Below are 255688 nucleotides of genomic sequence, written 5' to 3'. Positions count from 1 at the left end.
TCGAGGCAGGGGACACGGGTTCGTGCCCCGGTCCGGGAGGATCCCACGTGCCGCGGAGCGGCTGGGCCCGTGAGCCATGGCCGCTGAGCCTGCGCGTCCGGAGCCTGTGCTCCACAAGGGGAGAGGCCACAACAGTGAGAGTCCCGCGTACCGCAAAAAAAAAAAAAAAAAAAAAAAAAAGCCTTCTCTGACTTTCCCAGTTATGGTTAGGTAGATGCCTCTTCTTCGGTCTTCACCATCTGTGCACATGCTGTTTGCCCTACTCACAACATCCCTCTGCCTCCCCATTGCCACCTGGTTCACTCTTACTCTTCCTTCGTGATTCAGTGCATCACTCCTCCAGGAAGATTTTCATGGCCATCCCTGTACCCCAAGTCTGGGTTAACTGACCCCTCTCTATGCTCCCACAGTACCAAGAGCATAAGCCATATAATAGCAATTATAATACAGCATCACCCTTTTTTAAAAATTTGTCTCACTCCATTAATATGTAAGCTCTCTGAAGGTAGATACTAGTCTTATTCACCTTTGCATTTCTAGTACCCGTTGCAATTCCTGACACTGAAACATAATCTACTGAGTGAATAACAAATGAAAAAAATGCATATTGCTTCAACCTCAGGAAAGTAAAAGAGCACTGGATTACTAAATCCTAGACATGCACAGCTGTGTCAGCTTAGAGTCAACATACATAGCAAATGACATAATTAAACGTGCAGACTCACATGTACCTTTCTCCTGTCCCTATTAAACAAATAGGGACATACCATGGAAGCTTTTTTTTTAAAGCTTTATTGTGACTTAATTCAGGTACCCAAAACACCATTTCAAAGAATATAATTAAGTCATTTTTAATATACTGACAAGGTTTTGAAAGCATCACTATTATCTAATTCCAGAACATTTTCATCACCCCCAAAATAAACCCTATACCCATGAGCTGTCACCCACCACTCCCTTCTTTCTCTCTTTTCCCTTCTTGGCAACCACCGATCTAATTACTGTCGCTATGGATGTGCCTATGGATTTCATATAAATTGAATCATACTACATGTAGTCTTATGTAACTAATTTCCTTAATATCGTTTCAAGGTTCATCTATGTTGTAGCATGTATCAGTACTTCACTCTTTTTAACTGCTGAATAATGCTCCACTGTAGAGATACACCACGTTGTGTTTATCTATTCATCAACTGATTGACATTAGGGTTGTTTCCATGTTTTGCTTATAGGCTATGAACATCCATATAAAGTTTCCTTTGTGAACAACTGTTTCCAATTCTCTTGGATATATAACTAGGAGAGGAATATCTGAGTCACATAATAACACTAGGTTTAAATTTTTGAGAAACTGCCAAACTGCTTTACAAAATAACTGTACCATTGTACATTCCCACCATTAGTACAGGAAGATGTCAATTGCTCTACATCTACCATGGAAGATTTTAATGTGACTTCAAAATTAATGAATCTGTGAGAAATCCTCCTAGTCTGCCTGTCAGTTAAAAATGAAAGCATCTCCCTAAAGTGTAAGGGAGTCAATCAAGCATTTACCAATTGACAGATGCTTTGGGCTCAGGGAAGAGAAAACATCTGCTCTCTAGTATCCAATTGGAAAAATACTTTTGATTAGGATTTGCAACAGTGAACGCATATATCTTAAGCATTTGCATTCAGTAATCATGAAATAATATATTTTATTACTTACTTTACAATTTATTATTGTTATTCAAAGAAGCCCAAGTATTCCCAGCAAATGAGAAGGTTAATTAATCTACGTCTGTGCACATGCACGTTTTCCTTTCCTCCTCCCTCAGTTCTAGTGCACTTAAATTTTAGCTCGTGCAATTTCAAAGAACTTTGCATATAGACATGTAAAATACACATGCACAGATAATACACGTGTTATACACACACAGGGATATGCCAAAATGTGCTTAGTTATGTACTTTCATAAACAGTGTTTTCGCTTTTCAAAAAAGATTGACTTATACTTAATGGGGTAAATAGAATGCTTAATTAAAAGACAGAGCACTTTAATGATTATATTCTAGACAATGATTCAAAAACTGCCGTGTGGTGAGTGGAGATTAGAAATGCATTTGCCAAAAGTCCTGGGATGACACTTCCCCCTAGAGGTCAACTCTCTACACTGCATGAGGAAAGAAAGAAGGACCAGGTAAAACTGATTAAATGTGCAGATCTACTTGTTGGATCTAGTGCTGTTAAAGACAACTGGGTGAACTAATCTTCATCTCTTAGGATAATTTATTTTCCAGCAAAGGCTATGATACGAAACATGTCTTCTAGGAACTCTGGGAGGAACAACACAGATGTTTATGGGGTTCATATAAATCTAAATGAATTTAGTCTTTAGAATCCATGCTTAGCATTGTGATTCAACATCCAAACAAATGTTCAACCCGATTATTTGTACCTATGAAAAGATCGACACTATTAAATTTTGGCAAAATAGTATTTTTAAATATGCAGTTTGTATTTTTGATCAAAAGGCAAAACGTGCCCACACTTACCTGTAATGGCTGAAACAGGTTTCTCAAAGCAGCTTAAAGTTCCTCTTTCTGCTACACTGAAGAGATAGATCAGATAATGATGGAAAGATCTTAGATTTCCAATTGTTGTTGATGTGTTGGATTTTTCAACAAACACCTCTTCTGATTTATTGTTTACAACATCCAAAATAGCCACAAAATAATGGTGAAAAGATACAGGATCTGGACCATCCCAGTGTAAAAATATTTCCGTTGGGGTCACATGAGTAACTGTGACATTTTGGGCTGATAACGGACCTAGTAGATGGATGAAAAGAAACCAGAAAAATACATTATACTAGTGATCTTGAGCCTCGGAGTTTTTTTTTTTTTTTTTTTTTTTTTTACTATAAAATGGGAATTATAGGAGTAATTATGAAGATTAAATGAGATAAGGAGGGTAAACCACTTGGCCAAGTGTTTGACACACACTACTGTTCAATCAATTTTATTACAAGCACCATCACAATGGTACTTCTGGCATTCAGTGATCATACATTATATATGTCTTTTACTTCTGTCTTGTCAGACCAGAGGGCAGGGACTTCATATTATTTATTCTTCATTCCCAACATCACCAGAACTCAGGCATTCACCCTCTTACAGAAATGTTTCCCAACTCCAAATTGTTTCATCCAGTGCCAGTGATTTTCCTAGTTAATCCCTCCAGATTAATTTTCTTAAAACAGCACCTTGCACGTATCAGTCTCAAACCTGTATCTGTTCCCTACCCTCCCAACTCACAGATATGCACGCACATTCTTTTTGATTCTTTCTTTAGAAGCAATAACTGGAGAGTTAAAACAAGACCATCTGGGTTCCTGGACTCCTGTGTGGCTTAACAAAGCATGTTAGTCTAGTCAGTTTACTTAACCTTTCTGAAGCTCAGTTTTTTCATTTCTATATAGCTACTCCAAAGGTTGAGATAAAGACTGTGAAATAATGCATTAAAACTGTTTGTAAAAGGCAAAAGGGGAAAGAATGCATTAAAAGTGTTTGTAAAAGGTAAAACAAGTCTTAGAAACTATAGTCTTCATGGATTTCCTTTGTTTCTAAGGTCAAGCCCAACCATCTAAGACAGAGACCCCTGGCATGCCCAAATCTGACACCACCTACCAGTCAAACTGATTTCACCCTGAGGATCTCCAATCCACACTGTTCTTTTCCTACAAATTCCTACCTCCACACTTTTGCTTAAAACGTGCTTTTCTTCCTTCAAGTGTGAATCTAAGCCCCTCCTTTCCACGAGTCTTCCCCGTCACCCACCTTCTGAATTCTAGAAAGCATTTATCAAATGTACCACTGGATGGGAATTTAGGTAATTATATTTTTCTATACAGTTTTATTTGCATTTAATTTTATTCCTTACTAATTCTCTCCATTGTAAGTCCCTTTAAGTCTGGGATGCATGTCTGTTTATCTCCTGCTATTGGCACATATCGAAAATTCAGCTTCCCCCAAATTTACTGATTATCTACTATGAACTGGACACCAGTCTAGCTGGTATATAAAACAAATAAGATACAGTTCCTGTCCTCCTGGGTGTTTAATTTAATAGGAAAGCCAAACACATAAACAGATTCATTGTAACCTACAATGGTTAAAGGGAGAGATTTCCCAGAATGTTATGAGAAAACAGCAGACCCTCAGGAATTATGTGCTAATGATGATATTAAATATTTGAAAAATTATACTTTCAGATGTCTTGTAACTTACATGTTTCAACAATGAATACTGGACTTAAAGTAGTCTTTGCCTCCCATTCACTTATTGCAGAGAATAAAAATCTGTAAACACGGCCAGGAGACAGTTGGGTAATTGCTTTTTCTGTAGTATTTGGGGGCACGCTTTCAAAATGCTGTTCTTCTGTATAATCTAAATAATATTTAATGATAATTTTATACCCCAGTTTCAGCCACTTATTCAAATTATTCCAACCACTCAAATCATTCCAACTAAATACAACCTCAGTTGTTCCAACATCCTTTACATAAAATAAAAGGTTTTCCTGTGGAGAAGGTGCTGAAAAATATAAAGGAAAATTATTTTTATTAGAAATTATAATTCTGTCTTTAAAGTAGTAAAAGAGTAAGCTGCATGAATATAAGAATACTAATAAAATAATTACATTCATATTCACAAACATATGGCAAGGGAACATAACAGAAAAATCTTGTAAAGAAATAGTTTGATCCAGTTGCATTTTGCTGTAAAATGTAGCAATCTGTTTCATTCTTGGGTAGTAGTGGAAAAGAAAAAACTTCATTTTTCTTAAGACCAAAAGATGATCCATCTGTCCATGTGAGATGACCTTCTTTCTGTAATAAGATGTACAAATTAAGCCAATTTAAAGGAAAAGTATCATGTCTTCAAATATGTGTATAAGATTTTTATTAGACACATCTATATTATAAAATTTTCTAAGACTGTTAAATCATCAACCAGTTTCACATTTTTGTGTGGATTTCCTTCATGATAAAGATTCTGAGCTGGAGACAGAGTTCATTTTCATTCACTCATTAGCCATGTCTTCAGGAGAATTGCTAAATTTCACATTAAACCTCTATTTTCTCAGCTGTAAAATGGGTATACTACATCTAAGTTGTTGTGAGGATCACAGGCAGTGCAGCATGCAAAGGGCTCAACACAATGCCAGGCACAGACCCATTATTCCTTAGATGTTAGTGATTTTGTTTCAAGTCAGCAAGTAAGTCTTAAGCATCAGAAGAGGCTGTTGTTACCTTTCTGCTAAGGATGCCACTGGTGAATATCATCAACCTCAACTCTCACAGGTAATGAATCTATCTTTAGATAGTCACGTGGCTACTCTCCTTGAGTAGGAAAAAGAGAAGCCTCAACAAAGATATATGTGGATTCTAATCAGTATTTCTGTCACTTACTATCTACTCCCAGATAACTGCTAGCCTCTTAGAAATGAAATGTTTTCACCTATGCAATGGGACTAATCATGACTACTCTGCAGGGTTTAGAGAAGACCTCTCTCAACAGGTTTAGAAAATATGTATGTAAAATGCCAGGCACATAACAGCACCTCACAAACAAATATAATTCTTATAATGAGCTTGGTAAAACAGAGACTATGTCCGTATTGTGATTATGACACTATCCCCAACATCAAGTGTGGTGCCAAGCTAGTTGCTTGGGTGAGGACTAAAGAGACCTGCTCCCTCCTGAAGAGATTTTAAAACAGTGCATTCCAATTCCACCAAATAGAACGGAGGAGTATCGTTTCCTAAAGAGTCTGCTTTATTGCATATATCGTACTGCCATTTTGAAATCAGACAGAGGCTCAGAGGCAGTATGGTCAAGTGATCAGGGCATGAGGGTTGGTCAAACAGATACAGGTTCAAGGCCTGGCATGGCCATTTATTACCTATGTGACCCAGGATCTTTCTGAGTTCATTTTCCTTATCTATAAAATGAGAATAATGATACTGCCTATCTCATTAGGTTGTTGTGCGAACTCAGTGAGTTTACCCATGTAACCCTCCCAAGGTAGAATAAAGAAACTATTAATCTTTCATTCGTTAAGTTCCTACTGAGTGGCAAGGTCCCAACCGGAAGCTGGGAATGCAATGATGAATAAGACAGTCTTTATCCTTGACATCCAATAACAAATTCACACTTACTCAGCATGGGTTTACTTAAAGGGGTGAGTACTTTCTTAATCTACCACAAGGATTAAGACCTAGCAGCTAACTCTGATGTCAACCTCAAGAGATCAGCTTCATGCAGAGGCCGTAGAGTACAGTGGTTAAGATCAGACTCTGATGCCTGTCCACATGTGCCCCAATTTCCTCTTACGTCATACAAGTAAATCACATAGAATTGCACTTAGCACTTAGGAGACGCTATAGGACTCAGTTATTACTACAAAGGAAGTTTTCTTTTTTAATAGTTACTTTGATGGTTCATTTGCTTCCCAAATTATTTTTAAGTATATTGAAGCAGAGTCCATATCTTAGACACCTTAGAAAAATTCATAGCAACCACGAGGATGCCTTGAGAGCCTCACTTTAGCTATCATGACCACGTGACCTAACTTTATAACAGAAACCGGGAACCGTAACTATTGGAAGAGAACATTCGAATTTAAACAGTTTATAACCACCATAACTAACAGCAGGAAACAACTATATATACACTAACTGGCCTACTTGGAAAGACACAGGCACTCTGGGAGGGGGACTTCTGAGATGAACTGTGGTTTGAGGAATGTTTATTAAGTGTTTAATAAGTTATTAAACAGTTTATTAAGTGAATTTCATTCACTTCCTATTAAAAGATGAAGGAAGTTCATTAAGAGGATGATGAAAATGCAATCAAAGATTGCCAATAGTTTCTCCCAAGCTTATGCAAAGTTCCAAAGAAAAATTGGTATCAAACTGAGTGAATTTGCCTTGGGTCACTAGAGATCAGCATATCTCATGGAGAATAGGATTTATTTTTGAATGGCAGGAAATAAAAGTAAACGGATCATCAGGAAGAAAACACAGACTAGACAGATAATTGTGTTAGGTCTCAAGTTTTCCTACAAAACGTGAACCAAAATGAGATTTCATTAGCTCTTCCATGGTATTAGGAATTTTTGGACAAAAATGTCACACATTCCTTATTTCACTGGTATTGACTAAAATCTTCAGATCTTTCTGTATCTCTCTTAGTGAAACTGAACTTCATAAACCTGGATGTCTACAGTGAAAGAAATAAAATGAAGACCGCCATGTTTTGGGGTTCATATTATGGTATTGTTCACAGAGGTGAGAAATAGAGGAAGTGGAGCAGGTTTGATGGGAAGGAGGTAACAAGTCAGTTTTAGCAATGTTGAAGTGTCTGTGGAAAATTCCAAAAGGTATAAGTAGAGGAAAATTAGATAGGTGTCTGGTAGTCATAAGAGGAAAGTGGACTAGATAAACATTTGAGACTAACTGGTTTAGGTGGTAAACTAAGTGAAGAAATAGATAAGATCAATCAAATGAATTTAAGAGGGGTCTGGGAAAGACCAAAATGAAAGAGAAATTAAGTAAAGAAATAAATGCCTACAAAAGACATTGAAGGAGGTGGGGAAGGAATGAACAGACACGGTACAGAGGATTCTTAGGGCAGTGAAAATATTCTGTACCATACCAAAATGATGGATACATATTATTTTATATTTGTCCAAACCCACAGAATGAACACCACCAAGCGTGCAGCATCATGTAAACCTTAGACTTTGGGCTATAATGACATACCAGTGTAGGTCCCGGGGTTCTAACAAGTTACTACTCTGGTGGGGGAGGTCACTAATGGGGGGCTGTGCATGCCTGGGGGCAGGCGGTATATGGGAAACCTCTGTACCCTCCCCTCAATTTTTCTGTGAACCGATGACTACTCTAAAAAAGAGAGAGATTGGAAAAATGAAAAGAGAAATAGTGTCTGGCTTATAAGAAGTTCTCAAAAATGGGACTTCCCTGGTAGTCCAGGGGGTATGGGTTTGATCCCTGGTCGGGGAGCTAAGACTCCACATGCCTCGTGGCCAAAAAACCAAAACATAAAACAGAAGCAATGTTGTGACAAATTCAATAAAGACTTTAAAAAATGGTCCACATCAAAAAGAATCTTTTAAAAAAAATTACTCAATAAATACTTATTGAATGAATGAAAGTAAGAAGGAATCAATGAATACAGATAAAACAGTTTTATCACAATATACATATTTCTTTACATCTACTGACCTTCAAATCGTTAAGACCAGTCCATATTATTATTTGATTCTTTGACCTGAGATGTGAAAACATAAATTTTTTTTCCTCTTCATTTTTTATATCCACAAGGTGTGCAGAAATTAAAGATAACTTACAATGTTGCTGGGCTATATTCCATGGCTTATTCTCTTTGCTAATTCTATAACAGTTATTTTTTAATGCTACCCATCCTTGCGAACATGAACCTACCAAAAGAAAAATGCTTTGTTAAAGATGGATTCAGCAATGTAGCATTTCATAATTACGTTTCTTAACATCTACATAAGTTAATTGTGAAAACCTCATAGTATTAACTGTGCACTTTCCCTATGTTTCTCCCAAACCAATAAAAGTGCTAAAGCTGTCATTATTCAAGTAGTAAATGAATTACCACCAACTAAAACAGTTTTAAGTAGCTGTAGGAATTAATTATGCAGAATTATCATCCAATTATAACTTAACACAAAACAACAGATGTTTTTCTTTCTAAATTACTTTGTTACCTTTCCTTTCCCTTACCCTTGGACTGGTAGAGAACTTTTAAAGTATATTTCAGGCTTCTTTTTAATTTAGAGAACTAGACATCATGCTTGCTTAGAATTCTGCTGTCACTTGACTTCAAATGGGTTCACCTTCCAGAAAAAACTGAATGGCCTGCCACTTAGCCTTTTTCTCCAAGATTACACATCACAGAAAGACAGGAAAATATCAACCTGTTCAGAGTAGAAACTGTACTTCAGCTCATGCTTATGCTTCATCAGTGCCCAACCCAACATATTAGGAAGATGTAAGAAGGATCTTTTGAACTGCTGTCTTTTTTTTCATAGGGGAAAAAGAAGAATGGGGAGAGGGAATGCTTAAATACCTTATTGTCTTTTTATTACCAAAATATTATAAAATTATTGCAGTTCATTGATTATTCCTATAGAAGGTATTAAAATGGGATTCTTAGCCCATCACAGAAAGTGCACTGACCCCACTAGCCATCTATGACTCTGTCTTCTTCTCATATCTTTTCCTACCATACGAGGAAAGGAACAGGAAATAGGAAAACACCAGAATATTGAACATATTCACCTCCCCCTTGCAGTATTCCAAATTTGGGTCAGGTCTGATCAGGGATGAGTAATGGAGAAACTTTAAATAGGATGAAGGATTTATATATATATATATTTTTTCCTTCAGTAAAGAGAGATTTATTTGACTCAGTTTCTTAAAACAACTTTCTTTTTGGAGATACAGTCCATTGACATACCATAAACCAACGACTCTGGACTAGAATATCTCTAAATTCCATAGCATACAATTTGATGCTATGTTTCTAAAAAATAACTTGAGACCAAAGGAGTTAGCTCTCTAAGTCTGCTGAGCTACACTTTTCACCTCTTATTATATATGAGGGTCCATTGCATTCTGGGTATGCTCATGAAAGATTTATATTTTTATACTAGATTTTAATGATCTTTTAATATCTGAAAATGAGAATGTTCATTGATATACTGAAGTCACCTAAAAAGCCATGGAATCTATATGAACCATTGCCAGAGTTAAACAAAAGAGAACCCACTTGGTTCAGTTTAAAAGACGACGTGGAAGAAAAAGTTGGTTCTTACCTTTACCCTGCTAAATCAAGCTTGTTCAGTAAATCATTCAATTATCAGAATAATATAGTTAGAAAAAGAGGACTATATTAATTCATTTACAAGCAGTTTACAGTGGTTAATACTTGGCTGAATCGTATTTTAAAAGTTGCCAAGTTACCTACAAAATATATAAGTTAATAAGAAATATCTACATACCTGTTTCAATTTGAACATCCAGTCTCTGAAATATATTTATAAAATCCAAATGCAATTGTTTAAATTCAAATGTAAAAACATATAAGGTGGCAGGTTTCAAATCATCCCACTCATAAAACATGACATTATTTTGCATAATTTGTGAAGAATTATTTAGTGATATTGACACTAAAGTGTCATTGGAAGATAGAACACTCCAGTTAAAAGAAACACTCGTACTTGTTGCTATTGTTTTAATATTTCTAGTTGATATTCCACCTAAAAGATCAGGGAGAATAATTAGTATGGTTTCAAATAAAACTGAATGAAATACAAAGGATATTGAATTACAAAAGATTCACCATGATGGGAAAATATTATCTAACTATAAAACCTTTTCTACACTATATGGGAGTTTCTTGCACTCTGCTTAGAATGAATGAATTAGATTACAATCCACATTATAGGATTTTTAAGAATAATCTGGATTACATGTAATACCTCCACTATACCTATCTATTCATATTAGCACACATTAAATGTCAAAACTGAAAATCATATTCTTACCTTAGTTTACAATTTCCTTTAAATTTAAATGATAATCAAAAACAAAATACTATTGGGATGTGATTTTTAATTACCATTGCATATCTATTAATCACTGTAAAATTCAAATGATCTGGTAATAAAAAATTTTCCCTTTTATAATTAGATAAGATAGCTGAACAACACATACATATTACTTACGGGTTTGAAATGACTTTTCACTTAAAATTTGTCCATATTTTATGGACTGGATAATGATGTGACAGTCTTCACTTTCTTCTAGTGTTATTATTGATTTTGGAAGCCTTTGTGGGTCTGCGGGAATCCTTTTCACATTCTGTAAATAATGAGATTCATCTGCTTAAGAAATGTTTATTAACTCTATGTAAGATGCATTATAATTAGAGGTTTGACTTCTCTACTCTTCATAAGAAGCAGTTTTTCCAATATGAAATGCAAACATACATAAACTATTTATTTTTACATAAAATATTAAGTTTTAAATAGTTGCTCTCTGTGTAGTACATAAATTCTAAAAAGGAAAATACATAACCATTCTGATGATGAAACAGTCAAATATTATTTTGATCAACTAGTTATTGAAGATATTTAATAAAATGCTAGCATTTTATATATTAGTAAAATTAAAGTAAGATATTGCAATGACTATTAAATCCCTGTTTATGATGTGGCATTCAGTTACAACAAATTTACACTATGCTCACTTTTATCAGAGCCAAAAAATAAAACATGCCTTACTTTTTGAGCAAAATTATTAACAAGTCGATATTTTAAAAAATAAAATTCAGGATTTCCTCCCTTAGGAAATTCATCCCATTCAATAAAAATTGTTGTTGTTTGTTTATTCTTTGGTATAAAATGGAAACTTTTTGAGATCTGAAATGGGAAAGAAAAGTAACAGTAAATAAAAATGGCTTCTTTGTTATTTTTTATAAGCAAATTTACAAAAAATGAAACCTAAAATATACCAAATTATGGTTGAAAAATATTTCAGTAACATCAATTTCTACACATAAATTAAATAACATCCATTGGATACTGTATTTATAAGCATAGTTCAGGAAATAACTTAAGAAAAGCAAGTAAACATAAAAAAGAATGAAATAATGCCATTTGCAGCAACACGGATGGACCTAGATATTATCATACTAAGTATCAAGTATCATATGATATCGTTTATATGTGGAATCCAAAAAAATGATACAAATGAACTTATTTACAAAACAGAAATAGAGTCACAGATGTAGAAAATAAATTTATGGTTACTAGGGAGGAAAGGTGGGGAAGGGATAAATTAGGAGATTGGAACTGACTTGTACACACTCCCACATATAAAATAGATAACTAATAAGGACCTACTGTATAGCACAGGGAACTCTACTCAATGCTGTGTAATGACCTATATGGGAAAAGAATCTAAAGAAGAGTGGATACATGTATGTGTACAACCAATTTACTTTGCTGTACAGCAGAAACTAACACAACACTGAAAATCAACTATACTCCAATATAAATTTTTAAAAAAAGAAAGGCAAGTAAACTAAGAGCAGGCAAATTTTAGATGCGTATCTCTCAAATGAGGAATCACCAGGATCCTGGGGTCAGGGAGAAGGAAGAAACAAAGTCACAGCACACCCTCTTAGCATGTCAAACTGTGTACCCTGATGATAATGGATTCTTTTTTTTTTTTTTGCAGCTCTATTTATTTATTTTTTAACATCTTTATTGGAGTATAATTGCTTTACAATGGTGTGTTAGTTTCTGCTTTATAACAAAGTGAACCAGTTATATATATACATATGTTCCCACATCTCTTCCCTCTTGCGTCTCCCTCCCTCCCACCCTCCCTACCCCACCCCTCTAGGTGGTCACAAAGCACCAAGCTGATCTCCCTGTGCTATGCGGCTGCTTTCCACTACCTATCTATTTTACGTTTGGTAGTGTATATATGTCCATGCCACTCTCTCACTTTGTCACAGCTTACCCTTCCCCGCCCCATATCCTCAAGTCCATTCTCTAGTAGGTCTGTGTCTTTATTCCCATCTTACCCCTAGGTTCTTCATGACTTTTTTTCTTTTCCTTAGATTCCATATATATGTTAGCATACGGCATTTGTTTTTCTCTTTCTGACTTACTTCCTCTGTATGACAGACTCAAGGTCCATCCACCTCACTACAAATAACTCTATTTTGTTTCTTTTTATGGCTGAGTAATATTCCACTGTATATATGTGCCACATCTTCTTTATCCATTCATCTGTTGATGGGCACTCAGGTTGCTTCCATGTCCTGGCTATTGTAAATAGAGCTGCAATGAACATTTTGGTACATGACTGTTTTTGAATTATGGTTTTCTCAGGGTATATGCAGGATAGAAAGCCCAGAGATAAACCCACGCACATATGGTCACCTTATCTTTGATAAAGGAGGCAAGAATATACAATGGAGAAAAGACCACCTCTTCAATAAGTGGTGCTGGGAAAACTGGACAGGTACACGTAAAAGTATGAAATTAGAACACTCCCTAACACCATACACAAAAATATGCTCAAAATGGATTAAAGACCTAAATGTAAGGCCAAACACTATCACACGCTTAGAGGAAAACATAGGCAGAACACTCTATGACATAAATCACAGCAAGATCCTTTCTGACCCACCTCCTAGAGAAATGGAAATAAAAAAAAAAAAAATGGGATCTAATGAAACTTAAAAGCTTTTGCACAGCAAAGGAAACCATAAACAAGACCAGAAGACAACCCTCAGAATGGGAGAAAATATTTGCAAATGAAGCAACTAACAAAGGATTAATCTCCAAAATTTACAAGCAGCTCAATAACAAAAAAAACAAACAATCCAATTCAAAAATGGGCAGAAGACCTAAATAGACATTTCTCCAAAGAAGATATACAGATTGCCAACAAACACATGAAAGAATGCTCAACATCATTAATCATTAGAGAAATGCAAGTCAAAACTACAATGAGATATCATCTCACACCCGTCAGAATGGCCATCATCAAAAAATCTAGAAACAAATGCTGGAGAGGGTGTGGAGAAAAGGGAACCCTCTCACACTGTTGGTGGGAATGTAAATTGGTACAGCCACTATGGAGAACAGTATGGAGGTTCCTTAAAAAACTACAAATAGAACTACCATACGATAATGGATACTTGGCAAAGCACTTAGAATGAAAATAAGTTTGAGTGCAAAATGTTTGACTCTGAATTATTTTAAAACCTTGGTTCGTTTGTAGGTAAAGAAAATGTTAGCAACTGAGGCAAAATAGCCAGACTACATTATCAGAGACCCTTTACGTTCCCTAGATGACAAAAAAATAATTCAACTCCCAAGAGAATAATACATTCATCAAAATTCCTACCAAAAACAACTTGAAAATGCTTCACTATACCTTGACTTCTACCAAATTCTGATCTCTCTCCCTCTGCACTGATCATCCCCCAAAACAATTTACAAGCAGTGAAAACAGCTGCCACCAATATGCATATATTTGTGCAGCACCTACCAAAGAAAACTTTTCTTAGGTACTAAATCTCATATTTAGTGTTACTTGTCTTCAACATACGCTTTCTATTCCAAAATGGATAGACTCAATGCAATAGCATCTTGCCCATTAATTCCAAAAAGAGTACATTCAAAAATGTCTTACCTTAAAAACATATTGTATCCAGAGCAGTAGAATAATTGATTTCTCCATCTGGAAAATAAAGTATATTCAGCTCAATTAAACATGTATATTTTTAGTTGCAAAACTAAACTATTGGAAATTCTTCAGGTTGTGTGTGTATATATATCACTTTAATGTCAGGTCTTTTCAATTTAGACTGCCCATCGAACCGAATGTTAAGGCATTAATAAGTAGGTGCTTCATAACATTGTCCACCCAATAAAACTGGAAACATCAGTACTTTTCAACTAATTACAAATAGCAAAACAATTTGCTTCTAGAAGCTGCTATAATTAAATATAAAGGAGATGTTAGCAATAAAATGAATTAACAGGCAATTACACAAAATTACATTGCATTGTGTGAAACTAAGCTTAATGGATGAAAATCTAGAACACCTACACACTGCTACTTTGTTGGCAGTAATTCCTCACATTTTTAAATTATACCATCATTATGAAAAATATTTCAAATACAGTGGATGCAATTGAAACTTAAATGGAAAAAACATTCAACATTCGTTCCAACTGAATTTACTTTTAAAATGCATTGATCCAAAAAGCTTGTATAACTTTTCCCAGGAACCTTGAGTCCCTGGGGATTTAGGAACTGTCTCACGTTCAACTTAAGGTATAAAGGAAAAAATAAAACACCTCTGTATTTTTTTAAAAATACATATTTCTGAACCTGAAAAATATCATTTTAATAGTAAACAGGTCCCCAGGATCAATTTTAAAGCTCTCTAAAGCCCAATCTAAGGCAGGTTTCTTCCTACAAAATCTTCTGTGGGTCTCCTTAAGCAGGTGTTCACCTCGGATAAAATGCAACCCAGTTAAAAAGAAACACCTAATCATTCAATCCACAGACTCCTCCACAAAACTGCAAAGCTTTAACCCTGTTCTTTATTCTCAGCAACCTGTTATAAGCGTTCCAACCGCGGGTTTGGGGTATTAATTTTTTCCCCCAAATCTAAGCCGTCAGGTAGAATTTCGAAGGTTTGGGTGCTGCATAATAAGAACGCCGCTCCCTGCTGCTTGTTGAAGTCCAAATCCCCGTTCAAATACAGCTCAGTCAGGGTTTGCTCCCAAAGTGTAAAAAGAGAGCAACTGGCCCCGGCCGCGCGGTTTTAGAAATAGTCCCAAACTTTTGACCAATGGAGAAAAGAACAGAGTTTAAAGAAAAGGGCGGCGGTTTTAAGAATGGTTAGACTGGTGGGGAAAGGAAAAAGACCAGGGACCTGGAAGCCGACTGGTGCTCAGTGGAGGAAGCCTGTTGGGTGCCGGGTGCCCCGCGCAGCCCGCCCTGACACTGCCAGACCTTGACCCCAGCCGCGCAGCCAGCACTTTGCAAGTTTCGTGCGCCGCGTGTTGCGCCGGGGTGACGGGGTCGGGGGTTGCGGGGGGAAGGAGCTCGCCATCGACCCCACCTCGCGGCTGCTCCGCGCTTCTCCTCCAGGCCCCGCTCAGCAAGCCTCCGCTCCGCTCCACCTCTTCTCGCCGCTGTTCTGGTGGATTTCGCTCCCGCCAGCAACGCCCTCTCTCTCCGCGGGGTTAATTAAGTGAAGGTCTCCATGGAAACGGCAAGCTGCGGGAAGGGAGAGGCGTGGGAGGCAAGTCCCCAAACACTGATGTGGAGGAGAATTACAGTACATGCAAGAAGGGAGGAAAGAGTAGGGCGGTGAAGGAGGACTCAAATTGGCCTCAGGAAAAACAGAAGTCGACCGCCGTGGCTGCGAAGAATCCTGGCTGAGCCCAGTTTTAAGTTCATCCAATGTGGCTGTGTATGAAGCCGCTTTCTTTCATTGGTAACAGTTGTGTGGTCTGCTTACTTGTTTTTTGTAGTGTTTAACAGAATTGACTGAACCTTACTTCCATCCTGAGATTTCAGTTAGCTTCCCTGACATCACCCTCACATGGTTCTTCTGTCTTCTTAAGTCCACATCATCCTTGACATTTGCAACTTAAAACCTGACTTGACCCATGGTGCCTTTTTTACCACTAGGGTCTTTGGACTCTATGTTTGTTACAGGCCAGGGTTCTTGGACTCCTTCATCAATAGAATTTGATGAGAGGCCAGATAAGAAATTCAGGCAAGGCTTTATTGTTTCAGCAGGAAGGAGCGAAATCAAGTAACAGGTGTCCTTGCTCGCTCCCTTGGGGGGTGGGGTGCGTGAGCTGATTCCTCATATAGGGTGAGGGTCTAGGGGTCAGGATGCAGGGATGACTTGGGTGGTCTGCCCACCCCCTTGGTGCTGTGTGCAGGCTGCATGCCCATTACCCTGCTTTTGCTCCTGACTCCTCAGAAGGGGCAGTTGGGTTTTTGGTCTTTGTGTATGTTGTTGTTCTTAATTTTCCCCAACTGCGCATGCGGAAAGTTATTTTTAGTCCCTTATAGTTTCTTTGTATTTTGTTGCGGAAGGAGACCTTTGTCCAGGTGCAAGCACTACAGCAAAGGGTCCCAGATCCCAGGTTTCAGGCCCCAGGCTGTCTCATGATCAACAGAAATTGGTAAGAGGCCGGACGAAGAATTCAGGTAAGGCTTTATTGGGCTTTATTGGGACTCCTGCTACAGCTGGAGGGAGTGAGTACAAGAAACAGGTGCACTTGCCCATTCCTGCAGGGGGAGGCGGGGTGGGCTGTTTCCTTAAATGGGGGTGAGGGAGGATTGGTGGGTCTGGCACAGGGGTAGCTTAGGTGGTCTGCCCACCCTCCGGGTGGTTCTGTGTGCAGGGCTCATGCACAGTTCCCTGCTTTTGCTCTTGGCACCTCAGAAATGGCAGTTGATTTGTGGCCTTTTTGTATCTTATTGTTAATATTAGCCCCATCTGTGCATTCAACCAATTATTTTTAGTCCCTTACAGTTTCCATGTATTTTGTTGCTCTTGAAGACATTGGTCTAGGTGCGTGTGCAAGCACTCCCAGGTCCCATCCAACCCTTCATGAGTCGGGGTTATTTCATTCACTTTTATGTTTTTCAGTCATATTCAGACTCCCAGTCATATGCCATCTTGGATCTCATTTCTTTCCAGGGCTTCAGAGCAGTATCTACAGGTCTGCATTGGCCATTTCCACATGGATGTCCCCCACAGGCAACTCAAAAGCATCCTTCCAAAACCAAATTCATGATCTTCCCTCTCCCAGACTTTCCTGAGCAGAGGGTCAGCCAACCAAACAAAAAAATCACCAACTCTACATCCTCAGATCTTTTCCCTCACTACTCAAAGCCAAGTTGTCCTCAAAAATCCCTTTGGTTCTCCTTCTAAAATATTTCTTAGGTTGATTACTTGCTCTCTATTCCCACAGTCATGGGCTTAACTGAAAACCGAATTACCTTTCTCTCTGGAAAGTATGTGCCATGTTTAAGAGTTGGAAACTCAGTTCAGATCCTATGGCTCCATTTACTAGCTGATCATCTCTCTGAAAAGTTGACTGTGGCCAAAAGTAAGCTTAAACAGTGCTTAGTAAAGTGTAAACACTGACTAGAGTGACAACTAATATTGGTTCACTGGATTAATGCAAATAAACTCATACTTGGACTTTCTCTTTATCTGATATCCCCAGTCTCTCCTATACACTGTTAGCTAATGTGATCTTTCTGAAATACACACATGAGCATACTTAAAAACTTACTTTGGGACTTCCCTGGTGGCCCAGTGGGTAAGACTCCGCGCGCCCAGTGGGTAAGACTCCGCGCTCCCAGTGCAGGGGGCCTGGGTTTGATCCCTGGTACTAGATGCAAGCTGCAACTAAGAGTCCGGCATGCCGCAACTAAGACCCAGAGCAGCCTAAATAAGTAAATAAGAATGGTTTGAAAAACAAAACAAAACAAAGCTTACTTTTTAGGTGCTTACTTAAAAGTTTCTTCTGACTCTTGGTTGCTTACGATGTACCTCTGGCCAAATTCACTTTTCCAACTTCACCTCTCTCCTCTTCCTTGGCACCCTAATTTATACCCTCAGTGAAGTAACAGGCCATAAACCTTTGCACTTCTGTTTTCCTATAGAACTTTGTTTACATTGTAACACAAAAATTTACTTTTTATGTATTTATATATATTCTCAGATTAGGAACTTCATGATGTCACAGACCATGTCTTAATTCAAGCAGTTATACATGTGAACTATATTTATGTTGTTTTAATTCCTGAGGGCCCTACATATCTTTAGTTTTTAAAAGTGGAAAGTGTCAAGGCATTATATCACAAACGATTTCATTGCCAATGAATTAGCTTTTAGTCTGTGAGAAATCTGATCAAATTCAAAATCTATCAAGGATGTTAACTAAACTTATTGTGGTAATCACCTCACAATATATACATATATCAAATCATTTTGCTGTACACCTTAAACTTATACAGTGTTATAAAACTTGGGGGGATAGAAAAATCAGGAAACTGGTCTGAAAAATAAATAAAATTAAAATCCATCAAGTGAATTAAATAAAAAAATAAAGTGTATATATTTCAACATGGCTTTTTTGTCATACATTTGCTGTGCAAACAATTGCATTTTAAATAAGCAGCTGTCAAAAACACGATCACCTTCTGTAGTTTACATCAGTCTCTCCACTAGGTCGATAAACTTGGTAGCAAGTTAATCAAGGAGCTTTCCTAAAAAGCTCTCCTTCCTGAAGGGTTATCCCATCAAATAACAAGTATGGCCTTGTTCCTGCCTTACCCTTTTTTTTGTTTTTTTTTGCGGTACGCGGGCCTCTCACTGCTGTGGCCTCTCCCATTGCGGAGCACAGGCTCCGGACGCGCAGGCTCAGCGGCCATGGCTCACGGGCCCAGCCGCTCCGCGGCATGTGGGATCTTCCCAGACCGGGGCACGAACCCGCGTCCCCTGCATCGGCAGGCGGACTCTCAACCACTGCGCCACCAGGGAAGCCCGCCTTACCCTTTTTTTGACCTAGGAACTTAGTTATAGAGAAATGAAGTGAAAGATTCAAGAAAATCATGGAGCTTTTCTTTTGAGAAAACGGAAAGTGTAGATTTAGTACAATTTCAGGGCATTTATTCTCAAGGAAAATAATTCATTTTTCAGATGGAGAAACACAAACGAAAGTCATTTAAGCAATAATGGAGATCACTAACATCTTACAAGGTGAATTCCCTATTAGGAAATGTGTTGTTTGGGGTCTTATTTATGTATCTGTTATGAAAGGTAACCGTTGTCTTCACCAGAAGTTGGGTGGACATAGCTGCATTAACCACATCCCTGGTGGAAACACGGCAAATATACAAGTAAACACAATACCCACCCCTTCCTCACATTTAAATTCCAGTCATTTATTCAGTCAGAAATATTGAGTGCATATTATGTGCAAGCACGGTGCTAAGCACTGAGGGCTAGCAACAGGTGCAATTAGTCCTCCGCTTCATGGAGCTTCACTCTAGTGAAGGAGCTGCTGAGTGTTGCATACTCTGACTCTGTGCATAAACTTACTCCCCTTGGCTCCTGCTGTTACTATCTCAATCTGGGCCCTCTTGCCCTGTCATCTAATCTTTCGGGTTCCTGAATCTAATTCCAACATGTGAGGTGTGTGTGTGTGTTAAGGGGGGCACACCTCTGTAACACCAGGCAAAGCTTGGGACACCACCTGGGTGTCCTACAGTTCAGTTCAATCTGACACTATCTACTCAGAGATAGCATCAGATTCCACAGGTTAAGGGTTCAGTCCTACAAGACTGACCCCTGACCCCAGATGCCAGTCGCAAGCCCAGGTTGTTAACCGTGCTTCTGACCAACCAGCTACAGATTGGAGGTTGCCACAAACCCTTCCTTGGGTTCGATTTATTTGCTAGAACGACTCACAGAACTCAGGAAACCTGTTTACTAGATTACCAGTTTATTATAAGAGGATATAATTTAGGAACAGCTGGATTGAAGAGATGAATAAGGTAAGGTATGTGGGAATGGGTGTGGAGTTTCCATACACTCTTGGAGCAAGCCATTCTCCCCAAATCTCCAAGTGTTCACCAACCCAGAAGCTCTTCAAACCCTGTCCTTTTTGGGTTTTATGGAGGCTTCATTACATGGGCATGACTGATTAAATCATTGGCCACTGGTGATTGATTCAACCTCCAGCCTCCACCCCCCTCCAGAGGCTGGGGGCCAGCTTGAAAGATCAAACCATCTAATCACATGATTGGTTCTCCTGGCAACCAGTTTCCATCCTTAGGCCCCCAAAATTACCTTAACATAACAAGAGACACTTTTATGGCTCTCACCACTTAGGAAATTCCAAAGGTTTTAGGAGCTCTGTGCCAGAAATGAGGACTAAGACCAAATACATATTTCCTAATATAAATCACAATATCACATCTAGATATTTGACCTCCCTTCATCTCTTTTTATTAGATTGATCTAAAACAGGCCTCTCTAGCTCTAGTTTTTCCCCTACTTCAATCCATTTTCAACTGTCCTCAGATTAATCTTCCTAAAGTAGTCAGTTCTGATAATGTTAATTTCCTACTCACAGTGTCTTCAGTGGCTCCTCAGCCTTCCTAATTCCTTACTCTGCCCATTGAAGTCTTCCAGAAACATTTTCAGTTCACTTCATACATTTTTGGTTTTGTCCTTAAAAGTTCCCTTCTATTTTACCTTTTTCATGAAGCTTTGCCTGGGTCCTCCTCACAAGAGTCATATCCCCCTCCTCTGTGCTTCTGTGGTACTTAATGCCTCTAATGGATGCTTCACTGAATTCTATTTTTTATATAGATATCTGTGGACATCTTAGTACCTCTACCAGACTATAATCTGCCCAAAGGTAAAATTTATGTCCCATTGATCATATTACCTGTGGAGCCAATCATGATACCTTATATAGTAGGCACTCTACAAATATTTTTTGAATAAATACTTGTTGACGGAATATTATAAAACTCTCTTTTCTAGGTGGCACTTGGGACTTACACAATGTAAAGGTTAAAAATGTTTTTGGAGGGCTTCCCTGGTGGCGCAGTGGTTGAGAGTCCGCCTGCCGATGCAGGGGACACGGGTTCGTGCCCCGGTCCGGGAAGATCCCACATGCCGCGGAGCGGCTGGGCCCGTGAGCCATGGCCGCAGAGCCTGCACGTCCAGAGCCTGTGCTCTGCAATGGGAGAGGCCACAACAGTGAGAGGCCCGCATACCGCAAACAAAAAAAAAAAATGTTTTTGGAAATATTGAATAGAAATTTTAACATGAATCATGCCACTCTGGAAAAACCCATGCGTGATTTATAATATTACTGTAAACTTCTGCCTTTGCCATGAACTCTTAAGAGTCTTTTTCAGAGTCCTTTGCAATATTCATGAGAAACTTTCTTAATGTTGTTAAAAACAAGACAACAGGCCCCAAACGGAGTCACTTATGCTAAGCCTTACATCACCAAACTGAGACTTAATTACAGTTCCAGCCATCCCAGATTGACCAGAATCTTACACCAGTCAATCAGGAATCTCCTGATTAGCACTAGTTAGGTAATCTGCCTGATAGACTCCTGCCATTCCCTAAAGGAAAGTGACCTTGTCACAACCAACTGCTCTTTTTCATCTAGTATAACTTCCTTGTTCCTGATCCCTTCTGCCTGTAAAAATCTTTCATTTTATACAGCTCCTTGGAGCTCCTTTCTGTCTGCTAGATTGGACGCTGCCCCTTTCATGCATCCTTGAATAAGCCAATAAGATCTGTAAAATTTGCTCAGTTGTATTTTGTTTTTTAAACTATGTGTTAACCTTTAGAGTGGCCAAGATCTGTCACATTCCAGAGTGTAGAAAAGTGTACTGTTTTAAGATTTAAATGGAACCATACTTAAAAATTAAAGACCAACATAAAAACATTCTTCCTTAAATCTTCTGAATTGGAAAACTAGTGGCACTATTTTTTGTCTTTCCTTGTCTCATGTTTCCTGTTCTTACAGATCTTTTTAAATTTCCTCTTTCAAAGAAGATATTTTACTCAAACTTTTCTCACAAAAATAACACTTTTACAAGCTGATATGTAATCAAAGTGAGCCATATTTCTATCACTATTTAATGGGAAGCTATTGTTGCTATAGAATTCCTAAGCTTTATTTTGCTGGCGTGAGTTAAAAGAGAAAGAAAATAAAAGATGGATCAGCAGCATTTTTTCATCTGTATTTGATTTCTTAAATGTGGTGCCAAAAAGATTGGCTTTTTGGTTCTATAAGTAGGATTGGCCTTTTCTACAATGTAAAACTTCCTTAAAATGGGTGGTAGTCTCTTTCAGCATATTCATTTATACAATATGAAAAGCAGTTATTTTGATCTTTTATGAAAATATTTAATTATCCAAAATAATCCAAATTAATTTACTTTGAGTGAAAATGTTATGTTTAATCAAGTGTTATTGGCTGTGCATCAGAATCCAAGATTAGAAATTGGTTTTATCTATATCCATTGGTGTGGACTAAAATGTAAATGTCATGTTGAGAATCAGGACTATACAAAAAGGATCTTCATCTCCAGAACAGGGGTGGTTGTGAAGTAATTCAGAGGTCTGGTCCATTAAGTTTATGGCTTTCCTGCTAGATTTGTTAACAAGTATGCCAGGATGGGTGGGAATTTTTTTCTAAATGAGATTATCAACACATTTAACATGTAATGAATTCAGTTCAGTAAACTTTTACTGGGAAACTTTGATGCAGAACGTATCTTAGGTAGAGGGAAAGAAAAGGAGAGGCAGAAGTGAAATCCTGACTTACTGCAAGGGCTTTATATCCAGAGGGGAAGGTCCATTATCCTTACACCTTGAAAAATTAGAGAAAAAGATTAAAGACCAACATAAAAATCCTTCCTTAAATCTGCTAAGCTGGATAAATTAGTGGTACTGTTTTTGTCTCCCTTCATAGGAGAGTAGAGGATGACGGAGCTCTGTGAGCTCATACGGATGGCCAGTGATACTGGCTGGTCCAAGCATAATACTCTAACCCTTACTGTAGGCAGAATTCTAGGATGACACCCAATATTCTCACCCCAGGTAGTCACACCCTGTACCATCCCCCTCCTCTGAGGGTTGGTGGGACCTGTAAAAATAACAGTCACTTCCATGGCTGTGTTACATTATATAAGACCTCACTGTAGCAGAACAAAAGAGGGATTCTCCTGCTGGCCTTTAAGAAGTAAGCAGCCATGGTGTGAGAAGGCCAAGTGGTTAGGATACAAGCATAACCTCCAGTAGCTAAGGGTGTGCCCCAGCCCACAGCCAGCACGAAAACAGGCCTCAGTTTTCTGCAATCACAAGGAACTTCATTTCTGCCAACAACCTGAATGAGCCTGGAAGAAGAGGACCCAGAACCTCAGATGATGGATCACAGTCCCACCTAACAACTTAATTTCAGCCTGGTGAGATCCTGAGCGCCCAGCTAAACTCTGTCCAGACTCCTGACCCACAGAAACTGTCAGATAATAAACATTTTTCTTCAAGCCACAAAATTTGTGGTAATTTGTTTCATGGCAATAGAAAGCTAATACACACCCAACAGTCAATGTGATTGATCAGGTGATAAGCAAGCCTGACCAATCATTGCACAGGATTTCCCAACAAGAGCTCAGAGACAGATGCCCCTTCCTCTTTGTTGACAAACATAATAAAGATGATTTCACCAAAGCTGCGTGGCCGTGGCTGTATGCAAGGTTGCAGTTATCAAAGCTGCACATGCGACAACTTGGGATGCAGTGGGAAAGATGAAACTAGCAGAGTAAGGGAAGCAGAGGTTAATGCATTCAAGTCCCAGCATTTCATTCTCTCTTGCCCATCTCAAAGTCCGGTTGTCTCAAATTCTCAAATTCGTTGAAGGAATCCATCGGACTGGCACTCATGCTACAGCTCCTCTCCCAGAGTAGTAAGTAACATCACTGGGATTTGAACCCAGACACTCTAGCGCCAGAGTCTGTTCTCCTAACCATTAATTACATAAAGAGCTATAGAATCTTCTTGCTCATTGACTAAATAATTTGGTCTTATTTGATATAATTTAGAGCTCAGGCTAGATCAAGGAAATGAATATAACTTAAAAAGTACAGGTATTTAGGTACTACTTTTAGCAAAAGGTCTAATATATTTATAACCTATGTACTTTATTTCTGAAGTTAAATCATTTTCTAAATGTTGATTTTATTGCACTGTTCTCATCATTGAATAATTCTCATATATTTGATATTTATTATCCTAATATTATGGTCAGTTTATTTCCTTAAGACTTCTTTGCAAAATTTTATAGACATTTTATTTAAAGTTGATATTTGATCTCGGAGTTTGTACTATTCTAAAATAAAATCAGTGATAAGATTTGGGTGCTAAAAGTATACTATATGTATTACAAAATATATAATTCTTATCCAGGAAAGAAAAGGGCACAAAAAATAAGTGTTCCACAGATGACAAGAAAATGTAGTGCTTTATTTCAACTATGTGTGCCACATAAACACATAGTATATGCATGTTATTTTAGCCAAAATCAAGCTGCTGAAGATGGTCATTTTTTGACAATGATAGATATAAGCAGCGTTCCTTTTCAATATCTTCTAATTCTTGGTTTTTTGTTTGTTTGTTTGTTGCGGTACGCGGGCCTCTCACTGTTGTGGCCTCTCCCGTTGTGGAGCACAGTCTCCGGACGCGCAGGCTCAGCGTCCATGGCTCACGGGCCCAGCCGCGGAGCGGCATGTGGGATCTTCGCAGACTGGGGCACGAACCCGTGTCCCCTGCATCGGCAGGCGGACTCTCAACCACTGCGCCACCAGGGAAGCCCAATATCTCTAATTCTTAAGTGAAGAGAAACAATTACCACTGTAGTAAATTTTAAAAGGCTGGTGAGCCTTTCTCTTTTAATACAAACATCATTCTTAAAATATGGGCCACAAATTCCACATCAATCACAGTATAGACTCCTTTACTTAAGCTAACCAGTTTTCTATTTTTCTCTTCTATTAAGTGTTACAATGTTTGTTTGAGGTTGATACTATTCAAAATGGCTAATTCTAGAGAAAAAATGCAAAAATGAGTAGAATTGTTTATGCATTACTTAAGTAATAAAAGTTATACTTCGGGGTAATTTTGATTTTAGTCCCATCTACCACAATTGTTTCTCTAAGGACTTCACTTTCTCCTTAAAAAGAAAAAAGAAAAAAAATCTGTTTTTTCAAATCCCCAAAGAAACACTTGCTTTTTAAAGAGATGTATACATTTTGTATACATTTTTGGTACACAGGTGTATACAAAAGATGTATACATCTTTGTATACATGGAAAATGTACCATAATTTACCATAAATTTACCCATAATCCCATCAGCCCAAGATAGCAAGTGTTGAACATATTCATCTGTTTCTTCCCGATATTGTTTATGCAATGCATATATATATTTTTTGGCAAGATTGAAATTATTTACTTTTATATTTTGCTTTTTTTCACAAAACATGTTGCTTCAGTAAAGAATCTTTGAAAATATAATTTTGAATTGTGCATAATAATCCAAGTTATGAATATCATATAATTTATATAACAATAACTGAACTGTAGAACTGTAGATTATTTAAGTTGTTTCCAAATTTGGGGCACCATAAAAAAAATGTTTAAATGGATCTTCAAGTTTATAATAGTGTATCACCAGCACTTCAGTGTAACCCTGGCTAATGTATCTCTAAACAGTGAAGAAACAGAAAAATATAAAAACAAAAAAATTCATAAACTAAAATTGCTTAACAGAACAAAACTGATTTTGGAAGAAATTCTGTTATTTATAATAGATCAAAGTCTACCAGGAAAAGGGAAAGGAAATAATTTACAGCTCTCCCATTTCCAATTCCTTAACTTGGAGTTTTGAGATCTGTAAATACCAGAAACTGGTCAGAAACTGTATTATTACCAAAGTGCATCTTTCAAAAGTACCTGAAGTTTCTTTCATTCCAACTGTCTCCCTGGTCTTTCTACATCTATTCAGACATAGTAACTGCCAGGAAACAACAGGTTTTAACAGCATCCCACTATATTTTATGAGTGGCCATCACAACACAAACATTAGAGATGAAGAAAGATGGCTAACAACAAAAACAGTAGCTGTGAAAGAAGGAAATTGTAGTTTTTCATGAATTTTGACAATTTGGGTGATCAGAGGAGCATGAAAGGATGTAAGGAGGAGCAAACTATCACCTCAGATTTTTATACTCAGCTAATATATATCAAGTCCTTTTTACATGTTAAACACTATAGTAAGTGCTTTACAAGCATTAAGTCCATTAGCCTTACACTAATCCAATGAGAAATTTGAAAAATATGAAGTGCAAAATCGTTAAATTTACTTAGAGTCACACAGCAAAAGAAGGTATCAGGAGTTGAATTTGTACCTACTTGGTCTGAGAGCCTGAAATCTTAGCTGTCATGATACACTGTGATTAAAAATTTAGAAAATATACACTCCATGTACTTTTCTAGAGAAAAATTACTTGGAGATTTAAATCAAGCAACCAAGAAATAAATCAAACATAAGAAGTAAATAATGGAGCCATTGACACTGATGGTAAGGATTATAGTTTACTCACATATAGAACTATTAACTTGGGTCACAAAACTAGAAGTTATTTATATGTGTCATATATAGCTTTTAATAGAAAATATAGACATATAATTTAAGATAATTTTGACACAAAATAAATATGATTGAGAAAGCAGAAAACTTAAATTCCATACTCTTTAGTAAGTATAATTTATTTTTTTATCAATCTCAAGGTTTGCTAATCTCTGTATTTTCTGATAACAGATAATCTAATAATAGAACTTTTATGTTAGCTAGAACTTAAAGCTTTCTAGTTAGCAGTTGTTGAAGAAAAACTCTGAAAGTTAAGGGTTTTTTCCCCAGAGATGCAGTCTAGAGGCAAGATTTCAAGCACTATAGTCATTTTTAAGACTTTATTAGAAAGAAATGAAGGCTGCGAACAGACAGTTGCTGACCTTTGTGCAAATTAGGAAAAGGTGCCTACTCATGACAGGTGTATTAGGAAAAGGCACAATGTCTGATGGATGAATTAGAAAATGCCTCCCCTTTCTTACCTCAGGAGTTATTAGAAACAGGCTCCTCCCTCTGGGAAGATGCAGTCCCAAAGATGGGTGTTTGGCTTGGCAAGAGGCCAGTGCCTCTGTGCAAAGAAAAGGGAATTTCATCCTCTGGGTAGAAACAGTCTCTTGTCTCGGTTCACGACCTGGCTTGAGGAACCTGAGTCAGATTTCAGCACAGCCTCGCCCCTCAGATGAGCACTTTAATACTGGGACCAAAATGTACGATCATTCACAGCGACCCTGTCTGGGAGTATTAACACAAACATGAATCCTAATCCACTTGGGCTACATACAGGCCCTCTGATCAGAGTCATACTTATTTTGTATCTTGAAATCTTCTGAATCTATATATTGTAGGCACACATGTTCTCAATAGATTAATTTTAAGAAATTATTGAGATATCTGGATTTCAATACTGTTATTTTCTGTGTAATGTGAACATTAATCTTGAAACATTGCATGGTAATTAATTTCATATAAAAATCTCAGAAAGCTATATTTCCTGTGCTGTACAATATATCCTTGTAGCTTATTTATCTTATACAGAGTAGTTTGTACCTCTCAATCCCCTACCACTATCTTGCCCCTCCCCCTTCCCCCATTGGTAACCACTAGTTTGATCTCTATATCCATGAGTCTCTGTTTTGTTCATTTATTTTTTTAGATTCCACCTATAAGTGATAACATACAGTACTTGTCTTTCTCTGTCTGACTTATTTCAATAAGCAAAATACCCTCCAGGTCCATCTATGTTGTTGCAAATAGCAGAATTTCATTCATTTTTATGGCTGAGTTATATTCCATTGTATGTATATACCACATTTTCTTTTTTTTTTTTTTTTTTTTTTGTGGTACGCAGGCCTCTCACTGTTGTGGAGCACAGGCTCTGGATGCGCAGGCTCAGTGGCCATGGCTCACGGGCCCAGCCGCTCTCCAGCATGTGGGATCTTCCCGGACCGGGGCACAAACCCGTGTCCCCTGCATTGGCAGGCGGACTCTCAACCACTGCGCCACCTGAGAAGCCCCGCATTTTCTTTATCTATTCATCTGTTGATGGAAACTTAGGTTGTTCCTATATCTTAGCTATTGTAAATAATACTGCTGTGAACATTGGGATGCATGTATCTTTTCAAATTCATGTTTTCATTTTCTTTGGCTATATAGCCAATAGTGGAATTGCTAAGTCATATGGTAGTTCTGTTTTTAGTTTTTTGAGGAATCTCCATATTGTTTTCCATAGTGATTGCACCAATTTACATTCCCACCAACAGTGTACTAGGGTTCCTTTTCTTCACATCTTTGCCAACATTTCTCATTTATAGACTTTTCGATGATAGCCATTCTGACATGTGTGAGGTAATATCTCATTGTGGTTTTGATTTGCATTTCCCTGATGATCAGTGATGTTGAGCATTTTTTCATGTGCTTGTTAGCCATCTGTATGTCTTCTTTGGAAAAAAGTGTCTATTTGGGTCTTCTGCCCATTTTTAAATTGGGTTGTTCATTTTTTTGATATTGAATAGTATGAGCTGTCTATATATTTTGGATATCAACCCCTTATAGGTCATATCATTTGCAAATATTTTCTCCCCTTCAATAGGTTGTGTTTTTATTTGTTGATGGTTTCCTTTGCTGTGCAAAAGCTTTTAAGTTTAATTAAGTCCTGTTTGTTTATTTTTGCTTTTGTTTCCTTTGCCTTAGGAGACAGATTCAAAAATATTGCTATGATTTATGTCAAAGGGTGTTCTGCCTATGTTTTCTTCTAGGACTTTTATGGTTTCTGATCTTACATTTAGGTCTTTAATCCATTTTGTTTACTTTTGTATATGCTGTGAGAAAATGTTCTAATTTTATTCTTTTACATGTAGCTGTCCAGTTTTCCCAGTACCACTTACTGAAGAGACTGTCTTTTCTACATTGTATGTTATTGGCTCCTTTGTCATAGATTAATTGACCATAGGTGTGTGGGTTTATTTCTGGGCTCTCTATTCTGATACATTGATTTATGTGTCTGCTTTTGTGCCAATACCATGCTATTTTGATTACTGTAACTTTGTAGTAGAGTCTGAAATAAGGCAGCATGATAACTCCAGCTTTGCTCTTTTTTCTCAAGACTGCTTTCACTAAAAATTCTTAAAGAAATTAAAAATTATGTTCAATTTAATCCCAGATCAGGAGGGGCAGGGAGAAAAACAAAAATAAACAAAATGACAATAGAAATTATTTATGTGTATGTTTTGTATTATTTTTCTCCTACAAACAATACAAGAGAGTTTGTTTTTACTCTTCTTCCTTCCAAAATGACTCAATAAAGAGTGTTAGCTGTTTAAAAAATCTAAGCTAAAAATCACATCTTGTAGTTTTAATGCAACACACACCCACACTAAATTTGACAGTTGCCATTTACTGAGGTGAAGAAAACTCTTCAAGGAACTGATTTAAGGAAAGTGAGGCAGGAGAGGGACAAAAGCTAATACAAGTCAGATTGTTAGAGAGCAGGCCACTGCTTACACCAAACAGATATATCTGGAAAGGCCAAATGGAACCACTGCATCTTGGAATAGTCATTGAGGATGAGGGGTGACAGTGAGCAATTTACCTGCTGGCTCCTGGACCTGTCCATTGTTCAGAGTTTACTTCACAGGGTATTAATTCCTCCTTTTTTCCAGGCTGCATTACTCAGTTCTTCATGGTAATCAGGGGGCATGATGCTTCTTCCAGGCTCAGAAGTGGTAGGAGAAACCAGAGCCCCTAAGGCAGACATGGGGGAGGGATGCAGTCCTTCCTCCCCAGAAGACTGAGACAGTGGTCAGAGTAAGGCAAGGAGGTCAATGGCTTAGTCTGGGCCTGCTGCACATGTGCTGTGCTGTTCCTGCCTAGCTGCCTCAGGCTGCCTGGGAGGGGAAACTGTCATTAAGATGGGAGCAGGCGGCACCAGCTGCAGAAACATAAGCATGTGTTTGAATGAATCTGGGCATGAGTACATCAGAAGCAGTGCACATATTGAGTCCAATTTATCATCTACTTATCACCTTTCAACTCATTTGCAATGGGCTGAATGGCCATGTCCCCTCAAAATTCATATGTTGAAGTCCTAACCTTCCATATGATGGTATTAGGAGGTGGGCCCTTTGGGCAGTGAGTAGAACATGAGGGTAGAGCCCCCACGAATGGGATTAGTGCCCTTTTAGAAGAGACTCCAGAAAGTTCCTTTACCCATTCTGTCATGGAAAGGATACAGCAAGAAGACTGCTGTCTTTGAGACAGGAAGCAGACCCTCACCAGACACCAAATCTGCTGGCACCTTGATCTTGAACTTCCCAGTCTCTAGAACTGTAAGAAATAAATGTCTGATGTTTTTAAGTTGCTCAGTTTGTGCTGTTTTGTTATAGCAGCCCAAACTGACTAATACACCACTTCATTATGGCTTTTGTTCATAATAAGAAACACCAGTGAACTCTTATTTCTATAAATCAAATGACTTTTCATCACCATTTGACAGAATAACTCCAATTCCTGGCTTCTATGACCCCCATTAAGGCTCCAGGCTTTACTCCAAACTCTATAACTATTCTTTCTCAGCCTCCTTTCCTGACTGTTCTTTTCTAAGATCCCTTATACTTATTTTATAACTAATCTAAGTGTGAGGAATATGTGATACAAACATAATTCAGAAATCAAAAAATATATTGTTCTACATTGAGAAGTTCATATCCCAGACTCCATATACCCTGATCTAACATCTCTTTATTCAGTTTACTATCCAGTTGTCCCAACACCATTTATGGAAAGTCCATTTGTACCCCTCTGCTGATTTGATGGCCACCTTGAACTACATTCCAAAGAATTTTGGGTTTTCCTTCTGGACTTTCCCCGCAGGTGTGTTTATTTATGCAATACCTACTTTCTCACTAGACTCTAAGTTGCATGAGGGTGAGCCCTGTGTCTATTTTGTATTGCCCATGTCCTCAAGAGCTTAGAACAGTGCCTGACACATAGCAAGTGCTCAATATAGATTTATTGTATTTGAGAATGTTTATGAAGTTCTAGGAAAATGTTTCCCTTTTTCCCCACAAATAGGTTTAAAGACAATTCAATATTTTTAATATAATAAATATTTAACAGAGCATGAAAATAAAGAAATGAGTGGTAGACAATATACAATATTATGTACCTCATTTGAGGTAAATACAGTTTCTCTTAAGCAAGATGGTAGTATATTTTAACCAAATAGATTTGATTCAATCTATATGTTAACAGGAATCAAAGAATATTGAAATATTAATGTCTAGACAGAACACTTATAAGTGTTATTAAGTGCAAATAAGATAAAATCAATTTTTATATACAGTAGATACTGGGGCTTTGCAGATGCAATGTTCATTTGATTCTTTCATCCATTTCTAAGTAACCCTGGGGGGTCCCAAAATATCTGATCTGTTGTAATTTTTCTGGGTAGCATGATTTTGAAATAGAAACAAATCACCTAGCTCAGCCTAGTCATCAGGCTCCCACATCCACTTTTCAATGCAGTTTTACTCTTTTCTCATTGATGTTCAACTTCATTTGATCCTCACAACAATCATACCAAGTGGGGCATTCTCTCCTTTTTACAGATGAGGAGAATCAGATAATTATATACTATAAGTGGCAAACAATTGGGGGGTTTGCAAAGATCTTAGAATATATTCCTTGCAAATGTCAATAATCTACTGTCTTTAAAAAGTGCGGCATTCCACTGTAGAACTACTAATACATTCAAATCATTTTATTTCATCCTTCATTAGCAAAATAGCAGCATGAACAGAAAAATAGCATGCAACTTCAATAGTTAGGCAAATACATCTCAAATATCAGACGTCTATGAGACAGTAAATAGCTAACTAAATGTTAAATAATAACAACATATTTGAAAACAGTTTTAATGGTACAAAAAATAAAAGCCCGAGATCTCCCTCCTCTATTTAGCAAATGATGCTACATTTCCCCATTCCTTATTATTCAGGTAACTATTACATGTATGTATATACATATGTATGTGTGGCATTTTTTCCTTGTTTTTAAAGGAATTGAGTTTAAAATTCTTAATTCTAGGCAAAGCAAACTCCTTAAGAATAAAAGGTTCTGTGATACACACCTTACCATACTGTTCAAAAGGAAAGAACATATTGCTGGAATGTCAAAGATGTAGACTTAAATCAGCTGTTAACATGAATTCACTGTATCATTACACTGGATGAATTTGTACAAGTCACATAGCTTCTCCGGTTATCTGATAAATTTTCAAAATAAGGGAAATTTGCAATAACATTCCTAATATCCACTCAGACTTCAAATAATCTAAAATCCTATTGTTCTATGATCAGTCTCTAAGTGTACCACTCTTTATGACTATCCAGATGCCACTATTAACTGATTACATTTACCAGAATAAACAGTAGCAATGAAGAGTATCTTAATTCGAATAGCTATGGCAGACTTTTCAAATTAAAAAGAAAAAACTATTGAGTGAAACTGAAAGAATCCTACGAAACAACCTTCTAATAGATGAGAATATAATTGCATGCTGCAATTATATACATAACAGCATTTCAGCTGAACACCTTAAAATCATTTGATTCTCTAGAACAGACTAAGTCAATAAATCTAGTTTTTCCTGGAAATTTTATTTATTTTGTAGCAAGTGTTAAATTGCCATATCCCATAGTCTGAAAAATACATTATTAAACAGTATAAATCTGCCCAGTGCCTTAAAAAGAGTGATAAAAATTAACTCCATTTGACCTTATGATGTTGCATAGAGTTCTTGGAATCCAAGAATTTAATTCCACTGGCATGTGCAGTCTATAGGTTCCTGGAGAGTGTGCAGGACTTCAGTGCCATTGCCTGAGCAATACAGTGGCACAGTAAAGTTGCGCACCCCATTTTCACGACAACACTTACAGAATCTTAGATGGCTCTCAATATTGATGTTAAATATGGTAGCTGATGGACATCTTCCATCGCAAGATGCAACATTTATCTGTAAGAAGAGATGAGAAAATTGTTTAAAAAATTTTAAAACAGTGATATTGATTCCACTAAGGTAGCACATTGTTTGTCCAAGATGGCAATCTGACATAATTCAAAGTATGAAATGTGCACACATAACTAGACAGATCTATGGAATACAGTAATCACAATCTAATGATTCTATTCTAACCTGTATTGTATCACAATTAAGTAGACTATAGAATCAGACAGGTCTTATTAAAGTGGGAAAAGTTAGAACTAAGACTATTTTTGCTGATTAAAATTACACACTTAAGACAATATGTGGTTAAATATATTTAGGTTTAAACTTCCATCTCTCTGTATTGCAATTAACATTCAGAACTGTTGATTATTTATGCCAAGAATAATTCATACTTCTTCACAAACAGAATATTTTAATATTAGAATGTAGGAATAATCTCCAAAAGTTAAATATTTTAAGTGTTGGCATTTTGTTGGCTTACAAACTTACCAGTGCTGTGACACATATACTTCTGGAAAGACACATACGCTTTATGTAACAAATGATATTTTTCCACTTACAGAGGTTTGACTTATACAGTCCTGTTTCCTTATGATTGATCTAATAATCACTTTCTGGCATATTCTTTCATCTCGTTTGCCTGATAAAATACAGAATGTATTTATTCATCAAAAGTCCGTATCAAATTGTTTCTTAATTCAATTAAACATATGAATATATTTATAATTGAAAACTGATATATTTATATAAAACATATTTCTATAATAAGAGATAGTGAGAATTGTACTCTTACATAGTGTATGTTAATATTTATTTTCAACTTCTTTTCTCATATATTTTCTAGCTTTATATTTATCTCTTTATCTTATTGTCTTAGAATAATTATCATAATCATAAATCAAACATATTCCACACATGGAGTAATGCTAACATCAACCTGTGTCAGGTGTATATTTATTATATTTAATGTAATATTTATACATTATATTTTAATGTAATACATATTTACCTGTACATGTACAGGTAAATATACATGTACATAATTAAGGCATACATACATACATATATATAAATCAATTTTAAAATATAAACTGATAGATTTAAAATCACATTATCTTAATGGATATTAATGTAAAATTCAAGAATGTAACTGAATTATTATCAACCATGTTGAAATGTATGGATGACTCATACTTGATTTTATGGCTCTGAAATGATGTCACAATTTCTAATGAAAACACTTTGTATTAATTAATCTATTAATATGCTTCTGTGTGCATGATGTATTATCACTTGATAATACACCCAATAATATATAGTTAATGCTGTATGACAGAGAATGTAATCCCTGAATCAGGATACAAAACAACCAAGGTTCTCATCTCACTCTGTTACTAATTTGCTCTGTCATTTTAGGAAAGAGACTAAATCATTCTGAATTTCCTTGTTTGCAAAAGACTGGAATTAGAGCTCCAATCTTCAAATGAGTTTAGTCACAAAATCTTTATTTAAAATAAATGCTTGAGGGCTTCCCTGGTGGCGCAGTGGTTGAGAGTCTGTCTGCCGATGCAGGGGACACGGGTTCGTGCCCCAGTCCGGGAAGATCCCACATGCCACGGAGCGGCTTGGCCCGTGAGCCATGGCCGCTGAGCCTGCGCGTCCGGAGCCTGTGCTCCGCAATGGGAGAGGCCACAACAGTGAGAGGCCTGCGTACCGCAAAATAAATAAATAAAATAAAATAAAATAAATGCTTGTATGAAATCCCAACATGTGAAGTATATAAAAGTTAAGCCACTCTGGTTGAAGCAGAGATGGGTAGCAAAGACTGCCTGAAATTAAACTGTTCTCTTCAAGGTCATCCATGACTTTCAATTACTATTGTCAAAGATCACATCTCAGTTCTCATCCTACTTGACTTCTCAGCAGTGTTTGACTCAGTCCATCACTCTCTCCTCCTGGATACACTTTCTGCACTTGGCTTCCAGAGCGTACTCTTTGCTCTGCCTCCCATCTCTTTATGGCTCCTCCTCAATCTCCTATGCTTGTTCTTTCTCCTTTCCCCGACCTCCCAAATACGGTGTGGACTGAGGCTCAGTGTTGGCGGCAGAGGGCAGGCTGTTTTGTTCCTTATGATGCTTTCACCCAGTGGTTACTTCATTAGCCCTTCTAGTCTCATAAGTTTTAAAACAAAGAATAGTCAAGAAGGAAACCATCTTTGACATGACCTATAAGATCCTTATCTTCTTCTATCACTTTCATCCCTGTGCTGTGACTGTACTTTGCCATTTCCTCCACCTTGAACACTCTTCACTCTACCTGGCTGGCTCCCAAGGACATTCAGTCCCTATTCAAATGACACCTCATCACAGAGGCATTCTCTAATCACGCACTTAAATGAACAACCCAATTTCCCTCCCTCTCCATCACTTTTATTCTGCGCTATTGTTCTTTACACCATTCATCACTACCTGACATAATAGTGTATATTTACCTCTTATTGTTTCTTCCCCTTCTTGATAACATACACTATGCATGCAGATATTGTTTCATCCTCTATCATGGTCCCAGTGCCCTTTTAAAAGGGTGTCTGGTACGTGAGAGGCACTCAGTAAAAATCTGTTTGTGTTAACTCATTCAATGAATGAAACTGGGACAGCATAAATGTATTGTTAGTTGGCTGGATTTGTTCGTGCCAAGAGCCATTTCCTATTTATTCCTCAGAGACTTTATTGTAACACATTTTGTTTAGCATAGCACCTGCAACAATACGCAATATGCACAGTCTCTCTGATAAAGCCCGGTCACCCAAAAGCAAAGACTACAGACGGGGGTTCTCTAATGACAAAGCAGAAAGTACTTCACAAGGCCTTATACATCAGATGAGAGAAAATGAGGAGGCTTGTTATTATTCTGTACTTCAAAGAGCTTGGCAAAATTGAAATATCCTGAGGACAGGCACTGGAGAGGCCTAAATCTATTGAGTATTATTGATTAGTGTGATACACTTTTCTGAGCCTTCATTTCCTCACCTGTAGGGAAACCATACCTACCTCCCCACCTACCCTCCAGAACTGTGGTGAAGATTCGTTGCAGTACTGTCTGCTATGGGTTTAATAGAGTGTTGACGCGTGACGGACAATGAATAGTAGCAATACGGTCAAGTCAAACAGATCTTCCCCTGTCTGCCCTCAGATAACATAAATACACTCACTTCTCTAATAATTAAAATGGGGTTACAGAATTCAAGGTGTTTACATTGCAATGTGATTCTATTCCTATATCTCATACCTGTGGAAGAGTCTAGAATCTAAAGAAGCAGAAGGAAAAAGACATGAGAGCATAAAAATATAAACTTCCTTAGATTCTGGAGCCTAAATTTCACTCATTGAGTTCTTGATACAATGACTATTTGATACACATTAGTTTACATTTGATTCAGAGAAAACAATGAAAAACTGCTCATTTCTAATGAGCAAAAATTTTCATTAGTATGTGTCTAAGAGCCCCAGTAATTAAAAAGCATTAAGTGGTACTCTATTACCCACTAAAATCCTGGCAATATAGCTGTTATGGGTTGAATTCTGTCTTCCAAATACTCCTATGTGCCTCAGAATGTGACCTTATTTGGAGATAGGGTTTTTTTCGGAGGTAATCAAGTGAAAAAGAGGTCATTAGGGTGGGCCCTAATTCATATGACTGGTGTCCTTATGACTGGAAATTTGGAAACAGATCCACTTACAAGGAGAACACCATGTGAACATGAAGATGGCCGTCTAACAAGCCAAGAAGAGAGGCCTGGAGGAGACCCTTCCCTCACAACCCTCAGAGGGTATCAACCCTGCTGACACCTTTGTTTTAGACTTCTAACCTCCAGAACTTTGAAACAATCAATTTCTGCTAAGTCACCCAGTTTCTGGTATTTTGTTAACAGCAGCCCCAGCAAATGAATACAAGAACAAATTGGACATCCGAATGTTTGTTGTGGGTGGGTATGAATGTGTTGGATTTTACTTTTCACACCTCATGTAAATAGACTCTGTCGTTCCAGCCCTGCACTGATGAGCAGACATCATCAGTCAACCTCTGCCCTCTCCTAAAACTTATACTGATGATGTTCCAGAATATCACTAGCGGTTAAGAAGCAGGCTGTGAGATCAGGCCTGGAGGGAAATCCCACAAGAGGTATGACTTAGATGAGTTACTTAAACTCTCTAAACTGAAAATCAGGATAAATGCAGAACCCATCATCGGAATTTTGTGAGAAATAAATTGTCAGTAGAAAACAGGTGAGTTTCTGATTTATAAGCTGTTATTATGTTCCATAATATATATTTTACTTATGTTTCATCAAAATTTTAATTTATTTTTTTAAAGATAATTATTTTATTTTTAATGAATTAATTAATTTATTTTTCACTGCGTTGGGTCTTCGTTGCTGCGCGCTGGCTTTCTCTAGTTGTGGCGAGCGGGGGCTACTCTTCGTTGCAGTGCATAGGCTTCTCATTGCAGTGGCTTCTCTTGTTGTGGAGCACAGGCTCTAGGTGCGCGGGCTTCAGTAGTTGTGCCTCGCGGACTCTAGAGCGCAGGCTCTGTAGTTATGGCACACAGGCTTAGTTACTCCGCGGCATGTGGGATCTTCCCGGATGAGGGATCAAACCCATGTCCCCTGCATTGACAGGCAGATTCTTAACCACTGTGCCACCAGGTAAGTCCCTAATACATTTTAATATTGTTTTCAATATGACTAACACCTCTAAATAGACAAGACTATTCTTACATATTTATGGGATTCAGCCCTTTATGAAAGAAGTTCAGAAATCTCCCTTGAGAGGCATGATAATTTGTGTCTAAAAATCCAACCCTACACAGTGGCATTATTAACCTGAATTGTGTTGTAGACTTTTTTCCCAAAAGCTTCTCTAAACAATGTTAAAATTACTATTTATGCCAAGTTTCCTAAAACTTTTTTCTTTTTTTTGTTTTAGTATTTTCATTGGATTTTAATAACTTTATTATATGTGAGATTGAACATTTTTTCTATTATTAAAGTGAAATTTGCATTAAAATAAAACTAACCATTTTTAAATACACAATTTAGTAGCATTTAATACATGCAAAATGTTGTACATCCACTACCTTATCCAATATCAGAACATTTTCATCACCCCAGAAAGAAACCCCATACCCATGAAGCAGCATTCCTCCACTCCCCTCTAAAACGTTTTTCTTGACATAAATTCATGAACACAAAAAATAAAATCATAAACACATAAATAAAAATGGTTGCATGAATACCCCTCTATTCTATTTCAGTCCTTAAAATCATTAAAACGCACTATGAAATAAACCTTATAATTCAAATAAATATATTGCATGCACATAATTTTGTCAAAATAATTATGGGAAGTTTTATATATATGATTTAAATATAATTGACTAAATTGGTATTTCTCAAATGTATTATACAGAACCATAGATTTGTTCAAATAGGTTTGGAAAATATCACACTTTCTATATCCTTATTGACGTCTCATCATAACCTCCTTTGTGTAGTTCAGCCTGTTCAAAGCACATTTGACCATAGGGCACTTTCAAACTTAAAACCTACTGAAATCCTGTGCAATACCTTTTGAAAAATGCAACAATAAATTTCTAATATTTAAATTAAAATTCATCTCAATTAAAAACTTATGCTCCAGAAGATAAAGACTAAATTACAAAATAATCAACCGCATGACAAAAACATTTAAATAATAAACATTATAAAATTTGTTTCCCTCATTGCAACATAGGAACTGAATTTTATGTGAAAAAATAATAATCATGAGCAATTAAAACTAATCAAATTAATGTATGTAATTTGTCTTCACTTACAGATCTTGCAACAGCCTTCATTATAAAGCTTTACAATCCCTTCATTCTAGGAAGAAAAAAGGAATAATGTTAAAATTCAGTGTTTTGTCATTTCATCCTAAACTAGAAATAAAAAACCAACTTTCTCAATATTTTTACTAAACATCACAAAGACTTTATAGAAAGATGATTGAAATTTAACAATTTCTAATAAGAATTTTTGTTTGTAAAATTAGGAGCAGATATTTTGCTTAAAATTTGTTATTTCTTCATTAGTAATATGAAAAAGTGCAAAAAGATTAACTTACTTAAAAGAACCCATTTTAAATACCACAAAAGATTTTCTTACCAAATCAAAGTACTAATAGGGACTCTAAATAGAGGCTATTATATCTTTTAAACTCCTCGAAACAATCTGAACTACTTTTTGAGACTAGACTGAGTTCCTGAATATAACTGAATGTTAAAATGATGTCTCTTTTTCTTTAATATTTTATTATTCAAAAAAAATTCCCCACTTCAGGATGTCTCTTGACAAAGGCTAAATAAAGAAAATTTCATCTATTTTGGAATTCTTACAGTAAGTTGCTAATTGCTTTTAGTAACTTGCTAATTGTAATTCAAATAAAAGAATTTATTCTATAAAAATGAATCTGTGAAATAAGATGATGCCTAAGATTCCTTCAAGAGCTGAAATTCTATTACTTTAGTACATATTGTATCTCACTAGCCAGCCAACTAGCTAACCATCATCACTAAAATGGCACATCATGAAAAAAAAGTGAAACTGTGCTATTTCTCCACACTTAAAGAAAAATATTGCCTCGCACAACAGAATAAAGCTTACTTTTCATTAGGGATTATTATCTCCTAAATAATTAAGGCTACAAAGAATCTTTTTTTAAAAATTGTGTGGCTTTTGAAAATCTACTCTCCCAATAGGCTCTTCTACGAGAGAAAAGGGAATTGGAAGAGCAAAACTAAAGAATCAGCAATGCTCTGGCATGTGCTGAGTTTCACAGTGGCCCATGCTCAGAGAAACTACGGCAAATTTCACTTAGGCTAGTATGCTTTAAACAGCGAATGACAGCATAAATCTGCTGTGTGTTTAAGAAAGAGAAATTTGACCAAGTTCTGATTGATTAGTTTATTAATCCATATGGAAAGAAGAGGCTAAGTTGGCTGATCAAAGGATTTTTCAATAATCCTTTGGTCTACATATTAAAAACCCAGACATAGCATCATGTCCATTCAGGGAGACTCAAAATTATTTGGAATGCCATATATAACTCAAAGTGTCAAACTGAGAAAATATAACAGAGCTTTTATGTATACATGAAAATAAAACATTTAGCAAAATAAATAAGCCATAATGTATGTATGTATGACCTTGGAAAACATATTAATGTGTATTTTCTAAATTATATTTAATGCCAAATTTTCTTAGCTATAACAAGGTACAAACCATTTTGCATTCAGTCTCATTAAAAGGGGGACAGACCATACTGTACTTCAGAATCATCGTCCCTTCGTCAGTCTTAACACATTCAAATGTGGTACAATTATAGTTCCAGGTACTCCCCTCCTAAAAATAAAAGAGAAAGTTACTGTTTGCTTATTAAAATCTGCTATATTTCTTAAGTAGAATGTTTCCTATCCTGCTGAATCAAAAGTCAAGATTCAGAGAGCTTCTTGTAACATAAAATGTCCATCTGGCAATGTCCCCAAACTTATCTAAAATAATTAAAAATACATATATGTGGTATGTGTGTGTGTGGGTGTTTTGGTTTCATACTAGAACCAAGATGTAAATGTGAAACAAAGCAACAGAGAGGAAAGAAGCAAATAGGTATCTTTTTCTACTACAAAATTAATTATCTAACGTGGCCAAGTGTCAAAGGTCTTGCTCTAATATTCCCTTACTAATTATAAAACAACAAGTCATAATACTTAGTACACCTCCTCTCTCGAGGTTTGTTTATTTTTCCTTCTACTCCCTTATCACCAAAAAATTTAAAAATCTTTGGATGATAGTGATTATTCACTGTGGTTCTAGTTTTCTATACCTTCTGGTTATTTTTAAACATATCCCTATTCTTTTAACAACTTTTTCAACATACTAAGTGTTTACTTCATTCTTTTTTAAAAAATTTATTTATTTTATTTATTTATTTTTGGCTGCATTGGGTCTTTTTTGCTGTGCATGGGCTTTCTCTAGTTGTGGCGAGCAGGGCTACTCTTTGTTGTGGTGCGCGGGCTTCTCATTGTGGTGGCTTGTCTTGTTGCGGAGCACAGGCTCTAGGTGCATGGGCTTCAGTAGTTGTGCCACTCAGGCTCAGTAGTTGTGGCACAAGGGCTTAGTTGCTCCGTGGTATGTGGGGTCTTCCTGGACCAGGGCTCGAACCCAAGTCCCCTGCATTGGCAGGCAGATTCCTAACCACTGTGCCACCAGGGGAGTCCCTAAGTGTTTATTTCATTCTTGATTTCAGAATTCCTATTTAGAAATAAAATCAGCTGAAAATAACTATTATATAATTATTAGGCTGTAATTGTTGATATATTTTTTTATTTTATAACCTGCATTTTAAAATGCTAGTCAGACTCTGACTTGAAGATTCCTTGTGAACCAGCAAAGAATTCTGACAAACTTTATTTTCTGTAGATTCTATTTTAATGTATAAATATCATCAGGTCTTCCATGAATCTCAACTGGAAAAGATCTACAAGTCCAGGTATAAAAGAAGATAAAACATTCAAATTTGAATATTAATTCTAATATTCAATTCAAATAGTACTATCTAATTTATCTGAAATCAAAAATTACTTGTTCCATAAGAATTAGATTTCTAGATAACTAAAGCTTATCTTTGAAAGAGCCAAGAGTTAACAATCTTCATATATGTTTACCTATATTACATTACTTGTTGTGTTCTCAAAAAATATTCTAAACATAATTTAATCTTTCATTTAAATTTCAGGGCTATCACAGGATTACTAACATCTATAGAGTTTATGTTGCTTTTACTAAATCCCCACATGACAGTATATTTTCAAGTAGTCTCTGATTCCTTTTCTCTCACACCTATGTCTCCTCATTTTATAAGCTTCCTTTTTCAAGTCTCCCTCTTTAAAATGATATAATATGAAACAAATATTGCTATGATTAAACAAATAAACAATATCAACAACATTATTTAAATCAATAACACTATTTTTCACATAATTATAAAACAATAGACTATGAAACAATAAGATAATTGTTCACTTTTCTTATTTAATAAAATGCACAGGATTGGAGAAATCTCTTTTTCTTTTGGGTCTATGAGTAATCCCTTGTACTTAAGAACAAATAAATAAGACCTCCATATAATTAAACTATTAATGGAAAAAATTTAAGGATAGCAATAATAAATTGGAACTACCTTCAGGTAATGTAAATTATAAACAGAATTTGTGAGCCTCCTAAATCTGATGACATCACTAACAACTGTACTAATCATGGTTCCATTCTTCTATTCTAAAAAAGGAAAGGAGTAGATCAGTCTTCAAACCTCCATAGAGTTATTAAGAGATAACAGAAGAATTCTGAATAATAATTTTATTGTTTTGGGCAGAAAGATGTGGTATAGCATTCATTACTCTTGGGATCTTCTTTTAAAAAATTTTTTCAAATATTCTTAATCTTTTGTCGTATTTACCCACTGAAATCTTTGATACCTGAAATAATAAAGTGCTAACAACTTGAGTTTCAGATTTCTATCAAAATGTTTCATTTCAAACGAGTGAATAAAATAACATTGTTCTTTTCCTTTGTTCTAATTATTAGAAATCAACATTTCTCAAAGTCCATTCCTAACATCTGGGGAAAAAAGTAAGGATCTATGATAAAATAAGTTTGAGAAACCATTTTAACATGCTCCTTTACAACAGAAATCAGATACTTTAAAATGTAACTATGTCTTGTGTGTTGTAAGCATGCTGTATATGGGTGTGCTTGTTGTATGTGGAACACTATGTGTGTGTGTGTGAGTGATATTTTTCAAATTTATGAAACAGCTTCTTTAGAAAATAGCACAGCCAGCTACCCATGGAGCACATTTTAGGAACGAAGAAATTCATACCTCATATATAACTGATGTTCCATTTTCCATTTGAAATTTGCAGGATACATTTTTGCAGGTACCACAACAATCATAATCACTTGGTGATGAAGTGTATACCTGGTGCTGTGCATAATAATAATAATTTGAATTAGCCAGTAACAATACTGATATTTTTAATGAATTCATTCTGAAAGTGCTTCCCAATACAACCTATGCTGTCTCAGAGCACCTGTAAAGCATTTCTGAGGTTGAATTTGAAGCACTTCAAATAATAACTGACTTTATATAGCTGTATTAGAAGTGAAGTAGATGTTAACCTTTACATCTAGCAACCAAGATTCATCAAGTAGATTTAACAAGCTCAGGTCAAACAAGCTGTATAGGTAATAAGATTCCTGAAGCTCAAGGTTATACACAGGAAAAGGAAACTGCATTATATAGATAAGTTACAAATTAACAGATTATTAAAGAACTACTCAAGTGTATATTTTTAACTTATGGAGTATTCACTCATTCAAATTCTACAGCTGCCATTTAAAGATTAATTAACTCTCACCAGAATGACTTACAAAGAATACTTACAACATCACATTCTTTTGAACAATTCAACATTGTAAAATTCAAAGTGTGGAAGCCTGTAAGGTTATCTTTCTCTTCTAGACACTCTACCATGTAACAAAAGTCCCCTTCCAAATACTTTATCATAGATTGGCCAGGATTCAATACTGATACTTCTTGAAACACACACACATCATCCTTTTCTAAGAAAACAAAAAAAGTCAACAAAAAGTACTATATTAAGTTTTTTATTAACTGATCATTGGAACTTCTATTTAAGTTTATGTTTTTATTGTGATATGCAATTTTTTCAAAACCAGTAAAGATCTTTACCTTTATATATTGTTAACAGCTCAAGAGTTCACTTAATAATGAATGTAGCATTTATTCCTTAACACAGAGTAAGAAATTGATTCCTAAACTCAACTGCTATACACTGTTTGAACTGCCTCTAAAAACTATACTTTATAGCAGATTCCAGAATTTTAGCCCAAAGTGATCATCAAGCTACTTGCTGTTCCCTCTTCTGGAAACATAACATGACAATTTTGGGGAGTGGATATAAATGGAGGCAAAATCTAAATCAATAACAGCAGGTCTCTTCATGAAGGAATTGTGTAACGTTTCATGTTTTTTGTTATTTTGAGAGAAATTTTTCAATTTTTTGTGTTGCAAAATAAAGTCATATAAATCATACTTTATGATGAAGGTATGTGATATAATGTGCTATCACATCATTAAAAGTGGCTCATAGTAGGCTAGAATAGTGATGAAGAATGCAGCTCAGAAGCTCTTTGTGCCTTGCGAACATAGGATTTAACTCTTCTCTCATATAAAAATACAAAAGTTTTAAGCTATTAAACAAAAGTTTATTTTCTATTAACCTACTAATACTTAATATGAAGATTTGTTATTTCATAGAAAAATCAACCTTATGCTTTGCAGTGTTAACATCAACAATAATAAAACAGTGAGCAAAAATCTCTTTTAGATGTTGTCTACTTTTAAATTAAATTATATACACTAAAAAGAACCCTGGCATCAACTTTAAATTCTGTGAAGCCTCTGAAAATGAATCATTTTTATGTCCTGTTACCAAGTTTCTCAGAACATTTAGGAATATTACAAAAGAGGAAATTGAAAAATAAAAAGTACACTTTTTATACTTAAAAACTGGCCAATGGCTTAAAATGTGTAGTACATCTCAAAACTTATTTTTAATTTATTCATAGTAAACAACAGATATCAATAATATTCATTATCATTTAAAAGTTTCAAAAAACATAGTTACCACAGAGATACTGTACACATCCACAGTCACTCTGAAAGTTGAGGTCTATTGCATGAAATTCTCCCTATTAGAAAGATATTATTATATGACTTATCAATATGGCTTATTATATTACCATTGTAAAAAAAATGCACAATATAACATCTAATAAGTTTCCTACCCCACAGCCACATAGCAAGTTCATAAAAATATCTGACAGTGAACAAGCTTTGATTAACCCAGTGGTCATTTAATTAGTAGCCTATAGAAAATACTCACAATAAAAATGTGATCATAGACCACTCAATCTCTCTAAACTTAAATTTCCTTATCTATTAAATGAGTGAAGGTGGATAAGATGATCTTTATGATTTGTCCTAACTTTAAAATTATATTGTTAGATTCTGAGCTTCTAGTGGGCAATTAGAGATAAAAGAATGCTTGCTAACCCTAGAAAATTCTCTTGATGAAAATGTTCTTGATCTGCTCTGTAGAGGTGGTCCAGAACTCTGATGTCTGCATCAGAGCAAGGCTTCTTTAGCATATAAAACAAGAGCAGAAGAGTGTAGTACAATGATTAGTAGCACAGGCACAGGAACAAGACTGCCCTTGTGCCAATCATGCTCTGCTACCTAATAGCTCTGTCATCTAGGGCAGATTACTTAGCCAGTCTGCTCCTCACCTTCCTCATCTGTAAAATGGGGATAATAATACCGTCTGCCTCAGAATTGTTGAAATAAATAAATGGATCAACATATTTAAAGAGCTTAAAACAAGCTGATGTACAGAAAGTGCTATAACCTTTAGCTGTTAGTAAATTGCTGTTACAACCGATGCTTAAACTTTTCCCTACTAGGGAAATGGTATAGGTTCTTCTCAAGCGTAGGACTCAGGCTTAAAGTTTCAAGGATTGTATTTTAAACATCAACTTTTCCTGGGTGTGTTTAATTTTCATATGACATCAGTAATAAAAACTAATTTGATTCTTGACACAAAAAATAACTCAAATTCATAGTAATATATAAAAGGCACTTTTCTCCATAAGCTAATAATATCTCACTTTTTATAGTGCTTTACGAGATGTAAAGTAGTTTCATAGACATTAACGCCTTTGATGTTTTATGACTTTTAGTCATTATACAATTCTAATGGGATTGGAAATAAAATATTGGAGTTAAAATAATAATAAATCAAACTCCCCCACTGCATAAATTACTCCAAAAGATTAGATAGTGCTTTTTTAAAATATATCATCTTAGGGACTTCCCTGGTGGCGCAGTGGTTGGGAATCCGCCTGCCAATGCAGGGGACACGGGTTCGATCCCTGGCCCGGGAGGATCCCACATGCCGCGGAGCAGCTAAGCCCGTGCGCCACAACTACTGAGCCTGTGCTCTAGAGCCCGCGAGCCACAACTGCTGGGGCCCGCGCGCCTGGAGCCTGTGCTCCGCAGCGAGAGGCCACCGCAATGAGAAGCCTGCATACCGCAGCGAGGAGTGGCCCCCGCTCTCTGCAACTAGAGAGGGCCCACACAGCAACAAAGACCCAATGCAGCCAAAAATAAATAAATAAATAATAAATTAAAAAAAAAAAAAATATATATATCATCTTAGACACTGAAACAAATATTTAGCAATTTCAGGAACAATGGGTCAGGTCAATACCTTTGTAGAACAAGGAATGTTAAAAATAAATTGCCTTGCATGGGCGTTTAGACACAACCCTTGGTCTAATTCCTGAAGATCTCAGTCTATCATTTACTCTCTCTAGACCTCAGTTTTCTTACTTATAAAATGAGCTAAATATATCTACTTTGTAAAGATTCAATGAAATAATATACAAAACTTGTTATGTAAACTGTGAAGAACTTGAGAAAAATACAATATCAGAATTCCACTCTTTTCTGTAGGTTATATATATAGTGTATACACAAAATAATCCAAGAGAATTTTTATGAAAGTTACTTGCAAAGCTTAAACATTGTATGCAAATCACAGATGGTAACTCATCATTAGAGTAAATGTTAGATTAATGCTTTGTTTTTTTTTTTTTTTTTGCGGTACGCGGGCCTCTCACTGTTGTGGCCTCTCCTGTTGCGGAGCACAGCCTCCGGACGCGCAGGCCCAACGGCCATGGCTCACTGGCGCAACCGCTCTGCGGCATGTGGGATCCTCCCAGACCGGGGCACGAACCCGTGTCCCCTGCATCGGCAGGCAGACTCTCAACCACTGCGCCACCAGGGAAGCCCAATGCTTTTTTAAAGTACAATTTAATTAATTTATTTGACATACAAAAAGCTGTATGTAATTGATGTATACAACTTGACATATTTGGAGATAAGTATACATCATGAAATATCACCGTGCCATAGACCTATCCATTAACTCCAAAAGTTTCCTCCCACTCTCTTATTTATTATTATTATTATATTGTGGTAAGAACACTTAGCAAATTTTAAAGTCTACAATACAGTGCTGTTAACTATAGTCACTATGCTGTACAACAGTTCTCCCAGCACTTATTCATCTCGCATAACTGAAACTTTGCACCCTGCTTTTTAAATGAAACACTGTCATCCTAAGAAGGGTTCTGTTACTTTACAAACTGCCTCATTTATTCCCCTGAATACAGCCTTGGCCTGAAAAGTCTGAATGAGTTTCTAATGATATACATTGTTTGAGAAGGAAAAGAAAAAGAAAATCTTTGTGAAAGAAAACATGTCTTCTTTGATAAATAAGGCCAGGAATATATTATCTTTCTCAAGTCTTAGAGGCATACCATGGAGGTAAATATTTAAAGAAAAAAAAAAAGACTTGTAAAGCACCATAACCTCCATCTAATGGTTAAATAAGTGATACCAGAGTCATAATTATTATTTCTAAAAATTAAATTTTGGAATTTCTATAAGGTTTGCATGTTCATACATAACCCCTAACAAGGTACAGACAGTTACATGTTTATACCCCCTCCTCCTCTGAAACAGATGCATTGTTAGTGCACTTTCTTAAAGAATCATTGGAAAACCTTTCATCATTGAGGTAATATATTTTCAATACTGTGCTTATTTTAAGACCGGTGAACTTACGTAGATATAAGGCTGGTAGATTCAGTCACCAGTGGAAAAAAAAATAACATATTGATTGTACTTTCCTGTCTCAAGTATAATTTAAAATGTTGACTGCTCCCTAATATCAGAGAAGATTTAATCTACTTCAGTACAACTTAAAGAGAATAATTCCATTAACTCTGAAAAGAAATCAGAAATGAAAACAATAAAGGAAGAATAAACTGATTTAAATTATATTAAAATTCAATAAAAATATGTGTTCTTACCACTTCACAAGTTGGCACAACAAGACTTTCACAGCTGCATTCTAAAAGGCAAAAAACAACATATTTATATTGATCGTATATATTAATACATTCTAGTAAAACTTTAAAATATGAAAATTAGTTACCACAGTGCCATATTGGACAACATTGACCAGATACATTTTCTTTCACAAGTTTCATATCTTGTGCACAGTCGAGTAGTGGCGTAGGACAGAGATTTGGCTCACACACTAATAGAAAAATAACATGAGTAAAGATTAACTTCACGTAGTTGCTGGTTTTCACTAGCTACCATTTAGTTCACTGCCATTACTGATGTGATACATGGACTTGGATCTCCCCAGAGCTGCCTCTCCCATCACCCAATTGCAGTGTGTTGGTAAGGACCGAACAAATACAGCACATACAACAACAGTAGTAGAACTAGGACACACTTATCAGGTTAAGAGCCCTGAGAAATGGCAGGGGGGCAAGAAGAGAAAGTAGGTGAAGAGGGTATGGAATCACGTGTATATCTAGAAAGTCTAGGATGATGAGAAAAGTCATAGCTAATCTATTTTGGGGAGGTAACAATACTGTCCAAGAAGCACTCTTAGATGTATGAAAACATTACATGTATTTAATATGCTAGAACTCAACTAAGGTCTCATATAACAGTACAATTAACATGCACTGGCCTTCTTAAATATTGAACATATCTAGATATTTTTAATTAGTTAAAATATACTTACCACAGTAATACTGAGGACAACAGAATTGTGTAGTATTAAGATCCACAGTGAGAAATTCTCCATCAGTACATAGTGGAATAGGTTCAGTGCAGGATTTGCAAACTAAAGGTGAAACAAAAAGGCAAAGTCGCAGCTGAGCTAAAAACAAACTAGTTATCAGTTCAGATTACTGTACACATATAAAATCAAAATAAAAATACATTATGTAAAACAAAATAGGAAGCAAGGAAAATAAGGATTTAATAAACGGATCTCCTTATTTGGTCATAAAAACAATAATACTATCTGAGTGTATTGCTTTATACTTGCCCAAGCACAGTGACACAGAAGAACCATTTTACCAGAAATATAAGATTTCAGGAGTAATTTGTTCTTACTAGGATCAAAATACCATTGATATACTTATTTTTCTTAATTCACTACTCTGGATCACTCCCATGAATGAACAATGTAGTAGGCACCTGTTCTTCTGAGCTCTTAGCATCCCTCTTCCAACTTTGATAACAACTCTCTTAATGCACTTGAGGAAATGCCTCACCTACGCAGCCTTGGAGTGACTCTTAATAAAGGTGCCTCACTCTTACCAGGCCCATGTGTAGGAAAAACCCACTTTAGATGAATGAGAATGTCTTTCTATAGCATTTGAGTCATAAATAGAGGCACATCGAGACGAGAAACGGATGTTGCTGACTCAATCATTAGTGACTGACACCTAGAGAAGCTGGTTTCCCTTCTTCCCAGGGCTTGGCTGAATGCTTCATCTTGATTCTACAAAATCTTGATTCCCCAATTCTCCCAATAATTGGTTGTGCTTAAGCTAGCCAGAATCAATCAGTTGTTGCCACTGCAGTCAAAGAACCTTAAATGATACAAAAAGAAGTGTTTTGATCTACATAGGTTTATCTGAAACCTACATTAATCAACAGCCTTTGATATGATAATTCCTCAGTGAAATGGTAAAGAGAATTCTTTATTTTTCAAAGTCTAGTTCGTCAGAATATTTAGCTCAAATTCAGTCATTTCCCAGACACCTTTCATTTATTTCTACCATTCTCTTTTCGAGATCATCTGCTTACACAGGATATACAGGAGATGAAGTTTTAAAAAGGTGAGCTGCTTAGCAGAGTCGTTTATTTCGTTGGTTATTCAGGAAAGCCAGGGCTAAAGTTTTCTCTAAAAAGAACTAGGTGCTAGCCTTATTTTTTTTTTTGATTATATTACCTTGATCATGTTTTCAATGATATACATAGTCTTTGTCGATAGGGAAAAGTAGTACTAATTGAAATAATTGTCAAGAATCATTTAAAATGCTGTACTTTCTTTTCTGCTATTCTTGTTCAGTTGAATTTTAAGAGTATATCAGCAGAATATTGGTTACCATTGAGTCCCATGAAATTCACATGAAATGAGAGATTTTCCCTAGATCCTCCCTCTTCTTCCAGGAAATGACCTCACAGAATGCTTACCACAGGCAGGAGGAAAGCAGCAAGTCTCTTCCTCTTGAACCTGAAGCATGAACTGGTCTTCTCTGCATTCTGGCACTGCAATTTCGGGGCATTTGAGTGGGTCACATTCTGCAGAAACAGTCCAGAGATATTTGGAAATGTGTATAGAGTGAGACAATAAATAAATGAAATAGTGTGGCTCAGTTCTCTTTGAGTTTAGTGATAATTAGCTCATTAAAACAATCTTAATCTTAGCGGAAATATATAGGAAATAGCAGGTTATTTATATATAAAATAAATACTTTTACATATAAAATATATGTAAATAGACATTTAAAATATATATATAACATTCTATTAATCATATATATGATTAATCATCTGTATGTATGTATGTATGTGTGTGTGTATATATATATATATCTCCTGCCATAAAATCTTAGCAGAAATATATAGGAAATGGCAAATTATTTACAGTTAAAATATACAAATATATACATTCAAAATACATATTTCCACTGAAATTAAGATTTTTAGAATGAGTTAATTATATATATATAATAAATAGATTTAAAGTTCATATATATACATATTTATAAAGAAATTGCAGGTTTTTAAAAAGCTACCTTTAGCAAGACAGCTCTGCAAACAATCTTTTATAATAAATTTCCTTGTAGACACAAAAATGAGAATTTAATCCACTACTCTGAACAGTGAACCTCATTCTTACTTTTCCTAATTAATTACTCACCACATTGGTACTGTGGACAGCAAGAAAGAGGGCTATAGCCAACGATCAATTTTTGACTATCTTTACATGTTGGAATGGCAGTTTCACACAAAGTCATGTCACAGCCTGGAAATAAACAGAAGTATTAAAAAATTTGTGAACACAACTAAAATCCTGTGTTTCTAACTCAAAGCAGGGAAATGATTCTCACTATGCATGTTTTTACACTACAATTAAACCATTCAGCTCATAGAATGGTCATATGTGAAAAGGCAGCAGAGTTAAGGTCACCTATTGTTGTCTTTGACCCCTGATTGTCATAAGTCAAAGATTCCCAGATCTTTTATCTTCACGTATTTCTGAATATTATTATTTGATAATAGCCAGAGTTTTGCATGTCTATTTGCAAAATCAACAAAACTATAATGAAGTAAAACTTGCTTTGAGAAAGTGTAGGTGATATTTATGGCAATACTTTCATTGCTACTTTAACCCCATACTTTTTTTTTTTTTTTTTTTTTGCGGTATGCGGGCCTCTCACTGTTGTGGCCTCTCCCGTTGCGGAGCACAGGCTCCGGACGCGCAAGCTCCGGACGCGCAGGCTCAGCGGCCATGGCTCAGCGGCCATGGCTCACGGGCCCAGCTGCTCCGCGGCATGTGGGATCTCCCCGGACCGGGGCACGAACCCGTGTGCCCTGCATTGGCAGGCGGACTCTCAACCACTGCGCCACCAGGGAAGCCCCAAACCCCATACATTTTTTTTAACACCAAGCATCATGCCTGCCCTGCTTTTTCACAAAGAATATCAACATATCTTGTGGCATTAACAGACTGTAAGGCTTCAGCCTGCATACATACCGCAAACTTCCTTTGAACAGCAGGTCCACTTATCAATGAAGCCCAGGACGACTTCAGCTTCTCGTTCACAAATTGGCGAGGGCTCTTCATCACAATCAGGTTCTATGGGAATAATGCTTCCATTCTCCAAACATTTGTACAGGGCACATTCGTCAATGCCCCCATTCCAAACTTCCCCAGCAGTTCGAGGCTGGTCTTCACTATCAGTGCACGCTTAAAAAGATGGTCAATGTTATATCACTTAGAACCTGGGCACGAAAATAAACCAAGCTGTGATGTTTTGATTTCAGACTGTGACTTGGCCCAGTGACACAGGTAACATGTCACATTATCTACCCTTTCTCAGCTTCTTCTTTTTGTTCACCAGCTACTAGCTTTCATTTTTCTTTAATGAAATTTTTATATTCCACAGAAAATATTTTTCCCTTCTACAACTATCTGTAAATTTGCATGTCCTCTTCTATAAATAAGATGATTTGTTAATTTTTTTAATTCATTTTAAGTCTTGTTAATACAATTTATTTAGCTTGAACAAACTTGGTAACATAAATTTTAATTGGTTTTAAAATATCAACTATTAAAACTGGTATTAGAAAACAAGGTAGTCTCTACCTCACATTAACATGTTTGTCATATCAAAATTCAAAACATTTCAGCTTTAAAATCTAAATGTAGAAAGTAGGTAGTCAAGCAAAATATTATTTAGTGACTCTATTACTTTTATTATGAATGTTTTACATAATGATAAATATGGCCCTCTAGTAGTTCTTTTAAGGAATAATAAAGATAAATGAAGTGACCACCATATTCCCAGCCTCCAGTGAATTTCTATTACTTTATTTACTACCAAACCAATCTCACAGGTCCCTAAAAACAAATATAACCATGTATATTCTCAAATTCTTCCACAAATACTTTCTTCAGTGGCAAACACAAACTTTTTTCTGAAACAATATATGCATTTCACTTCTACTTGCCTTTCCCTTGAATTACTAGCGTTACTTCTGACCGTAACAATGAGCCCTATGATAGATAAAGTACTGCACTGCAGTTTTCTCAGTTGGGCCCTTTTCTATCCACAACCACCATGGAGACAATGTGTCAGGATAAAATGGTTTGAAAATGAAAGTAGAAATACTCAATGTTTTCTCCCAGATAACAACACTTTCTGAAATTTCTTGAGTGTTTATTTTTCTCTAGGCATTGTTACAAAACTCTTTCTATTATTTTATGTATCCCCACACTAACCTTGTGGGATAAGTCCTATTATTTTCCCCATTTTGCAGATGCATAACCTCAGGCTCATAGAGGTAAAGCTGAATCATTAATACGTGAAATAATTGAACTTTCAATTCAGTCCACACACTATTCTCTTCATTCTTAATTTGCCATATTCTTTTCCAGTTAGTATAAGCATAAGTAGAGATTAAAACATACCACCACCGAAGTCCCTAATTCTGGTAACTTCAACTGAAATCATATTAAAATCAAATTACATACTCTCTTCCTTTCCAACACTTAAGGTGACCTTTAATCAGTCTTTCTCAGCACATCTCTCCAAGTTCTAAAAAAGTATTATTTATTTGCTGGGTCCCTAAGATGTCATTTTGTACTTCTCTGCTTACCACATTCTTCCTCTGGAATGCACTGAGTTGACTCTGGCCTGTGAAGAATGGTTCCATTTTTGCACACACAGTCTTCTCTTAAATCCAGACATGAAGAGTGTCCATAGAACCATCTGTTCAGACATGTTCTTGCTTCACAAGGTCGCACGCAGGGTTGATATTCCTTCCCCTCTGGGCAACTCAAAGCTATAAATAATAGAGGATTTGTGGAATTTGCTAATGATAAAAGTGACCTACTTGAATTCTAGTAAAAGGAAGAAATGTTAGTTTTCTTTCTGAAAATAAATTTTGCACATTTTCAGTCTCCTCAAAGTCTACTTTTCATGTATTACTTAACTATAAATTAGAAACAAAACAATCAATGAGTATTTTTGGCCATATACCAGGTGTCCAGCTAGTATTATGTTATAGCAGGAAAAATTCATCTGATTTATATCAAATAAATATGACCAAAACGCAGCCCAAATTTGGTTGGCATAAATATAGAGTCAACTATTATGAAGTTACTGCTCTGTGCAGTAGGAGGAGATACAACAGTCCACACAGAATAAGCACAGAAACATGTTTTAAATATGCAACTCAACCAAGTCATAGAAAAGGAAAATCCCGTGTATTTAGGCTTAATCCTTCACTGTCAAAAGAAACTACCATTGCTGAGCAGTTTCTAAATTATGTTTCAGAAAATTCTTGTTGATTTTCAGTGATCTTAAAAAGTCATACTGTTAAAAAATGAACATGCAGCTGGTGGAGGTGTAAATTGGTAACATCTCAGTAGAGAACGATTGTAATAGTAAAACTGAAGATGTCGTATGTTCCCAGTGAATCAAATAACCCCACTCTTGAATAGTGAGTACCTCTGGGGGAGTAGGGAGAGGAAAGAGACAAGAGAGGGTACACCATGAGCTGCTTTATTTCTGAAGTGGAGTCATGTAACTGGTGTCTGTGATATATTATTCTTTATCTGTGCATTTTATTCTTTTGCGGGGGGATGAAAACCTTTTATTTTGAGCATTTTAGTAACATTCATTTTGAAAACCTTTTACCATTGAATGGCTATAATTAAATTAACAATATTTTCTGTAAAATGTGCCCAAGATTGTTGAAAAGTTTAATAAAAAATTTGTATGAAGTTATAACTTGATGAGAAAGCTTGAGCCCTATGTATAAAAATGGGTAAAGGATAAATATAAAAGAAAAAGGAAATACAAACATGTATCTGGAAAAATATTGAACCTAGATATTAATCAAAGAAAGCCAGAAAGACTGGTTTCTAGGAAGTAGATATTATGTTAGGAAGAAGGAAAAGGGGGAAGAAAAATCTCCAACCTCTCCACATACAACATGTAAGGACAAGCATGGGAAAGAGAGGCAGGTTGAATGAGGACCAACAAAGTGTGCTGTAGGATATAAGATTAAAATCCCCTTCAAACCTCTGTGATTTCTTCAATATTTCAATCTATTTTGCTAACTAACATTTGTGGACTAGGTTTCCTTTTGGGAGAATTGAGGCCTACTTTAAATCCATTCATTCATTTATTCGAATTGAAATATGGTTGACGTACAATATTACGTTAGTTTCAGGTATACTGCATAGTGATTTGACACTTGCATACGTTATGAAATAATCACCACAATAAGTCTAGCAACCATCTGTCCACATACAAAGTTATTACAGTGTTATTGACCATATTCCTTATGCTGTATATTAAATCGCCTAGGCTTATTCACTTTATAACTGGAGGTTTGTATCTCTTAATCCCTATCACCTATTTCACCCCTCCCCACTGGCAACCACCTATTTGTTCTCTATTATCTAAGAATCTATTTTTGTTTTGTTTTGTTTTTTTGTTTTGTTTTTTAGATTCCATATTGAGATCATACAGTATTTGTCTTTCTTTGTCTGACATATTTCACTTAGCATAATTCCTTCTAGAGCCACCCATGTTGTCGCAAATGGCCATATTTCATTTTTTATGGCTGTGTAGTATTTCATTGTGTATATACCACATCTTCTTTATCCATTCATCTATAGATGGGCACTTAGGTTGTTTCCATTTCATGGCTATTGTAAATAATGCTACAATGAACATAGGGGTGCATATTTCTTTTTGAGTTAGTATTTCTGTTTTCTTCAGGTAAATACTCAAAACTGAAATTTCTGGACCATATGCTATTTCTAGTTTTTTGAGGAAACTCCATACTATTTTCAATAGTGGCTGTACCAGTTTACAAACCCACAAACAGTGCAGGAGGGTTGCCTTTTCTCCACACCCTCACCAACACTTGTTATTTTTGTCTTTTTGATGACAGCCTTTCTGACAGGTGTGAGGTGGTATGTCATTGTGGTTTTGATTTATATTCCTCTGATGGTTAGTGATATTGAGCACCTTTTCATGTGTCTGTTGGTCACCTGTATGCCTTCTTTGGAAAAAATGTCTATTTAGATATGCTACACGTTTTTTAATTGGGTTGTTTGTTTTCTGATGTTGAATTATATGAGTATTTTGGATATTTTGGTTATTAACCCCTTAGCAGACATGTATTTTGCAAACATCTTCTCCCATTCACTAAGATGCTTTTCCATTTTGTTGATAGTTTCCTTTGCTGTGCAAAAGCTTTTTAGTTTCATTTAGTTCCATTTGTTTATTTTTGTTTTTATTTCCCTTGCCTGAGGAGACATATTCAAAAAAATATTGCTAAGACTGATGATGTCAAAAAAGCATACTGCCTGTATCTTTGTCTAACTTTATGGTTTCACAGCTTACATTTAAGTCTTCAGTTGTTTTGAGTTTATTTTTGTATATGGTTTGAGAAAGTAGTCCAGTTTGATTCTTTTGCGTGCCACTGTCCAGTTTTACCAACACCATTTATTGAAGAGGCTTTCTTTCCCCAAATACATCTTGCTTCCTGTCATAGGTTAATTGACCATATAAGTGTGTTTTTATTTCTGGGCTCTTTATTCTGTTCTGTTGATCTATGTGTCTGTTTTTGTGCCAGTAGCATACTATTCTGATTACTATAGCTTGTAGTATTGTTTGAAATCAGGGAAGGTGATATGTCCAGCTTTTTCTTTCTCAAGATTACTTTGGCTATTTGAGGTCTTTTGTGTTTCCATACAATTTTAGAATTATTTGTTCTAGTCCTGTAAAAAATTTCTTTGGTACTTTGATAGGGTTAGCATTGAATGTCTAGATTATTTTGGGTAAATGATAATTTTAACAATATTAGTTCTTCCAATCCATGAGCATGGCATGTTTCCATTTGTTTTTGTCATCTTCAATTTCTCTTATCAATGTCTTATAGTTTTCCAAGTACAAGTCTTTTACTTCTTTGGTTAGATTTATTCCTAGGTATTTTGTTATTTTTGATACAGTTGTAAATGGGATTGTTTTCTTAATTTCTCTTTCTAGTAGTTTGTTATTAGTGTACAGAAACACAACAGATTGATGTATATTAATTTTGTACCCTGCAACTTTACTGAATTCATTTATTAGTTCTAATAGATTTTGGTGGTGTCTTTAGGATTTCTATGTATAGTATTATGTCATCTGCAAACAGTGACAGTTTTACTTGTTCCTTTCCAATTTGGACACCTTTATCTCTTTTTCTTGTCTGACTGCTGTGCCTAGGACTTCTGATACTATGCTGAATAAAAGTGGTGAGAGTGGGTGTCCTTGTTTTTTTCCTGATCTTAGAGGAAATCCTTTAGCTTTTCACTATTGAGTATGATGTTGGCTGTAGTTTTCTCATATGTGGTCTTTGTTATATTGAGGTATGCGCCCTCTGTACCCACTTTATTGAGAGATTTTTATCATAAGTCGATGCTGAATTTTGTCAGAAGCTGTTTTGGCACCTATTGAGATGATTTCTATTCTTCAATTTGGTAATGTGGTTTATCACACTGACTGACTGGCAGATACTGAACCATCATTGGCATCCCTGGGATAAATCGCACTTCATCATATGATCCTTTTAATGTGTTGCTGAATTCAGTTTACTAATGTTTTGTTGAGGACTTTTGTTATCTATGTTCCTCAGTGGTACTAGCCTGTAATTTTCTTTTCTTTGGTGTCTTGCTCTGGTTTTTGTTATGAGGGCACACTCCTCTCTAGCCACCAGAGCTGCATGCTCTAGGAGTGCCCCCTATGTAGGCTGTGTGCACGCTTCTGTTGTGGCAGTGCCAACTAGTGTGGGTGCGCTGGTAGGCAGGGCTGGCCCCTGGCCTGGTTGGCTGCAATGCCGCAGTGACTAGGGACCCCTGGAGGGTGGAGCAGGCTTTCTGCATGGCTGTCTGCACAGCCTGGAGGGCTTGCAGCTGGTGCTGACCCACTGGAGGGCAGAGAATCCCCTGGAACTAATAGGCTAGTGGGAGGATCCCAAAACAGTCTTTTGCCAGCACCAGTGTTATTGCAGTAGAATAAGCTCCCAAAAATGGATGCTTCCAGCATCTCCATCCCCAGGGCGAGTCTCAGTTGCCTCCTGCCTCTCCAGTGCGCTCTCCAAGATCAGCAAGTGGTTCTGACACAGTGACCTTTCAAACTACTTCCTCTGCCCTGGGACTTGGAGCATGGGAGAATTTGTGCACGCCCTTGAAGAGCAGAGTCTGTTTCCTATAGCCCTCCAGTTCTCCCAAACATAAGCCCTACTGGTTTTCAAAGCCAGAAGTTCTGAGTAGTCATCTTCCTGGTGCAGGACTTTTAGGCTGGGGAGGACAATGTGGGGCTTGGACCTCTCACTTCCTAGGAAGGACTTCTACAATTGTGATATACCTCCTGTTTATAGGTCACTGACCAAAGGGTGTGGGTCCTGACTATACCGCATCTCTGCCCTTCCTACCCATCTTGGTGTTGTTCCTTCTTTATGACTTTTGCTGTGGAATATCTTTTCTGCTAGTGTTCAGGTCATTCTCATAGATGGTTTCCCTGTAAGTAACTGTAATTTTGGTACGTCTGTTGGAGGAGGTGAGTTCAAGGTCTTCCTACTCCACCTTCTTGACCCCCACCCTTGCTTTAAATTTAGACCAGGATAAAAACAGAAGCTGCTTAAGTGGGAGACCTAACTATAGGTTACACTTACATTCGTTTTATTCTCACAAAATTATTTTGTGGACTTCCCTGGTGGCGCAGTGGTTAAGAATCTGCCTGCCAATGCAGGGGACACAGGTTCGATCCCTGGTCCGGGAAGATCCCACATGCCGTGGAGCAACTAAGCCCGTGTGCCACAACTACTGAGCCTGAGCTCTAGAGCCCATGAGCCACAACTACTGAGCCCACGTGCCACAACTACTGAAGCCCACATGCCTAGAGCCCATGCTCCGCAACAAGAGAAGCCACTGCAATGAGAAGCCCACGCACCGCCACAAAGAGTAGCCCCCGCTCACCGCAACTAGAGAAAAGCACACGCGCAGCAATGAAGTCCCAACACAGCCAAAAATAAATAAATAAATGAATTTTAAAAAATTATTTTGTGCTGAAAAGGAAAAGAAAGAAGTGAATGCAAAAAACTGGACTGTTATTTGAGTGTTGGAAAATATTGTTTGAAGTGTACTACTTACAGCAGTAATCAGGTGTTCTCCATGGAATGCAAATGTCAAACTTGTTACATAGAGCCACATATGCAGAAAGAGCATCACATTCATAGTTCCAAAAATAGGTATAATTGATCCACATCTTTTCACAAAAGTCTTGTGGTGAAACCTAGAGATACATTGTGCCTTGGGATAAGTTATGTTGTTTTATTTCTCTGAAGGCCCTAAGCTAGACTAAACTATTTGGAGAATCAAAAGGTAGCAAGTTAATATTCATTATAGTTCCTCTTTGACCTTAGATTTTCAAAGCTTCGTAATATTAGATGTCACTTCTGAATTTATAATTTTTTAAACACAGTTTTAGATAAGTAAATATTGTCTGTACTAATGTACATAAATCTATCTTATAAAGATGGAAAAGAAACAGAGTATGTGGATCTAGCAAAAACCTATTTCTGATATTACATTTTGGGTTACAATCATGTTTTCTATATACTGAATAAGACTTTGATCTATTACAGATAAAACTGGAAACTCCTAAAGCTTTCTGTAATGATACATGGCACTGCCCATTAAATGAGGTTATAAATGCTTCTCAAAAAATCGTGTACTAATATTGAACATTAGTCAAATAATTTATATAGTTTGTCATGCCTCAACTTAATTAGAAACTCATTTTTTCTACAGATTATGTTTCATTTTGATCTAGAGATACCTGAAATCTAAATAATTTAACTTGTAACAACATTCACTCCAATTTTTCTCTGCTCATTTATTCAGCAAACATACTAAGCAACTACATTCAGATGTTAAATTTGGACACAGGTCAAAGTGTCAGATAAAAATACTTAATATTTTTCATATCCTATCATTTTTTCTTCAAGGTCCATATCTATAAAAACTAAGATATTACTTCCTTTTTAGTCTCCTCTGTTGAATCTCCTCAGTTTCCAACCATTTCACTTTTCATGGAATACTTGCTATGATCATCAAGAGCCCCTACTTGTCAAATCCAGGGAACACCCTGATATTCTAAACCCTCGCCAACCTCTCAGAGGCGTATAATGCCATGCACGGCCCCTGTGTCTTAAAAGCCTCTCCCTTGACTTTGAGAGCACCACACTCTGGTGCCTTTCCATCTGTTCATTGCTGTCTCCTCTTCCTGATTCATTCTGAGTATTTGTCTAGACCCCTTCCTTGATCGCCCTGTCTACTCACTACAAATGCTCTTCCTGGGCTCACCCATTCCCACAGTTTCTACCGCCATCTTGGGCATTTACATCTTCACCTTGGTTTCTTCATAAGTTAAATAGAGTTAATAATAAACCTACTACTACTTAAGATTGCTGTGAGCTAATATACGGAAAGTATAGAGAGCAGACTCTGGCACATCATACATGAGTTACTGTTATTTTTAAAAACTCCATATACTAATAACTCCCCAAACTTGACCTCTGGCTTCAACTGGTCTCCTCTGAGATCTAGAATAGCTTCAAATTTTTTCTGGGTATTTTTGCCTTGAAGTCCCACATGACTTAATTTTTCCAATATAAAAAAAATTGTAACCCTTCTCTACTGAACCCACAAAAGCTGATTCTCCTGTATCCTCCATTCACTTATGCATCCTTTCACAGTTTATTGAGCACCTAACTACTTATCAGGCACCGTACTATTCATGAGGAATATAAAGGTGACTAAAACAGACCTGTTCTCTGCCTTGTGGATCTCATAGTTAAAGCCTACGTGTTGAATCAAGAGGAGTCACCATGCTAAAATAGATCAGAGGAGGGAAGTATTCTAGCTTAGGACACTCCAAGCATCAAAGCCCATTTGCAATAGCGCAACAGTTGAAAGGAGACTGGAATGCCTGGAGCTTAGCCAGTAAGAAAAGTGTAGCACAAGAGGAAGCTGGAAAAGTAGGCAGGCCAAAGCATAGAGGAAATTATAAGCCCTGATAAATTTAGAGCGTATTCTAAGGGTAAGTGAAAGACACTGAAGGATTTTAGGTAGAGAAATAATCCAACTGTGTTTCCATTTTCAAAAGATCATCTGCCTGCTATGTGGAGATTTGCAAATGAGGATGAAGATTAGAAGCGGAAAAACGAAATGTCAAGCATTCCTTTCTTTTGCCATCAAATTCACTGGGAGGAACCTAAGGGAAAGCTGGAGCTATCATAGACTAAATGGTACCCTATGTTGCCTCACTATGCCTTGAATAGTCAAGTTGAAAAGTTTCCTGATGTAATCAACCTTCTAAGTTCCCAGTTAAAAATGCAATTTTTGAAAGTCCTTATGCTTTAAAAAGACAGATTACAATGACACTGAAATGAGTTAAAAAGTATTTGCTATTTTTTTCATTTTTATATGCATGCATTTTAAAATGTAAACATTTAAAACTTACTTTGTTGCAAATCTCTGAGCAAAACTGAAGCTCCAGAAAGATACACCATTTTTATCCCATGACTTCATATCCTTTGTCTTTTCCCTCAGAGAACTCATAGAGGGCAGGCTGAGAACTATGGCGTCTACGCTTGATGGTCGAACACAGAAAGTCCTAAAGTGAACTCCTTCTGCTTTGACAATTCACTCACTCTCCTTCCCAGACTTCGCCCCTCCGTAAGTCTTGCACTAAGCTATTTCAGTGTTTTCCTAACATGGCCTTTTCCAGCAACCCTGCTCTTGTCATACTGTTTTCTTGGCCTAGGTCTCCCTTCCTCCCTCTTCTCTCCTGGCAAACTCATCCTTCTAAATAATTAAGATGTCTGAAACCCTGGGAAGTCTTCTCCCGACTTGGGTGCCTATGCATCTCCATACTGTATATGTTGATTAATCTGTTCACAGACTTGCCTTCCTTCTAGACTCTTCGAGAGCAAGGAGAGGGTCTTACTCATCTTTGTATCATAGGAGTTTAACACAGTGCCTAGTAGGTACTTGATCTCACTAACTTTTCATTTAACGATACACGAAATGCTGTATTTGTCTGTCTTTTGTCTCTAACAACAGATCTTTTTTTAACGATGCAGATTATTTAAAATATCTACTAGCCACCTAAAGTCAGAAAGTTAGAGACTAATAAAGAACAATGAAATTGTTCTCCTAAGTTAGAGACTAATAAAGAACAATTAAATTGTTCTCCTAAGAAGCCAGGAATTGATTAAAGCCTCACTGTCTTGGTTTCTATACTGGGTTATCAAATGGCATTCATCTCTTTCTCCTAGAGGCATTTATTCATAGGACAAAATTTCACTTTTCTTGAAAGCTGTAGATATAGTTCAGAAAAAAAAACATGGGGAGAAAAAGATAATTATCCTTCCTGTTCTATAAGTCAATAAACAGTAAATGATTTTGAATTCCAAAGCGTACTGAGAGGAGGTTTGGGGATAAACTATTCTCAGTAGAAGAACATCATGGCAAGAACAAGAATTTATTGGCTTTTCCCCTCAACATGTCTAACATGACAGTTCTGATTTATGGTTGCTTTCAACTTACTTCATTATGGCATGGGATGAAAACTCTTCTATTTAATAACTCAATGCAGTGACTGCAGTCGTGCTCAGTACAATTTCTAAAAGGCCTCCTCGTTGTTACTTCAAATGATTTCTCAATTTCCCAGCTCTCAATAAATAATTCTATGTCTTCTATATTCGTAATGATTGTGCCATTTTGCATCCTTAGATCATCATCTGGATCATCATTGCAAGTTCCTAAAAAGATGTGTGACATTTAGAAGGAAATTTTTTTCCCCTTAAACCAAATATAGGCAACAGAAGTAAATCATCTCAATAACTGATTTAAAATGAATAAATTATTTACTGAATCAGGCACCAAATTTATGTCCTTTGACTTTAACAAAGTTGATTGATTTTTTTTAATTATGTGTCTGATTCTTTGATAAAATAGTGTAGAACTGTCTTAACCAGATAAGAAAGAAATTATAATCCTAGAAGTCAAGATATGTTGAAAGATCATAGAAGAAGAAAGAGGAGATTGATTCTGTCCCTACACTCTTCCACTATTACCACTATCTCATAATTTAAGAACTAGTTCTTAAATCTGACAGGGTATTCCCCAGAATAGTAGACATTTTGTGATTGCCTCCTAAGCATCTATTCCCCCAGGAAAACCCTGCCTGAAAACATTAAATTTTTCTCTTCAGGAACTATCTCTGCCCCATTACCTAGCACATGACGCCACTCCAGCAGAGGGCCCTGGTAAGCATAAAGGTAAGCCTTACTCCCTTTCATTAACAACTGTTACAGGTAATCCAGGCATAAACCAGTCAGCTTGTGGCAGTCACTTAGACACACAGATTTGTTCAACATTAGAACAACCATTGTTAAGCTCAGGATTTGACCTGGGGAATTCTAGGACACAGACAATCTCTCTTCCTTGCAATGACATGGCCGATTGATGGCTGTGATGCTGTGACCTGCTATAGCCTCTAGCTTCCTTCAGGGAAGCCAAACTGAGGACAGAGCTTACTTTTTATCTAGTGAAGTGAAAAGCCAAGGGAAGTACAGAGAAATGGGCCTAGGACCCTGATCATACCTTACCTGAATCCCACCCTACTTTAAGACATAATTTTTTCTTAATTCCCAAGGCTCCTAGCTATAAAAGATATGAGTTAAACATTTTTTTCAAGTATCAAATCTTAATGCTCAAGCTGTTATAACAAGATCAATAAAGGTTTCTGCTGCCACAGTTGCCCCACACTTGTAAATATACAGGAGACTGAGTACAGTGCAAATAAATAAATAAATAAAACTCAAGCTAACTGAACTATACTGTAAAGCAGCTATGTTTAAAGTCTAAACTCTTCTGGGAAGAGGTATTGGTAGTAAAAATATGTTTTCATTGCAACTCTAGCCACCACTCCTGCAGACTTCACAGTGCTATGTAGAACAAGTTGTCAATATAGACCTCCCATTCTGGTGTCCATACTCAGTTTGGGTCACACTCTTGTCCACTACAACTCAATCAGCCAGCACCCTGATTTCCTTTTAACAAACCACTGCTCTCCCATTGTGGAGGTCAGGAAGTTTAGGGGGTGACCCTTGTTAGCAAAAAGGTGACCCTAGCCCCTTCTCTATAGTGACTAGTTAAGAATCCAGTGAGCAGACTGTCTCCATAAAAGCATGAGCTGACATTAGAGGAAAAGAACCAAACAAACATGAAAACCAAGCAGAAGTTATAGCACACAGAAGTGATAACTCAGAAGAGAAAATATGCATTCCCCAAATCCCTGAGTTATTACTCAATAATATCTATTGGGTTATTATGTATACCCAATACCATGTATATACAATAACTATTTCCACAATGATAACCTAAGCCACCACAGAAGTCTGTGCTGTGTTTAGCATGCTCTAAACAGGCAAGGAAATTGTAAACCATTTTAGCCAAACTTTCCACTAAATGCTTTACATTTTTGAAGAAGAAATTTGGGTATCTCATATAATTTGTTGAGAGCAAGGACTTGGTCTATTTGTTTTGAGTTGTCAGCACCAAGCATAATGCCAGACACTCAGAAGCTGATCCATTAACTTTTACTCAATTAATATTTAGTGAGTTTAAAATAGATGTATTTGTACTAAGCTAATATTTATTGACTGTATTAAGCAATGTGTTAAGTGTTTTACGTTAACTTTCACATTCAATTCTAACAACAATTTTGAAGGTAGATTTTACTATTCCCATTTTAAAGATAAGGAAACTGATGTTCACTTAAACATCTGTAAACAGGATAGCTCTGGCAGACACCAGAGCCAGAATTGTTCTTTTTATTTTGTTATGTACCTAGAGATATTTCTAATTTGTTTCCTTTGGCTTATCACTATGTATCTATGTAACATATTGTGATAAGGAAGTGTAATATGTACCTTTACACTTAGGTTACACTTATGGAACCTAAGTGTAAAGGTACGTCTAGGCTTTACACTTCATAAGAAAACTGGGACTAATATTCAGAACACTGTGTTCCCTGTATATAACTTTCAAGATGACTTAACTAAATTTTCTTTGATTTCAAACTTAAAAAAATAAGAAACAAAGTTATTTAAGTCTTTAATCATTCTATGCCTCATTTTTATCACTTATAAATTAACACTAGTGCCTACTTATTGAGGCTACTGTTAGAATTAAATGAGTTAAAGTATGTAAAATAATGCCTGACACTTCATTAATGCGTAATAAAGATGAGCTAGTAGGAATACAAACAGTATTGTAGAAACAGTGATAAGCATATATTTCCATAAAATACCCAAGTTGAACTGTTATTTCTTGCTTCTAAGTCCATTTATGGAAAGACATTGCTTCCTTCACTACTCACATGGGGAACTGAAAGTTAACATCACTTCTCCAACCCAAAAAATGGGGCAAGAGGGGTCAAGACGGTGTAATGTGAACAGAAAAAAAAAAGAAGAAATAGAGATTTGAAAAGCAGTGCTTACCACAAAGTCCTTCTGTGTAGGATGACAAGTTAAATTGAGAGCCAAAATGAATGTCTATGATCCCTGTAAGATGAGCCCACTTTATGATTAGTCCAGCTGGAGTAGTAATCACATACACTGAACCAGAATCCTCTATGGACAGATCTTCATTTGAAAAAGGCAAAGGTACAGCAATAGAATCCACTTCTACCTAAAATTACATAATGCATTTACACCTATTAGAACAATGTTTATGTTTTAATATACACTCATAAAAATTAGGAAAATTCAGATTATTCCATTTCTTCTGATTTAACGTAAACTATTTTTAAATGCTTAAAAATCTATTTGCTGCTGTCACAGTTTCTCACAACTCCTAAGTTCTTTTATTGTTCTTTTGCTGTCTTGCTATAGTCAATATTTGTTCTAACCTCATTGCCCTTTATTTTCTTCAAAACCTAACTTTCTTCTAAGTTATATATGCTTTTTTATGTTTCCCCCAATATATGTTTATTATACCATTACCTCCTAATATAAATTAAAGATAATAAAGTTTTTTTCAGGATGTTTTCTTTAATCTGGGTCCTCTATTTGATCTTCTAAATCAGTGTTTGTTTAATTATAATGTTCATAATAACCATCTGTGAAGCTTGGTAAAGATTAAGATTACCAGAAATTCTACTTCCAAGGTTTGGATTGGATCCTAGATCTTATATTTTTAACACGTTTTCTTGGTAATACTAATATAAGGAATCCAAGGATTTTTACTTTGAAAACAGTGCTTTAAATAACAATGATGACATGGAACCATGAGCTGTAACTAGCAGTAAATTTCTCAGAGTTCTATCTGACTAACCATCCAATTTCTCATCTTTATATCTTCCTCCTCTTGCCACCCTCAAGCTGAAACAGCCTTCTTTGCCTGGTTAATTTCTACTCATTCTTTAAGATTTATCTTAGGTGTCACCTCCTCCAAAAATATCCACTTGACCCTCCTATAAACTGCATTTTTCAATGACCTGTATCTCTGTTTCCATGATATCTTGGTCATCACTCTATCACTATAGCTCCTACTGCCTTTTAATTGGCAGATAATGACATTTATGCACCCCACACACAACTGCAAGTTACTTGAGATCAGGACCTGTGTCATTTTATCACATAAACTCACTAAATGATTTTTTAAGTTAACAAGTTTTCAACTGAATACATGACCAGCCATCAGTTCAGCTGAGGCCAAAAATAAGCCCTTCCAACCACATGTTCACAACAACAGCACGGACCAGGTTTGAGTTTAATTTCCCACCCACTTCCTGTTAATATACCAACCTCATTAAAATCAAAGGTATATATAGAAATTCTCATGTCCAAAAAAGTAACACATTCATATATTTTAAGTTTGACTTAAAATTAAACTTTCTGATATCTTACCGCATTTTAGGCTTGCTTTAACACTGTTTCCAGTCTAGAATGTATGGCCTGTGCTAACAGAATTATTTCCAGAAAGCATATAACATCTCAGCCATTTTGAGCAAAATCTTTATAAATTTTTTTTTTTATGTTTTTGAGAGACCATGTAGACCTGAGTGAAGCATCCAGCTTATAACTCACTCCTATTTGGTAAATATAATTCCTTTGGATAAAGGTTTTTCCTGTAAAATCAAATGGCTCCTTTCCAACTTTTTAATGGTGCATTACTCTTCTTCAGTTCATTTCAACAAATTTAAATATTCCTTCATTTTTTTAAGCTATAAATTAATGGTGTCAACATTTCAAAACTACTCTTTCCCTCTGTTTTTCTCTCAGTAGTCTTCCTTCGGGTGTTCTTGGCTGCTACCCTTTGCAACCTTATGATCCTCTCTTTCACATCATTTCCACTTTGTCTAATCTGAAACACTAAACATTAACTCTGACACTAAGAAGCTTGGCCACTCATATGATCCAAGAGAGCTTTAGCATGTTTAACATGGCTGTTTCAGTTAACCTCAAAAGGGGAGAAACATTTGCAACAGTTGGCATGTTATGGTAGGAGACATATAATAGTATGAAACACATTTTCAACTGTCCATGAAAAGAATGATTAGACATCATAGCAATGAAATTCCACTGATGTGTTTAATTTCCCCTCTTTTTGGAAATAACTCTGCTTATGTAATTTCTCAATTTCATCCATTATGAGGATATGCTTTACTTTGTGTTCCTACCTTTCTTGCTGCCCGATTGACAAGTACTTTATGTACAGGTGTGGTCAAATTTAACTTCTTAAAACAAAGTGCAGAGATTCTTCCAGAGGAAGCCTTAATTTGAAAGAAAATTGAAACTTTATGTAGTTAAACATAATTTTAGCAATAAACATAAGTAATTCACTAGACATTTTGCAGATACTCACTAGCTTTTTAAATGAGTTTCCATTCTGAAAGAAAAAAATTAAAAAAAAATACATTACTTGACTTTCAAAAACCTTATTTGGATTAATACTATATGCCTCTAAATATATTCACATGAAACACATTTTGTTTTAAGTACCAGAAGATAAATCTCAGTGAGTTGTTGAGTCCTTTCTTACTCTGGGAATACCTAATGTTGCAACATACTTCTGCTACTAGATTTATGAAGAAATGACAAAAGAATAGATTATGACTTACCTGATTCATGGAACATTTTTCAATATGAGCAACTATAACTTCTCCAGGAATTCTTACTAAGATATAAGAAGCCATACTATACAATGCTGCATTATTTCCATCAAATGTAATAATGCTGAGTTCTGACAACATGGAACACCGACCTAAAAAGTGGTAGAGAGTAGATTTAGTCTATTAACTAATTATTTGTATTACAGTAATAACTGCTCCTTTTAAAACATCTTTTAAATTAGTCTCCTTATGTTTGACAAAAAGCAACTCTAAAAGTTACTGGGAATCAAAATCATAAATCAAATGAAGAAAGTTCAACAATAACTTTGTCTTGATGGGGTGATTGCTTCAAAAAAAATAATAATCTCCCCCGATTAAAAATTCATTGCCATGTAAGGAACGCAGACTTACACGGACATTCCCACTCAGGGCAGCAAATATCTCTGTTCACTTGAACAGCTCTTCCCCGGAAACCACAGTCAGGCATTTCTATGTCCTTTGGGCAATTAAGAGACCAGTTGTACAACTTCCATTCCTTATCAAGGCATATATATTGGGTACAATTATAAACAGGATCAAATTCTTGAGGCTGTTAATAAAAAAGAAAATTAAAGCATATTTTTCCATTTTCAACTAATGTTTTAATTTTTAAATTTTCCATTCACATTGCTTATAGTGTACATTTCCTAAATACAAAAGCTTTTGAAAGATGAACAATTAAAATTTCACTACAGCTTTTTGTTGAAGTATCCTCTCTGAAATATTCAGTATGAACTTCATTTAAACTTTACCTTAATATTGACTTGACTATCAGAATTGCCCAGATACCCAACTTCTGAGCAAACTGAAGTCTTGTCCTAAATTGTCTAGATTAGTGCTTTGCAAGCAGACTTATACAGTGGCAGTCAACCTTTCATATTATGTTGTATAAAGCTAGTATATGATTAAGACTTCTGTTGAGGTCAGTTTAAAAAAAATTACAACTTAATATTATCCATATATTCCATTAAAACTCAAATGTGATATCAGTTTGACAGCACCTGGATAGAATCATAAATTACTTTTTATATATAGCTCACAGACTTCTAGATAAATAAATAAAAAAATAAATAAGTGGTAGATTTTTTTATAAATTACATTCTATATAAATTATACTAATAACTATAGCAATGCTAAATAATATAACACTTATTACGCTCCAGACATTGTTCTAATTAGTCTATTTTATTCCCTCTGAGGTAGGAGCTAATATTTTTCCCTATTTCTCAGATAGAAAATCAGGTTTAAGGTCAAATTAACTTGCCCTGAGTTTCATAGCTAGTAGAGTCAGAACTTAAATTCAGGCGTTGTTGCTCTGAAGACCAGTGCTCTTAACCACTACTCTATACTGCATCTCAGGGGATGGAGGAAGAAAAATTAACATCTATTTAGCACCTATTATATATCATGCACTAATAAAGTAGCTTTTTTCATTTAATTCTCCCTAAATTTCGTGGGGCAGTTTCTATCATTCCAGTGTTATACATGATAAAAAACAAGAATAAGAGAGGGTAAAGAGTTTTCTAAATAGTGAGACTATTAAGAGAGGACTTCTCAATTTAAAAGCCAAAAGTAGGCAAATAGTCAACTTCAGTCTTGCAAAATTTTCTGTGTATAAGTTGTATCAACTCCCAGAAAATGAAAGGAGATAGAAGAAAACTGAAACGCCTAAACAACACCTAAACCACCTAAAGAATCTATACCTTCCACTCTACTGAAAGAATCTTTAACAAGGTCACCAATGAACTCCACATTGCTAAATTCAATGATCAATTCTCAGACCTCATCTAGTTGACCTGTTAACATATTTAGTATAGCTTATTACTCCATCTTCCTTAATATTTTCTTTTCTTGGCTTCCAGATCACCTACAATCTCCTCCATTTTCTCCTAGTTCAGTGGTTAATATCCTTTGCATGTTTGTCATTGTTTCTCAATCTGTTGAAGTTGTAGTGGCCCTTCTCTCTTCCCTGTCTTCACTCAATCCCTTTGTGATCTCATCTAATCCCACAATTTTAAATACCCTTTATCCACTGAGAATTACAAAAATTTCATCTTAACTTGATCTCTACCCTAAACTCCACTTGTGTTCACCAGATCTGTGTACCCATAGCTTTTTGATGTCTAAGAGGAATCTTAATCTTTACGTGGCAAAACTGAACTCCTGACTCTACCCACCCCAGACCTTCACTTCCCACAATTTCCCCATCCTGATTAATGCCCACTTTATCCTTCAGTTGTTCAAGGCAAAACTCTTAGAATCCTTAATGCCTCTTTTTCATTCACACCTCATATCTAATTCTTCAGTAATTTCTGTAGCCTCTACCTTCAGAATAGATCCAGAACCCAGACATTTCTCACCATCTCCAATGCTATCACCTGGTCCAGATCACCATCAATCTCTTGCCTAAATTCCTGCAGTAGCCTCCTAACTGGTTCTATTGTCTCTTTACACCGTACTCTCAACACAGCAGCTAAAATGATCCTGAAACAGATCAGATGATATAATTCCTCTGCTCAGAAATCTCCCTTTTCTCTTCCTGTGTCATTTAGAATGAAAGCCACAGTCTTCACAATCATCCACAAGGCCTTACATAATCTAGTTTATTTCCTACTATTATTACATAATCTAATTTACTTCCTACTATTTTACTCCATACTATTTTACTCCTTGCTATTCTTTTATTGTTTTAAGATGTTAGGGACATTCTCAGCTCAGGGCCTTGCACTTGGCTGGCCCCTCTGCCTGGAATGCTGTTGCCCTGGTTCTTTGCGTGGTTCACTCTTTCACTTCTTCAGATTTTCTGCTCTAAAGTAACAGTCACTTTCTCAGTGAGGTTCAGTGAGGATCATTTCATTGAAAATAGTTTTATTTTTCTCCTGAGCAGCAATCTCTAGCGTTTTACATAACTTGGTAATTTATTTTGCTTATTGGCTGTTTCAGAATCCAATAAAATGTAAACTCCATAAAAGCAGGAATTTTTGCCTGCTTTTATATTGCTTTACTTATGGTACCTGAATAGTTCCTAGCCAGAAATAGTGCTAAATAAAAATTGGTTGAATAAATCATTGGTTTATCAGAACAAGTAGCATATTTGGAGTAAGGAGATAATTTCTCAAGTTTCAGCCAAGACAATTACTAGCTCTGGGATTCAATGACCTTATCTTTTTTTGCTTACTAGTATATATTTGTCATCTTGCACAGTGCCCGGCATATAGCAGCTGCTTAATAAATATTTTTGAATGCCCGAAGAGAAGCCCACAATATGCTCTTTATTATTATAAAGAATTATTATCATTAAAGAATTATTAAAGAAACATAATTATTATTAAGTTAATAAATTATCCAATTAATAAATCAATAAATAAAAGTATTAAGTTATCATACATAATTATTATTACACCTATCACACAATTACTACTATTAAGGAATCATCCTTAAGATTTCATTTGCATTTTATTTGTTTTTCTTAGTGTGACCAGAGTCTAATTACTAAGAAATATCTGACAGTTAAGGAAAGAAAATTGTTAAAATGTAATGCTTATTTAATTTAGCAAAGAAAGACTAGAGAGCATACCAAAAGAAGTTTAATAGCATCTGGATAGTGATACAGAAACATGAATAGACACAATAAGGAAATGACAAATAGCTGAAGAGATTACTCAGTCATACCTCACATTCCAAACCTGGCGTAGGTGTTAGCTTGTCAATCGCAGTGAAGTCTGATGGAGTAATCATTTCTGAAGGAAATGAAGAGGTCCCCTGCATTAGTGGAGTGGTATTGATCATATATAAAATTCATTTGTGATAGAGACCATGCTAAGAAATTTTATATAGATTATTTCATTTAATTCTAACAAGAACCCTGTGAAGTAGATAATAATATTATTGTCATTTTACAGATAAGGAGACTAAGGTTGTAGAGAGGTAAGCTGGTAAGTGTCAGAGGCAGAATTCGAACTTGGCAATTTTGATTCCAGAGCACTGGCTTTTAAGCACCATCCTAGAAACATCTTCAGTGCCTTGTTGGTGTCAACACAATTGTTTGAACAGGTAGAAGTATCAATAGTATCACTAAAGATTGCTCAGGAGTTACAAATTTTGTTGCATTTCTAACATGCGTAGTGAGGTTGATTCATTTCCCTGGTGAATCTCTAAAATGTTTCCCTTGCAAGCAGAATAGTTGCTGCTGTGGATCGTTGGAGACCCCAGTTGGGTGTGGCGAAGGAGTTACCCATGGAAAGGGAAAACACAACTGGTAAACACATTTGTAAGAGTTCTTCCAAAGCTTTTTGTTAGTACTAAAGGTATCTCTAAAATATTCAAAATCTGAAAGACTGTAGAAGAGTGAAAACGAATGGCTGAAATTTTGTCTAGCTGTAACTGCAGTGTCCATTGTTGATACCATCTAAAAATGACTATATTAGTTTCCTATAACTGCTGTAAACAAATTATTACAAATTTAGTGTTTTGAAACATCACCAAATTATTATCTTGTGGTTCTGGAAGTCCGAAGTCCTAAAATCAAGATATCAGCAAGGGCTGTGCTCCTTCTGGATCCCCTACGGAAGAATCTGTTTCCTTGCCTTTTCCAACTATGGATTGCCTGAATACTTTGACTCATGGTCCCTTCTTCCAACTTCAAAGCCACAGAATAATATCTTCAAATCTCAATTTCTCTCTCTCTCTCTTTCTCTCCCTCCCTCCCTTTCTCCTTCCCTGCTGATTCTGACATCTGACATGTGACACCTTCTCTGACTCTGACCCTCCTCCTTCTCTTTTATAAGGACCCTTATGATTACATTGGGCTCACATGGATAATCCAGGATAACTTCCCCATCTCAAAATTGTTAACTTTATCGCATCTGCAAAATCCCTTTAGCATGTAAGGTCCCATATTTATAAATTCTGGGCATTAAGACATGGACATCTTTGGAGGGCCATTATTCAGCCTACCACAATGACATTAGACAAAACTTTTATTTTTTTGTTAAATAAATTCCATAAATAACCTTAATTTTGTACTTATTATATGGCTTCTAACTTACAAAATAAATGAAGTAGAATAAAAATTCCCATTGCTTGGTCCTATAAACAGTGTTCATGGTATATTAGATGTTGTATCTTCTAGAGAATATGAAATTTTTACAGACTTAAATATCTTCATTTCCATCATCATAAATGTTTGAGTAAAGTAATAGGAGACAAAGTTCCAGCCCAGAGCAAGCACAGAGTCATGAAAAATTCTGATAACTGGGGATCTGAATGGTCTCAGCAATAAAGTAGTCCATTGTTTTCTAAAATCATCAATGGGTTAAAAGCACTGTCTTGGGGTAGAATTATAATAATCAAGCTTGTAATAACTATAGCTTTGTAGTAAGTTTTAAATTGCAAAGTATGAGTCCTACAACTTTGTTCTTTTTCAAAATTATTTTGGCTATTCTAGGTTCCCTGCATTTCCATATGAATATAGGGTCACTTTGTCAATTTCTGCAAAGAAGTAACTGGGATTTTGATAGGTATTGCATTAAATCTGTAAATAAGATTTGGGAGCATTGTCATTTTAGCAATATTAAGTCTCCCAGGAACATGAGATGGCTTTCCATTTATTTTGATCTTCCTAATTCCTTCAATAACATTTTGTAGTTTTCAATGTACAAGTCATACACTTCTTTTGCCAAATGTATTCCTACATATTTTATGCTACTGTAAATAGAATTGCTTTCTTCATTTCATTTTTAGATTGTTCATTGCTAGTACATAGAAACACAATTGATTTTAGTCACTGGTCTTTTTTTCCTGTAAGCTTGTTGATGTATTACTATTTGCCCATTAGTGCTAACAGGTTTTAGTGGATACTTTAGAATAATCTGTATACAGGATCATATCATCTACAAATAAAAATAATTTTACAGGGTAGTTTTCTTACTTCTGAGGGTCATGGAGTAAAATCTATCTCCCCAATATAGTGACCACGGTACTTTAAATTGTTTTAGATGTTTAAAATATACAATGACTATTGATTTGGGGCGATATTACAGAATGCAAAGTAGACAGCAGTACTTAGAGGAATTAACAGTGTATGTCCCAGGTTTAGTACATGCAGTGTTATTCTAAACTTATTCACTCCATAGATTATACAACACAGGGAACGTACTACCAGCCCCTCTCAAAATATGCTTTAAACTATACTAAATTCACTGATGTCTAAAATTTTACAGCAGTAGAGTAATTCCTCATCTCTACAGTGCTAATAATAAGACCTCTCTCTTAGCTTTCTCATAAAGATTAAATACATGCAAAGTCCGTACTCCAATGCCTGACACATAGTAAGTACTCAGTAAATGGTAGCTATTAAGAATAGGAGTAATGAGTTGGGGAGGAACCAGACGGCGGAGCAGAAGGACGTGCTCTCACTCCCTCTTGCGAGAACACCAGAATCACAACTAGCTGCTGGACAAGCATCGACAGGAAGACACTGGAACTCACCAAAAAAGATACCCCACATCCAAAGACAAAGGAGAAGCCACAATGAGACGGTAGGAGGGGTGCAATCACAGTAAAATCAAATCCCATAACTGGTGGGTGGGTGACTCACAGACTGGAGAACACTTATACCACAGAAGTCCACCCACTGGAGTGAAGGTTCTGAGCCCCATGTCAGGCTTCCCAATCTGGGGGTCCAGCAACGGTAGGAGGAATTCCTAGAGAATCAGACTTTGAAGCCTAGTGGGAATTGATTGCAGGACTTCGACAGGACTGGGAGAAACAGAGACTCCACTCCTGGAGGGCACACACAAAGTAGTGTGCACATCGGGACCCAGGGGAAGGAGCTGTGACCCTGGGGTGACTGAACCACACCTACCTCCTAGTGTTGGAAGGTCTCCTGCAGAGGCGGGGGGTGGCTCTGGTTCAATGTGGGGACAAGGACACTGGCAGCAGAAGTTCTGGGAAGTACTCCTTGGCGTGGGCCCTCCCAGAGTCCCCCATTAGCCCCAACAAAGAGCCCAGGTAGGTTCCAGTGTTGGGTTGCCTCAGGCCAAACAACCAACAGGGAGGGAACCCAGCCCCACCCATCAGCAGACAAGCGGATTAAAGTTTTACTGAGCTCTGCCCACCACAGCAACAGTCAGCTCTACCCACCACCAGTCCCTCCCATCAAGCCTCTTAGATAGCCTCATCCACAAGAGGGCAGATAGCAGAAGCAAGAACTACAATCCTGCAGCCTGGCATGATATACAGTGGCATGATATACTCTACCCGGCAAGGATCTCATTCAGATTCGATGGAGAAATCAAAGCTTTACAGACAAGCAAAAGCTAAGAGAATTCAGCACAACCAAACCAGCTCTACAATAAATGCTAAAGGAATTTCTCTAAGTGGGAAACACAAGAGAAGAAAAGGACCTACAAAACAAACCCCCCCCAAAATTAAGAAAATGGTATTAGGAACATACATATTGATAATTACCTTAAATGTGGATGGATTAAATGCTCCAACTAAAAGACACAGTCTCGCTGAATGGATACAAAAACAAGACCCATATATATATGCTGTCTACAAGAGACCCACTTCAGACCTAGGGACACATACAGACTGAAAGTGAGGGGATGGAAAAAGATATGCCATGCAAATGGAAATCAAAAGAAAGCTGGAGTAGTTATACTCATATCAGATAAAATAGACTTTAAAATAAAGAATGTTACAAGAGATAAGGAAGGACACTACAAAATGATCAAGGGATCAATCCAAGAAGAAGATATAACAATTATAAATATATATGCACCCAACATAGGAGCACCTCAATACATAAGGCAACTGCTAACAGCTATAAAGGAGGAAATCGACAGTAACACAATACTAGTGGGGGAATTTAACACCTCACTTACACCAATGGACAGATCATCCAGACAGAAAATTAACAAAGAAACACAAGCTTTAAATGACACAATAGGTCAGATAGATTTAATTCATATTTATAGGACAATCCATCCAAAAACAGCAGATTACACTTTCTTCTCAAGTGTGCATGGAACATCCTCCAGGATAGATCACATCTTGGGTCACAAATCAAGCCTCAGTAAATTTAAGAAAATTGAAATCATATCAAGCATCTTTTCTGACCACAACGCTATGAGATTAGAAATGAAATACAGGGAAAAAACCGTAAAAAACAAAAACACGTGGAGGCTAAACAATACGTTACTAAATAACCAAGAGATCATTGAAGAAATCAAAGAGGAAATCAAAAAATACCTGAGACAAATGACAATGAAAACACGACAATCCAAAACCTATGGAATGCAGCAAAAGCAGTTCTAAGAGGGAAGTTTATAGCTATAAAAGCCTACCTCAAGAAACAAGAAAAATCTCAAGTAAACAATCTAACCTTACACCTAAAGGAACTAGAGAAAGAAGAAGAAAAAAACCCAAAGTTAGCAGAAGGAAAGAAATCATAAAGATCAGAGCAGAAATAAATGAAATAAAACAAAGAAAACAAGAGCAAAGATCAATAAAACTAAAAGCTGGTTCTTTGAGAAGGTAAACAAAATTGATAAACCATTAGCCAGACTCATCAAGAAAAACAGGGAGAGGACGCAAATCAATAAAATTAGAAACGAAAAAGGAGAAGTTAAAACAGACACCGCAGAAATACAAAGCATCCTAAGAGACTACTACAAGCAACTCTATGCCAATAAAATGGACAACCTGGAAGAAATGGACAAATTCTTAGAAAGGTATAACCTTCCCAGACTGAATCACGAAGAAATAGAAACTATGAACAGCCCAATCACAAGTAATGAAATTGAAACTGTGATTAAAAATCTTCCAACAAACAAAAGTCCAGGACCAGATGGCTTCACAGGTGAATTCTATCAAACATTTAGAGAAGAGCTAACACCCATCCTTCTCAAACTCTTCCAAAAAATTGCAGAGGAAGGAACACCCCCAAACTCATTCTATGAGGCCACCATCACCCTGATACCAAAACCAGACAAAGATACTACAAAAAAAGAAAATTACAGACCAATATCACTGATGAATATAGATGCAAAAATCCTCAACAAAATACTAGCAAACAGAATCCAACAACACATTAAAAGGATCATACACCACGATCAAGTGGGATTTATCCCAGGGATGCAAGGATTCTTCAATATACACACATCAATCAATGCGATGCACTATTTTAACAAATTGAAGAATAAAAACCATATGATCGGGCTTCCCTGGTGGCGCAGTGGTTGAGAGTCCACTGCCATTGCAGGGGACATGGGTTCGTGCCCCAATCTGGGAAGATTCCACATGCTGCGGAGCGGCTAGGCCCGTGAGCCATGGCCGCTGAGCCTGTGCGTCCGAAGCCTGTGCTCCGCAACGGGAGAGGCCACAACAGTGAGAGGCCCGTGTACCGCAAAAAAAAAAACCATATGATCATCTCAGTAGATGCAGAAAAAGCTTTTGACAAAATTCAATACCCATTTATGATAAAAACTCTCCAGAAAGTGGGCATAGAGGGAACCTACCTCAACATAATAAAGGCCATTTACAACAAACCCACAGCAAACATTATTCTCAATGGTGAAAACCTGAAAGCATTTCCTCTAAGATCAGGAACGAGACAAGGATGTCCACTCTCACCACTATTATTCAACATAGTTTTGGAAGTCCTAGCCATGGCAATCAGAGACAAAAAGAAATAAAAGGAATACAAATTGGAAAAGAAGAAGTAAAACTGTCACTGTTTGCAGATGACATGATACTATACATAGAGAATCCTAAAAATGCCACCAGAAAACTACTAGAGCTAATCAATGAATTTGGTAAAGTTGCAGGATACAAAATTAATGCACAGAAATCTCTTGCATTCCTATACACTAATGATGAAAAATCTGAAAGAGAAATTATGGAAACACTCCCATTTACCACTGCAACAAAAAGAATAAAATACCTAGGAATAAACCTACCTAGGGAGACAAAAGACCTGTATGCAGAAAACTATAAGACACTGATGAAAGATATTAAAGATGATACCAACAGATGGAGAGATATACCATGTTCTTGGATTGGAAGAATCAATATTGTGAAAATGACTATAGTACCCAAAGCAATCTACAGATTCAATGCAATCCCTATCAAATTACCAATGGCATTTTTTACAGAACTAGAACAAATCAGCTTAAAATTTGTATGGAGACACAAAAGACCCCAAATAGCCAAAGCAATCTTGAGGGAAAAAAACAGAGCTGGAGGAATCAGACTCCCTGACTTCAAACTCTACTACAAAGCTACAGTAATCAAGACAATATGGTACTGTCACAAAAACAGAAACATAGATCAATGGAACAAGATAGAAATCCCAGAGATAAACCTACGCACCTATGGTCAACTAATCTATGACAAAGGAGGCAAGGATATACAATGGAGAAAAGACAGTCTCTTCAATAAGTGGTGTTGGGAACACTGGACAACTACATGTAAAAGAATGACATTAGAGTGGCTTCCCTGGTGGCGCAGTGGTTAAGAATCTGCCTGCTGGTGCAGGAGACACAGGTTTGAGCCCTGGTCCAGGAAGATCCCACATGCCATGGAGCAGCTGGGCCCGTGTGCCACGACTGCTGAGCCCATGTGCCACAACTACTGAAGCCCGTGAGCCTGGAGCCCGTGATCCACAACAAGAGAAGCCACCACAATAAGCATGCACACTGCAACTAAGAGTAGCCTACACTCTCCACAACTAGAGAAGGCCCGCACACACCAACGAAGACCCAACGCAGCCAAAAATAAATAAAATAAATAAATAATTTTTTTTTAAAAAAGGAATGAAATTAGAACACTCCCTAACACCATACACAGAAATAAACTCAAAATGGATTTGAGACCTAAGTGTAAGACCAGACACAATAAAACACTTAGAGGAAAACAAAGGAAGAACACTGAAATAAATCACAGCAAGATCTTTTTTGACCCACCTCCTAGAGTAATGGAAATAAAAATAAACAAATGGGACCTAATGAAACTTTAAAGCTTTGGCACAGCAAAGGAAACCATAAACAAGATGAAAAGACAACCCTCAGAATGGGAGAAAATATTTGCAATGAATCAATGGACAAAGAAGTAATCTCCAAAATATATAAACAGCTCATGCAGCTCAATATTAAAGAAACAAACAACCCAATCAAAAAATGGGCAGAAGATCTAAATAGACATTTCTCCAAAGAAGACATACAGATGGCCAAGAAGCACATGAAAAGCTGCTCAACATCACTAATTATTAGAGAAATTCAAATCAAAACTACAATGAGGTATCACCTCACACCAGTTAGAATGGGCATCATCAGAAAATCTACAAACAACAAATGCTGGAGATGGTGTGGAGAAAAGGGAACCCTCTTGCACTGTTGGTGGGAATGTAAACTGATACAGCCACTATGGAGAACAGTACGGAGGTTCCTGAAAAAACTAAAAATAGAATTACCATACGACCCAGCAATCCCACTACCGGGCATATACCCAGCGAAAACCATAATTCAAAAAGACACATGCAGGGCTTCCCTGGTGGCGCAGTGGTTGAGAGTCCGCCCGCCGATGCAGGGGACACGGGTTCATGCCCCGGTCCGGGAAGATCCCACATGCCACGGAGCGGCTGGGCCCGTGAGCCATGGCTGCTGAGCCTGCGCGTCCGGAGCCTGTGCTCCACAACGGGAGAGGCCACAACAGTGAGAGGCCCGTGTGCCACAAAAAAAAAAGATTGATGACTAATAAGAACCTGCTGTATAAAAAAACAAACAAACAAAAAGAAAAACAACTAATACTAAACTTTCGTTGGGTTATTTGTATGGAACTATGTTAATATAAATGATTCAGACATTACATGAAATTTCTAAAAACTTTATATGTTCTGGTATAATGTTATGTCATAATTCTAGTTATTACTTTAAAATGTATATCTCAGAAATAACTAAATTTCCTTGTCAATTGCATTATTATGAACTTTCATCAAATCTTTAACCGTGGTAATTTTTAAGTCTTTTGTCATTTACAGACAGTTCTGGGTGTACTCTGATGCTTTTGCAAAAATGTTCCTATAAAAGGGTTTCATCTTCAAGGAATTCATGGAAAAGACTCTGACAAGTACAGGTTTCTGGTAACTGACTATACTGCTGAACTGAATGAATAAGCATTTTCAGAACTCTAATGGAAAACTGATGAATTCATAAAAGTGCTAACAAAAGATCAAGATGAAAAAAAAATTAATTACATGGGACTGAGTGAACTGGTGAGGATGATTATAATCTTTGTGACTTTCTGTTTGAATAAAAAAAAAAAATCCCACAAGGACTCAGAGACAAAAACTATACAAATCAATTTTCACTGCAAAGTAAAGGAGCTGTTACAGTGGAGGATTACTGGACTGAATGTCAATATTATGACATAGTATGAGTGTGTTTCGTGTTTGGTAATTGCAATCATTGTTGCTTTTGTTGTGGTCATGCATTTACAATGCTTGGTGTCAGTTTATTTATCTCTTGTAAAAATAAAATACAGTGTGTGTGTGTGAAAAAAATAAAAATAAAATAATAAATATCATAATTAAAAAAAAAAGAATAGTAGTAATAGCGATGATTGTAGCGAGACTATTATTAGAAGATGTCACAGGACTTATTAAAATCCTCCAGTGATTCGCCATGGCCTTCAGAAAAAAACACAAACCCAACAACTTTCCTCATGGGCCGTTTGTGATCTGGCCTCTAAACATCTCTTCCAGACCATCTCTTGGCACAATTCCCCCACACCACACTCTCAAGGTGCGATGACCTGCTTGAAGCCCCTCTGTGTGACGGGTTCCCTCTCAGCTGCAGGCCTTTGCACGTGCACACACTTCCTCCTTCTAGCTGTCCACCTCTGACCTCCTTCTGTTAGCCAACTGAGACCACACGTCCAGAATAAGACCCCTCCTGCTTACCGCTTGGACTTACTCCTACCGTAATATCACAACAGCCTATGGACTATTCGCTGTTTTAGGGTTGGAGCTGTGACTTGTTCACCATTCTCCCTTCCTCCCCCCTCCCCACCCCCAGTGTCAGGACAGTACCTGGCAGTGTTGACACTCAATGAAAGTTTGTCAAACATATTTAAAGAATAAATATCTGAATTTATCTAAATTATAACCCCAGGAGATATAATACATTAGGTTTGTCAAGCCTCACTGTGAGTGGATTAATTCAATCCTTTCCTGAGGCAAGCTTCACAGTGAGGGAGCTAAGTGAGGGTTTGAGCCCAGAATGCCTCCTCCAGAAGCTGTGAGAGAACACAGGAATGAGAATAAAAGTGCTTAAAGGATGACTTCATTTGCCTTAAAGTCTCTTCAGCGTCAACTTAGTCACTGTGAAAATTTAATCAGGATTTAGCAAAAGCTAAATTCTAGGCAAAAACGTGAGGGAAGTTCTTATTATCTATACTAACTGAAATGGGACAGAGGTGGACCAAATGTAGAAGCCATTCTGAAAATGTGGCTTGTTGATCCAGTGAACAGCTACTTAGTGAGACCAAAGTGACTGCTGGGTTCTCTCATGGATGAGATAGTACTAACACCAGTAGCTGTTTAGGAGTGCCAAGATTTAAATTACATGATGCTAAGTTTAGTGTCTAAAGTTGTAACGATACCTGTAAACATGGGTAGAGATGGCTTACCTGGAGAAATTAATGCTGGTTCTGTGGGAATCAGAGGTATGCCTACAAAGAAGCAAAGATACTCTTCTTTAATCTGTTTTGCTTAAATTGTAGCCCACATAGTTCATATAAGGATGTTTAGCTTTAAGGAAAATATTTTGGGAGAGAGCTTGCAGAAGGAATGTGAGAGCAAAGACTTACACGGTTTAGAAAGTAATTCAGAATCCAAAAACTTTGAAAAGGACAATGAATAAGAACCTCATGAAGGTTTATTGTCTGTCTAAAACTTCTGTTTATAGTCACTTGCCATCATATAAAAAATATTCAAGTATTTTACTTTTCAGAATAAGTGAAGTAAGGTTCACACTTACAGTCTTCTGGGTAAACACATTTGAGAGTGACTTCATCAAGGATCATAGTTTTAGGGCAGTAGGGCAAGCATCCTTCAACCCTTTAGATGAAAAAAAAATTAAAGTAAGAAAAAAATTTTAATATAAAAATATATTACATTTAATATAGGAAACTAAGATACAGTTTTCCTAAAATTCTTCTATTCTCCTTGTCAAGCACTAAGCAGTGCTCTGCTTGCTGTTATTCCATCATACCTCATTGTACAAAATCACAAGCTAGTGGATGATAAAGAAATATCCATGATTGAGGCAGAATCTGAACACAGAATTTTCAAAACATACACTTATGTTTGGGACACACTAAGGCCATGTTCTATAATTGTGATTTTACTCTATGTTCATCATATCGTTACTTTCCTATACTCCCCAACATATAAGCAGAGAGACACACTCTTTGAATATCCATAAGGATGTTGGTAGAACAAAAACAGAATGTTCAGGGGCTCTCCCTGCTTATTATTAAGCCCTGAAGTCATTGAAAAGTAGTTAGAAATCTCTGGGTGGCAGAGATGGAGGTGGGACATGGTTGCTCTTCTCTGAGAACAGGGAAGGGGGATGGCAGAGGCTGCAGTTCTCAAGAGCCTCAGGGCCTGTGCCCAAAATAGTGGCCGTGCTCTGGGAGGAGGTGGTTGTATATGAGCCTAAGGAGACTGGATTTCAAGCCCCAAAACGTCTGGTCTTGTGTGTGGCACATGAAATCAGGAGGCCCACATTTCAAGAAGCATGGGCTTGGGAATCGGGGACCAAAAACAGGCAGGACCATCCTGAATGCTTATCCTCTGAGGGAATGAAGCCAAGATAATGACTGAGGTAAAGTCTTCCTTCTCGTCCAGTTGGGGCTCAGAGTCCAATTTATTCTGATGCAAAAGAAATATATCCTTCATGTACAACCAATTATTAGATTCATACCTACTAGAGAGAATTACTGTACATATAGTTTAAAAAAGTCTTGCTTATCTGCCTCTCAAATACACCAGCAGGCTATGATACTATTTTTAATATTTTAAAACATTTCCATTTGCCTTATCTATAAAGTAAAAGATTTGGACCAAAAATACAGCCCCTTTCCAATTCACTTGACACTAGGGGCACGTGTTGCCACCAGAGGGCACTCTTTCATGGAAGGAAATCCAAAACCAAGAAAAGCTAATTTCTCTTTTTAACAGAGACCCTTTGGCCATCTCTTGGATACTTCCTTCACAAATTTTTTTAAAAAACATTAACAGCTCAGCTTATAAGACTAATTATTTATTTCTAAAGTGAACTTAAATAATAAAATTTTAACCAGTATATGATATCCCTATCCTACTCTAAACTCTGTCAAGCAAAAAAGAAAAAAGTTACTAGATTACTGAAAATACTAGGGCCGGTTGATTATCCTCACATTAAATAAACATCATTTTTTATGCAACTCAATTATTCTGCAGTTGCTTTATGCAAGTCAAAACCACAGGTATCGTTTTAAAATCATCTTCCAAAACCCAGTAACTTGTTCCTTTAAAATGTCATCATGGTTGCACACAGCAGGGTCCTCTTTATTTTGTCATACAACTGGTAATCTAGTCAACTTCTGACTGAAAAATATGCCTCAGATGTAGAACAGTTCTTATAATAGGTATATTATGTAATAGGGATAGCTCTGCTTACATATGGGCTCTGTGGTATGCTAGTTGGCATCTTTTCTCATAAAAGTTCTCATTTCCACTAGATATTTTTATTTTCAACACTTGCTATGTGCCAGAAACTGAAATCATCTAGAACAAGCAGGGTGGTTCTGCTGGGGACTTGAAGGAGGCGTGCAGGGCTATGTTGACACGCCAACTCAGTACCTGAGTCTCCCCTCAGGACGGCAAGTACCAGGGGGAGCCATGATGAGGTGCCTCAGCCCAGGGAACCGGATGAAGTAGAAAGAAGTAGTGGTGAAGACAGAGATGAGAAACAGTTTGGCAGGGGGGAAGTTTCATGCCGAGTCTCTTCTCTGCGTTCTAACTATACCAAAAAAGAAACTTCAGGGGAGCTACAGACCAAACAATGGAAGCACTGAGGATCTGGGTTCAACCACCCTGGAGACTGGGTATGCCACAAGAAATAAACTAGCCAAATGCCACTTCAAAATATAGCTCCATTTCCTCCCCAGTGCCAGGGCTGGCCTTGCCCCTCTCTTTTTCTTCCTTCCTCCCCCACGTGCTCTCCTTCCTATGGGGCCCCTGTTATTTCCCCTCTTCCCGATGGCTCCCAGAAGAGACAGGAAATAGGTTTGTGAATGTGGGAGGTCCAAGTGAATGGTGAAGACTTCTTTTCAGAAAGAACTGGTTGTTTTTATTTTTAAGAAAATAAACAGAAATATCATTTCCTTCTCTCTGTTCCCATAGCACCTGTTACCCAACAGGATGTAGTTGTTCAAATTCTGGCTCTGCTGCCTGCAAACTGTGTGGCCTGAGGCAAGTTGCTTAACTTCTCTGTGCCTCGGTTTGTTTTCTCTTCTGAAAATGGGAATAATGAGATTACCAATTGTACAGCACTTAGCACAGCATGTGTCATGCTGTAAATACTTCAATGTGCTAGTTGTTGTGGTGGTTATTCCTCTAGCCCTCTTTCCCCTGTATTGTCAATTATTTGCTATTGTTCCTGTCTTCTTCCTAAAGACTGTGAGCTCCTTGAAATAAGGGCTACATCTCATTTACTCATATGTCAGAACCTTTTCTAGTGCCAGTGTTTGTTGTAGAGCAGAAGCTCATAAATGACTAATAGAAAATGATTCTTTTAAAAATATTCCCTCCTACTACTGTTGCATTTCTCTGTTCTCCTTTACAACAAAATTCCTTAAAAAAAAAAAAAAAAAAGCTGTTACATTGCTTATCTCCATTTTGCCTCTTCCTATTCTCCAGATCACCAAATCCAACAAACAATTTTCAGTTTGAAATTTAAAATCCTCAGAACCAAATTCCTGGCTTTTCCTCCAAACTGCTCCTCCTAACATCTTCCTTATCTTAGTAAATGGCAACTCAGCCCTTCCGTTAAATTGAAATCATTCGAGTTGATATTTGACCAGTTTTGACCACAAAAATGGCGATTACATATGATTCTGAAACATACAAAATGCTGAGAGCTGAACTGGAGTCCTTAACTCCTCTTTCTCTCATAACTGACCTTGACTCTATCAGCATCCCTTATGGCCCTAAGTTCAAAATATATCCAGAATCTGTTCACTTCCCACATAACCTCCAGGGCTACCAACCTAGTCAAATCCCCTTCATGTCTGTATTACTGCCCTGTTCTGCCCTTGTTCTTCCCCTCACCAAAAGTCAGTGTAATAGCCAGTGTAAACATTTTAAAAGATCCTGTCACTCCTCTGCCCAAAATACACCAGGACGTTACTCAGAGAAAAAGAGTCCTCAGGGCTTCCCTGGTGGTGCAGTGGTGAGAGTCTGTCTGCCGATTCAGGGGACACGAGTTCATGCCCTGGTCTGGGAAGATCCTACATGCCGCTGAGCGGCTGGGCCCGTGAGCCATGGCTGCTGAGCCTGCGCGTCCGGAGCCTGTGCTCCGTGACGGGAGAGGCCACAACAGTGAGAGGCCCGCGTACCGCAAAAAAAAAAAAAAAAAGAGTCCTCACAACAGGCTACAAGGCCCTGTATGATTCACCCACCACTACGATCCTCTGCTCTCTTCTCCTACCTCTCAATTTTGTTCACTTTGCTCCAATTAACTGGCCTCCTTGCTCATCCTCAAGCACACCAAACACATTCCCATCTCAGGACCTTTACATGTTTCTCAGATTGAGAGGCTCTTTCCCCAGATATCCACATGGCTAGTTCCCTCACTTCCTTCACATCTCTTACTAGATGTCACCTTGTCAGCCTATTCTTCCCTGACCACCCTACATTAATGAGCAAACACACACACACCTGCCTTATGCTCCCTTACCTTCCTTTATTTTTCTCCAGAATACATAAGTCCATCCTACAATATATTGCATTATATATTTACATTTTTATTTTTTATTCTCTGCCTCAATGCAACAAAATGTTTAAGCTGCGGACAGGTAAATACTTTGTTCAATACTGTATCCCTAACAGCTAGAAGAACTGCTGGCATACAGCAGACCCTCAATAACTACTGCTTGAATAAAACAAAATAAATTCGTGAATGAGTATCTAGAACAAATTATTGTTAAGAATTTTTTTAATCTAAGAAAAAAAAATCACTGACAGCAGAATCTACTAATGCTAGAATCTGTTCATGAATGGTTAAACATGACTTACGGTGGAAGAAATTTACATGCTAGAGCTGCAGGGTCACTACACGTTTTAAAACAGGGAGTGGCACAAGGTTCATATCTCCATTCACACATCCTCCTGTAAGGCACTGCTGCCTGGATTTCTGGGGAAAAATGAAATTTAGATTGTGTACAAAAATGGACAGCTTGAAAAATAATGATTTATGATAGTAAACCTTTAGGGTTTGACCTTTCTTTGATTATAATGCTGTGGAAAAGACAGGGCTATGGGGAATAAAAAGCATTGTAATTGCTTGCTGATCAAAGCATTTCATACTCAGGTTGAATATCAAAATGTTAGTTTATCTTCCAAACATTTAAAAAAGCAAGAGGTGCAGGAGGCCAAGGAAAATTCTAAATCTTCTTCCTTTCTTTATGTTTAGTGGGTGTTCATTGATCTATGTATCATGATAATAGCATACACTTGTTTGGAATTTTATTTTTTGCAAAATAAATTTTTGTCCATAATTTTATTTTATCCTTGCAACAATCCTGTTGAGTGGGTATCACCTCCATTTTATAAATGAAGGAATTGAGGCTAAGAGGAGCCAAGTGACTTGCCAAATTCAAACAACTGGAAAAATGACAAGACCAAAGACATATTTATTGCCTGACATCAGACGTAAGGAAAACACTCCATCTTTGTTCTTCTCATAGAATTTAGCTCATTGCCTTGTACACGGTAAGTATTATCTAATGACAAAAATGAATGAATAGGTTTTAATAATACATGCTTGTAGTTAGAAAAACCTTCCTTGACTGAAGATCTTTCTCCTGCACACTCTGCTAATATTTTCCCCTTCCCACATCATAGACCAGTCCTTCTGCAGCAGTCCAGAACTACCTCTGAAGGAGAGAGCTCCATAAGGGAGAAAGTTCAGGAAGCAGGTTATGTTTCTTGGACTTCAGATATGGAATTCAATTCCAAGGTATGAGAATGAAAATAAGGCTTTCTGGAAGGCATCTATGCATCTAAATATTAAAACACTCATTAGACCTGGGTTACTAGGATCATGGGGCATGAGAGAGGGTTGGTTCCAAGACTAGAATAAACCCCTAGTGTATCCTAGGTTTGGGAAGCCCACAAAGATGAGTTTCTGAGATTTTGATGATGCCATTGGCTGCAGTTGTCCAAAGCTCAGGTAAGGCCACTGGGTCTGGTTCTAATGCAGCAGATTTGTGTATTGGAGAGGAAATAAAGGCATGCAAAATTCAACTTTTAAGTAAATTCAAGTAAAAATATCACACTCACTCTATAGAATGTTGTATAGCCATGTCAGTGACTCTTTTTCTCATGAGTCCAGGAGCCCCATTCAATAGGCAAAAATTTGAAGCTTAGTTTGAATTTTCTAAAATCCAAAGAGATTTATAGAAATGTATCCACAACAAAAAAAGGCAAATGATTAGCTCTCTTAGACTGACTTAGAATCTGAGTCTGTTAGAATGAAAAAAATTTGTTTGGGAGACTCAAGGCAGATATCGAGCTCTTAGGTTTTGAAAATAAAGCATGACTTTTAAACACTGGATAAGGCAGTGAGGATTCCTCTCTGAAATTTAGAAAATTCAATAGCTATAGAACAGCAAGGATCTCTAGAAATAAGACCAGGATTCTGCTGAACCAGAAAAATCTTCTAGAGGTCAGTGGAACCAGACTCCATAGTATTCAAAGAACAGAGATAAACACATTGTCTTTATCATTAAGAATCAAACTATATGAGAAGTTGCCTTCTAATGAAGGAAAAGGTAGATACAAAACTAGACAACAAGGAGACATGGGTAAGTTCTGTTTCCAAAGCCCAGACAGCACTGAAAGTAATCATTGAGGCAATCATAAAAATAACATCATTTAAGGCTATTCTAAACAATTTACCACATTAACTTATGGGATACTATAACCCTATGAAGTAGGTATTATTATTTCTCCCATTTTACAGATGCATAAACTGAGAGGCAGAGAGGTTAAGAAACTTACTAAGGTCATAAAAGGTCATGCAACTAATTAAAAATGATTTTTAAATTAAAACCTAATAAATATTCTGTCATTATTTAAGTTACCTACTTAATCTGTATTTGAAGATCTCAGGAAACATACCTTCTATGCTGAAGCTACTTAAATGTTTAAATTCTTCAGAATCATCATATTTTGATGCTTTGGCACTAGAATCTGTCAATATGATGAAAAAGCCTTTCTTGCTGCATAACTCAAAAGCACTGTAACCAGGAATCCAGAGGTCCTGATGGTGAAAAAATGTGGCTCTCCGACGAAAGGCTGAATTCACCTCCCACAGTTTCAGAATAAGAGTGTCATCATCATGGACATAGAGAAAGTAGTTTGGCCTTTCAGCAGATTCCAAGGAAACAAGTGCCAATGCTGTAAAACAGAGCAGTGTTTGACAACTCCCTGGGTTCTCTGGAGAAGGCAGATCATCAGCACTGGCATCATAAAATTCATTTATAAAGCTGACAAAAACAGAACTGCACAATTGTCATACATAGTTAATGCCAATCTCAAAGATTTCAGAAATGATTTATAAGATCTCTAAAGGAAAAAATAGTATTTTAATGCAATGCATAAAGTGACAGCTCCAAAAATAATCAGTCTTTGATAAGTTCCAATTTTTAAATAATTGATCATGTCTTTGGGCGAAAAAAAGAAGTATCAACTTAGGACCCCAGAATGTACAATTCCATACAAATAGTTGAACAGTTAATTGGACACACATTTGTACTTGCAAGCTTTAACATTTTCAAATGTACAAAATCTACAAATGGCTAAATTGGATGATAGAAAAGAAAACGAGAATAGAGAAACAGATCAATTTAAACATGGTGCTGCATTTCAATATCACTGGATTCTTAATAAGCAAATGTTCTTGCAAGTGATTTTACTGCATTAAGAAAAGACTATTTGCTCAACATTATTGTCTATTTCCCCAGAGATGATGAGAAAGCTAACGAACAACTACAAAGCATTTGAGAAGTGCCATGCTTTTTTGTTATGCACTTTAAAAGTTTCCCTTATATTTATAAAACCCATGGCATAAGTTTCTTCATTGAGATTTTAGATTTAATTTCTTAAACCTTAATTTCTTTAGGTCTTAATTCCTTAATTTAAATGTACTAGGATTTTTCTATTAAAAAAATTAATTTTTGTACATCATACAATGAAGAGCTCTCTCAAATCCAATAAACGATTCCAAAGGCATTTATTGTGTCCTAAAACTTACAAACCCCTCTGCTGAGCACTGGAAGATGCAAAGAAAAATAAAAGATATTTTTATAAGAGAAAAAATATATAACTAATATATAAATTAGAACTTTAGACTGTGATAGGTGTTTTCACAGATTAAAAAGAATTAAAGGAGCTCTTTTTACAAGAATGGAGCAATTTATTTTAACTGGAAAATCAGGAGATTTCTCTGAATTAAGTGAAACTTAAGTCGGATTCATTCATTCAATAAATATTTCCTAAGTTTATAGAACACAACATGCATGGTTCTAAGCAGGGTAAGAATAGTAACAATGTAGCCTGAACATCATGGATCAGAAGGGGACACTAACCACCAGGCAGAACAAGTGCCAAGTGGATACGACCAGTATAGATGTACAGGGGCAAACCAGTAAGTGTGGGGCCAGGTACCACGACAGACAAGGCCACGTAAGAAAAACAGACCGTCTCAATGACTATCTAGACTTTGATTTATGGTCTTAACTTAACTTGCTTGATATTAAATCACAACTTTTTTTCTTTAACTTTAATCTGGCATTAAAATCTTTCACATGTTAATTATCAGAAGACTATTTTTCAAAAATTTCAAATTAAGTTCTGTGATTAATGCTATGAAAACTGAAGCTGTGCTTTATTTGGGACCAAAAACTCAACCAAACAATTGCAATTCTAATTGCATCTATATATGCCAACAGATAAACAAAGAAATGATTTTATATACAAAAGAGAGAGCTAGTTCATACACCAGTGTCTTATGTTATTTCAAATCCTTTAGAGCACCTAGAAAAATGTCATAAACATATTAGATTCCCCAATTAATATTTACTGCATGAATAAATGAAAAAAGGTCAATGGAAAATTAAATTCTTACTTTCAGTTGGAAATTATACTTACACGATGCCTTATCTTTGAAAAGGCCTGGAGTGATCATAAAAGTAAAAAATAAATTGCCATGAATACTACTTCTTGGCAGAGAGAAAATGTTTCTACTGGTCATATTGATCCCCAGAATAAGGCCAGTCTGCCCATAACTTGCCAGCATATATGGTCCTTCTCCAAGCCCTAGTTAAATGCAAATGAGAGAATTATAAGTTGGCATAGGATTCTTACATTTCAAGCTGCCATTTCAATGGAATAAATTCTAATACCAAAAAATACTCCGAAAATTATTGAGCATTTAAACATTCATCAGTAACAAAATAACAACTCTTTTCAAAAAGAATATATTATATTGATTTGGAATATATACATATTTAGAATATGCAGTTTAGAATATATATATACATGACTGCGTATGTGTATATGTATATGTACATGTATACCTAGTGGTGATGGATAAAAGGTTGACTTAAGCTTTCTAGACCTCAAATTTTCTCACCTATTTGAAGATGTTTGTCTAGGTAACCTTTCACTCTAATATTCCAAGACTCTAATCTACTCTCAATAAACTTAAGCTTAGTCCTATCAATGGTAAGGTATTTTGATAGTCTTCTAAAAATCATCTCTCCTTAATAGGTTGCATTACATTAACACAGAATTCACAGACATGATATACAATATTTTACTATTTGGGGGATTACTGAATTTCATCAGTGAGGTATGTCTATAAAGAAGAAAATAAGATGATGCTGAACAGAGAAGCCAAATGTCATGTTACTTATGCTGTCCTTTCCATACACTTCAATGGTTTCATATAAAGTGAAAAATATATACTATAGTTAAAAAAAACTACTTAGTGTAGAACCAAACCTGAAACTCAGTCAAAGTAGTATTCCTACAAACTTCATCTTATAAAGAAAACTATATAAATTAATTTTAAAATTCACTAATATTAAAAATAAACTGATGCGTTAAGTTTTATGATAATGTCAGTTTACCTTCAACCCAATCTCTATGACGTTTAATGTTTTAAAATAAGTGAGGTACTATAAAACTTTGAGGTTTCTTCTGAATTATCTAAATTACATAATTATCAGCTGTGTACTTTTACAGATATATGTAGATATTTACGTTGTAGTTATGTAAAATGCTAATATAGGTGCAATAGGTGGTTTCAGAAAAGAACAATCTGGTTGCTCTCAGTAAATTTCACTTTTCCTCTTTTCTCCAATTTTTATCTCAAGGACAGTTTTCCTTTCCCAGACTACTCTTAAGATGGATGGAAAAAAATTCAAAGAAACCCACAACCTGGGTTTTTCCCCTTTCAGGATGAAAACGAAGCCTAAGAGAAGGGGAGAAGATAATTGGATTAGAGGGTTACAAAGTCTCCCAAACAGGAAGGAGAGCAAGAACCAAAATTTCCATCATGAGGAACAGGAGAAGGTAGGGATTATAGGATGAATCTTCAAGTGCTGTCCCATCCACTGAGTCATCAGCTGAGACACTTCACCACTGAGCAGCTAGGGTCACCTCTAAGCCATGGGGAAGGAGCTTTAGGAGGGACTCAGACACCCTGAGTGCACATGGAGCTTTGAAAACCTCTGCCCCCCACACCAAGATGGAACTGAGCAGATGCAGGAAGAATTTCGCTATGAGCCTGGCAGCAATGGACTCCTCACCACTGTTACAAATATATACCCTGCACAGTTTCTCTATGAGCCAAAGTCTACAACACCCAAGAAAACTATATCATTAGTCTCCACCACCTACTAGCTCATTTTCTAGGGAAGACAAGAGCAACATAAACTTCCAAGATGAAAATATACACCAATTTAGATTTGTGTGAATATGTAAATAATGTACAAATAGGTATATAAACATGTAAATCATGAGATTCAATTCAAAATGAAGACGACATATACAACTACAGCTTGTGGGCTTCAAGCACCCTCACAGATGTCCAAGAGAAGAACAGGAGAAAGGAGATAGACCACTAAACAAAATATTCTCTCCCCTACTGCACAAGTACCTTCCTACAGCAACCTGAAGAGACAACTGTCATCTGAGAAATCCATTTGTATAAAAATCGAAAGCTCCTGAATTGATTCCCAGTCGATGGATATCTTGTGTCTGAATTGTTTTCCTGCATTTTCACTAGCAATTGAGGGACAAAAGTCACTGACTTTATCATTAATTTTCTGCAGGGAGAATTATAATTTCACTGTCTACTAAAAGCAATCATTTCCTGTAGTTATTATTTAAGCACAGTATTAAGAATATCTGATCTAATAAAATCACTCTGAACTTAAAACTTGCACAACAATTTTTAGCAGGATCTTGAAGTCTTAACTCCCTACAGCAATAGAACATTTATATTTTTAGCAAATGCCATAAAAATGAAGATACTAGAAACAGTCATTGTGTGAAGGATTATTGAACTTATCTCAGTAGTAACCTCTGAATTTTCCTACTTTAAAAATTTTTTTCCTCCTACAGAATCACAATCATTTATCTCTGCATTTGCTTTGAATAATTTAAGTATTTTAATAACATAGTTTCCAGAGAAAAATGCCAGCTATGAATGTCCAAAGAAGACTAGGTAAGTTTACAATAGTTGTGAAATTATTTGAGATGAAACAAATGAAGAATGCTCATTTAAAACTTTTTTCTTTTTATTACTATCAACAACTTCCACAATTCTTTATTCCCGTTCAATTATCTACCTTGATCACGTTACTTTCACAACTCTTCCTCTCCTTGGCAGGTTGACTCTGTTCCCTATTACTTTGATCATAGGAAACAGAATCTCTGTCTCTCGTGGGTCTCATGAAGGCTGAACGCCCCGTGTTCACCCTCTGAATACTACCAATACAGTATTACAAATGAAACTAGAAGAACTGGTTTGAAGAATCTTGTAACACATTAGGAAAAAAAACCAGCAGTAGAAGTGCAGCAGACTTATTGACAAAAAGCAAAATGTACCAAGCAGTAAGAGGCAGAAATTCAATATTCATAGAAAATTCTGCTTCTGTTTCCAAGGGCCTGCTGAAGGAACGCCAGAAAGTACAAAGGCACAGATGGAGATTTTCACAGCAGAACTGTGTGAGGAAGGAATTCTTAAGCGAGGAAGTTATTGGAGCGTTTTCTCAACTTGCTGTCTGTGTACGTTGTGTACAGCATATGATAACGACGTGCGGTGATCATTCCTAGACTAGGATGTGCTAACCATAACTAGGCAGTGTAGCATGGAGATCAAGCTCGTGGGTTCTGAACTTAGATTGTTTATAAATCCATTTACCACATTTTGGCTAAACGACTTTGACCAAGTTATTTAATTCACCTATGCCTCAATTTCCTCCTTTGTAAGTGTTAATAATGATAATAATAATGTTATGTCTTTCAGGCATATTTTGAAGCTTAAATTATATGATATAGGTATAGTTAACACAACAAAAGCCATTTTTATTATTAGGTACTTAATATTAGGCAATCAGTCTCATCTTAAGCATGGAATCCAAAGGATTGATGTGGAGTGGGTGTGGTGCGGGAAATATGTTTAGTTTAGATTTTCTTTAACAAACACAGAATTTTTTAAATGTGGGATTTTTTTCCTCTTCAAACTTCCAAAGATATAACAGAAACAACCAAAGACTAAAATGTCCATTTTCTTTTTAATTCATCATCTCTATTTTACTAAAATTTTCTGGCTTTCTTTGTACTTTTACAGCTGACAGATTTCTTCCTGGCTCAATAAGTCATGGAAAATACTTTGCATTGGTTGTTTGGTTTTTTTCTTTAATAGATCAGCTTTCCTATAACTGTTACTCTAACCTACTCATCATGGGTTTTTGTCCAGTTACCGTCAAAGTGGACACTTCCCTGGATCATTTTATTTGTCTGAATTAGGTTTAAGTGGCTACGCCTTCCTCATTAAATAGGTTTGACAAAAAGCAGGCTTCAATTCTGCTAATGTCTGGCATTTTCAATGAGGATATAATTCTCTGTCTCTTACATCTATGCCTTAGTTTTAGGCAGCACCTCCTCTTTGACTTCCCATTGCAAATCTGAATGCTTGGGAGACTGGATTTTCATTATTACTAAATCAGTAAGTTCTCATTCTGATAAGATATAAATAATTATTTTGCCTAAAATGATGGCTAAATAAATTCCTATATTATAGTTTGTTTCTTTGATTTCCACAACATAATAAAAGTTTGAATAATGTCCATATTTATTCATAATGGTAAAAGGTATACGTTTGGTATATATCTTTCATCCTTTTAACCTAAAAAATTAGCTAGCTTTACTCATTCATTCATTCATGTTATTCAAAAACTACTGAGAGCCTCCTAGGTGCTGAGAACTTAGTTACAACACTTTTATTTTAAAGGGAATAAATTTTAGCACAAATACTTAGAAATTTAGATACATTTTAGAAGGCAATGGCTTTCATTGAGTCATACAGTTGGCACTTAAACAACATGGGTTTGAACTGTGCAAGTCCACTTATACGCAGATTTGTTTCAAGAGTAAATACTACAGTAGTACACAAACCATGGTTGGTTGAATCTGAAGATGCAGAATTGCAGATAACACAGGGTGACTATAAACCATACATGGATTTTCATTTTTTTTTTTTTTAGTTATAACAGCACCATTTAATAAGGCTTTATTTTGTTCCAGCAGTATAGGTGACATACAGTGTCTCATCTAAGCTCACAACAAACATACAAATAAACAAAATAATTAAACTTAAATGACTTAACCAGGTTCACAATGTTCATACGTGACAGAGAGTGGACTCTAATCCAGATCTGACTTCAGCTGCAGTTAATGACAACCACACTATAGCTTTTGGTTCCCAGCAGAGGTAGTGCGTTATTAGAAGACTACTAAATCTCCATTCAGAAAGTCCTGGAAACTGTCCTGTGACTCAGCCCAGGGGACTCAGCTCTACCTCAGTTTCCTTCTTACGTCTCTAATCCTTCCTGGCTCACTTGCCATTCCCTAAATGTATACGTTCCCAACTTCCTACCTTCAGACTGTATCTTCTTCTCCTGAAAATCATCTTTTCCTCTCTACACAGCCATACATGGATTTTCAATTGCACAGAGGGTTGGCGCCCCTAGCCCCCTCCTTGTTCAAGGGTTAACTGTATGCCAAATTATGAACTCTTCATACCTTGTTCCCAGCAAACTTGTTCAAGAATTTTGAATCTGAAGATATATTTAATAGAATACTATAGTGATATTCTTTAAATGTCACATACCTTCATTGTAATAGTCACAATCGAGTGCTAAAAGGAAAAAAGAAGAAATGTTAAACTAAATAAGGATCTCACCACTTATCTGAATATATGCAAGATATGGTTTATCAATGACAAAGTGAAAGAACTCAGAACGACATCATTATTTGCGAGTTTTCTCTGAGCAAAGAGGATTCTTTGAGTGCTCTGTAATAATTCATTAAATTTCCTAAGATTATTTTATAGGTAGGCAAATATATCTGCCAATTTATAGATGTCCACTGAAAGTGTTAAAATCATAAGCTGTTCATCAGATGACTTACTATCTACACAAGTAAATGAAAAGTTTAGAGTCAAATCTGAACGCAAATTCAAAATGATGTTTTTAAAACTATGTCTCTTATCATTAGAACAGTGGAATTTCATAGCCATAAGAGAAATAGTCATAAACAGTATCTCTGAAAATGGTATGTAAATAATTTGTAGTTCAAATGTTACAGTCATAACAGTCTAACACAGAACAGAAAAACTTACTTCAAAGTTTCTTTTATAAATCCTTTAGCTATACTACAATTTATCTGCATTGTCCAAAGAATATAAAATTTACTCATCTTAAAGAAATTCTATTTCCATGAGTCCATGGTATCGCTTCTAAGATAAGACAATATGAATCTCTTCATAAGGTTCCCACCTAATGATGATGCCCTGAGAGGATACTCACAACAAATAGTAGATGATCTCCAGTGAACAGAAACCCCTTCCTGACAACACTTGTACGCATACGCCGCTACACTTGTGCATAAACATTCACAATCCCCACCAAGGTTACAGTTACACGTGTCTTCATGACAATTTTTGGCAAAAGAAGTAACATCAATCTGAAAATGAAGTGAAAGATAAATTAATTTCAAAAACTACTAACTACAACTGATTAAAATTCAACCTTCTAAAAGAAAACTAACTGGTAGATTTTCAAAATTTGCTGTTATCAGCTTAACACTGCCACCTAGAGAGTTCTCAATATCTCAAACTTCTATTCATCCAAAGGAATTTATTAGGCAAATGTAAGATCAAAGAACTAGCAACACAGGTAACGGGACTAACAAATATAACTTCAACATCTGCAATACAACAGATTAATATCTGTAGAAGCTCATTGTTTCTTTATTGGCATATTCTCATGGCATTAAAAGAATGTTCTACTTACAAATGTACTTTTGCTTAGTTTTTAATAATATCTTAAACTATTTTTAAAACTTCTATTGGAACCTAAAATTATTATGTTGGAAAGACATTTTAAAAGTTAAATTTCTAAATAAATTACATTCAATCTTGGGATGTGCTTCTAAAACCATTTTAAATGTGTCACTAATAATACTTTTAAACTATACTTTGGGTTAAGGAGAAGAATGCCCATTTGGTAGTGTCATCTGAAGAAAAATAAGCATTTATGGCTTTGATCAGTCATTTATGGCTTTGATGATGGACGTAAAAATGTTTCATAAACTGAAATAGATCATTAACAAGCATTATATACGCTGTTAAATAAGATGGAGTCAGGAAGAATGTAAATCAACTAAATGTGTCAGTGCCACAGAGAAACAAACTCCCAAATTTGTCTTCCTAACAAGGGTTAGGTAGTATACCTGAAAAGCCATTGGGTAGCTAAATTATTTGTCCTGTTCATCTCAATATTATAAATACAGCAGTACTTGTTTAAATTGGAAAGTTTAGTAAAGCATTCATTTACCACATTGCGACAAGGAGCAAAAACATCACTGTACAAAATGGAGCATTCTTTCTTGGCATAAGGAAATTTGTTTTGATGTGCCTCACAGGGTTTAAATAATTCACTTGGGGTTTCACACTGCGGAAAAAGAGAAAAGAATGTTTTTAAGGGGTGATTTCTGAAGCTGAAACCAGAGTAACCTAATCTGACTTCATCCACCACAATCATACCTAATATATTCACATTCTTTTAGACAGACTTTACCTAAAGCACCTGTGCTCAGCCAGCTCAGTGTTAATAGTATATATTATCTTTGAAAGCAACTAAATTTACTATTAAAATCATGAAAATATTAGAGAGTGAAGGTAAATCTTTTTTAAACTGTCAAGTGCAGCATTACATGACTAAAAAAAGTGCCTAAGCAAATTATTCTCTTTCCTTTAATTTTCACGTCCTTCATTTCTGTCACAAGCCATCCTCTGAGGAGTTGCATACACTCAAGTGTCTACAGGCTCACCTCCCACATACCAAACAATTCGGTCTCTGCCTCTTCTAATCCACCTCCCTGAAACTGGCCTGGAGAAGGCCATCATTGATATCGTTACTAAAAGTAAAGACAACTTTTCCATCTTCATCTCACTTGCCCTTTCGCTGTCTTTGATTCTGTTTCATACTTTACCCTTCTTACATGTCTCTCATGTGTTTCCGGTGGCACCACTAGGGTTTCCTCCTAGTTCATTTGCTGCCACTCTTCATCCTCCTTCCACCTCCCTTCTCTGCAAGACTTGATCTTCAAATCTCTATTTTTTTCATTCTATACACTTCTCATGCCTTCAGCAACCTGAATATGATAGTAACTACCAAATCCATATTTCCAGCCCATATCTCTTTTCTGAGATCTCAAAAATTGGGACATTTCCACATAAATATCTCTGTCACTTCTCTCTCAACACATTCTAAAATATACTTATCTTACACCATTGTCCTGTCCCCACTGTCCCCTACCACCCACTTTCCTCTGTGCCCTGTCTCCTGGAAGAGCACCAGTGTCTATGCAATAAGCCAGGAAGATGGGAGGCATTCCTGAATTCTCCAAATTCATCTTTCCTCATGCAGTCCTTTCAACAGATGCTGATGTTTCAGATGTCTCTCAGACTTAGATAGTTTTCTAAGTCTTCACTGATTTAACATTTCTTAGCTGGATTATAAGAGCCTAACTAATTTAGGGCCTTCGAGTCCAGATCCTAGCACACATATTTTGCAGCTTCATATTTTGCATTCCAGCCATTCCCTACTTCAAACCTTCCACCACAGCCATATTGAACTTCTTAAAATTCCTGTTAGGCACCATACTCACTCCAGTCTTCCTGACACGTTCTAAAGGGATGCTCCCTCCTTTGCTGCTGCACTCTTTCCCATCATCTTCACTTGTATAGCTCTTATGAGTCTTGTAGGAGTCAGCTCAATGGCACCTTCTTGGGGAACCTTCCTTTGACCATCACGAACTCCATGCTGTATACACCTCTATCCAAGCACCTGTCTCATATTTCCATTGTTAAGTTTTTCTACCTCGTCTGCTAAACTAGACTCTAAATTCCTAAGGGCAGTGGCTATGTTTTAATAATATTATGTGTTCATATATCCTGGAAAACATTAAGTGCTAAATAGAACTTACTGAATGAATTTTTTTTTTATTTTCAGCTTTGTCCATTAGGTATTAATGAGTCTAAAATTCTTTGATGAGTCCAAATATTTAAGTATTATTATAAATTAGATATTCCTTAATTCATTTTATATTTTAAAAAATAAAATCTTTATACTTTCCAACGTAGACCACAATGAAATATACTGCTTAAATTTTACTAAATTGGATGAATGTTTAATCCCAATCCCCTCTTATTTTTATAAAAAGATTTAGATATATTAGTAAATTAGGCAAAATAGTAAGGCAACTAACCAAACAGTAACCAACCAGGAAATTGTAGTTGCAGACACTACTTTCAGTTAGAAAAAAAATAGGTTAAAAAAAAAAGTAGAAGAAAAGAGTAGAACGAATTTCCAGTTTGACTGTTTTCTGAGTTCAGCATTTCTCAGATTGTGTCCCATAGAAAACTATTTCCTTGATAACTAATACACAAAAATGTAAGTTCTGTGTCAGTAAGTTCGGGAATCCCTTCAAACACATCCCTCCCTTAGAGGAATATAATGCCTCAAGAAATCCTTCAAAAAAGAAATATGCCTGACTTAATTTATTCTAACTGCTCCCAAAGGTAAGTTGGCCACAAATCCACTCCCTACCCCTCCCCATCCCACATCCAGCCATGTCTGGAGAGCAAATGTTAAGAAATACTGCCTTCGTTTATTCATTACCTTGAGTTGACAAAAGATACATCATTAGAAATACAAATAAAGAGAATTTTGCAGTGAAAGGAAAAGCATGAGATTAGAAGATGTGAATTCGAAAGTCACTCCTGCGGCTTTCTGGATATATAATATTAGACAAGTCATTTAACCTTCCTGAGTCTCAATTTCTTCATCTATAATATGGAGTCAACACCCTTTACATTACAAGACTGTCACAGGATTACATGAGAAATTAAAAGTGAAAGTAGTTTGAGTTTGTCAACTATGAATTACTGCACAAATATTACATAAAATAGTATTACCTAAATAAATTTTTCTGCAAGGATAAAATGTTTTAGTGGATAAATACAACAAAAAATATTTGTTTAGTTCTAAAATACATATATTCCACTTACCTGTCCTAATGCCCAACTATCTCCAAATACCTGGGCATTTCTCACTTCTAAGTTATTGGATGTGGTCATATCATTTGAAGTACATTTGTCAAAGTTTCCACATAATCCTGATAATTTGCCCTAAAGTAAAAGAAAATTATCATGAAATATTCTATATTCATTGTAACATTTAAGGACTAATATTCACTGAAATTTTCAAGAGATTTAAAATAGACATTTTAAGAATTTCCACAATAACCATTTTAAAAATGTTTCAAGAAGGTGGAATTTCATGTCTATTTAATTATATTTAACAGTTATTTTAGATTCTCAAAAATGTTTTTCCATCCCCCAAAGTTTATCTATTCACACTTACCATTGTATTAGCATTGATATAACTAATAATATAAGTAACTTGGAAAAGTATAATACAAACACTACAGTATTTGTACAAGTATAATACAAACATTACAGTATATGTCTGAGTGTGTATATACAAATATGTGTATATATATACATATTCTGTGTACATTTACATATTTACATTTTAATGATGAAAGACCCACTTCCTATTATGTTTAAGGTTTTCTAAGACTATAAATGTTGAAACCATAGAAATAATTTATCTTTCTTTAGGTCGTACTTTGAAAAGCCAAAACATTCAAAGCATAACTTTTAAAGAAAACGTTAACTCTATATTCATATACCATGCCACCATGAGACACAATAAATGAAATCCACATCTTACCTAATTTTTATACAGTTTGTTATGGGTTATGCAGTGGTTACTGCAAGTGCCGTATGGATTATCCACATCAACAATGTCCACTGCATTTTCTCAAATAATGTGAAAAACTTTTCTCTTGGGGAGGGAGGTGCATTAAGAGTACAGGGAAGAATGAGATTCCAAAAGCAATGAAAATCCTCCTTAAGCTTTGAAATTAAACAAACTGACCTCTCCCCTCATGTACTGAAGAATGGAACGCAGCCCTTTGTTAATGGTAAAGTTGGCTGCCCATGCCTCCAGCAAAGCTGACAATAACCTTGGGATTGCAACTGCCAAGGCCACTGTTTACCATGGTGCCTCTGCTCTCAGAAGCCGCAATACCTATTCAAAGACAGTGGCCTCTTCTGCTACTGCTCACCCCAAAATTTAAGGCAGCAGTAAAAGTAAGGGAAGATGTAGAAGAATAAATGGTTAATTTGTTTTCAAAAAAGTAAAGAAGGGAGGATACATGGTAGACAATGGCAGAAAACATAGCTGAAGAAGTATGGCAATGACTAAATTACTTCATCTTCATCAAAGAAATGCAAGATGCCAGCAAACACCTAAGAATAGATTTGGGGGCTTTATTTTGCTTAGGGCTGAAAGAAAATGACTTCAATATACAATCATATCTTAAGTTTATAACATTTTAAAATATTTTAAAATATGTATATTTTCTAGTTTTATAAGAATTTGTTATTACTATCCCCATTTTTCCCTAACTTGCCACAGATTATATCCATGAGTCTCAATTTCAATTTCAGATAAAGTGGATTTTTAAAACTATATCAACGTTTCAAAAACAACCTTAACATATAAATTTTAAATGTTTAATAAAATTTTAAATATCTAAAATAATAAAAATATTTAATAATATCTAGTACAATATTTAACAGTAAACAATAGTTAAAACAATCTAAAATATAAATTGACAAAAATTGTAAACAACCCGGATTGAATCTTCAACCATTAATGGATAATACAAACTAACACATCCATACACCAGAGTACCACTTAGCAGTGTATAGGAACAAACAATTAATTCATTCAACAATATGGATGAATCTTGAATGTATTTTGCCAAGTCAAAGAAGCCAGACCCAAAAGGCTATAGATTGCATGATTTCATTTCTACTGTATCCAGAAAAGGCAAAACTATGCAGATGGAAAATAGATCAATGGTTGCCAAGGGTGAGGGGTTGGAAGTAGGAGTTGACAACAAAGAGGCAACATGTGAGAAATTTGGGAATTGATGGATCTGTTCTATCTAGAACTGTGGTGGTAGATACACAACTCCATGCATTTGTTAAAATCCATAGAACTGCGGACCACAAAAGTAAATTATTTTACATTTTTTTTAGAATTTTACTGTATGTAAACTTAAAAAAAATATCCAGAATATGGAGGAAAAGATGGAATGCAAACTGTAATAAATGAATCTAACTCTACTACAAACATATCAAATAACCATGCTGCAGGGAATGGGAAAAAAAGAACCTGACCTAAGTAACTTTGAAAAACTGGATACTGTAAGGTTTAAGTAAAAAAGAACTGTATACAGCACTTGGTAAAATTGTTCTTCTCTGGGGTCTGAGTTAGTAATTCTGAAAATATAACTTATTTCTTAAAGGAAAACATCAATCATTTTATTTCTGTAAAACATCAAAAGGTAAATGTAATTTCATCTTTTGCATCTCATTTGGATTGACCTACCAAATAGGCTGACTTACCCTCCACTGTGGTCCAACTTTGATATGGATGGTTGTCTTTTTATCCCAAAGAATAGTGATGTCTTTCTCTGGAAAGTATACTACTATGTAGTACCCTGCCTTCCAAAGCTGGTATGTTGGTTTACTTTCCAGAAAAAAACCTGATCGTTTCTTAAAAAAAAAAAAAAAAGAAAAGAAAAAGCATAATAAAGAAAAAAATGAATTTCTTGTTTTCTCACCAAAATGTAAACATTAATTATATCCATCAATAATTATCTACGTACTAGTGTTTCTGCTTAGCCCTGTCTTTCCTGAATTTTGTAGTGAAAGACAGAACAAGTGCATAAAATAGGAAAATCATAAAATTTGTAACAAGATACACACTGGTGGATAGGCTCAACATGGATAAATGAGCAAAGGGAAAAAGGTATTTCAGTTATAGAGAAGAGCACAAACAAGGCGTGGACATAGAGTACATTAGGGGGATATACCTGCTGACCCAGAAATTTTATATTGATGGTGAATAAATATGATTGAGTACTAAAAATGTATGACTTTACCTGAATAATTGAAAAACAAAAGCACAAAGTGTGTGTGTGTGTATGTGTGTGTGTGTGTGTGTGTGTGTGTGTGTGTGTGTCTATAGAGAGAAAGAGGTGTTAAGGAGGACAGGGAGATGAATTTCCATAAAAGGAACTTAGGAAGGCTCTTTGCAAGAGGTGGAACATATATACTGATATGTAAGAAGCCATGATAGGAAGATATAAAGGGCTGGAAAAGAGAATGAGGAAGAAATCATCCCAAGAGAAGGGAATCAGTTTGAACAAAGGCTTAGGGGCAGGAAGTTTAAGATTGTTCAGTACTAAGGAGAGCACCAGAGAGCTACAGCATGGATTCCATGACAAGCATAGTCTGAGACCCTTTGCCATCAAGTTACCCATCACAATCAATGGCTGTTATTCCATGTGCAAAATGTCCTCGATAAAGGCTTTTGAATAGTAAAATGACAGACCATGTTTGTATATTAAAAGAAAATAATGTGTGTGCTAGAAAGGATAATAGGGAGAAACTAGAGACGGAACCCACTGGGAAAATTTAGAGTACCTTTAACCTAAAGTGAGAATATGCAATGTTCTTTATGGGCAAGGGCTATACCCTATAAAAGATTATGCTGAATCTGACATTGAAATTAAGTCACATAAAAACTTTAAAAATACATGGTTAAATCAAAGTAAATAAAACAAATTTAACCAGAAGCAAAATAAAAATTGTGAAGGAGATATGAATTCCTTTGGTTATTTTTCTCCCCCAAGTAAGAACAAAAGCGTAGCTTGGAAACACTGTACTATAGTGTACCGTTTTATAAATATTTCATAAGGCAAATTAAATAAACTCAGTCACATCCATAAGGAGTTTTCAGTCTCCTAGATCAAGGTCATACTTATAAGCGCTCGGTATATTGTATAGGACAGTATGAATTGTTAATGGACTCTACGTAACCTCATTTCCTTCTACTTCCAAGTGCCAAGTTGGAGTTATAGGGCAATGCCCTCAGTACCTGTGAGGGTCTGCACTCAACCTGGAAGTACCCTGTGTCTAAGTGAGCAAGGCGTTAAATGATAAAGAAAAAACACCATGGCAGGTAAAGAAAGACTAAAAAACAAAGGAAAAAAAATTTCCCTGTTTGATCAAGGGCTCTACATTTTCATTTTTCACTAGGTCCATAAAATGTGTAGCCTGCCAGGCCCCCATATCACCCTCTGCCATAGAACCTATTTTTACCATTTTGATTACACTTTTCAGGACCTTTCTATTATCTGATTTGTCTTTGGCATTATTATCTGTCTTCCCCCCTACATGAACGTTAGCTCCTAGAAGGATGCACTTTGTCAAGTTCATGGCAGTATCTGCAGCTTCTAGATCAAGGATAACATATATTTTTAACACCTTCCTGCACTGGCCTGTTCTTAGTTCTCAGCTTCCAGCCTGAACAGCAATAATCAAAGTAAGTAAGTGAAATGTTCGTAGCTTATAGCTCCTTTTCAATCCATGAAATACCTTCTTCATGTATTTTCCTATTAAACTTCCCTCAGACTGGTTGACATATCACTGGAACATAAAATAAATTTTTGGATACGATTATTGGACTTCCTTCAGGTTGGTTTTGTATTAGTTATCCTGATGTAAAAGCACATCCTCTCTATTTGCCTGTAGAGCTAAATCCTTCATTTTTATTAGACAAGGCAGTTTGCTACAAGAGAACAATGGTCAAAAGGAGATGGTGTACTCCTTACTTTTCAGATTAGGAAGGAAAGATGTTTCTCCTTATAAGGTTGAGGTATTATGAATTGGACCTCCACTTCAGGGGAGAATTACTGCACTTTAAATAAACTCTAGTGATGTTAGAAAAGTAAGTTATAAAAAGCAGAGAATTAAAACTTTTAAAATACAGCTTCAACTCATAAAATGTTTATATGCTACATATTTGATAAAATTAGAGTGGTACATTTATTGAAAAAAAAATAACAGGTTTTTTTCCTTCCCCTGAATGAGCAATCCATCTGCCATAAAACAAATGGTACTTATTTTCAATTTTGATGCTCAAGAAAAAATATTAGCCAGAGATTTGTTAGGGTCAAACTATCTTCATGATTTTTCTTCATCTTACTTTATACTTCACAACTTATATGAAGGAGATTCATCAGCACCTGCATTCAGGTGAAAATTGGAAGATGAACATTACACAGAACTGCAATTACCACTTCAAAAATGTGTCAAACAGTCTTTATAAAAGCATTTACTATTTTCAGTTTTTCTTTTTAACACATCCTTTCTCTTAGAGAGAACCTTCACCTATAAATGAATATCCAGCTGATGGCTACACCAAACTGCAGTAATTACTTCAAAAAGATGTTAGCACGACTTGTACAAACTCTGTTTTGCTCAAATCTTGATTGCTGCCTGGTTGGTCTCAACATTTCTTACTGAGACATGAGCTAAGACCTAGGGCACCGATTCTCAAACTTTAGTGTGCAGAATTTGGGGAAACCATTGAAATATTGATTGTCATCAACTTCAGCCATTCTAATTCCTGAGGTGGAATCCAGGAACCAGCTCTTATAATAAATATTCTAGATGATTCTAATGCAGAAGTTTTGCAAACCAAACTGAGAAACGCTAGTCTAAAAACTCAAAAATAGGCCACTTTATAAAGGCCATATGTCACATCATGTCACTTAATTCCAAAATTTCTTCCTTGTAGAATAAGTTCAAATATTATATTACACAGCCTCCTTGTCTACTACTGCCCTTGTCCCCAAGCTTCCTGCATGAAAGTCAATCTGGACGCTCTTCCCTGAATCTCTTTGCCTCACCCTCCCTCCACTATCCCCATCCACATCAACCAAACTAAACTGCTTGCAGTTCTCCAAACGTGCCATTTTATCTTTGAACTCTGCTCCTTTCAACATGACTGTTCCTCTGTACTGATTGCCTTTCTACTCTCTCTCTTCACCTCCCTAATACCTACTCATCCCTTAAGACTCAGTTCAAATCATTTCCCCCAAAGCATGTCTTCTGAGCCTTCAAAAATAAGGAGGGTGAAGGAGAGGAGGAGAGCCATTTCCCGAAATTCATTCTTTCATTTAATCCTCATGTGAATTTAGGAAGTAGATTCCATAATCATCCCAAATTTACAAATGGGAAAGCTGCAGCTTGGAGGGGTTAAATAAAGTTGCCCAATGTGACACAGTTAGCAGGTGACAGAATAGAGGTTCTAAGTGAGTACTAACTGACACCAGTCTATGCTCTTCACAACTACCCTGAACATCCCAGGTTGGTTTAGGTCTTCTTCTTAGGGATTCTCCTGATTTCCTAAACACACTCCTACCATAGCACACCACACTGCACAGCCTCATTTACTTGAAACGTGTCCCTCACCTCAGTATAAGTTCCTTAAAAGCAAGCACAGTGAGTGTCTTTTCACTGTTGTAGTCCCAATAATTAATACATAACTTTGTACAAAGTAGATATTATAAATAAATGATTGAATGAATGAATTTTATTCATTCTTTCAAACTGCACAGGCTCCAAGTTTACAAGAATGAACAAATAAGACAGCGGTCTCAATTCTCACAGAACTCACAGACAAATAGAAAAGACACAGACCACCACACAGGGGTCCCCAACCCCCGGGCTTTGGACTGGTACCGGTCTGTGGCCTCTTAGGAACCAGGCCACACAGCAGGAGGTGAGCAGTGGGCGAGAGAGAGAAGCTTCATCTGTATTTACAGCCGCTCTCCATCACTTGCATTATCACCTGAGCTCCACCTCCTGTCAGATCAGCGGCAGCATTAGATTTTCATAGAAGCGTGAGCCCTACTATGAACTGCGCATGTGAGAGATCTAGGTTGCCTGATCCTTATGAGAATCTAATGCCTGATGATCTGAGGTGGAGCTGAGGCAGTGATGCTAGCGCTGGGGAGTGGCTGCAAATACAGATTATCATTAGCAGAGAGGTTTGACTGTGCGGAGACCATAATAAATCAATTGCTTGCAGACTCATATCAAAACCCTATCAGTGAGTGGCAAGTGAAAACAAGCTCAGGACTCCCAGTGATTCTGTATTATGGTGAGTTGTATAATTATTTCATTATATATTACAATGTAATAATAATAGAAATAAAGTGCACAATAAATGTAATGCACTTGAATCATCCCTAAACCATCACCCAACCCCCCGGTCCATGGAAAAATTGTCCAGTCCCTGGTGCCAAAACCAGTGCCTGGTGCCAAAAAGATTGGGAACCACTGCCACCACACAAGTAATTTCACTAAAGTGTGATGCATGTCCTGACAGAGAGCTTGAGGGCAAGAGGAAGAACTCCTTGAAGGAGATAAGATGAGACTTATCACATAAGAATAAGTTAAATGGAAAGGCTGATCCAGGTAGGAGCAATGACATTCATGAAGAACCAGAGGTGAGAGAAAGAATATAGAGCATTTGAAGAACTGATAAAAGCTCCAACTTCTGGAACATGGGCTTGAAGCAGAAAGCGATGAGAGGTACAGCAGGAGAGGCAGCAATGGCCAGATTGGTGAGGCCATGTAAGGGCAATGGGAGGTCACTTGAAAGTTTTGAAGCACTAAGGTGTCAGGAGATTACATTTCCATTTTAGGAAAACCACTCTGGCTGCACTGTGGCAGGATGGATCAGAGGGGAAAAACTAAGACAGGAGGCCAGGTGTCTAGCTTGGAGAATGTTGAAGTACTCCAGGTAACAGGTGACAAGGAAAGAATCAGCAAATGGAGAAGTGGAGTATAAACAAAAGAGACAAATCAAGTATGATTTACTGAAGCTACATAAAATGACAAAGAAAAAAATTCAAATCTAGTAACCACTCATAAAGAAAAGTACCCCCACAAAGTTTCTATTTTATTTTCAGTATCCTCAGGACAAGTTAAAATGATTTACAAGAAATAATTCACTAACCTGTTTGTAAGGAGTATCATGCAGGTAAATGTCAGTGTCCCCAACTGAAATCAAAACACTTTTAGAACAAACAATATCGTTGTCAAAGCATTTCTTGTTCTGGCTAATGACAGATATATCTGAATCATCTGTACTCTGAAATGTCAAAAATATTATATTAATACAAATGTATATTATATATAACTTTTACTTATTTTTCATTAACAAATCTTAAAGAAGTCCAAGATTTACAATGAATTGTATTGAAATTGAGATACAACTTACCTCTAAAATAAAAATCATTTTGATCTAATAATGTGAAGAATTTAATAAAAGTATACCAAGATAGCTCAATCTTTAAACATTTATCTATAATAGCTCCTGTTAAAATGTTTTTCCAACAAGGATTTTTTTCCATTTTATTATTACAGCTCAAATTTATCAACCAGTTTCTTCTTATCAAATACCCAACAAGACATGTCATGTAGGGGAATTTTAAAAGAAATATTTTCATTTTAGACAACATCTTTTGTTTTATTTTAAGCCAGTTTTCTGGCTAAATAATTATTTGCCTACAAGATAAAATTGCAATAAATATAAAACTTTGACACTGTATTAGTAAATAAAATGATGCATATCATTTGAGGGCTTCCTTCCAACTTTACATGCATTGTCTCATTTAATTCTTATGATAATTCTTGAATTATGTATTATCTCCATTTTACAGATCAAGAAACAGAGGTTAAGAAGGATTAAATGAATGTCCAAAGTCACTTAGCTAAATAAGGGCAGAGACAGAGTTCAAAACCCTCTTTTTTAATGCCACTTGCAGAGCAATTAGGAAGAGTTTAGTAACGGTTGAGGAGAAAATTCAGTTGTAGGTTATACGAAATCCTTAGTTCCAGAGACTATTATTTAGTCCCACACACTCTCAATCTAACCTTTTCACCAGTTACCTCACCCTCACCTTCCTTCAGCCACTCCTCTCTCTATCCACTGAGAACTCTCTGTCTGGAAACAGGGTTTTTAACTTTTATTCCAGTTTAATAGATGGGCTTCAATAGTTCTACAGACTCTGGAATTTCATTGTAAAATGCTGTTTTTGAGTATCTGTATTTTTCTAGGAAGAAAGTCTATGATTTTCATCAAATTTTTGAAGTGGTCCTTTTCACCCCAAATGTTAAAGCCACACTGCCCTGAGTCCTTCCACTACCTAGTGGAAGGTGGGAATTTCATCAAAAGGAAAGGGACAATTCTCTTTGAACTCAAATTCCAATTTTCAAAGGCTCACATACATTTCCTGAATCCTTTTCATTTTTAGATATATGGGGCAGTGTTTATTTTCAAAGTGAGAAGAGTCCTTAAATGTTTGGAAATCATATAGGTCTTGATGTAAATTCTCCATACTTAGTTTTTTATACCACCAACAATACGAACACTAGCTCAATATAATTCTTGGTTTGGCCAAATTCTTCCTGTCTTATTAGTAATCACTATAACACAGTGCCTAGAGGATAGGTTTTCAATGAATGCTGTTGACAGAGTAATTAATTTGTTCCTCTGTGACCCAATTTTCCTTACTTTATAAGAACCGAGAGCTTTTTCTTCTTCTTAAACAATTGTTTTCCAAAGCATTGCCTAAACTTTGAAAAGGAGAATAATAAGGGTCATCAAGATGATTACGGCATTGTATTACTCAAAAAATAATGCCACACTTTTCTGCCTTTATGAACAATTTTCAAAGAAGAAATATATATATAATTCAGGGTTTTGTTTTCCTCTTCCTCTTGGAAAGAGTTATTTAGATTAAGGGATGTGAAAAGCTGGCTGAAAGGATTCCTATTGCCATTACATTTCTATTACTATTAATTAAAGTGCCTCAATGTTAGCTTTAGTCTTTATATTAATTCAGAAATGCCATGAAATATTCTATATTGTATCGTCTGCCTGGTAATATCATGTTATGCTGACAGTAACTTGAAACTATCAAGTCCTAAGAGTCACATTTCTCCAATTTCCGTTTCTAATATATATTTCAAGTTAATATTAGGTTTGGAGATAATGCTACAGAGTTGCTAAGCAACACAGTAAGTAACACAAAGCTAGAGGAAAAAGGTCAACAGCAATGTGCCACATAGATTCCTCAAACCCTTTATGCTCAGGTACTGAAAACACTGATAGAGAATATTCTCCCAAGTGATTCCAAAACATAAAATGTCAGCACCTCTCAAGGTAGCATATTATTTTACTTGCTATGTCAGTCTAAGACCTGTCATAGTCCCAGCCCCTTTTAACAGTAACTATCCCACAGAAAGTCCCTGCTGATACAGTAGCCTCAGGCAGCCATGGTTTATGTTCCACAGCTGAATGGCCCCAAAGCAGCACATTCTTTGATGGGCCAAGGGACTTTTTAATGCAGGCAAAAAAAAAAAAAAAAAAGACAACTCTAGACAATTAGATTACCTCCCACATTTGAACCAAAAGGAATGGAATGTAAACAAAAGATGGTATACTTATCATTTTTTAAAAGAAATGCTTATTATCTCAACTCTATAATGTATCTTGGGCTTTAATGTGTTCCTTAATTTTACCATTTCCTTTTTCACTTACTTTTATTCCCTTAACATACATTTAAATTCTTATTAGTTAATTCCATCATCTCTTTCATAACTTCTGGAAGGCAGAAAATATTTTTATTTTATGGGGAGTAAATTTTATTCAGAGTGAAATCTTCATCTAATTTTTACATGTTACTTCTTTCTTTCCTTCTTTCTTCTCTATCTCTCTTTCTTTTTTTCCTGAAGTGCCACATCATTGTATAATTACTATGCCATTAATTTGCATTTTACTCTTATTTGACAGAGAAAGCTCTATCTGGCTCTATCTAGATCTTTACATTTACCTAAATAGGGTGTAATGATTTCCTTTGACTTCTTTTCCTCTCTGTTTTCACTTCCTGTGGATGGATGGACAGATGGATGGATGGATGGATAAATACATACCTACGTACATACATAAATGCATACAGGGTTTATCCTTCAAGATATTATGAGATTACAAGCAACTAAGAGTTTTATAGAGGAGACAGGCATGAAAATATGGAACTTGTGAGTCCCAGTGTTCTAAGAAACTCTTGGAGAAAGAAGCCACCAGAGGAGACTGAGGAGTGGTCAAAGACCAGCAGAAGCAGTAGAATTACCTCAGAGAAGACAAAGCAAGAACCACTTCAAAAAAGGAAGATAAAAATTTAAAAGGTTTAATTGGATTTTGCATAGGTCATCATTAACTTTTACAGTGGCAATTTTATATGAATTTTGTGATTTGGTGATTAATAACTCTCCACCACCAGCCTAAGTTTCAAAGGACCCTAAACTGATATCTATGTTTGCACATTCTGTACCTCCACTCCTCAGTATAGGGCCTGACACATAGAAATCACACAAGAAATATTGACATGAAAAATGATGATATGATACAAGGTATAAAAATTTGAGAGCGATGAAATTAGAAGGGTTTTCAGAGACTTAAGGAGAGCACCAAACATTTGAGCTATCAACTGAACAGAATGTTGAAAAACCTAATCTAGAACAAGTTACAGGAAGAAACCTAGCAGTGACAGGGGCCTGTCATAGATAATGGAGGTAGAGTTTGGCTCTGAAATCCAGGAGTTGGAATATTAAATTTCCCACTTTTGCTGAAAACATCCAGTGTCCTCTCTTTCTTTGAGCTTATAGCAAGTCAAGTTGCTGTTTGGTTTCTCAACTCTTTTTACTCTTAAAAAATTCTTACCTCAGGAAATACAATTATGAACTTTGTCCTAGATTTGCTTCAACACACTTAAAAAATAATGTGCTATATTCCTTGTGCTATTTAAAGTATAGCATAAACAGCCTCCAAAATGAATAAAATATCAGAGAACTTGAATTTTTAAAGTTCTTTTTTTTTTTTTTTTGCGGTACGCGTGCCTCTCACTGCTGGGGCCTCTCCCGTTGCGGAGCACAGGCGCCGGACGCGCAGGCCCAGCGGCCATGGCACACGGGCCCAGCCGCTCCGCGGCATGTGGGATTCTCCCGGACCGGGGCACGAACCCGCGTCCCCTGCAGCGGCAGGCGGACTCTCAACAAATGCGCCACCAGGGAAGCTCGAATTTTTAAAGTTTGATAAACATCAACAAAGATAGGGTAAGTATTCGCTGGAATCAGATTAAATTTAAAACTCCACAACCCAGGGACTTCCCCTGGTGGTCCAGTGGTTAAGATTTTGCCTTTCAATGCAGAGGGTGCAGGTTTGATCCCTAGTCAGGGAGCTAAGACCACACATGCCTTGTGGACAAAAAAAAACATAAAACAGAAGTGATATTGTAACAAATTCAGTGAAGACTTTAAAAATGGTCCACATTAAAAAACAAAAAAGCTCCACAATCCAGAGATTAAAAAGAAAAAAAAAAAAACTTTACAATTCCTTCAATATGTCAGAGTCTAGTGACATTATACTTTCAAGATAAAGCTGAGTATTAATTTTTTAAAGTCCCATTGGCAAATAAAAGGAAAATTTTTATGAATTTGTTTACTAGATCCTTCACAGGGCCCAAAAAAATAAATGATAAGTTTTACCAGATAAAAATGCGTTACAAATGACAAAGTCTGGAATTTGTAATCAAGACAGGGAGGAAAGAGAGCTGCTTGACAAGGAAGAAGGAATTAAATATGATATTCACAGAAGTGATTCTTGTCTATGAAAAAGCAGCAAGTAAATGAATGGTGCTGGCAGCCATTCTATCCTTCTCAAAGGAAATGCTGATTCTTAAAAAATAAATTAATTAATTAAAATTGCAGCAGAAAATCTCCAAGTGTTGAGAAATTTACTATCTGGAATGATAGTATTTCAAAACCATGACTATTAGGTTTCATTGGTTAATCACTAATTTGTCTTTGGTATGAAATAATTACTCCATGGTCAAATAAAATATTTCTTGGCTTATCAAGTATATGTTGGTCATGCTGGAGAGGGTGTGGAGAAAAGGGAACCCTCTTGCACTGTTGGTGGGGATGTAAATTGATACAGCCACTATAGAGAACAGTATGGAGTTTCCTTAAAAAACTAAAAATAGAACTACCATACAACCCAGCAATCCCACTACTGGGCATATACCCTGAGAAAACCATAATTCAAAAAGAGTCATGTACCACAACGTTCATTGCAGCTCTATTTACAATAGCAAGGACATGGAAGCAAACTAAGTGTCCATCAACAGATGAATGGATAAAGAAGATGTGGCACATATATATACAATGGAATATTACTCAGCCATAAAAAAGAAATGAAATTGAGTTATCTGTAGTGAGGTGGATGGACCTAGAGTCTGTCATACAGAGTGAAGTAAGTCAGAAAGAGAAAAACAAATACCGTATGCTAACACATATATATGGAATCTAAAAAAAAAAAAAAATATGGTTCTGAAGAACCTAGGGGCAGGACAGGAATAAAGATGCAGACATAGAGAATGGACTTGAGGACACGGGGAGGGGGAAGGGTAAGCTGGGACAAAGTGAGAGAGTGGCATGGACTTATATACACTACCAAATGTAAAATAGATAGCTAGTGGGAAGCAGCTGCATAGCACAGGGAGATCAGCTCCGTGCTTCGTGACCACCTAGCAGGGTGGGATAGGGAGGGTGGGAGGGAGATGAAAGAGGGAGGAGATATGGGGATATATGTATATGTATAGCTGATTCACTTTGTTATACAGCAGAAACTAATACACCATTGTAAAGCAATTTTACTCCAATAAAGGTGTTAAAAAAAAAGGCGTATACAATTCTAAAACTTGAAGCTTTAGACTTTTAATATTCTTTATATCTTATTTTTACCACATGAACCCTAATGACAGATCTTAACCCAGATATTTAATTAGGTACTCAAATGTTGGAATAACATTTCCTATAACATGTCTTCTCATATACAGGTTTGCATGTCTCATTAAAATCTGAGACTGAACATTATGTATGCATTTTTACAGAAGGATATAGTAGAAAATTAAAGTGATGATAGGAAATCAGGTTTATAAAATCTAAACGCCAAACCTTAATGGCTCTTGCCTGCTAAATAAAATGGCACTGTTATATTGCAGCACCAATAAATAAAGACTGCTACCATCATTCAGGATCAAACAGAAGAAGATACTTTCATTTTGTCAGGAATCAGAGTTGAGACAAATATTCTACTTTCTGCACAATCACTTTTCTGTACACTTGAAGCTAACACAACATTGTAAATTAACTATGCTTCAATTAAAAAAAAACAATAATTGTTTGAAAATTCAGTGGTAAATACTATGATTTCTCTACTGCAAAGACAAATGAGGAGTTAAGGAAAAGCCAGGCAGATCAAATAAGCAGTTGTTAAGAGTTCACCAAATGCCCAGCATTTTGCAAAATGACTGGGGGGAGGAAAAAAGAAATGTAGGTCCTGATCCTTGTTTCAAAACTTCAGAATTTTCTTGCAAAATTCTATCTTAATAAATAGAGAAGGCGTGTTTTTGTTAACACAGTTTACATTTAATAGGCCCTAAAAATTGTTTATTAAATGAATGAAATGATAATGCATGAGCAAAGACCATTGTCACACATTGGAAAATGTTTGCAAAGATGGTGATACATGAACAAGGTTTAAAATGTTTTTAGTAAATACTTGTAAATAATTTTTTCCCTACACAAAATGAAAACAAAGTTTGGCAGAATTTTTGTTTTGCTACTTAAAATGAAAGCATAAAAAGCATCATTAATTAAACTCAATGACATATCCAATGGGAACATGTCATGTTTGATACAATATTGTCAATGATACTTCGTTTTTTCTAGATGTGACAAAGTTTACTATTCAGAAGAAGAGAATTTCAAAAACAGTTAAAATTCATTTTTTTTTTTTTTTTTTTGCAGTACGCGGGCCTCTCACTGCTGTGGCCTCTCCCGTTGCGGAGCACAGGCTCCGGACGCACAGGCTCAGCAGCCATGGCTCACGGGCCCAGCCGCTCCGCGACACGTGGGATCTTCCCCGACCGGGGCACGAACCCGTGTCCCCTGCATCGGCAGGAGGACTCTCAACCACTGCGCCACCAGGGAAGCCCAAAATTCATTTTTTAAAGAAGAAAATGCTTTACATCCTTGCTATTCAAAGAGTGGACTATGGACATGAAACATCAGGGTAGTTTATTAAAAATTGCGGAATCCAAGATACTGCTCCAAACACATAAAATCAGAATCTATATTGTAACAAGATTTCCAGGTGATGTGCATACATACTAAAGTTTAAGAAGCACTGTTCTACATATTTCATGTTAAAGGCATGTATATGAGTTTATAACAAAGATTACTAATTAAGTGTAAGCTTGTGATTTCTACCCTCTAAAAAAATGGTTAAAAAACTGAGCAAGTAATTTTTCAGCTCTTATAGTACAACCATAATTGTGTTAGCCCTTATGAGGAACCCAAAAGCAGTATAACGCAGAGCTCTGATATAAAATGATACACAATCTAATTGAGCACACATAAAATAATCAGAATATAATGGGCTGCTTACTTTTGACATGATGACTATTAAATACAATAGGATGTGGAAGAACAGAACAGATAAATGTGAACTAGAAAAGTTATTTTGAGGGAGTAGAGGCAATCAGGTATAGGAAAATACCCTGAGAAAAGACATAAAGGAGGGGTGGAGCTAACTGAGACCCTTGAAAGGTTATCAAAGGCTCTCAAGGGAAGTTTGATTTTATGGAAGCTGGTAATTGGGAGTCAACCGTAGTTCTTAGAAAGCAATGACATGATAGCAATGTGAGTCTTAGAAAGATTAACAGAATGAAAAAAGTGTATTATTATAGGGATGAACTTGAGTCAGAAGAGCCTAGAAGTTGAAGGTCAGAGCTGTCCATGTCAATTTGGAACTCATCAGCTTGTAGATGAGGTTGAGATGGTAGAGAGGGATGATCATACCAAGCATTAGGAGAAAAGGGCAGAGAGCCAAGAACAGACATCCAGTTCAGTCAATATTCAGTGGACAACTATGTTCCCAGCACAATGCTCTACACTGGTAAAACAATGGTGACTAAGGTTTGGTCCTTGCCCTGAAGGAGCCAACTCAGTCATCTATGGTCTGGGACTTATGCTAAAAGAAAAGGCAACAAAGAGACAATGGAGAAACCAGAAGAGACACTGAAGGGCTCCAACAGCATAATATCTAGAAAGTCAAAGGAAGAGGGATCTTAAGGAATGTCAGAGACACCTAAATATCAAGAGAAGTAAGGATTTGGTATAAAATCAGTCTGATGCATTTTGAGAAAAAAAGTATCTGTTTATGTATTCAAATCTCTAAATTGTTATTTACTTTTCCAAGCTTCTCAATTTACAACCTAAACTTCAGGGGACAAGAAAATTCTCATGTAAAATTGTTTGCTAAATAAGCCTTGTTCTAAGAGGACAAATACTCATAGAACATATATGTATCACTGTGCTTTTCCTATGCTCCAAATAGTATCAAAACCACACACATAGGGCTTCCCTGGTGGCGCAGTGGTTGGGAGTCCGCCTGCCGATGCAGGGGGCGTGGGTTCGTGCCCCGGTCCGGGAGGATCCCGCATGCCGCGGAGCGGCTGGGCCCGTGAGCCATGGCCGCTGAGCCTGCGCGTCCGCAGCCTGTGCTCCGCAACGGGAGAGGCCACAGCAGTGAGAGGCCCGCGTACCGCAAAAAAAAAAAAAAAACCACACACACACACACACTATAGGCAACACACACACACACAAACACACAAATTATAGGCAACCCCTATAGGCAACTTGTCATCTTCTATAATTATCTCACTGCCAAATCCATTCCCAGGGATTTATTCTTTAAGAAACTTAAAATTTTTCATAAAGAAGGCTAAAAATAGCACTGAAAGGGAAACTCAGTGGTTTCCATTGAGGCTATAGATTTTACTGTTTGTTTTTTATTTAATATAACTAATACAAAATGGGAATATGTCTACTTTCTTGACATATGCTTAAAGAACAGGATCATACATGAAGCTCTAAAAACATAACAGCCTTACCCAGAAAAAAACACAAATTCAAGATAATCACATGTTACCTCGCTGGAGAAAAAGATGTTATTTTGCTTATTTTTGTGCAACTTCTTCCTAAAGCTTACATTTTTCATTTAGAAATTTAATTCTGGGATCAATGATATCTAAATAAAATTTAGGGTTACAGAAAATCCGAATGCATTAAAGATATGAGAAATTTTAAGGATTTTATCAGATATACAGAGCCCAGGGTTTACCAAAGCATACCATCAAAATAGCATGTCTAGAATTGAGAACCATGTCGTTTTGATTGCTACAACTATAAACAATACGTGGTCCAAAACATGATTTAATGTCTGATATTTGTATTCACCAAACTAAACCAATAAAAATAAAAATGGCTGACATTTATTAAGCAGTTACTAAATAGCAAGCACTCTCTGAGAGTTTTACATATATTTATTTCATTCAATCCTAAGAACTACCCCAGGAGATAGGTACAATTATTATCCTCATTTTACAAATGAGAAAACAGAGGCACAGAAAGTTTACGAATTAGCCCATTACTTATACATAATAAAACTTTACAGTGAGTCAAGGAAATTAATTTTAAATTGCTATAACTTTTATAGGTTTTACTAATGATACATGGATTTGATATGCCATGGTCCACCATACTTGTTTTTTACATTGTATTTACATAATTGTAAGTAAAAGGAAGTAATTGTGACATACCTTTATCAAAAATACCTGGCAATCACTGATATAATCATATTCCAGTCCATCAAAAGAATGATAATGACGGTCCCCATATATTGTGCACACTGCTGGGCATGGATAATATGTGCAGTTGAACATTCCTCGTCGACAAACACTATTAGAAAATAATACAAACACTGTTACCTTTCTAAGAAACCTGGCTCTAATTAGTATTTTTCAAGCAGCATAAATATTGGAAGGTTTGTATTCAAAAGCATTCACTGAGCCAATAGCCCTTATAAATATGGCCAATTCGTTCTGATAACATTACAATGATAGATAAGGCATATATTTACCACTTTGTCTAAATAAATTATCAGACATCACAGCCAATCCTGGAAATTGTGCCTGGGTCACACAGAAAACAGGTGATGGAATGAAAAATTAAACATACGCCTGCTGGTGGCTAAAAGACCACAATGCCATCTCATCTACTGGAGTCCATTTAAATACCTTAGACAGGACTTGTTCATGAACTTAGAATTTTTATCCACATTTCAAGGAAACTGTATTTCAATTTTATTTTATGGCTTATTTCCAAACAGAAAACTTTCCATCAGATGTGACCTTCTCTTTGGAACACTTACCACTTTCTTATAAACTTGAGATATGTTTTTCCTATTAAATTTTCAAATTGTCATAGTTCATTTTTTTCTCCAGGGTTGAACAAATAGGAGTAAAAATAATGATCTCCCTGAAGGTAGTAGCTCCCAACCAACTCCTGAAAGCCTTTAAAATCTTATTTACTCAGACTTGGTTTGCTTTTTTGCTGAAATCAGTCACATTAAGTAAATACAAGATGACTGAAACTAATACAATTTCTTAGGAAAATTGTGAAATAAACAGATCTCATTACCAGGTATAACATGGTGTAGCAATCACTTCTCCTGAGAGGTACTCCCAATCTTTCCAGATACACGGACAGCTTTCAGGAACATAACACTTTCCTTTGTGCTCTGCCATTCTTTCAAGTGAAGAAGTAAATGCTATTTAATATAAACTACTAATTTCAGTTTTTTAAAAAATCAGCAATCTTGTCATATTCAAAACCATCTGTATTTGTTACAGCTGTCGTAAGAATGTTCTATCTGACCTATGGAGGGATCGAATCCAGTCTTTCTCCCCTATTTTACACACAGTACCCTTCACATCACAGAAATAAATAAATGCCAGGCAAATGACTGGATGCAAAATTTTAAACTTTCTGTTATCACTTAGTAAAATAAAAGGGAGACAGAAGCCTAAATTTCCGGGTAAAGTGAGATATTCTGAAAAAACAATTAAAGAGGAGGTAAGTCTCCCTTTCTTTAATATTTGCTACTTGATAGAAGAGTCTGTGAGTCTAAGAATTTTTTTATAAAATAGTGAAGTATGAGCTGGATAACATTTTCTATTACAGGATAGAGAGAGTAATCAAAAGCTTCTTTTGTTAGTGCTTAAAGTTAAAAGCCATGAGACATTAGGTGTGTCTTGAATAAGAAACCATTATATCGAGTGTTTCACATTTTATTATTAACATATCAGGTTTTGAATGTTGGTTTCTTCAAAGTGTAATTTCCTTCATGAAAGATTACCCCATAAGAAAGTATCTTAAAATACCTCTGAATACAAAAATTAAAACAAAATCATTATTCATAATCTCAAGGAAAAATCAATTTGGGTGTATTATCAAAATATTTTGATATGAAGATAAAATAAATACATATTATATATAATAAATATTTCAATACCCTTAATATAAATATGTACATATATTTTTCAATATTCCTAAAATCTTTTCTCAAAAATAGCTTCCATAAATAATAATAAAATGCTAATAAATACATACAATAATTTAAATATATAATAGTATAACTATAATATAATAAAAGAAATTAAAATAATAAATAATGGATAATAAAATAGTAATAGCAACATTCAAATCTAGCTAGTAAAAATAGATAAAATACATAGTTCTTTTCTGAACTTGCTTTAAAATGTGAGGATTCCATGTTGTCAAAATTAACATAGAAGTCAGGATTCCTGACTTCTTGCCTCTTCTCTAAAATAGAAATAATCACATATGTTCCTTTAGTGCTCTGCTTCCTCGCTCATAGTTTATCTAATGTATATGTTATCCATTTGACTTTAAGTTTCACTCCGGAAGACCATGAATATCTTGTTAATGGTTGTGTTTCAATGCCTAGCACATAGCAGACACTCAATTGGTGAGTAAAGGTGAAGAAATGAAACAATTTATATAAATGATCCATCAACTCATTCAGATTTCTTTCTTTCAGACAACAGTGCCCTAGAGTCCATAATTTCTCCCCTCAACCTTTCCAAACTTCTAGCCACTTTCCCTGAGCATTGCATCTCTCTTCTGCCTAGAAAACTAAAAGATTTTTTTCTCATCACTCAAGAGTCAATTTAGTGCAATCTTTTCAATGCAATCTTTTATGTACCACACTCCCTATATATAGCAATCTGTACAAACCTTTATTGGAGGATTTACCACAATGAACTGCAAGTAATTCATTAAACGTCTTACAGAGAAAATAAGAACAATAACAAAAACTAGTATTTTTGAGTGTTAACTATGGCCCAGCCACTGTTCCACCCACTTTAAATACATCATTAACTCATCTAATCCTAGTGACAATTCCATAAGGTAGATTCTATTGTTATCTTATATATATTTATTTTCGCACCATCATCCCTGTGTCTTAACACAATGTCCCAGATATTAGGTGCTTCATTAACATTGCTGCTGAATTGTTTAGATAAGGGATGCCTCACGGAAATGAACCACAATTCTTTTTTTTTCAATTCACATTTCTTTTATTTTTTAAAATATTATTCATATATTTAATTTTTTAATTGAAGTATAATTTATAATATTATATTAGCTTCTGGTGTACAGCATAGTGATTCAGTATTTTTACAGATTATACTCCATTAAATGTTGTAAGCACAATTCTTAAATAACCAGCCAAATTAGTGGTTTTAAATGGTTACACTGATGACTGATGAGTTTTTCATAACTAATCAAAACTGGAAGAAGAGAGCTGTAAATCACTGTGAATTGTCTGCTTTAAGCAGGTTTGGGAAGTGGAGTTAATAATAAAATAAACATTTACTGAGCACCTACCATATGACTAGTGTGCTGCATATACTCAACCATCTATGAAGTAGATAGTATTACACCCGTTTTAAAAAGATAAAGTTGAGACTCCAAGTGGTTAAGATTTGTCCCGAGGTACTTTACCTAATAAGAAAGAGGGCCAACATTTTAACCCATTTCTATATGACTCTTTCCACTATATGACTTTCCATTTCTTTAATCCACAATGATTTCTGAGCTAAGGTATGTTGTCCATTTGTAGTCGATGAACTGCTGGCACTATAAGGAGCCCCATGAAAACAAGTGACACCAGGCTTATTGTCCTAAAATAAGTGAGCCAAGGTCATGTGGAAGTCAGTACAAATCATACTACCAAAAAAAACTTTATAATAGAAAGTTCCATGTAACAAAATTATTTCCAAACAGTGAGAGGCCTCTTAGTCAATTCCAACTATACTTATTTCAATAAAATAAGAGAAGGTGGGAGGAAATTACTTTAAGTTTTTGTAATAAAATTTGACTAGTAAATTAATAAATCACTGTTGAACTAAAAGTCAAAGGTGACAGCAAATAGATATTTTTTTAAATAATAGCATCAACCACAAGCACATGAAACAAAATTAGGATGTAGATTTATTTAATCAGCCATGCATCTCTGAGTCATAAATCAAACAAATCAAGCAATGTTGTAGGGTTCAGTTATTTTACTATAATAAAGGTTTTATTTCCCTTGTCCTTTTTACTAAAATGTCTTCCTTGCTCAGCTGCTGTATGACCTGATTTCTACCTGCCTTTATTTTCCCAGGCAAGGCCTTGTTCTTTCACACTCCTTCTATGTCCTTTCTTTCTAAAGAGATTGATACAGTCCCATTACTTGGCTCTTCAGCCTATTCCAGATGGGGACCATTTAGACAAATGTGACTCTCCTGGGAAACAGACCACAAAACCTCTGTCTTCTTTGCTCCTGGTTTATATGAATAGAGCCCAGGAATCGCTTTGTGTGAGTACGTTCATCGAGAAAGAATGGGTGACCTCTTTGCCTTAGGTGGCCCTCCCTCTGTGCACTGCCTCTATTCACTACCAGAAGAAGGAAGGCCAGTGAGGCCACATTCCACGTGTGCCTGCAAGGAAGCAAATAGCCACCAGATTCTGTATTTACCTTCCATGTATACTAGGCATTTCTGCTACTAAAGAAAATTTACAAAGATAAGAGTAAATTATGCTGCCATAAAATAGTGGCCCATACTTATTGAGTGTATACACACACACACACACACACCCCACATTTCACAACGCCTGAGAGTTTAAAGGAACTTGCAGAAAAATCACGCAGCTGATATCGGCAGGGCTGGGATTTGAAACAGGTGTGTCTGAAGCCAGAGCTCCCACTCTTAGCCACTGCCCTAAGTAGCCTCAACACACCATTTTCTGTAACATCCATTAGGTAGATCAGTTGGCATCAATAATATAATTTAAAATCAACAATAGTAACAACACAACAGAATATACAAAAGATATGTACTTCAAGTGTTTTGAATACAGAGTGGCTCACTATCATTTTCCCAAAATTGCAGCTGAATCAGGAGGTAAATGCCAAGTCCATCCTGAAATGAGTTCTCTCCTCGATTCACTGCATTACTTTAATTATATTGTGTACATAACATATTGTGACATTATTTAGTCATGTGTTACATGTGATATGCATCTCACACATAACATATGTGATATGTTCCATGAGCACAGAAAAATAATTACAACAGTCTTCTAGTTACCAACTCAAAGTGAACCACTAGTCAGAACACAATTTTGGCTATTCCTATAAGTAATGTTTTTAAGTGCTCTTGTGTTTTCTATCAAATTCTAAACATTCAAGAAAAAGAGGCTTACCCTGGAGCACAAACACAGCCACTTATGCAGGGTGATGATGGGGCACAAGTGAAGTTCATAGCCAGGTTTGCACATGTAGTTTCACAATTTACACCACCAGCTGGTAATTCAGGGTCAGGAAACCTACAGTCGAAATACTGTTTTCCCTCGGGGCAGATGTGAACTTCAGGGACAAGGCACAGATAAAATACCCTTAACTTTGTATTTGCTCTATACATTTAATCTTATTGACATGCATTTGTCATCAAAACACAATTCACCATAGAATACAGTGCATTTAACAGTAATAACTGATCTTACTCTGTGATGTTTGGTTCATGAGCTTACAAACATTCCCTAGACAGATTTCCTTTAATCACCTAAATTTCCAAAATCTATTTTGAGTTTGAAAACTTTAGCTGCCTTCCATAAAGCAGTAACTAGACAACTAGTATATAATTTTCTGAGATCAAGAACCAGGGTATTTTGATTAATCCAAACATACATTATCAATTTTTGAGGACTGACAGTACAGTATATTTAAACTTTACAAAGTTGTATGCTTACAACAAACACATGATACTTTTAGATCTTGCTTCACCTCTGAGTCATTATTTACATTAGTCCTCACTATAATGTAGAAGTGCAGAAAATGGACATAATTACAGGCAGGCTAGGGCTTACATATTGCTCCAGAAACTTTTGAGCTCAGAGGGATTAAATAACACCCCTTATCTAGGGCCAAAAGGAATCTTGGGGATTCCTCTGTGAGAAGTCTGGCCACCTGGGCATCCTTTTCTTCAATGCTGAGCCACCCTGACGCAAATGGGGCAAGGCAGGGAGGGCCTAGTAGCTATTGAATATGTGTGTGGTCCATGAACATACACTGTAAAGAAGCCCTAGACAGCCTGAATCCTCATAAATTGAATCCAGGGCATATAATTTAAAGCTAATTTATAAAATATATTACATAACTGTGCAAATAAATAACAAAGCAATAGCTCACAATTAGTTTTAGCAGCCTACACTCTTCCTGCCCATTAAAATCAACAAAAGGTAGTTTTGTTTAGTATTTGCCTAGAATTTCTCCACAGTGACCAAAAATTTGAGGCTTTTTGTGTGGTGAAAATAAGTAATATAAAGGGTCTCCTAATATATAAGATCTTCAGGAATGATATGCAATCGTAAGATGATATCCTCAAGAGAGATGGCAGTCGATGTCATTTTACATGCCATTTCTAATTGATGGCTGCTAGTACTAAAGCTTTGCTACTTATAATGTAGCCCAGGACCCAGTAGCATTAGCATCACTTCAGCCATCAACAGAAATGTTGCAGGCATCACCCCTGACCTACTGAATCAGAATCAGCATTTTAGCAAGATCCCCAGGTGACTGTGTGTACATTAGAATCTGCTGGTCTGGAGTAGGGTTTCCTAACTGCTGTTGCACAAGTGAGTTCCGACAGGTGTCTGGATACATATCCCTAAAGCCTTTGGGGCACCTGGGGTGGTGCTGGGATAGGCAACATCAAGGCAGCATCCCTGGGTTGATCAGCTCTGCCCCCAAGCAGCCTTATATGTCCACCCCACACTGTCCTACAAATATTATAATTCCGAATGTGAAAAAAGTTAGGAAGCGCCAGAGTGCCATGCTGAGAAACATTCTAAGGCTATTCCTCCATGCACATTGGCAAGGAGGGCTGTGACGGATAATAACTTCTGCCCGAAGAGTACGAGCAGGACTAGAGGCACATTCTCTTTAAGGAAAAACCCAGATCTTACCAGCAGAGGGTGTTGCTAATTCATCACATTTCACAGTCCCATTTGAACACTGGCTGGTAGAAGTAAACAAGTAGTTAATTCATGAAGCCAAACCTCAAGTTTTTTCTGTATTTCAAAAACAATATAACATGCAAGAATTGACAAATACGATTTTTCATTTTTACAAATAAGTTATTGGTGTAGGTCCAATTCGAAGAGAGCTATTTCAGTTCAACATATTTTTATCAAACACTCAGATACGTGTGGGGCACTGTGACAGGCATGGGGAATTCAAACACCAAAATTCGTAGTCTTTAGCCAAGTGCCTACTATATTCTAGTAGGAGAGAAAGACATACAAATAAATAATTTAGCCAGTGTGACATGCAACATAGAAACGTTTAAGACATAGAAGTAAAGCACCAAAAAATGTTTAAAAATCTGTTAGCAATTGACATCAGGGCAGTCAAAGAAGATAAAGTCGGGAAAGTTTTGAAGAAGGGATGAAGGTTACGATATAGATTAAAGTAGGAAGGCTGTCACACTGAGTGGAGATGTAGTACAAAGCCATGTAGGGGTAGGACAGCTTTCCATGCGACAGAGTACCATGTGGGAAGTGACAGGGGATGCAGATGGCAAAGAGTCAAAGGCCAGCTCCTATTAAGACACTAAGAATTTATCCGTGAAGTGAGTCACTAAAGACCTTAAACACAGATGTGATATGGTTGGTTTGAATTCTAGAAAAGTCATTCTGGCAGCAGTGTGGAAGATAGAGTGAAGTCCAATCTTGCAACCTGAGTTCGAAAGTCAGGGCATAAGGCAAAAACCAAATTCAGGCAATGTGAATCTTGAAAATCCCTTAAGAAGGTATCATGATAAGGAAAAACACACCAGTTCTCAATAAGTCAGTGGATAAACCACAAAACTAAAACCCCTCAGTAACTTACAGTATTTGAACACTCATCTCATCCTTAACTTTTATTTGAGAATCAAACTGATCAAAGGCCTTCCATTTCACTATTTGAAACTTCAATTCATAGCTCTTTTCTGCAGTTATGAGCACAAGACTTAGGCACTCCATGTTGAAATGTAATATATACATGTGGTTTTATATATATATATATATATATATATATATATATTAGGGTTTAATATATATAAATGTAATATATATGATTTAAAAGTGTATATATTAAGGTTATCTGTATTTTTCAAATTATAGGTGTCATATTTCAATTTATGGTTTTGGTTAAGAAGTTATATGATTACATGTTACTTGTCAAGAACAATCACCATCACTGAAATCTACCATAAGCCTGAGAGCGTTGGGATGAGCTCCCCAGGTTGGTAAATGCTGCCTCTGTAATGACACCGACAGTGAAATCTGCAAGGAAAAGAAAGGGTTAAATTAACAAAATAGGATATAAATTTTAAAAAAAAACACTGAAATTCAAGCAGACCATATGCTCTGTACTGGTAATTTTAATGCACAGTCTAACAATGACATTACTCCATGAGATCCCATGCAATTCTGTTATACAAATGTGAAGCCTTGTGCAGCTTTAGATTTTGTTTTCTAAATTCAAGCTCTGTATTGTTTTAGTGACAGAACAGACTGTGTTGTTTTTGTCACCAAATAAAAAGTCCCTGAAGGCACTTCAGAGAAACACAACTGGTATATCATTTAGCCTTATGTAGACAACAAAAGTCTTAATGTCATATGAGATTTGAGAAATTTCTGAGCGCTGAGAGACATTAAAATCCTGCTACTAAAATCTGCCACATGACCGTGAAACATAAACCTTGCTATCATTATTGATATGGCAAAAGCAAGTGGGAATAAACTTCAGGATTAACCATCAGATTCCTTAGCTCTTTCTATAGAGCTTTTGTGAACACATACAGGGTTAACAAATAAATAAATAAAGGTAAAGACATTAAGAACTATTAAAGAAACAACTCACAAGCAGATCTTTGCAAATACGGACGCTTGTTTCATGGAAAAAGTGACTGTTTAATAGTGGAAAAATTTATGGTGCTGAGTCAATTAGATAAAAAACAGAAAGAAAGGAAAGAGGCATGATAGCCCATTTATCCTGTAAGGGAGAAAAGAGATAAAAACTGGACGCTGTCAACCCACTCCTGTGACGTACATGGGCACACAAAAGCTAAGTGTGTCTTCATAGTATTTGCCTTCGGGACAGTTGCAGCCTTCAGCACAGTCATCAGGACACTGTTCTGGGGAAGAGAGAGAGATGCAGGAGCGGCGACAGAAGGTGGAGCAGTAATGGTACATCATGCCTTTCTGGCACACCACCCCTGAGGACGAAGAAGCATCAGTTGAGAAAGATCTCCACAGGGCCGAGAAGCATTTTATGCTGGGTTATAAGTCTATGATAGACATAAATCATGAAAAAAGAAGATATCTTACATCAATAAACCTAGAACATTACAGAATCCTATATCATAAATAAATAAATAAAATAATTCTTTGCCTCAGTGTAACAGAAGAACAAAATTTCTATGTGAAATATATTTAAGGGTGACATTCCATAACATTCTTTAACAGTCTGTGCTATAATTTTTTAAAATATTTTTAAGCCATTTTATCCGTCTAAATAAACTTCCCTTCCTCACATTTTAAATTTATTTACTGCTATACTGACACCACCTTCTTCTTTGACATTATTTAATCCTAAGTAAACTTTTAGTCCTCTACAATTAGCACAAAACTTGACTTTATCAATCTGTACTCACAGCTCCTGTTTTTTGCCTTTTTAATCATGTTTGCACTTTTTGCTAAACCCTCCAATTTCTTTTTAGAACAAACTGAACTGATTACAGTAGGCAAACTAAAATAATCGAAAAACACACTTATACAAACAAAAATGCTGGATAAAACACAACTGAAATAATGTTAAATGTATAATTGATATTGTGAGAAAAAAATGGCGGTGGAGGGTAACTTCTCCATACGCCAGAAGTAAAGAGAGAAATAAAATTCAGAACTTTAAGTAGAGGAAGGGAGGATGGGTCCCAGTAATCTTGGACCTGATATTTAACTCTTAAGGAAATGGAAAATGAAAGTTGGTCCTTTTCAGGGCGAGGAATTGGGAGACGCTTAACTTGGACCTCCAAAACAATCTCCATCGTCAGTTGAAAAGATGGACTACAGCAGAGGTCAGCAAACTTTTTTTGTAAAGAGCTAAATGGTAAATAGTTTCTACTTTTCTGGCCATACAGTCTCTGTCACAACTGCTCAACTCTACCCCTGTAGCTCAAAAGCAGTCATAGACAATATGCAAACATATGGGCAGTAAACTTTATTTTCAGAAACACGGGAAGCCCAAGGGTGTAATTTGCCAACTTCTGGACTAGAAGAAATCTGCTCATAGTACAGGGAGATGCCAGGAAAGCTTCTCTAACTCTGTGGGGTCTCTGATGAAATAAAGTATCCTCTGAGAAATCAAATTCCTGCACAGGTTTGGTATATGAATTTACATTACCTTTATATTTACATTATTTTTGTCTTAGAAAGCCCAAGCTGAGAAATTAACATCACAACTGGCCAGTGTTACTCCTGGAATAATAGGAAAAAGTTTTTTGAAACCACTGAGGGATGAAGAGATGGAGAGAATGAAGCTCCTGAAACCCAGGTCACAGAAGATTCTAATGGGGGTAAGGGGAATGGGCAGCCTTGATAAAGAAAGATTAAATCGTAAAAGAAATTATAGAACAGTAAGGAAAGGAAACAATCTACTATGCATGATAACAACAGACATCGTAACCAGGAAGATTCAAGCCCTAAGAACTTGAGATAATAATTGTCTGTTGCATAATTTACCTATTTACCTACAAATCTGTGTCACTATACCACATAATGCTTTCCCATACTTTCCAATATTTAGCACATTTCTATAAGAATTTTTTCAAATGTTTCAAATTATTTCTGTTGCATATTTCAAACCATACAACTACACTCTAATTTTGCTTATGGTAAAAATAGTCAAAACCCATTGGTCTTATCCAACAGAGCTCCAATTTTAAGAAATAAAGTATTTCACTTTTTTCATGTTTACACATTATAATAAGTCAAATAACCTAAGCAAAAATTGACTTTTTATTTTAAAAAATAGTGGTAATTACAAATACAAAAATCTCTAAAGTGTTATTTGATCATCTTTATCAGTGACAATGCCATCATACTCACCACAGAATGAAATCTGAGCTCTGAAATCGATGGGAACACCATGCTGGCCACAGAGGTAGGCATAGTGGGCAAGAGCATTGCATAGGCAGGCGCTTCCGCACTTGCATGCATCATGGCGGCATAGCTGATAGTACAGCCCAGGGCTAATATAGATGTGGCAAGGAGCAAAGAGCTCTTGGTGGATAACATCACAGTGTGCTGCATATCCAACTAACAGACAAAGAACCCCATTAGCACTTCATTTACTAGTCTAGCTAGTATCAAATACCCCTGAAGTATCAAATTCCAGCACTATCCAAGCATCTTGCTTTCCGAGAAATAACACTGTACTGCATATTATTTTCAATAAGAGCCAATATTTTCAGCTTATACTTCTTTTGGTAATATTGGTAACAGCACTTAATCCATATTTAATATTCTTCTAGCAAAAAAAAAAAAAGAGTATTGTGTTATACCTGAATAAGTTGAGCAACAGAAGGGTTAACTGACAGAAGTGGCCTCAATTACCCCACCGCCTGAGGACCATCTTAGGAAATCACCCTAATTCTACTATAAAGAACTGATGAATATTAGAAGGTTTACCTCCCAACATCCACACACAATAAAAGCAGTGTCAATTGTGGACGTTACGGCAATTCCCTGGGATACACAATTATCCAGGAAGGACTAGGAATCATCTCACTCCAATGGAGTCTCTGAGGTAAATGGTAATGAGGTAGATGCCACATAGTCGTTAAATGCAGTATCTGCGCAAGGCATAGTGCACAATGTCTGGTAAATATTAGGAGATCAATAATGTTTGATAAATGAATCTATGACAAATACGTGAGTAAATGAATAATGAACAGAAATTGGTAATGGAACATATGCTAAAGGCTATGAGCTATCACTACCAAGCCATTTGAGGGGATGTGTATAATAAGTTCTTGAAATGTGTTGACTTTTCCTTGAGAATGACTGCTCAGATATAATTCCTTATGGGAGTAACCAAGTTTGACAAAACAATCTGGATTTCATCTTTCTGAAAAAGCCTCGTCCTGTGATTTCTTGGTGCAATGGACCTTGATTGCATTGATTTCTTCACAGATAAAATTAATCAATCTTTGAGTTGTCATTGTCTTTGAGAGACAAGATGAGCTGCTAGAGATAGAATTTTTTCATTACTGAGGAATTATACTGAACTTTTTTTGCTGAGATTTTAAATATATTTATTATTGGAAACACATGGTAATTATCTAAGTAATTACCTGAGTATTATATATTTTGCATTGTTATGCACATAATATATGAAAACAAATGACAGACTATAACAGCATACTATTAGCATATATACTCCTAATTCCCAGGATCTCCAAGCAATAGCTTTTATTGCGTGCCCTAAAGATTTGTAGATCAAAAAACATTCCTACTGACATTAAGTGAAAGGGTGACTCAGAAAATCCTTGTTTAAAAATATCCTTCAGAATCCATATCAGAGTTGACTTTCATCTATTTATTTTCCTTTCTTTGGGGATCTTTTTGAATTTACCTATTTGAAATTAAAAAATAATAGTTCATGGCAAAGGTGAAGAAAAATAATATCTAAAATATATATGTCATAGAAGACATAAGATATGGGGACAAAAATATATATATAAAAAAATGGTAGGGAATAAAGGAGGTCATTAAAGAAACAACCAGAGAAAATTGGAGTAAAGTCCAATTGATAAATTAGAAGTTGGCCTAGATTAAAAAAAAAAAAAATCACTAAAAGCAAGATTATCTTGTTTTCTTTCCAGGACACTAAAACTATAAGTTAATAATAAGGACCATAGAACAATAAACAGAATCCTTCCAAACAACCACTACAAAATCCAGAAACTCTACTAACTTCTCATGGGTACTCAATCAATATTAATAATGAATTTTTAAAACTACATAAAAACAGTAAACCAACCAAAATAAAGGAACAAATTTAAATTATAAAAATATCTATTTAAGCATGCACATTAATTTTCTTTCACAAAGTGATTTTGAAAAAAAAAAATACGCCTTTTTTTATTGAACAGTAAAATAGCCTTTCACGTGGTCTGCTGTGGCTTTAGTAAAAAAAAAAAATACAGCCAAAAATTCTTGGCATGTGAGTTGCACTGTCATTGTAAATTGGAACTCTACGACAATCTCAAATTGTTACACACCTGACGGCACAAAGCTTCTCTGGATCACTGGCTTCCTGCTTATGAAGCCATAATATGTTCTGTGAGTAGGAACTCGTAGTGTGACATCAATAAACAGGAGAATTCACACGCACTGTCACACTGTGGAACTGAAGTTGAATATCCCAAGACTATACGAGCATTATTAGAATACTTCCAGAGATTTTTCTTTAGCATTTAAATAATCTGAAATACCCAAAATGCTAGCTCACATCTGGGAACAGTTGAGGGATTTCTGAACACCTAAAATAAGTAAATTTATGAATGCAGAGTAGTAAATAAAAGAGTCATTTTCTGGAGTTCTTTTTTAAAGTAACCTAGATTACATAAAGAGGCATATGTATTAAATAAAAATACATAAAGAATGGCATCGATTTTATCATAATGAAGAAAATCAGAATTTAAAATCACTATCTAATTTTACAAAATTACAGTAATAGAGAGAACTTTTTCTTAGGTGTACATGCAGAAAGACTTACTGTTTTGTTGATTAATGTTGCAGGGGTCCATCATAGGAACATGAACAGGTGCAAAGCAAGTGGAGGAAACTCTCCATGCATTTGCATGAAGTTGTGGGGTACCTTCTATCATGCCTGATGGAGAACTAGAAAGCAAATATAATATTCTCTTAGCCTCTCCCATTCATTTCCTTCCTTCAGAGTCTTCAAATATTGAAAAAAGAGAATACTACTTTTTTAATTTACAAAGAAATCTTAAAGCTTGAAATGTTTTATTACATCTTTAAGTATACACGGTGTTAGCTTCTTATTATTAAGATTTTACAATGTGTCAAATTGTGGACATACATGGTTTTATTTAATAATCATTTCAGCCTTGTGAAGGACACACCATTATCCCCATTTTAGAGAGAAGGCAAAGCAGAAGCTTAGAGAAATATTAATGTTCACTCAGCTGCTAAGTGTCAGAGGTGAGATTCAAACGTAGTTCACACCACTTTGATGAAATATCACACAACCAAAGCATGAATGCGTGTGGTTTAGGGAGGTGGAGGTAGGGAGCTCACGTGATTCTTTTCAGGGTAAAGACAAATGTCCTAAAGAAGAAATAGTCTACACTGCTGGTTCAGTATTTCAATTTTCATTATGAGGCCTGACATACTGAGGTTCCACTGTGAGGTTGGGCAAACAAACCAAGTGAAAATTAAGGAGAGATGGTATGAGGCACTCTTCACCCACGTTTTCTCACTTCTTCAGTTCCCTCAGCAAACCAAAGTGGAAGAAAAATATCTATCCTTCAGGCTTATAAACCACAACAATGTTTAAGAGCCAGACACTAAAATGCCCCCTCCAGAAGTCATCAAGATTTAGTAACTCATCAGCCAATAGTGAGTGACAATCCCTGTTGGAGCTGTGCCAGACACTGTCAGAACTACTTAGAGAATCAGGCTGGACTAGGTTTCCTGTAGGAAGCTTTGACCAAGCAAAACTTCACTAATGCAAGCCATAACTGCATGAATTGCTGCAACACGGCCAAATAACAGAGTAGCATTTATCTTCACTCTCTTAGTGTCCAAAAAAACATAACTACTTTGCCTGCCATTTATCTCAATCACCAATATGAAGCTATATGGAGCTTCTCACCACAAAGACAGGAGTAAAAGAGGGAGCCACACAAGCTACTCCACCATGCTCATCCCTTGTAGCCACCCTTTCCTTCTTTTTTCTATTCCTCAAAATGAAACTATTCTAGAAATGTATAGAATTATAACAGACACCCAATCCAAAATCTAATTTTGCTCCAATGAGAACATGAAGACTCACAGAAATTGCATGACTTGCACTAGCTCTTCTCATTCCTTCCCTCTCCATCCCTCTTTATCCCTACAAAGCACAATAAAATAGGTCAAGGTGATAGGTGTACTCAGGATTCCCAGGAGGAACTGACTCAGAGCTTGGCTCTCTTATTTCATTTAATTCACTTAAAACAATAAATACCAAAAAAAAAGCTGAAATGTAGACCCATTTATTTATTGCCTTCATTTTATAAAATAGCCTTTCAGTTCACCGTAGTGAACTTACTAAAACAAGGCATACAAAATAAATTTTCAAGTAATTAATATTTTCCATTCATTATGTTTGCAGATTCACATTAACTTTGTGATGCAAGGAATTTTAACTGCTTATGCTGGAAAGCTAAACAATGTTTGAAAATTATCTCTGACTCTGAAATATTATCCTGCACTGTTATCAGGCCTGAATGTTTATACATGGAGGAGACTGGTGCCTTAGAAAGAGGCAGACAGATCTGCCATCTGTTAAACATTGACTACTAACCCATTCTGACAAACAGGAAGAGAAAAGGCTTAATGTCTCCTCTGCACATCTTAACCAAGTCACTTAATATAGTTTCTGTTTCACAAATTGATAAGAAAGCAATATTCTGATCTACCAATAAATGAAACAAATAAACAAACAAAACCCGCAAATGACCTAAAAGCAAATTAATTACACAGGAGAAAAGGTAAAAGAAACTCTCTTTTAAAATTAAAAAATTGAAATGCCCTTTCTCCTTGCTGATCCAAATTCTCTTCTTGCTGCCACATCAAAAGTCCTACCTCCGTTCAGTTCAACTGTCTAGTGCATATAAGGTACTCTGCTAGTTCTTAAGAATGTAAGGATTAAGGACACGGTCTTTATCCGGACGCGCAGGCCCAGCGGCCATGGCTCACGGGCCCAGCCGCTCCGCGGCATGTGGGCTCTTCCCAGACCAGGGCACGAACCCGCGTCCCCTGCATCGGCAGGCGGACTCCCAACCACTGCGCCATCAGGGAAGCCCGCCTTTGCAGTTTTAAGTGGAAACCAGACAGATAAACGACCGATTTTCATAGATAAAAGAGTCAAAATTAACTTTGGTGGGATACAAACTTACTTTTTGAAGCAAATAATGACCGAGTTGGTTTGAAAAATAAATAGGAGTTAATGGGGAAGATTAGGGAGGGGACAGAACCCAAAGTAGGAAGAATATGCAGAAGTGTTTTTTTAATGGCATTTGGAGAATGGCTTCTCCAGGAAACGCTCCCCGCCTACCCAGCCCACCCTGAGCTACTCAAAATTTTGCTGTGCTTCTAGCCACAACCACACAAGTTAACACTCAACTTTTTGAATTCACCTCAGTATTTTTATACATATTGTGATTAATACCTCGCCTAGAACAAATTATTTCTGAAAGACGGTTGTCCCTTCCCAATCCACAATATAAGCTCCTTGAGGATGGGAACAATGTCTTACTGCCTCTATTGTCCCACAGTGCTTAGCACAATAACAGGTGCTCAAAGCATTTACACTAAGTTATACACCACGTCTTATCACATGTAGGTGAAAGTGCTTTGTCAATACAAGGGGTATAAATGTATTTTATTGCTTTTTCTCCTAATGAAACACCAACTATCATAAAATCCAATTAACTTAGATGCCACAATGTTGCTTTAGAGATATCATTCATACCAAATGATATCAATATTATTAAAGTATAATTTACTATCATTCATACCAAATGATTCTAAGACTTTTTAAGGCAGCAAAATTTTTTTACATAAAATACCGTTAAGCTTGATAGGATAGGCGGCAGAGAGAGAATAACGGGAAGTTATTCTGTGGGTAGCCTTCAGGCTCTTGAGTCTCGCTACCTAAACCCAAAGTCCAGCTCCACTGTATTTGAGCTATGTGACTGAGCTATTTATTTGTCACTTTGATGCCTCAGTTAGCTTCCTTATCTATAAAACAGAGATACTAATCAGGGGATTGCTACAAAATTTAAATACAGTAATCCATGTAAAGCTCTTGGAACAGTGAGTACTAAGCTATTATTAGTTAAGTAAACATTTTTAATGTAAGAATTTATATCCTCTAAATTACTAGTCATTAAATTATGTTAGCTATACAGAGATCATACTTACAGAAAATCATCCCTTATGTTCCCATTAAACGTGCCACACAGACCTAACGTTCTTCTTTTCCACGCACTAGTGAGCTGAATATAAACTCTTTCCCCATCTATAGCAAACAGAATCTTTAAACCAAACGTGGTTTTTAGAAGAATAAATAAGGATGACAGAGTCTGAATTTCAACAATTCCTGCAGGAAAAGAACATACATAAATCAGCTTTGAGACTCACAGGCAGTGTTCTGAAATGCTAATGTACATCAGGAGTCTTCTTCCAAAAGACTTCTTCCCAGTTCCTGCTCCTGTGCTCCGGGGCCAATTTTCACCACCTTGTGCCTGCTTTCTTTTCTTCCATTTCCCTCTGGGTCTTCAGCAGATATTTTTAATAGATTGTCAGGTGCACATGTAATTTCAGTTGGCAAGCATCTCATGGTGGGGGTGGACAGTCCTTAGACATTTGAAATCTGATCTCTTTTCCTTAACGTGTGTGTGTGTGAGTGTGTGTGTGTGTGTGTGTGTTCCCACGAATTGGTCATGATTCAATAAGGAAGGGGCACTTTTTCAAAAACTCCCCATTCCTTTGAAACTGTCAGCAAAAAGGGGAGTACAGCACTAGAGAAGCACCATTTTATGAGACATCTTTAGAGAAGAGAAACTTGTGCTCAAGACTGAATTTGACTTTTGCAACCAGAAGAGTTGCTCCTGCATCTCTATCACAATTTCTGCCATCAGTCTGGTCACCAAACCGAGAAATCTGAGAATTATTCTTTGATCACTTCATCCCCCTTGTTGTCCTTCCCCAACCAACCCCAATCCAATCCATCACCGAGTTGACAGCACTTTTTTTCTAAATAAAATTTCAATCTGTTTTCCTCTCTCCATCTCTACTGTCACTGTCTTGGATCAGTTCCTCCTCATTCCTTGTATGCCCTCCTCTAATAATATCCTAACTATTATCTGTGCCTCCTGTCTGACATTTCTCAAAGCCATTTCCATAGTGTTGTTATAGTAGTCTACCAAGAAAAAAAAGACAAAGTTAGTCTCCTCATTCAAACTCATTGCTTATTTGGTTGAAGCATATGAGATTGTCATCTTTGTACATAAAAATGGTCAAATAATAACAATTGCATATTCAATTTCATATCAAGTTCAATCAACATCCTGGCACGACATTGACTGTGACCATGTAATTTATAACACAATTCAACACATTTCTGAAAGCAAAACAGACTGTTATTAGCAACTATACTGGAACACAGGCATAAACAGGGCCTCCCAGGAAAACCACAAAGTATGATGCCCTGTATATAAGGCATTCCCCATGGAATTAAGAGATACAAACTACTATGTATAAAACAGATAAGCAAGAAGGATATATTGTACAGCACAGGAAATAACAATCATTGTTTTGAAATAACTTTAAATGAAGTACAATCTATAAAAATATTGAATCACTATGTTGTATAACTAAAACTAATATAATATTGTAAGTCAACTATACTTCAATTTAAAAAATAAGGTCTTTCCCATTCTCACCCCCATCTCTTTCCCTCTTCTCATCTCTGGACATTCTACACTTACCCTCTTCATGCTGCAGCAATGCCAAAGTAGTTACAGTTCCCCCTAAACATACTGCATAGTTCTCCTCTTTGCTATGCCTAGAACACTTCCCCCATCTCCTTCATCCAGGCAATTCCTCAGCTGTAAATGCTCAATGAGATAGTCCCTTCCTTAAGAAAATTTCCTGACCATACCTGCAGGGTTGAGTGAGTTGTACCTAATCATTTAGACCCCCAAAGTCCCTATGCATATCTTTGGGTTTATCATATTTTTAAGTGGCTGTTTACTCGTATCTCTCCTCTTCCAAACTCTAGTCCACTTGAGATAAACACTAGATCCCATAAACATGGCAGTCTCAACTAAGTCTGGCTGAGGAGCTGGCAACACACAGTCACTCAATAAATGTTAGGTTAGTCGGCTAATGGGAAAAGACTCCATTGAAGTCGTGCTGCTGTTGTTGTTCATGTAAGAAAAGTACACCATCAGCATTGCTTCTTACCATTCAGACTGAATCCCTGGTTAGGACTGGTGAGGATCTGTCCTCCCCTACTAAGGGTCACTTGTTTGTTGGAATCATCCTCCAGAATTAGAGTTACAGACTGAAGGCAGACCAAGCCAAGGTTCTGCATAAAAATCAAATTATCAATTAAAGGAGTGAGAGAGAGAGAGAGAAAGACATGGAAAGGGACAGGACCAATGGGAGAAGGAAATGGGAGAAGATGAGGGAGAGAAAGGAGAAAAGAAAGGAGAGAGCACACGTGGATAAAAATTTATGGTATATAGAAAACTTGAGAATAAGCAATATAATAGTTATTACATCTTATTGTGAATATAATGTAGCCCCATTACTAATAAAATATATCTTTATGTAGTACATTAAATATAGCATATACATACATACAGTTTACACAGATTATTAAATAGAAATTTTTTCAATAAAGTGCCAATAATTATGTTTTCCATACTGCATAATTAAAGGATCTTTCCAAATTCATTTGTGGTATATTAAATATTTTAAAAATTCAATGTAGAAAAGAACAAAGAGAATTACTGTTCCATGCAGAAGGTTAACTGAGACCTGACATATTGCAAAAGAAAAAATAAAAATCAAACTAAAAAAAAGCTAACAAAGTAGACTGGAATTTTGTTGGAAACAACCATTTTATGTTCGAATGAAAATAGAAAAAAAGATTTTGGCAAAATTTTGACTACTTGATTTAGAGAGAGATGAATGAAAGATCTGGGTTTCTTTGTTTACAAATTATTGATGTGCTTATTTCAAGAAAGTGTCTTTAAAATAAATATTCCAGAATGCTAAAAAATCCATCATATCTATTTAGAATGATGTGAAACTTGTTAAATTCTGTCAAAAATCACCTTTAAGATAGCAGTTTGTAAAAACAGAACTACCATATGACCCAGCAATCCCACTACTGGGCATATACCCTGAGAAAACCATAATTCAAAAAGAGTCATGTACCAGAATGTTCATTGCAGCTCTACTTACAATAGTCAGGACATGGAAGCAACCTAAGTGCCCATCGACAGATGAATGCATAAAGAAGATGTGGCACATATATACAATGGAATATTACTCAGCCATAAAAAGAAATGAAATTGAGTTATTTGTAGTGAGGTGGATGGACCAAGAGTCTGTCATACAGAGTGAAGTAAGTCAGAAAGAGAAAAACAAATACCGTATGCTAACACATATATATGGAATCTTAAAACAAAATAAATGGTTCTGAAGAATCTAGGGGCAGGACAGGAATAAAGATGCAGACATAGAGAATGGACTTGAGGACACAGGGAGGGGGAAGGGTAAGCTGGGATGAAGTGAGAGAGTGGCATGGACATATATACACTACCAAATGTAAAACAGATAGCTAGTGGGAAGCAGCCACATAGCACAGAGAGATCAGCTCAGTGCTTTGGGACCACCTAGAGGGGTGGGATAGGGAAAGTGGGAGGGAAATGCAAGAGGGAGGAGATGTGGGGATATATGTATATGTATAGCTGATTTACTTTGTTATACAGCAGAAACTAACACACCATTGTAAAGCAATTAACATCCAATAAAGATGTTAAAAAAAAAGAGAGAGCAGTTTGGAAGTAACAAAAAGCTTATTGTCTATTGTGCAGTCATGAAATGTTCCAAAAACCTATACATAAACAAATACCATTTTTAAGGAAGAAAGTACAATAAATACGCACTATTTAATCTGATATATTTTTAATATATTTTAATATCTCTGAATTTATTTTAATATCCTATATTTTAATAGATATTTAGATTTTTAGATATTTAATATCTCTGAAATCAGGATACATGATATTAATAGTATAACAGATTAATCATCAACATGCTTTCTTTCTTTGTAGTATATAGAATAATGATGCATCTTAACAATCAGTGGTGTCTTATTTTTGAAGAAAATAACTATACCCATTCATGTTACCATTCTTAACCGAGATAAGAAGTTTGAGTCAAAAAAATGAACATTCCTCTGGTCATTTTGAAATGTTCTTACCTGCTCACAGTGAGCTTTCTGTAAAGTAATTGTGAATTTATCTTTTCCAGTTCCTTTTACAAGGATGTATTGGCACATTCCAATGAAAGAATAATGTCGACCATCAAAAGTAGTAAAATGAGAATCACCTACAACAGAGCATTGAACTACCAAAAAAGAAGAAGAAGAAGGAGGAGGAGGAGGAGGAGGTGGGGGGGTGGAAGAGGAGAAGGAGGAGAAGGGGGAGAAGGGGGAGCAAAGGGGAGCAAAGGGGAGCAAGGAGAAGAGGAAGAAGAGGAAGGAGAAGAAGAAGGAGAAGGAGAAGAAGAAGAAGAGGAAGAAGAAGTAGAGGAGGAAGAAGAGGAAGAGGAAGAAAAGAAGAAGGAGGAGGAGGAGGAGGAGGGGGAGGGGAGGGGGAGGGGGAGGGGAGGGGAGGGGGAGGGGAGGGGGAGGGGAGGGGGAGGGGGAGAAGAAGAAGAAGAGGAAGGAGAAGGAGAAGAAGGGGAAGGAGAAGAAGAAGGAGAAAAGGAGGAAGAAATTATGTTTATTCTTAAAAAGAAGTAGGTCAACTTAGGATAAATTTTTAGGTATCAAAAAGAATAACTAAAGTGTTTAAAATTCATTAGTTTGACAAACTTACTAAATTATGTTATTCAATTTAACTTAAAATGTATTAAATGATAGCTGTCCCACATATTTTTTAGAATATTTCTACTATTTTAGTAAATTTTTCCCAAAGCTGTCTGCTCAGAGCTATCATTTATTCAATTTTCCACTATCCTCTTAATATCTGGATTTAGAAATCATTGCATTTATATGAGATGACCTTACAAAAATCAGTGCTAGCTTCCTCCTCAATTTCAAGAAAATCAAGACATTGTCTTTAAAAACATTTTAAAAGATTACCTGGGCAGTCATGCTCAGTGCAGTTCCAAATTCCACCAACACATACACTAAATGAAATGATAAAAATATTAATCTAATTGTATAGAGAAACTGTATGAATATTTGCAATAACGTATTGGTAAATGTAACCAAAATGTATCATGTTTTTTAGGTTCGGAATAATCTGACTTGAAAAATATCTCTCCAAAAGTTCAATTAACTGATAAATTTGGACTGGCAAGCACCTAAATTATTATTTATTGCATTAGTCAAGAACAAAAACACTAAGCAGAGAACTTCTGTTTCTGTCCTTCCCTCATTGATTAAACCAAAAAAGGTCACACACAATAAAGTATTTACCCACATCATTAGAGAAATATAGAGAGAGAGGTTAAGATTAATAAGTTAACTCATCTACTAAAAATTTTAAAAGTTGGCTTTGAGCATCATCAGACATTAAGGAGAGAGAAAAGATATTCCCTTTGTAAGATAAATTCTGCCTTCTACCATCAAACAGGTATGAATTTTGGAGGACAGAAGCAGTCTCAGAATGGCAGGAACTCAAATCAGTATCTAAGAGCAGGGTTAGTTTTCAATTGCATTTCATTTATATACACAGACACCTAAGGGAAAATTGCCTAATGACATTTACACCTCTGTTTCTTTTTAGATTGCCCTGAAGGGATTTAATCTTTGGCTATAATAGTTTTAGTTAGCTAATTTAAGAAGAATTTCTAAAAGTCTCTAATCATGCGCAAAAACTGGATAGTCACTTTTTAAGGTACTCAATAGAGAAGGCCAAGAGAACCATCAAGTTCTAAAGGTAAAAGTTTGTGCAAATTGGTGATTATGAATAACAAGACAATTCAACAGTTCATCACATGGATATAAGATTTTATAGAACTACCAAGGGAAGTGAGGAGAATTACGTCATAAAAGAAAATATAGATGTTCCCCCACCACCCTGTCCCTGTAAGGCTTTAAATAAAAGGAAAACTGTGTCTTGGAATTTTTGGAAGAAAAATCAATAAAAAGTATATTTCTTTAAACATATGTCATGGTAAAATGGTCAACTAGTCAAGTATCCAGAAATAATTAGCTGTACATTAATCACATACCATTCAGTACATTCTTGTTCAATTTTTGAACCAACTGAATAAGCTAATCCATGAAAACTGCATGGGCAATTTTCCAAGGAGATGCAAGTCCCATTTTCCATTATGAGGCCTATTTAAGAAAAACATATCAAATTCACAAAATAAATAATAAAGATTGTATTCTTTGAATATAATAATTCAACCAACTTTTATTGAACACTTGCTTACACTATGTGCTGGAAATAACAAGTTTCTTTACTTTCAAGGAGGTTACCGACAGCCTTGCTCTGTCTCAATCAGTAGCTACCTTATAAGGGTCTATTTCAGTGGTTTTCAACTTTCTTATCCCATGACTTGCCATCAGAAATTCAAGATTCACAGAACAGAATTAGGGCAACTAATGTCTCTTTGCTTTTGAGGGAAGAGGGGAGGAGAAGAGGGAGAAAGTATATTCTTGGTTTTATTTCTGTTTATGTCAAAGTGAGAGATTTACACTATCATCACACAGATAATAAAGAGCCAAGCAGTGCTTCTCAAAGGGCTAGTACAGTAGAACTGCATTTAGTACTTCTCTCTAATGAGGAAAGGTGGTCGAACCAGTGTTACTAAGCACACTGTTTGATTCAGCTGATCTGTTTTTCAGAGTAAGACTCTCTAGATGAAGGAAGCATTGACTTATATTTTGGTGCATGGATTTATATTCTGGTGCAAACTCCTTATCTCATCACTGGCTGGTAACAAACAGTTTAGGCCTGGCACGGGTCCAAAGCACTTAGAGTAGCACTGACAGAACAATGGACTGAGGTCAACAGATCTGATTCCAAGTAGTCCTCAGTCATATTAAGTGTATGACAGTGGGAAAATCACTTAACATCTCTGGGATTCTATTTTTTTTTTAATCTGTAAAAATAAAAGGGTTTGAGTAAATCCTCAATGTTCTTATAAATGTCTATCAGTATAGCAGATTTAAATCCCGTTTCTATCACTTACTATGTTACTTCTAATTTCAAATATTAAAACTACATCAGGACTAAAATCTTGTACTGCCAAAATGTGAAGGTTTTTTTTTTTCTGAACTTGATTTCATCTTTAAAAAATGAAAGTATATAAATTATTAAATATCTTTAAATACTCAAGAGAACAAAAGATCTGCCATGGGTAACTTCAAGACAAAGTTCCAAACTTCCAAGGAAATTTACAAAGGAATAAGGCTTTTACTAAAGAAAAGCAGCCATTCCTTCTAGTCACTTCAAGGATCAAATCCTACAGGGATAGAAAATCACAACAGCCCTATCATCCTGAGAGATGACATTAAGACATGATTCTTGGATCACAGGGGTACTAGTTTCCATGAGTGCAGACATGGTTTCTTTCATGAAGCACTTACCATCCGCGCAGTAACATCCGTCAAGACAATGGAGATTACTCCCAAGACACTGGTCCTCAAATGTGCAGGTTGGTGGGCAACAACTGATACAATCCCGATGGACAAAGCTGTCATCACATTTATCAACTAAAATGGGCAAACAGGCGAGCTGTAAATCAACTTTATTCAACACTCAAAAAGATTACAGTGGGGTTTTTGGGGTTTTTTTAATTTTTTATTGAAGTATAGTTGATTTACAATATTGTATACATTTCAGGTGTACAGCACAGTGATTCAGAGATATATATCATATATATATGTATATATATATATATATACACATATACATATATATATACATATTCTTTTCCCTTATAGGTTATTACATAATATTGAGTATAGTTCCCTGTGCTATAGTAGATCCCTGTTGGTTATCTATTTTATACATAGTAGTGTATATATGTTAATCCCAGCCTCCTAATTTATCCCTCCCCCACCTCCATTTCCCCTTTGGTAACCATAAGTTTGGTTTCTGTGTCTGTGACTCTCTTTCTGTTTTGGAATAAGTTCATTTGTGTCTTTTTTTTTCTTTTAGATTGCACATATAAGCAACATCATATGATATTTGTCTTAAGGAGATGTGGTGTATACACACACACACACACACACACACACACACACACAATGGAATATTACTCAGTCATAAAAAAGAATGAAATAATGCCATTTGCAGCAATATGGATTGACCTAGAGATTATCATACTAAGTGAAGTAAGGCAGACACAGAAAGACAGAGATTACAGTGCTTTAAAAGTATGCAAAAGTTTACCAACATTATTGCATCAATAACAAGTATTTGCAATTCATTAGTTTTGAGCACTAGGGTAAGTTTTGAGTACTAGGATAAGCCTAAAATTAATAGAAGTGCACAGGGCTGGAAAATAATGCAACATACTGCATGCTGGAAAGTCATCTCTCCAGTCTTGAATAGGGTAGCCAGCATGGGAACAGGCTCTAGCATACTCGGTGGCTGCTCGACAATAGGTCTCATCATCGTGAGTTCTGAAAAGTGAAAAGACAGATCCAATATCACACAGGAAATATTGACAGAAACCATACCTTTGAGCTCCTGATCTCAAGAAATGCTGAGTATGTGGTGAATATTCTAATATTAGCTGATGTCAGCTTGTATATAATATAATACATTATAATATGTTATGTACAATAATGCAGAAAACAGATAAACATGGGATCCCAGCTAAAAAGGCCTAGGTAAATTGTTTCATCTAAGTCTTTCAATAATTTGGCCACTTTTCATTTGATTCAAGGGAGTACCTATACTGAAAAAGATTTCTATTTTAATTATGATGTTCTTCCCAGAATCCTTGTATTTTTTTGTTCCCACACAAAGCATCCTAGATCTTTCAGAATTTAACAAATCCTATTAGAACAGATAAAATTCTATCACAGCAAAAACAACCAATATGAAAATTATTTCTAAGATACCATGCTCTTGATAGTATACATGCTGGAATAAAACCAATACTAATAACCTGCAGAACTTTTGAAAGATTAAATAAATAGCATTTAATTTAAGATTTAAAAGAAGATTTTTAATTCTTTCAGGTTTAAATTACTAAAGCTAGTTACTTTTATAATGCTGCCAAGAGTGAATAACCTTTAAGTATTTTCTTATAATCGCCTTAGAAACTCCTCCAAACAAATATAAGAGGTCTGCCAATTCCCAAAGCAGATTAACAAGGCATCTACAAAATAAACAGGGTTTATAAGGTAGTGGGCTTGTTTTTCAACCCAACTGAAACTCAAAATTAAATAGTTAAATATCTTTCAAGATAATGACCTTACGAATGTTGTATTTTGTGAGTCTTAGCATTTTCAGTATCTCTGTTGTAAAAGCCAAAGCCACCAGTCTCAAATTGCACTTATCCTGTGCTACTGTAATTGAGTCATGAAGCTTATCTAGTCCAATTAACTGAGCTTTAGAAGGAAAAAAAAGGACTGAGCATATAAACTTCAGAAACTCAGAAAATATTCTAAACCTCCGAATAAGAAAAGTCTCTGAAAAACAAGGTAAGTTAAAACTGTTGAATTCCTAGAAAGACATTAAAATCTATGATTTACTTTAAATATGTGCATTGTTTCCTACAATTAATGGAGGCTCTGAAAACTAACAAAGTAACTGAATATTGGCTTTCCAACCCAATGCAACTATTATTCAAATAGCTACTATTTACTGTGACTATGTTATGCTAGGAACTGTACTGGGCATATTACATTTGGCATTGCATAAAAACAACAATCGGGCAAGAAAGAAATTATTATTGTAATTTACTGAGGGGAAAATAAGCTTATTTTTCCATTTTGGATGTGAACTTTAATAGGGAAAATGAACATTAAACAATAGTTGTTTTTATCAATAAATCAATTGATTTGGGTGTGGCAAAATTAGAAGCATTTCCTTGCTGCTAAGTTTAGCATTCTTAGAAGCAGAAACACGACAAGTTCAAGAACTGGTAATGTATCATCCTTCAAATTCCAACTCAGCTGTCATCTCCTCTAGGCACTACCTGATAAAGTTAGTAGTTCTCTCCTCCACATTCACTGCACTTTGCTTTTAAAGCATGTATAATTGCTGAAGGTCTGTTTCTCTGCCCCATTAGAATCTGAGTTCCTAGGGCAGGGACTATTTCTAAATTGTTTTTTGTTTTGATGGCCAACAGACACATGAAAAGATGCTCACCATCACTAATCATCAGGGAAATGCAAATCAAAACCACAATGAGATTATCACTTCACACCTGTCAGAATGGCTGTTGTCAAAAAAATAACAAACGTTGGTGAAGATGTGGAGAAAAGGGAACTCTAGTAAACTGTTGGTGGGAATGTAAATTGGGGCAGTCACTATGCAAAAGAGAATGAAAGTTCCTCAAAAAACTGAAAATAGAACTACCCTATGACCCAGCAATTCCACTCCTGGGTATATATTTGAAGAAAACAAAAGCACTAATTCAAAAAGATATATGCACATCAATGTTCACAGCAGCATTGTTTTTTTTCATCAGTAGAAGGCATTCATTTTTTTCAGCAACATTTATCAAGATCAGGGCCAGCTTTATGGGAATGTGACCTGTGTAGTCAGTCACACAAGGCCCTGCTCTTAAAAAGGCCCTTCACTTAGCTGGACCCTGTACTCGGTTTCGCACTCTGCTGTCACTATCTTGAAATTCTCAACAATGTTTTTAACAGGGGGCCTTGCATTTTCATTTTGTACTACCCCCTCCCCCCAGATTTATTATATCCCAAATGAACTAACTGACATTCTGACATAATTCAGGCTAAAGCACAGTCAGCCTACCCAGAATAAGCAGAGTAGGGTAAGAGATAAGGCAAAGGGCAAATTCAGATCTGCTGAGAATAGTCAAGTTGTATGAAATAAGATCAAGCAAAGATTCATACTCCTTACTATGAGCCCTAAGACTCTAGGTAACCTAGACTCTGCCTACTTCTCTAACTTCATCTCTCTCTCCCATTCACCATGCCCAGCAACACTTTTTTTGTGTTCTGTAAACACCCCGAATTTGTTTTGCCATAGTAGCATTACTTACAATAGCCAAGATACGGAAGCAGCCTAAGTTTCCATCAAAGATGAATGAATAAAGAAAATATTATGGAATATTATAAATGGAACATTACACGGCCATAAAAAGGAATAAAATTTTGCCATTTGCAAAAACGTGGATGGACTTGAAGGGTATTATGCTTAGTGAAATAAGACAGAAAAAGAAAATACTGTGTGTTTTCACTTATATGTGGAATCTAAAAAAATAAAAGAAATGAATGAATATAACAAAACAGAAAGAGATTCACAGAGAACAAACTAGTGGCTACCACTGGGGAGAGGGATGAGGGGCAGGGCAAGATAGGAGAAGGGAATTAAGAGGTATAAACTACTAGGTATAAAATAAATAAGATATAAGGATGTAATGTACAGCATAGAGAATATAGTCAATATTTTATAATAATGCTAAATGGAGTATAATTTATAAACATATTGAATCACTATGCTGTACACCTGAAACTAATATAATATTGTAAATCAACTATACTTCAACAAAAAATTTAAAAATAAAATAAATTAAAAATCAACATAATAGGGCTTCCCTGGTGGCGCAGTGGTTGAGAGTCTGCCTGCTAGTGCAGGGGACCCGGGTTCGAGCCCTGGTCTGGGAGGATCCCACATGCCACGGAGCAACTGGGCCCGTGAGCCACAACTACTGAGCCTGCGCGTCTGGAGCCTGTGCTCTGCAACAAGAGAGGCCACGATAGTGAGAGGCCTGCGTGCTGCGATGAGGAGTGGCCCCGGCTTGCCACAACTAGAGAAAGCCCTCACACAGAAACGAAGACCCAACACAGCCAAAAATAAATAAATAAACAAATGTGGGTTTAAAGAAAAAAAATTTTTAAATCAACATAATAAATTGTTTCTATTTCACCAAGATGTGGCACAATGCTCAACTCGGAATAAACACTCAGAAAATGTGTTGAATTGAATTCAATACACTATCATAATCCAAGCAGGAAATTAATTTGTGCTCAGCAGATTCACAATTATATAATCATGGTATAGGATCCCTGTAGGCAGTCTTTTAATATAAGAAATGAAGAGAATCTCCTTTAGGGGAAAAAGAATGTAGGTAGGTATAGTCCTGGGTGAAATATTGAGGGGAGTGAAAGGCTAACCCTGGTACCTTCTCACTTCCATTTTATCAATGCCCACTTATTCCATTATAAAGCCCTTTCTTTGGTATTACCTGCCTGCTCTGCCCTGCCTCTTCACCTCAGATATGTATCTTAAGGTGTCAGCTGATTTCAACCAGTAAAAGGTGTTTCACCATCCTGCTGTTTTTATTTGCCCTAAAGAAAGCCATTAGGTTTTGAAATCCAAAGCCTAAATACATCAAAATTTCAAAAGACAAAAATGTTAACTTCTTAATGATGAAATTTCAGATGAAGTAGGTATGGCCAGCTACTTTTCATGCCCAGATCCCTCTTCTTTTCAGTATTAGAACCTGCAAGTTTTTGCTGGGCATATGGCTGCCCAGCCAAAGACAACATTTCTCAGCTGTCCTTACTTCTAGGTATGGCCCATGTTTCTAAGTTCTGGCCAAAGGGTTAAAAGTGAGAATGTGCATGAAACTTCCACATCACTTCCTTAAAAATGCTGACAGCCCTCTATTTCCTTTTCTCCCTTCCTAAGGGTTAAAATATGAGCATGGCAGTGGTGAGCCAGTTTTGACAATGAAATTGAAAATAATACCCTAGGTCCTGGGGGATGACATAGCAATAGTATCACTGAGTCAATGGAGAAATATAAGCATTCAATTGAATCGAAGCCACTGATGCTTTTGAAGCAACCAAACAATATCCCAACTAATAAATGGCGACTGACTTTTCTGGATCTGCCAAGTGATCCTTCACTTCAGCCTACCTGAGAAACGAGTGCTAAAGATGATAGACAAGTGAGAAGACTGTTGGAGAATGGTCCCAGAATGAGTCATCATGGAATAAGAACAATTGTTAATTCCATATAGATGGCTAAATAAGGACAATGGACTACCTACAGAGTCCTCAAAAAAGAGCCTAAGTGATAGAACAGAGATAGAACAATATAGCACTTATATGAAAAATAAAACCAAATAGAGGACAGAATGTTATAAAATATCAAGGTCAGTACTCAATATTTTAGGCAGAGGGAATGCTCTTTCAAAGCTCCTGCATTAGTTCAGAAATCCCTGAGACTATACATACAAATAAAGGTATAACTGTACTTTATTCAAAATTAAGAAGTTTCCCAAACAATCTCATTTTAATATCTGGAAAATATTATTACATTCATTATTTTTATAATAATCTTAATTTAATTAAAGCAGAGTGATTATAAATAACTTCACACTACCTCAACCTTTCCTCTCTGTTTTCACTTTTGATAAACTTAGACCTCTTAACAAGCTACCCAAGATATAATTTCAGTGGTTTTACTCAACCAAAAATTAGTTTGGTCCTTTACAGCAATGTTCCCATGTACCATTTAAACTTCTTGGGATACTTAAAAGATGCAAACATAAAAATTTCTTGAGATATTCTCAAACATTCAAGATAGCTAATCACATACACTTGGTAATTTTTTTTAATTGAAGTATAGTTGATTTACATGTTGTGTTAGTTTCTGGTGTACAGCGAAGTGATTCAGTTATACATATATATACATATTATTTTTCATATTCTTTTCCATTATGGTTTATTACAGGATATTAAATATAGTTCCCTGCTCTGTACAGGACCTTGTTGTTTATTTTATATACAGTATTTTGTATCTGCTAATCACAAACTCCTAATTTATCCCTCCCCATCCCCTTTCCCCTTTGGTAACCACAAGTTTGTTTTCTATGTCTTTGTTTCTGTTTTGTAAATAAGTTAACCTGTGTCATATTTTAGATTCCACAATAAGTGATACCATATAGTATTTGTCTTTCTCTTTCTGACTTACTTCACTTAGTCTGATAATCTCTAGATCCACCCATGTTGCTGCAAACGGCATTATTACATTCTTTTTATGGCTAGTATTCCATTGTATATAAATACCACATCTTCTTTATGCACTCATCTGTCGATGGACACTTAGGTTGCTTCCATGTCTTGGCGATTGTTAATAGTGCTGCTATGAATATCAGGGTACATGTATCTTTCACTTGGTAAACTTTTGAAAAACTAAAATAAAAAGGACTTCACCTCAGTAATGGGTAATTTATAAGTTCTACATTGATGAACACGTTATGATGAGTCTCACTGAATTTGTTCCCTAGACAACCACCTTAGTCTACGTGTTCTTAACCCGGGAGTGAAGGCAAGAGTCTGTGCCCTTGGATGTGAAAAATACTACATGTTTATTTTTGCTAATCTCCAGCTGATATTTAGCACTTCTTTCAGTTACACACATGGGCAACACATCACAATGTTCTTAGCAGAATCTGTAACTTTGTCATCAATGTAACTCATATCTCATTTTTCCATATTTTCATTTCTCATTTAATTGTTGCAGATATCTCAAAATATTGTTTATACTCATCACTATATCAAACTACATTAGTTATTAGACCTGAAATGCACATAAAAGAGCACATGGATCAGAAATTCATTTCATTTACTATTTCAGTAATTCTATTTCAATATAATTAGTTCCTTTGTAATCTTATATGCTTTATTTTGTGCATTTCAAAACACTATTTTGAAAAGAGCCTATAGCCTCTCTAGATTCCCAAAAGGGATCAGTGGCACAAAAAGTGTATAAGAACTAATGTACTCTGTTCATGCTGTTAATATAAAACACTCAGACTGTACCTGTTATCCAGTAAGATTTTAATAGCTGTTAGTACAGTGTATGTTTTACATTTCCCATTACATTTTGTGAACTGCTGAGATGATGAAATTACACAATTGTTTTTGCTCTTCTTTTTGGATAAAGAAAATTTTATTGCAAATAAAATCATTTCACTTACTTGCAAAGATCATTAACACAGCTGGCAATATATAAATATGGATCAATATATTCATGGCAGCTCAAAAAGGGAAACTGCAACAGTATCTGACACTTGAAGAAGATTGCCTATGCAGAAAAAGATGGCGGTCAGCAGAACATACTGAATGATATGCTTGTACTCTCATTTTTTTCTACTGATCTGTTTGCAAGACACTCTATTCTTACCAGGAAAGAGAAAGTATGTAGGCTTATAAATTTTAAACAACATTTTTCTAACTACATATTTTTATAATGAGTACTACTTTTATGAAACTCATTGTAGTCACCATTTTTGAAATAATCATTAAGTTATTCTTGTTGCATTACATTTCCTGATTTTAATAGTGTTTATGTAGTATTTACGCTAAGAATGCTTAGTGTTAAATATACAAATACAGTATATGTGTGGTGTATCCAACATGCCTAAATTTTTCACATCATATTTACCTCAAATGCTGGCATTCCACTGGAGCATGGATTTGGAAAATCTGAGGGTGTGGGTACACATTTGGGGTCATCTGGAGTTTGCACCAACCAACTATTTGCAAACATAGCAATGTCTTCTGTATAGTCCTCTATTTCACACAAACACATACAAAAAAATATGTATAATAGGATCACTTTCCACAAAGACACAGTTCACCAACATAAACTTCCTGGTCAAAAAGTTAAACTCAATAGCTTTATAATTACCAATGATATTAGACTATAACATTACTTCAGCATAATAAAAATAAATTGAACAAAGTTTAAGTACCAAATAAAAGTTAATACCATTGGAGAGAGAAAGCAAACTTCATTGAAGCAAAATGGGGAAGGGTTGAAAAGTGAGTGGTACAAAATGAATACCAGTTAAGCCTGCAGTTTATAATGCAGAGAGGAGAAAGAATATGCATAAAATTAAGAAACATAAGTCAAAGTTTGGTATGAAAATTTTCAGACAGCCCTCTCATTCTATTTGACATAAGTCAGAACCTTACTAAAACTGTAGCTCCATTTTTGGGGTACCTAGAGCCCTTGTGGAGATTTCAGAGGATGCTCATACAGACAATGAAAAAATGGAAAAGACACCTGGAGAAGAGGGTACTAAGAAGTGAATTCATTCCATTGGAATATGATGAATAGTGTTTCTAAAGATGCTCGGGACAGATTAGGAATCCTGATACCATCCCAGCATTATTCAGAGGCAAGATTCAGGAGCTACTATGCAGCAGCAACAAACAGGCAGTTGGTGGTGAGCACTCTGGGCCTTCTATCTGGCCTGAGGACAAGTTCAGGGTCTGACATGAAAATTAATCCTGCCCCACGTTCAGACAAGGGCTGAATCTGCAATCTCAAGGACTCCGCAGACCCAAACTAGATGACATCTCAAAGTTCCATCTGACAGCCTTCATGTTTGAGTGTTAGCATCTCTACCACTGAGATTTACACAGCCACAGGTCCACCAGCGATGACAAGCTACTGCACCACTAGAATCAAAAACTGCAAGCCAAATGGTTCACCATTCTATCTCGGCATCTTCAAGATAGGAAGATGTCTACTTACTATTACCAATTTTGGGGAAGACTGTTAAAGTTCATCTATAAGAACGCTTTGCTCTCTTAGTATAAAATCCCAAATTTTACAGGGGCCTGGAAGACTTTTTTGATCTGGCCTCTGCACTCCCCCAACTCCCCACCTGTTTCACCCACTCTACCCCACCCTATCCCTCCTACATCTTCCACTCCTATTTTTGCTCAGCCTACTCCAATCATACAAGCTTTATAATGTTCTTCACTCAAGCTCATTTCCACCCTGCTCCTGCTTTTGCTCTTGCATCTCCTCCTTCGAAATCACTCTTCCCCCACCCCAATCTTCCCTCTGCTGTCTCCCTTACTTCATGTGGACATCTATTTAATATGACCTCCTCAGAGAAGCCTTCTCCGGCCCATGATCTAGACCCACCAAACATACACTGTTCTGTCACTTAGTCTCCTTTTCCCCCTTCTTTAATGGCTGCTATTGCTCACAAAAATTATATTTTAATTTGTCTATTTATTTTGCCTTCTACTACATGAAGGGAGAGAGCTTGTCTAAGCGGTCCTATTGCTGGATCCCTAGTTTACTATCTGGTATAGAGTAGGTGCCCAAAATATATTTGCTAAATAAGTGAACGAATAAATACAAGGGAGTTTTCCATATTTATTAAATAGATTATTAGAGTCCTAGATGTTTGGTCCACTTTATTATCTCTGATATTGTTGGAAATGCTATACCCTGAACCAAGCATGGGTCTGGTCTAATATACTTATTTTTATTTTTTTTTAATTTTTTTTTTTTTTTTTTTTTGCGTTACGCGGGCCTCTCACTGCTGTGGCCTCTCCTGTTGCGGAGCACAGGCTCCGGACGCGCAGGCTCAGCGGCCATGGCTCACGGGCCCAGCCGCTCCGCGGCATGTGGGATCTTCCCGGACCGGGGCACGAACCCGTGTCCCCTGCATCGGCAGGCGAACTTTCAACCACTGCACCACCAGGGAAGCCCTAATATACTTATTTTTATTTTATTTATTTATTTATTTATTTATTTATTTATTTATTTATTTATTTATTTATTTATTTATTTATTTATTTTGCGGTACCCGGGCCTCTCACTGTTGCGGCCTCACCCATTGCAGAGCACAGGCTCCGGACGCGCAGGCTCAGTGGCCATGGCTCACGGGCCCAGCCGCTCCGCGGCATGTGGGATCTTCCCGGACAGGGGCACGAACCCGTATCCCCTGCATCGGCAGGCGGACTCTCAACCACTGTGCCACCAGGAAAGCCAAATATACTTATTTTTAAAAGGAAAAACTGATGTTCCTTTTAAGTAAATTTATAGTCACATTTCATTTCAAAGCATCATCATACTTTTAAAGGTCTGCAGAATCAAAAATATTTCCTAAAGGCCCACATATTTCCATATTTATGCACAAATTTTAATGTAACTAAACAACCTGGGCAATCCCTTAGAGTTCACTTTAATTCCAGCTTTTAACCACATATTTAGCTGTTTTCACTACATTGCATTAACAAAAAAGTCACAAATGTTAGTTACTATGAGACTTTAAATCCACATCAGTTGGTGGTCCGGGAGCCTGCAAAACTAAAATTAAAATGTTTCATATAAAATGTACTACAAACGGAGCAATTTACTGTCCATATTGGAACACTTCTAAGAGTGAAAGAGAGGCAGTAGTAATTATTATGCTGGGAAAAACAAGAGTAAATCAGGGCTTCTATGAGTAGCTAGCCATAGACATGAATTATGGAACCAGAATCTCAACTAGACAACAAATTTAAATATTTCTATATCTACAGAAATTCTGAAAAGGCTCATTGCTTTGTGAAGTCATGCCTGAAGAATGCATAGGAATGCAGAGAGAAATACAATTTTAATCACTTTTAAGAAATTATTAATTCAATGGGATTCAATCAAACTCCCTCTCTGCCTCTAAAGATTTATCTAATCAGCAAAGTACAGGCTGAGTTTCAAGAAAATACTAGGCATCTTTAAGCTAAAGGTAATACAGCTCACCTGTAGACGTATTCTTGCATTATTACGGTATGAGAGAAAATCGGAAAGCAGGTTCTAGTCACATCTTTATAAATTATCATAAGTTAGTTTTTTTATCATTCTGCTTTACTCTGTGCACTAAATAAAATTGTGAAAAAGCTGAAATCTCTCTTTAGGCTCCTTCCATATACTTTCCAGGGTCCTTCTTGCCTTCTGCCAGTTCAGCCGTAATTCAGTCAAATTGCCTCCTTCCGGTCTTCTCCCACAAATAATCTGCTAACACCCCTCTGCCTGCTGCCCAATTATCTCACTGTAAGCAACCATTTTATGTTCCAGGTTATCAAAGTCTGTCTGACTCTTAACACAAATCCTAATCTGAGTCTCTCTGCCTCTAACAAGAGCGGATGCTATTTTCTATCCCAACTTCTATACCATGTTCCCTAGATGTTCCCAGGGAAGTTGCCCATGGCAGTCTTTAACTCTAACATTGAGAATTGAATTGAGTATTATTTTTTTCATAAAGCTTTGATACAGAAGAAAAAGAAATCAATAGCTGCCATCTGATTGGTTCTGCCTACGTCCAAAACCCTACTTCCTAATATAGTCTCAAGATTCCAAGTTTGTGAACTCTCTCATTCTAAATACCCAACCGGATGCAAAACACCATTTCGTGATGAAATGTACAATACTGTACATTTGTACTGTGCTCACAGACTTTTAAACACTTTCACTTACATTTTCTCATTAGATTCTCAGAGGCTAGGAAGCTCTAAGGGTCATTATTATTATCTCCATTTTGCATGTAAGAAAATTGACTCCTTGAAGCCCTGCTCTTTAGCTACTAGTAAACTAATACTGATGAAGCATTATGCATCCTGGGAAAATGTTTGCATTTTGACAAGGGCCTCTTAAAGCAATGTCTTTAATCAAACATTTTCACGTTAGCTCCATTATAGGCTCATTGAGAACACTTGGAGATGATAATAAATTAGCTAAAATGTATTCAGTATTAACTATGTGCCAAGCGAGACACTGTACTAAGTATTTTACAGGGATTACCTCATTTAATCCTTGCAACTCTATGAAGTATACACTACTAGTATATCATTAAACTTAGAAAGTTTAACAAGTGGCAAAGCAGAATATGAATCCCACATTCTGACTCCAGAACCCACACTCTAAGTAGGATTTTCATTCCCTTAAAACACAACATATGGGCAACTCTCCTCTATTAATTTTATAATATAAAACAAACAGTATTATATAGCGCTTTACAGATTAAAAGTCAGTTTCTCTCACATTTATCTAAGAATAGAATTGGGAGCCAGCTGGATCTGTTAACTCAACTCTGATAACACCATTTACAAGCTGTGTTACATTGGGCACATCACCTTGTGTCCTCATTGTAAAATTAAGAAAATACACCCACTTTACAGGATGTTGTAAGAGTTGGGCATAATATAGCTATGTACTCATATTAACTATTACTAAATGGTATCAAGCTATGCTATTATTATTAACAATGCTCTGTGTTCCAAATTATTTTAATCCCTATTTAACAGCTGAAGAAACTGAGTATCAGAGAGATTAACTGAGATGCCTCAAATTATAAAACTTGTAAGAGCTGAACAAGATTCAAAGCCAGGTAGGTCTTCTGGTACTAAGAACAGTATTCTTTTTTATTGCACATTTATATGTGGACCTAAATCATGATTGTGTCCTGTAATTCTCTTATTTTGTTGCCACTGCAAACTAGTACCCATATTGAAACAAAACCCATTTTTAACAGCTCACTGGGATCAGTTTCATGACTTAGAATAAATAGATGAATGAATGATATGTACATCATTATACATGATAAAAACCATTCCAAGTTATTACTCAACTTTTATCAATTCTGCTCACATTTTATTGTATTTACAAAACTATTACATGGAAGTCATTTAATTTATTCCTATCAAGACTGGAAGCAAAATATCTGTTGCCCAAAAGTAGACAAGTTTGCCCCAAATGGGTCTGAATCACTAAAATGTTGATATAAGCCCCAAGAAGGGAGAAGCTTTTTTTTTTCCACTGATATATCCCAAGCTCCTACAACAGTGCCAGACACAAAGTAAATGCGCAGTTAGTATTTGTTACATGAGTAAGACCTGACTTGTATTAATTTAGCAAATGTAAGCTAGCTCATGGCTTTCAAGAATGACACAAAAATATTTTCCTGTTCAAGCTTCACTTAAAATCACATAAGCAGGCAAGCGATAGCTACCATTTTTACCCAACCTAGGACAAGTTGTACCCTTCTGGGTATAAACAGAGTGATCAGTGAAGGAAGAAGAGCTCAGAAGTACCCACCCATTTCTTCTGCTCCACTTACCTTGCTGAATGATGAAATCATCAGATTGAATGTCATTGTAGTTTGCACATAGGCCACATGATTTCCCTTTATGCTCCTCAGACAGCTTCAGGTAAATTCCAGATATTCCATCCCAAGCCAATGAAAAACCAAAGGTTGTTTTCACCAGAATATAGTCAGCTAGTTTCTCAATGAAAACCTGTCCAATTGTCTGAGGCAATGTTAAACTTGAAAAATAGAACAAAGGCAATCTAAGAATTATGATGAAACATCAATTACAGATGATCTATTTCTTTCTTGAAGTGAATGAGAATTAAATAAAAGATAATTATTATTCAAAATTATTGAATAAACTATGCAGTTAGATTTTCAACATTTTTGAAATTTTAATGTTGAAATAAAAAGAGAGTAAAAATGATACCTATTTTTGCATACTGATTAAGATTTTATACTTATAATTGGATGCTTCTTTCAACCAACCAAAAGCACACTTCTGCTAAATGTCAGTGATTTTTAAAATCTGGAAAATAACCTTGTCTATTTAGAATAATGAGAGCTGAATGTATTTATATTTTTATCTAGAGAGTTTAAGATAATCTAAAAATGCTGCTCAACAATTTTGAAGTAAGAACAAACAATACTCAAAGTATGTAAACACATTTTTGAGTGATGATTTTGTTTAATTTTGTTTCAAACTTGGCTGTAAAGAAATAAGAGCTTCTATCCCCAAAATGTCACCTTGGTACAAGTCATTGTTTTCCAAAAGAAAAAGCCATGTTAATTATAATTTTTTATTTTTAATGCTGCAAAGTATATTATTAGGAATAAAAAATACTTTCCATACAGTATTTGTAAGGATTATATTCATAATTTTTAAGTTGCATACAATTTGGTCTATTTAAGCAAGGGTCACATTGAATATTTAAACTCCTGATCCAATGTCTATTCTTTCCATTTTTCACAAGCATGTACACATACAGAGGAAGTGAGAGACATAAGAGGACAGAAGAAAACTAGTCAGGCTAAGTGAATAATGTGAGGTGAGAGGTTAGTAGGCACATTCATACATTTCTCTCAAAAACTTCAAATTAGTGAGTTCCTTTCCAGTAAGAACATGGCTACATGAAATAAAAACTATAAAATTAAACATACTCATTAACATAGGGATAGTCCCTAAAGAAACAATTCAAAATATCTGTAATCATTTGCACAAGTATGTGTGCAGATAATTTTTTTAGTCATAAGATTTATAAGAATAGGAAAATAACTAAAATTTATACCAGAGAATAAATGACTTTACTGTCATAATCTATTATTATTAAAAATTATAAACATAAGAAATTCATTTTCAATTCCTAGTAAAAGTTAGTACGAATAATATTGTTTAAGTTTGCAAGTTTATAAAAGCTATACTTGAAAAAAGTGAGTCATGTTTGATAAAGATATTCCATAGCAATGGGATGTTCACTGCGGCAAGGTATAGTTTTTCTTTTGCAGGTGTTCCTTGGTTTGGTCATTTGTCACTTGATCTCTTTCATAGTAAATTTGAATAAATACACAATTTTTGAAAACAAAACGTGCATAACTGTGATTATCCAAATGTCTATACATTAAAAGATGCTAGTAGAGATGGGTGATGATACTACAAGTTAGATAATCTCCCATAAATTTAAGAAAACCTCCATGCAACTTGAAACATTAACAATGCAAACTAAACTGAATGCACAGATTAATACTGAAAATTATTCACAGGTTCATATGTACCAAAACCCTGCATTTCACAGGGGAGAGAACTGAAGTCCAGAAAGGTAAAGTATGATGTGCAGAGCCAAACACATTTGACTTCATTTTGGTAAACATTTATCTAGCATCTGCTATGAGATAGGCCCTAGGCCCAGTATAGCATTATTATAAGCAATTTAGCTGAATAATACGAACCATCTTCTTTCTATTATACAAATGGAAATCTTCAAAGAAATATTTTTTCTGAGTTAAAATTTAAATATTATGTCCTATATTTAACAAAGGGTTAGTATTCTTGAAAATCTACTTAAATGGCGTTTTTGTTTTACAAAACAATAATTTTTAAGTGCCCACTATGTTACCCCAAATCCCATATAAAAATCCTAAACCACTGTTTAAATTCAGCTCCAAGGAACACATATGTAAGTGCATTGCCTTCCCCTTCAAACTGATAATCTTTCTTTTATAAGAAAATGAAAAGTACAGAACCCAATTGATGAAGAAAATAAGCCCAAGAGAGGCAGAGGGGCTGCTTGGGGTTGCCTGACTATGAAAAAACCTGGGTCAGTGCCTGGCTCCCCTGGTGCTTCATCCAAAGCCCTTCCTGCTATCATCTGCTGCCTCTTGAGGAATCTAAACTGAAAAAAAAGTACATAGGTTGGTACAGCCATTGCCCTGGAAAAAATGCCCATGGTTCAAACACTTGCTGGCGAATTCTGCATGATGGATAGAATTGTGCTATCACACAATTTACTTTTCTCAGCATAAGTCAGCCAAAACACAAAAAATACCTGCCCTCATGAAATATATCCCATTAGAGGAAGACAGTTAATAAAATTTATGATGAAATGTAACTAAAATATGTACTATGCTAGATGACATGAAGGAGAAATATTAAGCAGAGAAAAGGGATAGAGAGTGTGTCAAGGATGGGGGGGGGGCAACTTAAAATTGAGTATTTCTATACTTATTTAGATTGGATGGTAGATTACTCCACAGTACTTCTAGTTTAAAATGTATGAAACCTTCCACCAAATAAATAAACATCCGCTTCCCCTAAAGTTTCAGTTCTACAAGTGGGCCCCTCTCTTAGCTATTCAAGAAGACCAGTTATTTATTGACTCTCAACTCTTCGTCAGAACACTAACAGAAAATCCTGACACCCAAACCTCATTCACACAAATTTGGAAAGGATTTTCAGAGGTTAAGTTTTATTTTGATTTACTGCTTTAAAAAAGAAGAAGAAGAAAAGATTTAAGAAAGGGGGCAAAAATAATTTGAGTTGAACTATGAGGATTTCTCCTGAATCTCTCTTACAAGTAGATGTAATAATCTTACCTCCACCTATATAAGTATATTTGTATCCTGCAAAAACATTAGGGAGGCTAAACTGTTAGATTCCTGGCCACCTGGTTGGCTTTGGAGCCTACTGAAATTTTTATGTCTGTATGCTATAACTTAAAGGTTACTGTTGAAGAAATCCTCTCCCTTCTCTCCACATTCACTTCCAGAGTGAGATGTTTAGAAATTCTGTTAATCCGTTGTATTACTTTCATTATATCATTTATCATCTTACCTGATTCCATTCTTTTTTATTTCATGCCCATAAATTCGAATTTCCTCTTGGTCTGAAAAGAACAAGCTGATCGACCGATAACAGTAATACACTGAACCAAGGCATTTAGGGCTGTTATGAACCTTAAAGGGAGAAAAACAAGAGAAAGCATAGAAACCAACAACAATACACAAACTTGCCTTCATCTGAGTTAACTAAATCCACAATGCACGTCTACAGCTCTATAGCATCATTAGTCCCATGAAACTTCACAAAATTATAACTACAGTTAGGATTTTCAAGAGAAAAAAAGAAATTTATTTCAGAAATTGGACAACAGAAGTAACTTCATAAAGTACAATTTAGCATATTTATTTAAATGATCTGAATCTTTACATACAGGATGTTAATATTCTAAAACTATGTGGCGTGATTGCCAGGACATGGAAGCAACCTAAGTGTCCATCGACAGACGAATGGATAAAGAAGATATGGCACATATATACAATGGAATATTACTCAGCCATGAAAAGAAACGAAATTGAGTTATTTGTAGTGAGGTGGATGGACCTAGAGTCTGTCATACAGAGTGAAGTAAGTCAGAAAGAGAAAAACAAATACCGTATGCTAACACATATATATGGAATCTAAAAAAAAAAAAAAAAGTCGTTATGATGAACCTAGGGGCAGGATGGGAATAAAGACGCAGACCTACTAGAGAATGGACTTGAGGACACGGGGAGGGGGAAGGGTAAGCTGGGACGAAGTGAGAGAGTGGCATGGACTTATATATACTACCAAATGTAAAATAGATAGCTAGTGGGAAGCAGCCACATAGCACAGGGAGAACAGCTCGGTGCTTTGTGACCACCTAGAGGGGTGGGATAGGGAGAGTGGGAGAGAGGGAGACACAAGAGGGAAGAGATATGAGGATATATGTATATGTATAGCTGATTCACTTTGTTATAAAGCAGAAACTGACACACCATTGTAAAGCAATTATACTCCAATAAAGATGTTAAAAATATATATATTACACAAAGTAATATTTAAAGGTTGCAAAAGTAACTATAACTCTAAAAATAAAATTGTCCAAACACTTTAGGGAAGAGAGGTTATTTCTCAAAAAACTGATGGGAATATTAGTTTACTAGTAAAAATAAAAAAGAAAGCAAGGAAGAAAAGAGAAAAGTAAGAAAGGAGAAGAGGAATGTTAGTTTCTCTTACCCTACCACCAAAATAAAGTTTAAAAGGTCCAAATAATGACAGCAGAAAATAGCTGAAAGAAAATATATATAACTATATAGATGGAAAAGAACTTTCAAAGCATAAAAGTGATAAGAAAAATCACCAATGATAAGATAGATTTTTAATACTGCAAGAATGTAATATATAATTTAGTGATTAATCAGCAAATTTTATTGATCACTTATTATGTACCAGGCACTGTTCTAGATTCTGGAGATGTAGAAGTCAACAAAATAGACAAAAATACCTGTCCTCACGAACCTTATATTCCATTAGAGAAAAACAGTTAATAAAAAATATATAACTACATGTAACTAAAATATGCACCATGCTACATGACATGAAGAAATATTAAGTGGAGAAAAGAGATAGACAGCATGTGTATCGAGGGTTGTTGGGGGGTTGGGGGCTGTTTTAGACTGAATGGCCAACAAAAGCCTCGCTGAGAAGGGGAAATTCTAGTAAAGATGAAGGAGGGATAAGAGCAAGCCATATGGATATTTAGACCATTCTAGGCAAAGGGAATAGCAAATGCAAAAAGCCTAAAGTAGGAGTATAACTAAAATGTTCTCAGTATCCAGGAATCCAGACATATGACCCCAGGCAGGATACTGGAGGAGGTTTCCTTGAAGAAACAAAATTGAAAAAGATGTACAGATACGAATATTGGAGGCTTACTTAATGAAACCAGAGACTCCCTGCTCAATCTCCCACTAGACAAGCACGCCCCCATCCATGTATTCAGATCTTCCAACCAGCTTTTAGAGCCTAATTCTCAAATGTGAATAAACATTCATGGATCATTTGATAAAAGCCTGCAATGTGAAAGGCAGGTGCCAAATAAACAAAAGAAAGGAGATCAAAGGAATCAAAAACAAGTCAGAAAAATAAACTTCCAAGAATCCACAATTGATATCTTCAGGGAGAACAGTGAGAAAAGGCCATTCATGAAACAAGAATAAAATGATGTTAAAAATGAAATTCAAGGAATAAAAATAGGTGATTGGATATTGACAGTACGATAGGAAAAACTTATAACTGAAATAGAACCCCTGGAAGATAAATATTTAAGGTTGGAAAGAAATCTCCCAAAATGTACAACAAAAAAGCAAAAAGATGGAAAAGAGAAATAAATCAATGAGAAAATTAAGGAATCAGTCACTTAGTTCAGGCGCTCCAATATCTGAATTACAGAATTTCTGAAAGAGAGAAAGAGAGGAAATTAAGAAAGAAATACTATTCCAAAAGTGAAGGATTTGGATTGCTAGAAAGAGCCTATCAAGTACCTAGCACGATAAATGGGAAAAAAAGAAAAAAAAAATTCACATAATGACATCTCAGAACATTGGGGATAAAAAGAACTAAAAATTTCTATAAAGAGAGGGGAGGGCTTCCCTGGTGGCGCAGTGGTTGAGAATCTGCCTGCCAATGTAGGGCACACGGGTTCAAGCCCTGGTCTGGGAAGATCCCACATGCTGCGGAGCAACGAGGCCCGTGAGCCACAACTACTGAGGCTGCGCGTCTGGAGCCTGTGCTCCGCAACAGGAGAGGCCGCGACAGTGAGAGGCCCGCGCACCGCGATGAAGAGTGGCCCCCACTTGCCGCAACTAGAGAAAGCCCTCGCACAGAAACGAAGACCCAACACAGCCAAAAATAAATAAATAAATTAAATTAAAAAAAAAAAAAAGAGAGGGGAAATTTTAAAAGACCATATGCAAAATGATCAGAAATCAGAATGAATTGAATTTCAACATTCTGAAAGTGATTTCCAAACTATAATCAAGATTTCAAATTTCTCCCTCCTATGCACTCTTGAAACATGGGTAATCATTAGTCAAATCTATTTCACCTGCCTTCACTAACCAAGGTCGTTTTAATTGTTGCTACCAAAGATTTGCATGTACCCCAAGCAACATGTAGCCTAAACAATAAGATGTTTGCCCGAGTTGTTTTCCAGGAACTTGGTGTCAGGGGTGTCTAGTTTGAGTTAGCTGGTTAAGACTGGAGAGGACCCCTTCCCCTCCAACTTGCTCCAATGTGCAAGTGTGGTGACTTTTTGACGTCAGAGGGCTGAAAACACCCTCAGATCATGCTAAGTGCCTCCATTCTGGAACAATGATTCCCCACACCTTTTTCCAGTCACCTTGCCCCAGGCTTCCATGCCTCAGGCCACCCTACTTTTTTATTCTTTATCCAATAAACACCCCAAGACCCTTGCCTTCAGGGAGATGGATCTGAGATTTGTTCTCCTGTATCCTCACTTGGCTGCCTAATAAACCCTCTCTTTGCTGCAAACCCCAGCACCTCAGCATTTTGGCTTGCTGCAAGATGGGCAAAATGAACCTAGTTCAGTAACACTCTTTCCAGGAAAATATCTTCCCTTTCCAGAAAGCACTATAAACAAGCACTGCCCACATGATCAGAGCATCCAATAAGCTTTTTAGAGCCTATCTCTCAAGTATGAACAAAATTCAAGGACTGCTAGACACTTCACGGGACCTAAGAAACAGGGAAACCAATACAGGAGAGAGAAGAATGAAATTCTCCAGGAAGGTGGTGAATAAAATCCTAAGTGCTAGGTGTACAGTAGGCTCAAAAACAACCACTCTCAGGTGGAACAGGAAAATGAAGAACTGAGGAAGGGACATCACATGGGAAGGAAAGAGAAACTGAGAGATTGTCTGATGTATCTGACCATATTGAGAACAGTTGTTTAGAGATACTTTGAAGGAAAAAATGATTGAAGTATAGAAAATGCAGCAAATGAAAAATGGGATAACTGTTAATTCTATAAAATTGTACAGAGAAATAAAATCACAATAACATATTAGGCTTGGCTCTCAACAATATTTATATAAATATTTTTCATATATGTACAATATGTAAACAACAATAGTATAAAAACCACATAGTTAACCAATAACGGTGATATAACTATTAGGAGGAGAAAAGGAAAGTGTGTGTGTTTGTGTGTGTGTGTGTGTGTGTGTGTTAGGGGCACGAAGGATAACGTAACAGATGACTTCCCATTTTCCATAGTAAGAAGTGAAGAAATAAGTCCTAACTTTGATAAATAAAGAAATAATAGCACATTTTGACATGTTAGGTAAAAGCCAGAAGAAACAGCTAAAAAAATTGAAGTAATTGCCTTTGGGGCATCAGACTTCAGCTGGGGTCAAGGAGTAAAGGAAAGAGGGGCTATTTTTTGGCTTCATATATCTTGAAGAAATCTTTTAAACTAAGTACATGTATTATTTTCATTAAAATAAAATAGAATTTAAAAAAGAAAATGCATAAAGATATTTATTAACATACATCTTTTAAAATACTGAAAATACTTTTTAAATCTAAATTTCTAAAACAGGGTACAATTAAATAATTTCAGTATTCCATAGTTGGAACAAATACAGCTAACAAAATCTGTGTTTGTCAAGAACATTTGACGTGGAAAAAAAGTTCTTGATATAATATTAGGTGAAAATGCGGGAAATAAAATTATGCATAGTAAAATTTCAACTTTATGTGTATAAAATCCGGAGGAAAAAAATTAGAAGGAAATATATGAAGCCATTAGCACTGATAAGCCTTGACTGATCATTCTGATAGTACTTTTTAGACTTCTTTGAATTTTTTCAAATTTTCTACAAAAGAGGTGAACAACTTTTACAATTGGGGAAAGATGACATTTAAAGTAAATGGATTTGTTAATGTGAAAGCAAATTCCACCAACCAAACAGGGCCAAGTAAAAACAATTATCTATTAACTCTGGAAGCACAGTTGAACATTGTGTGTTAGGATCACACAATTATCTACTTGACACCTTAGTCCTCAAAAGGATCAGACACTGGACAAGAACATTTCAATGAGAGAGTCAGAAGATGTTTGAGTGATAAACCCAGCAACTCCTTCCTAGAGTGGATGAGTAAAGGACAATAGGGGACTGAGCCCTGTATGAACTAAAAACGCATGCCACTAACTTCCTTACCTAAAGAGACCTCCAATGTTTTAGCCTTATGTCCCATAAGTTAACTTTCAATAGACTTCATTTCCTTTTGAGGGCACAAGGATTTGTCGCTGTTGAAAAGCTTTAGGGCCTACTTTTGAATATTTGCCTCGTCTAAGAGAGGAGGAAAATTTAGGCAACTCCAACATAAGTCAGAGGGATTCAATAACAGAGATTCAAACAAATGATAGTTATGGAGGGTTTTAGCTTTAGAACAGGACAGCACTGCAGTTTTCTAGCTGTGTTTCGAGATACCAGAAAATTCAGAGGAAGACAACAGCAGGGAAAGAGGTCCCTACTTCCTTACTTCTACCAGAGCTACTCTGCAGCTCGCATTTTGAGATGTCTCCTATGAATTCTTTTGAAGAAAGAACTCTGCAATTAAGAACTAACTCTCTGAGCTCAATCATATAGTATCAGTCTACCTAGAAATTAGCTGCCTGTCTCCACATCCTTTAGCCTGTGTTTATATAATTCATACACTCCATTTAATAAATTCCAGCCCCCAGATTAGACCGAGGTATGTGATTTTAAAACATCCAGATGGCCATCACACTGGACATGTCAAGAAGGAAACATACACGAGTAATATGATTGATGCCTGAACCCACCCTCTCTTCAACATGATCAAATAAAACGTGAAGAATGAGTATGTCAACTGGAGTTGATATTATGACATCCATGATATAGACATTTCTGTGTTGCCTACATGTCCCTACCATATGGATGCAAACCTTTCTTCTCCCAGTCCTAGGCTCCATCTTGATAGAAATATACTCAAAATAGCTACAAATTTGGTCCATCCCATTCAGAACCAGCCCCTCTCCTTCCCTAGTCAGGGCCCTAAGTATTCATGCTATGATTACTATATATTTTCCATGATTTGTCCAGTACTTTAAAAATACAGACTTGGCCAGAAATAATTTTTAAGTTAATTATGTCCTAGAATCACCTACCCATACAGTGTACCGAGGCTCCAAATTACCACAGTCCTTCGCAAAAATGTAAGAACAGTTTCCTGGGAAATAATAGTAGATGCCATCAAAAGTTTCGAAGTGGTACTGTCCCCAGCTTTTGCAAATCCCATCTCTGCCACTGCCCATGTTTGGCACTGAAAAGAAATAGGATAATACTTAGTAGAATAAAACAAATTATACCTGTTTCTGGCAAGGTTCAGTCACGCTAGGTAATTCTAATTTTCATTAAAATAAATGTTTTCTTCTTTGGTGGACAATATCACAGGGAAAAATACCTAACAAAATTACCAACTGCTCTCAAAACTATCAAACTCTTCTGAAGAAAAACATGGTCTCCAAGTTGTTTTGAAGAAAGGATTTATGTTAGAAACTTCCTTAATTTTTGCTTCCAAACAAAGACTCTGGAAGAGAGGAAGAGAGGAGATAGTGATAAAGTAAAAGAAGGTGACAGTGATAAAGCAAATATAATGGCTCAGAAAGAAAGAAATGTCACCACTAAGTGTTCTAAAAATTAACACTGACAGTGTTCTAGTCTCTGCAATTCTTTCAAAAATAATAGCATCCACAGAGAAAATTAACCACTGACCAAAAAGTCATGTTTAGAAGCCTGGGACCTGGGGATGGGGAGCATTAGTCATCCAAAGTATGCTGGAATTTAGGAATTCATAACTTCAAACTGGTCACATTGTAAGCAGTGTTTGTCTTAAAGCATACAACTTTATCTCCTGTTGCCTTCATGCCTATCTCCCTTTATACCTTTGTGGGTCACCTTCCATTCCATTTTGATTTTGTAGACCCTTCCTTCTAGATTAATATGAAAATCAGTGACATTTACGGAGCACTCAAAACGTGTAATACATTTGGTTAAGACATTAAAATGTGTTAATATACTCTATAAAGAGCATAAAGATAAGGCACAATCATTTTATCTTTTCTTTTTGTAATTTACCTAAATGTATTAGGCTTGGCCAACTTTGGCCTTTTCAAGAAAAAACAGAGTTATTCATTATTCAGGGAGTCTTCTCTGATAGTATGCCTTACCTCTGTTGCATATTTTCATAAAATCTTGCACTTCCCTTTACAGAACGTCACAAGTGTAATTACTGTGTATCTGTTATGTGTTGGTCCCCCTCCTCCAGACTGTAACCTCCAAGAGGGCAGAAACATGTCTATATTACTCACTCTTCCCAGTGCCCAGCCTGGGATCGAGTAGATGCTTAATAAATACTCATTAAACAAATGAATGCTTTTTAGTCATTATTGATGTAGGGTCCTAACCTAGACACCATGGATAAAAATATTTTTAAGAACCTTCTGCCTTTGAAGAGCTCTCAACACTATTTCTCTTTTATGTACAGAATGTTCCATTAATTCAAAGTCAAAAAGAATGAGTGGCTCCAAATAACAAATCTAATTTATAAAGCAAAAGAGAGATGAATTGGAAGCCTGGTTTTAATGGGCCAGTACCATTTAAAATGGAAAAAACACTTGAATCGCATCAAAAACAAAATAAAATACTTAGGAATAAACCTGACCAAGGAGGTGAAAGACTCATACACTGAGAACTATAAAACATTGATAAAGGAAATTGAAGATGATTTAAAGAAATGGAAAAATATCCCATGCTCTTGGGTTGGAAGAATTCATAGTGTTAAAATGGCCATACTACCCAAAGCAATATACAGATTTAATGCGATTCCTATTAAATTACCCATGACATTTTCCACAGAACTAGAACAAATAATCCTAAAATTTTTATGGAACCATAAAAGACCCAGAATTGCCAAAGTAATCCTGAGGAAAAAGAACAAAGCAGGAGGCATAACCCTCCCAGACTTCAGTCAATACTACAAAGCTACAGTAATCAAAACAGCATGGTACTGGCACAAAACCAGACATATGGATCAATGGAACAGAATAGAGAGCACAGAAACAAACCCACACACCTACGGTCAATTAACTTTTGACAAAGGAGGCAAGAATACACAATGGATAAAAAGATAGTCTCTTCAGCAAGTGGTGTCAGGAAAGTTGGACAGCCACATGTAAATCAATGAAGTTAGAACACAACCTCACAAAAATGGCTTAAAGACTTAAATATAAGATAGGACACCATGAAACTACTAGAAGAGAACAAAGGCAAAACAATCTCTGACATAAACCATACCAATGTTTTCTTAGGTCAGTCTACCAAGGCAATAGAAATAACACAAAAATAAACAAATGGGACCTAATAAAACATAAGTTTTTGCATAGCAAAGGAAATCATAAACAAAATGAAAAGACAACCTACGGACCGAGAGAAAATATTTGCAAATGATGCGACTAACAAGGCCTTAATTTCCAAAATATACAAACAGCTCATACAACTCAATAACAGAAGAAAAAAAAAAAACAAAGAATGGGCAGAAGACCTAAATAGACATTTCTCCAAAGACATACATATGGCCAACAGGCACATGAAAAGATGCTCAACATTGCTAATTATTAGAGAAATACAAATCAAAACTTCAATGAGGGGGCTTCCCTGGTGGTGCAGTGGTTAAGAGTCCGCCTGCCAATGCAGGGGACACAGGTTCCAGCCCTGGTCCAGGAAGATCCCACATGCTGTGGAGTAACTAAGCAACTAAGTGGTTGTGTGCCACAACTACTGAGCCTGCACTCTAGAGCCCATGAGCCACGACTACTGAGCCCATGTGCCACAACTACTAAAGCCCGTGTGCCTAGAGCCCATGCTCCACAACAAGAGAAGCCACAGCACTGAGAAGCCTGCGCACCGTAACGAAGAGTAGCCTCCGCTTGCCGCAACTAGAGAAAGTCCGCACGCAGCAACGAAGACCCAATGCAGCCAAAAATAAATAAATAAAATAGATACAACAGTAAAGAAATTTTTTAAAATGTTTCAAAAAAAAAAAACTTCAATGAGGTAATACCTCATACCTGTCAGAATGGCCATCATTAAAAAAATCTACAAATAACAAATGCCAGAGAGGGTGTGGAGAAAAGGGAACCTTCCTACACTATTTGTGGGAATGTAAATTGGTGCAGCCACTATGGAAAACAGTATGGAGGTTCCTCAAAAAACTAAAAATAGAGTTTCCATAGGATCCAGCAGTCACACTCCTGGGCATATACCCAGACAAAAACTATGATTCGAAAAGATACATGCACCCCTATGTTCATAGCAGCATTATTCACAATAGCCAAGACGTGGAAACAACCTAAATGTCCATTGACAGATGAATGGATAAAAATGTGAAACACAAACACACACATACACAAACATACACACACACACAATGAAATATTACTCAACCATAAAAAAAGAGAATGAAATAATGCCATTTGCAGGTACGTGGATGGACCTAGAAATTATCAAATTAAGTGAAGTAAGTTAGAAAGAGAAAGACAAATACCATATGATATCACTCATACGTGGAATCTAAAACATGACACAAATGAACCTATCTATGAAACAGAAACAGGCTCAGAGACATAGAAAACAGACGTGGTTGCCAAGGGGGAGGGGGGCAGGGGAGGGTAGGATTGGGAGTTTGGGACTAGCAGATGCAAACCATTGTATATAGAATGGATAAACAACAAGGTCCTATTGTATAGCACAGGGAACTATATTCAATATTCTGTAATAAACCATAATGGAAAAGAATATGAAAAAATAATAATATTGTAAATCAACTCTAATTTAAAAATTAAATAAAAATTTAAAAACAGAAAAGAAAAAACACTTGAGGAAATAGAGTTCAGTGAGAAGTTAAAGTGGGCATACTCATTTTCTTTCACATTGTTTCAAAATTACTGGAAATAAATTGTGGATACTCTAGTTAATACACAACATTATTGTACCAACTCCCAAAGAATGAACACTAATACAGCAAATTATGCCTTCATGTTCTCCACGGCATCTCATAATTCTCTCATAAGTATCCCTGAAACTTACCAATCTGGCACCGTGTCCCAAGTGCCTGAAATATTTGACAGTCACATGTACCAGCCTTAGAACAGAAAGCTCCGTTAAGGCATTCATGAGGACAAGAACCTGTAGGGCAAAAAAATAAGTTATCTTCTGGTGTGCATCAGTTTTTACAAACATAAATCTGTCAAGATTTACCTTGGACTAACAGTAACCTCTGTTAACTAAAACAGAACCCTGGGCCTATTGCCTTGATGAGCTAAAGACTTAAGCCCCTTAAGTCTCTATCTAGTTCATTTCATTATGTGTGCCGTGAAACAAGAAAGACAGGCTTTCACATCTCAAACTACCCTGAGAGCAAAGGTTAGCCTCCTTCAAGCAATTGAAAGGTCAAGTTCCCATGTAAGGAATCCCTGTCCCAGATGACGAGAACCAGAAATACACAAGCTGCAGATGATTCCCTTGACGGAATTTGGCACGTCTTATCAGCTACTTCTCCAGGAGCAAGTGTTGTATTAAAGAAAAACGTCCATCATTAGCTCAAGGGATCAGGCACAATATATAATAGAAATCACAAGGAAACTACTTTTTTAAGAGAATGATTAAACATTCCATTTGAAGTTTGTGTATTAATCCTCAGGCTTAATTACAAATGGATGCATTCTTTCTGACCCATAGTTAATTTTAACGGGGCAGAAGCCAACGTCACTGCTGGTTGTCACCAAAAATATTCTTTCTTTCATGGCAAGAAAAATCACCCCAAAGAATTATGTTGAAAAGAGGAAGAAAGAAACTATGACCTCCTTAGTGAGTTTTAAAACTGCAGATGAATCACAGTGAAAATTTGTCCTGTAATAAGGAGAACACAAGAGACAACTGGCAAAACTCAAGCAGAAAGGATTTAAGTAACACATCAATAGAATTAGAGAACATCTCTGAGTGCCCGTAAAGTGTAAAGATTGGCCTTCTCCGGAATACGGTCAGGTCATGAAAGGCACTTATCTAATTGCGGTATTTTAACCACAGCTCTGCAGAAGGCAAGAATTTTAAAACTCTATTATCCTTTCACCTTAAAATTCATTGATCTAAAATGTCTCTACATTTAAAGACATACAACTCTCTAAGTATATCTTAACTGAGGAGAAATGAGCTGCTTTAACTTTAATCATAAATATAGATTAAAATGATGTTTTTCATAAATTTAAATGCAGTTTTCTTTTTCTAGGGGGGCATACATATCTTCAAATTTTATCTTAGGTTACAATCTTGTATTTTTCCAATCAATAAGTGTCAAAGTAATTATGTAAGCAAATGTATCTCCTTCAAAAATTTAGTTACAACCCTGTGTATTCTCCTGAAAACAGATATCAAAACAAAACTAGTCATAAATCCCTGCTATTCTAAATGCAACAAAAAATTCAAATTGAATTTCAAACTACCATTAGCATTCTGCTAAATGGAAATGGAAAATTGGTAAGCAAAAATAGCAATGTCGGGATTCCCTGGTGGCACAGCGGTTGAGAGTCCGCCTGCCAAGGCAGGGGACACAGGTTCGTGCCCTGGTCTGGGAAGATCCCACATGGCGCGGAGCAGCTGGGCCTGTGAGCCATGGCCGCTGAGCCTGCGCGTCCAGAGCCTGTGTTCCGCAACGGGAGAGGCCACAACAGTGAGAGGCCCGCGTACTGAAAAAAAAAAAAACAAAACAGCAATGTCAAAGAATCGAGGAGCCAGTAATTGATTCAGAAAAAAAGCTCCTGATACCCAGTGATATCTTTCCTGGTCATATAATTATCAGCTTTGTCTAACTGCTTAACCTTGTGTATTTCCAAATATAATTCAAATTTCTATATGAAATAAACAAACTATTACTAAGTACTATTACCACCCTGGCTCAGTTTTCTTCATGCATTATGTGGAAATCCTTGAGAGTTGATTCACTATATCCCCCAAAAGGGTCTTTTGAGAAAGCAAATACAAAAACATAGATGTAGCACTAACCTTTTATTTTACTCTCACCCCAATTAATAGCTTCATGGAAGAAATATCTTGGAGAAGTTGCTTCAAACTTTAAAAGAAAGAAATAGGAATTCAAGAGAATTAAATTATTTAATTCAAGACAAACATGCAATTGGAAAATCTGGAAAACAGCTACAAACACAGAAATTATAGAGAGCTGACTCCATATTTCCTTGGGTTATTGAGGCAAAATCTTGGAGAGGCAAAAAGGGCTCCGCTAAGGTTGTACTTAGATCTGATTTCAAGGTTGATTTTGCTTCTTACCTGAATTTGACAAGTCCTTTATGCTCTCTGACCTCAGTTCTGCCTCCCTGCCGTCCTTGGAAAAGAGCCTGGTCAGAATCTAATCTTTGCATTAACTGACTGCTTTGCCTGCAGGAGTAGCAGTTTTTTAATACTTTCAAGTGCAGATGGGTCTGGAGAAAATGCATGGGACCAAAGGACCAACAGACAGTGATGTACCCACTTCCTGCAGCCCCATCTGTGCAGACACCATCCACAGAAGCCTCTGCTGCTGAAGTGTGAGTGTGACACCCTCAGTCTCCAAAGAGCTGACACTTTAAAGTTCGTAGAAATTTAAATGTATCTGTTTATAGAGCCCAAGGCACTTCAGGGTAATCATTAAGATCATGAATTATAGAATCAAACAGATCTGGATTAGAGTCCTGATTCTGCCATTACTAAGGCAAGTTTCTTAACTGCTTAGTGCCTCCTTTTACTTGTCTGTAAAATGGGAACAATGACACATATATACTTCACAGAGTAGTTCAAACAATAAATAAAATAATGTATATAAAGATTCCAGCATGCCTCACACATAAAATGCCTCACACATAAAAAATTAGCAAGAAAGAGATTTACATTAATCGAAGCAACCCAGATAAAACCCTAGGATTTCTAGAGGTTAATATGGAATAGTAGCAAATAGCTGTGGATTATTAAAACTAATCAGTTATGGATTTTTACTCCAACTTAATGCCAATTTAGTGTATCATCTTGGGCAATGTCCTTTCCAACAGCATTTTTACATTCACCAGAATACACATTCCCAAAATTTGCCTCATAATTATCAAATTGAGGACCAGATGATGTTAGAAAAACTGGAAAGAGTGAAGGATAAGAAAAAAGGGTGATAAATATTATTCAACATAGTTTTGGAAGTTTTAGCCACAGCAATCAGAGAAGAAAAAGAAATAAATGCAAATAAGAAAAGAAGAAGTAAAGCTGTTACTGTTTGCAGATGACATGATACTATACAGAGAATCCTAAAGATGCTACCAGAAAACTACTAGAGCTAATCAATTAATTTGGTAAAGTAGCAGGATACAAAATTAATGCACAGAAATCTCTTGCATTCCTATACACTAATGATGAAAAATCTGAAAGAGAAGTTAAGGAAACACTCCCATTTACCATGGCAACAAAAAGAATAAAATACCTAGGAATAAACCTACCTAAGGAGACAAAAGACCTGTATGCACAAAACTATAGGACACTGATGAAAGAAATGAAAGATGATACAAACAGATGGAGAGATATACCATGTTCTTGGATTGGAAGAATCAATATTGTGAAAATGACTATACTACCCAAAGCAATCTGCAGATTCAATGCAATCCCTATCAAACTACCAATGGCATTTTTCACAGAACTAGAACAAAACATTTCACAATTTGTATGGAAACACAAAAGACCCCGAATAGCCAAAGCAATCTTGAGAAAGAAAAACGGAGCTGGAGGAATCAGGCTCCCTGACTTCAGACTACACTACAAAGCGATAGTAATCAAGACAGTATGGTACTGGCACAAAAACAGAAATATAGATCAATGGAACAGGATAGAAAGCCCAGAGATAAACTCACGCACATATGGTCACTTTATCTTTGATAAAGGAGGCAAGAATATACAGTGGAGAAAAGACAGCCTCTTCAATAAGTGGTGCTGGGAAAACTGGACAGCTACATGTAAAAGAATGAAATTAGAACACTCCCTAACACCATACACAAAAATAAACTCAAAACGGATTAAAGACCTAAATGTAAGGCCAGACACTATCAAACTCTTAGAGGAAAACATAGGCAGAACACTCTATGACATAAATCACAGCAAGATCCTTTTTGACCCACCTCCTAGAGAAATGGAAATAAAAACAAAAATAAACAAATGGGACCTAATGAAACTTAAAAGCTTTTGCACAGCAAAGGAAAACATTAAACAAGACGAAAAGACAGCCCTCAGAATGGGAGAAAATATTTTCAAACGAAGCAACTGACAAAGGATTAATCTCCAAAATTTAGAAGCAGCTCACGCAGCTCAATATCAAAAAAACCAACAACCCAATCCAAAAATGGGCAAAAGACCTAAATAGACATTTCTCCAGAGAAGATATACAGATTGCCAACAAACACATGAAAGGATGCTCAACATCACTAATCACTAGAAAAACGCAAATCAAAACTACAGTGAGTTATCACCTCATACCAGTCAGAATGGCCATCATCAAAAAATCTACAAACAATAAATGGTGGAGAGGGTGTGGAGAAAAGGAACTCTCTTGCACTGTTGGTGGGAATGTAAATAGATACAGACACTATGGAGAACAGTACAGAGGTTCCTTAAAAAACTAAAAATAGAACTACCATATGACCCAGCGATCCCACTACTGGGCATATACCCTGAGAAAACCATAATTCAAAAAGAGTCATGTACCACAATGTTCATTGCAGCTCTATTTACAATAGCCAGGACATGGAAGCAAACTAAGTGCCCATCGACAGATGAATGCATAAAGAAGATGTGGCACATATATACAACGGAACATTACTTAGCCATAAAAAGAAACGAAATTGAGTTATTTGTAGTGAGGTGGATGGACCTAGAGTCTGTCATACAGAGTGAAGTAAGTCAGAAAGAGAAAAACAAATACCGTATGCTAACACATATATACGGAATCTTAAAAAAAAGGTTCTCAAGAACCTAGGGGCAGGACAGGAATAAAGACGCAGACATAGAGAATGGACTTGAGGACACAGGGAGGGGGAAGGGTAAGCTGGGACGAAGTGAGAGAATGGCATGGACATATATACACTACCAAACGTAAAATAGCTAGCTAGTGGGAAGCAGCCGCATAGCACAGGGAGATCAGCTCAGTGCTTTGTGACCACCTAGAGGGGTGGGATAGGGAGGGTGGGAGGGAGACGCAGGAGGGAGGAGATACAGGGATACATGTATATGTATAACTGATTCACTTTGTTATAAAGCAGAAACTAACACAGCATTGTAAATCAATTATACTCCAACAAAGATGCTAAAAAAAAAAAAAAGGGTGATAAAGAACGTGACTTCAGGTACAATCCTCTTTTCAACAGATTCCGGTCTCCTTCCTACATGGTAAAAGTTTTACCTTGGCAATTTGCACTGCAGTACTCTTTCTTTTAAAGGGCAAACCTGCCCCATGGCAGACAAAAGGATTCCCACACTCTCTCACCACTTCAAGGCTCTTTTCTAAAGTCCTTGGCCCACATCATGTCTCCAAGTTCATTGTCTCCTGCTTTCATTCCTCCAAGGTTTTGTCCTCACTGCTCAATCTCCTCTTTTTTCCCTTTCCTCCCTCTTCAAACTACGTCAGACTCACAAAAGTCTATGACTTGGATTCCCTCAAGACAAGTCTTATTCTCTCTTTAGCTATATTGTCTGCAACTGCCTAAATCTAACACAACAACCAATATTACTGGGCACCAAATTCTTCTTACTTTGGTGCTAATGAATCATCACTGATGCTCACTAAAAGTGTATAGTGACTTCAACTCTGTCTCATACAGGCTTATAAACTAGAACAAATTAGTTAACCTGTTCAGCCTCAGTTTCCCAATCTGTAAAACAGAATAACAATAACTGCCTCACGGAATTGTGAGGATTAAATGAAATGGGATAAGTAAATCACCAAAAATAGTGCAAGGCACATAAGTGTTGTAAACATGTTACCTACTTTTATTATTAAGCAAAAACTGAATACACTTGACAACATTAGACCAAGGCAAAAACATATAATTTGTTTTTCACTCCATATCCTCTTACCCAACTCAGGCTACACCTCCTCCATGAAAATCACAATAAGTACTTAGCACACCAGCCCCCTAGTTACCACAGCATCCTAATCTCTGCAGCATTCCACTCATCATACTATAACATTTCATGTTATAGATCATTTATAATAGATCTGAACTCAGAATGGCACATCTTACATTTATAATTGGGAGCTCTTTCATTTTTTTATATCATACAAATAATGGCAAAAATTGGTGGTGTCTTAGATTCGATGAACAAGTTACACAGAAATGACTTCTTTACAGCTCTACCTCCACTAGACACTGAATTTCTAGAGAACAAACACTGCTGTTCATGGTTATACCTCTAGTATGGTCCTTTGTGTGTTGTCAACAAATACCAACTGAACCAGAAATAGACGTTATGCAAATGGGAATGATTTGCCTTCCAAAGCTGTTTAGAACCATGACTATAAAATGTTCTGTTGATGGCCCTCCACTTATCCTCTCATCTCACTTTGGATTTCACCTGCGTGTGGGTTTCTGTGCACACTGAGACCCTCAAGCACCGGCTTCTTTTTGTCTCTGCCTTAGGGTAGAGTCCAAGCAGGATAGACAAGAGAAATGACTTTCAGGGGATTTAAGTCCCCCCAGAAGCTGCCCTCAAGGAATGAGAGGCAGGTGTTGGTGGATAAGTATATCAGCTCCCCCATCCCTTGGAGAAACAATTCTAAAACACTGTATACAGTTCCTCAGAGGGATGCCAGCAAGACTGAGCCCCAGATGCCTAAAGCAGGAAGGCCCCTCATTAACAGAGCTGTGCTGGATTTTCTCCCTTCCTAGTCTCCCTTTCCTCTCTCCGTCACTCCTGCACATACAAACTGTATGCAACCTCTAATAAATAAATAATCTGCCCCTGCTTTCAGGAGAAGAATTTTGAAATGTGATGCAAATGCAAAAAAATTCCAAGCAGTGGGTGCATATATTCACATAACCGATGAAAGAGGACAACCCATTCTTCCTCCGTGCTGATTACATCTCCACAGGAGGGTGAGAAGCACAGAGAAATACAGTCTTTAGATGAGAAATCACTGTAGCACACAATTACACCATTGACAGAAGTCTGTGTCTACCCTTTCTCTGGTCATTGTTATCTCATTGCCAACATATTCCTGAGTCCTTATGTGCACATTTATCTGTCCATCAGTGCTCCGTCTTCCTAGAGCAGGGGAGTGAATCTGTGGACAAGAATGGCCTCATAGCAGATGAAATTTCAATCCTAAACAGTGAAACGCATGATTGCGACCTCACTGCCCTTCTTTAACATTTCTTCCCTTAAAATTTGTTCAGATGTTAAGTAATGTTGGTGCATGTTCTCTAGCTGCAGGAAAGAGAAGGGCAAGTGTCCAGCTATTCATTCTCTCTAAAAGGGAAATCAAGGCAAGTGTGTTCCTCACTTATTAACAAAAGGGAGGTATTAAGATAATTCTAGGGGGGTAAATTATACAAATTCTAAAAACATCCAAATGGTCTACAGTAGAAGCCCATCCACAGGCTGTTTCATGTGACACCTGTGGGGGTATATTTCACAGGTTCTTCATCTAGTGGGTTCTACCAGAATGCAGTTTTTCTCAAAATTGGATTTTCTGCTGAGTCACGTTGATATCTTTTTGTGGCTAATATGGTCTACTGGCCAACTTGACATTTCTCAGAGAAAAATCATTTTAACCACTTCACATGATACATAGATACTTAAGTACACAAAATACTCTTTTTAAGAAAAAAAGTGTTTCCCTTCCATAGACAATCCTTTGCCCATTCTAGTGCAAAGAAAGAGCTCCACTCTTGATAAGAATAAATTAGTTCTGCCTTCTGAATCATCACAACAGCATATCAAATCTGCCCTCTATTTTTTTTCAATTCTCTTTAAGTTCACAAAATATTTAAAAAAACCAGGCATCCATCATAAAATGCTAATAGAAATTGACTGCAATTCAGCATTTGACAAACACCTTGAATATATAAGCTGTTTGCTACATAAATACTCAAATCATATTACTTTCCAAAGAAATGTCTTAATATTGAGTTAGGATTCTCTATCTTACCATCCATCTTTAATGGAGAAATATTTTTTAAAATCCACCCATTTAAACATTCCAACCATAATCTGAAGATATTGCAATTATGTTATCCAATATCCTTTATATAGAGGGACCCAAGCAAAAAGGCCTCCTCAAATTCAGTGCTACCCCACCCCTCTAAAAAAAGAAAGGTCACCTCTTCATCAATGCCTGTAATTTAGATTTATTAGATAATATAAAACCCATTTGTCAGGACACTAAGACACCTCTGATGCCCTTTTGTGGTACTTTACTCAGATCACGTACACCTTTCTCTGCCCCTCTTTGCTTGTATTTGTCCTATTAACATTGTGCTTAATTTTTAAACCAATTAAAATGTTTTGGCAAGTAGTGAGATTAAATCTCCCACAAATTCTGGGAGCCTATCAGTAGGGAACCGAGGTGAATAGCAAAAAGCATCTGACCACAAACAAGTAAATGTGAGCTAAGCCTGAGCTGGAGGGTCACAGAACAGCACTAGAAAGTTACTTTGCCTCTTCCTCCTCTTTCCTGTCTTGTTTTTAGCATTTTATTCGCCTCCACAAAGGACTCATTGTTGAAGTGACAGCAGAGGCCCAAAGCAGGATGGATTGTTTCTCTGCCTCTCTCTCCTTCTGAGGCATAACCTACCTGGGCTGCTAAAAGAGCTCTTTTCTGTTGATTTTCATTAAACCCGTTTCTGGAAGAAAACAAAAAGAACTTGTATAGTCAAAGGCCCCTAGGCAACCTGAACAAGCCTTTCCCAAGAGAGAGCTGGTGTTTTCCTCCTGATTTCCATCACTTTATCAAAGAGGTCTTTCTTGCTTTAACATTGAAAAGGTCCCCCTCCCCGCTTTGGAGGGGTTAGATTTGGGTGGTGGCACTGTCTCATTTTACAAAATTTGGGAGTGTCCCCAGATCTCTCCAGTCTCTGATGTAAACTGCATTTTAGGAAGGAACTTTGAGATAGAGAAATAAACAAAATAGTGTAACAGTGTAGCACTAACATGCATGATAATTTCTCCACATGCCTTCATAAAACTGGTGAGATAAGTATTCGACAAGTGCAGGTTCACGTTTTTCAAACATAATACTCGATTCTCTCTCTTTCCATGTCTTAAAGGGCAGATTAACATTCATGAGCATAAGCACATCAAACTGTGGGTTATCAAAATCAAACAGTAGAATTTTTGAGTAGAATTCCATTTTTCATTAAGATCAGTTTAGTCCAAAAATGATTTTCATTATTTACTGCTAGAAACATTTTATTTTTTTATCATTAAAAACGTTTACTCTATGTTAAGAATACAGCACGTTTCTAATCAACAATGTACATTAATAATAATATGAAATAGGAAATTACTGAATATAACTTCCTTTCAAATCTTTGAAGTGAAAATGTCCCCTTAGTATCTACAGTCATTGGACACCACCAAAAACTCCTCTTGTAATTAAAATGAAAGGAAATATTTTTGTTTCATAAATAAGGAACTGAATGCCCAGTAATTTTTAATTTGTGGAAATGTTTTAAAGAACTAAATCTCATGCCCTTATTTTGTAAAATATTTAATTTATTTTTCAAAAGCAGATACACTGACCTGCTGAGCTTTGCTCATTCCAATTATCTTTATGTTTTAGAGGACATAAAGAACAAGAAATACTCACTTTGATGTTCTCGTCAAGATGGATGAAGTACAAATATAACCTGCCAGAGATAAATATATATATATATATGAATGAAAAAAATTATCTAAATATCTTGATCACATGATCTGATTATAAAACAGATCATTTAAACCTAAATTCTGAAACTTAGACTGAGTTTTGCTATTAGTTATTTTACATTTTCTAGAGGATTTTGACCAGCAAATTCCCTGTGAGACATCAGGGTGACCAGTAATTCAGAAAGAATGGGCAGTGTACCTTGATTTATACAGAGACATGATACAGTGGAATAAGCACTAGTCCTGAAGTCAGAGATCCAAGTTTTAGTCCCAGTCCTCCGACTTAGTAAATGCCAAACTTAAGCAAACACATCACAAAATAACAGTGGTAGCCAGGTTGATCTTAAAAGTCTCCTCCAGCTCTCGTTGCTCTCAGACATTTTCTCCTTGGAGTTTCAGTCACTACTAGGATTGGAAGATAGTGTCTGTGACCTCGCTGGTCTTCTACACTTCAGTAATTTCTCCCACTTCCTCTACAAGCACCAAAATATACAGCCCTTTTCAGGGACTAAAAATTAATAACTGAATGTAAATAAATGCTTTCTGCCATAAAAATATTTTATAAAAATTAATTTATAAATATTGCTATAATATAATTGAAAATCAATGCTTAGTCTCAAACATTAAAGTCCTTCTTAAAACATTCCTTTACCATTCTTTGGGTTGATGGCATCAAGAAAGTTTAAGTACTCAATGTCTCCTTATCTTTTATAAAATTTCAAATGTTTAAATTACACAACTGTTTAAAATCATTATTTAGAAGAGAAAACGTTAGAATCAGAGCTTCTTCCAGTACAGCTGCATATCATGATAAAATCATGATTTTAACATTTAAAAAAGAGACTCAGAAAATGAAAACCAGAAGTTCCAAATTATCTATATTATTAAAAATTTTCCCAAAAAATGATCTGGGTGTCATTTAGTATATACCCATCCTAATGACTTGGAAATGTTTTACAGTATAAGAGGAAACAGTTTCTACAATTTACAAGGAAGACTAAAATACAATAATAAGGTAAAAGTTTAACATGAGTTCTTACCTTGTAATGAAAACAGCAGTATATGAAGCAAGAATATACTCCAAGGTATCATTAAATTGAGTTTTCTCACAATGTTCATTTCAGTATAGCCTTTCTCCCTGAAATGTAACCAAATTGTTGGTCTTTACTAAGATGGCATCTTAGAAGTATGAGTACTTGTAGAGTGCTCAAATTCTTATAAATATAGCTTTGTAATAAAGTAATTCAAAAAGCAATTCCAGGATTTCTAACCACATACAGCATCTGAAGCTTTAGAACTTGCAGGCAACCCTTTGGCTGAATCTCTCATTAGCAATGCATGGCAGCTTCTTACTGAGCCGGTATTAGTTACACCCTGCCCGACTCCTGCACATCATACGCCTTTTTAGCCTATATTAGCCTTTCATGACTTCTAAAGTCAGTAGCATCAAACAAACAAACAAACAAAAAACCTGTTATCTCCTGATGTCATAAGAGATAAGCATTATTCCTAATTAGTGATCTATTCCATGTTTTATTCATAAAATAATTACTGTCCTTTGAAAGACTGTTTTATTCATAAAATAATTACTGTCCTTTGAAATAAAATCCTATCAATCATTCCTAGAATGTCTAGATGTTTTCATAAACTTTTCTTTAAGAATTATAAGTAAACTAAAATTATGTGCATATATTTTCAACTCCAGTCCCATTACAGTGTAGTTTAAGTTGACATATTCATGTGCCCACAGATCTTTCTGCTAAACATTCTGCAACAGAAGCAGAAAATAACACAAAAAGATAATATTCTAATATTTGACTTTAAAAAGAAAATAAAGTAACTCACCTAATCCTGAAAACCTTCCTTCACACCCTGTTTTTCCATCCTCTGGGACAAGTACCCAATTAGACAACAAAAAAGAACTTCTTAATCCAACACTAAGTGCACTCTTCTCTGGTAGCAATTGACTACCTGGATTGGCATTAGAGAACAGCTCTAATATTTCGTAATGAACTCCATAGAGATGATCTAAGCCCCATAAATGAGTGAAGGCCATGATTATATAAGGGGTGCACGTTTCCTACAGCAGATCCCATCAGTTACCTGCAAAGTATCAGACTCACTTAACAGATGGGGGCACAGTGGTAAGGAATATCTAACTACACAGGAACTACCTTATGAGACAAAAACACACAGCAGTTCTTAATACCTTGTTGTACTCAGACACTTTTTGTGCAGTGACTTCCTGGTCTTTTCTGTGAAAATATCCTTAACATCCTGATGTATTGCATGCCCAACATCTACTATATACACAGTTTATTTTCTGTGTTGCAAACTCAATAATCTTTTACTCTTGCTTTACATGATTTTAATGCCTTTCCATTGCCTACATAATTGCCAATTCTATGAGCCAAGAGAAGATGTTTGCCTATAAATTCATTTTTAAAGCAGGAAAACCACACCAACTCGCCCAAAGTATAAGTAGCTATATGCCTACACACACACACACACACACACACACACACACACACACACACACACGTACATGTACACTCATTTTTAAATTTTGATGGATTAGATTAAATAATTTAAGTATGTGTCTAATAAATATTTATTGAAAGGTTATTGGTCATTACTCAAAATAACTAGACAATAAATTAATATAAGTCTAAACAGATAGGCCTAGCTATTTATAGTTACATTCTAATTATTGGTCTAAAAATTATGTATCTACTCAACCACAATCAAAATTAAAATATTCTAGATACTTAAGAAGATGTGAATACAGAATAAATTTAAAAATTAAGCTTGCCAGGGGCAGGACAGGAATAAAGATGCAGACGTAGAGAACGGACTTGAGGACATGGGGAGAGGGAAGGGTAAGCTGGGACGAAGTGAGAGAGTGGCATGGACATATATACACTACCAAATGTAAAATAGATAGCTAGTGGGAAGCAGCCGCATGGCACAGGGAGATCAGCTCCGTGCTTTGTGACCACCTAGCGGCGTGGGATAGGGAGGGTGGGAGGGAGACGCAAGAGGGAGGAGATATGGGGATATATGTATACGTACAGCTGATTCACTTTGTTATACAGCAGAAACTAACACAACATTGTAAAGCAATTTTACCCCAATAAAGATGTTAAAAAAAAAAAAAGTTAAGCCTGAAATTTGTTTAGAGAGCAATAATTTTCCTCCAAAGAATTTTTTAAATTAAAGGCACCAAATTGATTTACATAGAATGCTCATTAACTCTTTCTGAAAAACATGGAAATGTACATAACAAATATACATTACTAAGTCCCCTCCTTAATTTACAACAGTTTCTCTTATCTTCATAATTTCCCATAAAAATCGACCTAAAATATGAAGATTCTATAAATCATATTTTAGGATTTTTTTCCCCAATCTGGTAGCTGCTTGACTTAAAATTTGTCACAAGTGACATACCTATGGAAAATTCCCAAATGGAAACCAAAGTTAAATTTCATGGTTCAAAAAAGAAACATTTTGATAACGCTTATAGTTATTTCTAAATACTACCAGATCTTGGTGAAAAAGGATTAGTAAACAGCAATATAAAGCCTGTGAAAAGTACTTCTTTCTAATATAAACTTGGATATTTTACATTCTTAATTCAAATGTAATAACTCTCAACTTTTCATCTCAGATTTCATACAGTATCTTTAAACGTTTGATTCAAAAGCATCACAGCCATTTTCACTGGTTAAAGTTGAAAATTCCAAGGTTATATCACCTGGCATATTTATTACTGTTATTCTATTTTGAACTCTATGTATTTAAAACCTATACATTATTTTGTCTGGTAAAGAAAATAGAAGAAATTATAATGGGAATTCTCAGGGTGACCATTCTTTTATAGCTAGAGGTTTAGCATATGCTGGCTTTCTATTCCTCGTCCATCCAGGTTTAGAGTAGGTCGGAGATTAGTAAAGGAGAATGAACAATGGCAGAGAAAACAATACCAGAAATTCCAAGTTCTTTTTCAACTAACTACATTATGAATTCATTACATTAAATGGTAGCCTGCATGAAAATAGGTAAAATAGACTTCCATGAATAGCTACAGTAGAATAGAGAGCTTAGATGAAAGATTAGACCCAGAACCAGAAAAAAAGGAATTTATGACTGTTGCTACATGTAGTTATTACTGTCAAAATTTAGTTGACAGCTTTTATATTTCATTCTACCCTGACAAAGGAACTCTGGCAAAAAGTGAGTCAGTCACCAGCTTGTGAAGAGATATTAAGTTCATAAGAAGTCTGAGGCAACTACATAATGCATGAGATAAACAGTTCCCTTTCTGATACAAGAACACGGCACATTTTCCCACATGGAATATGATCTTTAGAAAGTTGACACCTGACAGCCTATTGGCCTCAACACACCACATTAAAAACAACTGTCAGGAATGGGAAATTGCTGGGCTTATAGTTTATATGTCAATAATAAAGAAAGGGGTATTTTTAATGAAGTTCATCATCTTTAAGAAAAATTAATTTCTATGGTGATTTATATAACACTCATTCTTCATTCATTGAAATCAAATCTAAAATAGATAACATTTGATTCCCATCATATCACATTCTACTAGTGAAATGCAACTATTCCTCACTTGCCTTACTAAACCTAACATATTTCAGGTTCAGTGATTTTATCTAGAATTTATGTTATCATTGAGCAGCAAAAAGAATCCTATATCTTTGACGTGATTTTAACCACTCTGAATTTAACTGCCTTATTATAAGATAGTTTTGCAGTATTCTATTTATGCTTTCAGGAGGTGTGCTGCTTAGCACTTTCTGGAATGCTTCATATAATTTAATTTGTAAATGACATCTATCTTAGCTTTTCTGAATACAGACTGTGTGTCATAAGTGGTATCTATGTTGGTCATGATTTCAATTTAAAGCTCACCCACAGAAGTTAATGTGTTGTGTTTTATAGGGACATTCATTTTTCAAGTTTCTATGGTGTCACTGATTTGCAATATCTTTCATCTTGAAAGAAGTAATGTTCCTACAACTAAAGTTTTGTCTTGTCAACACTTTAGCATCAAGTTCTTGATATAAAACCAATATTTCCTACAGTTCTCTTTATTTTCTAAACTACTGTAGCACTTACCTACTATAGCACATTACATGTGCATTTATAATATATAGTGTAATATACAATGTACTACACATATAACAATATAAATTATGTTGGTTTCTCATGTTTTCAATTCCATTTTATATCTTGAGGGATAATATTACTTGAATTTCTCAGGAGGAGGAGGGTTCTAACCCTGTTGCTTGCTGTGTTGGCTTCTCACACTTAGGGTGGATTACCGCATAGGTTTTGTAATTTTGAATTTTGGTTTCCCATCTGGTAGAACATTTTCTGTGGTAATTCTTTACTGCCAGCGTTGAAGTTATGCCTCTCCAAAAAAGAGTTTGCATTTACTTCTGCCAATTGCTCCAAGGAATTTCATGTTAATTTCTCAATTTGAGGGTTCCCAGCATACTGAGTATAAATTCAAATCCCAAACTCAAAGTGAGGGAATGCCAAATCTAGTTTCTGCTTTGTCTTTGGCCTTTGGTGATATTCCTTACTTCTATTCAACCACTTAAATAGATGAATATTTTATTTTATTCAGCATGCCCAAGTATTTTATAGCTGACAAATTTTTAGATCATCTCATCTGTTGCATTGCCAAAAACAGAACCATCAACTATCAAAAATTATATGCTCTCATTTTCTAGGTTACTACTTTACGTATTTGCAACATACCTTCTCAACTGAATTACAAACTCGTGATATGGAGCCATCTATGATTCACAGGTAAGTACTTATTTAACTCTTCTAATAATTATATCCAAGTTATTCAAAACAAACAACTATACATTTATAAAGAAGGCATATTAAAGCATCTCATACTTGGATCAAATTATTTAAAATATAAGAGAAAACCTGTCAGATCCCTAAGTGTGATGGTTCAGATGACTTCATATAACACCAAGATTCCAACTCAGACACCTGACAATGATTTATGACAATAGCCACTGCAACCTGCAGCCTGGAGTGTCAAACATCAGCTTATCATCTTCTACCTTTTCTAAGTTGGCAAGGTTAATACAGAAAAACTGCCTTTAGAGACGTGGCACCATTGTGGTTTTCAGCAGAGCACAAATCAGTATGAAAACATAACTCAGAAAAAACTAAGCCCTTCATTGTGATTTGAGAGTCACATGAAGGTCGGATCAGCCCTAAAAAGTGTTTCCCCCTTATCTTGACATGACCTCTTCCCTGGCTTCCAGCCTGAATTAGAGTGTTACTGAGTTACATGCAAAATTGTTATCATTATCTCCCAAAAGCTGCAGTGAAAACACACTAGTTTTTTTCAGTCTTCTCTTCTAACAAGATAAGTTTATCAGCTTTACCTTAGAATACAGAGGTGGTTCTCAAACTTTGGTGTATGCAAGAATCACCTAGGGAGTATATTAGAAGCACAGATCCCCAACACCACCTCCATCACATCCAGTGTTTTCTGATGCATGAGTCTAAGGGGGTTAGGCATCTGTGTTGTAATAGAGACTCTAGCTTCGGGAAAATTAAATACCAAACTAGTCTATTCTAGTACAAAAAAAGGAATGCAAGTGCATTACAAATATGGAGGAATTGATAGATCCCATTGGAGGAGAAAGCAGCAGAGGTCGGAAAAATTAAGTGGAGGTTGAGGGCCAGTCTCACTACCTACTAGTAAACAGTTCCTTGTTTGGGAAGATGAAACTTCAGAGAAACTCCTCCCAGAGGCAACATAGCTTCTGCTCCATTGGCATTACATCTTTACAACTCTCACTATGATAGGTGGAATAATCGCTCCCCAAAGACAACCACATCCTAATTCCCAGAACTTGTGAATTTTGCCTTACATGGCAGAAGAGATTTATGGATGTAATTAAGTTAACAACTCCTCTAACTTAATTCCTTGTGGGCCCAATAGAACCATAGAGTCCTTATCAGTGAAAGCAGGAGTCAGAAGGATTGGAGTGGAAGAGAGAGTCAAAGATGGAGGAAGCAGCCACCAGCCAAGGATTTCAGGGAGCTTCTAGAAGCAGGCAATGGAATGGATTCTCTCCTAAAGCCTCCAGAAGGAATGCAGTTCTGCCAACATCTTGATTCCAGCCCAGTGAAACTGATTTCAGATTTCTGATCTCCAGAACCATAAAATAATAAATTTTTGTTTTAAGCCATGAAGTTTGTGGTAATTTGTTACAGCAGCAATAGGAAGTAAGGCACTTACATTCTCTGGCCACTAGGGATAGGCACTTGACGCTAAACGAAATAATATATGGTGGTCCTAGCAATGGATCCAATTCTCTCTCTCAGGCATTGAAACATAAATCATAGAGATGACAGTCACGTGTAGTCATAAGTCTGTGGGCCCTGGGGCTTTGTGGTCACACAGAATTAGGGATGGCAGCTATTTTCCAATCATGTACATGTTGTTAAATAGGAAAGAATTCTGCAAAAAGAAATAGAATGGAACAGATGTTCAGAAGGAAGCAAAGGAACAAGTGACGGAGAAGATGTTTCACCACGTTTTGGTTTCTATCTATCCAATCACTTCCTTTTTACTTGAGTTAACTTGGTTAGAATTTTATTCCTTGACATGCAGTGATCCATGACTGAGACAGAGGAACTGAGAAAAAGGAGGATGACTGACTGTGATGGTTGATTTTATGTGTTAACTTGACAGGAGCACAGGGTGCCCAGACATTTGGTTAAACGGTATTTTGAATGTGTCTGTGAAGGTGTTTCTGGATGAGATTAACATGTGAACCGGTAGAGTGAATAAAGCAGATTGCCCTCCACAGTGTGGGTGGGCCTCCTCCAATCCACTGGAGGACTGCATGGAACAAAAAGGCAAGTAAGCAAGGATTCGCTGCCTCTGCCTTACTGTCTTTGAGCTGGGACATTGGTCTTCTGCCCTCAGACTCAGACTTGGACAAGAACTATACCATCGGCTCTCCTGGGTGTCTAGCTTGCCAGCTACTGATCTTGAAACAATGACCTTCTAGTAAGAGATACCATAAACTAGATGGGGTTTACTATTCCAAGATTCCCAAATCATCTGTTTAGACACAGGAAAAAATTGGAAAACTAGGATTTATATATACCCAAAGATGTTACATTTTCCCAGAAAAATCTTCTTGAAAGGTATAGAGGGGAGATGAAAGTTGTGAGTGAGAACCCCAAGAGAAACAGAAATGAGGCACTGTGAAATCGTCTCTTTATCACCAAGCACTGTGCTGAATACAGCTACTCTTCTGCTACCCGAGAGTCAGATCCAGGAGAACCTCTAGGTTAGACTTCTCTTACAGTACCCCACTGCTGGGAGTTGGGGCAACTTCAGTAACACAGGGAAGTTGTGACAAGACTGGGGGTTTGGAAGACATTTTCAGCACTGAGTGGCTTGGAGATGAAGGCTTTCATCTAAGAATTATGTGGTAGTATGCAGACAACAGGCAGGAACACACTTGGATAGATTACTGTTTCCAGTTGTTCATTCATATTCTCCTTGTTATAGAATCACGTCTTCCCTTTTCTGTGTGCTTTTGCAATACCTCCCATTGGAGTAGTAGAAGTATACTTCACTTCCCCATTGATGTTTGAATTGGTCACATGACTCTTCTGGCCAATGTAATGTTAACAGACACAACTCCAGCAGGGGTTTACCTGTGTTTCAGAGTTTTGGATTGTTCTCTTGCACTTCTGCTATCCCTCGGAAGAATAATACGTCCTGGGTTGCCACTAGTCCAAGGGGAACGAGGAAACATGTGGAAAAGATTGCAGTGTAAAATAGCCTCAGAGTTGATTCACATGGTCCAGAAAAATAAATGTGTAGTATGCCATTAAGATTTGGGGTTGTTAGTTATATGCAACAATATTGTAGCATCAACTTTCCTTATTTAGAAGAATTAGTAAGGTCAGTGCTTCGGTAGAGCAGTTAGAGGTGGTGATATGGCCCTTTCCTGGCTGGCACTTGGGAGGGCTTTCTCTTCAGAGTGGTCTTCACTAGGTCTGAAAGAAAGCATCTAGTTCTACTTTTTTTCACAGGTTGTGCCTAAGAACTACCACTTCTGGTAAAACAGATAGGAAAATACACAGGATTAGACATAGGGGACTTAATATCCACTCTTTTCTGGTAAAGCAAAACTAGTTCTCGAACTTTTTTTGTTTTGGCCGCACCACACGGCTTGTGCGATCTTAGTTCCCTGACCAGGGATTGAACCTGGGCCCTCGGCAATGAGAGCACAGAGTCCTAGCCCCTGGACAGCCAGGGAATTCCCCAAGCTAATTCTTGCTCATTTTCTATATTAAATTGAAACATCACCCCTGCTGTGTAACCCTTCTCCAATAACAAGGTGCTCAGTCCTTTGTGTGATGTATCATCCATACCACTGTCATTGCTCTCAGAACAATGTATTATATATTTACTGGTCTGTCTCACGTACTGTGGGTTTTTGAGGGCATGGAACACATTTTAGTCACTTCCTTTCCTCACTGTCTCAAAAATATTTGTTAATTGAATAAATTAATATATGCCTCTGCTATAAGACTCTTGGGGAAGTAGAGTTTTCAAAGCCTCTTTTTTTGGTATTTGAATGCATGGCCTCAACCAGTGGACCAGGTTAACTCCTCCATGTGAATGAATCCAAGCACTGCTCTCCACAGGCTAATAAATTTGAGTTTGTAAAGTTAGCAAGAAGGGCTCAAGGAGAGTTGGATGAGGGCCATCGGTCATTGACAAACATCTGTTCCTTTGTATCCTGAATTCAGATTGAATTACGATAGTTTTGAAGATAAGGAAGAAGGAAGACTACACAAAGCAGTGGATAAATCATAGGACTTACCTTCAAAGAGACAGGCAGAACATTAAATATCTCCTCCCTACCTTTCCTTGATTCCCAAAAGTCACATTGACTTGTGGAAACATAAACCTAAAGCAGAGCACTAGCGGCATCTCAGGAAATTGCTCTTCTGCTCTCAACCACTCTTTGGCACTTGCTATTTAACTATCTTTTATGAGTATATCTGTCACTTCGACTAGATTAATAGGTGATTGAGAGCTGTGATCCTGAGTTAAACATCTTTGTATGTCCCCACGGGCCCTCACGCAGTGTTTGGTGTAAACTAATTCTTAATAAACATTGTTAGTGGTGATGGTAATAATGATGATCATCTCCCTTTCCTGACACGTGGGCTTGGTGGGCAGGATTGGAGGGCGGGGTGGAGTGAGATGGGAAATGAAGCTAGAAGGAGGCGAAGTCCAGACCGTGGAAAGCCTCATGTTCCATGCTAAATATAATGGACTTGGAGGCATTCTGGAGGCAACTGTGATCCATTAGAAGTTCCAGTGGCATTTTTTTAAAAGGTCTCTGATAGCAAACTGCTACACGAAGCTGAATTCAACATTTCAGAATCTAACACCTGGCTTACTTCTTGGTTTGAGTTTGATTGCTTTGATCTTCACGGAAATATCTCAGAAAGAACTCTCCTTTTCCTACAGATGAGGAGACAGAAGGAGGCGGGGGGGGGGAAATAGAGAAAATAAAAATTATAACTATTTATTGGTATAAGTTCTAGGACATTTACTATGGGTGAAACACTATGTTAAGTAGTATGACGATAAAACACATAAAGATAAAACATTCAAATCATCTCAAACTAACCGAATGGGTACTATAATTATAGGCAAAAAAAAATCAAGAAATGAATATGATAGCCTCTTTCCTCAGTGAGGTAAACAACATTAAAATAATTATGAAGTTAATTATTTAATTGCAATTGTGATATGTGCCCTTAAAGAAAGTACAAGATGCCTTCAGAGAGTCTTGCAGGAAAGGGGAGGGTCAGAAGGGACTTCCAAGAGAAGGTTACTTTTAAACTGAGAACTGGAGTTAACCAGAGAGAACCAAGGTTTTACCAGGCAGAGAAAACAGCTTATGTAGATGCCTTAAGAAGGAGAGAGCACAGTAGGTTTGAAGAAATAAAAGCTGGTGCAGCTGGAGCAGAGTGAGCCGGGAGAGAACGGTGCCAAGGCTGGGATGTGGGAACAGCAAAGGAAGGTCATTCAAGTGCTTTGGGCCATTGTAAGAATTTTGGACTTTACCCTCAGAAGAACAGAAACTAGTGGAGAGTTTGAAGCAAAGGAGTAACATAAACAGGATTTTATATGTGTATGTGTGTGTGTGTGTGTGTACATACACGTATGCATGTATGTATACACACACACATACATACATTATATGTATATAGGCACATATATTAATATATGCACATAAATATACACACATGCATATGATAAATTATATATCAATATATTTTTTATCATATAAGGTATCTATTTTTTATCATTATCCTCATTTTATTTTATTTTGTTTAATTTTTTTTAACATCTTTATTGGAGTATAATTGCTTTACAATGTTGTGTTAGTTTCTGCTGTATAACAAAGTGAATCATCTATACATATACCTATATGCCCATATCCCCTCCCTCTTGCATCTCCCTCCCACCTTCCCTATCCCACCCCTCTAGGTGGTCACAAAGCACTGAGCTGATCTCCCTGTGCTATTTTACATTTGGTAGTGTATATATGTCCATGCCACTCTCTCACTTTGTCCCAGCTTACCCTTCCCCCTCCCCGTGTCCTCAAGTCCATTCTCTACGTCTGCATCTTTATTCCTGTCCTGCCCCTAGGTTCTTCAGAAACATTTTTTTGTTTTTTAGATTCCATATATATGTGTTAGCATATGGTATTTGTTTTTCTCTTTCTGACTTACTTCACTCTGTATGACAGACTCTAGGTCCATCCACCTCACTACAAATAACTCAATTTCATTTCTTTTTATGGCTGAGTAATATTCCATTGTATATATGTGCCACATCTTCTTTATCCATTCATCTGTCGATGGACATTTAGGTTGCTTCCATGTCCTGGCTATTGTAAATAGTGCTGCAATGAACATTGTGGTACATGACTCTTTTTGAATTATGGTTTTCTCAGGGTATATGCTCAGTAGTGGGATTGCTGGGTCAGATGGTAGCTCTATTTTTAGTTTTTTAAGGAACCTCCATACTGTTTTCCATAGTGGCTGTATCAATTTACATTCCCACCAATGGTGCAAGAGGGTTGCCTTTTCTCCACACCCTCTCCGCCATTTATTGTTTGTAGATTTTTTGATGATGGTCATTCTGACCGGGTGTGAGGTGATACTTCATTGTAGTTTTGATTTGCATTTCTCTAATGATTAGTGATGTTGAGCACCCTTTCATGTGTTTGTTGGCAGTCTGTATGTCTTCTTTGGAGAAATGCCTATTTAGGTCTTCTGCCTATTTTTGGATTGGGTTGTTTGTTTCTTTGATATTGAGCTGCATGAGTTGCTTATATATTTTGGAGATTAATCCTATGTCAGTTGCTTTGTTTGCAAATTCAAAGAGAGAAAACAGGTCTTGAACAGCAGGAGAGCCTTCTATCATGGAGCGTATAATCCAGAGGGTAAGCAAAGTTACATGTATGTAATGGGGATAATTAATATATTTTTTCTCTTTTGCAATTTTATGTGTATGATCTTCTCCAAGTTAGAATGAGGCGCATATCTGCATTTAGGATTTCATATTATTCAGAGGAAAAAAGGAAAATATGATATTCAGCTTCAAAACTACAAAATAGGATATTTTGCCTACAAAAAGATAATAAATTTAAAAGCCAAGCTTTTCCAACGGTATTTCCAAAATCTCCAAAGAAGGAGATTTTCTATACTACTTCTCTCCCCCTCATATATATATATTTTTCCCCCTCATATATTAAGAGGCAGGACTTAGGAATTAGGTCTTAGAGTTTTCTATGGAGTTCTCAGTGAGGTAAGGAGGAAGAAGGAGTTAAAGGTCATCACACACAGCCAGAAAGACTGTGGGGAGGAGAAAGAATCAAAGGTAGGGAAGAAGGTGGCTCCACAAAGGACATGTGGAAGGTAGAAGCAAAGTATGGATTAAGCAAAGGGAGGACCTGAGTGCAGCTCTCCTGGCAGCCCTCAGATGCCACTTGACAGATGAGACCATGCTTCCATAGGAATGCTATGGAAGGCTGTTGAGAGTCTGACTTCAGAGCTCACCAGAGGGCAGCTATCTGAAGAAAGAAGCACCTCCGACACAGAAGTCTGGTGGTTGGATGCATGGCCAAGGATTCACAGACTTCAAAGGGTTCCACAAAGCCAGTGAGAGCTGAAGGAGAGCCCCAAATCATCAGAAAATAACCAGAATAACAAAGCAAGAGTTACAGCAGCTTCCATCAGCAGTTGCAAACATCAGCAAAACACGAGGGATACGAACAACTGTAGAGCAAAGGTCACCAACCCACGGAGAAGTCCAGACCAGCCACTCCCAGCGGAGACCAGCACTAGTTCAGAGAACACTGTACAGACCTCAGAGGCAGTGTTCCAAAGACAGTCAAGGACAGTGACACCTCCACACGCAGATGCCACCCGGGGAAGGGGCTGGAATTGTGAAGGACATTTACCGAAGCCAACCAAATAGAGCTGTGGATGGTGATCATAATAAGGTCAGCTACAGAAAAAAATAAAGAACCTAATTTTTCATTGCACATCTGCATGTGGTGTTCATAAATCTGAGGCCCCACCACATTTATAAATAACAATATTATTACATCAACAATGACAGATGCCATGTGAGGTGTGAAGCTGAAAGGACATAGCATTTTAGAAGGCACAGCTGAGACACAGGTTAACCTTGCCTGAGACAATCTCAATTACTATAACCTGTGAAAGACCAGAGGGGAGAAAATAAACAATAGGTACAGAGAGAGGGGCTGCAGCCCACTGCTCACAGACACATCAAGGCCTGCGCTCACTGCCTCATCCACACACGTTCCCCTGCACACCAAACCCCAAGGGCGACTCCAGAGCCCACCTCCAGATCCCACCTACTTGTTGGTGAAGAAAGAGCCAGAATGAGCTCCCAATATCTAAGACACTGGAACCAAACCTTCGAGAATGACTTTTTGTGCACTCAGCCAGCCTGGACAGAGGCAGGCATGAACAGGCATGAAAATGGTGTGAGATGGCACAATTCTTAAGAAAATCCCCTTTTTGTTATATCCAGAGATGTGCTGGTAAATGTTTAACAACCAGCTCAGGGGAAAGGGGAGTGCCCAGATTCAGAGTGTTTGCAGATTTCCATGGTGTAAATATTCCCACCATGGCCAATTTTGAGCTACAAATGTGATTCCAACTGACTCATTAAATTCTGCAAATTTAATAACAGGCTTTCACGAGCCAGTACGAGCTGGCTCCAGCCCCAGTGCACGGCAACCCAGTTAAAGCCACAGTAGGGCACCACCTACATCAAAATCTAATATGAGTGGACCCCACAGTCTGGTGAGGTTTTACCTGCACTTCTACCTGATTAACACACATTGTGACCTTCAAAAGGATGTTACATTAAAAAGACAAATTGTAGGTTGAATTAAATCATATAAATTTCAATCTACTAACCAGCTTTTCTTTTTATTTAATAAGGTAGCTCATATCTAGGAAACTGATTTCCTTTTAATATGAGTTTATATTTCATAAGGTAATTCTTCTTCAGTTGTGCTATGAATATGCCATTAACAAGGCACTTGTAGCAAGCCCAGGAAAGCCCTCTGCTGGCTTGCTTTTGAAAGCCAACGTGCCTGCTCTCAGGCTTCGGAGCATTCTTTTCCCCTGCTTTGCAAGCTGAGCCAAAATGCAAATTTTGCCTTAAAATGTCATTAAGATAAGAGTGGTCTAACTGTTTCCAGTAGATTTCATTGTTAAAACACGAGACCTGTCAGCTTATAAATCATATCCTACTGCGTTATTCCAAAGATTAGTTATAATAGCCTAAGAAACTTTTATAAACATCAAATTCCTTTTTAAAAATTATATTTTGAGATACCGTGGGTGGGAGTGAGTGATTACTTGCTGGGTATATTAAAAGAAATTACATTAAAAAGAAAAAGGAGGTTTTTGTACACATTTTCTACATAGCAGGGTTAAGCTAAATGCTTTTGAGAAAGAATTTGAATGAGGAAAGAAATTTCAACAGTCATAATATTTCATTGTTATTTTAGTCTGACTCACATAATTCTATAGCTTATTGTTTGTACTACTTTACCAGTTTGGAGAATTTTTTCCTCATTTCTAATAGGAAAAGAAGCAACAGTTTATTCATTTTATATAATTTTTAGATTTAGGAAAAAATCTGAGCAAAATAAATCAGTATTACTTTTATCATCAGAAAAGATTGTAAATGCTATCTTAAATATAATTTTAGAGTGTTCTCTAGCATAATATTATATAACAGAAAACTTTTCTTATTGAGGCAACAAATGTTTATTACAATAGCATTGTCAGGTTAATCTGACTAGAATTCAAAATTTGGAATTGTTCAAAAGATCTAGAACATAGTATTCTGATTATATTTCTGGTCAGGGCAATTAGAAGAGTGTTTTTATTTTTCCTGTATGAATCAGTCTTAAATTACTCTTGGTGACCTAAGGCAGCTCTGCTGGGTGATTTAAATTTGTAATAAGAAGGTCTTGCTTCATTGTTGGGTGGATGGTAGTTGCTGGAATCACAAGGTTCTTTAGTTGCAAGTATCAGAAACTAACTCTGGCCAACCTAAGCAAAAGGGGAATTATCAGGTTATTGGAGATCTCATAGAACTAATAGGAAGGTGGAAGAATCATGCTTGGAATTTGCAATGAATACATATATCAAAACATTACGTCGTACACCTTAAACTTACACAATACTATAAGTCAATTATATCTCAGTAAAGTTGGGGGGAAAAAAGAATCATGTTTAGTCAAATGAATATTAGGTTATAAGATTACCTAAGATAAATGAATTCCAACTCTTTCCTATCTTCTTACAAAAACTCTGCTCAAGATTTAAAGTCCCTGGAAAACTGATTGGGTCACATACCTAACCCTTGGCTATACAGAAGGAATTTCATGGGACACGTCAGATTCCACTGTAAGATTCCATACACTTTGGGGAATATAATTCCCAAAAGAAAATCAGTGTTTTTAGGAAGAGGGACTGGATGCTAGACATCTAAAACCACAAAGCTTCACCATACTACTTAGTCAATTTTGTCTGTGACATCACTAACTGCATCAGCATAAAAGAAAGACATCTACTTCTCTGATTCTCTTTTTATTCTTTTGCAAAATGAGAAGAATGCATTAGATGACTTCAAACTTCCTTTCTGTATTTCACATTCATGATTACTTCTTCGGTAGACACTGAAGCTACCTTTGGAGAATGCTTCCATCTAGCAAAGGGACTTTTCCTAAACTTTGTGGTTCTTAGCCTCCACCATCCCTCCCTCTCACTCATACTCAAGTCTTTAGAGAACATCTGCAGCTTTTCTGGCTCTTGCACATGCCACAGCAAGTCTCCAGGACCCAGTGAATCTCACTTGGATAATTAAAAATCAAACACATTTTACTCCAGCACATGCAAGGATAAGTTGTCTGAAATATAACATTTCCTTCATCAAATAGTACATGTTCCGGGTAATACATGCCAAAGTTAAGAACAGGTTCTTTATTTTCTGTTTAAAATGAAGTTCTGAAGTGCCTTTCACAAAATTAAGACTTATTTATCTTAACAAAGAGAAGTCCTGGTGCTCCATCTAGAGGACATTTTGTATTTTCCAGATAAGGGGGTTAGAGGGTCCATTACAGATATCCAATTCTCTCAACCTTGCTGTGATAACTCTACCAATAATTTTCTAAAGCTCAACAGATAGGTTTTAAAAAAACATTTTGAATAAGCCCATACTGTGTAACAGTGAAGAGGACATTTTCTCCAATTTCAACTGATTGTCTAAGTAATAACTTTCTTTTTCTTCATGAAATATTTGGATACATACTACGGACTCACTGTGCTTACTTTTAGGAGTTTCATGGTTAACAATTTTTAAATATAATTTCTAACAACCACTTACTAGGTTTTAATTATTTTCATCAGAAGCTTTTAATTTGACAGCTATTTCCCCTCATTTAAAATGTAATAATACATTGGACAAAAATATACATGTCCTTTTTCACTTAGAATTACACAGCATTTTCCTTCAAAAAGACCTGTCTGTTAAGAGAACATGATATTTTTATTTTTAGTGACAAAAGAGTTTCAGTCGGATAATGCTTCACAGAATCTTGGAGAAACTTCCTTTTTATGTAAAATCCAGGACCTTATTTCAGAGAAAGCAACATTTCCTGCATGGAAATTCACTTTTAACCAACACACAGTCTCTATTTTCCCATAAAATTCTGTGAGAAAGTAAGGTCTTATGGTGAAGCAAAGAAGGAGGGACTAGGAATAAGGATCTGAGAGAGAATTCTGGTTGGTGGGGGGGAGGTGACTGGCTGATCTTGGACTGAGTCCATCTCAGTCAGGGCAATGCAGCAACCATGACGGGACAAGCAGGCTGGGGCCCTCACATTACTGCACTAGTTTTGCTGGAGGTACGAAACTAGCCTCATAGCAACTTCTGTGAGAACAGAGACATTCGCCAAGCAGAAAGTTTTGCTCTGGGCTCTGACTTGTCACACTAGTTTCATCAAAAAGTCTACCATATGTGCTGAGGGTATCTAAGAGAGACAAATTAATGTATCAGAACTTCCAAGATACACAGGCCAGGGAAACAGATTTTTCCCATAGAAGGAAAGAGCAAATGGGGGGCAGGGGGTGGCGGGGGTCCATCTTGATGTCTCTTACACAAATAATTTGCTATATATTCTTGAGTATAAACTGGTTCTTCTAAGGGATGATTAAAGTAATAATTTACACACAGAGATGAATTTCTTGAAAGCAAGTCTGTATAAACTTTCATTTTAGAATTTCTTCACTGAAATGTAAATAGTGTTTAAGTGCACCATAGTATTTAAAGCTGGTGTAGCAGTCCCTCTGCCCTCTCTCCCCCTGTGAACAGAGATCAAGATAATTTGCTCTATGTCACAGAGCTAGTGAGTAGTGAAGCCGGCACCAGAACCCACTCACACTAGCTGGCCCTGAGCATTACTCTTTTACGTCACTTTGTTACAACAGAATCATTATAAACTATTTTAACACCAAAGCCTTTAAAGAACCAATTGTCAAAAAAATTTTAATGTCCCATCTAAGTAAGTGGTTAACTGTTTGGATGTGGCATTCTTATTTTGAAAGAGAAATAACAAACAGAACAAAACTTTATAAATCGATACCATATTTGGTTCTCTTGAGAAAAATTTACATTAAGAAACACATTAAGTGTTCTTTTTAAAAAAATTCACTTAGCCCTTCCTGCCTTGTTCTAAAATAGTAGGTATCTGGCAATATCCAATATTTTTAAAGCCACGATATAAAAATAAACTTAAAGTATGTCTTATGGCCAGAACAGATCTATCCTAGAAAGTAAAGAGATAGTGACCTCACGCCTACAGATGAAACTACCCTCATCTCCTCCCAGCACACTCCCTTATGCTAACAGAAAGCCTTCTGACCAGAGAACTGGTGTGCCTTAGGTGGAGAGCTGTCCTTTCCCTGTTTGCTGCAGCCTTACCAGGCTCTTCCGAACCAGCCTGGGAAAAGCACGAACTACAAACTAAAAGAAGAACTATTTTTAAAGAGGAACCAGTAAGGATACTAACACTAAACAAAACTTGGATTAATTCTCATAACGAGCTACAAGGATTCACTTTGCCCATGGTTTTGGCATAAGATAAACTCATGAATAGATTCTTCCCAAACTGCGAACATTGACTTGATATCCGTGATACCTTGTTGTCCCGAAGAAAAAGTAGACATCAGCTTTAACTATTTTTTAAACTTCTTTGAATTTCTTTTTATTACTTCTAAGCATTGAGATATTTAAAAATTGTACTAGTTGAAGTATGCATTTACTGGACTGGGGAGGCTCATGGTCACTTAAGATGCAGGGTACATCCTGTTCCCAAATAGCTCAGTAAATATCAGTGTGTGCATAGAGCAGCCTACTAAGTCACATCCAAATACAATTTCAGTGAAGATACTTGCTATTAATACCTTTATGTGCCAAAATAAATCATAACAACAACAGCATTGTTATACATCCAAATTAAAGAGGCAGAGTCTATATAGTATTTCAACCTGCTATAAAAATGGTGCCAGAGGAACTGTGGCCAGCTCCGGCGGGAGCCATGGTCAGGAAACCCTGTCAATCTATGTTCCATACTTCCAACCACCTAAGCTTTACTGGAGAATTAGTCAAATCTCAGGAAAAAGTAGAAACCAGTTTTTAGTGAGTCTTTCCACTACATTCAGCTGTTTTCCATCCCTCCTGAGCCTCCTTCCATATTGCTACCTGATTTCTTAGCTTCACTTAAAATGATTCCTAAGAAGACCACCCTAGCAGAAAGACTGGAATCCATAAGCTCATTGCCCCTGTGGAATAAGGTGCATCAACTAGTAGTTCTCAAACCCAGCCTGCACGTTTAGAATTATGTTAGAGATCCCCGCCCTGACCAAAGAAATTCTACTTTCTGGGTGTGGGACCCAGGCATTAGTATTTCATTTTTAAGCTCCCCAGGTGATTCTAATACAGCTTTGTGTATAGAGACACTCTCTAGCCAGCATTCAACGGTAACAGTTTCGGGACTTCCCTGGTGGCGCAGTGCTTAAGAATCTGCCTGCCGATGCAGGGGACATGGGTTCCAGCCCAGTCTGGGAAGATACCACATGCTGCGGAGCAGCTAAGCCCCTGCGGCACAACTACTGAGCCTGTGTTCCAGAGCCCGCTAAGGCACAACTACTGAGCCCACGTGCCACAACTACTGAAGCCCTGCGCTCCACAACAAGAGAAACCACCACAATGAGAAGTCCACGCACTGCAACGAAGAGTTGCCCCTGCTCGCCGCAACTAGAGAAAGCCCGTGCGCAGCAATGAAGACCCAGCACAGCCAAAAATTAATTAATTAATTAATTAATTTTTAAAATGATAAGACTTTTGTGATCAATTCCTTTTAGTCTTCTAGACAACATATTCTAGTTTCAGAAGCCTCCTAGAAATTCATTTCTTCCATGAAATGAAATAACACTAAACAATTTCTGCTAAAGAGGGCAGGAGAGGTTAAAGAAAAGAGAAAAGCAGAAAGAAGCTAATTTCACTTTTATGAGGCAACCAATTTCCCAGCTGGTGGGTCTTGTTTGGTCAATTGGTCAAAGATTGGATTCTCTTTGTTTTACTAAGAAACATGATTGCTATCCATCCTTCAAAGAAAATAAACATCAAGTTGAAGACAGTGTTGAGTAAAAAGATTATTCAACTGGGATTCACAAAATCTGGATCATGTTTAGCCGTTAATAGTTGTGGTACGTGGGACCTTGAACTTATCACTCTATGTCTCATTTTCCCATCAGAAAAATTGAATAATATACTTCCGTCTTCCAAACTCTCTCTTAATCTGAGCATCTATTTGTGATCCATTCAGCAAAATACCTTAAAGGATGCATTTTTTCTTCACATTGCCCAAAGTGGTGGGGTAGACTTTTTCCTTACATACCCACAAAAAAACATTAGATTAGAGAGACCAAATTATAAAATCCTTAGATTAAAAACAGATAAAATAAAGCAGTGCTGTGGGAAAGCTTTACTCAAACTAACATACTGCAAGTTCTGGGGAGGATCGATTGTTTATGATCCTGTTCTCTAGAGACTGAAATTCTTGGGATACAACAGATGGTTTTATTTATGTAGCAAAAGTTCAGCTCTAGTGAGGTGCAGCTGGCAAATTCACACAGAAATAACAGAAACTGTGTTTATGGCTATGTACATATCCTTGCTCACAAGAGGGATCTTCCATTGTTTCTCACGGGACATTTGAACTAAGTTTAAATTTACCGTGTTAACGAGAAGGCCCACCACATTGGAAAGGAACAGCAGCCTCCCAAGACAGGAAGGTAATCCACAACCTAAAATTTAACATGGAAAAGTGGCAGACCTTTGTGGATCTCCTCTATCCAAATGCAAGACAAATCTCATTTAATTTACTCTTTGATGTTCATATCCAATCTTATCTCTTCAAATAGCATTACTGAAAGTGAAAAAGAACCCAACCCTCTCTCCATCTGAATATTTCAAGCTGCATCCTGTGTCTACTCCTGGCACTGAGTCAGCCTTGTCAGCCCAATTTAGAACACATGGCAGTGATCCAGCTCATTGTGGCTGTTTGTGGTCCCCAGCTCAGGTTTCAAAAAAGAAGGGGCAGCAATCCAGTGACCTTCTCAAGATAGTAAAGAACAACTCTGGTCATGACTGACACCTGATCTTTCTGCTAACATTAGCTCCTAATCAAAGATGGTGCCAAGATTGCATCAGGCACCAGCCCACAACATTTCTGTCCTCCTCCACGAGGTGCGGAGCATCCTGTCAACCGCTGAGTTTCAGTTTTAAAATGCCTTTCCCTTTCAGATCCAAGGAAGTTTGGTTTTATTGACATCTGAGATAAAGCTCAAGGCCTGTCTTAATTGAGATTTCCTGTTCTTTATAGTGCATGCTTATCTACTATTCATTGTCTTTATACCTAGAGAGGTTCAATGTGATTCATAACAAAGACATGGTTATAAAGCTCTAAAATTCACAGCCTTGGACGTTCATATTATAATCAAGAGACCTCATGCACTTGGGATGTTTTTCCTGTGCATCTATCATCCTGTCAACCCTTCTTAAAAATGTGGCCATCATCCTTACTGGACTGAGTCATCCTTCCTCTCTACTTCTGCTGGGTCTTCGAGACTGGCTCAGGTGGAGTCACAAACTGGGAACCCAGCAAGGTCCTACAGAAGTACTCTTTATCTATAAGGGCTTACTGTATAGCACAAGGAATTCTATTAAATACACTGTAATGACCTATATGGGAATAGAATCTAAAAAAGAGTGGATATATATATAACTGACTTTGCTGTACAGCAGAAACTAACACAACATTGTAAACCAACTATACTCCGATAAAAAAAAATTAATTAAAATAAGAAAGGAAGAAGTACTCTTTATCTTCTAGGTCAGGTACATTATTTCTTACTTGACCAAATGCCAAGTATCAGTGTGAAAAACCACCTTGCTACTTGCCTCAGTATCCCTTTAATCTGGAGGCTGCCCTTTAACCTTACAAAGTCTTTAGGAAATATATGTCCTTGGATCATCCCCTAGCTTTTACATAAAAGTCTATGTTAAAGCCTGAATATTCTTAGGGTTCTGGAAATGTTCAAAGTACTATTGGCTTTACTCCAGCTCTGAGTTTACATATATGATTTGTATCAGTAGAGATCCAAGTTTTCTATACAGAATTCTATCTTCTATCTCCCTAAACAATCTTTGAAGCTAGATAAAATGAAAAAAGAGTATGGAATTATTTCACCCTGCCTTATTTGTTTCCATGAGGGTTCGAACCAAAAGGAAAAGATGAGTCATTCAGCATCATTCCCTATTTGGTGGTTTGGACTCTAGGCTACTGTAAACAAAAGGGGGCAGCACTCCATGGGTTTTCAATTCACAAAAAGGAAAACTAGTTTTTACTTGAACTCTCTACCTTAAGCAAGGCACTCCACTCTGTGTTTCATGGAACACAGAGATGATTAATACACTGCTCTAAACATGCAGGAACAAGGAAAGAAGAAAGCACTGGGGTAGCAGTTAGAACACAGCTATGTGTTGGAACATGGTAAAAGATTAATCTGGAAATAAAAAGTGGGATTAGATTATGAGGATTCCTTGTACCTCAGGTGTTTATCCTTTATTTGGAATGCATTAGGGAGCCACTCAAAGTTTTCCAGCGAGTGGGTAATAGGATTATACCTCTGTTTGGAGCAGCTACTGATACATCTGATAAAGATGTATTAGAGGGACTGAAATAGGGTGAGATCAAACGGCAGAGGGAAAAACAGATAGGAAAATAATATAAAGGACATCCAAGAAGTGATGAAGATCTAAACCAAACGGATGACGGTGAGAATGGAAAGGTGAGATCTGATGGGACAGGCACTGCAAAGGAGGAAAACATGTCCTTAATGGAGTCGATATAGGGAGAAAGGGACCAAGATATGCCCAAAGTTTTACTTCTGAGAGTTGGGCATATGGTAGAACACTTAACCAAAATTGGGAAGACAGGAGAAAAGAACTTTTTGAAAACATTTTCTCTTCAGGGAGAGTGAAACACTACTCCGTTGCCAAGATGCAAGGAGTGCAGGGTGGAAATGCACGAATGGCATGAACCCAGAAACTATCTTGGAAAGAGGAATTAGCCAAAATGTATACTCCACCTTTTAAAATTTGTTCAGCTGAATATATGACCACTTGCAAATATTGTGTTGTACTTTATGGCATGTGTTGCTGTGTCCTCTTGGCTTTATATGACTCAACTTATTTGTCCTTTTATTCTAATCTCTTTATATTTGTATCTAATGATAGTGCCACATCAAAGCCCTTTGTGAATAAATTAGAATAAGCATCAATTAATCAATTATAGTTACAACACTTTTCTATACATACTGTAAAGACACACACATCGACAGCAAGCACATAGATTCCTTATGCAAAATGCACATCACTAGCATTTGCTAAAAACAAATGCGGTAGGTACTAAATTAAAAGTTTTATACATATCACTTCATTTCATCCTATGATTAATAAAACAACTCTGTGAGGTCATTCCATTATTATCCCATTTTACAGATGAGGAAATTGACCCAATAAGGAGAATCAATGTGTTAATATAGCAAGTAAGAGGCAGAGCTTGCATTATAACCCAGGCAATCTGATCTCAAAGTCCCTAATCGCTTCACTCTCTGCCTCTCTGTCCAGATTGCCCTTATTATTGTGTTATCCCCATTTTGCTGGTTCTTCTCTATACGTGCCATGTTCCACTTTGGGATGTCACTTTCTCACGTTGAAGGAACACTGGCCTCCAGAGCCATTGTATTCAATCAGGAAGCTTTGTTGCCTCTATATATAGAATATGAACTAGCAGATTCAAGAAAAGGCACATTGCTTCATTTCTCTAAAACTGAATTAAATCTGTCTCTGAGTCCCCACACATCAGGGTAGAAGGATGACAATCCAATACCAGTTGTTTGGGAGACTCAATTTCTCCCTGTATGAAATCATACAAGAACCCTCTCACAATATTAGAAAAAATGGGAGGAAGAGACAAGGAGCCATGCTTACTTTTGGTTCTTTCAGCCATCCAATTTCCTGTAATTAAGCATGACATATTCCCATATCTTTTATGACTGCCAATATGTTGGTGACTATCAAGTCTGTGACTTCAATCTACTTTTTTGTCTTGAGCTACAGATTAGTATATCTAATTTCCTACAGGTAAGTCCAAAAATACTACAAATTTAGTATGTCTAAAGCTAAACCAAACTATCATTTCCTAATATACCCTCCAACCACCACCCTGTTTCTCTTTTTATTGCCCATTTTTTGGATGACATAATTATCCACCCATTTCCCAAGGGACAGGGCAGGATTGGAGATTTCTTAAGAGTCCTACCACTTTTTCAAATTTTACATCTGGAATTTCGAGTCTGAGTAACCATAGATCACCAAGCCCTTGGATTATATCAACTTAAATTGCTGCTATTGGCCTTGATAGATGATAGATATGCATGTTTGTATAGTCTGTGCTCTGCCCACTCACCACGCTTAAGATTGCTGAAGGTACCATTTACTTTATGGGCATTACAGATTTATATGTTTTTTATAAAAGTTTCTCACTTCACAATAAAACATCCATTATAATCAGTGATATGAATATTTTCCAATAAATAAAGTACCTTAAGAAAGGATACCATTATCTAATTTGCATAAAAGTTCCACATGAGCTAACTGTAGCCTTGGGCCTCCTGGCTTCCAGACATTTCCTCTAAGTCATTCATGTACTGCTGCAATACTGACCTTTCCAAATGCAAACCTTATCATGATTTTCTTTCAGTGGAGCACAAAGGTCTCCACTATCTGCTTTAGCCTAACTGCTGATGTGAACGTTCTGCTTCAACCATCCTGAGCTTCTTACAATTATTTAAATGCACTATTGCACATCTTTGCATGTGTAATTCTTTCAGCTTATAATACCAAACCAACCCATCCCCACTGCAGCAGTTTTCCACCTGGAAAACTTCTAATCTTCCTTCCAGACCAGCTCAAGTGTTCCCTTCTCTTTAAATCCTTCTCTACCCTAGAAAAGATGATTACACTTTCTTTTGTGCCTTCATCCTACCTCTCTGTCTACCAATCACAATTTTTTTTTTAACTGATATACTAAATCAGGAGCTCCTTGGTTTAGTATAACCATGTACTATTTAACTTTTCTTTTCCAATGGTGATGCAAATTGGTATAAAGGGAATGTACTGGATCAAACAACTGGCTAACTGGCTCTACTGCTTGTTGTCTAGCACATTCTTTGAGCTATGCTGCTGCCTGCTGGCAAGCTTGCACTTTGAGCTGTGCTGCTTTATGCTGCATTTGCTGAGTCCTACTGAGCCTCTGTCATAGATTTAACTGACCTAATTAGAAAGTTTTGAAAACTAACATTTAGGACAGGAGTATAAGATTGGGGTCCTACTTAAAAAGTGACCCTGGGGGCTTCCCTGGTGGCGCAGTGGTTGAGAGTCCGCCTGCCGATGCAGGGGACACGGATTCGTGCCCTGGTCCGGGAAGATCCCACATGCTGCAGAGCGGCTGGGCCTGTGAGCCATGGCCGCTGAGCCTGTGCGTCCGGAGCCCGTGCTCCGCAACGGGAGAGGCCGCAACAGTGAGAGGCCTGCATACCGCAAAAAAAAAAAAAAAAAGTGACCCTGGGTCATGTGCCGTGGGATAGGACCAGACCTATCTGTGTATCTCAGATTGAATCATGAGTTTGATTCCAGCATAAGCTGTGACTAACTCTAAGCTCTTACCCTGTGACCACTGGTTATATGACTCAACCATGCATTGGCCCTAATTCTAGATAGAGCTCAGGAGAAAGGCTGATACACTGTGGAATATACAGGCCCACTCATGTTGTACACAGACTACTTATGGTCGGTCACTTATGTGAGGAAGACTAGTCACTGTGGTACATGCTGCTGTCACATTCCTAAAAGCAACTCTATCCCGCCACTGTCAAGAAACAGCTATCAACTCTCTAAGCAACCACTGAACTAAAACAAGCTCAACATCTTTTAGGCCTAGTTAGGTTCTGATGGCAACATATTCCTCATTTAAATTTTTCTTAATCCCATTTATGTTGTTTTTCACAAGTTGACCCACCTTGAATGAGACTCCCCACAATAAAGGGCTCTAGAATCTGTCTGAATTACAATACTATAGCACTCTCCTTAGTGTTCCCCCAGAGTCTCCTCCATGTTGAGGCTTTAACAACTCCCTCTAATGCCTGTTGAAGTCTACGGACCCTCCATGATGGCCACAAGTTGCCCACGGACTTCTGAGGTAAAAAACTGCCCTCCTCAGCCACATTAGATTGCCCCATTAAAGCGACAATCACTGACTGTACACTGGGTCATCCTGGAAGCAAAAAGCTCTCACAGGCCTTGACCATGCTCCTCCATACCCATTATGCCTTGGGTTATGAAAGCAGCACCCTGCAAGCTCAGCAAGGCCCCCAAGGCCTCTTTGCTAAAATAGAAATGGTACCCACAGGAAAGAGACAAACCTCGCCTTTCTGGCATATCTTACTTACAGGAGGGGGTGGTCTCCCCTTCGGTACCTTGCCAAATGCCTTATTTCTGGAGGAAGTCAGCCCTCTCAAAGACCCCTTGGCTATCTGAGAAGCCCCTTGGGAACAGCTGAGTGAATAGCAATGGGAGGATTTTTTTTTTGTATTTTATGTATTTAATGAAAAGCATTATGAACTGTACTTTATGAACACCAACATGTGATGGATGCTCACTCAAGAGCTGCTGCTTTAACTAGGATATCCCAAACCACGGATGGGATCCAAGGGCCAACACAATCCAAAACTTCATGCACTGGATGCCCTGGCCAAATTTGGTCACCATTTGCACATTTTTAAAAACTGTTAAGCCACTGTTATTTGTCCATCTAGTCCAGCAAGAACAATTTCTTCCTCAAGGTTCTTTTCTCTTTTTTTTTGCAGTACGCGGGCCTCTCACTGTTGCGGCCTCTCCCGTTGCAGAGCACAGGCTTTGGACGCATAGGCTCAGTCGCCATGGCTCACGGGCCCAGCTGCTCCGCGGCATGTGGGATCTTCCCAGACCAGGGCACGAACCCGTGTCCCCTGCATCGGCAGGCTTACTCTCAACCACTGCGCCACCAGGGAAGCCCTATGTTCTTTATTTAGAGTAAAGAGATCCGGAAATCTCTTGCCTCATATATACCCAAAATATAAACCAAGATCTCACATGTTTCTGTACATACTTAAAGCCACAATACAAGGCCTCACTCCCTATCCCCTTCAGAGTTCTAAACATGACTGAAAGTGATCAAGATGCTCATTTCACTTCTCAAAATACACAATGTTGGGCTCTTGCAAAAGGCTTGCAAAATGAAGCTTTCACCTCCCTTACTGACCTCAGGCTACAAGACCTATATAGAGCCATAAGGACTTACTTAAACAAGGTCAAATTCAATTAAATGAAACATGACCCATTTCAGTCATCAGTCAAATATCAGGGTGAGTTGTAAATTATGAGTCTGACTCCATTTTTGATGTTTGACTGTTGACAGCTTTCAAGCCTCACCACTCCCACTTCTTCTTCTGTCCCACATGTGGGCAAGCTGATAAGAGAGCTCTCCTCTGGCTCCAGCACAAGTTCAAACCATATAAGCCTGCTCCAGCGAGCAGCCCCACCCCCCGGTCACAATAAAAGCCAAGCCAGTCTCCTTTTCCCTGCTCTCTCAAGCCATTTTCAGACCTACTTGGGCGCCTGCTTTGCTTTCCTTAGAAAGCCTCATCGTGTGAGTAATAAGCCTTCAAATGCACAACATTTTCTATATTATATCTCAGTTCTCTACTGGGATTCAAGTCTTACCTGAAACTTCCACCTCAAAAGCAGTAGTTAAAACTAAAAACTCATAATTTACATACTAGGTACAGAGAAATAACTTTCAAAATAAAAGTGTACAATGCAAAAAGATAAGGGTAGAAAGAAGATTTTAAAAGTAGTATTACTTCTGTTTCTGGCAAAACTGGAGTAACAGAGACCAGGTATAACTTCCCAACTGAAACAACTAAACACCTGTACAAAATATATGAAACAATGGTTTTCAGATGCTGGATGTCAGGCAACACTGGACAGTGATCACTGAGAGAAACAGTGTGGTGAGCACTTCAATTGCCCCAGTCTAGTGTCTGAGTAGAAATGGGGATCCCAGGCATAGACTGGTAATCTCTGAGTTGAGGAGACAAGCTGAGAGATGCAGCAGGCCAAGAAAGCCAGAGTTTGCAAGGCAGAGTTCTGAAGAATGGAGACATTCCTGAGATCTGCAGAAAGCCCCCCTTAAATATGCAGTTGAGTATTGGTTAGTACACGTATGCAAGTAGAAACTATCTGCTGCTGGCAAAAACAACAACAACAAATAAAACCCACCTAGGGCTAGGACTAGTTCATGTTCCCATGAGACTCAGTGGAAAACCTTGTAATCCACAGGGTATCGGGTAAAGTATTCAGAAGAGTATTACTTTGGTAGTGAAGCAAATTAACCTAGGCTAAAGATTGCTCTAACAAAGCTTAAGAGCAACCTCAAAGAACAAATATAATATGTGTAAGACCCGTACACTAAACACTAAACCCGTACACTAAACACCCGTACACTAAACACTTCAAAACACTGCAAAAATTTAAAAAGACCTAAGTAAATGGAGACATATACCATATTCATGGATCAGAAGACTCAATATTGTTCAGATGTCATTTTTCCCCAAATTGATCTATAGATTAAATGCAATCCCAAACAAAATCTCAACAGGCTTTTCTGTAAAAATTCAAAGTACAGAGAATCACAGAAACGACTTTGATAAAGAATGTAGTTGAGGGATCTATACTTTTGATTTCAAGGTCTATTATAAAGTTACAATAAATAATACAATGTAGTATTATCAAAAACATAGACAATTAGCTCAGTAAAATGAAATAGAGAATCCAGAAATAGACCAGTACACATATGATCAATTCGTTTTCTACAAATGTGCTAAGGCAATTCAATGGGGAGATGAGAATCTTCTTAACAAATGGTGCTGGAACAACTGGATAACCACATGGTTAGGGAACGTATACAAAATTAACTTGAAATAGGTCATGGACCTTAAATTAAGATCTAAAATTTCCAGCAGAAAACTTAGGAGATCTTCATTACCTTGTTTTTGCAAAGATTTCTTAATATAATACAAAAGACACAAATATAAAATCATCACATTTATTTCATTAAATTAAAAAACGTTTACTCTTCTAAAACTATCGGGAGAAAATATTTGAAAAACATTTTTCTGAAAAAGGACATTGATCCAGAATGAACATATATATATACACACACACATATATTTCTTATAATTCAATAAGACAAACAACCCAATTTTTAAAAATGGACTAAACAACTGAACAGACACTTCACCAAGGAAGATAAAGGAAGATATATGGATGGCAAATAAGCACATCAAAAGATGCTCAACATCATTAGTCTCTAGGGAAAGAGATTAACATTAAAATGACTGATCATATCATTTCTTGGCAATGATGGAGAACAACTAGAATTTTCATACACTGCTACTAGAAATGTAAAATGGTACAATCACTTTGGAAAACAGTTTGATGATTTCTTAAAAAGGTAAATATATACCTACTACATGACCCAACAGTTCTATTCCCAGCTTTTACCAAAGAGATATAAAAGTATCAATCCACACATAAACTTATACAAGGATGTCTATGGAATTTAGACTTATTTGTAATAGCCAAAAACTAAAAACAACCCAAATGTCTACCAATAGGTGACTGGATCAACAAATTGAGGTATATCCATACAATGGATTACTACTCAGCAACAAAAGGAAAAATAATTGATACATGCCAAGTACATGGATAGATCTCAAAAAAGTATGCTGAATGAAAGAAGCATACTTCTTTCAAAGTACCAAAAAGAAAATACTCTGATATTCCATTTTTGTAAAAGTCTGGAAAATAAAAACTAATACATAATGACAGAAAGCAGATAAGTTGTTGCCTAGGCAGGAGGAAGAGGGTTCTGAAGAGAATGGGACAGATTATAAAAAGGCACAAGAAAACATTCGGAGATGATTGAAATATTCATTATTTTTGTTTGTGGTGATGGAATGATAGGTTTATACATATGTTAAAATTTATCAAATTGTATACTTTAAATATACGTAGTTTAATAAATGTCAATTATATCTCAATAAAATTGTTTTAAAAAATGATACCAGAGATTGGCAAAAGGTATTATATATATATAATGGTGCTTCAGCAAATGCAGCAAACTCTGAAAATTTCCGAAACTAAGACTGAATATTTCTATTAGAAGATGAACAACAGTTGCTCAATTTTGGGCAAAAATTACAGCAGAGTAAAAAACTGAGACTGCTCCTTGTTTTCTAGCCACCCATGGCTAAAATGTTTTTCTCTCCTCTAATGAAGAGTGATTACTGAGTATACATATTGTAATTGATCACTTACAAGCCTACATTTACTATTTTAAAACTTACCTTTAAATTACTGATAGCTTTGTGTCTTCAGAATCAACCTCAATTATTCCAAAGTCTTATTTTAAAGAACTTCATTTGGCCATTGTTAAAATAGATACATATGTCTGGGTTGTTGAAATGAAACTTCAGTCTTCATCTTGGTATAGAAAAGAGCTAACTGAGCAAGCCAGGATAACAGTCACCCTGGCTTGCTGGTAGGTTCCATCACTACCCCAAGACAAGGACCACACCCGAAGTAGAGTTGCCAAGATACCCAGTCTGACACAGGATATGAAAGAAGAGCTCAATGTGAAAAAAAACTTAGAGGCAGAACCTAAGGGTGCATGAAAAGAAGGATTTGCTTTCCTAGATAAAGGAATACAAGTTCCCCTGATTAAAAATGTGAATCATGCTTATTCCTTTCAGCTCTATAATCTCTCTGAAGAATCTTAATCTGAGAGGCTTCTAATAGAGTAAGGCAATGCTCAAGGTAACTTCAATTAAGTCTTCTTGAACCAACACTGATTCACTTTTAGAAATACAGTTCAGCACATTTTCCTGAATAAGAAGCTTTTCTTTCATATAATATAATTTTCTGAGACATTTTAGTATGCCAATACAATTTTCAACTTGTATTCATCTGAGAGCTTCACACCTAAAAATGAGATATTTGTATCTAACACTTTGATGATAGGTGCGTTTTGAAAGACTTAATTTTCATAAATAGAAATTAAGCACTGCATATCACCTAATTCTACCACATAGATCATAAGATCATAGATATACCACATAAGTCACATGAGTGACTTAGATATTTCCTTGTTTTTTATTTCCATTGAGAATGTATTTGGAGAATAGAAAATAGGCTTGCCAACTTTGTAGAAGACTGTATTGTTCTTCTTTCATGTGTTCTATGCATTTGGAGCTAAATTTGCATTTCTTGTTTTTTAATTGTTTTTATACAGTGGGTTCTTATTAGTTATCTATTTTATACATATTAGTGTATATATGTCAATCCCAATTTCCCAACTCATCCCACCACCACCACGCCTCCACTTTCCCCCCTTGATGTCCATATGTTTGTTCTCTACATCTATGTACCTATTCCTGCCTTGCAAACTGGTTCATCTGTACCATTTTTCTAGATTCCACATATATGCATTAATATACGATATTTGTTTTTCTCTTTCTGACTTACTTCACTCTGTATGACAGACTCTAGGTCCATCTACAAATGACCCAATTTTGTTCCTTTTTATGGCTGAGTAATATTCCACTGTATATATGTACCACATCATCTTTATCCATTCGTCTGTTGATGGGCATTTAGGTTGCTTCCATGACCTGGCTATTGTAAATAGTGCTGCAATGAACATCAGGATGTATGTGCCTTTTTGAATTATGGTTTTCTCTGGGTATATGCCCAGTAGTGGGATTGCTGGATCATATGGTAATTCTATTTTTAGTTTTTTCAGGAACCTCCATACTGTTCTCCATAGTGGCTGTATCAATTTACATTCCAACCAACAGTGCAAGAGGGTTTTCTTTTCTCCACACCCTCTCCAGCATTTGGTGTTTGTAGATTTTCTGATGATGCCCATTCTAACTGGTGTGAGGTGATACCTCATTGTAGTTTTGATTTGCATTTCTCTAATAATTAGTGATGTTGAACAGCTTTTCACGTGCTTCTTGGCCATCTGTATGTCTTCTTTGGAGAAATGTCTATTTAGGTCTTCTGCCCATTTTTGATTGGGTTTGTTTTTTTAATACTGAGCTGCATGAGCAGTTCATATATTTTGGAGATTAATCCTTTGTCCGTTGATTCGTTTGCAAATAGTTTCTCCCATTCTGAGGGTTGTCTTTTCATCTTGGTTATAGTTTCCTTTGCTGTGCAAAAGCTTTTAAGTTTCATTAGGTCCCACTTGTTTTTGTTTTTATTTTCATTACTCTAGGAGGCGGGTCAAAAAAGATCTTGCTGTGATTTATGTCAGAGTGTTCTTCCTAGGTTTTCCTCTAAGAGTTTTACAGTGTCCGTTCTTACATTTAGGTCTTCAATGCATTTTGAGTTTATTTTTGTGTATCGTGTTAGGGAGTGTTCTAATATCATTCTTTTACATGTAGCTGTACAGTTTTCCCAGCACCACTTATTGGAGAGACTGTCTTTTCTCCATTGTATATCCTTGCCTCCTTTGTCATAGGTTAGTTGACCAAAGGAGTGTGGGTTTATCTCTGAGCTTTCTATCCTGTTCCACTGATCTATATTTCTGTTTTTTGGCCAGTACCATATTGTCTTGATTAGTGTAGCTTTGCAGCATAGTCTGAAGTCAGGAAGTCTGAGTCCTCCAGCTCCATTTTTTTCCCTCAAGATTGCTTTGGCTATTCAGGGTCTTTTGTGTCTCCATGCAAATTTTAAGATTTTTTGTTCTAGTGCTGTAAAAAAAAGTCACTACTAATTTGATAGGGATTGCCTTGAATATGTAGATTGCTTTGGGTACTATAGACATTTTCACAATGTTGATTCTTCCAATCCCAGAACATAGTATATCTCTACATCTGTTTGTGTCATCTTTGACTTCTTTCATCAGTGTCTCATAGTTTTCTGAGTACAGGTCTTTTACCTCCTTAGGTAGGTTTATTCCTATGTATTTTATTCTTTCTGTTGCAGTGGTGAATGGGATTGTTTCCTTAATTTCTCTTTCTGATTTTTCATTGTTGGTGTATAGGAATGCAAGAGACTTCTGTGCATTTATTTTGTATCCTGCAACTTCACTAAATTCATTGATTAGCTCTAGTAGTTTTCTGGTGGCATCTTTAGGATTATCTATGTATAGTATCATGCCATATGCAAATAGTGACAGTTTTACTTCTTTTTTTCCAGTTTGAATTCCTTTTTCTTCTCTGATTGCCGTGGTTAGGACTTCCAGAAGTATGTTGAATAACAGTGGTGAGAGTGGACATCCTTGTCTTGTTCCTGATCTTAGAGGAAATAGTTTCAGTTTTTCACCATTGAGAATGATGTTTGCTGTGGGTTTGTCGTATATGGCCTTTATTATGTTGCGGTAGGTTCCCTCTGTGCCCACTTTCTGGAGAGTTTTTATCATAAATGGGTGTTGAATTTTGACAAAACCCTTTTCTACATCTATTGAGATGATCATATGTTTTTTATTCTTCAGTTTGTTAATATGGTTAATATTACATTGATTTATTTGTGTATATTGAAGAATCCTTGCATCCCTGGGATAAATCCCACTTGATCATGGTATGTGATCCTTTTAATGTGTTGTTGGATTCTGTTTGCTAGTATTTTGTTGAGGATTTTTGCATCTATATTCATCAGTGATATTGGTCTGTAATTTTCTTTTTTTGTAGTATCTTTGTCTGGTTTTGGTATCAGGGTGATGGTGGCCTCATAGGATGAGTTTGGGAGTGTCCTTCCTCTGCAATATTTTGGAAGAGTTTCAGAAGGATTGGTGTTAGCTCTTCTCTAAACGTTTGATAGAATTCACCTGTGAAGCCATCTGGTCCTGGACTTTTGTTTGTTGGAAGATTTTTAATCACAGCTTCAATTTCATTACTTGTGATTGTCTGTTCATATTTTCTATTTCTTCCTGGTTCAGTCTTGGAAGGTTTTACCTTTCTAATAATTTGTCCATTTCTTCTAGGTTGTCCATTTTATTGGCATAGAGTTGCTTGTAGTAGTCTCATATGATGCTTTGTATTTCTGCAGTGTCCATTGTAACTTCTCCGTTTTCATTTCTAATTTTATTGATTTGAGTCCTCTCCCTTGTTTTCTTGATGAGCCTGGCTAAAGGTTTATCAATTTTGTTTATCTTCTCAAAGAACCAGCTTTTAGTTTTATTGATCTTTGCCATTGTTTTCTTTGTTTCTATTTCATTTATTTCTGGTCTGATCTTTATGATTTCTTTCCTTCTACTAACTTTGGGGGTTTTTTTGTTCTTCTTTCTCTAGTTCCTTTACGTGTAAGGTTAGATTGTTTATTTGAGATTTTTCTTGTTTCTTGAGGTAGAATTGTATTGCTATAAACTACCCTCTTAGAACTGCTTTTGCTGCATCCCATAGGTTTTGGATCGTCGTGTTTTCATTGTCATTTGTCCCTAGGTATTTTTTGATTTCCTCTTTTATTTCTTCAGTGATCTCTTGGTTATTTAGTAAAGTATTGTTGAGCCTCCATGTGTTTGTGTTTTTCACATTGTTTTCCCTGTAATTGATTTCTAATCTCATAGCATTCTGGTTGGAAAAGATGTGTGATATGATTTCAATTTTCTTAAATTTACTGAGGCTTGATTTGTGACCCAAGATGTGATCTATCCTGGAGGATGTTCCATGTGCACTTAAGAAGGAAGTGTAATCTGCTGTTTTCGGATGGAATGTCCTATAAATATGAATTAAATCTATCTGATCTATTGTGTCATTTAAAACTTGTGTTTCTTTGTTAATTTTCTTTCTGGATGATCTGTCCATTGGTGAAAGTGAGGTGTGAAAGTCCCCCACTAGTATTGTGTTACTGTCGATTTCCTCTTTTATAGCTGTTAGCAGTTGCCTTATGTATTGAGGTGCTCCTAGGTTGGGTGCATATACATTTATAATTGTTATATCTTCTTCTTGGATTGATCCCTTGATCATTATGTAGTGTCCTTCCTTGTCTCTTGTAACATTCTTTATTTTAAAGTCTATTTTATCTGATATGAGTATTGCTACTCCAGCTTTCTTTTGATTTCCATTTGCATGGAATATCTTTTTCCATCCCCTCACTTTCAGTCTGTATGTGTCTCTAGGTCTGAAGTGGGTCTCTTGTAGACAGCATATATATGGGTCTTGTTTTTGTATCCATTCAGCCAGTGTGTGTCTTTGGTTGGAGCATTTAATCCATTCACATTTAAGGTAATTATCGATATGTATGTTCCTATGACCATTTTCTTAATTGTTTTGGGTTTGTTTTTGTAGGTCCTTTTCTTCTCTTGTGTTTCCCACTTAGAGAAGTTCCTTTAGCATTTGCTATAGAGCTGGTTTGGTGGTGCTGAATTCTGTTAGCTTTTGCTTCTCTGTAAAGCTCTTGATTTCTCCGTTGAATCTGAATGAGATCCTTGCCAGTTACAGTAATCTTGGTTGTAGGTTCTTCCCTTTCATCACTTTAAATATATCATGTCACTCCCTTCTGGCTTGTAGAGTTTCTGCTGAGAAATCAGCTGTTAACCTTATGGGAGTTCCCTTGTATATTATTTGTCATTTTCCCCTTGTTGCTTTTAATAATTTTTCTTTGTCTTTAATTTTTGTCAATTTGATTACTCTGTGTCTCGGCCTGTTTCTCCTTGGGTTTGTCCTGCCTGGGACTCTCTGTGCTTCCTGGACTTGGGTGGCTACTTCCTTTCCCATGTTAGGGAAGTTTTTGACTATAATCTCTTCAAATATTTTATTGGGTCCTCTCTCTCTCTCTTCTCCTTCTGGGACCCCTATAATGCGAATGTTGGTGCGTTTAATGTTGTCCCAGAGGTGTCTTAGACTGTTTTCACTTCTTTTCATTCTTTTTTCTTTATTCTGTTCTGCGGCAGTGACTTCCACCATTCTGCCTTCCAAGTAACTTATCTGTTCTTCTGCCTCAGTTATTCTGCTATTGATTCCTTCTAGTGTATTTTTCATTTCAATTATTGTATTGTTCATCTCTGTTTGTTCTTTAATTCTTCTAGGTGTTTGTTCTTCTAGGTCTTTGTTAAACATTTCTTGTATCTTCTTGATCTCTGCCTCCATTCTTTTTCCAAGGTCCTGGATCACCTTCACTATTGTTATTCTGAATTCATTTTCTGGAAGGTTGTCTATCTCCACTTCATTTAGTTGTTTTTCTGGGATTTTTATCTTGATCCTTCATCTGGTACATAGTCCTCTCCCTTTTCATTTTGTCTGTCTTTCTGTGAATGTGGTTTTCCTTCCACAGGCTGCAGGGTTGTAGTTCTTCTTGCTTCTGCTGTCTGCCCTCTGGTGGATGAGGCTGTCTACGAGGCTTGTGCAAGCTTCCTGATGGGAGGGACTGGTGGTGGGTAGAGCTGGGTGTTGCTCTGGTGGGCAGAGCTCAGTAAAACTTTAATCCGCTTGTCTGCTGATGGGTCAGGCTGAGTTCCCTCCCTGTTGGTTGTTTGGCCTGAGGCAACTCAGCACTGAAGGCTACAGGTTCTTTGGTGGGGCTAATGGAGGACTCCAGGAGGGTTCATGCCAAGGAGTACTTCCCAGAGCTTCTGCTGCCAGTGTCCTTGTCCCCACAGTGAGCCACAGTCGCCCCCCGCCTCTGCAGGAGACCCTCCAACACTAGCAGGTAGGTCTGGTTCAGTCTCCCCTGGGGTCACTGCTCCTTCCCCCTGGGTCCCAATGTGCACACTACTTTTTGTGTGCCCTCCAAGAATGGAGTCTCTGTTTCCCCCAGTCCTGTCAAAGTCCGGTAATCAAATCTCACTAGCCTTCAAAGTCTGATTCTCTAGGAATTCCTCCTCCCATTGCCAGGCCCCCAGGTTGGGAAGCCTGATGTGGGGCTCAGAACCTTCACTCCAGTGGGTGGACTTCTGTGGTATAAGTGTTCTCCAGTTTGTGAGTCACCCACCCAGCAGTTATGGGATTTGATTTTATTGTGATTGTGCTCCTCTTACCATCTCATTGTGGCTTCTCCTTTGTCTTTGGATGCAGGGTATCTTTTTTGGTGAGTTCCAGTGTCTTCCTGTCAATGATGGCTCAGAAGTTAGTTGTGAATCTGGTGCTCTCACAAGAGGGAGTCCAAATCTGTATTCCTAATAAGGCATCCTTCTGCATTCTTTGCCTCAACAGGTTGGCAAATCTGATTAGATTTCTTCATTTTGAAACTTTTCCAGGTATTCTGTTTTTTTTTTTGTTGTTGTTACCATGTCTTAATTGTATTCATTCATTTTCAATTTTATTCGTTAACTGAGGATGAATTAAATATCCAGCACCATGGTAATTAATGATAAGTGGGAAACACATGAATAAAAAAGACTAATTAATCTACACTCTCAAGAAATATTCTAATTTAGTGGATATATGTATACAAACAATATTATATGTTATGAAGTGCCTTTCCTTCTGCTCACCGTAATCAATGCGGAAGAGAAAAGAATCACAGAAATTTGGAAAAGGTAATTAGACGTGGTATCCTCCAAGATTAAACTAATAGAGTTGGGAGATACATAAAAGAGAGCATATGATCTTATAAGGTACCTATTGATAAGAACTCAACATGAATGATGTAAGATCACTGCCTTTTTTAAATACTCAGGAAATGTGGAAAAAATAACACAGAAGGAAAAGAACAAGTTAGTGTAGGAGGCAATCCAATGCCCTTCCCCACCTCTTAAGCCAACATCTACCTCTCCAGGGACCGCCCTGAGAAGAACAATGACTCACATTGCCAAACCTTCATCCATATGATTTGGGATTTTTTTCCAGCTTTATTTATTTTTTTATTAAAGTATAGTTGATTTACAATGTTGTGGTAGTTTCAGGTGTACAGCAAAGTGTTTCAGTTATACATACATATATATCTCTTTTTTTCAGATTCTTTTCCCTTACAGGTTATTACAAAATATTGAGTAAAGTTCCCTGTGCTGCACAGTAGGTCTTTGTTGGTTATCTATTTTATATACAGTAGTGTATGATTTGAAAGATGTAAGATAAGGCAAGGGCCTTGTTAACTGCTGGGAGAAGGGCTGTAATTTGGAACAGGAGGGAAGGTAGAGACTTGGAGCCAGAGAAAAGAAGGAATAAAAAGGACAAAAGCAGAGTGTGTTGGAGGGAAGGGCAGTGGTAGAGGAACAAAGAGAAGACTTGAAGAAAGAAAATGGATTCTTATTTGGTACACGGGGATGAGTCAGACTACAGGTGCAACACATAATTTTTCACAAACATGCCCAATGTGTACATTCTAGATTTTCATCACTGGAAGCATTGAGCAAAGAACTGTTTAACCATTCTTCAGCATTCTGGGTGTAAGTTTAGCTGGCAAAGAAGAATTATTAGTTGCTGCCTCTACCACCACCACCTATTTAGGTATATTGGCACCTGTAGGAGTAATCAAGTACATAATGAAACCATTCAGGGAAATACTGCAATCCAAAAATCTGGAAAACTGTTTCCTCTGACCATTGTTTGCCCTACCCAGAGTAAAGTTACCAATGCTCCTCTGCAGCCAAAGAAAATGGGTTATAGTAGGCAGTAACTATAAGGAAATAGCTATTAAATGACATTAGCAAAGTATAATATACTTTGGGAGCTCAAAGAAGGGATATCACTTCCCTGGGAAGTGATCAGGGAAAGCTTCATGGAGTATATGACATTTGAAGAGGATAAGTAAGACTGATAGATTGAACTAAGAAAAAGGAGTCACAGTAATAGAAACATCAGAAGCGAAGGAACAAAAGCATAAAATCAAATAAGTATGTCTACAACACAAGCTACATGAGGGAAGTCTTAGAAGATGAGGCTGCAAAGGGAGGTTGGATTAGAAAATATTTTGAACTAAATAAAAATGAAAATAAATAAAATATATCAAAGTTTGTGAGATGGTACCAAAGCATTTCTTAGAGAAAAGCTTACAGCATTAGATGCCTATCTTGGAAAAGAAGAAAGGTCTAATTTCCACCTTAAGAGACTGGAAGAGCAAACTAAGCCTAAAGCAAGCAGAAGAAAGGAAATGATAAAGAGCAGAAAGCAATGAAATTGAAAAGTGAAAAACAATGCAAGACATTTATAGAACAACAAGATGGTTCTTTGAAAAGATCAATAAAATTGATGAATTGACAAAGAATAAAAGAGAGAAACACAAACCATTAATATAAATAATGAAAGAGGGGTTGTTAGTACAGCCCTCACTGACCTTGAAAGGATAGTAAAGGAATACTGTGAACAAGTTTATGCCTTAAAATTGGATAACTTAGAAAAAATGAGCCAATTTCTTAAAATAAGAAATCTACTGAAACTTACTCAAAAAGAAATAGCTAGCCTGGATAGTCATATATCTATTAAAGAAATCAAATTCAAAAACATTCCAACAAAGCAAATTCCAGGCCCAAGTGATTTCACTGCCAAATTCTACCAAACTTTTGAGGAATAAATAATACCAATTCTACACAATCTTTTCCAGAAAATAAAAGTAGAGATAAGACTTTCAAGCTAATTTTAGTGGGTTAGCATTATTCTTATACCAAACGAAGTATAAGAAAATAAAATTACAGATCTATAAACCTCATGAATGTAAAATAGATACAAAAATCTTCGAGAAAACATTAGGAAATTGAATCTAGGAATATTTCAAAAAGATCATGACTGAGTGGGGTTTATCCTGGGAATTCAATGCTGGATCAACATTCAAAAATCAATGTAATGCATCTTATTAACACACTAAAGAAGGACAACCACATGATCATATCAATAAATGCAGGAAAGGCTTCAACAAAATTCAAACTTTATTCATGATTTTAAAAAACTTTAAAGAGTAGAAATAGAAAGAAAGTTCCTTAATTTGATTAGGGAATCTGCAAAATACCAAGTAATATAATACTTAATGGTGAAAAACTGAATCTGAATGTTCCCTTTAAGATAAGGAACAATGCAAAGATGACTGCTCTCACCATTCCTTTTCAGTATTCCTGGAGATTCCAGCCATAGAAAAAAAGCAGCAGAATAAAAAGCAAAAGGTATTCACTTAGTTTGTAAAGGAAGAAATAAAACCACCTCTATTAGCAGTGGACATGATTTTCTATATAGAAAATTCCGAGGTATATTCCAAGAAAGCTCCTGGAACTAATGAGTGAGTTTAGCAGTGCACAGGATAAAATATCAATATAAAACTTCATCCCTGTTTCTATATACTATAAATGTACAAATAAAAACTAAAATTTTTAGAAGTACTATTTACAACAACTCCAAAGAGGATTAAATACTGAGGTGTAAATCTGACAGATACATGCATAATACATACGCTGAAAACTTCAAAACACAGATGAAAGAAACTGAAGAAGATCTGAAAAAAAATAAAGAGATATATTCATGTATTGGAAGACAGAATATTGTTAAGATGTCAATTCTCCCTTAATTGATGTGTAGATTTAATGAAATCCCAATCAAAAACCCAGAAGAAGCATGATTCTTCTTCCCAGAAAATATAAACAAGCTGATTCTACAAGCTTTTGACAAAGTAAAAGAATTACAATAACCAAAACAACTAGAAGCTCAATTAAAAGAAGATCAAAGTTGGAGGAATCACAGTATCTGAATTTTCACACTTACTATAAAGCTTCAATGATCAAAACAGTGATGTTAGTGAAAGAACAAAGGTCAGTGAAACAGAAAATAAACACAAATATAGTCAGTTGGTATTTGGCAATGTGCAAAAGAAATTCAATGGAGAAAAAAAAAAAAAAGACCTTAACCTGTACTTCTCACTTTATACCAAAAAATACCTCAAAATGGATCATAGACCTAAATGTAAAATATAAAACTGTTAAAGTGTGAAAGAAAACAAGGAGGGGAGGGGAGGGAAGATGATGACAGAGCCTAACTAACGTCTGCTACGGATACATATTCAGTTTCTTAATTGCTTAAAGATGGTCTATTTACCAAACTAGAGAGGGGCTTCTCAACAACTCTTTCTCTGTCCACTGAAAGAAGAGATGATAACTTCCAAGATAACACACTTAGCATTGAGGTTCATGATGAAGATGCCCTATTAGGAACACTCAGAAAAATCTATTAAATTATATCCTCCAAGTCGGCCAGAAGTCACTGCCAAAATAAAGTTACCTATTACCTTCCAGAGTATTTCATATTTTTCTAGGACAAACTTACCTTAGCCTTTGCTCCATTCTTTTAACTTCATACTTTTATAGCTATGATTCTTGTTGATGTCATGGTGCAAACTGATCAAGAACATTAATTGCTGTCACTTATCATTTTCATATCTTAATTTCCCAGTATAGTTACTCTGAGACCCCTCTCAAAAAAATTAGTACAACTTAATAAAACATGACATACCCTGGTTGGCCTATATTTGAACTAGTTGTCTTCAAGGATGCTTACTTGATTAGGTAAATCAATGTTTACTCCTTACAGCCTATTTTTTTAACTCTCAGAGTCAAAGGCTGTTGCTAAGTCAACAAATGAGAAAACTACACTAGAGTAAGTTAACCACTCATGTGGTGGAGGAGCCTTCTCCTTATTAGGGCTGAAAGAGTTTGTAAAGTATTATGAGAGGCAATTCTTGAGTGACTGGGAGATGACTTTCAATTGCTCGGGCTTTTTGCACTTATTTTGTACGTGTGTGTGCATGTGTGTGTATGTGCGTGTTTTTCACTAGGTGGTGACGTGCTAAACAAAATCAACTCGGAGGTTTCCTGCTGCTGATTTTTTTGAGAACATATAAAGCAATGTTCATCAGATAGGGCATTATGGGGTGAAGGTGTAACATTGCACTTCACCATCATTTTATACTTTAACTAGAGTGAAGTAAAATATTAAAAGGCGAAAAATAAGATGATTTTTCTTTTAAAAATCTTGGACAAATGAGCATACCTTGAAGAAAAAAATTAATTGTATAATTAGTAAGAGAAACTTTTAATTAAAAAATATAAGATCACATTACTTCCAATACCATATCTATCATTACTGCTTTTATTTAGACTTTCAATATTTATCTTGTTTGATGAAACCAACTGCTAATTTTTTGCCACGTTCAAGTCTTGCCTCCTCCAGAGTACTCTTTATAAAGAGATCTTCCAAAAATTAAATCTGATTTCACCACTCTTAATCTTTAAAAAAGACATCCAAAAACTCGTTTAAAGAATCAAAACCAAAATTCCTAGCCTGTTAGCCACTTCACAGTCCAGCACTGTAGCCATATCTTTGGACAGTCTCCACCTTCACTCTACAAAGCCTAAATTGTCATCTTTCACTGGAAAAGTATACCTTTTCCAACTCCATGACTGTTACAGGAAAAGGACCAGGGTGAGAAGAGCAAGGTAGTTGCTTCAAACACAGAGTTTAAAGGGGCACCAAAAAAAACTCAAAAATCAAGAAAATATTTTAAGTAATACTTTTAAAAATCTAAGTCAATGTAAAAAAATGTATAATAAACAAACTACCATCATTTTAAATTAAAAAAAGTTACCCCTGCCTGAATTTCATTCTGCTCAGGAAAGTCTTACTTATATTTAAAGACTAACTTAGGGACTTCCCTGGTGGTCCAGTGGCTAAGACTCTGCGCTCCCAATGCGGGGTTCCGGGTTTGATCCCTGGTCAGGGAACTAGATCCCACATTGCCACAACTAAAGATACCGCATAAAGATCCCGCATGCCGCAATGAAGATCCCACATGCTGCAACAAAGATCCCGCGTGCCACAACTAAGACCCAGTGCAGCCAAATATATAAAAATAAATACATAAATTTTTTTTTTAATAAAGACTAACTTAAATGTTAGCTCTCTGAGAGTATTTTCACATCTTCCCAGAGGATGGCACGTTTACTTTTCTCTGCCTCTAACTCTACTGCCATTAATTCTTCTCCAGTTGGTGTTGTGCTTATCTCTCCACTTATACACCATTTCCAGTGAACTGTGAGAATTTTTAAACAATCTCTGTATCCCGGTGATTGATACATATTAGGAGTTCCACAAATACGTGCTACACGAATAAATAGGTTATGGTAAGCAGAAAGTGAGACACAAAACTTAGAGTCAGAAACAGGAATTTTCAATTCCACCTGCACAGCTCATATATTTTTCAATTTTATGATGCTGAGCATATCTCTGAGCATCATTTTCCCTATCTTTGTAATGGGAATAACTTTACTTCCATAGGACTTTGGTAAGCTAGGTTCTTATTGAATTTTTTGAAAGAGAGGTCAAGTAAAGAGACTAGACATTTATTCACTCACTTGAAGTGAAGAAGGTGACAGGAGAGAAAGGGGAACATGGTTTACCCAGCTAAAAGAACTACACATTTGAAAACAGAGGTAGGAAAAAGCATTAAATACACTGAGGAACTGCAGGTGGTTCAGCCTGGCCCCATGTTAACAGTGACTGAACATCAGAGGATGAGACAGGAAACAAAGTAGGCAGAATCCAGACCCTGGGGGAGGCTGTTGTCTGATACTCCATTCAGGAATATATGGCATAACTGTGTTAACCTTGAATTAACAAGAATGAGTTTCTGCCAAAATTGAACGTGGGGTTCATGAGCTACGTTGAATTTGGCCATGGAGAAAAAATTAAATCAAGCCATCATACACTCAGGTCTATTTCAAATGCCCCATAGAATAAGATTTTAAGAAGAATGTATAACAGAAATAGAAACAAAGAAATCAATTCTTGAGATACTGTAGAAGTAATATATATAAAATTTGGCAACAGACTGCAAGGGGGCAGGGAGGTTATTGAGAATGAGGTATTTAGTTGGAAGTATGTCATGAGAAAGTATAATGCATAAACAGAAACACCAGCATTTAAAATTTTCCTAATGTAAAATGGGGACCAAATCATCTGGTTTTAGTGCTATCCTCTTTCCTTAAAACACCAGCTCTATAGTTTTGTGCAAACATTGCTTAGATTTCAAATGTTGTCTCTCGTCTTCCTACACATAGCAAGTAAACAGAAAGAAGGAAAGAAAGGAAGGAAGGAAGGAAGGAAGGAAGAAGAAAAAGAGGGAGAGGGAGAGGGAGGGAGGGGGGGTGGAAGGAAGGAAGGAAAGGTAAAGGAAGGGAGGGAAAAAGCCACTATACCACACAGTACATGCTGTCTTCAGTATCTCAGAGAAGACAAATAGCCCTGATGAAAGCATTTTCCAAGCAAAAAGGCAAATGTATGAAATATATATTTAAAAAATAGGGTATCACTAATCCAGCAAAGCTTCCTTTTGGAAAGAAAGCACATTAGCACCACCTGTCTCTCAATTCCCATATTGATCTTACAGTGGGAAGGTGTATCAGTGAGGGTCCTGAGGGAACACAGATGGCATAATCAGAAGAAGTGATTGAAGAAGGTTTAGTGAAGGGGTATCTACAAAGGTGTGGGTGGATTAAGGGAAACCACCAAGTATTGATGAAGCATCTAAGGACTAGTAACACTGAAAAGCTATTACCAGCTTAGGCTAAAGGGGTAAGAAGGAGCAGTTACCAGAACTCAGGGGAAGCTGGATCCGTAGCTCTAGGAAAGGGTACAGGAGCCATGACTTTTAGGAGTGTAGCCAATGCCAACTGTCAAGACTGCAGAGCAGGAACCAAACTCTCATCTCCCAGTCTGTAACCTCCTGCTGGTGGTTCACTGACTGAACTCCAATGGAAGCCAGAAGGCAACAGAGGACAGCCTGAGACACAGTGCAGGGAGCAAAGAGTGGAGATTATTGGGGGTGGAGGCAAATGGAGAATATGCAGCTCCCTGATAGCAGAAACACTTTGCATACGTCTCTGTAAACACATCCCACCACCACTACTCCACCACCTCTACTCAGCGTCAGACACAGTGCCTTGCACAGAGCTGGCCATCAATAATGGCTTTATGAATAAAAAAAAAAAAAAAGCCACATCCATTCTTAGCAAGGATTAGAAAAAGCAGTGAGAAAAGATCAGAAGACAGGAGAGAAGCAAACCACATCTAAGTCCAGCCTCCTTGGGTCCTCTCTCCATTTTTACAAATCTCTAAAAAGTCCTGGGAGAGGAAAAGGGAGGGACCAGATGGAAGTGAGAGAAGAGATATTTTTCAAAATTTTTTAAGGACCCACGTGGGACAGGCTCTTTCTCTAGTCTCCCACATGAGGGAAAACACTGTAATGAGACGATCTTCTAAATGTGTTCACTTTGACATCACCTCACATTTTGTTTTATCCCCCCTACCCTTGGAATACCCTCTCCAGTCCCCTCCATTAATCCTCATTGAATATCCTCTTCAGGCCAAGAAAATTTTCCCTTATTTTATTCCTCTTCTACGTTAATGCACTAACATACATTAGTACATTATGTGTTTATTTGCTTTTTGCTTTATAATGGTCTTCTTGGTTTTTAGGGATGTACACCCTGAAATTGCTCTGAAAAAGAGGGAAGAGACCTAACATAAGTTCAAAATATACTGCATAACAAATGTTTTAGAAGTGCTTCCTCTTTATTGTTCACAATTATCCAGTAATACAGATATCGTTAATCCCTGCTCACAGATAAAGAAACTGAGGACAGCCAGATTTCTCAAAGCAATGCAGTAAAGTCAAGATCGCATGTACCTTATTCTTGGCAAAAAAAGTCACAAACTCCCACCCTCTATCTCGCACTCCCCAACATTCATCACTTGCAGTAGTTTAAAGCTCCAATTCTTCATAATCTGCCCCTCCATATCCACGGCCTTCGCCATGTAACTTCACAGCTCCTTTCACTGAAGAGGGGGAATATACCCCACCACTTCACCTTGGGCTCAGCCCTTTGACTTCACCAATGGAATATCAGCAACATGACATAACCAAAAGCTTGAAAGAGCTTGCACAGTTGGGCTTGCTCTCTTGCTCCTCTGTCATTGCCATGAGAACATACCCAAGTTTCCCAGGAGAAAAATGAGAGACACAGTGAGCGAATTCAAATCAAAGTCAAGCACAGCCTAGCTCAGCTGATTTCCAGATATGTGAGCAGAGGCCAGACAATCTCAACAGAGCCACCAACCAAGTCCAGCTGAGAGCAGCCAATCCTCAGTTGACCTACAGATCTACAGAATTAAGGATTACTGTTTAAAAAAACAGCAACAACAAAAACTCTGATTTCAGAATGCCTGCTCTTCCACTACACCACATTACTAACTTGGTCCTGTGGTCTCAGAAACATTGACATCTTTGACCCTCAATTCTCCATTGTAAAAGGAGGAACTAAACTTTTCTCTTACAAGGATCTTCAAAGTCTCTAAGTTATAATGTTCTATGATTTCATTTTAATTCTATTTACAGGGGATTCTATTATTCCATTTTTTAATTTCCTCTTCCTTATTCTTATCCCCAAATGATAATCCAATGTTATATAACAATGTCATTTGTTCATTAGTTTATTTATTCATTTGACAAACTTACTACATGTCAAACATAAGACAAAGCCCTGTCAGCAGAAACTTATAATTAAGTAAATAAATGTTATTTAAGACAAATACCTTAAATAAAATAAAAGTACCTCTCAAAAATTTTTTCATATCAAAGTTATTGCTTTTACTCATAGGCAGACAATTATGTTGCATCCAGGCTCTAAGTTTTTGGAGATAATATCTTCAATCTAAAAGTAAAGAGGACTCGGTGAGCAAATATTAATCTTTCAATTATGATTAATTTTCCTCCTTGAAAGAGCTGTCACAGCTGACCAACCAGGAGATCCTTACATCTGCTTTGCTGCTAGCTAGCTTTCTACCTAGTTCTCAAGAAACTCCATAGTCTTTTTCTATATTAAAGTGGGACCTAGGGGCACTTGAGTCATAGGAACATACCTTACTTATGAGGAGGTGTTGCTATGGATTGAATTGTGTCCCCCCAAAAAGATATGCTGGACCCTTAACCCTCAGTACCTCAAAATGTGACCTTATTTGGAGATAGGGTCTTTAAGAGGTAATCAAATTAAAATGAGATCAAAAGAGTATGCTCTAGTCCAATATGACTGATGTCCTTATAAAAGGGGAAATTTGGACACAGACAGACATGCATTAGATGGCCATCTACAAGCCACGGAGAGAGGTCTGGAACAAATCCTTCCCTCACAGACCTCAAGTGGAACCAACCCTCCTTACACCTTGATTTGGACTTCTAGCCTCCAAAACTGTGAGACAATAAATTTCTATTGTTTAGGCCACTCCATCTGTGGTATTTTGCTATGGCAGCTCTAGCAAACTCATACAGGTGTCTTTGTGTACACTTACCACAGTTAATACCACTCCAGCCACAAGGAGACCCACTTAATGAAAAGGAGCTAGTTGTAAATTTGAAGACTGCTTGCCTTTAAGCAAGGCACTTTCTCTATAATTAGAGAAGTGCATCTGTTTCTATGACACTGCAGTTTCAGTGGTACTTGAGCAATGATGAAATATGATTGTGGTTTTGTAATGACATTTCACAAAAAAAGGAGATAAATGTCCACTTTGTAAACTACTTTTGAAGAATAAGAATTTTCATATCATCTTAAAATGGTAATTCCAAATTCACAAGAAGTAAAAACCATGAAAATCACTTTGGAATTTTTTCATAATTATGTGTTCATTGAATTTGTAATTCTGGAACTGTGGCATAGTTGCTGGGGAAATGAATAGCTAATATAAGAATAGAAATTTCTAGTTTTACTTAATGTATATTTATTTAAATTCTTGCATTGGCAAGGCTTTTGTTTTGAAGAGCTTTATGAAAGCAAATCCATCAGTTCTGCAGCCAGATTTCTACATGTTAATTTCAAATGAAGAACATACTCGAAATTGCTTTTCTCAAAATCTCATGAATCCATAAATGAATCTAGCAAAACTGATATTTACTTTCCATCTTCATAAACATTCTATCATTTCCAGATGGCTTTAATATTTGAGTCTCTCAGTATGTCATGACTTAAACATACTGTCTTCCGCACAAACTTGCTCCTCCTCCTGCCTGGCGTACATCTGCTAATGGCAGCACTATTCTTTCAATTGCCCAGGCAAGAACTTAATTATTCTAGATACCCTTCTGTAGTAGTCAAGATTCTCCAGAGAAACAAAACCAATAGGATATATAAAGGTATAAAGAAAGAGATCAATTATAGAGACTGAGAAGTCCACAATCTGCCGTCTGTAAACTGGAGAGCCAGGAAAGTCAGTGGTGTAGTCAATTCAAACCCAAAGGTCTGAGAACCAAGACAGCAGGTAAGTCCTAGCCCAAGTCTGAAGGCCTAAGGATCAGGAGCGCAAATGTCCAAGGGCAGGAGAAGATGGATGTTCTAGGTCAAGCAGAGAGCAGATTTGCCCTTCCTTGGTCTTTTTGTTCTAGCCGATCTTCAATGGATTGGTGAGGGCAATCTTCTATGCTCAGTCTACTGATTCAAATACTAACCTCTTCTGGAAATATCCTCACAGAAATAATGTTTTACCAGCTATCTGGGCATCCCTTAGCCCAGTCAAATTGACACATAAAAATAACCATCACACTTTCTCTTCCTCCATATCCAGTTAATTATCAAGTCCCGTAGATTCTATATTGGTACTTTGTTTGGCACGCCACTACCTCACTTCAATTGCATTTACTCATCCTATTAAAGTTGCCTGTTAAATGTGTCTCCATTTCCAAAAGGTTTTTTCTTTATGCCAACCTACCTATTTTAATGCTCCTTTAAGCATAATGCTATTTAAGTTACTCTTCTGCTCAAAACTCTTCAAGGGTTCTCTATTTCTTAACAATAAAATCCAACATTTGAAGATTCTTTTTATAATTTGTATACTACTTATTCTCTTTTTTCCTCCTCCTACTTACTATTTTTCACATTCACCTCATTTTTCCTTTTTTTCCACTCTTTTCTTTATAACTGCCTTTTTACTCAGAATTCCCCATCTCCTCTCTCTCCCATTCTTCAAAGCCATTTCAACTTTTTCTTTTTCTGAAATCTGATACAGCCATACAATCCCCTGTTCCAAACCCTTGGGTCCAATGAATTTCTGAATTCAGAATTTTGGGGAGTTTATACAGAGAATATATGCACATACCATTTATTACATAACATTCCCCGTGGAGCCTGATCAGTCTTCTGAGATCAAGCACATCTATTTTATGCAATAAAACATAAATAAAATCACCCTAAGTGGGATAAATAAATAATTCATGTCAGTTCAAGTCAGAATTTGCAATCAAAGTTATTTGCCACAAACTTATTTTTGAAACACTCAAGTTTTCAGAGCTTTTATAGATTTTGGAATTATGGATAAGGAGGCTGTGGGTTTTTTCCTTATACTTAAAATGCTTACAGATTTACTAATTTCTACTTGGTTTATACTTGTTTATACCTACCATATAAGGAGAACATACTATTGCCCAGGCACTAGACTAAATATTTTATATACATGCCTCAATAAGGAACCTACCAGAAAAGCAGAAACAGTGTTAAGAATTTACAACAGAGAAATTAATTCAGGGAATTGGTTGTACAAGTGACTGGAGGAACTGAGACCCAAACAGGGAAGAGTGAGGTAAGCCAGAGAGCAGCAGCGGCGGGAAGCCACTGTAACCCACAGGATGGAGAGACAAAAGGAGGAGGGAGCCCAGAGGCCGGGGACACCTGAAGGAAGTAGGAAGCCAGGTGGGTCTGTCCAGCAGGAGCTGGTGCCATGAAGAAGATGTAGTTGTTGCCCAAGAATATCCCTGGAGTAGAGAGGGAGGGGGAAATGCCCTGACGTCTCCCTTTCTTCTGCCCCCTCAATTTTTCACCAGCCAGAAGTCTGTTGACACAGGAGCCTGGGGAAATGCAGCTCAGAGGAGTCAGCCCCTCTGTGACACAAAATATTGCTGGGGAAGGGCAAGGAATGGATCTGAGCACAAACAATCCCGAAACTAGCCTGATATTGTACATTGTGTTCCTTAACTCTTACACCTCTGTAAGGAAGGCACTATTATTTTCTTTCACAGATAAAAAACTGAGATACAAAGAGGTTAAGAACAGTGGAACCACAATGGCAACATAGTTCTATATCCAGAGCCTATCTTCCTAAACATCACCATGTCCCAGAACTTAATAGATGCTCAAGATGTTTGTTTATTGAGCACTTTTTAGGTAGAGTCTGGAGATACAAATGTGAATGAAAGCCTGTGTTAGAACACTATTCAACTCAACACTATTCAGCTCAACCAATATTTCAGAGAGCAGAAAAAAACAACTGTTGACCCTCCATAATTCTGACAGTAGTTCCAATGAAGAGCACATTCATAAACTCCATCTTCATGTTACATTTAGACATAATGGTGAATCCTTATTCCATGTGAGGAAAATTGCCAGATAAGTAGCAGAAATTTCTGAGGAGCATATTAATTTCTCACTCAAAGGCCAGCATTAATTTATGGGTAGCTATAAGAAAAACCTTATTTCCCATCTATAAAATACAAGTCTCTGAGAATGAATACAATTTAGGAAAGTCAAACAAGCCCTCCTCTAATCCCTTAAAGTCTAACTTCCTTCTCTTTACAATAAAAGGAAGAAGAAAGAATACCAATGAGAAAAAGAACTGAGAGAAAAATAGACAAACTCACTTCCTGAGCTAGGTCATATATATAACAAAAAAGACGAAATAGAATGGAGTCTTATTACTAAATGATCCACCATTACATGGAGTTTTCTAGGAAAGTACAATCACACTATGTGGTCCAAAGTTAAAAGATATACAAATATGTTGAAGACTCGTTATGACTATTATTATCCTAGTCCCAGCAACAGTCAGGGGGCTGTAATTCAACTAATATTAAGAATACCCAAGTGCGACTCTTTCTTTTCTTCCCTCTTCACCCCCATAGGTCCTCTGTCTTCCCTTGACATTTAAGAGTCATGGAGGGCTTCCCTGGTGGCGCAGTGGTTGAGAGTCTGCCTGCCGTTGCAGGGTACACGGGTTCGTGCCCTGGTCCGGGAAGATCCCACCTGCCGCAGAGCGACTGGGCCCATGAGCCATGGCCGCTGAACCTGCGCGTCCAGAGCCTGTGCTCCGCAACGGGAGAGGCCACAACAGTGAGAGGCCTGCGTACCGCAAAAAAAAAAAAAAAAAAAAAGAGTCATGGAAAGATAGAGCAGGGAGCAGAAATCCAACTGTCTCTTACAAGGATTTAAGGAGAAAAAAAAAGTGCTATTTAAGGAGAAAAAAAGTTTGCAACTTCTATACTTGCAAAACTATATAGTCTTAATTGTTGCATTTTTACAACCATCAGCTAAAGTACCTTTTCACCTACATACTGCTTTTCTTTGGGGGAACATCTCCCAAAGACTCTATCAAAATTCTTTCTCTGATTCTGATAGTTTTTCAGGTTGACTGAAAGGAGTGAAATAAAAGAACTTAAAAGTTTCAATTCAAAGCCATTCCATGCTTCTGTAAAAAATCTAGAGAACCATTTCTAGTTTGGCAGGACAGAAAAGAAATAAAAATACACTTTCCTGTAATCCTCATTCAAAAACTATCATTCCTATTTAGAATAAGTACATAAAACATCATCTCTTAAATTACCTGAAAGAAGAAACTAATTTTGTTCGTCAACTATGTTATGGGTTTTGGGTATTGGTCTGTGATTTTATTTTCTTAAACTAGTGGTGTTTAACTTATAATAGACTAAAGTCCTGAATAGGCAGGCTGCTAGGTTTATAAGGATTCTTGTGGAACCTCTGGGTATTGGTTGAGCTTTCTGGAAATCTAGTATAATCAACTTGAAAAGTCAAAAACATAATCATGTCATAATGTCTAACAGTAGATACTCAATGAACATTTGTGAATTGATTTTTTTTTTTTTTTTTTTTGCGGTACGCAGGCCTCTCACTGCTGTGGTCTCTCCCGTTGCGGAGCACAGGTTCCAGACGCGCAGGCTCAGCGGCCATGGCTCACGGGCCCAGCCGCTCCGCGGCATGTGGGATCTTCCCGGACCGGGGCACGAACCCATGTCCCCTGCATCGGCAGGCGGACTCTCAACCACTGCGCCACCAGGGAAGCCCTGTGAATTGATTTCTTAAAGTAGAAATAAAAACAAATCAGTGACAAAAGTTGAATTTTTTGTAACAGGGAACTGGATTTGTTACCTGTCCTCAAACTCTAGGAACACTCAAGGGTCATCTGTGACTATAAATTGTCTTAGACCCACAGACTATTTTACTCTTGAGTTCCTTCAGGACCCTTGGATGAGTGCTCTCCAGTTCCAGCTATTTATTTGCATCTACTTTGTCATTAGGTTTAGAACATACTGTGCCTTGGTCATTATCTGTTCTAGTACTTCTGACCTTTCAGCTTCAAACTGGAATTTGGGAGGGAAAATCTTCTTAGCATCTTCCTTAGCAAAGAATGAAGCACAAGGTTGATTGGACCTCTGCTTTTTATTTTATTTTATTTTTCTCATTCCTAAAGACATCTTTCACTTCATTACCAAACTGTGCTATGTTGGAGTAGGCTGAGAGAAATGAGAAGTAAGGATTCTATTTTCTATGTTCTTTGCTACCAAACTCCCAAACCCCAAGAGCCATTATTCTCTATCTACCATGCCCCACCGTTCCATGCTCCTCTACAACGAGGAGCCTAGCACATTCATGTGACCCTGGTTCTTCCTGCCCTAGAAGAAATCAGTCTCATTTTACAAATTCTCACTGATAGTGATAACTAGACCAACACTTGTCAGTGCCAGGTGACTCTGACGTGGAATGTATTGTTCTTGATGGAGTCAAAAGGAAGCAAATCAGAAACTTGGATTGAAGCCCCAGATCTATCACAACTAGGATTTGGGGGCAAGTTATTTGACCACTCTGACCTTCATTTCCTCATCCAAAATATGAGAATGGTAATAATAATTACCATACATGGTTGTAAAGAGAATAAAATATGATAATAGCTATGAAAAGTACCCATAAAATGAATTTCAAGGCCCTAGAAAGTTAACATTTAGATAGTATTGTTGGACTCTATAAGGCACCGAATTCAAGATGCTCTTTACTTAACAATAATTCTTTAACGTCTTTTAAGTTGGAGAGCCATTCACAGTGATATTACCAACTGGTTAACTGCTTCCCCTACCTCTCATCCCCATTATTCCCTCCACGCTGGAGCACTTACAATCCACAAAAAGCCCATCTAAAGGCGACAGTGAATACGTAAAGGTCCAAGTCCATGCTGCAGAATATTTAAAGGTCCAATAATAATAATTCAGGTATGAATAAGGTGGCTCTACTCCCACAGTGTCTTTTTGGATAGAACTCTTCATTTAGTGTCTACAGATAAACTGACATTTTAGACCTTGGAAAAATCTCAAGATGGTTTGTCCTGTCAGGATTTTGAAATTAATCTTATTGACTCCTACTATCTATTATTTCAGCCACATACAATTCCAGAATTAAATAACTGAACATTACCTTTTCTTAGTAATTTCTTTAAGATACAGATACAAACAAAGCATTATTTTCCAGAAACAGATTTTAAAAGTTAAAAAAAAATAAGAACATATATTTATACTTGCTTTCTATGCTTTTCCCTTTCTAGACTTACTCTGGGGTACAGACACAGGCTTCAGAGAATCCACACGCTTACACCTAAATTATATAAAGTTGTGTGTGCATGCATCTTTCTGGGGAAAGGGTCCTTACTCTTCTGTGATGATCATGACTCAACATAGGCCAATAATTACTGCTCTGTATGGTCTCTGACTGAAAACCAATCACAATGGATGTCTGTGAACTTAAGGCCTACTTTTGAGTTTTCTTTTATCAACCACAAGGCTTCAGGTCTTTTCTCCAGTAACTGTAATATTTGTTTGCTGCCTTAGAAACAGCAAAAGGCTAATGACTGGCACATCACTCGCTGCCCAGATGAAAGATAAATGCAAATGGATGAGTCCTGAATGTTACCCTTTGATCTCCCAGCTTGCTGGGGTGTCTCTCTGGAGTTCCCTTTGCAGGGCAATTTGGAAGTTTCTTCTGAACAGCTTCATTTTTTCATTTTTATTGGATAAGAAATTACTCTGCATTCTGTTCAGCAAGGAACACATTATTCTGTCATAGCTGCATAGAAAGAGAAGCATTTTCAAAATGAATATTACATAGAGGAGAGAGATAATTCTTGAAAGAAGTCTGGCTCAGTAAGATAAACAGAAAAAAATAATCTGGAGAGATTTGTGGGGAACAAAGACTTCTGGCCATGCAGGACTCTCTATCTGAGAGAGAGCAAACTCCTTTCTATAGTTTGCATCAGACATTATATAAAGAAAGATACAAAATATCAGAACATTGTGGATGCCTCTGAATACACAGAAGAGATAAACACATCTCTCTGGCCATGTAAGTTATTCCCTGAGTATGTATTAGCCCCATCTAATCACTTATATGTGGAATCTAAAATATGACACAAATGAACTTATCTACGAAACAGAAACAGACTTGCAGACATCGAGAACAGACTTGTGGTTGCCAAGGGGCAGAGGGGGTGGGGGAGGAATGGATCTAGAGTTTGAGATTAACAGATGCAAGCTATTATATATAGAATGGATAAAAAATAAGGTCCTACTGTATAGCACAGGGAACTATATTCAAGATCCTGTGATAAAACATAATGGAAAAGAATATGAAAAAGAATGTGTATATATATATATATATATATATATATACACCCACACATATATATAACTGAATCACTTTGCTGTACAGCAGAAATTAACACAACATTGTAAATCAACTGTACTTCAATAAAGTTTTTTTAAAAACACATACATCAGCCCCTTCTAGAGTACTGTTAACTCTCTTAGATGAAAGAATCTCTAGATTTAGATAGTATACCTGAATAGCATACCCCATGAGCTGTTACTCTTCCAATAGGATCAGAATCACTATGCTATATATAAAATAGTGACTGATGTGTAACGTCAAGCACATATTTACTGCCCATGTACTGCCTTCTACATGCTTTCAAGATCAAGCAACACACTCAGTTAAACATAACCAACGTGAGTCAAACAATCTCCTCTTTTGCTCCAAAAAAACACTCTGAGGTGAAGTTCTGATTAACAGCATCTCTTACTTTGAGACTTAAGAGTTTCTCCCAACTACCCAACAATCATAGAATTTTATGTGGAGAACTATACACAACCCTATAGGACTTCAGGAGGTAGAGGACAAACAACAAGGAATGAAAGATATGAAGGCTGGTAAGGGAAAGAGAGAGAACATTTGCTGTCACCAGGGGAGAAGGGGTGTGTCTATCAGCAGAGAGCTGACAAGTCAAGCACTGACCTCTAGGCTGTGATGTGAAGTGTTTTAGGAAAGCTTTTCCCATTCCTCCTCTCTCCACCCACACCCTACCTCCAATCCAAATTCAGGTCCACAGTCCCTTACTGGAAACTCAAGAGGCCAGCTGGAATTTGGAATTCTAAAATTTGCGGACTTCAATAGAGTGCATATATCTTATATTATGTCACACCCCATCGTGGGGTCTGAGGGAGCACCCCATTATTAAATATACTAATATTCCTGCTACAAAATGTATGAATAGTCACCCTAAATGTGAAAATAAATACTATGAATAATGTTATGTCAATTCATGCTAGGTTTGTACCCAAACCCAAAACTGTAGTATACTGTTGACCTGTACTGTAGTTCAGGTCAACAAATTATTTTCGTAAGACAGAATATGTTATGTTACGTTACGTTACGTTACGTTACGTTACATTAATTCATCCTAGGTAGCCTTTCCCAGATCTCACACCTACGCCTGCCCATAAAAATTACTAGTTTCTTGAATGGTCCCAAGTTCTCCAAATTTAATTTTAATACTTGAATAAAAATGAGTCAAGTTCCCATCCAATGCAAACTGGCAACCCCCTGCTCTGCCCTCCTGCCATATCTCCAAGCCTTCTCTGATTTGCCTTTTCTGTTGGGTTCTCATCTCACTCACATCTGTCTCCTGATGGCTATTTTATGTTCTCTGCTTTGTGTAACCCAAATGTGGAACACAGCCCCTGTTCTTTTTACTGTACAGTGTAAACAAAGCAAAGTGGAGACAGAAAGGAGGAGATGTTAAGGCTGTAGAATGGAGATGTTAAGGATGTTAAGATGTTAATAGGAGATGTTAAGATGTTAATAGGAGATGTTAAGGCTGTAGAATGAATGACACTTGGCTTTATTAGGCTTCCGGAAATGAGGGAGACACATTATGCCCCTGGCTTGGGTGAATACTTAATAGTATTCCTGCCAATACAGATAAAAATAAATTTCACAAAAAATATTCTATACACAATAATAGAATTTTACTGAAGATACAGGGATGATGGAGAGGGGGTTGCATCTTGGCATAACACAGAAAATGAATTAAAATTTTTAATTTAAGAACCCTCATCCAGGGTGTGGAGAAAAGGGAACACTCTTGCACAGTTGATGGGAATGTAAATTGATACAGCCACTATGGAGAACAGTATGGACGTTCCTTAAAAAACTAAAAATAGAACTACCATACGACCCAACAATCCCACTACTGGGCATATACCCTGAGAAAACCATAATTCAAAAAGAGTCATGCGGGCTTCCCTGGTGGTGCAGTGGTTGAGAGTCCGCCTGCCGATGCAGGGGACACGCGTTCATGCCCCGGTCCGGGAAGATCCCACGTGTCGCGGGGCGGCTGGGCCCGTGAGCCATGGCCGCTGAGCCTGCGCGTCTGCAGACTGCGCTCCGCAACGGGAGAGGCCACAACAGTGAGAGGCCCGCGTACAGCAAAAAAAAAAAAGAGTCATGTACCCAAATGTTCATTGCAGCTCTATTTACAATAGCCAGGACATGGAAGCAACCTAAGTGTCCATCAGCAGATGAATGGATAAAGAAGATGTGGCACATATATACAATGGAATATTACTCAGCTATAAAAAGGAACGAAACTGAGTTACTTGTAGTGAGGTGGATGGACCGAGAGACTTCCATACAGAGTGAAGTAAGTCAGAAAGAGAAAAACAAATACCGTATGCTAACACATATATATGGAATCTAAAAAAAAAAAAAAAAAAAAAAAGGTTCTTAAGAACCTAGGGGCAAGATGGGAATAAAGATGCAGACTTACCAGAGAATGGACTTGAGGATACGGGGAGGGGGAAGGGTAAGCTGGGACAATGTGAGAGAGTGACATGGACATATATACACTACCAAACGTAAAACAGATAGCTAGTGGGAAGCAGCCACATAGCACAGGGAGATGAGCTCGGTGGTTTGTGACCACCTAGAGGGGTGGGATAGGGAGGGTGGGAGGGAGGGAGACACAAGAGGGAAGAGATATGGGGACATATGTATATGTATAACTGATTCACTTTGTTATAAAGCAGAAACTAACACACCATTGTAAAGTAATTATACTCTAATAAAGATGTTATAAATAAATAAATAAATAAATGATTTGGGGGAAAAAAAAAAGAACCCTCATCCATTCCCACTGCTCAGAACTTTAATGATGCTGGGGCTCTTTTCACTGTATTTGTGATGCCCAGTACAGTAACCACTAGCCACGTGTGGCCACTGAACTCTTGAAATCTGGCTAGTCCAAATTGGGACATGCTGTTAATGTAAAATATATTACTAAAATTAATTTCACCTGTTTCTTTTTCTTTCTAAACCTTGCTACTGGAAATTTTAAATTATATATCTGTATGACACATTATGTTTTATTGGACAGTGCTGATCTAAATCTTTCTCGTATATTCCTTTCTCTTAAGAGTTTCTCTCCTTGTCTCTCTTGATCTTCTTTCAGAAACACAAAAGTTCTCCCATTCTATATGAAGCAAGCAATACTGTTCCCTCCTGATCTCAGTCAATCCTACCTTGGCCAAGCCTACATGAGAAAGAAGGAGGAGAGGGTAAGGAGGGAGTGTCGGGGACAGTTTCACATATCCTTCTCAAAGTAGCTATTATGGTACATTCTTAAACAGAGCCTATCCTCACCCAAAAACGAATTCTGCTGCTGACCGTAAAATATAAAAATATTCTTTCTACTACAAATATACATATAGAAAAATATAGTTATCAGTCATTAACTCTGAATATTCTATGTAGAATGTGAGCAGCCTGAAATTGACCTTTACGTCCCTTTGTTGAACTGACATAAAAAGTCTTGAACGGTGACTGATCCTTTATTTGAGTCTCTGAGATCCTAGGAACAGGACTGGAGAAGGAAAGCAAAAGGAAGTTGACATCCTTCAGAAAGATTTCATCCACGGAATGGCAAGGCCTGATATAACAAGTCTGCCTGTTATTAGAGAACTTCACCTCTTTGTTCACTCAGTGAATCTGTACTGAGCACCTGCAAGAGTGGAGCAGGGTGCTCAGAACCCCCAAGTTCTCTGTAGGCAGCATTCTTCTCCCCTGAACACCAAATGCCAGTAAAGAAATGCCTGATTTCCTATATATCCATACATGAACATTGTCACCTTCGGATGATGTATCTTGATGCTCAAAAAATGAATCATTAATAGTCACCTTTTCATCAGAGGAGAAAAATAAAGATAAGATACTGTAGATGTTAATGTTCCACAAATTAGACTAAAGGACAAAAAAAGAGAAAACTCATTCCACAGCCTAATTTTATTTCTATAGCTAATAAAAAATATCTTGCCTTTCTTCCCTTGAAATCACCACCCTACTTTATATAATTTAAAAACTCAGGAAATGTGACAGAGTATTAATTACCTACTTCTTCCTTTTAAAAAAGGGCATGAGAATAAAAAGATCATTAAGTTCCAATAAACATCTGCAAGAGCTACAGAAATATCACTGCTTCCTTATGACTCTTGTGGAGCGAACTATTTTATATTAACAATTATCTGGATAATTTAATCTATGTACACTGCTTTTTTAAGTGAACTCAAAAAAAGTTTTATTTTATGTACGTTTATTTCACAAATGTGGAGAAAAATTACTCGATTACTAAAATCCCTGAAGTCCACATACATTCCCAGAAATACTAGTTGTTCTGTCCTAACTAGTCAGAATTTCATACCATTTAGATACTTTAAAAGCGCAAGGGACTTCCCTGGCGGTGCAGTGGTTAAGAATCCACCTGCCAATGCAGGACACGGGTACGATCCCTGGCCCGGGAAGATCCCACATGCCACAGAGCAACTGAGCCCGTGCGCCACAACTACTGAGCCTGCGCTCTAGAGTCCGGGAGCAACAACTACTGAAGCCTGCACACCTAGAGCCCTTGCTCCGCAGCAAGAGAAGCCACCACAATGAGAAGCCCGCGCACCCCAACGAAGAGTAGACCTGCTCGCCGCAACTTGAGAAAGCCCGCGGGCAGCAACGAAGACCTAACACAGCCAAAAATTTAAAAATATATAATAAATTTATTTTTTAAAAAGCTCATGTTGTGGCCTCTCCCATTGCGGAGCACAGGCTCCAGAGGCACAGGCTCAGCGGCCATGGCTCACGGGGCCCAGCCACTCCGCGGCATATGGGATCTTCCCGGACCGGGGCACGAACCCGTGTCCCCTGCATCAGCAGGCGGACTCCCAACCACTGCGCCTCCAGGGAAGCCCTCAAATTCACATTTAATAAATAGGAAAGATAACAGCTGATGCCATATGTGTACTACAAGCGAGGCACCATTCTAAGTACTTTATGTATACTGACTATTCAGTCCTTACAACAACATTCAGAAGAAGATATTATCCACATTTTCCAAATGAGGAAACTGATGCACAGAGAGATTAAGGAACTGGCCGAAGGTCACCAGGCTGTTAGTGGCAGAGCCTGGGTGATCCCAACCCAGTTAGTCTGACTCCATGTCCTCACTTTTCAACACTGTACTCTGCTTCTTAACAAAATAATAACAATAATAATAATAGATGACACTTGATGTGATTTGTTTAGTTAACGATGGTAAGACTGTCTGAAAACTTACATCTTGCGGGCAATACTGGACACAAATAGTTAACAAAGCAGACATCAAAATCAGCCTTACAACTGGACTCTAGGTACAGTCTCTCAAAATGATCCACATAAGCCAGTAATTTAACTCTGAACTTCACAGGTTGCATTGACACTAAAGCTGAAATAAAGAAAATCGTGGTAAAGCTGAAAAATAACTCAAAAAATGTGATAGAGTTGCTCCATGAAGACCAGTCTGTGATGGGGAAGGAAAGGCAGGGTTAAGGGTATAAATGATGAATTCAGTTTGGGAAATGTTTGTCTTAGGTTGTGAGTAGAACATTCAGATGTAAATATTCATTAAGTGCCTACTGTATCTAAGAAACTACGATAAGCATTGTGGAAATTCAAAAAGGCCTTGAAGCATATTTTAATTTTATACCTCCTCAAAAAACTTGCATTCAGAGTAAGAAGACTAATTCAAAACCAAGACACAATATTACAAAAACCATAACGCAAACACAAAACCTTCTAGTGGATCAAATAAAGTCCATTAGCTGGGGAGATCAGAAAATATTTACGAAAGGAAGTAGCATTTGACCAAGGCAAGATGAAAAAAGATGAGAAGGATGAAGTTGGGGCACTGGAGGTAGAAGGAACCACTAGTCAAGTCTTAGTTGCAGAGGACAGAATCCATATTGACTTCTTTAAATAGGAAGGGATTGCTATAAATCCCAGGTGTTCAAAGGTTCACAGAGTAAATGGGACTACTAAATGAATAAACTCTGGCAGTGTTCAGGAACAACTCCCAAGTTCCCAATGCAGGAATGGACTGCCAAGACAGCTGCTTCCCCCATCACAATCAAGGAGCACCCACTTTCAAGGCCAGTCCCAGTGCCATCCACCCCTACAACAGTCTCAACCAGAAAAATGGATACTTCTTGCTCTTCTTTTCATGGCATAATTCAGGTCCAAATTCAAAGCTCACATGAGTTCACCTGACTGACAAGACCTAAATCATATCTGGTACCCTCACTATTAAAGAAGTCTGGGAGATAAGGTTTTTAGCTTTCCGATCTCTGCAATACAAAAGGACACACTAACAGAAAGTTGGAAAAGATGTGGGTAAGACAATCTATATGTCTGCCACACTTGACATTTTCAGAGACTTGTGGTTAGGCTAGGAACCAACCACCCACCCATTTACTCATTCACCCAAAAAACATTTCTGTGTTAATGATGTGCCACTAATCAATATTAGTTTTACATTCCTACATTCACTCTAACTTCTATTCTCTGAGAACACATCAATTAACTATCCAACTACAGTCTGTTATTATACTCTTGCCATTTTTTTAATCTAAGTAAAAATGACTTAATATTTTCTTGACATTTGTTTTTATCACTTTAAAATGCTAATATAGCTGTTGGCTTTCCATGTTGGAGTCATTTGACTACTAAAGTAGTTGATGATGTTCTTATCTTGCATCTGGTAGCAAAAGCTCTCATAGCCAGTCTTTGAAATATAGAAGATAAAAAGAATTCCTCACTATCCCCATCGTACTCATCTGGAAAACATATATTCTCATCTTCATTTAATAATCATCATCATTTAATAATGGTAATAATGAGAAGGAGGAAGATGAGAAGAATGACAACAGTAACAATATGTAGTACTTGTCATGTGCGAAGCACTGTGCCAAACACTCAACTTAATTTTATTTAATTCTTATAACAACTTTATTAGAGAGATTCTACAATGATCACTATTTAACAGATGAGAAAACTAAGAATATGAAAGAATAAGAAAATAATCTTATCAACCAGCCGGCAGTTTTAGCCAAGAATAATTATACTTCTAAGCCCCTCTTTCTAACACAAGTAAGGAGTCCTCGCCCAAGGACAAGATGCAGTAAGAATCCCCTATACCCCAGAAGGAACTCACGCATTTTGATTCACAACAAGCTACTCTACATATGTATAACTGAGTATGTGGTTGCCTAGAGAAGTGATACCTAACTTAACTCTACCTTCTTGGAGAAGGAAATTCTAGCTCTACTTATAAACCATAATACTCCATTGTACTAGCATCAGAACACGTGGAGCTCTATATTTCCATTAAGCCTTTTATTTGAGCCCCTCTATCTAAAAGGCTGGTAAACACCAAAATGATACTTCTTCCCGAAGAACAGAAATACACATTAGAGCTTCATTTTTTATCAACGTGAACCAAGTCTTGTTCCAGACCCTGAATTTTAACGGGGAAGTCTCCAGTCATCATGGCAGCACCCCCAGAAGATAAATTATGTTCCTTAGGCCTGGATTACCCTGGCATCAGATCATGACATTAATAAACTTAGAGACATGAGACAAAAATGCCTGACACAAAGTCCCAGTAGGCTGTTAATTTGTGAGGCAGCTTTAAATAAGCCATTTAACTTCTTCCCCATTTGCTCATCTGTAAAATCAGGATTAAAAATAAATTCTCAGAATTTGGTTGGCATTAATGTTTTGAAAGCATATTAAGGTATAAGCAGTGAGTAGAATAATGTTAAAACATCCAAAACAGTGTCCTGATGTGTCCTGGGTCAAATATCTAATTTGGCAAGAGATTTTAATCACTGCCATTTCTCACCAGTTCATCAAAGGACTGTCAAGGCAGGTTAAAGTGATCCGTGTGAAACACCACACCAATGTCTTTCACTGGATAAACACAAAAATAAGTATTCACAATTGATTGTGCCAGAAGCATAGCGAACCAGATGGTAATTGAATTTTCAGTAGATATCAATTCAGTGACTTTTTTTTATTTGCTGCCTAGAAATTCCTTTCTAACATGAAATTATAGTAACCACTGGCATTTCATTATAAATTGGACATCTACAATCGACTTAATAGGATTAAATTTGAGAGATTAAATATTTCTTGTTGGTTATATTTTAAGCAATCCTGTCTTGTTGCCCTAAAGGAAAATAGCCTTTTGCATTAATAAGATTTCAGTTCTGAAACTGACCAAAAATGTGCACTTTTTTCCTCTGGTTGGGAACATTAACCCAGCTAACAAATACCCGTTTAACATTATCATGTGCCACGCAATATTCCTGTTGTTGGGATTTGGATAGTAAAGAAAACACATCAAGATCCTTATCCTGTGAAGCTTACATTCTAATGGAATGGAGGAGAGACAGAAAAATAAGAAATAAACATCAATAAATAAAATACATAGTATGTCAGAGGCTAATAAATGCTATGTAAAAAACAAAGCAGGAGAAAAATTACAGGGAATGATGAGATATTGGGAAGGGTTAGAGTAGGGTGAAGACAGCAACTGTAAACAGGACGGTCAGAAAAAGCCTCCCTGATAGGGGACATTTAAACAAAGACCTATAGCTTCCCCTGTGGCTGTCTGGAGAAAATCTGGTACAGGTAGAGGGATGAGCAAGTCCGAAAGCCTGAAGCATTCCTGGAATGTTTGAAAACCAGCTAAGAACTAGCAACTGAGTAACAGAAGAGGTGAAAAATACATTACGTGGTATACCTCATGAGGTCAAAAAGGTATCTTATTACTCTCTATGTGGAGGCAGGGAGACCGGGTAGGAGGCAATTATACTAATCCTGGTAGGAGGCAGTTATACTAATCCTGGTAGGAGGGATACTGGCTGTGGCCAGAGTAATGGTGATGAAGGTGACTGGACTCAGTTAAATATATTTGAACTGTAAAACTAAAAGAATTTACCAAATGATTTGAAATAGAATTGAAAGGAAGAGAACAGAAGGATGGTGTTAAGATTTTTAGACTAAGCATCCAGGATAGAATTGCCATCAACAGAGACTGGAAAAACTTCAAGAAGAGCATATGCTCTGGGGAAAAGCAAGAGTTTATTTTCAGGCAGGTTTGATTTGAAAATGTTGGTAAATATCCAAATTGAGGCATAGAGAAGACACTGCATATACAAGATTGGAATTCAAGGGAGAAGTCCAGGGTAAAGAAACAAATTCAAGCCTCACCAACGTATACACAGAGAATGTTTAAAGCCATGAGGTTTTATAAGATTGCATGAGAGTGAAAATAGCAAGAAAGTAGACAAAATAATTCTTTTGCTAAAAAGTAAATGCTTACCTAATTATAAAAACATCCATAACTTCAGAAAAGCATCAAAGATTCAGACTGCAAATCATTTGAGTAATCCAGAAAAATCTCAAAGCTGACACTGAATTAAGGTGATACTAGATTGCTAGTGCCCTCAAGAACTTGGTAAAAACTATCAGTCTATATTGAGGAATATAATATATATGTAGGCCTCAAAGTATTATATAATATATATGTAGGCCTCAATGTATATATGTAGGCCTCAATATATATGTAGGCCTCAAAGTATTTCTACAACCAACCTCAAATATAATATCTGATATACAATCAAAGATAATAAGATATGGCAGAAACAGCAGACAATAGAGAGATCCACAGGGGCTCTAGATGTTGGAATTTCCATAATTAGACTTTAAGACAACCATGTTTACTTTATTCATGGAAAGTTGACAACTGAAAACTATAAAAAGAAATCACAGCAAATTTGAAAACAGCTAAAAATATAATTACCAAGATTAAGAAATCATGGAAGGATTTAAAAGAAAATTGTATCAGGCTAAAAAGAAAAATAGGGAACTGGAAAAGGTCAGAAAAAAGTAATCCAGAGAAGAAAAATCAAGGCATGTGGCAAGAGGGCTAGAGTGCACTGTGAAGTCTAACATATATAACTGGATTTACAAAAAGAAGGGGACAGAAGCAATATGTGAAGAGATGATAACCAATAATTTTCCAAACCTAATGAAATATATCAATCCATAGATTCTGGAAGACCAAAAGTTCTAAGTAGAATAAAGAAACAATAGAGTATTTTCACTGACTAAACGCTGGAGAACTTCAATATTTAGAAGTTGGAGATATCGACAGACGAATGAATAAAGGAGATGTGTATGTATAATATATAATATATATTTATATACATTTTTATATATATATACATACATATATATACATATTTCCTTCATGAGAAAAAAGGGAAATCCTGCCATTTTGACAACACAGATGGACCTTGAGGGCATTATGCTTGGTGAGATAAGCCAGACAGAGAAAGAAAAATGTTGTATAGGACCCATATGTGGAATCTAAAAAAGCCGAACTTGTAGAAACAGAAAGCAAAATGGTGGTTACCAGGGGTTGAGTCGTGGGAGAATTGGGGAGATGATAAAGTCCAAAGGAAAAATAAGAGCTCATCAACTGGGAGGAAGACAGCAGGTCTCTAAAGAAAGTGGCATTTGAGATGGACATTGAAGGGCAGACAGAATTTCAATAAATGGAGACAGACTACTTATCTGGACTTTATTTGAAGAATGGTTTAAAACAGGAAGATTAATCTGATGTGGTACATAAAATGAGTTGAGAGGAAAAGAAACTAAAGGTTGGAAGACTTTTCTCAGTGGTCTATAGCAATACTCCACGTGAATAATAAAAGAAAAGGGATGGTAGCGTTGAGAATGGAAGGGAAAGAAAGAAAGGAACTGATTTTATCAGTAGCTATTGCTGTAATAATGTTATTTAACAAACAACACTGAAATTCAGTGGCTCTAAAAAGCAATATTTTTTCTTGATCACACGTCTGTGCATTGTCTAGGGGTTGACTGATCTAGTCTGGGCTTGACTGGGTTTAGGTCCAAGCTGTAAGTTGGGTCCAGGCATGCTCCATGTGCCTCTCATCTTCCTTGGACTACTGGGATATGAAGAAATGACAGAAATGAAAAATATTTTTACCCTGGGTAACAAAAAATAAAGAAAAAATTACAAACCAATTAAAAATTGATTGAATGATTAGGCTGTGGAGAGACCAAGGACAGGTGATCACAGACTCTGTAAAAGCTACATTAATTTTCAGGTAAATTCCATGTGTAAGCATCTCCAATATGTATCATAAAGTGAAGAATTTAAAAATTCAGGAGAGATATAATGATATTTCATTGATTTCAAACATATACTTTCATTCATATATTGAATAAATATTGATTAAACACTTACTATACATCAGGTGCTAGTATAGGCAGTTACACCAAAAAAAGTAAGATAATGAGCATTTTTTGAAAAGTCCATAGTCTAGAAGAAAAAGTAGACATGTAAATAAATAATATGATATAATATGACAATATAGATAAATGTAAAATGCTGCAGTAACACAGAAGATCAAATATTTAACTTTGACTTGGGTGGAGGGATGAGAGAAACATGGATTCTTAAAAGAGTGCTTTGTGTGGTTGAAGTATGTGTGAAGAGTTGAGGTTGGGTCGAAGAGAAAAGACATTTCTAGAAGAGGAATCACCACAAGCAAAGCTAAAAAAGAAAAGCAAAAGAGCATATGTTCCAAAATCAATAGCATGAGCAGGGGTGGGGGTGAGAGGGGGGAACTGGTTATAAAGTTGGTAAGGTAAGAAAGAGCTGCCTGGGCCTCCCTGGTGGTGCAGTGGTTGAGAGTCCGCCTGCCGATGCAGGGGACACGGGTTCGTGCCCCGGTCCGGGAAGATCCCACATGCCACGGAGCGGCTGGGCCCGTGAGCCATGGCCGCTGAGCCTGCGCATCCGGAGGCTGTGCTCCGCAACGGGAGAGACCACAACAGTGAGAGGCCCTCATACCCCCCAAAAAAAAGAGCCATTTTGTAGAAGTCAGAGAGGTCTATGCTGGTATTTGATATTTTTACTAGAAATAATGAGGAACCATTAACAGGTTTTAAGTACAGGGGAGTAAAGTCCATGTCGTGGCCGAGTTGAAACTTATCTGAGAGTCATCCTTGATTCGCCTTTCTCACTCACCCTCACTACTCAACAGCATATCCTAAAGATTTTAATTCCTTTGGGTTTCTTACGTCCATATATTTCTCTCCATCTCTATAGCTACCAGTCCAGTTTAGATTTTCTTTGTACTATTTTTGTAAACAGCCCTTCAGTTGCTGCATTAGTTATCTATTGCTACATAATATACTATCCCCCAAATTAGGAGCTTAAACTAACAATAAACAGAATTTCTTTAGTTCTGAAAACATCAATCTATTTCTTTCTTTTTTGTTGCCTTTGCTTAAGATTACCCCTGGGTTCAGAATGTCCTTTTCCTCTAGCACCCGTGCCCAGCCCGACCTTCATCTTCCTCCTAAATTATCTTCTTTCATCTTTCAAAATGCCTTTCAGGAATTATTTTGCCCAGAAAGTCTTTCCTAAACCTCTCTGCCCACTCACTGCCCAAGGCTCATACTTTTCCTTAGCATTTCCTTAATACTGTGCATATACTTTTATCCTTTTACCTATTACATTCTGTAATAATTGTCCAATTATACATCTGCCTCCTCTGCCAAATAGGAAACATTTTGAGGTTTTAACCCTGGTCATATTCACACAAGTATTCACAGCACAAAGCATCTGGAAAAACAGTAGACACGCAATAAATTTTTGCTGAATTAATCACCAACTAGGTTTGCATGTTGGAAAGATTATTTTGATAGTGATAAAAATATACGTGCACTAAAGACTGGAAAAAATGAGGTCACAGAGACAAGTTAAGAGTTCATTTAGATACTTAGGCTGAAAGATGAGTAAGTCAGTGATGATAGAGTGGTAAGGATAGATTTAAGGGAGGTTTATGAAGCTGAGTCAGTAGAACTAGGTGACACATTGTCTAGAGAATGAAAGTCCAGTAGAAAGATGATGGTTGAAACAGTGGGAGTAAGAAAGATTACCATGAATAAAATAGACTGAAAAAAGAATCTGAGAAGTGAGTACAGTTCCTGGGACAGAGTAAATGCTCAACAAATGTTTGTTGGCTTTTCCTTTCTTTTTTAGTAATCAAAGTGGAGCCAGAAACTGTGGAAGGAGGTAGGGAGGATGGAAGAGGAGAGACAGAGGAAAAAGAAAGAAAATCTTTTTACTAAGCAAATTTTAAATACAGAAGCAAGATTCAAGTGATAAACATTAGGGTGTTTCCTTAAAGATACAAGAAAAAGAAATAACTAAAACCTAATCTAGGCAATTTAAACTAGTTTAGTCACTTGTATTTTAAACTCAAAGATCAGAATAAATGAATTGAATTAGACTCAAGTAAAGTGCACTTTTATTATAAATGTTAACAGGAGAGATGCATAAAGAAAAGGGAAAGTAATTATTCATTTTGCCATTTCTGACTCATTTCCATGTTGAAAATGGGAGAGGGGCTTCCCTGGTGGCACAGTGGTTAAGAATCCGCCTAGCAATGCAGGGGACACGGGTTCGATCCCTGGTCTGGGAAGATCCCACATGCCTTGGAGCAACTAAGCCCATGTGCCACAACTACTGAGCCTGCACTCTAGAGCCCATGCGCCTAGAGCCCATGCTTCACAACAAGAGAAGCCACCGCAATGAGAAGCCTGCGCACCGCAGCGAAGAGTAGCCCCTGCTCGCTGCAACTATAGAAAGCCCACGTGGAGCAACAAAGACCCAACACAGCCAAAAATAAATAAATAAACAAATAAATAAATTTTAAAGAAGAAAGAAAATAGGAGAAAACATTCATAAATCCTAACATTATCTTTGAAACCACCTCCATAAGGTTCAATCGGCTTGATACAGGTGAGATGAACAGGGCAGGAAACTTTCATTCATTTGGAATAGATACCTGGTCCTCTGATGGCTAAAATGACCAGCAGACAATCATTATGTTTTAGAGAAGAGATGAACATTTAACTCAGGTATCATCCAATCTTGAGCATCTGGGCAGATTTCCAATGAATCGCAGGCAAGCTTGAGAGATGTAGAATCATAATTGGTATGTTGATATCCTTACTGATGCTCCAGCAAAAGGGAGAAGAGAAGGCAATGTAAAATCAATGACTAAAACATTTAGCTCCTCTGGCAAAGGGCAGGATGTGGCAGAGATAAACCTTGTCTGCATGGATTAAGTTCTGTTTCTCATTCTGCTTCCCTCCCAGTAGATACAAAATGTCCAGGACCCTGGGAAAGTAGACCTGAGGCTTATTCTGAAATACAGTAACTGGCATTCACATAAGTACACTGTACATATATTTTTGTATTTTTAATGTGAGACCTCATTCACCAAGAGCAGCCTCCAAGAATACACAGGATAAATTAAAAATAGGAATTGGAAAATATAAGAGAAAATTCAAATATAATTTAAATGATGGCATATAACAGAATACAATACATAGACAACAGGCGCTCAGCATGACTTATATAGGTGTAGAGCCACATAAAGACATAGACAGTGAGAGAGAAGACAGGTTAGCAGTTCTCAAGCCTTAACATATATCAGAATCATCCAGGTCTTTTTTGTTTAAAAGAGATTTGGGGGTCCCACTTCTAGAGTTTCTGACGTACTGAATGTACTTCAAGACCTATTGAATGTAGGTCTGTTGTGGGGCCAGAGAAACTGCATTTCAAACAAGTTCCCAAGTGATACTGAGAAACCAAAGTAGTTAATGAAGAAAGAGATGAAATGCTTATTGAAATTGTATGTTCATTCAAACTTTATTCTTGCAATTTAAGCAATGCAATATAGTAAAAGGACTTTGGAATCAGATTGAAAGACTTTCGAGTTCCAGCTCTACACTTACCTGCTGTGAAACTTTGGGAAAATTAAAACTTCTCTAACCAACAGTGTCATCATCTGTAAAATGGCCAAAACAATGAGACCTATGTCACATGGTTGTTATGAGGATTAAATGAAATAATGTATGTAAATCACTTCATTTCATGCATGGCACAATAAAGCTAAATAAAATACAGCTGTTATTGTTATCTTTATTATTACAAGAGAAAGTATTCTGCACAGTACCTAACACTCAGTAAGTGTGAGGTTAATGCCAGTTGCCCTCTCCTGGTTCGTCCCACATTAGACTAAATAAAACATGAGGCTGATTCTCATAGGACACCATCCACTGGTAATGAAACAGTTGATCAATATCACCCTTTAAAAAAATTATTTAGTACATGCTGTGTGCAGAGTCCTTTTTTGAGTGCTAGAATACAAAGATAAGGTTTCTGCCCGCAAGGTCTTCACATCTTCTTAAGAAAAACGATATATAGAAACGGAATTAACGGTTGAGGACTACACACCAAATGAGTGGCAGAGGGGAAAAAAAAAGCTTTAAGGAGCAGCAGCGGTCACTTTGAGCTGGGTTACGTAGGGACAATTAGTGGAGGAAGTTGATAGTGGGAATTTATCATTTGGGTGCTCTCCAGCAACTGACCCTCCTTTTCCTACCAATATTCACTCTTTTGAGGGGAAAAGCCCCCACTGTGTATGCTCTTGGTTGGAGCCACTATTCTCTGTACACTATGAAAACAGAGATCAAACTGGGCCAAACAAGTGGACATGTGACTTAGTCTGCGTCAACTGGATGCTCTATACCAGGTCTTGGAATTCTGAGGGGGATGCAATGATGAGGGATAGTTGGAGGTCAAGGTCATGGCAGCAGCAATGGCAGTGATAGAGTCCTTACCAGGCTATTCTTGCCGTGAGATGCTTGCTATGTCTCCTGCTTCTTGACCTTCCACAGTTTCCTTCGTTCCAGCTGTCCCAATCTTTATCATCTAGCCTTCTGTGGTTTCTTCTAGTAAATTCTAACTCCCCATCCATTTTGGGTGGGAGAAGAAGGGACAGCTTAAGTTAGCCATCGTTCACTTTCATTTCTTTGAAGAAAGAACTAACTGATAGCAGATAAAACACTCGTGAATTTTAAAGGAGAGGTAGAATTCATGAAAGCAGAGAAGAAAGATCATGGCGTGACAGGGAATATGGCAGAGATGTGAGAATGGGCTGGGGAACAATTATTACATTCATTTGGTTAAAACAATAGGTTCATGTAAAGGAATTCATGGAAGAATCACCCTCCAGCAAATCAGCCTAGGAAATCCTTAGTCTCTTTCTTTAGACTCTTCCTAAGGCCATTCAGCACAACTTTACTCCGTAAGCAAAAATCACAGCAGAAACTATAGAACTCAGTTTGACTACTCCCCCTTCATCTCCACATCATCTCTAGTAGTGTAAGAACCAAAATTTATTCAACCTAGTCCATTGATTGGCTATTTCCTTTGAACGCCTGCCATAACATCTACCCTCATCTGTCCTCAGACTGGCCTGTGCTTTCTGATTTAAAGCCCCTAATATTCTTCAACACATTTCTGCATAGACTACATTTCACCCTTTAAATTGGCTTTGATTGCACAGTCCTAACCTCTAACCTATGCAATCCAACTCGAAGCTTCAGACTAAATTGGCCTACCTCAGTTTCTACGTCCAAGACAACCACTGATGTGTTTTCCCTGCATCTTCACTGTTAGTATTTGTCTAGTTTTAAGGGAAACACATCATCAGAACAGATGCATTCCCAACTGGCTTGAATCCAGCCACTTCCAAGCACAGAGCATGATGCAGTGACTTGTCAAAAAAAAAGTGTTTGGGGGAAAAAATCTAGCAGTAGCTTAGTAACAGCTGGAATGAGGAAAAACTGAATACAAAGAGGCCAGTTAAGAAGAACAAGCATGACACAGAACTTGGACAAGGGTGATAACAGTGGGATCTGGAGGGGAAAAAAGGAGATAGAACATTACAAAAGATAAACAGATAAGACTTAGTAGAAAAGAGATGGAGATGAGTACAAAATAACTTTATGGTTTTAAGCCATGACCAAACTAGAGAAATTGAGAATATCTGCTGGTTTTGAGAATCAGTTTTATATAACGTTACAGAAGTTAAGAGAACAAAGGAAGAGTTTAAGGCAGTGACGGCAATCAACAAGGCAAATGTTACAGAAAGGTCCAAAAAATGAGTCAGTTTTAAAAAGTCTTTACGTAGGTTTCCTAAAAGGTTACTGGTGACTATGAAGAAAATTTTAGGAGAGTAGTGGGGTTGAATTCAGACCACAAGGAAACAAAGAATGAATAGGAAGGAAATAGAAGTGACAAATATAAAATATTTTAAGGAAGTTTGGAAGTAAAAGAAAAGCAAAAAATGAGACAATGATTCAAGATATTAAAGCTGAGGAAGGGCCATACCACTCTCATTATAAAGCTATAAGGAAACTGTAAAATAGTCTTTTCTACTAGTATAATAAGTCAAGATTGTTAACCATAAAAGTCAATGCATCCTAAAAGCAACTGGCACAGTTTCTTGCTGTTAACACCTGTTGGCTTGGCAGGTTATGACATAAGAGTTCTTTATATATATTATATATACAGAAACATAGGAAAATATACTTAAAACACAAAAAGACTGAGGTACTGACAAGTCTTATTCACACCCTTCTACTCTCTAAATGAACTTGGTTTTGTTTGATGTGAAAGCAAGACACAGAGAAAAGGGTTTTTAATTCAAAGCTTACACTCTCTTCCAAGAGCATGTCTAAAACTAATTGCTTTTAAAGTCCAGAGTGCAAGCAGGGACTTGAGTTGCAGGGCAACTACATGGATTTCCACGTTTGGAAACTTGGTCTTTCCAAGTCATAGAAATGGAAACAAAGCATATATGAAAAATGACTGTCCTGCTCTTATTTGAGTGTTTGCATACTGTTTCCCGTAAAGGAGCAGAAACCCAATGTCAGCCTTGTACATACTCAGAAAGGTAAAGGATAACATCTCTGGAATGAGACAGGAGAAATGTGACGTCTCTTTTGTTCCTTGCCAAGCTTACCTTGACATTTACTTCTATAAACATAGTCAGCAAAGATTATGCAAAGAAATTATCTTCTGAATCTACATCTGGATTTTTTCTCCACTGCCACATCTTGACCAGCTAGGAAAGTTTTGCCCTCTTCCATTAAATAATCGTGCTAAAAATTACCAATGCAATGTACATTGTATTGTCCCTTACTTCCAAACTCCTCTTTGCCTGCTAGTCTCATTTCAGCTTTGCCATAGCCCTGTGAAATAAACAAGGACAATCATTTTTGCCCTCCATTGATTATCAAGGTATGTCATGATGGCCATGCAGAGGGACCACAGAGGCACTTAAGTGTTGGGTAACAGTGCATTTTTTCTCCTTTGTTGTGGGAATGTTATCTTAGAACTAAGTTCATAAGGTAGAAGTGTGTCTGTATATCAATCTTAAACATGATCTCAAGTACTTTTTTTTTCTTTTTAGCTACCTACACAACTCAAAAGAATTGTTTTTGACAACTGTTTGTTTGTTTGTTTGAATCAATCTAAAATGACTTAAATAAGCTCATTTGAGTCTCAGATGAATTTCTGGCCTGAGTTATTTATATTAGCTGTATGATGATTTTGCAGTTATGTCTTTTTTACGTTTATAAAACCATGTTCTGAAACTAAGTACAAACTATAAGTGTGTGTCACCCCATATATTCTCTGTGCATTTCTTGCAGACTTACACCTCAGCAACTCAGGCACACCTCTAATTACTGGAACTCAATACTAATTGTTCCTGTTTAAGATTAGTGAGGGATAAAAGGATTGGTCACTAGTCCCACATAAACCCACAGAGAACCTCCCACTATGGATATATATCATACTATCATCCTTATAACGTCAGTTAAGTTCCCTTAGTCTAGATATCATAATATTAGATCATCTACGAGATACAAAGCAAAGAGTTTTCATGTCAATTATTCTATTTACTTGGTTTTGGTTTAGAAAACAAAACAAGATCATTCAAGCTGCTGCAATGATTCTTTTTTCTTACCTAAACGGGTTGAACTCACTCTGTGTTGTATAGATTCTTCCCTGTAGGGAGGGATGAGAGACTTCTATAAGATGGTTTCCAAGGATGAGGAGGCTGCTGCAGATATTTAACACCTATACTATGTTCAAGTCAAGAGCTTCTCTTCTAGAATATCTGATGCAAGTGCTTAAGGAGCAACAGTCTGGTTTAAAAGTAGGCCTAGGAGTCTACACCATAAAGCTTCATACACGTAGAAATCATTCTGGTTTTGTTTAGATCAAGTGTCTACTTGGTGGTGGCTTTAAAGGTTGTCATGAGTTGGTTCCTAAGCCAAAGATTTACATACACGTGGTTTATTGTGGCAGTATTCTAAAGAACAACACTTGTAAGGGAGTAAGGGAAGCAGTATAGGGCAGAGGGAGAAGCTGAACTGCAATGCAGTTGCAACAGAGGCCTCAACCCATCCCACAGACTTCTCTGAAGTCAGAATGGCCCCTCACGTATGACCTGAATTGAAACAAGGAACTGGGCCTTTGTGCCCTTCCCACTCCCCACTCCCACTCACCCTGTCTATCCCCACCAACTAGTCATAGGAAATATATAGGCCCCAGGAATGGGAAGTAACCTTGGGCAGCCAAAATATTTTTTTAGGGAAGGAATCAGTTGTGACCCTCAACAGCCCACACTCCCGGCCCTTAAAGGAATGAGGGTCTTGGTGGTGAGGGCAGGATCTGGAGAATGAACAAAAGTATCCACTACAGGGCTTCCCTGGTGGCGCAGTGGTTGAGAGTCCGCCTGTTGATGCAGGGGACACGGGTTCGTGCCCGGTCCGGGAAGATCCCACATGCCGCGGAGCGGCTGGGCCCGTGAGCCATGGCCGCTGAGCCTGCGCATCCGGAGCCTGTGCTCCGCAACGGGAGAGGCCACAACAGTGAGAGGCCCGCGTACCGCAAAAAAAAAAAAAAAAGTATCCACTACAGGGGTGGATAACAAAGATTTGGGGGTTTTAAAGGCCATCTCCTTTCCTTAGCCTCAAATAATCCTTTGTTCTGCCACCACTGCCTAAGGACCGCAGAGTCTAAGAACAAATCTGTGAATTTGTTATTTTGGAAAATGCATTCATTCATTATTTTTTTTAATGTTTTTATTTATGTTACTGCCAGGTACTGTCTTGGTGAGCAAAATAGACAATCTCTATCATTTCAGTTATAACACTAGCAGCAAACTGTAGGATGAACTGAAGCCAGGTGAATCTGATGGCAATGGGACCAGCTAAGAAGCTGTTGCATGTATCCTGTGGAGAAATGATGACGAGGAGAGAACAGATTTAAGAGATAGTCGGGAGAGAGTCCTGTATTCTTCACAAAACTCAGAATCATATTTCATTTGCCTTAGGAAGATGCGCCCCTGATGCACTGCAGTCGTAATTCTAAAATCTTGGACTCTTTGGCTGTCAGCTGAGTCAAAAGGTCAGTCCCTCGATGCTGTTTCCTCTCTTCTTCCCACTGGCTTTTCTGGAGTCTAAACAATCATGCTCCTCACATTCCCATCAGATACGAAATTGTGATTCCAGGGAAATGGGCCAAAATTAGCCAGCTTCCTCCTTATAAGCAGGCCTCTTCTCAATAAATAAAATTCTATTTACTTTGAAACCAAAAACCTTGTTTAACATCCAATATCAATATCAAGAGGCAATCTTGTTCCTTTTCTTAAGATGACCGAAAAACCAGATCTAAGTTAAACACTTCTTAAGACAAGCGTTTTAGGATCTCTCTCAGTCAGAAATCTGCCTGATAAAAATAACTTTTCCAGGTTACTACTTTTAGCCATTATCTTTTTCCTACC

The 255688-nt window shown here is 36.8% G+C and overlaps 1 protein-coding gene across 1 annotated transcript; it reads right to left on the bottom strand.

Annotated features, from left to right (window-relative positions):
* Positions 1–32139: 32139 nt before the first annotated feature.
* OTOGL (otogelin like) lies at positions 32140–181028 on the bottom strand. The gene is made up of 58 exons (XM_033431337.2): positions 180798–181028; positions 179699–179738; positions 178685–178733; positions 171871–171937; positions 169900–169998; positions 165921–166075; positions 159734–159855; positions 156436–156641; positions 150978–151105; positions 150511–150617; positions 143889–143995; positions 142955–143080; positions 141589–141697; positions 140492–140538; positions 139607–139752; positions 137575–137698; positions 135529–135706; positions 132092–132216; positions 129418–129627; positions 127361–127526; positions 126517–126591; positions 125230–125282; positions 123469–123631; positions 119335–119442; positions 118455–118593; positions 108683–108817; positions 103213–103362; positions 100738–100857; positions 98000–98116; positions 96971–97127; positions 96274–96300; positions 91020–91187; positions 88989–89267; positions 86883–87000; positions 82579–82658; positions 82229–82270; positions 72209–72276; positions 68909–69086; positions 68507–68649; positions 68251–68274; positions 68066–68158; positions 65883–66072; positions 62923–63137; positions 59461–59602; positions 53907–54092; positions 52282–52494; positions 51445–51549; positions 50715–50822; positions 49249–49350; positions 48643–48747; positions 48518–48558; positions 45208–45271; positions 43941–44119; positions 43377–43481; positions 40721–40840; positions 39277–39322; positions 33963–34042; positions 32140–33408 (listed from the first exon to the last, which is right to left on the bottom strand). The coding sequence occupies exons 1-58, from the start codon at positions 180874–180876 to the stop codon at positions 33208–33210; spliced, it is 7029 nt and encodes a 2342-aa protein (XP_033287228.1). The 5' UTR covers positions 180877–181028; the 3' UTR covers positions 32140–33207.
* Positions 181029–255688: the final 74660 nt, after the last annotated feature.

Source organism: Orcinus orca, chromosome 11 (genome assembly GCF_937001465.1).
Source record: "Orcinus orca chromosome 11, mOrcOrc1.1, whole genome shotgun sequence".
NCBI classification, from domain to species: Eukaryota; Metazoa; Chordata; class Mammalia; order Artiodactyla; family Delphinidae; genus Orcinus; species Orcinus orca.
The sequence above is the reverse complement of the archived record's forward strand: the minus strand, read 5'-3'. Positions and strand labels throughout refer to the sequence as shown.

Coding starts and splice junctions, on each gene's coding strand:
- OTOGL (XM_033431337.2), bottom strand. CDS start 180,876: ATGAACATTGTGAGAAAACTCAATTTAATGATACCTTGGAGTATATTC. Junction 137,699..139,606: donor AGAAAGCTCACTGTGAGCAG/GTAAGAACATTT, acceptor ATTTTTATGCAG/AACCTTGGCTTGGTCTGCCT. Junction 91,188..96,273: donor TTGTGACTATTACAATGAAG/GTATGTGACATT, acceptor GCATTTAACTAG/GGCTTGGAGAAGGACCATAT.